Genomic DNA, 288,358 nt, shown 5'->3' with positions numbered 1-288,358 from the left:
TAGACCTAGATTCAAAGAGGAGTAGTAAGACTCCACCCATATGCAGACAAGTTTGGAAACATCAAGCTAGGACTAGCAGAACACAGCCTGTAACACGCAGGCTTAGCAGAGATTAGTGGTACCACAGGTAGACATTCGTTACTTGTCCTCTTTCCCTTTGGCTGACTTAACTCTTCATAACAGCTCATTTCACTGAGGACATTAGCATCAATATTCCATCAGCTTTAAAATGCTGTTGTATCTTTAAACATGATTGCTTGTCTGTTTTCTATTTGACTTCATAAGAGATCATTATCTGAATCCATTTTGGTTTATTGGGCATTCCTCCAGTGCTCCCAGTGTGTTACCAAACATTAAACTCTGACAGGATTTAATTCCATTTCTTACCATCCCTAAAATTCAGTGCTATCAATCCTTCTCTTCTGTCTGAATAACCCACTTTTCACACACAAGTAACACACACACACACACACACACACACACACACACACACACAACTCACTATTTGCTTCTTTCTAATGCTTGCCAGTCTTTCTTAGGGAAAGTATAATGCTAGCAAAGGTCCAAGAGGCCTGTTTTCTCTAAGAATTTGTGTAACTCAAGATTGTTATTTTACGTCTTTAATCCTGAGAGGACTGCATGTAACACAAGAGGATAAAAGTGAAATTACATAAAAGAATTTAATACATGCTCAACATTCATTAAATGTGTAGCCTTTAAAATGATTCTTGTCTTACTTTTTCCATTGAAAACTGCCACAATCTCATTCTGTGCTTCAGATCTCCCTAAAACATACCCAGCAAATGACTCATGACATACTATATATGTTTTTGCCATAGTTTTATCAATAATTTTAGCCAGGTCTACTGGAATCATCATCTTCACTCCTGCTTTCTCTTCTTTTGTAAACTTCCTAAGCCTGGCTAGACAAGAAAGTGCAGAGGTACACTCTGGAGAATACTCACTGCTCCTACGACAGACACTTGGGCATCAGAGCCAAGAGTGGCTGTTGCTAGGACTTCTCTGCAATCAGCAACATGACACCTTCCTCCAAGGAAGCTAATGTAAAGGAATGTTGCTTGTCTAGAATGATTGCAGGGCTTGCAGGTGTATAATTAGTCACAAGTCAGTGTGTAAATACTCTGTAAATTGCTTTATTTGTTAATGTGAAAAGCTCTGCAGAAATAGGAACCAGGGCTGAACATGGGAGATAAGGCATTGTGGGAAAAGAACAAGCGAGTGAGGCATCAGTGTGTGTCCTGTATCCCTCCGCTGGGACAACGCTTATAGGTTCTCCCTCCTCATTTTCTAAGAACATCAACTCCCCTGGGTGAATAATTTAAAGGACAAGTTACCACTCTTCTGAGTCCCAAAGCCAGCCATAATATGAAATGAAATTAAATCATAAAGCCCTACAAGAAACTGAGGGAAGAGTCAGAAATGTTAAACCAAGGGAACCCAGAGCTAAGTATGAAATATGACTGAGAGCAATGTCCTTGCCTCTCTGTGCTGATGAGGTGAAAATCTGAAAACTGCCCCATGAAGACTCAAAGTACCACTATCAAATATCCAATCCTGAGTACTTGGCAGTGGCCATTGAAGTGATTTTCATTCAGATGGGATATTGGAGGGAGGTAGGAGCAAGACCCTAGTTCTGCAGCTGATTAGCTAGGTGATCTTGAACCAGTCACTTACTGCACAGTCTGGCCCTCCATTTCCATCTCCAGACAAATGAGTTCAGAGTTTGTGATTCTGTTTTTTCCTCCTGTCCCAGCTCAATGATCACTATGAATGAATGAATAGAAATTATGTCAACATTTACCAATTAAGATGGGGAAAGTGGGGCTGGAGGAATGGGTTAGTGGTTAAGGCACTTGCCTATAAAGCCAAAGGACCCAGGTTCTATTCCCCAGGACCCACATAGCCTGATGTACAAGGTGTCACATGCATTTGGAATTCATTTGCAGCACCTGGAAGCTCTGGTACACCCATTCTCTCTCCCTTCTGTCTCTCTCTCTCCAATAAATAAAACAAAAAAGAAAAAAATTAAAATGGGGAAAGTGGGCTGGGGATATAGCTCAGTTGATAAGGTGCTTGCCTAGTGTGGACAAATCCCTGGGTTAGGTCCCCAGCACCTCAAAATGGGAAGTGCTGGCACCCATAATTCTAGCAGTGGGGATAGGGAGGCAGGAGGCTTAGAAGTTCAAGATCATAGCAAGTTCAAAGGGTTACATGAGACCCTGTCTCAAAAGTAATAATGAATGAATGAATAAATAAATAAATAGAATACAGAAATCTTATTATCTCTTTGCAAAGTGCCACCCAAGCTGCTGTTCAAAGTTTCCTTGTACAGGAGTAAAAGTAAGCCAGGAGCCTCAGGGACAATGCTGGAAACATACTGTGACACTATGCCCTCACACTGTTCCTTCCTGAATGAAGAGAGCACTTTTGTGGTGACTTAAGAGGCTGATAACTTAAGAGGCCGTCCAGGAGGTAAACAGCACCTTAACTGCCCAAAATTGGCCTCTTAGACAGGGATTCATCATGACTGTGCTAAAGTCACACTACAAACACCTACTCACGCTGCCTGGATGGAGCAGGCTTATGAAATAGTTTATTTAATCACTACAAAGCAGAACAGTGATAAACAGCTTGGCACCATTCTGCTGTCAGTATGGCGTGTGGCTCTGACACAAAGGAAGAGTCTAGAGAGCACATGCTGTTTTCTAGGGTGCTGAGACCTAGATCTTGGGGAGATCTAGGGCATGTCCTCGGTCTGGCATGGTAAGCTCAACTCTGTCAACATTAGCTAAGGCAGATCAATATTTGTTGCCACAAGTCAGTGGCACAGGGAAATGAAGCCCTAAAGTTCAATGGTGTCCTCAATCTCTTCATCTTCTTACATAATGGCTGCAGTGAAGGCCACATACCAGAAAGTTCACTAAACATGAAGGGCAAAGATCTTTGGATTTATTTGCCAGGAAAAAAAATTCATAGGGAAAGATAATGAAAGAGATAGTGATAGCTAGAAAGATAGCTAGACAGGCAATAGCTAGAAAGATAGGCAGATAGATGGATGGATTCAATAGATAGATAGATAGATAGATAGATAGATAGATAGATAGATAGATAGATAGATAGATAGATAGGCAGACAGACACATACATACATATATACATACTACATACATACATACATAGATGAGAGATAGATATATAGATGATACATAGATAATAAATAGATGATAAATTAGATAGATAGGTTGATTGATTGATAGATGATAGGTAGCTAATAGATGATAGATAGATGGATAGATAGATAGATGGATGGATGAATGACTGGCTGGGGAAATAGGTCAGTAGGTGTTTGCTATACAAGCATGAAGACCTAAATTCAGATCCCTGACCCCATGTAAACTACTGGGCATGGTGGCACATGCCTGTGTTTCCCACATTGGGGAAGCAGAGACAGGAAGACCCCTGGTACTTGCTGGCTAGCTTTTGTTCAAGGTTCAGTGAGAGTCTCTGTCACATAAAGATTAGTCTGAGAGTGATTAGGGAATCAGGTCAACGTGATGGTGACCTCCGGCCTGCACAGGCACATTCATACACATATGTGCACACTTGTCTGCACACATGCGCCATACACACAAAAAAATGCAAAAAATACATAAGTGATAGAGATAAATAATAACTGTTGACAGAAGGTCAACAAGAAGAGATAAATAGATGATAGATAGACAGATGATGGATGATTTTAGCTTATAGAACCATATGAAGAACAAATTTGATGTCATTAATTCACTAAATAAAAACACTTATTCTCGAGCCGGGCATGGTGGCTCATGCCTTTAATCCCAGCCCTCGGGAGGCAGAGGTAGGAGGATTGCCAAGAGTTCGAGGCCACCCTGAGACTTCAGAGTTAATTCCAGGTCAGCCTGGACCAGAGTGAGACCCTACCTCGAAAAACAAAAACCAAAACCAAAACAAAACAAAACAAAAAAAAACCCACTTATTCCCTATTACCCTTATCGTTTGTAAAAGGATCCTTTAACATGAAAACAAGGAAACATCTCAGAATACAGACCTCTTTTTTATTTTATTTATTTGTGTGTGTGTGAGAGAGAATGGGCGCACCAGGGCCTTCAGACACTGCAAACAAACTCCAGATGCATGCACAACCTTGTGCATCTGGCTTACTTGTATCCTGGGAATCGAACCTGGGTCCTTTGGCTTCGCAGGCAAATATCTTAACTGCTAAGCCATCTCTCCAGCCCCAGAAGTCTTTTAAAAATATTATTTGGGGGCTGGAGAGATGGCTTAGCGGTTAAGCACTTGCCTGTGAAGCCTAAGGATCCCGGTTCGAGGCTCGGTTCCCCAGGTCCCACGTTAGCCAGATGCACAAGGGGGCGCACGTGTCTGGAGTTCGTTTGCAGAGGCTGGAAGCCCTGGCGTGCCCATTCTCTCTCTCTCCTTCTATCTGTCTTTCTCTCTGTGTCTGTCGCTCTCAAATAAGTAAAATAAAAAATTTAAAAAATATATTATTTGTTTATCTGAGAGATAGAGAGAGAGAGAAAGAGGCAGATAGAGAGAGAATGGCCATGGTAGAGCCTCTAGCTATGGAAAATGAACTCCAGATGCATGTGCCACCTTGTACAACTGTTACATGGATACTGGGGAATCAAACTCAGGTCCTTAGGCTTTGCAGGTATGGGCCTTAACTGCTGAGCCATTTCTCCAGCTTCCAGAACTGTCTTTTACACTGCTTCCACTTAATTCCTGATGTACTCACAACATTGCTCTTGACTTTGCTTGGTAATGAGAGACCAGTGAATAACTCTGTGATCTGATTTGGAAGTCCTGTTTTGGAATTAGACAGAAAGCCTCTCTTCCTGACAAAATTACAACATTAAGCTTCCTTAAGACTCACTTGAAGTACCATCTTCACATTGAAACTTTTCCTGATTATCTGTAACCATGGCAATCTTTCTACCCCAAATTCCTTTAAGTACTTGCAGTTTTAATACATAATCTAGCACTTTAATTTTGTAGGAAAGGTTTCTGAAGTTCAGAATGTCTGAGAGATAAAAGTTTCCTTTTTGAGTTAAAATCTCATTTTTTTTTATTACAAAGAGCAATATCATATCAGACGTGTCTGAAGAAAGTCCTACTTCATGGGCTAGGGAGATAGCTTAGTTGGTAAAGTACTTGCCTTGCAAGCATGAAGACCTGAGTTCAACCTCCAGAAACCAGGTGAGAAAAGCCAGGCATTGTGACAAGTGCTTGTAATCCCAGCCCTGAGGACACAGTACGGGAGTACTCCTAGGGTTTGTGGGCCAGGTGAGCTCCTGGCCGGTGAGATATCCTGTCTTAATAAGGCAGACAGTGCTTAAGGAACAGCACTCAAGGCTATTGTCAATAATACCCACAAGCACATATTCGCATGTGCACCCACAGACACACAGACAACACACGCATATGTGTGTGCACACTCATGCACAAAACAGGAAGCCTTGATTTGGAAAAGAAAAGACATAGAACTCTAGAAGAAAGACGAATCAAATCAAAGTGTATCTGAGGTCGTCTGAAGTCTTTTGAGGTTAACAGCATAGAATGCAATGTGTTTTGATTAGTTGACCAATATGTTGAAAATACCTTGCAATTACTTCCATAAAGGGGCCATTATCCTGTGGACTTTGGTATTGTCCTTCCCTTTATCGAGCTAAGTAAACATTGGAGTAATCATTCCGTAACCTTCCTTCAGACGGCCCCTTATTCTCATTTAGGTGGAATGATGGGATCCTATGTAATATAAATTTGTCTTGGACACAGGAGTGACTTTCTGAACAGGACTTTGTAGCTCAGAAAATACTCAAAGCATTGTCAAGTGGAATTGCATACCACTAAAAAGCTTATTTACCACAAAGGAAACAGCAGAGTAAAGAGACAGCTGATAAGAGTAAGAGGGGGCTAGAGAGATGGCTTAGTGGTTAAGACCTTGCCTGTGAAGCCTATGGACCCCGGTTTGAGGCTCGATTCCCCAGACCCAAGTTAGCCAGATGCATAAGGGGGTGCATGCGTCTGGAGTTCATTTGCAGTGGCTGAAGGCCCTGGTGCGTCCATTCTCCCTCTCTCTCTCTCTCTCTCTCTCTCTCTCTCTCTCTCTCTCTCTCTCTGCCTCTTTCTTTCTCTGTCACTCTCAAATAAATAAGAATAAACAAAAAAAATTAAAAATAAAAGAGTAAGAGGAACTCTTTGCTAGTCATTCATCTCACAGGGTATTAATATCCATAATCAACAAAGAACTAAAAACTTAAAATACAATCAGCAAATGGAAAAATGAATAGGACAGACACTTCTCAAAAGGAGAATCAGGCCCTTGAGTAAAATGCCAGGTATGTTGGCATGCATCTATAAGCCTAGCACTGGGAGACAGAGACAGGAGGATCCCCAGAGCTTGCTAGTTAGCTGGTCTAGCCAAATTGGTAAGTTCTAGGTTTAGTGAGAGACAGTGTCTCAAAAAATAAGGTGGAGAGCAATGGAGGAAGACAGCAATGTTGACTTCTGGCTTCCATATGCATGTACACACATAAATATGAATACAAACCCTTGTAACAACTAAAGAACCAGCAGCCAATCAATACATAAAAATAATTCAACAGCTTTGGCATTGGGGCAATGCAAATCAGAACGACACTGATGTCCAGGCTCACTCCAGTCAGAACAATGACAGGCATTTGAGGGTTGGGACCACACCTTTTAATCTTCCGTATGTTGCCTTGTACAGCCTTGAGTCTGGCTCTGCCCACACAGATGCTCAGGAAATGCTTGCTAACTGAACATTTTTATGATCATGGGTAGAAAGACAGAATAAATGCAAAACACGATTTTTTCCCTTTGCCCCAAGTTACCCAGGAGCATCATTCTCATTCAGAGATGACCACGTTTCAGAGAATGGGTCTCATAAAACATACCATTTAATGAAGCCATCTGGGAAGATGATAGTCATATAAATGCAAGATATTGATATTATCTGGCTACTTGGGGAAATACCATGTAAATGAAGGCACATCCCAGCTCCATAATTCAAATGTAGTATTGATGTACAAGGTCTTTAGATAATAGGCTTTGCAGATTCATATTTCACACAGAGCTCTGCCTACCTTTTTCTCCTCCTTTGCAATTTTGCTATTTTTGTAGCATGATTTTATTTTACTTTTTGAAACATCTGTTTTTTTTTCAGCAGAAATTTATCAGTGTCAACTGGGAGTCTTGAAACAGAGATTTTTACATGCATCTTTATTGTTTTTATAGCTTCATTTCAAGCAAGAAATGATGCGAATAAGTCAAGCACTTCTTTCCTGCTTGAATAATTATGCAGGGTGTTGTTCAGTTATTCAGAATCCTAATTGATTCAGCTGCCTTCTTTTCTTTCATAATCTTCTACCAAGAAAGCATGTTCTACTCCTGAGGTTGTCCCGACGATTGTTCTGGAAGAACCAACCCGACAATGTGTATTCCTTGTTAACGGATGTCATCCCCTTTCTCTCAGACAGTTGCTAAAACAATACTAAGTTCAGTCATGCCAGTAATCCCCCTATGGTAATGTCAAGCAAAGTTTGGCACTCTCCATCATTTATATAGTCTAGGAAAGGAATAGAGCAAACCCTCTATACTTGGGAGCCAGTCTTCCAGCCTCTGCTGCCACCACTGTGTGAACTAAAGTTACTGTAGGTTTTTCATGTGTCTATACAAGGAATGGAATGCAGTATTTGAGCCCGTCTGTCTAAAGCATAGTCCACATGGCCCTATGCATCCCACGTACCCCTTCACCATACTCACAGGATAATACACAATTACATCTAGTCATGACACTCTTCCCAGGAACATTGTTTGGGTATATTAATTACTCTTCTTGTTACTGTGACCAAATACCTGGTGACAAAGGCAACTTAAGGAAGGGCTTACTTCTGCTTAGTTCCAGGAAATATAGTCCATCATGGCAGGGAAGAATTGGTTGTCTGATCACAATATACCCAGAGTCAGGAAACGAATAGCTACAGGAAGTGAAGCAGGGCTATGAAACCACAAGGTTCAACCCCATGACCCACTACCTCCAGTGAGATTCAGCCTCCTAAAAGTTCCACAACTGTCCCAAGCTGTGCCACTAGCCAGGTCCAAATGTTCAAACACATGAGCACGTGGGGACATTGCACATTCATCCTGGGTTTGAATGGGATGAGTTGTCTGGTTATGGAGGTCACACAGAGTTTATTCAGAGCATGTGTGTGACGGTGAGTGGAGAATATGCTCTGTCTGGCTGGTGATTAGAATGGACAAGAAACACAGGGCTGGCAATGTGTCCGTTGTGGTTTGAATATGAAATGTCTCCCATAGATTCATGTGTTTCAATGCTTTGTCCCCAACTGGTGGCGCTGTTTTGGACGGTTGTGTGGAACCTTTAGGAGGTAGAGCCTGGTTGGAGAAAGTGGGTCATTATGCGGCAGATCTTAAGGTTTCATAGCCCAGCTCCACTTCCTGGACACTCACACCCTCCCTTTTTTTTTTTTACACATTTTCTAAATTAAAGCCATTTTATACTTTGAATAAAAAAAAAAAAAAAACAAGTTTCTGGGCTGAAGAGATGGCTTAGCAGTTAAGCGCTGGCCTGTGAAGCTTAGGGACCCTGGCTCGAGGCTCAACTCCCCAGGACCCACGTTAGCCAGAGGCACAAGGGGGTGCACGTGTCTGGAATTCATTTGCAGTGGCTGGAGGCCCTGGAGCGCCCATTTTTTCTCTCTCTATCTGCCTCTTTCTCTCTCTGTCTGTCACTCTCAAATAAATAAATAAAAATAACAAAAAAAATTTTAAATACAAGTTTCTCATCACACTCTCAACAGTTATAATGATATTTTACCGTCGTGATAACATTCAGGTTGTAGTCGCTCTCCCTTTTGTGACTGTAGGTGAGATGTTACAAGCTGCCTCAACTGTCTGCCACCATGCCTTCCCTGCCACGAGGGACGGAATCCCTTTGTAAACTGCAAGCCAAGATAAATCCTTCTTACTTTCAGCTCCCTTTTGGCGGCTATAGTGCCTGGACCACTGTATCTGTGATACCTTTGGGGCCAGTTTATAGGCTCAGAAATAAGATAAGAAGAATCTGCCAGCAAACCATTGACCTTGTGCTCTGCCAGACGCTGTCACTGCTCATCCCTGATGGGACAGGAATATTCTACTTCAGCTGAATGAAGCTAGTGGATGGTCTAGAGTCTCAGAAGCCAAATAAGCAAGCTCATCTAGTATGTTAGTATGTGCCACGAGCCAGATGTGATGTCAATAGCGCCCTAGTGTGGTAACATTCCCAACATGGTAGAATAGGACACGCTAGTCTTCAGCCTCCAACGAAAATGTGCATATAAAACAGAATAGCTTTAGGAGGACTCAAGGGACCGTCTGAAAATCTACAAAAACACAATCTTTAAAAAAATAGCTGAAGAATGAAGCTGGGAGATAGCTCAGTGGATAACATGCTTGCCACAGCATAATGACAGGGGTTCAGATCTCCAGCAGCCTCGAAATGTCAGGTGCATATAGCAGCCACCTGTAATCTCAGTGCTTAGCTGGCACAGACTGGATCACCCAGCTAGACTAGACCAATAAGCAAGCTCTGTGTTTAACTGAGAAACACTTCCACAATAAATAGTGATCTAGGAAAGCATATGACATCATCCTCTGGCCTCCATGCACAGAGTTGTGCATGCTTACCCACACACACATGTACACATACACACATGCATTCATGTACACCATAAACATAGATACAGGCAAAAAAATAATTTCACATATACCTACATCTATTGATATTCTTAGAGTTGTTATGAATTTTAAAGATCTCCACTGAGAACGTTTTCTGAGGAGACATAAAGAAGCATTCATTCACTCTAGATCGGGCAATAACAGGCCAAAGAAACAATTCCACCCAAGCTAGCTTGGGGAACCAATGACTGTATTGGGGTTACTTATGGGAACATGAGTGATGGGTTAATCAAAACATTGTTATCACCAAAATGTCCACTCCAGCATGGGTTATAAGTCTCAAAAGCTGCATCACTGGAGGCCCACCCTCAGCCAACCTTCCATCTCCTACAATTCTAGGAACCACACCCAAAACACACATGGAGTTGGGAGACAGGAGAGAATGGCGGGTGGAATATCAGCTGAGGCTATGGTGACTCTCCCCGCCTTTTCCCGTGATAAGATGTTAACAGCTTCGTTACCATAGGCCTGACTCTCATTGTATTGTCTTGCAGGGGGATGGGCAACACATTCTGTATATCCTCACATCAATCTGTTCTCCATGACTGCAAAGGATCTTTTAGCCTCAGGAAAGGTCATGTTACCCTCGGAAAAAATAGCTATATAACAATACTTCACAAAGTTTATTTTTTTCATGTTGCCAAAAAATGAAGCTATCTTGTAAAGGTGATACCAAAAATGGTCTGAGTAACCCTAGGGAGTGGACCTCTGACTGCAGAGTTAGCAAGTAGAGAATTAATCCCATCGAAATAGCTGCCAGTAACATGTCAATAGCGGGTATGTTGGAAACACCATCATGTACATGCTTTTTTTTTGAGGCAAATTAATAAAAAAGAATGGGCAGAAATGTTAAGAAATTGTATGAAGCAAACATGCATTTTTTTTTTTTTATTTGAGAGCAACAGACACAGAGAGAAAGACAGATAGAGGGAGAGAGAGAGAATGGGCGCGCCAGAGCTTCCAGCCTCTGCAAACGAACTCCAGATGCGTGCGCCCACTTGTGCATCTGGCTAACGTGGGACCTGGGGAACCGAGCCTCGAACCGGGGTCCTTAGGCTTCACAGGCAAGCGCTTAACCGCTAAGCCATCTCTCCAGCCCCAAACATGCATTTTTAAAAAGCTATCTTTATTATCATTATTATTAGTTATGTATACAGCATGTCTACAGTCATGTTGGTACCATCATTAGCCTTCTCCCTGTCCTCCCCCCTCTGCAGGAACCCTCCTTGTTGGGGAATGTGGGTCGTGTACTGGGGGGCTAGCCATCAATTATAGTGAAAAGGCAATGTCTCTGTGCATAATGTCCCAACTTGTGGCTCTAACAATCTTTCTGCTTCCTCTTCCTGTGAGCCATGTTGAGTTCGTTTTAGGTCTAATTCACTGATGAGGTCTTGGGAATCTCTGTGTCTCTGGTTCTCTGGTTTGGTAGGAGTTGAGTGTCCCCTGTGTCTACCTCCTTCACCCTTGTGTTGATACCAGGTTCACCAAGAAAGCAGCACTCTTGCTTGTTTCCCTAATTACTTTTGGTTTCAGCTGGTGCCCTGGTGAGTTGCGATGGGCTGATTCTCTTCTCAGGTTCTGTATCCATCTGAAGAAGAGAAGCAGATTCTCCAACAGAGAGTAAAGTCAGCACCATGTCTTTATATAAACTCATTTGTCTTTCAGACAACTGCATGCTTTCCCAGCTGACTGGTGCATTCACAGCCAGTTACTGTAACAGGGAAGGATAGGAGAGTATGGAAGCCTCTTGCTTGGTTACAATACTGGTGGAAAGGTGAGATTCTTGCAAATGGAGGAGTTAAAAGAAGTTGAGCCAGGCATGATGCCATGTGCCTTTAGTTCCAGTACTTGAGAGGCTGAGGTAGAAGGATAGCTATGAGGTCTGGGTCAGCCTGGAGCTACAGAGTGAGTTCCAGGTCAGCCTGGGCTACAGTGAAGCTCTGCCTTAAAAAAAAAAAAAATGAATGAATGAATGAAAGAATATATTGACTCACACTGTGAAATACTTTTAAAATTACAAATTCAAGGCCTAACTGATCTGTAGAGTGAGTTTGCAGCCTGTTTAGACAATTGAGAGTTCTCAAAGTAAAAAGAAAGGAGCATGTCTGGGGATACACATCAGTGACAGTGCACTTTCCCAACATGAACAAAGCTCCATGCTCAATAGCAAGTACTGCCAAGAAAACACACATTAGGTCTCTGCCTAATACCTGAAGGTTCTGTAGAAAAAGATGTATGGCTATACTCAAGAGGCTAAAAATAGGATTTAGGGCTTAGAGGATGTCTCAGCAGGTAGTGTTTGCCATATAAGCATGACGACCTGAGTTTGAATCCCCAGCACCTATATGAAAGCTGGTTGAAGTCACGTGCACATGTGATCTCAGTCTTGGGAAGGAAGAGAGAGACAGAAGGATCTCTAGTACTTGCTGGCTAGGTTATCTAGTTGAATCAATGAGCTCTAGGTTCAGTGAGAAGTGCCATATCAAAAAAATAAGATGAGCCAGGTGTGGTGGCTCACGCCTTTAATCCAGCATTCTGGAGGTAGAGGTAGGATGATGGTTGTGAATATGAGGTCACCCTCAGTCTATTTAGTGACATAGTGAATTCCAGATCAGGCTAGGCTAGAGCAAGACCCTACCTCAAAAAGCTAAATAAATAATATACAAGGTAAAAAGCCAGTTGTGGTGGTGTGAGCTTTTATATACACATATTGGGGGGCAGAGAAAGAGAGAGAGAGAGAGAGAGAGAGAGAGAGAGAGAGAGAAAGAGAATAGGTTCATCAGGGCCTCTAACCATGCAAATAAACTCTAGATGCATGTGCCACCTTTGCAAGCTTTTAATCCCAGCACTCAGGAGGCTGAGGTAGGAGGATTACAGGGAGTTGGAGGGGTCAGCCTGGGGCTACAGAGTGAGTTCCAGGTTAGCCTTGGCTAGAGTGAGACCCTACCTCAAAACAAACAAACAACAAAGAAAAGGTAGAGAATACCAGCACCCTTTTTGAAGAAGGCCCCCTGCAGAATGGGGGCAGGGAGGGAAGAGATGGTACCAACATATGATGTATCCATACAAACTATGTTCTTAGTTTTTAAAAAGTTGAAAGAAAGAAAAGAAAGCAAGAAAGGAAGAATAGAAGGAAGGAAGGACAGAAGAAAGGAAGGACAGAAGAAAGGAAGGAAGAAATCATGCACAAAGACAGGAAAAAAATGGTGGAGAACAATTGAAGAAGACACATAAGATTGGTCTCTGGTCTTCATGTGTACACATGTGTACATACACCTGCATACACATATGTGCCCACACATGTACAAATATGCTTACACATACATGCAAACTTGCATGCTACACGAATTTAGAGGCTTTTGTAGCTAATTGGATGACAGAGTTACACAGTGAGGTTTCAAACTGGGAAGAGCTAATAAAATGCTTTTTCATTGTCTTTCTGTTCTCTTTCTTTTTCTTTGTTTCTTCTTTCTTTATTCCTTTTGTAGACAAGCTCTCCTGTAGGCCCAGTTAGTCTAAAACTCACTATGTAGTCAAGGATGACCTGGAAGTTCTGATCCACCTGCTTCCACCTTCTGAGTGCTGGGATTACAAACTTGTTTGCACCACCACACCACACCAGTTTATGTGGCACTGAGGACCAAATGCAAGATGTCATGCATTCTAGGCAAAAACACCAACCGAACTACATGCCCAGCACAATGTGCTTTCTCACGCAAACAAAAAGAAAACAATGACCAGGTGTGGTGGTGCACATTCTTGGGAGGCAGAGGTAGGAGGATTGCCATGAGTTTGAGGCCACCCTGAGACTACATATTAAATGCCAGGTCAGCCTGAACTAGAGTGAAACCCAAACTCAAAAAAAAAAAGCAGTGTTCTAACTCTTTAGATGATAGGCTGCAAACATCAAAAGTATCAAATTGGGGGCTGGAGAGATGGCCTAGCAGTTAAGCACTTGCCTGTGAAGCCTAAGGACCCTGGTTCAAGGCTCAGTTCCCCAGGACCCACGTAAGCCAGATATACAAGTTGGCGCTTGCATCTGGAGTTTGTTTGCAGTGGCTGGAGGGTCTGGTGTGCTCATTCTCTTTCCCTCCCTCCCTTCCTCCCTCTTTCTCTCTCTGTCACTCTCAAATAAATAAATAAAAATAAAAAAACTTTTAAGTATCAAATTGATGTAGCATTTCATACTGTCATTACAGTATTTAAAATATAAGAGTTAAAGGTAGATTTGTTTCTTTTAAGAAATTGCTTTTATTATTTTAGCTTCATTAAAAGGGGACTGGAGAAATGGTTTAGCAGTTAAGGTACTTGCCTGCAAAGTCTAAGAACCTATGATCACCTCTCCAGGTCCCATGTAAACCAGACGCACAAGGTGACACAAGCACGTAAGGACACACATGTGCACAAGGTGGTGCATGTGACTGGAGTTCGATTGTAATGATTGTAATGAAGCCAATTCTCTCTCTGTCTCTCTCATAAAACAAAAATAAAAAAATGAAAAAAATTAAAATGCTTTTTAACTGTATGGGAGACAATAGAGAGCAAAGGACAAGTCACTCCTAAGCCTCCCACATAGAGCTAATCAATATCACCATTTTGTATGCCCTTCCAAACTATTTTATGTCTGCATACACATATTACCATATAATTTTAACTTAATGTACATTTTGTTTGTGGATAATATTGAAATTAATATGGTGAGTTGAATAATGCCCCCCCCAAACTTCACATCCACTCAGTCTCAGAATGCAATCACTTTGTTAGGTAGCTAGTTAGATAATGGCAGATTTGAAAGTCATTGGAGTTGGTGGGCCCCTCCTTTATAGTCCATGGCTTGTAAACCAGGAACTGAAACTGAGGGACTTGGATTACTGATCAAAACATGGCATATGAGTCATAGCCCTGGTCCTGGGTGAAGACATAACATTATAAATGGTCCAAAAGAGAATAAGATTACCATCTACCTAGATGCTTTCAGGTAAAGAACAAAGGCATACCATTGTCCCCTCCCCTAAATAGTTAACTCAGGAGCTGAGATGTTGATTTGGTGTGAAGGAGGCCTTGCTTCTCAAGCATGAGGACCTGAGTTCAAATCCCCAGAATCCATGTAAAAAGCTGGGTATGACCATACATACCTGTTACCATAGAGCTGAGAGGAGCAGATATAGGAGGATCCCTGGGGATTACTGGTCAGATAATCTAGCTGAAAAACAGCAAGTTCCAGGCTTAGAGAGACACTCTATTTCAGAGAAATAAGGCAGAAGAGTGACGGAGGAAGACACCTGACTTAACTACTCTGGCGTCCACACAAATGTGCACTGTTGTGCATCTGTAAACACATGTATACACAAAGGTATACATACACCAAAGAATTAATCCAAAAGAGCCTGTCAATCAATTGAACAGGAAAATGCTCTTCCAGAAAACCACTTTTTCTAGCAACTTTAGAAAATAGCTTAAAACCTACCCAAACCTGTAGGTCAACACCATGGTCCCTCTGCTTACTATAAGAGTAATTTTCCCCACAATGGTCCTTTGACCATTGTTGGCTCTCATCCTTTGATTTGCCAAAACTTTACTCTGTAACAAATTGGATTTATCATCAGCATTATATTCTATGTCTCAATTGAATTCTTTTGACAGACATTACAAGGACCAGGAGCCATGGGGAGGTGTCAGCAAGAGCCTTGTAATAATATCATAGATGAATAGTGAATAATTATATATCCTATCATTAAAAAGTTGTATCATAGCATGTGATGGTGCACACCTTTAATCCCAGCTCTTTGAGGCAGAGGTACGCAGATTGCCATCCCCTGAGACTGCATAGTGAATTCCAGGTCAGCCTGGGCTAAAGCAAGACCCTACCTCAAAAACCAACAACAAAAAAGTGTTGTGTCACATGGTGTGGAGCGATAGATGAGCATGCAAGAGCACTTGTTATGCAAACATGAGGGACTGAGAGGAACTGAGACTGCCCAAATTCAATTCCCAAGAACCCACATAAAAAGCTGGGCCTGGGCTTGGTCATGTATGTCTGTAATCCCAGTCCTGTGGGAGCAAAACCAGAAAATTACTGAGGCACACTGCCTGAAAATGGCAGCACCAGGTTGAGAGAAAAATTCTATATCAAGGAAATACACAACCATGCCATACGAGAGTATACATTGATTCTCCTCTGGCCTCTATAGGTGCACAGGGCACACACATCTGCACACGCAGGCATTGATAGCATTTTACTTGCAAGCATGAGGTCCTGAATTCAATCCCCAATAGTCACATAAAAATACAGGGGACTGGGGAGATGGATTGGCAATTAAGGTACTTGCCTGCAAAGCCTGGTGACCCAAATTCAATTCACCAGTAAAGCAAGATGCACAAAGAAGCACATGCATTTGAAGTTGGTTTGCAGCAGCTAGAAGCCCCAGTGCTCTCTTTCCTCTCTATCTCTCTCTGCTTGCAAATAAATAAGTAAATAAATATTTTAAAAAATACTAGGTGTGAGTTGGGCATGGTGGCTCACACCTTTAATCCCAGGACTCAGGAGGCAGATATAGGAGGATCGCCATGAGTTCAAGGCCACCCTGAGACTACATAGTGAATTCCAGATCAGCATGAGCTAGAGCAAGACCCTACCTCTAAATATATATATATACCAGGCATGTGGGGCTGGAGAGCTAGCTCAGCGGTTAAGGTCTTTGCCTGCAAAGCTTAGGGAGCAAAGTTCTATTCCCCCAGTACCCATGAAAAGCCAGGTGCACAAAGTGGCACATGTGTATGAAGTTTGTTTACAGTGACTAAAAGCCCTGGCATGCCAGTTCTCTCTGTCTCTTTTTTTGTCTCTCTCTATAGCTCTTTCTCTCTCTTACTTTCTCACTCTCTCTTACTTGCTCACAAATAAATAAATAACTAAAATATATTTTTAAATACCAGGCATGGTGGAGTGCCCTTGTAATCTCAGCACTGGGGAGGTAGAGACAGGTAGACCTTGAATCCTTGGGGCTTGCTGGTCAGCCAGTCTAGTCTAATTGATGAACTCCAGGCCAATAGTGACCTGGTCTCAGAAAAAGATGGATGGCATTCCTAAGGAAGAACAAGCTTACACACACACACACACACACACACACACACACACACACACACACACACACATTTGAAACAATGAGTATGTCCTAGAAGCATACAGAAAAATAAAAGAGAAATGCTAAGAGAAATTAACAAGATCTTCTAGAACACATGCACCTTTTAATTAGATTGTAATGTCTGACTTGGCAGCAGATTTCTCAGGCTTCCCCAGTGAGTCCTATAGATAATTCAATGCTGCTTCGCTCCTTTGCACAACACTTCCTCTGCTCAGAGGAGGAAGGGACTTAGGCCTGGTTTGGGATATTTTAGTGCTCACTAATCATACATTTGTTTTCCCTCTAAGTTCAGTCTCGCCTGTCAAGAACATTTCAAGATGACAATCATCTTCATGCTTTCAGTCAAACAAAAGAGCTCTAGGAGGATATGAAAGAAGGGAATAGGGCCAGAGGTTTAACATCAACAATAACAAGGAAAAAGAAGAAAACAAGTTTAAATGCCCTGTTTTCTCCTCGCCTATCTACCTATCTTTGTGCTTTTGGTCCTCTACCATTTTTTGGCACATTATGGAAAGGTTGGAATCTACACATGTAAACTACAAAAAGTAGTGAGACTCAATTCTATCTCTTGCTTATATCTCTCAAGAGCCCTGTAAGTTCTGTTATTGAGCTTTTATTTTTCGGTTCTTTGGCAAATTCTATCCAGCCATTTACTTTTATAAATATAATTTTACTAGAACCCAGCCATGTTTCTCTCTTTGCATATCACAGATGGCTAGTTTCTTGCTACAATGGCAGAACCGAGGACTTGCAATAGAAAATGTATAACCAGCAAGCCAAAAATATTCATTGTCCTTGACAGAGAATGCTTTAAATTCTGACCTGTATTATTCCTTTAGTGCTTACCAGAGGCAGCGTTATTTCATGTTCATGCATTTTGAAGGCTGTGTGTATGGGTGTGTTTGGTGTATGTACATGTGTGTGCATGTGAGTGCATACGTGTGTGGAGGCCAGTGCAGACATGTTAGTTGTCCTCTTCACTCCTCTGCTCCATTTGAGTCTGGCGCCTTAGACCACTCGGCAGTCCTGACACCCCTCTGCTCCATTTGAGACAGAGTTGCCATTTTTATTCAACACATAGCCTCAGAGGAGCAAGCTCAGGTCATCATGCTTGCAAAGCAAGCACTTTGACTTGCAGAGCCATCTCCCCAGCCTTACACACACCTTTTGAACTTCATGCACGTCTTCTCGATGAGTCTTAAACTATACCCTTCTTCTACCAAGTCCAGCACAAACTAGGTCATCAACAACCTGGCTAACAGATTGCTCTCAATTTTGAAAGGGTACAAGTTACTCAAAATTTTCATAAGAATTTCCTGGTATCAAAAACAGAGCAAGATGTCACTTTCATATGATTCAGTCTAGTGGTTTGAGATGTGGAGCCTAGGCGTTTTACACTGGAAAGCTTCAGGTCACCTCCAAAAGTGACAGAACCCTCAAAGAGAAAGCCATGTATGTCTCCATGGTAGCTGGGAAAACATGACCCATTGTGTGCAAATTACATAGCCATAATATTTTCTGCTAGTACTAATTCCAACTACCTTATAGCAGTTGTGACCTCTCACACATAAAACACACACAAATTGTGGGGGTCAGTGAAGAACCCTGGATGCCTTGTTTGAAGCAGGCTCTCTCATTAACTGTTGTGTGTACCAAACTATGGGGCCCATGAATTTCTGGAGATCTATCCTATCTCTGCCTCCTGTCCTTCCATAGGCAAGGATTACAGATTCCTGCTACAACATCTGGTTTGGGGTGAGCTAAACTCAGATCCTTATGCTTGTACAGCAAGCTCTTTATTCACTGAGCCCTCTCCCCATGCCCACATTCATGCTCCTGAAGGGCTTTGTGGACCCCAGTGGAGGGAATATAAGCAGGAAAATTTCATCAGTAAGGCTCACTGACAGCCATTAGCCAAGTCCTTCACTTGGCAACTCAGAACCCTGGTACAGCTCCCTGTATTATAGTGGAATGAGTGGTCGGGCTGAGACAGCCCATCCCAGGCAGGTCTCCTCTGGAATGGTCTGTCCTAGCAGAAGTGCAACTTGTATAAACAAGCCTCTGAGGGATCAGACTGGAGAGAGACTGGAAGAAACAATATGCAGGGCTGTCCTGTCTACTCTCAAGGCCTCCCCGGTGAACACTGGCGACAAAAATGAAAATCCTAGGCCATGTACAGAGAAAACGAGCACTGGAGAAAGGGAGTACAGTGGAATCCACGTCCTCCAGGCACGGCCAGGCCACAGCACTCTTGAACTCTAAGCGGCTGTGAGTACCTGCACAAGATGGGGCTGATCAACCTTCCTTCAGAGAGTGGCTATGGATTAATGAGACCCTCCCTGCAGATGTCTAGGCAGCAACGGGGATGGGCAGAGATTTCTTTCTTTGGTATAGCCACTGACAAGCTGCTGCCCACTCTCCTAAAAATAGCCCTCGCCCATGCTCGTATAGAGTAACCCTAATCAAACTCATTGGTTCACCAAAAACAAACAAAACAACATAAAATTAGAAAGGGAAGTATTTGAGAAAAAGGGTATCAGCAGAAGTAGAAGAGAGACAAAAATAGGGTAATGGTGGATAAGTATGATCAAAATACATCATATACTTCTATGAAGATGTTACGAGGAAGCCCATTAGTATGTACTATATATGCTAATAAAAAAAGCAATTCCTAAACTAGGAAGTACAAACAGAATCATTCTCACAAAAGCTAACAAAGATCTCCTCATTTTTTTAGGGGGTGGATTTTATGCACTCAGGTGAGGTTAAATCAGACATTCCAAAACTTATTTAGTTTGTCTTGTGTCAAGGAACATGGCTGACATACGATATTTGCATTCTCATGGCTCCAAGGGTTTGTGTGTGCCGGGCTAAATTATTAGTTTATATAAATCCACCTGAAATTTGTTCTACTCACAAACAGAACTGCCTCAAACAAAGAAAGCCTTCATTCACAGTGCTCTACTACAGCTGACTTCCAGCTCCACCACTTCCATAAGGCCCCTGATCTTTGTCCCTGAACAAATGTGACATTTTGACTTGGGGTTAGACAGGATATGATCTTCCATTGGCCTGGCCCTGGTTGGTGGCCCAAGCAGAAAGAGTCTGATTTTTTTTTTCCCCCTGATGTGAAATTGAAGACGTAGCTGTTTTCAACTCTATAGAAGGTACCCTTTTATTATACTAACAATCTTCTGTAGTCACAATTTTCATGGTGTGTACTGGCTGAGAGATGATAAGGCTTACTCATAGAATTTACACTCTGGTGGTTTGATAAATACATAACATGTTGAAAAGGGGTTTTGTAGAAAAGTAAACGTTATTCATCAGGGCTTTAGTTTCTCTTCCATTTGTTTGCAGCTGAGGAATATTCTAAGCTGGTTTATATTTTTATTTATTTTTCAGTTATTGGACTTGCTTTCTTTATCCTTTACGTAATCAAATCCAAATAAGAGCAGCCTATAAGTAAATCTAAACATGGCATGGGGGTGTGTGTATATCCTTTTCTTTATATTATCTTTTGTTCATATATTGAAGGCTCCAGGAGGCAAAATGTGGCAAGTACTATTTTATAGCATGTTTCATGCTTATCGGTAATTTTTTCCCTCTGACCTTCTGCCTGAGACAATTAATTTTCTTGAACTGCTCACAGGCCAGAAGACCATGGAGGAGGGAATAATGTTAGCACTAGAGAATATAGCCTGGCAAGCAAAGCTGTGTAATTATTCAAAGACCTCATCTTATCTCTTGTTTCATTTTTATATCACAAGTCTGCATTTAAAAGTAGTAGATACACTGACTTCAAACCCCAGTAAATAAATGCTACTAAGTGCCACCAGGAGTGAAACAGCTTGTAATGAGAAGTGTGAGAAGATATGTGCTCCATTCATCATTCTGTTCAGTCCAATATTGAGGCTCTTGTTATCAGCAGGATTCGTGGCGATGTCATCAGGGCTGGCATAAATCTTCTGTCAGTGTGGGTCAGACTGACGCCCTATTAAAAGTGTGCTTTCACCTAATCACAAAATGACCTTTCAATGTCTTTAATTAACCTCTGACCTGAACCATGCCAATGTCTTGTAGGTAGGTAAATCTATGGCATGACATTTGCTTATGACACTACATTTGTCCTGGTTTAATCATTGTGCCTTTCATATTATGGCTTGTATGAAATACAAGAGGGACCCCTGTTAATAGTTGGATTAATTTTTAAAAGGTTAGAACATAATATTTTCCTCTGAGCTCCCAGTGAGATCTTTGCAGACATTTTCCTCCAGGGAGTCCTGGTGCCCCACTGAAGTAAGTTTAGATGGAGCCTTCAGTTTCACCAATAATATCAGCTTTTCTAACTAAAGTGATTCCTCTTGAGTGGTCTTGGGATTAGAAGCATTCTAGGTCCTCTGGATGCCCGGAGAACAAAAGCTTTAAAGAATAGCCTCTGCTCAAGTGTTCAATACAAAAAGGAACCAGCAGGAAAATGGAAAAAGACAGATTTTCATTTCACTTTGGCAACAAAGTTTTCTACTCTCAACTATGTGTGTGCCCTAAATCCTGAGAGCACTCTGAATAATAAAAGTAACAATCTTATCTCAATCCCCTAGTAGATATAATCCAGTTGGAAAGCTTCCTTCGGAATTAGTAAATATTGCAAATGAAAAAATAGTTGCAATTTGTTTACTCAATAATGGAGGTGCAAATTGGTCAAAATGGTTACTAATTTATTTAAATTTGATAGGTTGTTTAAAGTACAAGCTGTGATTGCTCTATAAATCCTAAAACTTCATGAGTAAAGTAAGAGTTTTGCTCTACCTATGATTTATCTAATTTTTATACTCAATAAGAATGCCCATGAAGACTTCAGGTAATCTCTCAGGTCTTTTTTCAGTGATTTTTCAGGTCTTTTTTCAAGTGTTTCTATATTATAAATTCTGAGTTTATTGGGTCTGACTTCAAAAAGTGTCCCTGTCTTTAAACACAATATAAAAGTTAGACTGAGGCTGGAGAGATGGTTTAATGGTTAAGGTACTTTCTGGCAAAACCAAAGGATTCAGATTCGATTCCCTAGCACCCACATAAAGCCAGATGCACAAGGTGGCACATGAATCTGAAGTTCATTCACAATGGTTAGAGGCCCTGGTGTTGTACCCATTTCCGTTCTCTCTCCCTCCCTTCCCCCCCCCCCTCTCTCTCACACACACACAAATATAAAATAAAGTAAAAGTTAGACTGAAAAGAATTCAGAAATTGTGTTTGCTCTCTTCTCTGCCTCCTCCAACCTGAGCCTCTGCTGATTCACTTCAAAAGGGGCCATAAGAAGGGCTGAAAAGATGGCTGAATGAGTAAAGTGCCTGCTGTGAAAGCATGAGGACCTGAGTTCAGTTCCCCAGCATCCATGTAAAAGGCAAGCACTGCTGCCTGTCCTGTAGCTCCAACACCAGGGAGGCAGAGACAGGAGAGCGCCTGTGGCTTGGTGTCCAACTAGTCTAGCCCAGTTGGTGTCTTTCAATTTCAGAGAAAGACCCTGTCTTAAAACTGAGGAAGACATTCAACATAAACCTTTGGCCTGTACATGCACATGTGTGCACACTGGTACATGCACAAGAAGACAACATATGTGGACACATATACCACACACACTCAAATATGTGCACATGCACACACACACACACACACAACACACACACACAGTCATAAGAACATCTCTCCTTGTAGAATCTCTGTGAAGTTTAGTGAGACTGTAAACACAGCCCTTCAAGAGAGTCCAGCATGCAGTAACAACCAACTCACTGTGAAAGCTAGTACATCTGTATGTGTAAACACAAACATGTATATACACATAAACATACAGCTGGGCGTGGTGGTGCATGCCTTTAATCCCAGCACCCGGGAGGCAGAGGTAGCAGGATTGCCATGAGTTTGAGGCCACCCTGAGACTACATAGTGAATTACAGGTCAACTTGGGCTAGAGTGAAACCCTACCTCAAAAAAAAAATTTTTTTTTAAATATATATATGCACATAAACATATATATCCACACATACAACATTCATACAAGCATGTATATACACATACGCCACACTCACACAAATATGTACATACAAAAACACATACACATAAACACCTATACACATATACAACACAAACATGGTTATACACATACACCCACACCCACACAAAAAATGATCATAAGGATTTCTTTTCATAGAATTCCTGTGAAGATTAGCAAGACTGTATGCACAGTCCCCAAAGATGAGTCAACATGTAGTAATGCCAGACTCATTGTGGATGTATGTGCATCTGCATGTGGTGTATGTGTATATACATGCACAAGCACACATACATGTGTATACACATAAACACATATGTATACATATACAACACACAGAAACATGTATATACACATCTACCGCCCACACACAAACATGAGTATGCACATATACCCTCACACATGCAAAGTAATCATAAAAATGTGCCATAAAATCTTATGAAGATTAGCAAGACTGTATGCACAGCTCCTCAAGACAAGTCCAGCATGCAGTAAATAATCCAGTGTATCACTTAGCATCTGCAGCATTTGCCAGTAGACATTACCTCTTAGGTCAATGAGTCCGTCTGACCTAATCTCTTGCCCCATGACATTATACATTGTTGCTGTTAATAATTTTTAGGTCCTTACTGGTTTCAAATAAGAGTTTTATTGCCAGCTTGCAGGATATATGCCCATGGGAAATTTAAGTTCCCGTGTCACATGTTTTCTCATCTATGAAATAGGTTAAGTTATTGTATATGGGGCCAGGGAGATGGCTCAGCAAGTAAAGCCCTTGCTGTGAGGGCCTACATTCAGATCTCCAGAACCAATGTAGATACTGGGAGTGGCAGTGCACATTTGCAATGCCAGTGCTCAGTAAGCAGAAACAGGGGGATCCCCAGGGGAAGCTGGTTAAGTTGACGAGCTGAATTGGTAAACAATAACAGACCTCGTCTCTCAATAAATTAGAGCAATTGAGGAAGACACCTTACAATAAACTCTGATCTACACGTATACACATGCATGTGCACCCACCCACACAAACATGCCTGCACAACACACACACACACACACTCACTCACACACACAGAATTATAGCTCATCAATTGATCTGGTAAAGGAAATAGTGGAACTAGTGTAGTGACACACAACTGTAATTCCCACACTTGGGAGACAGTGGCAGGAGGATTCAAGGCCAGAGTTGGGTACATAATGAATGTGAGGGCAGCTTGGGCTACATGATATCCTGTCTCAAAAAAAAAAAAAAAAAAAGAATGAAATAAAGCATGAAAGGCACCATCTCGGCTTTTCCTATAACTTATCCTTACTACCTAGCATGGTGTCTGACACTCAATACACAATAAGTATTTACTACGACAAGATTATTTCATATAATTCTTTTATTGCATAACTATATAAGAGCATCCCATATATTACAATCATCATCAATTAACTTGTTTCATATATATCTCATATATTGTGCTTGCTTTGGCAGCACATATACTATGCCGTCTCTCTTCAATATAGAAGTTGCACTTACATATTTTGACTAAGTTTTGATTAGGTCCTAGGCCTGCAGAAGGGCAGGCAATATTTATTAGTGATATGATCAATTCTGGTTTTGTATTCATTTACTTAAGTATCTACTGAAAAACTATCATATACCAGGCTCCAGAAAACTAAAAGACAGAAAATCTCTACTTGCATGTACCAAAGAGCCCATGAGAGAGACTAATCTCAATTAAACAAAGACTCTAACAAATGAATGATTGTACAACTTTGCCAAGGAGCATTTAGGAATATACCAGTCAGTAAGGGGACTTGGACAGAGAGCAATGAGCTGAGTCTGAAGGTGGGAAAGCAAAGGATGGAAAGACCTGACCACATGGTACTTTGTATGTCTTATTGTGATTTTTTAATTTAATATTTAATGAGAAATAGGTAATAGAGGCATGAGATTTGTGTTGCCAAGAGCTTACATTGATAACAATATGAAGAGTGGACTATAACAAGGCAGTGAGATACAGAGAAAAGCTATTGTCAGTTATTTTTACTATGTGAAATCACAAAAGGATAATCTTCATGGTCATTCTGACTTTAAATCCTAGAAAACAGATTTACACTTCTTCATAGGCACTGAAATTTTAAAAGAAGAGAGGGCACTCCTCTATACCACCAAATACATAAAGCATTCTTTTTACAATTAGTGTCAATACTGTGATGGTTAATGTTGATTGTCAACTTGACAGGATCTGGAATCACCTACCAGACAAATATGGGCATGTCTTTGAGGGAGTTTCTACACTGGGTTAGTTGAGGTGGGAAGATCCACCCTAAATGTGGGTATCCCATGGGCAAGTACCCCAGACTGAATACTGAATAAAAAAGAGAAAGTGAGCTAAGCACCAGCATTCCTCTCTCCCCACTTCCTGACTATAGATGTAATGTGACTAGCCACCTTACACTCCTTTACCACCCTACACACCTTTCACTCCTGCCACAATGACTTTCCTGCCAAAATGAACTATACTTTCAAACTATAGTCAAAATAATCCCTTCCTTAACTTGCATTTTGTCAGGCACTTTGTCAAAGCAATGAGAAAACTACTGGGGACCAAGAAGAAGCCTGGACACCACTAAATTTCTTCTTTTCCTCTTTCACCCTTGCTGTGACCACAGAAAGGAAGATGCCATATCCAGCCAATAGCCTGACCTCATAAGCTTCACTGGCATCTATCCTGATAAAGCTAGCTTATGGTACCAGTAGACTTGGAAAACTTACCAACAAGTACAGCAACAAACAAAAAGCAAGCCATCTCTAGCTACAGAGCACTTGTGACAAGTGAACTCTAATGAGTCAAGGTGAATAGTTTGTTTAGATTTCATCCTGCAAATATTCAACTATCAGCTACCTCCAAGACATGTGATCATGAACTAGGCCAGTTTTGAAGGTGACATCCACTGCATCATGTTATTGGAAAGGACAGATTAACATTTATGAACTTACTGTGTACATGGCACAGCATGTGTGCATGTGTGTGTGTGTGTGTGTGTGTGTGTGTTTACATGGTCTTGTGGGGTGCACATGGAAGGCCAGAAGACAACCTCAGGGTGCCATTCCAAAGGTGCTGTCCACCTTTTTGGAGACAGGGTCTCCTACTGACTTGGCAGTTGCAATGTTGGCTAGACTGACCAGTCAGCAAGCTCCAGGGATTCTGCCTATTTTCACTTCCTTAGTGTTTGGTGAAAACTGCATGCTGCTGTGACTGGCTTTTTTTTATGTGGATTCTTATGATTAAACTCAGATTTTCATGCTTGCAAGGCAAGCACTTTATTGACTGTAGGATCTCCCCAGCCCAAGGTTGTGCTCTGGCAGACACATGCACATGCACACATGTGCGAACGTACACATACAGATGACAGCCTGTCACCCTTAACTCCAATATTCACATTGTCGGAATTCCTTTCATAGTCACTTTAAGAAATGCTGGTGAGAATGTGGAGAAGCAGGAACACTCATCCATTGTTGGTGGGAATATAGGATGGTACAACTACTTTGGAAAGCAATATGGAGTCTCCTGAACAAGCTGACTATAGAGATACCAGCAGACCCAGTTATTCCCTTACTGGGCATCTACCCTAAAACCTTCAAACCACAGACCAGAGAGATTTGCTCAACCGTGTTTGTAGCGGCTCAATTCGTAATAGCTAAGAGCTGGAATCAACCCAGATGTCCGTCACTAGAAGAATGGATAACTAAGATGTGGTATATCTACACAATGGAATTCTATACAGCAGTAAGAAAAAATGACACAAAGAAACTTGAGGAAAAATGGCTGAACCTGGAACAGATCATTCTCAGTGAACTTACCCAATCACAGACACCTTTATATGTATCTGTCTTGCTAAGAACTCTTCCCTGTGACCATAGGGCATGGGAACAAAGATTCACTGTGCTTTGCATCCACAGAGGTTCCTCTGAGTTTTCAAGTGACACCCTGCTCAACTCCATTTATCCTTCCTCCCTCAACCAGCACTTGTCTTGGCAGGGTTGAGTGGGGGTGAAGAACAAGAAAGGGCTGGAATTCAAACTTTTGACATTTTCTTCAAGTGAAGCTATATAAACACTGGACTTATGGAATGTGTTAAAATGTGGACTTATTAAATATAAATATTTTAAATCTACCACGTATATTAGTACTCTTATTTGGGCATCTCTTTTAATTACCACTGTATTATCAAAAATGAAAGTTGCCTGGTTTCTTGCCTTCTCTGGCAGGCACTGCCCAATACAGCAATCACCTACAGCACTTCCCAAATTAAAAGAGCTACCTGGGGCTATAAAGTTAGAAGAGGTCTTGCCTTGAAAGTATGAGGACCTGAGTTTAATTGCCAGTACCTGCAAAGGTTTGTTGTGAGTTCAAGGCCAGCCTGGGACTACAACAGAGTGAGCTCCAGGTTAGCTTGGTCTAGAGTGAGACCGTACCTTGAAAAAAGCAAAATAATAAATAAATAAGCACTGAAGGCCAGGTGTAGTGGTGCATACATTTACTCCTAGCACTTGGAAGACTGAGGTAGGAGAATCACCATGAGTTTGAGGCCAGACTGGGGCTACAGAGGAAGTTCCAGGTCATCCTGGGCTAGATTGAAATCCTAGCTGGGTATGGTGATGCACATCTGTAATCACAGCACTGGAGTGGTAGAAACAAAAGGACCCTGGGGACTCTGGCCAGGGAGTTTAGCTGCTTGGTGAGTTTCAGGCCAGTGAGAGATCCTGTCTCAAAACAAGCTGGATGAGAGCCAGCATCAGCTGGGGCTAGAGCCTACTGAGGGAGATGGTTGGCAGCAACATGGCTGAATGGGGGGCAGGTATTTGGCAGAGATCATATTTTGCCAAAGCTGTGGCAGAGCCAGCTGACAGGCCAGGACCTGCTCCAGACAATGCAGCTCCCTAGGACTTTGCTTGACCAAAAGGGACAAACTGTCCAAATGGAGTGGAATTCCTCAGCTGCTCCTTAAACTGTATGCCACCAGCCACCTCCACGGTAACTGCCAAAACATCCTCAAGACAATTTCCCCTCTTCTTTCCATGAAGGATATGGTGTTTGTAACTGAAGACAGGAAGCAGACACAAGAAACTATGTATCCAAAGACTTACATATTTGGGGCTGGAGAGATGGCTTAGTGGTTAAGCCCTTGCCTATGAAGCCTAAGGACCCCGGTTCAAGGCTCTGTTTCCCAGGACCCACGTTAGCCAGATGCACAAGGGGGCGCATGCGTCTGGAGTGCGTTTGCAGTGGCTGGAAGCCCTGGCGTGCGTATTCTCTCTCTCTTTCTCTACCTGCCTCTTTCTCTCTCTGTCTGTTTCTCTTAAATAAATAAATGAAAAAAAAACCACTTACATATTTGACTTGCTTAGAGGGACTGATCTCTTTGCAGAAATTCTTATGAGGCCTATAATCTCTATTTGGGGACAGAAACTAAAAATAAGATAAAATGTCAAAAGACTGCTTGAACACCCTGTATAATACCTGTCTCTGCTTGCTGTAGATACAGAGATGCAAAGATAAATATTAGAATACCTCCTTTACACAGCTCACAGTTAACAGGATGACTGTCAAAGCAACAGATCTGGGGTAGGTAGGCTTCGAGCCTCCAGAGGAATCACAGAGCATGTGTGTAGAATAGGTAATGATAATATCATGGGGAGGAGTTAGGGATTATTTCATGTGGAGGGGTACTCTTGAAGAATTTGTAGGCTTTCTCATTCTTATGTTTGCTATTGACTTCTTTTTTAATTTTTTTGTTTATCTGTATTTATTTATTTATTTATTTAAGAGCAACAGGCAGAGAAAGAGGCAGAAAGAGAGAGAGAAAAAAAAATGGGTGCACCAGGGCTTCCAGCCACTGCAAATGAACTCCAGACACATGCACCCCCTTGTGCATCTGGCTTACGTGGGTCCTGGGGAATTGAGCCTCGAACCAGGGTCCTCAGGCTTCACAGGCAAGCACTTAACTGCTAAGCCATCTCTCCAGCCCATTGACTTCTTCTTTTTTTTTTTTTAAAGCATGTTCTGGATTTAAAATTAGTAAGTAAAGGTAAGATACAAAGTACAATCCATAAAAATAAGGTGGACGATGTTCCTAAGGATAACACCCAAAGTTGTCCTCTGGCCTCCACATGCACACACAAATGCACATGCATGAGCTAGCATGCTCACCCACACACGAGTTATTAATATGAGAGGCTAAAAGTAAGAATTGTAAGTGTGTCTGCAGTATGTGTACGTAGGCCCACAGGAAGATTCAACATGTAACTGAGCTCCAGTCTTTCATCTCCATAGCTCTGCCTCATTGGCAATCTTAGGACATAGGAGGAACCCAAAATATGTGTGTGGAGTATGTGAATGAATGAAAGAATGAACAATACTAGCCTGAAAAGATGATTATTTATGCAATATATGGCACTGTCAAATTCAACTGCCTGCAAGGGAATCATTTGTCTGTGGAGTAGGCAAATTTTCAATCTGAAGCTGCCTTCAAGCCATTGCTCAGACCAAGTGCTCCAGCTAAAGGAACATAAATGATTTTTAATACCCAACAGAGGAATGCTAAAGTGGGAGAGGGGATCTGCAGCTGGAAAGAGGAGAGCATATTCCAAAATCAAAAAAAGAAGTTCCTTTTGGATTATCAATTCTTCAGGATTACCTGGTCCTGGGTCACAGATCACTGGTGTGGATAATCAAGAATTGACTGCACATGTAGATATTCAGCCTGCTTGGACTCAGGCATTCCCTAGTGGCCTAGTCACAATGTCCCTTACTCCTGCCACAAAGATCCCAGGGAGGAATGGAGGTACAACCCCACAACAATCCTGGAACAGGGACAGAAAACTAAAACTCAGAACTAAGGGATGAGTTGTGGTTTACCATAAACTACAGTCAAAGCAAAAGGTAACAGGACAGAAAAATTGTGAATTTCTGGTGTCAGTGGTCTCTTCTTAGCAACTACAAGCCTAGAGTTGTCTGTCCTAATGTGTTTCATGTATTAAAAATAGGAATAAGGGCGGGAGAGATGGCTTAACAGAAAAAGCCGGGCATGGTGGCACGCGCCTTTAATCCCAGCACTCGGGAGGCAGAGGTAGGAGGATTGCCATGAGTTCGAGGCCACCCTGAGACTCCATAGTGAATTCCAGGTCAGCCTGGGCTAGAGTGAGACCCTACCTCAAAAAAAACAAAAAGAAGAAAAAAAAAAAAAGAAGAGATGGCTTAACAGTTAAGGCACTTGCCTGCAAAGCCAAAGGACCCAGGTTCAATTCCCCAGTTCCCACAGAAAGCCAGATGCACCAGGTAGGACATTTGCCTGGAGTTCATTTGCAGTGGCTAGGGGCACTGGCATGTGAATTCTCTCTGTATCTGCCTCTCTCTCTCTCAAATAAATAAATAAATAAATAAATAAAATATATTTTTTAATTAGGAAGGCTCAGCCAGTAAAGTGTTTGCCTCAAAGCATGAGTTTGATCCCCAGAAAGCACATAGAAATGTTGGGCATAATGGTACATTGTCTGTAATTCCAGCTTCAGGGAGGCAAAGACAGGAGAATCCATGGAGCTCACTGGTCAGTCATTCTAGCCTAATTGAGAGCACCAGGCCAATGAAAGACCCTTTTCTCAAAAAAGAAAAAAAAAAAAAGGTAGATGGCTTTCCTAAGTATGACATTCAAGTTTGTCCTCTGGACTGCACACGCATGCGCATGCACACACGCACGCATGCATGCATCCATGCATGTTTTTTAGAAGGATACCACTATGGGCATATGGGCTGTGACCCTCCCAGTGAGGGAGGGTACTGGATGTGCATGAACTGAGAGTCTGCCCCCATGGTAGCGCTTTCTCCAAGAGCCCTTACCCTCACAGAAAGAGTCAGATAATTTATAGGCTAACATTTTCTTTTAATGTGGATAGCATTTTCCTCATTTATAGTTAATTAGGTTAAGCTTGCATGGGGAGTAAGGGAGAAAGGCTTTTAGTGATGCTCTAAGTGATTAGTAATTTGAATAAAGTAAAGAACCTCTAAGAGACCGAGCTCGGGTACATGGTGGGTATGCTCCCCCGCTCAGAGCAAGAATCAAATCGTTCTAGTTTCAAAGACATGGAGGTCATTAAAGCACTAAGGAAAAAAAGAAAGTACTGGGTGTGCTGAATGTTTTAGTCAGATTGTGAGCCACATGTATGTGTGATATAACTGACATCAGAACAAATGGCTGAAGGCTTAACATACTGGATTTTTCGTGTCCTGGATCCATAGGGGCAAGCTTTGGTCTTCAAGACACAACAGCTTGTCAGGGTCCAGGGGTAAAGTGGTGGGTATGGGCAAAAAATGTTCCAAGTCTGGCTCCATCTTGCTCACTTATTAGATGAGAGTGACAGCACCTCACCTTGGCCTTGCCTATGATCAGAGAGAAAATTTGCATTTACACTCTGCAAATAGTGGACACTAGTAGTGGTGGCTATTGTTTAAACATCAAAACCATCCTCTCCTTTCACCAAATCCTGCCTTTTTAGTCATTTTCCTTTTAATGGATCCAGACTTCTTAGGTTCATGGTTGCTATCTGTTGCAAATGATGGGAAAATTCTCATGCATGCTAAGACTAACTGTGTTGGAAAGTTTATGCTGCTATTTCCTTTCCAAGAATTTCCAACAAATAAGAATTGAGCCACAGTTGGAAGAAAGCGTGGTCAGTTTCTCTCCAAAGCTTTAGGCTGGGCTATAAATAAACCTTCCCCCACTACACGCAACAAGCCAGTGTCACGAGAAGAGCCCAGGGACTTTTATCCAAGGCCTGGTTCTCCTCACTACCTGTGGAGCCAGTGGAGGGCTACCAGATTCTCTGGACCTCCATTTATTTGTCTCCATAAAATATGAATTGTCTTCATGAAGGATGTAAAATGAATGAGAGAATTATAGAGTATAATTGATGACTCAAGGAATTAGTTTTCAAGACACAAAGTTTTATTAGCTTAAAAGGGCATCTTATATTGTTGGCAGTATCCAAGATATGGACCAAACTGTATGCCCATCAACAAGTGAACTGATAGGTAAAGTGTGGTAAGCAAACACAATGACTAGGTAGCCAGCTTGCCCGAGAGATTCCCTCCACATGTCCTAGCACTGGGATTCCAGACACATGCTGCCACACCTAGCAGTTTTCATGAGTGCTGGGGATCCGAACTCAATTCCTCATGCTTGCTCAGCAAGCACTTTACCCATTGAGTCATCCCCGACCCCTAATCCTGTTTATAGACAGGATCTCATGTATTCCAGGCTAATCTAAAATTTTATATATAGCTGAGTGATATTCCTCCCTCTACCTCCCAAATTCTGGGATGACAGACATGCACCTCTATACCTGGTTTTATGTAGTGCTGGGGACTGAGCACAGGGCTTCACACATCCTAGGCAAGTGCTCTACCAACTGAGAAATAGTCCTATCCCCTTCAAAAATTTCTGAGAAATTCGTAAATGACTGGATTAGCCTGAAGTTTCTATCAATACATAGAAATAATGTGTGAAGAAGTGAAAATAGTACTACTTTATTCTACATTGTACACATGTATCGAATCATGTTACTTTACTCCATAAATGTGCATAAGTTCAGGTATGAATCTAAAAAGTACATTGAAGAATTCCTTGGTGTGATGTGTGTGTGTGTGCATGGGCACGTGTGTGAGCATGGGCACACATGTGAAAGTGAGAAGGCAACGTTGGGTGTCAGTCTTTACCTTCCACCTTGTTTGAGGTAGGATCTCTTGTTCACCACTGCATATACCAGGCCAGCTGGCCAGTGAGCTTGGGGACAGTTCTGTCACTGCCTCCCTTATGGCTCTAGGCACACTGGGATTACAGATGCTCATGCTCCAGTGTCTAGTTTTAGGTGGGTTCTGGGAACCTACAAATAGTTTATTCATGAGCCATCTCTCCAGCCCTATTAAAAACAATGTTTAAAATATTTGGGGCTACAAAGATGGCTCAGCAGCTAAGGTACTTGCTTGTAAAGCTTAATGACACAAATTCAACTCCCCAGTACACATGAAAAGCCAGACGCACAAAGTGACACATGCATTTGGAGTTCATTTGCAATAGCTACAGGCCCTGGTACATCCATTCTCTCTCTCTCTCCCCCCACCTCTCTCTTTCTCTCTCTCCATCTCTGCCTGGCATGGTGATGCATGCCTTTAATCCCACACTCAGGATGTGTAAAGTAGAAGGATCTCTGTGAGTTCAAGGCCAGCCTGAGTGAATTCCAGGTCAGCCTGAGCTAGAGTGAGAATAGCTCAAAAAAAAAAAAAAAAAAAAAAAAACCAAACTTCCTGTTACATGCATTTTTCTAGCTGACTTATTAGCAATATATTTTGAATGCTTCATCCTCCTGCATGAAGAAAATGAGGACATTTGGTGAAAGAAGCATGGGCTGTTGATTCTGGAGCTAGGGAGACCCAATGTGACTCTCCATACTTCCTTTTGCTGGTCATGTGAGACTGAGCACTTTGCTTAGCCTCCTGGGACCTCAACTTGTTCCTCTTGGCATTGACTGGATCCACACAGACTCCACTTCCAAAGTTGGTGTGAGAGTACAAGAACAATGAGCAGTGTCTGGTACTCAGTTTGATACAGTACAAATTTCGGTCCCTTCCCTTGCAACAAGCCAACCAGAAAAATGGAGGCTTTTCAAGCATCACCCCCTCAACCCCATGAACTCTCCAATAGGCTCTGGGGAATGTCAAGTAGAAATAGCTCTCATCTCTCTTCCACATGACACCCCTCCACATTTACTGGCCTTACCCTTCACCCATCTTCCCCCCACTTTCTCATGCAAAGGGAGGCTGTAGAAGATAACAAGACCATGTACCACGTGGCCAGACCTCAGTGGGAAGCAATGGTTGTTATGTGGATTCCTAATGAACTTCTCTCACCAGGCAGATGAATTTTTTGCTCCTCCATTGTTTGAAGTCAAGTATAATTGAATTTACAATGGAAGATAGCTGCAATGGGTTCTTTTTGTTCCTGGTTAAATTGACTTGGGAACTGTACCCCAATACCCAATACCACCTCTCTTTGTGATAACTTACTCTGGCCAGTAGAGTCAGGGTGTATTTATTGCATCCCTGACCGCCCCCCATTCTGCACAGCAGGCAGGAGGGGCCATGCTGCAGTTGCTGATGACGAGAGAATTACTCAAGTGTGAACTGTCTCACTGCCTGTCACTTTGCTCATTAGGCAAGTGAGAAAATGTATCTACGACCCTGTCTCACGGTCCTCATTAGCTTACAGGCACAATTTTACTTCCCTTATTTGTTTTAAAGATGAATGCATATGAAGCAGCATTCCGTCGGAGAGTCTCCATATCATTTTAAGAAGCAAAAGCCTGGATAATCTTATTATCTTCCCAATAATTGTGTTGTTCAGACGATAGGGAAAGGGTAATTGCCTCGACTCCATTTCCAGGCAGGGTAGAGGGTGGAACTGTGTTAGTCTAGCAAGGATTCAAGTCTTCAGCTTTGGGACAAGAACATGGTACTTGCAGGAAAGTAACAAACAGGTACCCCAAAAGGACAACCATATAAAGTTATGCGCCACTATGTTGAATGTGTTGTTTATTTCCATCCAATAACTAGCCCCCATAGTTAGAAAAAAAAATAATATTATAACTGTATTCGCATCTTTGTATTAAATGTAATTCCTTTTCATCCTAGAGATTTAGCAAAAAGATAAGGCTGTTTGTTTGGGGGTTTCTTGCAGGGGTGGGGAGAGGTTAGTAATACGGAGGCTTATGTGGAGGTGTATTAAGATTTGATCATTTGGAACATTATTTACAGGTATTTATGGTTATTTCTCTAGATTTTATTTATTGAGATGATAAAACAGGCCTGTGATGACCCAGTATCATTCAAGAGTTTGACATTCTGCTTCCTTTCTGATAAAAACATGTCAGCCAATTTCTTGTTTGTTGCACTTGACTTGGGCTATGTAGGTAGGAAGGATTTTTTTTTTCTTTTTTGTTCAGTTACAATAAATCTTCTTCCAAGTTCTTTAGCATCTGTGGGGAATCCCAGCCGTGGATACCTGGTGGCTGATGATTTCAGTGGAGAACATTTATTCCACAGGACTGAAAGAAGACCAGTACTATATGATCTTTAACTAAACATAAAGCTTCTAACGCACATATAGCCTCTTAGATTTAGTATCTGCCTCTCGCATCCTTCTTATAGGGGCCCGCATACCAGAACAAATGGGTGAACTTGACAAGAGAATATACAGAATACGTCACTGTGTCTTTGCATTCTCAGATGTGAGTCAGGAAACTGAAAAAATGTTAAGAAAGAGCCGTCTGATTTGTTTCTAAAAGCTTGATTCTCTTAGTAACTATGCCAGCTAAAAGGCCTGGGCTTTTATCTCCCTCAACCAGTTTCTTTATTCAGAGGCGAGAGAATACACATAACCTATTCAAGGGAGATATAATGCATTATTATAATATGACTTGGCCTAAGTAGCTAATCACTTTTTATTAACACTTTTTGGCCCAGGGAGTTGGGAATCTCTCCAAGCTGACTGTCAAGGCAGGGATTCTGGGAGTCGATATTAGTAATTAGCATTACAAGATCTTGACCCCTGGGGTGATTCAAATTAATACAAAATAAAAGTGCAAATTTCCAAATAGATTTGAAAGCCAGATCTATTATTATTAAATTTATGTTATTAAAGCCCTTTGCAGCTAGTATGACAGGAATCCATAGCAGGGGATTTCTTGACATATCTGCAGGACTCATCTTGGATTCTTTAACATTAAATAAAAGAGCTTACAATGAAAGATCAAAAGAATTTTCTGTACAATTGAGTTACGCCTTGGCAGTAGTTTTCCACTAACCCAAATCCCTACAAAGCAATATTACTTTCGTGGTCACAGTTGCTTTTGGACTTTCTTGATACATTTGGCAGTTATCTTCAGAGTACCAAAGAGCTGCTGGCAACACCAATCACTCATTTCATAAGCAGGAGCTAAGAGGCGACAGGAGGACGCTTGGCACAGTGCCATCTCTCTTACCGTGGAACTCCTCCCAGGCAAGAAAGAGAGAGAGACAGAGAGAGAGAGAGAGAGACACTGTGCTGCATAGAGACATTATGGAGTCCTCGTCTCCGAATAAGGTCCTGCTAATGTGTAAATAACCTGCTTTCTCTAACCATGTCTTTAGCAGACTAAGTGGCTAATTGTTATTGATCAGCTCTGCCCACTGTTCCAATATCAGTCATTATTGAAAATAATCTCAGTATCCTTCATTAAGCATGCATCTGTTTCCATGGGAATGCATTTTAAACACAGAGAGTGACTTGAGTGTTATTGGTTTTACTGTAGCGCCGGCAGTGAGGGTTGTGGTTGCCCAATGTGTCATAGTTAATCAGCCCTCATCTCTTAACACTGACTGCAGTTATCAATGAGGTAAGGATTAATATTCTGGGCGAAGCAGATGATAAATCATTTGTATATAATTAGTGTACAGCAAGGTTACAGCTGACATGAATTTTTATCTTAATTATGAGAGAAATTTGTTCCATTAATTTAATTTAGTTTGCATGAGTGGCTAGACACCTAACAAAGTTAATCTTACACCTGTCATTACAACATTAAGGAGTGAGCCTCGTGCTTAGGCTCTCTCCTTTCTCAGATCCTCCAGCACAAGAGGATAATGTCGTTCATCCTGATGTGGAAATAGATGATCGTAGACAGAAGGCGTAAAGTCGACTCTTCTTAAAGTCGCCCCAGGGGATTTATGGGAAGATATTAAAGCGACTCAACTCGGGCTGCCATGCTTTCTTTGGATGCCATAGTCCTGCTGCAAAATTACCTTGTTCTTGCCTTATAAATCAGGCGAAGGATGGCAGATCTAAGAAGAGATGTCTTCTTCGCCTTTTCTTTAATGCATATATGCTAACTGCAGAGTTTGGGGTCAAATGAAGCTTTGCCTCATGACAAGCTATTGCATTCACATCACATGCAATGAATTAAGAAATGTGCTTGTTTAGGTTGTCTGAATGTTTCTTCTTTGTATTGTAATTGAAGAGAATTCCTATGACTGGAGTACACAAATGGTGATTTTGTATATGTCCCAAAGGTGTCCGAGTGTCTCATCAGTCTAAACCCTGTATTAATTATTCAACTAATCATTATATCTGATTAGTCATATATGACTGAAAGATTAGGTGAGACTGTTTGTGAAACAGAATATGACATAGTTTATTTTCCTAGTGGTTAGTTATACATTAAGATTTAAAAGTGAAAATAAAAAAAAGTTTCTGGCTAAATCAAAATAAGTTCCCTTATAGGCTTACCTTTGAATAGTTATTTTGCCCCGATGTCTGAAATCATTAAAGAAATAATAACAAGGGGCAGGGAGGCAGGGAATCTCAAAAGTGAAATACAAAATCCATGTCAATAGGATCACTGAATAACAATTCCAGCATAAAGAGAACTAAAACCAGCCTCACAGAAGAGCCCATTTCTGAAACTGTGCATTTGTGACATATGTTCCAGCTTCCAAAGGCCTCTGCATTTAGGAAGCCCTCAAATAAAGTCTGCAATGGAAATACTAATTGCACAGTCACTCAGATTAATGTATTGGAATATTAGTCCACAATTATCACTTGGAGATAGGGTCAAGAAGTGTATAGTTGGTTATTCACGAGAAATGACTGATTTAAAAACAAAGAGCTCTAATGGAATTCAATAGTGCTTCTCAGTCATTCTGCCTGGCATCTCTATTACCTGAGATGATTCACAGTCCATTATGGGAGCTTCCATGCTAATAGAATGTCTATCTTCTGTAATACAGACACATCAGAGCACTAACTGGGAATCTGTCACAATGAATTTCATCTAGATTCCACTTCATCTCTTCATGGACTGTAAAATTTGCTCTTGTACAATGCCTAAATTTACTGTGGGTAATTGAGAGAGATCTATAGATGCACCAGCGCTTGGTAAAAAGCAGTTTTCCAAAGATCTATTGTAAATTGTGCAGCTCTGCCTCAGCTGGGGCAAGAGATGATAAGGAGCTGAATCTTGCCTTTACTAATGAGATGTTTTGGTGAGTTTAAAAGAGAGATGGGAGAAATGCTTTAGTGGATTCTGCCACGTGGGGGAAAAAACTGGAAAACAGGAAGGGATCTATCTTTCATTCTGAGGGAAGCTTTGCAATAGGGACAAAAATAAGTTTGGATACAGGCTTCATTACTCTCTAGGGAAAGTATATCAGGGCTATGATAGACATAATAATTTCCAAATCTGCCTGCATTTACTTGGCAGAAAGAAAATGTCTCATGCGTGGCTTTCATTGCCTCCTCTTATAGTTGCAGGTAGAACAGACTCTGTCCTTCATTTGCCAAACCTTCTGTTTCACAGATTGTTAATCCTAACTAAAATATTTGGTATTAAGCTATCTGCATGAATTGTTGATAAAGAATTAAGATAACGTGTGAGCTATCAAATATAATGTGTGCTCATATTTTTTCAATGGGATACTTGGGTTACTGCTCATAAAGTATACATGCTCACCACCACCCCCAGCCCCTTCAAACCGTTTCCCTTTCTTTATTTTACTTATTCCCATCAAAAGCTAAACAGAATCATTGGGTGCCCTTAACAATCACAGGGCTTAATATTTGTGAGCCAATTAGAATGGTGATCTATTCTATAGCTCTTTTCCTAAGCCAGGAGCAGAATAATAGCATCATGCTTCACTGGCGGTGAGGTGAGCTGAGGCTTTACATTAGGAGGAAATCAGAATGGTATGACTACAGTTCATTACTGAAATAGGGAACTGATGAACTGAAAAGACAAAGGGCATTGTTAAATGAAATGTCATTATTAGAGGTGCTCATGTTTAACAAATGTACTGTAAGTTAATTCGGCAGTGTTTTCTATAAAGTTCTCCACTAAATGTTCGCTGCTTATTTTTACTGTCTCCGCATACCTAACATCTCCTTTTAAAAGGTCTTTAAGGAAACTCTACCAGCTCCCCATCATTGAGAGGGGGGGGGGTCATTTTACCAAGGTCAGAACCCTCTTCTGGAGCTCAACATTTACGTCACTCTTACTGAATACTCTGTGGCCAGATGTGATTGTGTTTGTTTATGTTCTTAGACTTACACACAATATGCTAGGATGTGTCTAATGTTGAGGAGAGGAGGGGTGAAGAAATGCAATCATTTTGCAGAAGACTTGAGAAAAAAAAAAAACAATTTCAAGATGAAAACAGGGGAGGGGAGGGAGGGGAAGCAATGAAACCCCCTTTGGCATTTGTGCAAAACTGTTTGCTTGACTCTGGAGGTGATAAAAATAATTTATGAAGCTCTGTGTTTTTTAGCAAGAGGAAATGACCTCAGCTTCTGGCAATCCGATGCAGCTAGCGGAGCCTCTTTCTACCACTTGCATGGATTTCCTTGGGCTACATACTCTGTGACCCGGATTTCAGATTTATTGGCAGATACATAAGCCACATTAAGTAATAGAAAATGCAGTGCATGCATCAACCAACTCAGCAGGGACCAACTGACAGTGGGCAAGAGGCCTCCTCTTGGACAACGTAGCTTTAAATCTGATACCTGTTTATGCGTTTGTCTAACCAGGCTCTACATTTTTTGCTTTATAAAGACATCCCCTCAAAACAAAAGAGTCTCTCTCTGTACACATAATGTATTGCGTGAGGGGAAGTGAGAGAAGGACCAACTTTAAAATCTATTCAACTCTGAGGATACTGAATGCAAACATGTTTTCCTTCCAGTTTGGGGAGGGTGGGGGTGGAAGCTGAGCTTCTTTTTAGGAGAAAAGGAGCCTTCAGCATATTGTGTTTGGTTGGAAAGCAAGACAATGTAACAGCATTTTGATGAGGGGGCTGCGGCCTAACCGTATTTGGGTGAATCCTGACTGCTCTGATAATCGTAAGAGAAAAATGCAGTATTGGACAGTGTCCTACAGTAAGTACTAGGTGCAGAGATGGGAGGAGTTTTGGAAATCTTGTGCCCTCTTGATCCCCAGTGCTAGAAAAGGCAAAGACCTGCTATTGTGAAGTGGAACGCAGACCAGAGTGGTGTTGTGGGGCCCCAGTGTGTCCTGGGCCAGCTGTGTTACCTTGGGACATCCACACCCTCTCTCTGCAGCTCACAATGGTAATCCTGACATGTCTTCTAGGAGAGAAATCCCTCAGTATTTGAAACCAGGAGGTCTAAATGATTGATGTAAGATAAACGAGATCATAGGACACTTTAAGCAGAAGTGGGTAACTTGGTAAGAGTCTGGCCTCAGCCTAACCTCAAATAGAAAAATTATGAACATGTGGCTTCATAGAGAACTTCTAACACCTCTTGTTACATCCAGTTTACTATTAACAAGTTCCTCCTGAAGCTAGCCTTATGGAGGGCTGGAAAGATACCTCAACGAGTAAGTGCTTCCCTCACAAGCATGAGGACCTTAGTAGGATCCCCAGAATGCATGTGAAAATTCCAGGCATGGTGGCTACGTGTAATGCTTCTAATCTCAGCACCAAGGAGGCAGAGACGGGAAGGTCCCTGGGGCTAGCTGCCAGTGTAGTCTAATTGGTGATCTCCAGACCAATGAGAAACCCTGTCACAAAAATAAATAAATAGATAGATAGAAAGGTGGACAGCTCCTGAGGAAGAACACCCAAAGCCCAGGCACCTGCACATATATGAACACACACACATGCATAAGAAGTATAATGTTACAATACTCAGATAAAGACATGTTTCCCCCAAGAAGCCTTTGGTGTGAATTCCACCCAGAAAGACTGGCTTCTCCATCCTCTGAACACTGGCAGGTCCTGGTTGGCACCATTTCACATAGCCCAGAAGAGCAATTTAGCAGAGTGGGTTAGGCTCAGATTCTACTGTCAGATGGCCCCATTTTAATTCCAACACTAAGCTATGTGATCTTGGACAGGTCTCCTGACTTCTCTGAGTCTCACATTTCCTTTTATGTGAATCAATGGTAGTAGTTGCAATTAGATCAGTGGATTACAATGATGAAATGAGATCCAATTTCTAAAGCACATGACATAAATTATGCCACAGAGTAAATTCCTCCATCCAGATGTTTTAAGTAGTGTCATTGTCATTTTGTTTCATACATAACCATTTTGTTTCTGCTGCTACAGTGTGATTCATTCAAGACAGAGTCACAGGAGCACATGTCATCTGTGTTTCCTACAGTACTGGACTAACATGATGTTTTTGGAAAATACTAAGGGACAAAAGGATTAAGGAAGAGAAAGGAGAATGAAGTATAATAGCATTGAATAAAAATATCTGTGCCCCTATTGCATAAATAGCTCTGTCCATGACTACCAATAAATAGTACTTGCAAAATCCTTTCTGTTAGTTCTTTCCAATCACTAGAAACGTGCTAGATATGCATTATTATACCTACTCTAACCAAAATTGAAATTCAGGGGAGGAAAATATTTCTCATCATTGAGGGATTTAGGCCCACATCCATCAGCTGCCTATATCCATTTTTATTCTGTAGCCCTTTCACTCAAAGGACACTATCCAATCAGACAGGTACTCTTTCTCTGTACATGTGACACAGTTCATTCCTGTAGGGGAGATGGGGAAGTAAGAAGTTAAAGATGAGGTAGGCAGAGGTCCCTCAATGCTGAGTCATGTGAAGTAAGATGTATCTCAATAGTGTTGAAAGCTAAAGGTTGAAAGACAATCTTTAAAAAGGCACAGTATGCAAAACAAATGGGCTGTGGTGATGACTCAGTGGGTAATGTGTTTGCTGCACAAACATGAGGACCTAAGTTCAGATCCCCAGTTCCCACATAAAATGTCAGTTATGGTGGTAAGCAGCTGTAATCCCACTGCTAGGGAGGCAAGGCAGGAGGGTCACTGGGGCTTGCTGGCCAGCTGTAGGTTCAGTGAGAGACCCCGACCCAAAGAATAAGGTGGAGAGAAACTGAGGAAGATATCCAACTTGTACCTCTTGCCTCCACACACATGCTCACACATGTGGAGGTGCACCTGTGTGCACACATGCATCCACATACATCCACATACATATGAACACACACACACATGCATGCATGCACTCCACACATACACGTGGAAAATAAAAGGTAAAGATCATGTTTACTGGGACTCATGCCATAGCAGTTGTCAACCAGAATTAAAGACAAAACATGCTAAATAATGAAGATGTTGAATATGGATATTAAATAACAACAATTCCCTATTGCTTGGAAATGACAGTCATGACTTGGACTTGCAAAGCCTTTCTCTCTTATCACTAAGTGAGGGGTAATAAGATGAGGGACTCCACACTGGCAAGGGTGAGGTATGGTCTGAGAAGAAACGGAATTAGGGGAGGCAGCCAGGACCAGCCTTAAAGCCCAGTTGGACATGCCGGTAGAGACAGTGGCTTGGCCTGGGACCAGCAGAAAAACATGTGGTCTGTGCAGGACACACTGGGAGCCGTATTGTCAGGAAGGCCATGGTTTTATCAATGTCTTTGTCAGCTTGAATATATCTGGCCTCTCCAAACAACCATTTCTAGATCTACGTGTTGTCTACCTTCCAGAAATGTTTCACCCAGGACTTGAGTTATTCACATTGTTTCCCCAAATGCCAGATAGAAACGCTTGGGGTGATGAAACAGAAAGCGTGGTAATACATTTGCCTTGTGTAAAGGGGTCCGGATCTCTGCCAGCTAATTTAACAAGAGACCCGAGGCAAGAACCACTTCTAATAATGCAAAACTAAAATTAGACATTCACTTGAAAAATTCAGGTAACCGAAACAAAAATGAGAGGAACTTTGTTTATTTAAATTATGAGGATAATTGCCTCAATTCTCCAATTCCCCTCACTGGGGTAGACTTGGCTAGAGTCTCTCAGTATCCATGGTGACTCATCTAACAAGTAAACTGCATTAGCTCTGCTACTAGCCAAGAGGAAAGGAAAAGGTCTTGAAATATATCTGTTGTGGCTTCCTTCCAAGGCAAGGTATTTCATTATATCCTGAAGATATGAAGCAGTTCAAAGACACTTGAAATATGGAATGAGAAGTAGAAGGTGGTATTATATATGTGCTTTTTAGTTTTATTTTTATATAAGAGAATGAAATGCTAGAGGTATGGACGCTTAGGGAAAGCTTTATTCTTCTGGTCTAGGGTTTTGTTTTTGGTTTGTTCTATGGTTGACATCACTCCGGAAAGTTCTCCCACATGAGTAGGCTTTCACATTTTCCCTATGTACATAATTTCAAGTAGGTATGACACAGTATCCCTCACAACAGTGTGTAGACATGATTCCAGGGCTAGAACGGAACTATGCAACAAATGAATGTTAGTACTCATATTGGAAACAAAGACAGCGTCGTACCATCCTAGAAATCACCTCCAAAACAGGAGCCCCAGGCTTCCTGTAGCAATGCATTCATCTACTTTTGAAAATCATTTTATGATTACAAGCGTGTAAGTAAGCTATTCAAATTATTACTGCAAGCAATCATTTCCTTAACAATTACTTATTTATTAGCTGTCATAATGCTGTCATGAGTTAGATTGGAGACAAGGATTCAGTATATTCAGTTATTAATACCCAATTAAAATATTTATTGTTTTCCATATGTTGTTTATAGTTTGGCTTGCCTTGCACTTGACAATTTCTCTCAGGTCTCAACAATGTCTCCCATTTGCTTAGCTACATCGCCATCTGCTGTTCCAAAGCAGAAAATGTCTTCCCCTCCCCCCTCTACACGGTAATTCTTAACCTCTTAGTTTTTGTGGGAATCCACAGTGTTCTCCAGAAATATTTTCCTGACTTTTTTTCTCCCATACCACTGACTATATAAAGCATTTGCTAATTTTAATAGTTTCTTCAGGCAGTAAATTAAGTGATCCCAGCAATGAAATGATATCCCTCTGCCGTGGGAAATTGGTCCTGGTATACCCTCCCTGCCTTCCCTGAAGACACCAAAAGCTGCAGATGCTCAAATTCAGGATATAAAATGGCGAAGTAGTTTTATGTAACTTGTGCATATCCTCCTGTCAACTTTAAGTCATCTCTTGGGTTGGGACTATGGCTCAGTGGGTGCAGCGCTTGCTTAATGTGTACGAGGTCCTGTTTGAACCCCATCACTGTACAAACTGATCATAGTGTGCACACCTATAGTCCTAGAACTCAGGAGATGGACGCAGGAGAATCAAAAATTCAAGGTCATCTTCAACTACAAGAGGATGTTGAGCCAGTGTACATAAGACTCTCAAAAAATAGAAATTGGGGCTGGAGAGAGGGCTCAACTGTTAAGGTGCTTGCCTGAAAAACCTAAGGACTCAAGTTCAATCTCCCAGTATCCACATAAAGCCAGATACACAAAAAGTGATGCGTGCATCTAGAGTTTGTTTGCAGTGGCTGGGGACCCCAGCTTGTGCGCTCGCTCTCTCGCTCTCTCTCTCTCTCTCTTCTATATCTGTCCCTCTTGCACATAAATAAAGTTTTTAAATACTAAAAATCATCTCTAGATCACATGTGACTCTTAACACAGTATAGATATTATAAAATAATTATTTTGCCCTATTATTTAGGGAATAATGACCCCCCATGAGGTCTGTATATGGCCACAGCACTCTTCAAGTGTGTCAGAACTAATACTGGATGAACCCACAGTTGAGGAAGCCACAGTCTGGAAGGACTGAGAGGATCCAAGTCACCTGGACACTTACTCTGTGACAACTTACCTTCAGAAAAAACCTCTCATTTCCCGAGTGACAGCACAGTGACACACAACTCATTCTTGCAACAATCTAATGATGAGGGCACTATCATGGTGCCCATCTAAAAAGCAGGGAAGCCCAATGGCAGAGAGGTAAAGCAAATTGCTGATACAGGACAGGTTGTGCAAAGTGAAAAGGTCAGGCCTTTTGTTCCCAAAGCAGAAAGAGCTTGCCATTAAAGCTCCTAAAATATAAAGCTTCTAGCCTTTCCTCTGCAGAATCTCTCTCAACTTGCTATTTTCCTCACTTGATACTTAACTTATTATAGGTAAAGCAAAAATTAAGCTGTTATGAAGATGAATTTTGTCATTCATTCTATTATCGGATAATGCTAATTTTAAATTCTAAGATTAAATTAAAATTGAATAATTTGTTATTTTGTATACATATATATATATTATCCTCCCCAGAATAGTAGAAATGTCACACAAAGATAACTCAACTGTTTTTATTTCACTAGCTGTGTACACATTCTATCCATATTGTTCAGTTCTAGTTTGCTGAGTAAGGAAGGACTTCAATGAAAAAGAATCAACTTCTCTTTCTTTCTGTCACAATTTCTAGCATAAGTAGTTGGCCAAGACAGACATAATATAAGAAAATGATATAGTGGGGTTCTCTGCCATTTACTTCTTAGAATGTCACTGTCTTTTTTCACTTAAAGCAAGTTAGTCTGCATTTGTACCCACTTAACACAGTGGAAAATGTGCCCATTTAAAAAGTAGAAAATAGGGCTGGGCATGATGGTGCACACCTCTAATCCCAACATTTGGGAGGCAGAGATAGGGGAATTTTTTTGAATTTGAGGCCAGTCTGAGAATAACAGTAAATTCAAAGTCAGCCTGGGCTAGAGCGAGACTCTACCTTGAAGACAAACAAACAAACAAAAAATCGGGCTAGAGAGATGGCCTAGTGGTGAAGGCGCTTGCCTGAAAAGCATAGGGACCCATATTCAATCTCTCTCCAGATCCCATGTAAGCCAGATGCACAAAGGTGAGGCAAGCACAAGGCCACACATGCCACTAGGTGGCACAAGCATCTGGAGTTCAATTATGGTGGCTGAGGCCCTAGCACACCAATTCTCTCCCTCCCTGTCTCTCCCTCTCTGTCTCTCTCTCACACACACACGCACACACACACACACACACACTTTCTCTAAAAAATCAGTAGGCTGGAGAGTTGGCTTAGTTGTTAAGGCACTTGCCAGTAAAGACAAAGGACCCAGGTTTGATTCCCCAGTGCCCACGTAAAGCCATGCATCTGGAGTTAGTATGCAGTGGCTAGAGGCCGTGGCATGCCCATACTCTCTATCTGCCACATGCAGACATATATCCCACACATACTACATATGCACATACCAAAAACCAATGTAGAAAGTCAGTACTAGACATCACACAGGAACACTCTTCTAAGTGTCACCAACCAAACTCTCACTATTGCCAGGTCAGCATCATGTTGCATGGCTGAGGAATTACCAACCTTTCAAAAGATGAGGATAGGGAATTAGCTAGTTCTCAGGGTGCTGAGCTTTGCAGCCTGTTGGAGGGGAGAGTCCTCAGTGGTCTTAACAAGCAGTGGACTCTGCAAGCGTCACACCTGGCCAGCCAAGCTAAATGTACCAACTGGAACAATAGTGATATGTCTGTTTGGAGGGAAACCAAACAAATTCCAGTTCAATCAGAAAATTGCTTTCTGATTGAACTGGAGGCCCAGTCTGAGGGAGAGAATTAATGCCTAGTACTGAAAACCTAGTCAAAAGCCTATGGCTGAGGAAGTTATAAACCCTAAGGGGGAGACTACTACTGTTGTCTGGCTAAATAGTTATGTTGTGCCCACCAAAATGCCCTCTAAACACTTAGTTTTATGCCCATATATTGTTACTGTCAGTTTTGGTTAGAGGAGTTTTGCTTTTCACATGACAATGACCACTGGGATGACTCATAAATGGTTGATAAGAAGTGACAGTGAAGGGCTGGAGAGATGGCTTAACAGTTAAGGCACTTGTTTGTGAAGCCTACGGACCAAGGTTCAATTCCCCAGTACCCATGTAAGCCAGATGCACAAAATGGTGCATGCACCTGGAGTTTGTTTGCTAGAGGCCCTGGTGTGCCTGTTCCCTCCCTCCCTCCCTCCCTCCCTCCGTCTCTCTCTCTCTCTCTCTCTCTCTCTCTCTCTCTCTCTCTCTCTCAAATAAATAGATATTTTTTTAAAAAGAAGTGACAGTGGAGTGTTTACCATAAATACCACTATCATACCCTCCAAGGCTCAGGGACCCTTGTGGAAGAGGTAGCAGAAAGAATTGAACCTGATAATAAGCGCCATGTTATACGAGACAGACCATGAGGATACTCAACACCTACTAAGACAGAGATCCAAAGGCTCCTAAGAGCTCATCACTGAAGTAGACTTAAAACTCACCCACCACAGCTCAGGAAATTTTGTGGAAGAGGGGGCAGAAAGAGTGTAAGAGTGACAGGTTGAGACATCATGCCCAGAGGCATTCCCTCCCCCCCCCCCCAAAGAATGGACTGTTGCTCCCACAATGCATAAACCACAACCCCATAGGGAATACCTGCAGCCCCACTAAGGAGCATCCATAATGGAATGGGGGCAAGGACAAGGGAAAAGAGGGTACCAACACACGATGCATCCACAAGAAATATGTTAATAGTAATAAGAAGAAGAGTAAGAGAAAAAATAATGTAAGAGCCAAAGGAAGGAGGAGTACTTACAATGCTATCTTCCAGACACAAGGTGGTTTTGATATTCATGACCTCACAGTAGCTGATTCTACCACACAAAACCTGCACAATAGGAGGGAAAAACTGCTGCATCAAAATAGAAGCGTGACCAGTTGGAAAGAAGAAGGGACTCAGTGGAGAGGGGATTTGGGAGAAGGGAAAGGTAAGTATTGGGAGAGGATTGTGATCATAGTATACTGTCTATATGTATGGAAATTGTCAACAATTTTGTAAAAGATGAGGTTATGGGACTGGAGAGATTGCTTAGTGGTTAAGGCGCTTGCCTATGAAACCTAAGTACCCATGTTCAACTCTCCAGAGCCCATGTAAGACAGATGCACAAGGGTGAGGCAAGCACAAGGTTTCACATGCCCACTAGGTGGCGCAAGCACCTGGAGTGTTATTCCAATGGCTGAGGCCCTGGCGCACCAATTCTCTCTCTCTTTCTCTTTCTCTCTCTTTCTAAAATTAAAAATATAAATACAAATAAAAAAGATGAGGGTAGGGGCTGAGAAGAAGATGGCTCAGTGTTTAAAGGTATTTTCCTGCAAAGCCCACTGGTCTGGGTTAAATTTCCAAGTCACCCACTTAAGCTGGATTCAAAAAGTGACCAAAGAATCTGTCATCTGTTTGCAACAGCAAGAGGCCCTGACATGCCCATACATACACACCAATGAAAAGAAATAGACATTTTCTTAAATAAGGGTAGGGAGGAATAACATATACCTTCATCATGTTTATGTTCTCTATCCAGTGTTCCACAGAATTCACTTACAAAACACAAGTTCAAAGATAAAACTACCAGGAAATTCAACACAGTGACAGCCTAGACTCAAATCAAATTTGATGCTGACCTTGGGCCCTGTGAGACTACAGTAATCACACATACACAAAGCATACCCCATGGTGACAGACTCAGTAAAGGTCACATCTGAACCCAGGCCATCTGAATTTAGATTCATGCTCTACCCACCATGCTTAAGATGATGCCCATAGGCACCTTCAAAACATTCTTATACAGCTGAGACATGGCTCAGCCGTTAAGGTGCTAATCTGCAAAGCCTCACAACCCAGGTTTGATTCCTCAGGACCCACATAAGTCAGATGCACAAGGGAGTGCATGTGTCTGAAGTTCATTTGTAGTGGCTAGAGGCCCTGCCCATTCTCCCCCCCCCCCTCTCTGTTTCTCTGTCTCTTTTCCTCCCTTCCTCCCTCCCTCCTTCCCTCCTTCCCTCCCTCTTTCTCTCTTCCTCAAATAAATAAAATATTTTTTAAAATTCTCATATAATGACATAAACATTAGATGGATAGAGATTCAAACTTTTCATTTTAAAAGTAAGGGCAAGATGCTTTAAGGGGCAGAATAACAACTCTGGTGTCCTGAACCCTGAAATTATCAGAATTTGTGCATATCTCTGTACCCCTTCCTCCCATTTCCTCCAGTGACCCTCTTTGCTACCCCATAGTGATATCAGGCCTATAAATAAATAAATACTAGCTAATAAATCCCCTGGGGGGGGGCATGTGAAACTTGAGTCAGGTTTCTGTTACTTGCAACAAAGAACCCTGATTAACATTAATATAGATCTAGATTTGGAAATTGTCTTATAAACATGCTCACTGAAGTCATAATGAGTCTGCAGAGAGAGCTAAAGAGGCAGCTCTGGGGAATTTCATTTAAAAAAAAAATGAGAAGAAACATGAAAAGGATCCAGGGCAGGAGTCCAAAAGAGCTCGGTACAGAAGAGAGTATTCACTTAAAATGCGAGGAAACAGGGGCTGATATGCACCATGTTTAAACCAGAGATGCCTGACACAAGGGTGCACCCACCTAGAAATTAGGAGACTGGAGGAGCCTGGAGCCAGGACTTTGTCGAATGTAGGAAAGCAGTGAGGAGGCCTGATTACAAAGGAATAAAACTTTTTTCTGATGTTTAAAATGGTAGATTGAGTGCACATATTGACTATTCATTCTTCTGAATCCCAAATGACATGTGAGGAAAGTAACATTTTGTTTGTTTTCTCAGGGTAGGGTCTCACTCTATAGCTCCAGGCTGGCTCTGAACTCACAGAGATGAAACTAACTTTTGAAAAAGATTTAATATCCCAGGACTGGAGAGATGGCTTAGTGGTTAAGGTGTTTGCCTGCGTAGCCAAAGGATCCTAGTTTGACCTCCCAGGCCCCACATAAGCCAGATGCACAGGGGGCACATGCATCTGGAGTTTGTTTGCAGGGGCTAGAGGTCCTGGTGTTCCCATTCTCTTGCTCTCTCTCTCTCTCTCTCTCTCTCTCTCTCAAATAAATAAATAAAATATATTTTTAAAAATTTAATTTTCCAAGTATGGGGGCTTATACCTGTAATCTCAGCACTTGGAAGGCTGAGGTAGGAGACTCACTATGAGATTGAGACCAGCCTGCATTCAGTGTGAGAGATCCTGTCTCAAAAATAAGGTGAAAGCCTGGAGAGATTGCTCAGTGGTTAAGGCACTTACCTGCAAAGCCTAATTACCTGGGTTTCATTCCCCAGTACCCATGTAAAGGTAGATGCACAAGGGGGTACATGCATCTGGAGATTGTTTGCAGTGGCTGGAGATCCTGGAGTACCCATTCTCTCACTTGCTTTCTCTGTGTGTGTGTGTACATGTCTTTCTGCTTGAAAATAAATAAATAAAACATATATATATATATTATATTTTATATTATATATTATGTATATATGTATATATTTTAAAAAATAAGGTGGAAAGTGACTAAACACGTGATGTTGGCCTTTGGCCTTCACACACACACACACACACATACACACACACACCCCTTCACACATGTGTACTCTCACACATACAAACATATATAGACACACGAATGCATACCATACACACTAATTGATAATTTAATAGGTTTAACTTAGGGCTGGTGAAATAATTCAATCTGTGTCTGCCATGCAAGTATGAAGGCCCCAGTTCAATCCCCAGAATGCATTTTTTTAATAAGAAAAATAGGGGGCTGGGGCTGGAGAGATAGCTTAGCAGTTAAGTGCTTGCCTATGAAGCCTAAGGACCCTGGTTCAAGGCTTGATTCCCCAGGACCCATGTTAGCCAGATGCACAAGGGGATGCATGCATCTGGAGTTTGTTTGCAGTGGCTGGAGGCCCTGGTGCGCCCATTCTCTCTCTCTCTCTCTCTCTTTGTCTATCTGCCTGTCTTTCTCTGTCTGTCGCTCGCAAATAAATAAATAAAAATAAACAAAAAAATAAAAAATAGGGGGCTAGCTTAGTGGTTAAGTGCTTTCCTGTGAAGCCTAAGGACCCTGGATCTAGGCTCAATTCCTCAGGGCACACGTTAGCCAGATGCACAAGGGGGCGCACACATCTGGAGTTCAGTTACAGTGTCTGGATGCCCTAGCACACCCATTCTTTCTACCACCCCCGCTCTCTCTCTGCCTCTTTCTGTCTCTCTGTCTGTTGCTCTCAAATAACTAAATAAATAAACAACAAAAAATAGGAGTGGCAGTACATGTTTCCAATTCTAACATTGAAGAGGCAGGGATAGTAAGAGCCCTGGGGTTTGTTGGCCAGCCAACGTAGATGACTTAGTGTGTTCCAGGCCAGGAAGAACCCCTATTTGGAAAAAATGGTAGATGGCATCTGAGGAATTATACCTGAAATATCATCTGATCTCCACAGGCACATGCATAAACACACACACACACACACACACACACACACACACACACACACACACAAGATTTAAACTGAATGGACAATGAAAACTTGACATCAGTGGATAAAAATTGGTAATAGCAAATAGAACAGTTCCACATGTTTTTGGAAGTAGGCAGAGATGGAGGCTTGGTGTCAGACAATACAAAGGGGAAGAGACAGAAAGACCATGGGCTAGGTGGGGTGATGTCAAGGACTAATTAGCCTCATAGAATCCTCACAGCCTCAGCGCTAAAGCACAGGCACCTGCGAGCCACTGTAAGGCTCAAGGCAGGAAAGATCTCACCTGCTGGGAAGCATCTATTTCAGCCACTGGACCACCTGTAATGAATGATGTCCCCAAATTGGGTCACTGACCCCATGATGCTCACACGAAACCAGGAAATTGTCCCCTGGAGACACAGAAAGGACTAGAAACTTGATTGGAAAAGCTGACAGGGTCAGAGTCAGGCCATGAATTACTTCTGAGCCTAGAGCTGAAGGAGGAGTAAAAGAAGGTCCCATACAATTGGCCAGTATGTCAACTGCCTTCTACAGGGCATCAGACATCAGATGCACACCTCCAAAATATGACAGTGAGACAGTTTCTCTCTAGGAGCATGGCCCCTATGGCAATTTGTATGGTGATAGCTTAGCTAGAGGAGGTCTACAACAGATTCCCTTCCTGGGTATGAATCTGCTTTGGGTTAAGGGTGAAGGAGATCAACACAGAAAACAATCAACTCCTACCAAATCAGATATCCAGAAACCCAGAGGCCCCCAACACCTCATCACTGAAGCAGACCAAAAATGAACCCAACATGGCTCAGGGAAATTTTATGGAAGAGGGGGTGGGAAGAATGTCAGAGCCACACGTTGGTTGGGTCATGATACGCAGAGACATGTCTCCTCCCCATAACTGTGGGCTAACTCCACAATGCATGACCCATATCCCTCAACAAGGAGGGGCCAGGGGAAGGGGGGAGGACATGGATGAGCCTAACAATGGTACCAACTTGACTGTATTCACTGAGTACAAAACTAATATTATAATAAGAATAAATTAAAAAAAAAGAATTTGAGTACAATTTGGGAGGCAGGAAAGAGAAGAAAGTTCACTATGCACATTTTTTTTAAAATTTATTTATTTGAGAGCAACAGACACAGAGAGAAAGACAGATAGAGGGAGAGAGAGAGAATGGGCACGCCAGGGCCTCCAGCCTCTGCAAACGAACTCCAGATGCATGCGCCCCCTTGTGCATCTGGCTAACGTGGGACCTGGGGAACCGAGCCTCGAACCGGGGTCCTTAGGCTTCACAGGCAAGCGCTTAACCGCTAAGCCATATCTCCAGCCCCACTATGCACATTTAAGTATTTACGTTACTAGATGAAAGTGCAGCACCCGCTCACCAACAATGATGCCTGCTGCTCTCTGGTGTGTATGTAGATCCCCATATTCAGGAAGTGGACAGCACTGTATATCAGGTGTGTGTGAATCTCTCCACATTACACATGTGTGCATCTCTCCACGCCAGACGTGTGTGAATCTCTCCACATCAGGCATGTGTGCATCTCTCCACATCGGGCATGTGTGCATCTCTCCACATCAGATATGTGTACATCCCTCCACATCAGGTATATGAGCAGCCCTTCACATCACATATTTGTGTACCTCTATGCATTATCCATCAGTGTATATCTCTATCAGGAATGTGTGCATCTCTTCACAGCAGGTGTATGTGCATTTTGCCATAATAGGCACATGTACAACTCTCTGCAGAAGGTACATGTGCTTTACACCACATCAGGCATGTGTACAGAACTTCATATCAGTTATATGTGCATGTCTGCAGATCAGATATGTGTGCATTTCACCACATCACGTATGTGTACAGTTCTCCACATCAGGCATGTGTACATCTCTCCACACAAGGTACGTGCACAGCCCTCCACATGAGGCACATAGCTCTCCATGTCATGCACATTTACAGCTCTCCTCATGAGGCATTTGTACAGAGCATCAGCCACGTATACAGCTCTCCACATTAGGTATGTGCCCATCGGTCTTCTTCAGGGATGTTCACGCCTCTCTATAGCAGACATGTGTGCAGCTCTGTTGATTTAGCAGCTTCCTCAATCCACCCTTGTCACTGACATTAGGTGTCAAGGGTTTCTCAAAGGTGGTATTTTGAATTTCAGCATAGATAGCTTCTACCATCTCAGATTCACTTCATCACAATTCTGGGCAGCAGTGGTCTGAAATCCTGATTCCAGCAAGGCTTTCTTCCTTTGCTACCTGCAGATGGCTTCTTTCTTGCCTCTTCATGGCTTCTGGGATTTTTATGGTCATTCTGTATTTGGGAGTTACATTTTCTTGCTGGGACAAACACCTGTCCAAAAGCAGCTTATGGAAGGAAATGGTGTACTTCAGGCCTAGAAATTCTGCGAGAAGCATCCTCATGGTGGAGGAATCTAGCTCACTGCATCATAAGTCCATAGCATCATACATTCCACGACCAACACCAGCCAGCACCAACCACCAGAGCTCCAAGCAGCTCTCTACACACCTTAGGGCTGGACTCAAGATCTGCCCCCAATGACACACCTCTTCTAGCAGGGTTTGTACTTTAGTAGGAAGCTTAACCTTAATCAAAAATGCCTGAGGCCATGGGGTACACATATTCAAACCACCCCATCCTGAAAGGGGAATAATCTACATCCAGGGAAGATATGTTAGCCCCCAAAGAATAGACAGAGAACAGGTACTAATGATAGCAAAAGAAGAAATAACACCTGGATGAAAAAATAACTTCAGCTTTCTGTCATTTACTTTTATTCCCAAAATGAATGAAGATAAGGCATGTTCTTGATCATTGCAATGCCACAAATCATTATCAAATATACCTATCCTCTGTCCAGTCAGATTTCAGATCAGTGCCTCTCAAATGATGGGTTTTTCAGTAATACATTGATTTGCTTGCTAATATGTTTCATAACCCTCCAAAAAAGGGCTTCAGAACTCAAATCATCTTGGCAATATTGCACATTACTTCTCAATGTTGACAAATCACAATGCAGTTCACATAGTTAACTCTGAGAACTCTTGCAATAGCAAAACTGTGTAACTTTTTGAGGTGTATGTGTGAGAGAGAGTTGAGTGTTTGTGTGTGTGAGTGCTGATGCGCCCATGAAACAGTGCATGTATGGAGGTCAGAATATAACCGTGAGCTTCAGTCTGAGGAGGAATTAGTCAGGTGGCTTTATTTTCAGGTAGCCAGTCAGGAGGGAAGCCAAGGAGGGAACAGCACCTGCTTCAGCAGATGAGTTCATCATCTAATCCAGTCTCATCCAATCAGCTATCTCTAATCCCCAGAGTCCAGACCAATCAGCTCCCTCTCAGGTTTACCTTAGCCTAAGGTAAACCACACTAAGATTATAAATAAATCCTTGCCTGGTGGCATGGCCTTTTTTTTTTCTATTCACCTCTCCTGAACTTCCAGGTCCCTGCTTTGGTAACCCACCCTTGTTTCAGCCCAGCTGGTCTGAGATGGGAAAGGGCCCCTTCGCCTCCTGCCTTCCACGTAGCAAAAGCTCTCTCTGAACTTTCTTCTCTTTTCTTCTCTTAATCTAACAAAATCTTACCCTCTGGCCTATGGATTGGGATGGGGGGGGGGAATTTAAGGATAATGAGATACCCTATGTTTATTAGTGTGTTGGCGTCTTAGTTTATTGTCAAGGAACCCCAACACTCCATTTCAAGTCCTTGCCTTCTATCTTGTCTGGAGACAGTCTTTCATTATTCACTGTTGTGTGGGACTAGCTGGCATTATCAAGCTCCTGGGTAGTCTCCTCTACTCGCCTTCCATCTTACCATTGGTGCACAGGGCTTACTGATGTGTATGCCAGTCTAGCTTTACATGGGTTCTGGGGATCTGAACTCAGAGCCTCATGCTTACACATCAAGAGCTTTGATCCACTGAACCATCTCCCCTGCCTCTGTGCAACATTTTTTTTCAAGTCTGTTTGTGCAAAGTGTATATGGGTGTGTGGATGTATGTGGGGGGGTGCATAGGTGTGTGTGTGTACAAGGAAGTGAGAGGTCAGTGTCGGGTATCTTGCTCAATCACCTTCATCTTATTTATTGAGATAGTGTCTTTCATTTGACTCAGACCTTGTGGACTTAAGTAGTCTAGTTAGCAAGCTTGTCTCAAGGGTCCACTTGTTTCTGCCTCCTGTGCTCTGTGACTACAGGCACTCACCACCATGCATTACATGGGTGCTGGGGAGCCAAACTCAGGTCCTGTGCTTAGATGGCAAACACTTAACCTACTAAGCCATCTCCCTAGCTCCCTATGTAACAGTTTTTTGAGGCAAGTCCAACAGACTGGCCATTTTTTATGTGTTTGTGTGTGTGCGTGCGTGTGTTTGTGTGTGTGTGTGTGTTTTGTGTGAGAGAGAGAGAGAGAGAGAATTGGTGCACCAGGGCCTCCAGCCACTGTAATTGAACTCCAGACATGGGTGCCACCTTGTGCCTACGTGTGACCTTGTGTATCTGGCTTACATGGGACCCAGAGAGTCAAACATGCATGCCGAGGCTTCACAGGCAAGCGCCTCAACCACTAAGCCATCTCTGCAGCCTCCCTGCATAACTTTTCATTCTCATCTCTAATCTTCTTCAGTGGCTAAATAATTTCCACTGACCCTTCATGGCATGTAAAAGATTTTTTTAATTATCTTTTTAATCCCTTTCAGAAATTACCATCAAGCTAATTGTTCTCATATCTGTACACTAACTATCATCATCGACATATCAAATAGTGTTTCTCATACCTGAAGTCCAAAATCATATCTGTTATGGGCAATTTTAGAGGAACAGTCTGCAAAGAGCCCAAGAAATGTTAATTCTTCCATATCTGACATATGGAAAATCTTTGGTATTCAATCCAAGCTTTGTATTTTCTTCACAATTTTCAAAATGCACAGCCTCACACTCTCTTTCAAAAACCCTGGTATTATCCAGAAGCAATTACGAAGAAAAACGAAATTACCTTTCGTCATTCTATCTATTCACGGTCTTGGAAATGCAGGCTGACAATGAGCTTACAATTATTTGCAATCCACTTTCAGTTAATTTCACCATAAATTGAGCCCAAGGACTGCTGACAAATAAAATATATTATTCATCTGAAAACATTCTCTTTGAGGCTCCAGATCTCCAATCTATTTCATTAGTGATCACTGTCAAACTAAGTTGGAAATTGATTTATGCAATAGTTATCCCTCCCCAGTAATTAATTAAGAAAATAATACTTTCATGCAGCTTTGAAAAGGAGCTGTTTCTAAGGCTTTTTGATAAAATGGAAAACTTTAGAAATAATTATGAGGCTGAGTTCCTAAGGGAATGGATATGCATTGCATTGCCTAGCCTATTTTTACAAGACACCAGACTAGAACTGCAGTCAGGAATAGCTCCTTGAATCTCAATTCAGTTTATCCAGCAGTATTTGACCACGTACAGCAGGCCAGGTAGTGTGCTCTTCATCTGTGAGGGTTGAAAACATGGAACATCCTCAATCAATGTACATGAGCAGGTAGCTAGGGATAGTTTAACTTGTCCTAATAACATGCTTTAATAATCATAGAGGCCCCAGGGATTTATACTGCTCAAATCATTAAAGAATGCTTCATGATACTAAAATTAGTCCTATGGTGCTGATTTCAACATCAGTTGGTTGAGATAAAGGTGCAAGCACCCTGCCCCAGAAGAGCACACGAGGTGCAGCATGAGCACATACATGTGTATATCACATACACACCATACGCACGGGCATATCCATGTTCATAAATATACTGCATTGCACATACATGTTAAATAAATGAACAAAAATTTAGAGTGATTAATTAGAGTGATTTTGAAAGGACCCTGTGTAGAGTTTTGTGAAATACCTCCATAGTTTCATGTGTTTTTAAAAATATTTATTTATTTACTTACTTGTTTATTTGAGAGAGAAGAGAACAGGCATGCCAGGGCTACCTGCCACTGTAAGCAAACTCCAGACACATGTGCCACTTCGTGCATCTGGTATTCCATGGGTACTAGGGAACTGAACCCAGGCTGTCAGGCTTTGCAAGCAACTGCCTTTAACCACGGGCCATCTCTCCAGTGTGGCTCATGTGTTTTTGATTGAGCCTCATACTCAATCCACAGTTGGGGGAGCTTTCCGGAGCTGAAGTCTTGCTGGAGGTGTCACCTTGAGGTTTTATAGCCTAGCCCTCATTCACTGGTCATCTCACTCTTTCTGCTGCCTATGTGACAAGATGTGGTGCTCAGTCTCTGCTCTTCTATGCTGCCCTGGCATGATGAAAGTTTCCTTTGAGATGGTAAACTTTCCTCTCATAAACTCCTCTTGGTTGGGTTTTGTCCCAGAAAAAGAAGGAAACTGATATACCAGTACAGTACTGAGTTTCTGTTTAAGTATTGGGCAAATTCCTCTTACAAAACTGACTTAAGAAAGAAGTTACAACTGTGCTCTGTTATCTCGTAGCTGCCATCTGAGCTGCTCCCTTGAGAGGATCGTCATTGACTATTACTCCTGACGGCCCTCTGATGCACACACTGTGATAATATTGCCATACTTTGCTACTTTTCCATCCATCGTACACACGTCCCAGCCACCGCAAGTGTCTTACTCTGGGAAGACTCTTGCCATGCAAGGACCTCTTCCTTCCTTAAGGAGCTTACAGTCTAATTGGGAAGATACTCTTTTGGGGGAGGCTTGTAAATATTAAGAGTATCCTCCCAATTAGACTGTAAGATCCTTAAGTTGGTTCTTGTTGCTGTGACAAAATAGCTGACAAAAGCAACTTAAGGAAGGGCTAATTTTGACTCGTGGTTCAAGAGGACAAGGTACATCATGGTGGGGAGGAAATGGTGGCAAGAGTGTGATGGCAGCTGGTCATATTTCATCTGCAGACAAGAAGCCGAGAGATGAATGCTGGTGTTCAGCTCATCTTCTCCTTTTTATTCAGTTCAGCACTTTTTAAAAATAATTTATTTATTTACTTATTTTTGTTATTGACAAATTCCCTAATTATACACAGTACCCCATGGTAATTACCTCCCCACACTACTTTCCCCTTTGAAACTCAACTCTTCATCATACCCTTTTCCCCTCTCAATCAGTCTCTCTTTTATTTTGATGTCATCATCTTTTCCTCCTATTATGATAGTCTTGTGTAGGTAGTGTCAGGCACTGCAAGATCATGGATATCCAGGCCATTTTGTGTCTAGAAGAGTGCATCGTAAGGAGTCTGCCCTTCCTTTGGCTTTTACTTTCTTTCCACCTTCTCTACTGCAATGGACCCTGAGCCTTGGAAAGTGTGATAGAGATGTTTCAGTGATGAGCACTCCTCTGTCATTTCTTCTCAGCACCATGTTGATTTCGGAGTTATCCCAAGGTCGCCATCATCTGAAAAGAGAAGCTTCTTTAACCAAAGAGGGAAGTAGCATTAATATATGTGTATGAACATTAAGAGAAGGGCTTACTGGGTAGTTTGGTGAGCATAGTATATTCATTTAGCCAGACACCAGCAGATGTTATACCCCTAGGTTTCATGACGCCTTGTCAGGGGTTTTCAGTATTAGGCATGTACTCTCTCTCATAGAGCAGGCCTCCAGTCCAATTACAGAGTGATTAGTTTCCACCATAACAGACATGCCACTATTGCACCCATTGGTTCATTTTTCCTGGCTGGCCAAATTTAAGGCTTGAAGTGTCCACTGTTGTTTATCTCCACTAGTGAATTCTCTCTCTCCCATGGAACTACATGTAGCATAGCTTTTTCCAGCTTTCTGTCAGCTGGTCTACATGGAGGAGGTTTTCAGCTCAGCTCCAGCAGGATTTCTCAGTGACCTGGAAGCTCAAGTATGTGGAGTCTTCAGCAATAGGGTTTTACCATCTATTCCTGGTGGGAAACCAAGGGCCTCATCAATGACCTGTAATGTTTGGGGGGCATCAGGGACCTCCCTGGCCAACAACTCACTGGAAGGTATCCCATCCCTGGCAATTAAAATTTTCTAGTAACAATCTATGGCTTCTGGGTGTGCCATCATCCAAAAAAGTAGGTTTCTATATGACTTATTCATACCCTCTTAGATTTTGATTAGCCCTCCCTCCACCTTTTCTTTACTCAATCTCTCTTCCAGCCATCACTTAGGGCTTTCCACCCCAAGTAATATGTTCTACTTACCTATATGTAATACCATACTCTTAAGTCTCCCCTCCTCCCTCCCTTTTTTATTCCCTTTATATCCCTTTCTAGCTTACTGGCCTCTGTTACTGAGTTGTTGGGGGTTTGTTTGTTTGTTTGGTTGGTTGGTTGGTTGGTTGGTTGGTTTGGTTTTTTTTTTTTTTTTTTCAGTTTTTTGAAGTAGGGTCTCTGGCCCAGGATGACCTGGAATTCACTATGGAGTATCAGGGTGGCCTCGAACTCACAGCGATCCTCCTACCTCTGCCTCCCGAGTGCTGGGATTAAAGGCGTGCACCACCATGCCCAGCTTCATGTTACTGAGTTTTATTCCAACTTACATAGAAATCTAATCATTTATAGATAGGATCCATATATGAGAGAGAATATGAGATGTTTGGCTTTCTGGGCCTGGGTTACCTCACTAAGTATGATCCTTTCTAGATCCATCCCTGTCTAGCACTTTTTTTTTTTAATAAATAGATTTTATTTATTTTTTTTGTGATAATTTTTGTTTGTTTGTTTGTTTGTTTTTAATTTAATTTATTAGTTTTCTTTTCAGTAAATACAGGCAGTTTGGTACCATTATTTAGGCTCATCTGTGATCTACCCCCTCCCATTAGACCCTCCTTGTTATTGAAAATGGGTCGTGCATTGTGGAGTTAGCCCCCAGTTATTAGTATGATAAATGTCTCTGAAAATCATGACCCAACATGTAACTCTGACATTCTTTCCGCCCCCTCTTCCTCAAGATTTCCCTGAGCCATGTTGGGTTCATTTTTGGTCTGCTTCAGTGCTGAGGTGTTGGGTTAGGGTTAGGGTTAGATGTCCATCATTAGAAGAATGGATAACAAAGATGTGGTATATCTACACAATGGAATTCTATACAGCAGTAAGAAAAAATGACATAAAGAAATTTGAGGAAAAATGGTTGAACCTGGAACAGATCATTCTCAGCGAACTTACCCAATCACAGAAAAAAAATCGACACATAGTCTCACTCATCTGCAACACCTAACCTGAATTTGCCCAAGATGCCTTACATACCCAGCAAGTACCTCATGGACTAGACAATAAGATGGATGGGAGGGCGGGGAGGGAATCAAAGGGTGGAAAACAGTAATCCGGACCCAAATAGAAATGGTACCATAAAATTCTACTTCCTAAAAAACAGACCAAATGACTGAACCTTCACTAGTCCCTTACAGGAAACACCTGAACCACAAGACACTGGAGAGGGTAGGATCAAGACTGTCTAGCACTTTTTATTGAGAACCTACATACATGTACACATTGTATCATGATCATAGTTCCCTCCTATTACTTTGTCCCCCTGCCATATCTCCTCTCCAGTGGATTCCTCCTCTTCCCAACTTGTCTCTGTTCTATTCTGATGTCAGTTTTAAGCTACGCTGTGTTTTACTTTGTAAATTCATTTGTTCTATTTTTTGTTATTTATGATGTTTTTGTTTATGGATGCCAATTCTGTCTAGCGAATCTAACAGCATGTTGTCATTAATTCCTGAAATTTTATATATTAATTGTTGAGCTACTGTATTTAAAGTCTCTATCCTACCAAAATAGGCTGCAATTACTGCCCCTCATACTTCCAAACTCATAAAAATCTACTTCTCTACCTTTCTATAGCTACAATACTCTCCATCCTTCCTTGTACACCTCCAACCCATATGCTTATCACCTTATCCAAAGTTCACCCCCTCTCTCTTTCCCTTCCTCACTTTATTGGCACAAATATTGTTATGCTTTGCTATTTTAAAACATCCATAACCAGGCTGAGAGATGACTTAGCAGTTAAGGCACTTGCCTGCAAGGCCACAGGACCCCTTGTTTGATTCCCCAGGATCCACATAAGGCAGATGCACAAGGGAGAGCATGTGTCTGGAGTTCATTTGCAGGGGCTGAAGACATTCCCCCCCTGCATATTTCTCTCCCTCCCTCTCAACTAAATAATAAAAATAAAAAATATATTTTTAAAAGTCCATAACCACATGCTGCCCAACAAAACACCCAATGGCAGTCTTACTGTAAACCAATGGGAATGGACAGGGTAATTCAAATGTGATACTAAAGCTTAGTAAAATCATAACCACCAACAAGTGTGAGGGATTCAATACTGGGCTAACCCCTAAATGCCTGAAAGAAACATACTTTCTCATGAAACTAAAAGAATGCAAAAGAAATGTCTAAACAGAACAGGGGAAAAGGAAACTAATAAAAAACAGAAGGAAAAAGCATCCATTTCCACAAATGCTGAAGACACAACAAAGTCACAGAGTGAGGGACAGCAAACCAGCTCAGCTCACTCAGCCTCGCAACTTTCTTGTGGTGGGAACTGGAAATGAGATTGCAGAAGTGTTAGAGAAAGAAGTTAGAACTCCACTTCTAAAAACAATTAGCTACCACAGACACCTCAAACACGCAAACAAATTATCTAATATATATATTCAAGACCTCAAAAAGACAGTCTCCAAAGTAACTGAAAATTAGAGGAAAAAAAGTCATAAATTTGGAGGCAAAATTCAGTAAGGAAATTGAAATGCTTAAAGAGAATCAAATTATGGAAATGAAAGAATGTCATATCAGAATATCAGAAGAACAATCTACAGGGATGAAGGACAAAGTCAAAACAGTAACTCATAGTGACTAACATAAAGAAAAGAAATTAGAGAACATTACTGGAACTTCCAAGAACTCTGTGATCAATTCAAGAGATAAAAGACTTCACAATACAATTGGTATAAGAAGTAGCTGACATAAATGCAAAAGGAAGTGATTGACTGTTTAATGAAATTTTAAGAGAAAAATGTCCCAATTCTGGAGAAATAAAAAGGTACCCAAAGAGAAGAGACATACAGAACCCCAAATAGACATGACCAGAGAAAGACCTCTGCATGGCACATCATAGTAACAATGTCAAAAACACACAGGAAAGGGGCTGGAAAGATGGCTCCATGGTTAAAGCACATGCACTAAAAGCCTGACATCTTGGGTTACATTCCCCAGTATCCACATAAAGCCAGATGTACAAAGTGGTACATGCATCTAAAGTTCATTTGCAGCAGCAGGCAGCCCTGCCACACACACACACACACACACACACACACACACACACACACACACACACATGCTCTCTCTCATTCTCTCTCTATATATATATTAAATAAATAAAATATTTTTTAAAATCACCAACCTGCTGGGTATGGTGGTGCACACTTTTAATCCCAGCACTTGGGAGGCAGACTTAGGAGGACTGCTGTGAGTTTGAGGCCAGCCTAAGACTACATAGTAAATTCCAGATCAGCCTGGGCTAGAGTGAGACCCTACCTCAAAAATATTTACAAATATACAATACTAAAAGCTTTAGGGGACAAATGTTAACTCATGTACAAAGAATGGACTATCGGAATAGCCTTAGACTTTTTATCAGCAACCCTGAAAGCAGGGAAAGAATGGAGTGACATACTCCAGGCTCTGAAAGTAAATAACCACCTTCCAAGATTGCTATTAAATTAGGGTGTTTTATGAGTTAATATTATTTTCAATCATAACCAGCAAAGTTATCTTTCATAGTTTATGGAGAAAGAAATATAGTTCAAGATAAACACCAAGTAAGGCAATTCATATTAACCAAACCGGCTCTATAGAAAATCCTAAGTGAAATGCTGGCCTCTACTTGTATTCAGTCCAGGTCCCTGGCCCATGGGATGGTGTCACTCACATTAAGAGTAGGTATTTTCTCATCTAAACCTTTCTGGAATCAACCTCATAGATACACCTAGAGATGTGTTTCCTTGGTGATTCTAAATCCAGTCAAGTTAACCACAAAGATTAACCATCACCCTTCAGGAGTATACTTCTCTGAGAGTCTTTTTGGCCTACCACATCATCTACTAACAAAAAAAAAAAAGAAGTATCTGGGGCTGAGGAGATGGCTTAGTGGTTAAGGCATTCGCCTGGGAAGCCTAAGAACCCAAGTTTGATTCCCCAGGACCCATGTTAGCCAGATGCACAAGAGGGCGCACACATCTGGAGTTCGTTTGTAATGTCTGGTGTCCCTGAAGCACCCATTCTCTGTCTTTCTTTCTGCCTCTTCCTCTGTCTCTCTCTCAAGTAAACAAATAAATATAATAAATATATAAATAAGATATATTTTTAAGTGTCTGCTATAAGGTTTGGATTCTCTCTTGTGTATATACAATCTGACAACAGAGGGAGTAGCCTTCTTGGTCAATTCTGTCTTATAACGTGTCCATTTGATTGAACTCCATCACATCAAGACATTTTTTTTTCTCTTTACCAAAGCAATTAGGATTTCTTTAACTGTTAGTTTTCTATTAAGTGATGATATAATGATAAGACAGAATCCTGTTAGGATAATATTTAGGTAAGATGATGTATTTTGATGTTATTGTTTAATAAGATATTTCAGAAATATTGCAGTATGTTACTAGAAAAATTTCAGTGCCAGGGATATGATACGTTACAGGTAGCTGTTGGCCAGGGAGGTCCCTGATGCCCCCAAAACATTACAGGTCATTGCTGAGGCTCCTGGTTTCCCACAAAGAATAGATGGTAAGACCCTACTGCTGAAGACTCCACATGCTTCGGCTGCAAGGTCACTGAGAAATCAAGCTAGAGCTGAACTGAAAACATCCTCCCTGTAAACCAGCTGACAGAAAGCTGGAAAAAGCTATGCTTCATGCAGCACTATGGGAGAGAGAAGTCGTCGGTACAGATAAACAGCAGTAGACACTGAAAGCCTTATGTTTTGCCAGCCAGGCAAAATGAACCAATGGGTGCAATAGTAGCAGGTCTGTTATGGCGGGGGGGGGAGGGGGGCATGGAACATCTGACAGGCACAGGCTCTCCCACCCACCACAATTCAGCTTGATTTCTTCTTTCCTCGTCCTGTCCTCCTCCTCAGTGATCCTTGCAGGTTGGCCTGCTGTCGAAGATATGCTCCCTTGCTCACTCGCTCTCTCATCTAAGCCATATCCGTATGCCTTTCTCTCTCTGGGCTCTGCTCACTGCTTCTGTAACATGCTGGCTTCCTCTCTAGACCCTGCCACTGCTTCAGTGAAGGAAGCCTTCCTCTTTCTCCACCCCAGCCACTGTATTTGCAAACACATTCCCTCCCTCCCTTGGCCCCACCCACTGCTTCTGTGCTGGCTGATCTCTACTGCTCCAGGCGCCTTCCCTCTCCCTCCACTGCATCTGGGCTCAGTAGGAGAGCAGGAGCAAAAGCTGCAGCCCCCACTGCCACCAACAAGGCACCAACGAAGCCAGGCCAAAAGGGAGCCCAGACCTCCAACCCGACCTTTGGTTGTAAGCACCAGCCCAGAGCGGCTGCTGCACTTACACCCTTCACAACCAGAGCACAAAGCCACGGAGAGCCCACCCTAGTCAAACGTATAATGGAACAGTCACTGAAGCTACTGCAAGGGAAAACTCTTGTTCCCTCCTTAATAAGACCCCCACACTGTGATGGGTAGACCACAATGCAAAAGAAATACCGCAGAACATCGGATGGAGGGAGCTCCAACAAGGTTGCCTAGTCCCGTCCTGGAAGTCTCCAGTGAAAATATAAAGGAGACCACAGGAATAGACCCCCAAAATAAAGACACAAGATATGTGACCCTGGCCAAGCAAATGGCAGAACTCACAGTAAATCAACAACAACAAAAAAACCAACTATTACACAAATGAAATCCACACAATTGTCTTCACCAGATTTGTCCAGGTAGAAAAAACCCAGAGAGACCGCAAAAGAGAATTATGTGCACTGAAGGTGAGTCAAAAAACAGAGAAGCGGGCTGGAAAGATGGCTTAGCGGTTAAGCGCTTGCCTGTGAAGTCTAGAACCCCAGTTTGAGGCTCAATTCCCCAGGACCCACGTTAGCCAGATGCACAAGGGGGTGCACATGTCTGGAGTTCGTTTGCAGTGGCTGGAGGCTCTGGCGTGCCCATTCTCTCTATCTCCCTCTTTCTCTCTCTGTCTTTCGCTCTCAAATAAATAAATAAAAATAATTTAAAAAAAAACAGAGAAGCTTAATAACCAGCTGGTCAAGCTTAATGAAGACATTAGTAAATGCAAGAATGAACTACAAGAAGCATTAAGAACATCAAAACATCCCTGATACTGAAAACCTAAAACAGGGGTGCAGCGTCTACTGCTGCCTGGCTAAATGTATATACCACACTCACAAAACTGTCCAGTAAGCACTTCTCTTAATGTTCATACCCATATATTAATGCTACACTCACTTTTGGTTATAGAAGTGTCTCTTCTCAGATGGCAGTGACCTTGGGATGACTCAGAAGGCACCATGGTGCTGAGAAGATATGACAGAGGAGTGTTCAGCACTGAAATATCTCTATCATATCTATGATAGGGTACCTCAGAGACCACTGTGGAAGAGGTGACAGAAAGAATGTAAGAGACAAAGGAAGGGTAGGACTCCTTACAATGTGCTCCTCCAGACACAAAATGGCCTGGACATCCATGACCTCACACTGACACTACCTACACAAGACCATCAAAATAGGAGGAAAAGATCATGACATCAAAATAAAGGAGAGACAGATTGAGAGGAGGAGGGGATATGATGGAGAGGGGGGTTTCAAAGGGGAAAGTGGGGGGACAGAACAAATTACCATGAAATATTGTTTACAATAATGGAAGTTGTCAATAAAAAATTAAAAGAAAATCAAAACATGACCTGAAATTGGAACTTGACAAAAGGATGGATACTATACAGAAAAAGGCAACAGATAATATAAACCAAATTAAACTAGTAGAAACCTCTCTAGAAGCCCTCAAGAACAGAGCTAATCGTATAGAGAACAGAACTTTAGAAGACAAAACAGAAGAAATGGTTCAGGAGTCAAAAAACTTTAATAAGTTCAAAAATTCTTATGAACAGAACATGAGGGAACTATTGGATACCCTAAAATGACCTAACATTGGAATCATGGGTATACCAGAAGGGGAAGAAATCCAGACTGAAGGCATGGAGAACTTTAACAAAATTACTGAAGAAAACTTTTCTACCCTCTCAAGAGAGAGAGTCTCATTAAGATACAAAAAACTAATAGAACTCCAAACAGTCTGGACCAAAGAAGAAACTCTCCGAGGCACATCATCATTAAAACTCTAAACAATGAAAACAAAGAGAAAGTGCTAGAAGCAGCAAGAAAGAAACAAAACATTACATACAAAGTCAACTCCATCAGAATTACCTCACATTTCTCAATGGAAAACCTAAAAGCCAGAAGGGCCTGGAATGGAGCACTTCAAAGTCTAAAAATTTATGGTTTCCAACCCAAGCTACAGTATCCAGCAAAAGTATCCCTCATAATATATATGGTGAAAGGAAAACTTTATATAATAAAAGCCAATCTATGATTATATGAACACAAAGCCAAACCTACAGAGAGAGTATTGCAGGGACTGCTCCACGCAGTAGAGTCATAAAACCAACCTCACCTTCAAGATGATCACAATCACCAAAACCAGTGCAGACTCAGAAAAGTACAAAGCCCAAGAAAACACCAAGCCCCGTTAAGCCCACCAACATGACACGAATTAAATCAGTCTTCACAGTTATAACCTTAAATGCTAACTGTCTTAAGTCACCCATTAAAAGGCACAAGTTAACAAGGTGGATCAAAAAATAGACCACTGAACTACCTCCCATGCCCTAAATCTGCCAGGATCTTGATCTTGAACCTCCCAGTCTCTGGAACCTTGCACAATGAATTTCTACATTTATAAACCACTAGGATTTTAGCATTTTGTTCTAACAGTCTAGCAGACTAAGTCACTGTGAAAACTATCTCTCAGGTACTGAGTCACTCCCTTCATCCCACTGGGAACTATTCTCAGTGCCTGACAGACACTGAAAGGAGATTTGGAGAACAGTGAACTTTCGCCAACTGACTTCCAAACTGTTGGGAAAACTTACTAACTAGGAAGTGCTATTGGCATTACTTGGCTGTTTGTAAAACATTATTTCAGGCTGGAGAGATTGCTTAGTGGTTAAGGTGCCTGCCTTCAAAGCCAAAGGACCCAGGTTTGATTCCCCAGGACCCACATGAGCCAATTGCACAAGGTGGCACATGTGTCTGGAATTTGTTATAGTGGTTGAATGAAGGCCTTAGTGTGTCCATATTCACTTCCTGCCTTCCTGCCTTCCTCTCCCTCTCTCTGTCTTTATCTTTCTCTGCCTCAAACTCCCAAATAAATAAAATTTTAAAATAACATTTCTTCTTAGAGGCTGGGAAGATGGTTCAGTGGTTAAAGGTGTTTGCTTGCAAAGCTTGCTGGCCCGAGTTCAATTTCCTAGCACCAACGGAAAGCCAGACAGGATTTGTTTGCAGCAGCAACAGATCCTGATGTGCCCATGCGCAAGCACCCCCGCCACACACAAAAATGAATAAATGAACATTATTTCTTGCATGCAAAAAGGATTCATTTTAAACTTTGAAATGAGGCTGAGATATTTGTTTTTGTATTATTAGTGACAATTTCCTTTAGGAATTCTCTATTCAAGCTTAGTGCTCATTTTTCTATTTCATTTTCCTTCCTCATTTGTAAGACTTCTTGTCACTGGCAATGAACATTTTACCCTGGTTTCCCTTTTAAATGTTTAAAGATTTTTGACAGACAGACATTGTTAACATTTATGTAGCCTCTTTTCTCACCCTTTTCTTTCATGGCTTGCTGACGTGCATATTTCAACATCATGCTTTACCAAATGAATATAATATAATATATCTACCCAGTCCCTTATCATGGGTGGTTTACACAGCTCCCAGGTTTTTCTCTAGTAATTGCTTGTGATACAGAGCTCTGTATATAAGTCTTAAAAAACACAACTACCAGGGGCCAGGGAGATAGCTCAGCAGGTAGGAGTGCTTGCTGTATAAACCTGATTTTCAATTTTCAGACATGGGAGGCTGGAGAGATGGCTTAGCAGCTAAGGTGTTTGCCTGCAAAGCCAAAGGACCTCAGTTCAATTCTCCAGGACCCACATAAGCCAGATGCACAAGGCACCACATGCATCTGGAGTTCGTTTGTACTGGCTGGAGGTCCTACTGTGCCCATTCTCTCTCTCTCTCTCTCTCTCTCTCTCTCTCTCTCTCTCTCTCTCTCTCTTTCTTTCTGTCTGCCTCTTTCACTCACTCTCTCTCAATCAATGACCATGCACACCTGTAGCCCCAGTGTTGAAGTGGACAGAGATAGGAGGATCTCTGGGGCTTGGTGGCCAGCCAGTATAACCAAAATAAGAGCAAGCTCAAGGTTCAGCAAGAGACTCTTGTTTCAGAGATACAAGGCAATGAAGCCATACAGGAGGATGTCCTCTCTGGCCTCTACACATATATGCACAGGTGGTACACATCTCTACATATACATGTGTAACACACACACACACACACACACACGCACGCACACTGCATATTACACTCCCAGATGCAGTTATCATGTTCTTGTTTATTTGACAAATTATCATTAAAATCCTACCTCCAGGCTTCACAATACAGATAGATTCCAAGTTCCCAGTGCTCACTTTACAGACCCTCTGGCCCTAAGGCCCACACCCAGATGCTCACAGTCCAGGTCCTGCTGATGAGGCCCTTACTGGTCAGCCATGTATATCAGCCAGCAAAGAGAAAGTGCTGCAAGCGGGTCTGCAGGGACACTGGGACCAGAGCAGAACACCTTGGATACCTCTTCATTGATGATGCTTTTCTCCAGTCTCTTCATGCCTCTTCTTGGGCTTTAGGTTTTCCCTCAAATAGCATGAAAGAGCCCCAAACTGGTGCCTTCTATAAAAGAGACTCTTGCTTCAACTATTTCCTAGCCCATTATGCCAAGTTTTTCTCCTTGATAGCATTTATTTCTACTCAACATTATCTTATTAATTTCTATGCTTAATTTATTTCAGTAATTATCATGTCTAGCTTGTTGTCTATAGTAATTCTAGCACCAAGCAGAGTTTCTGGCACAAGCTCTTGTCAAAATGGCCATTCACTTTTTCAGTGGGTTGTTTATCTCCTCAAGTCCTGCTCCTGTTTGAAAAAAAAATGAAGAAAGGGCTTAAAAATCCACTTACCCTGCTCCCATAGGAACTGCTTAATTTTTTGTTAGTTATGGACTTACTTTGTATGTAAACAATACATGTTGGTACCATCCTTTCCCTCATCCCTGCCCCTTTTCTGAAAGGGCCCTCTTCACTGGGGATTCAGGTCATCCTATGGGGATTGTGGGTTATGCATTGTGGGAACAGCAATCAGTTATGGGGGAGAGACAGTGCCTGTGTGCATAATGTACCAACTTGTGGCTCTAGCAATCTTTCTGACCCCTCTTCCACAAAATTCCCTGAGCAATGTTGGATGCATTTCAAGTCTACTTCAGTGATGGGCACTTAGGAGCCTCTGGATCTCTGCTTTGGTAGGTGTTGAGTGTCCTCAGTGTCTATCTCCTTCACCCTTGTGTGATTATCAAGTTCACTGAGAAAGCAGCATTCTTGTTCATCTCCCCAATTCCTCTGTGGTTTCAGCTGGGGCTAGGGTGAAGTGCACTGGATCGTTTATCTCAAGTCCCACTTCCATCTGTAAAAGAGAAGCAGATCCTCCAACAGAGAGTTAAGTCAGCATAGTTTAAATGGGATAAGCACCATTAATTTAGAGAGAATTTAATGGGTGTAGACCCTCTCATAGCCCAAGATTAGTGGGAACTTGGTATTGGAGAGCAAAATCATTGTTTGGATATGATTCTGACTTGTTTTCCAGTTCCAAATATGGGTTTCTTTCCACTGAGTGGATCTGTTAGCCAATCCAAAAGCAGTTGGTTACCCACCATGGCTGTGTGTCACTATTACACTTGTGTGAGCATCAAACCACTTTACTAAGAAAATTTAAGCACTGTTTTCTCTAGAAGATAGACGATGTAACAGACATTCTTAAACATATGTATTTATTACTCTGCAGTTGATTCCTTGTTAAGTCTTGTGTGTGAGTGGTGGGAGGGGGTGCATGTATATGTGTGTGTATATGAGTTTGATTAGTGTTAGTTTGTGTTTCTACTTTAGTTTTTGAGAGATAACAGATTGAGATAGAAAAGCAAGCCAACAAACCTGAGAGATCCTGCTTTCTTTACCTTCCCAGCTTTCGGATTACATGTGTACCACCATGATGGGCTTTTACATGGGTGCTAGAAATCCAACATGTGTGTTCAGCAAGCACTTTGAACACTGAGCCATCTCCCCAGCCCTCGAATATATATATTAATTTTCCGAGGCACAGTTTTGCTCTAGCCCAGACTGACCCAGAATTCACTATGTAGTCTCAGGGTGGCCTCAAACTCACAATGATCCTCCTACCTCTGCCTACTGAGTGCTGGAACTAAAGACATGTGCCACCATTCCTGATATATTTTTATTTTTATTTATCTACTTGAGAGCAGAGTGAGAGTAAGAGAAGAGAGAGAAAAAGAGGCATGTCAGGGCCTCTTGCCACTACAAACAAATTATAGACACATGTGCCACTTTGTGCATCTGGCTTTAATGGGTACTGAGGAGTTACGTCCTGACTAGCAGGCTTTAAGCTTTGCAAGCCTTTAACCACTAAGCAATCTATTACTAATGCTAATATATTTTTGTTGTGAAACTTAGTAGTACCTGTAATTAAAACTATCCTTTGTTTGGAAAATGCGGTAGATGGATTCCCCCCTCCTCTCTCTCATCCTCTTTCCCCCCCACTCTGTGTGTGTGTGTGTGTGTGTGTGTGTGTGTGTGTGTGTGTGTGTTGTGTTGTTTTATCCTCAGTTCAGAGCAGAGAAGGTTTCACTCAGCTTGTTATACATATTACATTCATTTTTATGGTAGAAATGTCATATGCTACCAAGCCTGGTAGTGCACACCAGAAATCCCAACTATTCATGAGGCTGAGTTATGAGGATTGTAAGTTCAAGGCTAGATTGGGCTACAGAATGAGTTCAAGATTATCTTGGGCAACTTAGTGAAGTCCTATCTCAATATAAAAAATAAAAAGAAGGGACTGGGGATGGCTCAGTGGATAAAGCATTTGCTGCACAAACCTGAGTAGCTGAGTTTGGAGCTCCAGAATCCATGTGAAAAGCAGGACTCTGCAGTGAGTATCAGTAATCACAGCACACCTATATACTGCAGAACAGGAGACAGAGACATAACATCCCTAGAGCTCATTAGCCAGCTAGCCTAGCAAATACAGTGGTGGGGGGTGAGAATAGATACTTGAAGTTGTCCTGTGAAACATGTTCCTGCACTCACATATATGACTATGCACACACAGGAGCATACACATCAGTAAAAAGAGGGATGGAGAGATAGTTCAGTGGTAGAGTGCTTGTCTGGCATTTGCAAGGTCCTAGGTCCAAGTTCCAGCACCAAAAGTAAAAAGTTGCATGGTAAATATAATACGCTGCATTGTGAAATTGTACCACTTGAGAATACACTGGCACACAGTAAAGAATTTTGTAAGAGCTGATGAACTCATAGTCTATGGGTTTTGAGTTTTCTGCACCACAGTGATTGACAAAGAAGTAGGTTGTACTCACAATGAAGACTTGTATATAAATAAATAAATATATATATTCTAAGGGGGTTGTGGGAATTCATTGTTTATGTCTCTCCACAGACCCATAAAATCTGACTTGGAGTGAGGATAGAGCCAGGTAATTTCAGTGTGGAGCCAGGTTTGAGAACTGAGAGAACTGATCTGGAAAGAAGTCAGTAGTACTAATGGATGGATGTGTGACTAAGAGCACATTGTGAATCAGAAATCAAGCCTGTGTCCCTGCACTGTTACTCACATGCTGTATGGAGTATGTCAAACTGCTTCTGTTGTATGGCTAGGGGGAGTGCATGCATGTTCATATGTGTGTGTGTGTGTGTCTGTGTGTGCCTGTGTGCATACATGCACACAGGGCAGAGGTTGATATTGGGTGTCTTCCTCAATCACTCTCTGCCTTATTTTTTTTGAAACAAAGTCTCTTGCTGAACTTAGAGCTCACCAATTTGGCTAGATTAGCAGCCAATGAACAAGGATTTTCTGTCTCTGCCTGCCCAGTGCCAGGATTGTAGGTGAGCACCACCACAGCCGGAATTTCACACGGATGCTGGAGATCTTAACTCAGATCCTAATGCTCGTGCAGCAAACACTTTACCCAGTGAGTTACCTTACCAGCCCTGCAACCTAATTTTCTGTATGCCTATTCTTGTATTAGGTCCCTTCTAAGGTCCTTCCCTGCAAAAGTACTTCATGATTTCTGTTCTTGTTCACAGCTAGAGCCTGGGATTGGAAGAAGCCTGGAAACAGAATGATAGAGGTCTTATAGAAGCTCTCACTCAGGATCAGTGTGATCCTAACTGGAAGCTCTTTGCTCTGGTTCTTGTTACCTTTGAACTTCTGAACTGGAAAATATCGTGAGATTCCTTCACATCCCTCACTGGAAGAACATCACACCGCTCTGTACTGAATGTGCAAAGGAAGGGCAGAAGGATAGGTTCCTAATCCTCAACTTGGAAGTATGGGGCCCGCCATCAGAGGGTGCAGAGAATATTCCATTTATCTAAGAGATTCCTCACACATTTTCTCTGCCAAAGCTGTGCAGAGGGTCCTGCCCTAAGTTTCTTGATTGTCGGCTGTCCTGGCTGCTTGCCGGAGAGGAAGAGGGAGAGAGAGAGAGAGATGCTAACCCAACTCATCTGTGGTCACCCTACATGGATAGTGAAGAGTATAATTTCTTACTGGGCAAGTCATGTTTATTTACAATTCTGCAAAAACATTTACAACAGGAGACCTATGCTATCACCTCCCGGAATCCTACTATTCTTAAGGCCTTCCTACCACTTACATGCTCTGATTCCAGACAAACCACTGTTCTGTTTGGATCATTCCAAGAGTACAAAAAGTGCGAAGTTCTTCAAGGGCAAACATTTACTTAGTAGCTGTTTTCAAGACGTTTGGATTGCAAAGAAGGCAGGAAAGCAAACACAACAGCTTTTTGGTATCAAGAAGCAAGAGCTCATACTCTCCTCCCCTCTTCCCTCTCAATCCTCTTGTTATCTTCCTCCTCTTCTTTTCTTTCTCTATCTTGCTCTCTCTCCCCCTTGCTCCATAAGGATATCTTCTACAGCAACAGATTGCCTGCCACCCCTCTCTCGATCTCAAGAAAGTAAAAGCGAGGGAGTTTTTTACTGAGCAGGCGTAGGCCAGGTGATGAAAGAGATGGCCCTCTTATACAGCTGCTATGCTCTGGGACAGACATAGGGTAAATTATGTAAATGATGTGGCAGCTAAAATAAGATAGGTACAGAAGTCCTTATTCTATAACGGAGTTCCCCTCCCACACCGACACACAAAAGACCCAGAAAGCCAGAATGGGGTGGAATGTGGGTGGGGCATTATCTATCCCATGGGAGATTTCTCGGAAACAGATCTCTGACTCTGGGGAGACGGCAGGTGTGTGTGTGTGTGTGTGTGTGTGTGTGTGTGTGTGTGTGTGTGTGTGTGTGTGTGACAGAGAGAGAGAAAGAGAGAGAGAGGAAATAGATAACGGATGCACCAGAGCCTCTTGTCATTGCAGACGAACTTCAGATGCGTGAGCCACTTAGTGCATCCGGCTTTTCATGGCTACAAGGATATGGAACCCGGGCCTTCAGGCTTTGCAAGCAAGTGCCTTTAACCACTGATTCATCTCTCCAGCCCCGGGAAACCTGGTCCTGATCTGGAATCTCCAAGTGCATCTGTAATGATGGGATTGCCTCTGGAGTTAGGGGACACCAGAAAGGCAGGCTATGGAGAACGGACCTCACTTGAAGACATCACACGTCCAGGAGTGGTAAGAAAGGGAGCCCGACCCCCCTGAGCCCTCCAGCAGCCGGCGAGGAGGAAACCCCAGGGAGGAGGGACGGACCCGGCGCGCCGCCCCAGGCCCCCGCCCAGCCGGGCCGGCTGTCCCCGCGCAGGCGCAGTGGGGCCGCGCTTCCGCTCCTGCGCGCATGCGCCGCTCGGCCCGGGCTCCGGAGCCGGCTGCGGCGCTGTCGGCGGAGGAAGTTTCCGCTCTGCACTCCACCCCGGTAGCAGCTCGGCTGCGGGGACCGACAGCTTCCTCCCGTGGCTCCGCAGCATTCGCCGCCGCTCCAGCCGGATCATGGGGTTACCCAAGGGTCTCCCGGAGGTGAGGACTTGGCGTGACGGACACGCCGGGGTTCCCGAGGAGAGGGCCGGTGTCGGGTGCGGGCGGGCGGCGCAGGGCCTGAGGGGCGGCGGGGAGGGAGGGGGCACCCCCTTGCCTTCCTCAGGTGTGTCCCCCGCGCTGAGCACCGTGCAGGGACGTGCTGGCCGGTCAGCCTGCGCCGACAGGGTGTCGCGGCTGGCTGGGGGCAAACTTGAGCGCTTCCCGGGTCTCCCCGGGCGGCGAGGGCTGCTCCGCCAGCACCCCTGCCCCATGCCTCGCGGGATCCCCGGGGCTCCCCATCTTCTGCTTCCTGGGAGCCCCCGTCCACCCCCCGCGCTGCAAGACTAGCTTCGCAGGGGCTGAGGCTGCTGCTGCACGCCGAAGTCACGGGACACGAGCCACGACCGTCCCGGCTCGGGGTGTGCAAAGGGCGGTGACCTTGGGACGCCTACCCCACCTCTCCGAGCCCGTCGGCTTCCCATCATCAGCCTTCTGCTGTCAGGAGGGACTGTCAACCCTCCCTGCGTGGATACCACCCGGGCTGGGGCGGCGGGAGAAAGTTAGGAAGCTGTGGAGTCCAAGTTAGGAATATCCCCCCCCCCCATTTCTCTGGTGGTGCTGTGTGACCTGGCAGATATATCACTCCTTCCCCAAAGATAGCGGGTGCCTTCCCAGGCGGGACTGTGGTTAAGTCCTCGTTGATCCTATAGACAAGATCATCACTGATCCCTGGATTTCCACGTTAGCTACAAATAAAAGCAAAATGAATTCTTTTTTTTTTCTTTTTTAACTTGAAGCTGCAAGTATCAGTCTTTTGCAGATGTCTTTCCTCCCACTTGCTAAGCTTACTCAGAAGCTCAGTGTAGTGTACTGGATTCCACAGAGAAATAAGCACCCGCATGGCACCTGAACCCCCTTTCTAGAGTTGGCAAGGGGGCCTCATTCGTTGACATGCCTTCTAGCCCATTCATACCTGCATGTGATCAGTCTTGCCTGTCTGTAAACCTCACAAGTCCTTCCAAGAATATTGGGCTGGAGAGATGGCTTAGTGTTTAAGTGCTTCCCTGTGAAGCCTAAGGACCTTGGTTCGAGGCTTGGTTCCCCAGGACCCACGTTAGCCAGATGCACAAGAGGGCGCACGCATCTGGAGTTTGTTTGCAGTGGCTGGAGGCCCTGGTGCGCCCATTGTCTCTCTTTCTCTCTCTGTCTGTTGCTCTCAAATAAATAAATAAAAATAAACAAAAAAAATTAAAAAGAAAAGAATACATCTTCAGCCTTCATCCTACTAATTGCAGAATGGCTATGTTCTGTGTCCTGATGAGGATGGAGCAGAGGAAGGACTACACAGTCATCCATGTGCTCCCAGACTGTCCGTCCCTGTTAGGGTTGCTTTAATTACATTTAGCAAGTGTAGTGTTCAGGTGTGATGTCAAACTTCACATGCCTCTCTCTCTGACTTCATCAGGGTTTGTGAAGAGTGGGATCTGGGCTGTGATATTTGAAGTTTTCTTTGCCACTTTTTCATCCTAGTCTGTCCCTTCAGTTTTTCTTGGCCATAGCGGTTTGAATGAAATGTCCCCCGTAGGCTCCTGTGTTCTGAATACTTGGTCCTCAGCTGGTGGCATGTGGGGAAAGTTTAGGGAGCTTTGGGGCGGGGGGGTGGAGCCGTGCTGGAGGAGGTGTGTCGCTGGCAGCAGGCATTCCGGTTTACCAGGCTGACCTTACTGAGTGTGGAGGACCAGCTTGGTGCGACCACTTCCTTCCCTTGCTGTTTTGACAAGATAGACACTCAGTTGTTTGCCATGCTTTCCCCACCACCATGAGACCTCCTCTCAGAATTGTAAGCCAAGGAAGCTGCTGTGGGTGGAGTGTTTTCCACAGAAAGTGAATGCTGCATTGGCTTTTTAACATAGACTCCTATCTGCCCTTCCTGTTAGACCTTAAATCCTTCAAGATTTAAAAGAATGTCTTTCTGAGGTAATTGGTTTTATGGGTATGTTGTTGAACTGTCACTGAGCCCCAGGTGCCTGAGTTTGCTTTGTCATTGTTTTCCAAATCTTAAGACAGTTTTTGGCAGTTATGAAATCAGGGTGGATACAATCAAATTACTTTCAAAGCCTCTCACTAGTACAGTTAATTCATGTCGCCTGTGTGTGTGTGTGTGTGTGTGTGTGTGTGTGTGTGTGTATGTGTGTGTGTTCACATGTATGTGGGTGCAGATCCAATTGCATCAATATGGAGGCCAGAGGTCAAGGTCCACTGTCTCACTTCCTTGCCCTCCACCATATTTACTGAGGTAGGATCTCTTACTGAGTGCGGAGCCCATAGATTCTGCTACTGTAGCTGCTCATTTTGCCTCAGGAACCTGCCCGTCTTCACTTTTCCTGAGCACCCAGCATTTATGTGGGTGCTGGGGGTCTGAACTCAGGTCCTCATGCTTGTACAGGGAGCACTTTACTAAGCGAGCAATCTCTTACTCTCTCCCTCATATATTACATTTAATTTTTAAACACCTTTGTGTCTGTATGAAGGATAGCTTGATCTGACCCTTCTACCTCACATGAACTACAGTGCATGACATTTGGAAGTTTATTGGGCCTGGTTTAAGAGCCTGCAGTCATTCAGCATTGATAGTTTTGGTTTTAAGAGCTGGATATATTGACCAGCTAAGTAGCTTTTTAAGGCTTTAAGAAAGGGTATCTTTTCATTGTCTATGTACTAGCCTGTGGCCCTTTTCTGTTTGCATAGTGAATTTGGAATCAAACATCTCAACCCATTATTTTGTGCTCAAAAGCTGTTTTAGGGGCTGGAGAGCACAGCAGATAAAGGTGCTTTCTGGCGGAGACCACATAAGCCAGATACACAAAGTTATGCATGTGTTTGGAGTTTGTTTGCAGTTGCAGGATGCCCTGATGCACTCGTTCATATTCTTTCTCTCTCACTCACAAATAAAAAAAGTATTTGAAACAAAAGCAATTTCAAGCTGGGTGTGGTGGTGCACGCCTTTAATCCCAGCACTTGGGAGGCAGAGGTAGGAGGATCACTGTGACTTTGAGGCCACCCTGAGACTACATAGTGAATTCCAGGTCAGCCTGGGCTACAATGAGACCCTACCTCGAAAAACCACACCCACACAAAAATTAATTTCACAAATTATATTGGAAAAGTACAATTATACATTCTGGAGGAGAATGGACAAGAAGTATGGGCCATACATCTGCATATATCGCTTGTGAGTGTTCTTTGGACATACGCCGTGGTACAGGTGGTTCTCCAGTGATGTACTGCCCTTTTCTTGGAAGTATGTTCATACTAATGACTGAACACATGGGCAACTCAAGTTTTCTATCACAGTAGTCTTTTTATGTGCACTGGATGAATGCATGTATGTTCACATGTCTGTGTGGGATCATGTGTGTGGGTGCACATGGAGGCCAGAGGTTGGTGTTGGGAGGCTTCCTTTCTTGCTCCCCACCTTATTTACTGAGGCAGGGCCTCTCACTTGAACCCAGGGCTTTCTGATTCTGCTACTCTAACTTGACACCTAGCCCTGGAACCCCCTTCAGAGCACTGGGATTCCTGGCAGGCCACCACACCCACCTAGCACTTGTGGTATAGGGTGTAGAGATCAGGACTCCGCATGGCAAGTGCTTTATGCGCTGACTCATCTCCCTGGACCTGTATCTCTGAAGGGTTTTGTTGTCGTTTGTTTGTTTGTTTGTTTTCTTTTTCAAGGTAGGGTCTAACTCCAGCACAGGCTGACTTGGAATTCACTATGTAGTCTCAGGGTCGCCTTCAACTCATGGCGATCCTCCTACTTCTGCCTTCTGAGTGCTGGGACTAAAGGCATGAGCCACTATAGCCACCTCTGGAAGTTTTTAAAAAATACTTTTATTTTTCTATGAGCAGAAGGGGAGAGAGAAAGAAAATGAATGGGCACACCAAAGCTTTTTGCCATTGCAGATGAACTCCAGATGCATGCATCACTTTATGCATCTGGCTTTACCCATGTAAATACTGGGGAATCAAACTCAGGAAGGCATGTTTTGCGTGTATCCATCTTTAGCCACTGAGCCATTTCCCCAGCCCTCCACCTTATTTTTGGAGACAGGCTCTCTCACCAAACGTGGACCTTAGTGGTTCAGCTAGACTAGTTATTTAACAAGCCCCAGAGATCCTCCTGTCTCCACCTCCCCAGTGTAGGGGTTCCAGGTATATGTCCCTGTGCCCCACTTTTTTTTTAAGCTGGGGATCTTAACTTAGGTCCTCAGGCTTGTACAGCAAGCACTAATTGACTGAGTCATCTTTCCTGCCTTGAGGTTGCTGCTTAGTTTTATCAGTCACATGGGCTCTGCATAAAATAGTAATGTTGGATTGACTGTTTTATGCTGAGTTTTAGCCAGGGGAACATGTTGTATGGCAAATATATGTGCTTGGCAGCTTGCCATGGGAACTAGGATTTGAAGGTGATTTCTCACTGATCAGAGAATATCAAGGGAAAGGGGGTGTTGTAAACAGTTCAGATGGGAATATGCAGCATGTGTCAGGGTTTACCACAGCCTTGAGAGGAGGTAGAGGAGAAAAGTTACAGCCAAAGATCCAAATGCCAAGCCAAGAAACTTGGAGTCAATTTGACAGTTCATGTTGCTGTTGCAGTGAGGGCTGGGGGATGAATGGAAGAGGGTAATGTGAGAGCTTTGGCAAGGACTGAACAAGATGGATGTAAAACGCGTAGTAAAGAAAGGCTCCACAGGCACTGTTGCATGACAGAGTAGTCAGAGACAAGTGTGAGAGGGTGAACCAAGATACACTGGTGGGTTTTTATGTAGAAAGGTTTTTTTTTTCCCCCCAGAATAGGAGATGGAAGGAAAGGCAGTTCATGACAGTCAAAGTACTAGAATAGGACTGAAAGATGGTTTAGTGGTTAAGGCACATGCCTCTGAAGCCTAAGGATCCAGGTTTGATTCTCCAGGTCAGATGTAAGTCAGATGGCACATGGTGGCACATGCATCTGGAGTTCATTTCAGTGGCTAGAGCCCTGGCGTGCCCATTCTCTCTCACTCTCTCTCTCTGTCTCTCTCGGTAATAAGTAAATTAAAATGAAAATAAAATCTTTTTTTAAAGTTCCAGACTATGTAGATAGCTTTTAGCACTAGAAAAAAACATTAAAATAAGGGAGAATATGAATTTGCAGGGCATAGTAGCACATGCCTTTAATCCCAGCACTCCTGAGTCTAAGATAGGAGAATTGCCAAGAGTTCAGAGCCAATCTGGGCTAAAGATTGAGTTCCTGGTCAGCCTGGGCTTAAGTGAAACTCTGCCTTTAAAAAAAAAAAAAAAAAAAAAATCAATCAATCAGTCCTCACTCTTCTATTTTTAAGCCAATCCAATTAGGTGATGATAATTACCCTTTGATAAGTCTGAGTGGAGAGCCTTGCTTATATTTGCCTTGGAGACCAAAAAGGAAGTACACGAGACATACATATTGGGATTCTCCTTTATTCTTACTACTCTTGTCAGAAACTTCGTACACCTACATAAGTATAAAGTGTTTTGCTGTGTGTGTGGTGTGCTTGTTTGTGTATATGTGGGTACATGTGTGTGGAGACCAGAGATCAACCTTGGGTATCTTCTTCAGTTGCTCGCCACCCTATTTTTGAGACAGGATCTCTCACTGAACTTGAAACTTACCGATTTGGCTAGTCTAGCTCACCAGCTTGCCTCCCCCACTTGCCCATCCTCCTGCCTGCCTTCCGGGTGCTTGAATTAAAGGCACACACCATCACATTCTGTATTTAATGTGAGTGCTAGGGATCCAGACTCAAGTCCTCACACTTGCTTGGTGAGCACTTTACCCACCAAACCATCTTCCCAGCCCTAAAGTTTGTTTTCAAATACCTTTTCTGTAAGGAGCTTAGGGTTAAGTTGAAAAGCCTATTAAGAAGACCATGTGAGCCAAGCGTGGTGGTGTCACGTGCCTTGAATCACAACACTCTGGAGGCTGAGGAAGGAGGATTCACTGCTGTGAGTTCAAGGCCAGCCTAGGGCTACAAAATGAGTTCCAGGTTGGCCTGGGCTTCAGTGAGATTTGAAAAAGAAAAGAAAGGGAAAGGAAAAGCCATGTGTTAAAGGGTGGTAGCTTGTGCTTGTGATCTAAGCTAGGTGGGAAACTGAGGCAGGAGGATCCAAGTTTGATACAGCCCCAGAGCAATATAGCAAATCTGTCTCCCTTCCTCCCCCACCTTGCATGCATGATACACACATACACACACACACACACACACACACACACACACACGCATACACACACGGCATGGTGGGTCATATCTGTGACCGGCCTGAGCTACGTAACAAGTTTTAGGCTACTATCTCCCAAGACAAAAAGGGAAAAGGAAGGGGGAAAAAAATCATGTGTTAGAGAAGGATAACTGAACTGTGCTCTGATCTTTTCCCTGAATGCCTTGCTACCTATGTGAGGTCCATCCCTCCACATCATGAGTAACAGCTCACTGAAGACTGGGGAATTCATTCTTGGCAGTCAGAGCACAGTCCACATGCTTCTGTATGATGCTTGCTGAATTTCCATAGAGGGGGAAAATAAACAGCATAGCTATTCACCCAAAGTCACCTGCCTGTTGGCAATGCGTTTGTAGCATCAGAAGCACGTACTTGGTGTCCCTTTTCCCAAGATAGCTTTTACCAGTTACATTTGTACTTGTTCTAGGTAGAAACAAGAGAAGATGAAGAACAGAATGTCAAATTGACTGAAATTCTGGAACTCTTAGTTGCAGCTGGGTATTTCAGGGCAAGAATTAAAGGTCTGTCACCTTTTGACAAGGTAAGAGAAAGCCTTTTGACCACTATGTTCTTTCTTCTCAGACTGGCATAGCTAACCAAGGCAGAGAAAAGAGGAAGTGATTGCTTTTACTACTCCCGTCTTCATGTTTGTATTCTCCCTCATGCAGATCTGTCATGGACTTCAGATTTCCTAGTCGAAGAGTAATAAAGTCAATAAACTCAGTTGAACTTCTTTTCTTTTACTATTATTATTTTTTTGGTGTGTGTGAGCGTGGTGCACATGTGGGGGGGGGGGGTGCTCAACTAAGTGTGAAGGCCAGAAGTCAACTTTGGATAACCTCCTCCATCACCCTTGTCTTTGTATTACTGAGTCAGGGTTTCCCTCTTGAGCCCGGAGCTCGCTCATTCAGCTAGCCAGCTTGCCCCAAAGCTCCTTCCTGCTTGCTGTGACTACAGGCCATCATACATGGACACCAATGATTGGATATCTGGTCTTCACACTTACAAGCCAAGTGCTTTGTCCACTAAGGTGTCTCCCTAGCATTTTAAATTTCTTTTCTGTGTACAGAGTTTTAGGAAATGCAGACAGTTTCTCTTCAAAGGAACACACAGTTTCGATGGAAATTCGAAATTTTATGTAAAGAGTGGTTAATAGTTAACCCAAGTTGGCATGCTCATAAACAGTAGAGAGATAATGGCAATGCTTTGCGTTTAGAGGAGGGAGAATTCACTGTGGGACACAGTCTTTTCATTTGAGCAGAACCACAAATAATCAATGCACAGGACATAATAGATGTGGAGGACCCAGAGATAAAATAAGGGTGTTCCTTTCATAGAGGAGAGACATGTAAACCAACATGCATAGAATGAATTGTGTGTTGCTGTGGGTTAAGCATCCAGGAAAAACCACAAGATAGCTAGAAAATCTATGGGAAGCGAGCACTGTGTGTCCCAGGACATCACAATCCTAGCTGTGCGTAACAGAATCATCCTGGGCTTTTTGTAATGCACATGTCCAGGATTCCCCCATTGAATTTCTGGTTAGGTAAGTCTAGGCTGGAGGCCTTAAAACTTGTATCTTATTGGCCACTTAAGATACACAGCACAGGGCTGGAGAGATGGCTTAGCGGTTAAGCGCTTGCCTGTGAAGCCTAAGGACCCCGGTTCTAGGCTCGGTTCCCCAGGTCCCACGTTAGCCAGATGCACAAGGGGGCGCACGCATCTGGAGTTCGTTTGCAGAGGCTGGAAGCCCTGGCGCGCCCATTCTCTCTCTCTCCCTCTCTGTCTTTCTCTGTGTGTCTGTCGCTCTCAAATTAAAAAAAAAAAAAAAAAAAAAAAAAGATACACAGCACAGAGCCAGAAATCCTAAGCCTTGCTAACCGCATGTCTGGTCTGTGATTTCTGTGAATAAGGCACTTCTCGGAAACTATGTTAAGAAATCTCTCAGCTGACAGTGTCTCCTCCCTTCTCTAAGAATAGGATCAATGTATGATGCAATTATTTAATAATAATTAGAGTCATGGCTGGGGAAATAGCTCATTCTGTGAAGTTCATGCCTCGCAAGCATGAAGACCTAAGTTCCACCCCCAGTAACATTTAAATATACCAGGTATGTGGCATGTGTTTCTAATCCCAGTGCTGGAGAGGTAGAAGCAGGCAGATCCTGGAGCTTGCTGACCAGCCAGTCTAGCCTAACTAATGAAATTGAGGCCAATGAGAGACCCTGTTGCAAAGGAAGTGGGCAGCATTCCTGAGGATGACACTTGAGGTTGTCCTGTGGCTCCACACATACACCACAGAAGCCTATAAAAAAAAATAACAGCATATATGTAGTCGTATTAATAGCATTTCAAGCAGCCATGGGAGTCCAGTAGCTGTTGTATCAGACAGTGCCAGGTCAGGACATTGCCATCATTCCTGACAGTTGTATTTAACAGTGCTATTTTAGGTGAATTGCAGGTAGGGAGGACATATTCTCTCTCCAAAGCGAATATCATTTTGTGTGTTTCTTGGGTCTGTAAGAATCATTTATAATTTATCTACATTCTATTGCCCCTCCTTTCCCTGAACTTGAACAAGTATTTTCTTGTCTCCTCCAGGTTGTAGGCGGGATGACGTGGTGTATCACCACCTGCAACTTTGATGTCGATGTTGATTTGCTCTTTCAGGAAAACTCGACAATAGGCCAAAAAATGTAAGTTACTAAGGTTTGCCATAGAAAAACCAAAGGGACTTTTTCTTCTTCTTTTTTTGAGAGTAGGGGTCTTGCTCTAGCCCAGGCTGACCTGGAATTCACTAAGTAATCTCAGGGTGGCCTCAAACTCACGGGTGGGATTGAAGGTGTGCCCCACCATGCCTGGCTCAAAGGGCCTTTTTGATAGAGGCGGTTCTTTTTATTTTTCATCTTACCTATTTGTTTGTTTCTTTACTGAAGTAAGCTCTCATGTTTCTCAGGCTGGCCCAGACTTGCTGTGTAACTAAAGATGACTACCACCTCCTAGTGGTCACTTGCTCTCAGCACTGTGATGAGTTTTAAGTCCACAGTACTCACTGCCATCCGCAAAAGGAAACTTCTCTGACCAGAGCTAAGAGTAGCACTCATTTTTGGGCATAAACATGAACAGTTGGAGGGCAGTTTGATAGGTATCCATTATTAGAAATAGTTATTATTAGAAATGAACTATTGTAATTCTTTTCCTCAAGTTTCTAGGGTCTACTTCAGCACTTCTCCCAAAGGCATGAATGTGGATGGAAGCCAAGCAGGAAGACGAAAGGTCTTCTCTTACTAATGCCTGTGTGTAAGGCCGGGCTTCATTGCCCACCATCAAGAAAAGGCAGCATGGGCTCTTTGGTAGAGATTCCCCCTGAGGGTGCCCTGCCTAGTCTTTCATAGCTCACCAGGGTTTCACCTTTAGTCTCCTTTATACTTCCAGGCCTGCCATTGGACAGCTGTAACTTTTTAGAGGTCACTCTGTCTTAGGCCTCAGTCTCCATATATGTATGAAGTGTGTTATTTGTTACTTTTCTTATTGCTGGCACAAAAATGTCAAACAGAAGCAACTTAAGGAAGGAAGGGTTTGTTTTGGCTCAGAGATAGTGCTTATATTCTGTCATGTGCTTATATTTCTGTCAGAAAAGACATGGTGGCGGCGGCATGAAGCTGCTCATCACACTCAGACTGCAGTCAGGGAGCAGAGGGATAAATGCTGGTGCTCAGGTAGCTTTCTCCTTTCTGTTCAGTCCAGGGTCCCAACCCGTGGAGTGGTGCAACTGACAGGTGGGTCTTCCTACCTCAGTTAACCTAATCCAGAAAATCTCTTATAGACATGCCCACACATTTGTCTCTGTGACGATTCTAAATCTTATCAAATTCATAGTCATTGTAAACTACCACAAATTTATGATTTATGAGCTCAGATACATAGAGTTCTAACTCACTCTCTTCATTTTACTGAAGCATTACCCTTCCTCAAGAAGAAACACTTTGGATAGCATTAAAGATGATTTATACACTTGGGTGTGAAGCAGACATGGTACAGAAGTGAGGCAAGGAAAACTGTAGGGACAAAAAGCAAGCTGCCACATGGGGGAACTGGCCACAACATGCTTTGTTTTCCTAGATTGGACCACAAATTTGGCCCTGTGCTTTCTGTTAGCCAACAAAAGGGAAAAGGTGGCTAAGTTCCCCTCTTCACAGAAGATGAAGTTGGAAATGGCAAAAATTCTTGATGCTAAGGTAGAAGGGCATCTCTCAGGGCTCCTTATTAAGAACATTGTTCAGTGCAGTGATAGACACTCATTAATACCCGGCTGTAGATAGTGGGGCTCTGCATCCCTGCCCTCTGTCGCCTGAGACTGTGGCATCTTATTCAGTCACCTGCAGTGAGAGGCCCTTCCCAGGAGGCAGTGCATGGATCTGAAGCTGGCAGCCCTTCTCTCTTCCACTGAACCCAAACCAGATCTTAGTCTGTGATTTGGAGAAAAATCCAGATTTTCATTCTATGATTTTATTTCTGTGTCATATCATAACCTCTTTTGAAACTTTCAAATACTGTCAAAGGAAATGAACAAGGCTGATGTTTCTTCCCTACTCTACACTTTAGTTTTATTCCCTGGAAACAACAATTTTCAACATACAGACTCTTGATAGTGTTCTTTCGATATCACCAGCTACAGTATGTTTGCTCCATTAAGATATGATCAGAACAGGGCATTGCCTCATCCTCATTCCTCACCATGTTCCTCTTACCTTCCATCTTCAAGTTTGCATTAGCAGTTGGTTTTTCTATGGCTTCCTATATAATTTTAGTTGACTCACGAATCTAGTTCTCATTTTATTTTTTTTGCCTGTGGATTGTGTGGTGTGTATGTGTGTGTACATGCACATACATGCATGTGTGTGCATGTGTGGAGGTGTGCATCATGTGGTGGGGTGCAAATGCACCTGCGTATATGTGGAGACCAGTGATTAATGTCGAGTGTCTTCCTCAGGTGTTCTCCAGATACTTTTGGAGACAAGATCTTTTGTTGAACCTAGAACTCATGCACATGGCTAGACTAATTGGCCAGTGAGCCCTAAGGGTCCTCCTGTTTCTGCCTCCCCAGTGCTGGGATTACATACATGCATCATGTTTGAGACAAAGTCTCCCTTGTTTGCTGCTGGGAATAGGAAGGCCAGTCTCTCCTGGCCTGTGAGCTACGGGTTTCTCCTGACTCCCACTGCCCTAGAAGCTGCATCAAGCTTTTACCACTGAGCCCTTTCCCAGCCCAACATGTGCATGTTACTATTCAACCTTCACAGCAGTCTGGCAGTAGTTGGGACAGGGATTATTGCTCATTTTGGGTGAGACTATCAAACCAAAGATAGGTAATATGCCAGACATCTCAGTGGATGGTAAGGATGGAACTCTGATCCAGGTTGAGTCAGTCCTTTTCCAAGTGTTGACTGTAGAGGAAGAAACAGAACATTTGAGGAGCTGGAGCTGGGAGATGATTCTGTGGATAAAACATTTGCCATCTGAGCATGAGGACCAATGTTCAGATCTCTAGAGCTCATGTAAAATGATATAGTAGCATGTGTCTGTAACCCCAGCATCCCTACACTGAGATGGGAGGCAGACTCAAACACCCTCAGAAGTTTGTGGGCCCCTAACCTGGGAAACGTAGTAGTGAAAAAGAGACCCCGTTTCAAACAAGATGGAAGGAGAGGACCCACACCCCAGGTTGTCCTGTGTTCTCATGTGTACCATGGCATGCACATACCTGCGTGTCCCTGCACACAGACACGCTTGTGTGTGTATAAACATACACACGCACAATAACCAAGGAGTTGTCTGGGCATAGTGGCATGCATCTGTAATCCCAATACTCAAGAGGCAGGAGGATCACAGTTTTTAGGCTAACCTATGTATATAACAAGATTCTATCTCAGAAAAAGAAAAGGGGGGTGGGGAATAAAAGACCAGAGACCAAATCATCTGTCATGACGACTAGACATGTTAAAATCATGGGAGATTTTCTGGTGACCCCTGTAGTTGTTCCTTTTTCTGACATTAGGAAGCCCAAGGACCCACTTTGAGTGTGTCAGCAAGAAGCAGAGTGGGACTGGTAAATTTCCCTAAGAAGCCTTACTGACTTCCTTCCCTGCCCTGGCCAGCTGTTTCCTTCCGTGACTCCTTCTGACAAGATTAGCGCCTTGTGCTGCTCCCACGTATTGCTAAGTCCCTCTGGGCCTCCATGAAGAGACATGAGTAATCTGGCTCTGCAGAGAAGCCAGAGAGAACCAGCCTTCTATGAAGGCAGAGCATTGGGCTGCTTGTTGGAGTGGTTGCAGCCTCTGGATTTTCAGCTGTTGAACTTTTTAGTGAATTTGTAACCTATGAAGACCAATAATCTGATTCCACTAGATGGAGCTGTCCTCCTGCTGAATGGTACCAAAGAAAGGCCATGATGATCATGTGCCCTGTATGGTCTCAGAACCAGCAAGTTTGGAGTCAGGACAAGAGGACCATTTTAAATCCCATCTTTTCCTCTCACAGGCTTCAGAAAGATTAAGATGCCAGCAAGGGAGTGTGATGAAGATAAAGATCAAAATAAAAACTCAAGTTTATCAAAGTGAAGACTTAGTTCCCATGCCCCACCATGTCTGATAATACTTTGCTATTAAATTGTCCCATCCAAGCCCCAAGCAGAGCCATTCATCCATAGAGCTACCCACTGGGCATCTCTTGACAGAAAGCTCAAGAGCTATAGAGGGAGGTGGCTTTGTAAACAGGCCACAGGAGTAGCTGAGGGCCACGTGACACACTCCCCCCTCTTCCTGGTCTTTTGTGTGTGGGGGAGTGTGTGTGTGTGTGTGTGTGTGTGTGTATAGGTAAGTAAGTAGGTAGATAGATAGGTAGGTAGGTAGATGTGTATGTTGTGTGCATGTACAGAGGCCAAAGGAAGATGTTGGATGTCTTCCCATCATTCTTCTGACTCATTTCCCTGAGACAGAGTCTGTCCTCATCCCATTTTTTTCAGTCAAACTGACTGACCAGGGAACTCCAGTGATCCTCCTGTCTCTCCCCCTTGGTCAGAGCACTTTGGTCACAAGTTTGTGTGACCATGCCTGACTTTCTATAGGCTGCTAGGAATCAAACTCGGCCCTCGTGCTTGCGTAACAAGTGCTGTGCCTAATGAGCCATCTCCCCAGCCCCTCCCTTGCCTTTTTGTTGTTTTTGTTGTTTTCGAGGTAGGGTCTCACTCCATCCCAGGATACCTGGAATTCACTCTGTAGTCTCTGGATGGCCTTGAACTCACGGTGATCCTCCTACCTCTGCCTTCCAAATGCTGGGACTAAAGACGTGCGCCACCACACCCGGCTTCTCCCTTGCCTTTTAAATCAATCCTTTACCCTTCCTCTCATGGAAGAGAGGTGAAGAGGAGGAAGCAAAAGCGTTTTCTCCCTTACAGCTTCCTCCTGGGAGGTGGATGCCCTGGCCTTTGTGAACGTGTTTTGATGAGTGGGCAGTGATTTTGCCTTCTTTACACCCTGGGAAGCTACATTACAGATTACTTTCTTGGTGTGTGCTCCAAGACCATTTCCTGCTAGCTTTGCCCCTAGTCCATTTGTTCCTTAATCCTACGAAGATGAAGAGTTTTTTCCTAACATTCTGGGTACCTGGCACAGTGTCTGGTGATAGTTGCCTGAATAACATTTAGAAAAAAAAAAATTAAGAGCCAGGAGTGGTGGCTCACACCTTTAATCCCAGCACTCGTGAGGCAAAGGTAGGAGGAGTGCCATGAGCTCAAGGCACCCTGAGACTACATAGTGAATTCCAGGTCAGCTTGAGCTAAAATGAGCTTAAAAAGTAGGTCAATAAAACAAAATGGGAAAGGACATGAAACCGTGATAACTTTTGCCATGTGAAAATAGTACAAAGAATAATTGCCACCTCTAAACTGACATCACCATCATTTTGAAAAGAAACAAGTATTTTAGCATTAAAAAAGGTGGGGAGAGGGACTGGCATGGTGGTGCACACCTTTAATCCCAGCACTTGGGAGGCAGAGGTATGAGGATCCCTGTGAGTTCAGGGCCAGCCTGGGTCTACAGAGTAAGATCCAGGTCATCCTGAGCTAGAGTGAGATCCTTCCTTGGGGTGCGGGGAAGGTGGGGAGAATAAAAGATGGAAATGTTGGAGGCTCAAGGGCACAAAGCTCAGTTGTACTACTGTCACAGTTGGTTGGGAGAAACTTAGTCATGATCTGGCACTGGCTTGGTGGTGAGTGACCCAGACTGTAGAGATGTCATCAAGGTCACTCAGTGTGTCCTCACCCTGTGCTTGTTGCTTTTTTTCTGGACAGCGCTCTGTCAGAAAAGATTGTCTCTGTCCTGCCACGGATGAAGTGTCCACACCAGCTGGAGCCCCACCAGATCCAGGGAATGGATTTTATTCACATCTTTCCAGTTGTGCAGGTAAGGGCTTCTGTCCCAAGTGAAGAATTCCTGGTGCAGGTCTGGCTCTGGGCAGCTGGCCTGGAGCTTGGATCTGGTGGGTATGGGGTAGGTTTGATGCAGCAGAGCTGATTCTGAGTCGCTCTCAAAAAGCAGCTGGTACTTCCCTATGGATCTGCTGTGATCTGAGAATGGTCCCACCACTGCCTTGGCATGCTTTCACGGGAAAGAGACAAGAACTCTGTAAGCCGATTTGTTCTGGCCTCTTCCAAAGTACTGTTCAACTTCCTTCTTTCTTTCTTTTCTTTCACAATTCCCTATACTTGTTATGCTGCTTCTTAGCTATAGGACCTTTGTATACACTAGTTTCTTTGGCTGTTTTCTCTCCTTTTGTGTTCATGTTAATCCTTCAGATCTCAGTTTTATCAAATCTCTGTTTTGGGGCCATATGTGTGTGTATGCATGTGCATATCAGAGTTAATGTCAGGTATCTACTTAAAATATATATATATTTCTTACTGATTTGGGAGAGAGAGAGAGAGAGAGAGAGTGAGTGGGTGTGCCGGAGCTTCTTGTCACCACAGACAAACTTTAGATGCATACACCACTTTGTGCATCTGGCTTTATGTGGGTACTAATGAATCAAACCTGGGTGTGCAGGCATTGCAGGCAGACACCTTTGACTGCTAATCCATCTCTTTTGTCCAGTCAGGTGTCTTCTTCAGTTATTCTTTATCTTTTTTTTTTTAACTAAGTAAAAACTTCGTATGGACACATCATATGTTGGTACCATCATTTCCGTTCTCCCTTGCCCCCACGCCACTAAGGGCCCTTCTTGGTGGGATTGCTGGTATTCATCATGGAGTTATAAGTTACTACTTATAAGAGCAGCAGTCTGTCATTGTGAGGAGGGCTGTGTCTCTGGATAGTCCCCCCCACCCTGTGGCTCTTACATTCTTTCCACCCACTCTTCCACAAACTTTTCTGAGCCTTGAGGATACTAAAAAAACCAAAGCAGAAATCCAGAAGCTGCTGAGATGTCAACTCTGAAGTAGGATTATCTTATTTTTTGAGATAGGATCTCTCACTGAACCCAGAACTCACCGATTCGTGTAGACTACCTAGCTAGAAAGCCTCAGGAATCCTCATGTCTCTGCCTCCTTGGTACTGGGATCACAGACACATGCCACCACAACCAGTTTTTCTGTGAGTACTGGGTGTCTGATCCTGGATCCTCATGTGCAGCAAGTAGACCTTACTCACTAAGCCATCTCCCCAGTTCACAGTTCTACCAACCCTCTTCCAGAAAGTTTTCCTTGACTCCACAGTCCACAAAAGGATCCTTTGCTGCTTGCAGCTACATTCCTTTATAGGAATCTGCCTTCCTGCATTTTGCAACCACGTACATTGTGTGTGATATCCTGTCTTCTGTCAGATTGGAAGTTCCATATGGACACGTACCATGGGTGTTGTACATATCAGAATCCAGTTGATAGGGTTTTAGCCCTTATTTGATTGCTAAATGGGTCAGTAGTGACCTTTCTCCTCTCAGCTCTTGTCTGAGGCTCCACAGTTAATCACCCGTGCTGCACAGCTTCCTCTGTTCTGTGTAGTTCAGCGTGCACAAACCATGGCACACACCTTCCATCTTGTTTAAGACAGGGTCTCTTTGGTGTTTGCTGCTGCAGATACCGGGTGGGCCCAGAAGATTATGGGGAGTCTCCTGTCTCTACCTCCTGTCTCACCACAGGCACGCTGAGTACAGATGTTGCTGCTGCATCTGGCTTTTCTGTGGGTGCTCGGGATCCAAACTCAGGTCCTCATGCAGCAGATACTTCCCCCACTGAGGCATCTCCCACTCTCTGTAGTTCTTGTTGGAACCTAGGGGAGGGAAGGAGCCAACATTTCTGTTTGTTGCCTGTTGTGCAGGGTGTACCCGGTGTTGCTCCTCGCCGTGCTGTGAGAGCAGTCTTGTAAATCTCAGTGCATCAGTCACGCTGGCATTGCCGAGAACAAATACCTGACGGGAAGCAATTCAAGGAAGGAAGAGACTTTTTTCAGGTTTACAATTGAGGAGATACGTTCCACTGTAGCAGGGAAGTCTCAGTAGGGGAACAGGAAGCCAACATCACATTTTAGTTAAGAAACAGAAAGCAAACAGGAAGTGGGATCAGGCTATGAAACACCAAGCTCCACCCCCAGTGACCCACTTCCTTCAGCATGGCTCTACCTCCTAAAGGTTCCATAGCCTCCCCAGATAGCACCCCAACTAGGTACCAAGTATTCAAGTACACCAGCCTACATCACCACAGTACTCAAACCACAATATTCAGCCAATACCACCTACCTTATAATGCCACAAGAATTAAGAGAATGTTGAAACAGGCTGTCCCAGTGTTTTGGACTCGTTATTCAGTACCTGCCCTTCTTCATTCTGAGTACTAGGAATGTGGTAGTTTGGATTTATGTCCCCCAATAGACTCAGGAGTTTTATTAAAACTTGGAGGTCCAGCCACCTGGTGTGAAGACATGTCACTGTGATTGGGTCCTGGGGTTCAGCCCTCAGGGGATACTGAGATTGGATCTGAATTACAGCCCAAGGTGTGCAGAGTGAGCTCTGGGGATCCTGCTACTGCAGGTTTGTGCTCTTGCTTGTTTGTGGTGCTGGCAGTGGTCTTTCTCTCTATGGGGATCTGTGAAAGGGGGCTGGCTGGCATCTTGCGCCATTATGGAACTTCCCCTGGATTTATAAGCTGAAATAGATCTGTTCCTCTTAAAAACTGTCTGCTTCGGAAGTTCATCCCAGCAGTGTGGAGCTGACTATGACGGGGGGGTTTGTCTTCATCTGTTCATAGGGGTTGTGCTAGTGACTTTCTGGTGCTCTCTTCTTGGTGCAAATAACCAGAGAAGTTTCCATTTCGATTGGCTGCTGGGACCAATGGTTGAGGAAATAACAGTAATTTCCTTGAGCTGCAGGTGAGGTCACTTGTTCCTACAGTGGCCCCGACATAAAAAATATCAGGGGCTGGGGCTGGAGAGATGGTTCAGCAATTAAGGTGTTTGCTTGCAGAGCAACTCAAAACAACCTAATTCAGTTCCCCAGTACCTACATAAAGCTAGATGTACAAAGTGGTGCATGCATCTGGAGTTCAGTTGCAGCGGCTAGAGGCCCTGGTGTACCCATTCTGTCAGTGACTTGTTCTCTCTGTCTTTCTCTGCTTGCAAATAAATGAAAATATTCTAAAAGGAAAAGGAAGAATGGGGCTGGGATATGCTTCAATGTGTAAAGTACTTGTCACACAAGTGAGAGGACCTGAGTTCATATCCCCAGAACCCACAGAAACAGCTGGACACATTAGGGGGTGTCTGTAATCCCAGCATGCCTAGGGCAAAGAGGGCGGTGGAGACGAGAGAATCCCTCAGAAGCCTGATGAGCACAGCAGTGAACAGTGAGAGACCCTTCCTCAAACTACAGTGGAAGGTGAGGCTAACATCTGACATTGTTCTCTGCCATACACACGCTGGCACATGTGTGCCCTTACTGACATGAATACACACACACACCGCACAGGATATTGAAGAAGTAACTTCCTGTGCTGGAGAGGCAGAGAGGACAGATGCTGTCAGTGAAGTAAGGCTCAAAAGCTCAGCTCCATAGCACTGTCCCACCCCCCACCCCCAGATCCCAGCATCCCTGCTTGTCCAGTTGCTTATCTTTCCCACAGGGTAACGTATGCTAATGAGTTCTCATCACCTGCTCAGTTCAGCCATGCTGGTTTGAGCTTACAAGATGTGCTGTTTCTGGCCTGGAGAGATGGCTTAGCAGTTAAGGCACTTGCCTACAAAGCCAAGGGACCCAGGTTTGATTCCCCAGTATCCACATAAAGCCAGATGCACAAGGTAGCACATGTGTCTGGAGTTAACTTGCAGTGGTTAGGGGCTGTGGCAAACCCATTCTCTGTCTGCCTCTTTCTTTCCCTCCCTCTTCCTCTCTCTCCCCTCCCCATAAATAAATAATTTTTTAAGAAAACTAATCACTTCAAAAAAAAAGATGTGTTTCTGAGGGGCCCTTCACTGCAATCAGATTTTGGCTTGTCACCTCACATATCTTAACTTCCTTTTTCAGTGGCTGGTGAAACGAGCTATAGAAACAAAGGAAGAGATGGGCGATTATATCCGCTCCTATTCTATATCCCAATTCCAGAAAACCTACAGTCTCCCAGAGGCAAGTACTGTGTTCTTCTCTGAGAACTGAGAACGTGAGTGCATACGTAGAGTCTCCTAGGCAGCATGGAGGAAGCACAGGCTTCCCTATGCCCCACTCCCACTTAGCGTCTCACACGGAAACAGAAGCTTCTTGTTTATCAAAACTGCTCTTTCAATGGCTACTGAGTGGGAAACCTTTTAATTTTTTTTTAAATTATTTATTTATTTATTTGAGAGCGACAGACACAGAGAGAAAGATAGATAGAGGGAGAGAGAGAGAATGGGCGCGCCAGGGCTTCCAGCCTCTGCAAACGAACTCCAGACGCGTGCGCCCCCTTGTGCATCTGGCTAACGTGGGACCTGGGGAACCGAGCCTCGAACCGGGGTCCTTAGGCTTCACAGGCAAGCGCTTAACCGCTAAGCCATTTCTCCAGCCCACCTTTTAATTTTTTATCATTTTATTCTGAACTTGGGTCCTTGACATAGAACAGAATTTTAAATTAATCAAATTACAGAATATTTTTGGCATGTGTGTGCAGGTACATGTGTGTTGATGTGTTTGGGAAGGCCCGAAGTTGGCATCAAGTGTCTCCTTCTGTTGTTGTACTCCGCACTTAGTGAGACACGGTCTTTCCCTCAACCCAGCCAATTTAGCTGTTCCTGCCTCCCAAGGGCTGTAATTACTGGCATGTACCAATTTACCCAACATTTACGTGGGCACTGCATGGGTACTGGGCATCTGAACTCAGGTGCTCACGGTTGTGTAGCAAGCACTTTACTGACTGAGCTATCCACCCCCACCCCAGCCCCACAAGATCTTATTTTGTATAAAAAGTTTTCAAAAGACTGCTTGCATAGGAATTCCTATAGTCACTGTCAATGATAATTACAAGAGTAGTGAAGCAAGCACTGTCACAAATTACATTCCAGTCCCCACTCGTCAGCTCGTTCTGTTCTTTAATCCTCATGACTTCGCCCTTAAAGAGGTGGGGCATCACTGTTCTGAGGATGGAGGAGCTGAGGTTTAGAGGTTAGATAACTTACCTGAAATTTCAGTGGAATGGACCACAGTCCCAGTCCTTCCCAGTCCACTCTGTAGCCTCCTTTTCTCTTACTGGCTGTAGGCTTGTCATTCTGCAGAAATCTTAGTCTTTCCCAGTGGAGAATATAGTCCAGTCTGTTATAAAACTGATTTTTTCATGTCAAGTTGTAATGAGAAGTTGTTTTGTATTTTTATCATTTATTTTATTTGTTAACAATTTTTATACATGTATATAAGATACTTTGGTCATATTCACCTGAGAAGTCATTTTACATGTCAGGTTTATGAGTCCAGCTAAGCTCTTCTTGTGTTGGTCTTGTAGGATGATGAATTCATGAAGAGAAAAGACAAGGCCATCAAGACAATTGTTGACCTCACAGTAAGTTCCCTTGTCTGTGTCCTCTTTCCCAGCACTGGTCAGTATGTCTACATCACACACCATCTGCTGGGGTTGCCCTGGAGCTGGCTCTCTGTTTCTCCCTCTCTCTCTCTCTCTCTCTCTCTCTCTCTCTCTCTGTGTGTGTGTGTGTGTGTGTGTGTGGCTGGCCCATCCTCCCTCACACTCAGCACCTAGGATCCACCATCTATGGAGTGTTAGTGGTATAGTGGCAAGCATAGCTGCCTTCCAGGATCTGCCACAATTCATACCCAGTGTTCTCAGCTCCAGTGTTACGTGGGTAAGATCAGAATATAATCTCCTACCCTGTCACCTCAGTGGTAGAAGGAACTTTGAACAGCTCAAAAAGCAGGTATTGAACTTACTGCTCAACTATGTCCCTTTGCTGGCTTTAGAAAAGCAGAGTAGCTGTTGAGCTTTGTGTGGGAAATGACTTTGTGCATCTTGTTAACTACAGTGTTCACGAGTCCCTTCTCCAGCTTGGAGTGGGAGTAGAGAACCTTGTTCTTTTTCAAAACTGTCTGAACCAGAACCAGAGCCAGAGGACCCTGCAAGCCTTCAGACATGAGCCAGTGAAAAGAGCAACTCAGTGCCTGCTATGTGATCTCTGCCTTCCAGAAGTAATATAAAGTCACCTGCCACAAACATCAGATGTGTTTTTAATGAAGATAACATAGTCACATTGTGTGATTACAGATTGAGGTTGTTTGGCCTGTGTGGCTATGGAATCTTTTCAGAAAAGTAGCTGAAGTGGTTGTTTTTGTTTGTTTGTTTGTTTGCTTTTGTTTTTCGAGGTAGGGTCTTGCAGTAGCTCAGGCTGACCTGAAATTCACTATGTAGTCTCAGGGTGGCCTCGAACTCATGGCAGTCCTCCTACCTGGGCCTCCCGAGTGCTGAGCATGTGCCACAATGCCTGGTTGAACTGGCTTATTTTAAGACTAAATCTGTGGTCTCCAAAAGCAGTTACTCTAAAAAGAACAATAATCATTTGATGATGAAATAATTGCATGAAACAAAGTCTGTCTGTGTGACTTGATCATTGTAACTTATAGCATTTGATCAATTCCATTTTGAAATGGGAAGTGGTAGAAAGTCTTTAGGATAACAGTACTCAATGCTAGATACTATCTTCAGATTTGGTGGCAGCATTAAAGAAGAAGAAAGGGCCAGGTATGGTGGTGCACGCCTTTAATCCCAGCACTAGGGAGGCAGAGGTAGGAGGATCACCGTGAGTTTGAGGTCACCCTGAGACTCCATAGTGAATTCAGGTCAGCCTGACCTAGAGTAAGACCCTACCTTGAAAAACAAAACAAAAAAAAAAAAAAAAATGAAGAAGAAGAAAGGATGTGATATCAAAGTAGTTTTCTTTCCTGGTTATGCAATTGTTGTTCAGTTTAGAGCATACTAAAAGGTGTGGAGGAGGGGGCTATGTGTGGTGTGTGCAAATATGTACACCCATGCTTACACATAGACCAGAGGGAAACATCAGGTGTCCTCCATCGCTGTTCTGCCATTTTTTCCCGAGATGGAGTCCTTTTGCTAAACCATGGATTTACTATTTTTTTGGTGGGCTGGCCAGGGAACGAGCCCCAGAGATCCTTCCATCTCCATGCCGTCCGCGCTGGGGCTACAGCCACGTGGAGCTGTAGCCAGCTTTTTACGTATGTGCTGGGATCACACTCAGACCTTCGTGCCTATCTATCTCTTACCTGCTGAGCTATCTCCTCAGCCTCCTAAAAGTTTCCTTAAAGGTTGAAAGATGTGAGGGAAAAAAGTCGACCCTGAGCTCATAACACAGCAAAATAGCCACTTTTGAAATGCCTACACATACACACACATACTCTCTCTCCCTGTCTCGCTCCAGTTTTCCATTCCTATGAGGAAATATCTGAGAACGACGTGAGAGGTTTGTGTTGGCTCACACTGGCAGAGGTCTTAGTCTGTGCTCTGCTGCCCCCATGGCTTTATGCCTCTGGCAAGTCAGCCTTGTGACGGCGGAGCGTGTGGTGCGTTTATGCTGCTCGCCTCCCAGTAGAGGGAAAGCAAAGAAAGGAAGGAGCAGGGGATAAAAGGTACCCTCCATATGACAGCCCCAGTGTCCAAGTCCTCCTGTGAGGCTTCACCTCCTAAATTCCCATCACTTCCCATAACCCGTTTAATTATGAATCAACAATGGATTCATTGAAACCCTTGTGATCCAGTCACCTCCCAGGGGAACCACACCATCAACACATGAGCTTTGGGGGTCATTTTAGATATAGAACATAGTATTCTTCCATGGTTTTCATTTGCATTTTTAAACTAAATTAGAGTCATAATTTAAATATAATTTGATGTTATTTTCTTGCCGATGCCTAACAACAAAGATTCCCCTTCAAAACTTACCACAAATTACAAGTTAGTTGTATACACAGTTACTTTCCCCTTTTATAAGTGATACTGCATTTTTGGAAAGACATGAAAACTAGTCGATAGCATTACTTCTTAGGTAGAGAACTGGGAGGTTGGTGACCAAAGATAAAAGAATTTTTCTTTTCTGTATAAAAACTCTAGTATTGGCATTTTTTTACAAGTCTGTATTTAACTTGTTAAAATACTAAGTCCAAGCTTTAAAAAAAAAAAAAAACTTGAAACTTGAGTGCTTAATTGAATATCTCCAACTATAAATCTCAACTTGAGTCCTGGGTAAAGTAAGAAATTATTATTAGCTAGATAATCTAGAATTTTATTTCATTTTGGAGACAGTCACATGTAGCCCACAATGGCCTTGAACTTGCTATGTAGTTGAGGATGATTTCTCTTTTTTTTTTTTTAGTATTTTTATTATTTAATTTAATTTACTTATTTGCAAGCAGGGAGGGTTAGAAAGAAGAGAGACAGATAGAGAGAGAATGAGCAAACCAGGGCCTCCAGCCACTGCAGATGAACTCCAGACTCATGTGCCCGTTGTACATCTGGCTTATGTGGGTCTTGGGGAATTGAACCTGGGTCCTTTGGCTTTGCAGGCAAACATCTTAACCGCTAAGCCATCTCTCCAGCCTAAGGATGATTTCTTAAGTCTCTAGATACAAACACAGCTGTGCCTGAATATCAGAATACAGGGAAACAGAAAACTGTGTGCTTTCCACAGCCCTCTACCCTATCCTTCTGTGTTTGCATTCTGTCCTGCTCCCTGTTCTGCAATGTTCCCAGTCTAGGAGGGAATGACGTAGGTGTCCGGCTTAGGGCTGAGCACTCAACAGTCATTCTCAGCACTTGGACCTCGTGTAAGTCTCTGCATTTCCTGTCATCCATGGTTCATGCAGCTTCTCTGACCCAGGCTGACAGCAGCACTAATCCATGGGCAGAAGCATAAATATTTAGAGGGCACCTTGACTGGGGCATCGTGTCAAGTTAGCGAAACATTTATTTCCTTTTTAATTTGTTTGTGTGATGATGTTTGCATGGGGCGGGGCATGCCAGTGCAAGGGTAAAGGTCAAAGGACAACCTTGGGGTGTTTGAGACAGGGTCTCATGTTGTTTTGTGTTGCTGGGAAAGCCAAGCTGGCTGCCCCCTGCAATTTTGGGATTCTCCTAAATTCCTGCTGGGATTACAGACACATGTGCCACTTTTGAGCCTAACTTTATATAGGTGCTAGGTATCCAGACTCTTCTCTGGAGGCGTGGAGAGTAAGTACCTTTAACCACTGAGCCATCTCCCCAGCCCTGTTTACGTGTTGTCCTCAGTAGGCTGGCAGCTCATTCTCAGCAGGACAGGAACAAATGCGCATGGACTGGCTAGAGGCTTCCTTGGGTTCAGCTTGTCTCCTGCACGCTTTCTCGGGTCAGAGCAGCCGCTTAGGTTCCTTCCCCTCCTTTGCCGTCAGCTTCTATCCCTCTCTCCTGCCGTACATACAGGTAAACTTCCTAAGCTAGCTGCAGTGATGGCCTAAGTTTACAGGAGACGCACGGCTGAGGCACACTTTCAGGCTTATTCTTTTAAGCCAATGTGAACAACATGTTGCTCACTGTGTGTTTGTTGTTGTTCTTAAGGAAGCTTCCCTCCCTGCCTAGAGAGAGGGCACCAGGCACGCCAGGTGTGGCTCTTTTCAAGGTGTTTTATTTCCTGCCTGGTTCCCACTTTCTCCTTTTCTAAGGGCTCCTCCTTATTCCTTGCCTGCTCTGCAATGATGAATCTAGAATCCTAAATTTAAATTGTGAATAGAAATGAAGGAATGAAATACAGTCTGCCACACAGGAGCCTTGCTTCCAAGCCCAGCCTTTCAGAAAGCATGTTTGTTGAGCTGAACGTTTACCTGCTGGGATTTGTGGCTTCCATGCAAAAAGAATTTAAGGATTGGCCAGAAGCAGAGTTGGTGTTTAATAAGAAATATTTTAATGTAGATTTGAGCAAGAGGGTTAAGCAAAAAATAGAGGTGCCCAGAAAGAAAGATACCCAGTAGCATGGGTGTGGGTTGCTATGAGTCATACTAATAGTCACATACAGGATTTTGGCAGGGTGGAAATTACTATCTTCAAAGGATTGCCAAGCAATCTAAATGAGATCACCTGGTGGCTCCTGAGGGGCACAAGACAGGATTACAATTGACAAGATCTCAAGGGGAAAGGTAGGAGATAGTTACTATAAATAAAGTTAACAGTCTTGTTTGAGACTACAAGAAAATGGGGAAAGAAATGAGGCCCTACCCTGCCTGATTTGTTGCTATTTTAACAGAATGTATTCACATACGGAAGAATATTATTATGCTAGCAACCTTTCCAGCAAATGTTAATTGCACTGGAGTTCTTCCTACTCAGCTGGTGCTTGCTCCGGACTCCCTGTGAGGGGCTCCTTTCCCTTCTCATGTCCTCATCATTTTCTCTATCTTTCCTTCCTGCTTCATTTTTGCTTTATATATCAAGAACTGAAGCTCAGGAAGGCTACTGAATTCCGTGAGCAGCTGCAGAGCTAGGAAGAGGTGGACAGGTCTTTGTTACACACTGACCCCCACCCAGGGCCGTGCTTCGCCCTCTCCCCCGCTCTCCGCTTTCTCATACCTCCCTGCCACACCATGCTAACTTCCCTTGGACTGTGTGAGGTGTTACTCAGCTGGGTTCCAGCACTGGCCGAACTCTTTCTCATGCCCTTCATTCTCTCAGGGGGCATTCTTCCATTCAGACCGGAAAGTGGAAGCCACGTGGCGCCTGTTACCTTCTTATTTATGTCTTTGCAGCAGGGTCTCATGTGGATTAGACTGGTGTGGAATTAGATTTGATTAGATTGAACCCAGCGCTTCCTGCGTGCTTGGCAAGCACTCTACCAACTCTGTCACATCCCCACTCATTTGCTGTCTTCTTTTGTCATCTGTCAATAGGAAAACTATGTGCCTCCACTGGCAAGCTTTTACTTACTCTGGCTTAGACTAACCTCCATTTCAAAAGTCAGTGCCCAACATTCATGTTCTTGCCTTTAACTGTCCTTAGAAAACTGTTCCAGCCTTTTCTGTTAGCCCTTGGTTAGGTAGCCCATATAATTTTTGATGCATTTTTTTTATTTTATAAAGGTTTCTTTAAAAATAATGATAAAAGCTGGGTATGATGACATAAGCCTTTAATCCCAGCACTGGGAGGCAGAGGTGAGGATCAATGTGAGTTCAGTGCCATCCTGAGGCTACATAGTGAATTCCAGGTCAGCCTGAGCTAAAGTGAAACCCTACCTCGAAAAAATAAAATAATCAACCCATTCTGCCTCTCGTTCAAGTTCCAAAAAGAAGTCGTGTATTAAAATCACATCTAAAATAGCGCAGTGCATGAAGCATACTTTCTCAGAAGTTGATGCTTGTTTGATCAGATGCTACCTCTGCTGATAGAGGAGCATGCCTTTATTGTGTTTCAGAACAATAGGTCTGTGTTTATTTGTGGTACTAAAAGTAAACACGTTTTAAGCCATAATGTCGCCCATACAGATGCTCTGTTTATTATTTATAGCCATTGACTTCATTTAAAACCATATCAACAGAACCTTTGTTTTCTCTTTTTTTTTTTTTTTTTTTTTTGGTTTTTTGAGGTAGGGTCTCACTCTAGCCCAAGCTGACCTGGAATTCACTATGGAATCTCAGGGTGGCCTTGAACTCATGGCGATCCTCCTACCTCCGCCTCCCGAGTGCTGGGATTAAAGGCGTGCGCCACCACACCCGGCTTTTTGTTTTCTCATTTCAGTTTTTGTTCTCATTTCTGAGTAGATCCTGCCATTGGCTAGAGCAGGACTATCTAGGCTTGCCTGGATGCTGGGCATGTGGGCAAGGCTGGTACAGTGGCTGACTTGTATTCCTTTGGGAGTAGTTGACCTGGCCGTTGGCTCTGTCTTAACAATTCTTAACAGAAGTTTAATTACAAAGCCACCAACTGGAAATTTCCTTTCAATCCCCTGTGCTGAAGGAGCCTTAGAATCCGTGTCTTTGTTACCCACTTTATGCCAGTTTTGCACCACCACACTTGAAGCAAAGGAGTGTGGAGAACTGCTGGAGAGAGGTGTTTTCCTTTCCCTTTTCTCACCCAGAATTTGGAGCCAAAAATTGTCCATCTTTACTGACTCAGTTGCCTGATGCGATGGGGAGAAAAAGTCTGTTTTCAGTGTTTATTTGAAATAAAAACTGAATTACAAATATCATATTTAAGTGATTAATGAATTGAAAAGCTGCATTGGTTAATGAAAGGCTAGCAGCAGTTGTGTAAATTTGAGCGAGTATATACCTTGAGACATTTAACACAAAACAACTGCAGATAACTTTCTTATGAATAACTAAAGCATGCTTATTTCTGCAAAATTAAAATTACTTTCCTGTTTATTTGAAAAAAACGTAGTGCTTAAAATGCTTTCAGAGTTATTTCTGAAATAACGAAAAGTGGTCACCTGAGACCATTTTGTTTTAAACCCTTCTGGTTTAAAAGTTAAACATTTCTCTTAATAGCCCTCTTCAGTGACAATACAATCTAAGTATATTCAGGGAAATCAACAATTGTACTTTGGCTCTTTGGGAAGGGGTATTGATTTCTTTTTCTTGTTTTTTTTTTTTTTTTTTTTTTTTTAGTTAATTTTTTTGCCCCTCAGTATTTCTCACTACAATTCAAGAATTAAAGCATTTTAAGGTGGTTAGTAGACAGACTGTTGCAGTCAGGTTTGCATTGCTGATAGAAATCACCCAACCAAGTGCAGCTTCTGGGAAAAAGAGGTTTATTTTGGCTTATAGGCTCAAGGGGGAAGCTCCACAATGGCAGGGGAAAACAATGGCATGAGCAGATGATGGACATCACCTCCTGGCCAACATAAGGTGGACAATAGCAACAGGAGAGTGTGCCAAACACTGGCATGGGGAAACTGGCTATAACACCCACAAAAATTTGAGCTCTACTTGCATGGCAAGTGCCTTATCCCCTGAGCCATCTCTCCAGCTCCACTGAGCCATCTCTCCAGCTCCTCATCTCGCTTTTATCCTTCAAAGTAGAGTGCACACAAGATTTTACCCAAACATCCTCCAACAATACACTCCCTCCAGGAGGCATTAAGTCCCAAATTTCCATCAGCTAGGGACCTAGCATTCAGAACACCTAAGTTTATGGGGGACACCTCAATCAAATCACCACACAGACCAAACATTTTTTAAAGTATTTTTCTCTTAACTGATCTGAAGATGAAAGCAAGATATCTATGTAGAAATATTTTGATAATACTTTCACAAGCTTTCTCATATTTTCCATGTCCTAATTTTCCTTGCTGCATTTACTGTAGGTTGCACAAGAACTCTTGCTCTCTTGTAACTGTGCCTTGGGCTTGTTGGAAGTCTGCTTTTTGAGCTGCCACATGAACTTCTAGATGCTACATGTTAAACTGGTTTACTCTTGTGCTCTGTGTGTTGGAAACTGGCTGTCCTAAGCAAACTCAAGGTTGTAAATTTAGCTATTAGGAGTTTACAGTTTAGAATTGAGATATTTGATTTGATTTGGTTTAATTGAGCCACACTACATTTTGTAAGGAAATGATAACTGTAGACCAATGTAAAAATAAAATCTGTGGGCTAGAGAGATGGCTTAGCGGTTAAGCGCTTACCTGTGAAGCCTAAGGACCCCGGTTCTAGGCTCGGTTCCCCAGGTCCCACGTTAGCCAGATGCACAAGGGGGCGCATGCGTCTGGAGTTCGTTTGCAGAGGCTGGAAGCCCTGGCGTGCCCATTCTCTCTCTCTCCCTCTATCTGTCTTTCTCTCTGTGTCTGTCGCTCTCAAATAAATAAATAAAAAATTTTTAAAAATTTTTAAAAAATTCATTTAAAAAAATAAATAAATAAATAAAAAATAAAATCTGTGAGTCAAGTATCAAGTGATGTTTATTAGAAATAGATGACATTTTAAGCTCAAAAATAAAATAATAATAAAATATAAAAAATAAAATAAAATGATGTAGTAATGATAATGAGATCTCAGGAAATGATACCACCAGCCAGGCATAACTACGGATCTCCCAATTTGGAAATACCGAGCTCTGTCCAGCACTGTAGGGAGTTGGAGATGGGGAAGGCCTGATGACGGGTCCCCTCTCTGCCTTGCTGCCTGTACATTTTATTCAATAGTCCATGAGGAGATGTCCCCGGGCCCAACAAGTAACCTCCACAGCATTTGGGTGGCTGCAGGTGATTCACTGTGTGAAGCATGGCTTTAATGAGCCCCTTCACCCCCAGCCATTACTAGGACATCCTCATGGTTAATTTTCTTTCTTTTATCTCTGATCATTCACTAGGATAGACCTCATAAAATAGGGCCAAAGGTCATGTCTAGGGCTTTTACTCTTTGACACATCTTGCCTTATGAACCTGATTCTCTGAGCTCTGTAGCTTTCTTTTTCCTGAAGGTTTTTTTAGTGCTCTGTCTTAAGAAATGAATGGGTTTGGTCTCTCCTTTGCACCACCTACTTTCACACACACCCATCATACACGGCATACTTCTTTTCTGAGTAGCCCGCCCTCCATGTGCAAGTATCTGTCCAGAGCTGTAGTGTGTGCACTTGTGTAGTGTGTGTGTCATGTGAGTACAGGTGCAGGTATGGCGGTCAGGGGTAACTTTCCACTTCACATGGGCAGGGTCTTTCATCCAACACTCCATATGCCAGGCTTGCTGGTTCATGACCTTCCAGGAAGAAGTCCAGTCCCCACCTCCTTTCTCACAGTAGTATGTGAGCTTGGAGTTACAGAGCCATGCACCCAGATCTGTCCAGTTTGTTTGTGGCTTCTGAGCATCTGAGCTCTACTTGCATGGCAAGTGCCTTATCCACTGAGCCATCTCTCCAGCTCCTCATCTCACTTTTAACCTTCAAGGTAGAGCGCACACAAGATTTTACCCAAAGCAAATAGACACTCACACACATGGGCTAGGGAGACATCTCAGCCAGTAAAGGTGATCACTTGCAAATTCTGTTAGCGTAGGATCAGTTCCTCAGCCATCCATGTAAAGCTGAACAGACTATATCATTTACAGCAGCAAGAAATCCTGGCACATGGCAAGCCCATGCATACACATTCAACTAGTTTTTAAAACATATGCACACACATATGCAGATAGATGCATGTATGTGTGTTAGGTTTTTTTTTGTGTGTGTGTATATGTGTGTATATACATATACATACATACATATGTTAGCAATGCTTAGAAGTTGGTATGAGAATAAATAGAAAAAAGGCTTTTTAGAGCTGCTATCATCTCAGAAGGAACTGTTTTATTGTGTTAATTGGACCACTTAAGAGACCATTTAAAATGTCATTTGAAACTCCTATTTCTCCTCAGTCTCCCATGGAAAATGCTCTGAGAAAGGCCTCTTCACCCACATGTAAAATGTAGATGTGGCCACTAACATGAAGCAATGTAGTACATGCTGTTAATAATAATATATGTCGTATGTATGTTAAGCAGGTAAGTAGATGGTAGGTGGTGATACATAGATCTTTCTCTCTGTCCGGCACTGTTAAGTGTACTGATTAATTGGTCCTTGCAGCTTTTCTTATGCCAGTTTGCACATGCAAAACTCCCAAAGGTTAAAATAACTGCCCCCCCCCATCACAGGTAGTTGTTAACAAGGCTCATTCAGTAATACTGAGCCCTTTACTGCTATCTACCTGTACTCTAGCTCAGCAAGAGCAGTCTGATCACAAGGTGGCGACAGCTTGTACCAGCTTTATTTGGACACTGCTTCAGGATGGTTCAGGCTGTGGGAGGTCTCTCCTTGAGACTCCCAGGGTCTTTAGGCTTAGGAACTGCTGTCCAGTAGGGGAGGGGCCAAGGAAATGGTCTGGGGATCAGGGAGGAGGTTCAGAGATCTCTAAAGGGTAGCCCTGGCAGAGGTGTTGAGAGTCCCAGGCCTGTCCTGAGCAAATGCTAACTTTGAAAAGTGTGGTTGTTGAGGGAAAAGCCAAGTGGACACTCTCTAAATGACAAACACACACACACACACACACACACACACACACACACACACGCACGCGTGCGCGTTAATTTGGGCTATGTTAGGGCAATTAGATGTGGGAAAGTTTGAGTTTGGTGTCCTAGCCAGCTGTTGGGCTGAGAGGGCATGGTTATTATGGGGAAACAGAATAGGGTCCAAGGCACAGCAGCTTTCCGTGGCACACGCCTTCTCACTGGGTTTTGTTGTCATTGTTTGTTTAGTGTTAGTCTGGTTTGTTGGGTTTCGTTTTTGTCTCGAGACGCAGTCTTGCTGTGTAGCCCCGGCCTGTCTTCCAAGTGCTGGGATTGCAGGCTTGCACCACCACATCCAGCTTAGTTATGCCATCTGCTCCAGACTGAGGGATCCTGAGGTGAGCCTGGACTGGATCTGAGAGTGGAAGGTTGAGTCACAGAGCAGAGCTTTCTCTCATAAAGGAAAACAGACGTGGGATGAGGTTGGGGTTGCCTCTGTTGTTTCCAGCATATTTGCTAGCTTACCAAAGGACTTCAGTGGTTTGGCCATGTGGAAAATAGAAGAGAAGTATTTATTCACTTGGAGCTTCCCTTGTGTGATCTTTCAGGACATGGCCCTTGACCTTGGATACTCACATGGAGCCCTCGTAGCAGGAGTTGGGTTTATTCAAGGCCCCTGGCCTGAGGTGTGTCTTAACTGCTAGAGTTGGGTTGAGCTGGGAAAAGGAGAGCAGTTAAGGTCAATGAGGGCAGCTTCCTGTCCAGCTGGGTGAGGTGTGGCCTCCTAGAGCCTTTATGCATAGGATGCTAGATCAGTAGTGGGTGCTTTGTGTCTGCTGTGTGTTTCAATAAAGTCATTATCTACCATGATGATGGGGCCAGCTTTCAGAGACTTGCTGTGGACACCGCCTTGGTGCTGTGCTCACCTACTTCAGGGTGGGCTCAGAGGCATCACCCTGACCAGTGAGTGCGTTTGTAAGTAGCCTGTGAGTAGATTGGTGCTAAGCTCACAGTGGAGGAATGCTGGGCTGTACCCAGGGCCTCCTCAACTTCCTAATGCTGTTGCTGTGTCCTTTATCATCTGCCAGTACAAAACACCTGGATGAGGAAGGATCCGAGTGAGATGGAAAACGTTTAACAGATTGCCTCCTGGGGCCTAGGTCTGGTGTCATTTTATCGGTATCATTTATTGCCTTGTTAACCATGGGCAAGTTATTTAAACTCTGCAAGTTTTATCTATAGACATAAAAGGACTAGACCAAAAGTATTTCTAGACTAAGTAAACAGCCTGAATATTAATGACAAAATAAAAGGATGTTCCTTGTTTTGAGGTTTTGTTTGTTTCTTGCCTACTTGCCTGTTTTTACAATTCCTGATATCAGCAGTAAAATAAAAAATCTGAGACCTGAAGGAAAGGATTAACAAAATGACATAAAAATTGAAAATTGATAAATGTTTGCCTGAAAATGTTTGCTGCACCATTAAAGACAAAGGATTAGATCCTGTTGTGGTGTGGTTCATGCCTGTGGTCTCAGCACTCAGGAGACTGAGGCAGGAGGATTGCCTTGAATCAAGGCCAACATGAGCTACAGGGTGAGACTCTGTCTCCAAAATTCAAAGAATAACAGAAAGACAAAAGCCTAACCCTCAATTATGCAGTATGCATACAGATCAGAAGGAAAATGACAAATCAGCTGACAGCCAGAGAACTGTTTGAGTGGGATAAATAGCAAATAGGGGTTCAGGGCAAGGTGGTTTCCCTACCTCAGTAATAGCTTGGAGAAAGCAAATCAAGACAGTGAAATACTTGCTGCCCATGGGTTGGAAGGACAGTAAAAGCCCTCAAATAATTATGTGCTTAAGCTTTCTTCAGTGAACACAAGTCTGAACAATTTAAAAATTAAGAGCAAGGTTGGAAACACAGCACAGTCAGTCAGGTACTGGCGTAATGTTCATGAATCCCTGGGTTTGTGTCCCAGCACTGTGGAAATGGCTGTGGTGCAGGCCCCTGGAGTCCTAGCATTGAGGAGGTGGAGGCAGTAGGTTGGAGGGCAGCCTGGGCTATGTGACATTCCGTCTCAAAAGAACATCCTTTCTCTTGGTTTTTTGTATTAGTGAGCTTTTGTCTGCGACAATGAACCTTTTCTTTTTCTTAGCAGATGAGGTGCATCGTTAGCAAGCTACCCCTCCTAACTAGAGTCAGCCTCAGCTTTCTTCATAAGCCTTGTCTCTGTTTTTAGTTGTCCCTGGTGACAGCTGCTTCAGTGCCCCAGTCCCACTGCCGGGCTTGGTTGTGGGCTGTGGTAGTGACATGTCACCCTGAGCAGTGCAGGAGCACCCCTTACGCCCCCAACTTGCCTTTCTCCACGCAGGATGTTTACAAGCCCCGCCGGAAGTACAAACGGCAGCAGGGAGCAGAGGAGCTGCTGGACGAGGAGTCTCGCGTCCATGCTACGCTTTTGGAATACGGCAGGTACTGACGCTCCCAAGCCACGTCTGTCTTACTAAACCTCCTGAAAGGAGAGCTAATTTAAATCGCCTCATTCATAGTGACAGTGCTGGCTTCTACCTGAGTGAGGTTACTACTCTCAGCACTGAGATTTCTGGGGTCAGCGACTTCTCTGGGTAGCCTTTGCAGATCCCCTGAAGAGGTGAGAGGACAGGGGCCGTGGAGTGCTGTGGAACTCCGTTGTCTGTTGCACTCATGAACGCACAGCAGCAGTATAAGCTGCACATGGACAGGCTGTGCCTGTACAAGACCTGCTCGAGAGTGAGCCCAGCAGCGTTCTGCCAGAGACAGAGGCGGGCTCGGGGGGCCCCGCTCCTGAGGAGCTCATGGCAGGTCATGGTCGCTGGGGCAAGGGAGTCATTCTGTTTCATGGTTCAGCCGCTGGTAAGTGGTGAGAAGTTGCAGGGGTTTGGCAGGAGAGGGAGGGAAATTAGAGAGGGAATTTGGGTTGATATATATGCTCAGTACCCTATAGACATGTATGAAATTATAAAAACTAAATAAATAAAAAGAGGAAAGAAACAAATGTGGGTGTCACAAGAGAGGGAATTTGGGGAAGGTGTGTATGCTCATTACACTATGTATGTGTATAAAACCGTAAAAGCTAAATAAAAAGGAAAAAAAAAAAACAGGAAAGAAATGTGGTGTCACAGTACACTGGCGCTTCCCTCCTGGCAGAGTTGGCAGGTTGGGAGCATGTGCGGAGCCGGGGCCAGGCTCCCCTTCTGGCCTCTCTCCTGTTGAAATCTTTGGGCAAATAGAAGAAATGGCAGCACTTTCAGCAATCTGATACAGCGTCCTAACAATAACAGTTTTGGTTTTCTGTGAAGATTATCCTGGACAGGAAAATGAAAACTTTAGAAATAAGTTTTGTTACTCCTTAAAATTAGTTTGACCTTAAGAAACAGTTTTCATTTTATATCCTCTTCAGTTTGTACTGCAATACAAACACATGGTTCTCTTTACTGACTGCTCTGGTCAACACTGGGTATTAACCTTCCTTTATATCCTGCATTCCCTAGGGGAACAGATGCCTTGATGTGAGTATGTCTTCTGCGTGTGTGGGGAATGCTTGCTTGGGCCACTCTGCCGCCTTTGCCAGCCCTTGTTGGGTAGCTGAAACTAACTGACTGCACCATATCTGAGTGAATGTCTCCTCACAGCTCCTTTCTTTAGTGTCCTGGAGTGGACCAGACCAATAGAGGGAACCAGGCTTAATCATTCTAGCTTTCCAAGGAAAGGTTTTGTTTGTTGTTATTATTTTTCTGAAGTAGTGGTATGAGATCAAGTCTCTTCTTTCCAAGTCTAAACTATTCTGATTCAAAAGAAGCTCAGTTGTTTCAGTGTTAGGCTGACTGTGGTGGCTGACCTTACAACTCATGAGACCGGTATGATTTGGGTATTTCGTGAGTCAGGACCATGCAGAGCTGGGAATGGGAAGCTCTGGCGACCCTGTGTTGTCAGGCTCCCCAGGTTGAGAACAGAGTTCTCTGACCTGACGGGAGTTGTAATGACAGGAGGGCTTCATCAGTCACGGGGAGCGCTGAGAACTAGGCTCAGCCAGGGGTGGTTCCCAAGCCACAGCAGAGCGGGCCCGAGGCTGCTGCCACTCTCTCCTCCATGGTGCAGGTGGCTGGCAGCCCTGGCGGTTAGGAAGCTGGTGCTACAGCAGCAGGCAAGAGCCTCACATCCCTTCTGCCCAGATGTGGACACTATTGTGACAGCTGCTGGGTCCTTTGTGGCTTCCCTCCCTCAGTTCACGGTTCCACACCCGTCGCTCCTGGAAATGCATCTGACCCTTCTGCCCTTACCAGGACTCAGAATACTGGACCCCAGGGAGGGTGTAAGCTCATGCAATCACTAGTATTCATGCGAAACTCAGCCCTCACAAGTGACCATAGCCCCGAAACACAGAGTCAGGTTGCCTCAAATACCATGTTGCAAGGTGGAAATGACTTCCCAGAGTTTTTACAGTGACAAAACTAAAGAAAGGCAGTAATCAAGGAACTTTGCAAATGCACAAGTGAAAACATCAGGTAGGCAGGTGATAGCAAATGTGGGAGGGTGTCTCTGCTGTGGGCTTCAGATGCTGTCGATATGTTTAGCCTTTGGGGTGGTGGAAGCTAGTTGTCAGCTATGTTAGTGCATTCCACAAGGTTTTACCTGGGCACAGAGATGTGCACTGAGCAGCTATTAAGGGGACTAGAGAGACCCATGATAATTTGGCTCTGGATCTGCAACTTTCCAACTCTCCAGAGTCAGGAAGTTTAGATCAGTCATTCAGCCTTGGAGAATCTTTAACATATCTGAGCCTTTCTTTTCCTGAGAACTTCATAATGTTGAGTAAGCCAGATCATGAAGTCAGCCAGAAGGTCTTTATAGAACTTGCATGGAGACCCTAAGTTTACTTTGGGTTAAATGTGCTGTACTTTGGTCTTGTAGATAGTGCCTGAAGGAGGGACCCACTGCCCAGCACTATTTTTGGTCTCCCGTTCTTTGGTGACCAGTTGCAAGGCTAGGCATCTTAACTTCTGCATGCTCTCATGTAGGTAGTATGCTAGTCATACAACAAGTTTATAAATACTAACTAAACAGCATGTTGACATCGAAGGATGCGGAGAGGCAACCAGGTGGGAGAAGGGCCTGTATAGATGCAGAGAGTGGACAGGTCAGGGCAGTGTGTGTGTGTGTGTGTGTGTGTGTGTGTTGGAAACTTTGGAGACAAAGCAGCTGTAGAGCAGAACAGGCAGATGAGAGAACTGCTCACTGTGTACAAAGCTTTGTTCAGACCACAGACAGAACAACAGCACATAAGGTGAGCTGCTGTGGTGAGACGGAGCAGTGGTTAGGCAGGGCCGGGCAGGCTGCAGAGGAGTCCTGTTTACTCCTGGTTAGCCCCTGCCACTTGGGTAGGAATGGGCAGGAAGAGTGGGAAGGGAATGAGGCTGCAGACTCCAGACCTGTGAAGACAGTCACTGACCCCCCACTCATGAGGCCTCATCTGGGCAGGGCCAGAACCGAGTCCTTAAGTTGTTTCATCTTAAATGGTTGCGTGTAGTCTTAACTTCTTACAAACTGAAGTATGTGAGCTTGATCTTTCGTGTTGTTTGTGTGTTTATTTGCAAGCAGAGTGAGAAGGAGGGGAACAGGCACAGCAGGACCTTTTGCCACGACAGAAAACTCCAAACACATGTGCAGCTTTGTGCATCTGGCTTCGATATTCTGTGTTATGCCTTTGTTTTCAGCTGGATAGTTTTGTATTTGGTAGCTTTTTTAAAATCAAAGACTAATTACAGCAAGAAAATAAACTAATTTAAGCTGAAATGTGCTTGTGTGTCTTCTAAATTTGTAGTTATATGAAGTGAATACACACTATTAACATTCTGTTTGGGTTGTGTTTAAAAATACAAAGTGAGCAGGACTTGAAGCTAAAGGCTTATGAGAAGTCATGTTCAGCTTGAACTAATACACTCACATTTGTTTTCACAGATGTTCTGAAGGCTTTGGGCTTACATTATATGCCTCAGAAACACAGGTTTAATTCAGAGCGACAAGTACACTTAAGGAAATACTCAGCACATGGAAGCATTCTCTTTCTCAGTATTAGTATAGCAGATACCATGTGTATCAATTACTTCCTTGTTGCTGGAACAAAGGACCTGACCAGAAGCAAGTTAAGGAAGGGAAGGCTTACTATAGTGTGAGGTTATTGCCCTTCGTGGCAGCAGGAGCATGAAGCAGAGGTCGTCACATTGCAACCACAGCCAGGAAGCGGAGAGCAGTGGAAGCTGGTGCCCAGCGCTCTCACTCTTGTACTCAGTCAGGACCCCCGGCACATGGAATAGTGCTGTCCACAGTTAAAGTGGGTCTTCCTACTTCTGTTAATCTAACCAAGATAATCCCTCCCAGGCATTCCAAGGTGTGTTTCCATGGTGATTCAAAATCCTGTCATATGGACAACTAGAGATTAGCTGTCACAACATGAATGGTCCTATTCACAATGTGGCAGAATATGTTTCTGCATAAGGCACTTAAGACGTTTTCTCCAGGCACAAAGACTTTGGAGTATTTCAGATAAGAATCCAGCTCGGGACTGGGGAGATACAACAGTGGTAAAATGTTCGCCTTTCAAGCATGAGGACCTGAGTTCTAAATGTCAGGCATGTGGCACTGGGCTTGTCATTCAGCACAGAGGAAACAGACAGGAGGATCCTTGGGCTCCCTGGCAAGCGAGTCTAGCCTAATTGGTGAGCTTTAGACCAATAAGAGGTATTTATGGAAGGAGATGGACAGTGTTGCTAAGCATAATATCTGGCCCCACATGTACCTGTGAACACGTGTGCAACTGCACATGTGCAGATGTGTACATACACTTGCATGTATTAGTAAACAAACAGCCAAAATGTGTTTGATGGAATTTGTTGTAATTTTTTAATCCTAATGGAACTTTTTCACTGCCTACAGGAGATATGGATTTGGTCGCCAGAGCAAATCAGAGAAGGTAAGCATAGCATAGACTATGGGAAGGAATACTTGTGAGGTAGAAGTGCACCCCCCTGCCCCTTTCTCTGCCTGATGCTGATAAGTGGCCAGCAGCTCTCAGAGACACAGGAGTGCTGAGAAGGCAGGGCTGCCGCTGACCAGGAACCAGGTCCTGAGCAGGCCGGGGCACCAGGCGTATGCCAGCTGCCTTTGGCCCCTGCATCTCCATCTGGCCATTTTCAACCTGCTGCCTTCGCAGGCCAGGAGCGCAAAATATCCCAGAGTTTGGAGGGAAAGGGTGATAGAAATTACAGCCCGGGGTCAGTCAAGTTGGATGTAAGAGTGTATGAAGCAAGTCCCTCCCAGGTGTTCTAGAGCACACCAGAGAACAGGGGGCTTACCAGAGGTCCACACCCACCGTGCATCACGGCCTTGCCTACAGGAGAGCAGGTGAATCAGGATGGGGTTTTCCGCCTCACGGAGGTACCTCGGGGGTTTAATGATAATGCATGTATTTAATGATCCCTAACTGTCAGCCCCAAGACAGACACATTTTATAGCACCAACCCTTGCCGGGTTCCAGGCCCTTTCTTAAGATGTTGCAGGGGCCTGGAGAGATGTCTCAGTGGGTAAGACACTTGCTACTCAAGGAGCAAGCACTCACAACCCCAGAACCCGTGCAAAGCTGAGTGTATACTACCAGGATTTGTAATCCTAGCATGCCTATGGCAAGATAGGAGGCCGAGACAGAATGCTGAAGCGCATGGGCCAGCTAGACTGATGAACACAGTGGTGAACCAGAGAGGTACTGCCTCAAAACAAGGTGGAAGGAGAGAACTGGCATTCAGGTCGTCCTCTGACCTCCACATGCGCACCCTGCATGTGCGAGCTTGCATGCATGCACACCCAAGCCTCTGCAGGTGTGCTTTCACACCTGAAACAATCCAATGAGCAGGATACTTCCTCTTTCCATCAGAAAGCTGATGCTCACACAGCCCTAAAATATTGTACTAAGAATCTGAACTGAAGTCTGTCTCTGATGTCAGAACCTGTGCTGGAAACCAGTACGCCTTGTAGATAATGAACTGCCCTTGGAAAGCGGTGGTCAGCCTCTTGTGAATAAGCTTGAAGGCTGTTAGTAACCTCCTGTCTCACTCTGCACCAAACCTCAAATTTGCCTGGCTACACATATTCCCCTGATGCTCTTCTGCCTGCCCTCCCCTCTGCTCCCTAGCATTCCTCTGTATCCTGGGCGGATTGTTTTCTGACAGGTTCCAGTAAAGTTTGGTCTCAAGATGACTGGCTGGTCTCAAATCCTAGCTCCTCCCCTCCATTGTGAGTTTGGGTGATGCACTCATTGTACCTTAGTTCCAGCATCTGTAAGGCGAGCCTGCCTCTGGACACTGGACATTACCCTGCAAAGGATCCAGAGCAATTTAACATGCAGGAAACATTGAGTGGCGTCAGCTACTATTAGTAACAGTCATCGGGTCAGTTCACTGATGGTTAGTCAGGTCATGTATCTTTTGTTTTAGTTTTTGAGTAATTTTCCTTTTACATATTAGTATTTTCATTCAGCCAAATAATAAATTCTGGACTTGAGTCATATCATATGTCATCTGATCGTATAATGAGAGTTTGCTCTTAGCTTGGTAGGCAACTTGAGTCTAGAAAGAACCCTGTGGGTATGACTGTGTTATGAAATAGAGGCAGTTGGTTAGAACTGGAGAAATCATGAGATGCTCATGAAATCATACTCTCATTGGGCTTGTCTTTTGTTATTCTGTCACATGGCACATAACATTATGTATGGGGGTCTTATCTCCTGTACATGTCCAAACAGAATCACAGGGTGTTGCATCCACAGTGGTAGACTTACTGAAGTAAAGCATCTTAGACTTGGTATGGCCAAGAACGTCTGAGGTAAACTCTCACTTTCAGCCCTGGAATGCCCCCTTCCCCCACCCACACACATACATGTCAGAGATGGGGCAAGCCTAAGGGACCCAGCTGACAAGTGCTGTGTAGAGATAGAAAGGGAAGGAAGACCAGGAGCTCAAGTCTTGTGACCATGTAAGAGAGAGCAGTCAATTCAGGTTGTTTTGGTGGGGCATGACACTGAGAGCTGAGGCTGAGGCATGAGAGCTGAGGCCGAGCCATGATGCACTGAGAGCTGAGGCTGAGGTTAGGGCATGACACTGCAAGCTGAGTTAAGGTATGCAGCTTGATCAGAATAGGAGACCATTTACATATTTGTCCTTTAGACCAGTAGCTTTCAGGTTTTGATCACCTTTAGCAATAAAAATATCTGTTTAAATATTTCATCTTTATTTATTTATTTGTTTGTTTATTTATTTAGTTAGTTATTTTTGGTTTTTCGAGGTAGGGTCTCGCTCTAGCCCAGGCTGACCTGGAATTCACTATGGTTTCTCAGGGTCGCCTCGAACTCACAGCGATCCTACTGCCTCTGCCTCCCAAGTGCTGGGATTAAAGGCGTGCGCCACCATGCCCAGCTTCATTTTTATTTATTTGAGTGAGAGAGAATGGGTGCCACTGCAAACAAACTCCAGACACATGTGCCACCTTGTGCATCTGGCTTACATGGGTCTTGGGGAATTGAACCTAGGTCCTTTGGCTTTGTAGGCAAGCACCTTAAATGCTAAGCCATCTCTCCAGCTCCCCCCCCCCCACAAATGGTATTTTTTGTGATTCACAATAAACAAAACTTTCAGAAAGTCATGCTGCTCCTAGGCATATATCCTAAGGACTCATCTCATTTCCTTAGAAGTACGTGCTCAACCATGTTTATTGCTGCTCAATTTATAATAGCTGGGAAATGGAACCAGCCTAGATGTCCCTCAACTGATGAGTGGATAATGAAGATGTGGCACATTTATACAATGGAGTTCTACTCAGCAGTAAAGAAAAATGAAGTTATGAAATTTGCAGAAAAATGGATGAATCCGGAAAGGATTATAGTAAGTGAGGTAACCCAGGCCCAGAAAGCCAAGCGCCACATGTTCTCCCTCATATGTGGATCCTAGCTACAGATGATTGGGCTTCTGCGTGAGAAGGAAAATACTTAGTAGCAGAGGCCAGTAAGTTAAAAAGGAGATATAAAGGGAAGAGAAAGGAAGGGAGGAGGGTACTTAATAGGTTGGTATTGTATATATGTAAGTAGAATGATTGAGATGGGGCGGTAATATGATGGAGAATGGAATGTCAAAGGGGAAAGTGCGGGGGGGGGGGAGAGGGTATTACCATGGGATATTTTTTATAATCATAGAAAATGTTAACAAAAATTGGGAAAGATAAAAAATTAAATTAACTTTAAAAAAAAAAGAAAGTAGTGGTGAAGGTACAGAGTGCTGTAATGTACTCTGTTGTTATTCATGCAGACAGTAACCTCTTCTGCTAAATTATTTCCCTGTCACATTACTGGTGTCGGCTAGCAGTTTAAAGAACACCACCTAAGGCTGGGGAGCTAGGTCAGTGGGTGAAGTGCTTGCCATGTGAGCACAGAGGCCTCAGTTTGGATCCCCAGTGCCCATATGAGATTCCAGGTGTGGTGCACACACCTGTAATGCTCTGCTGTAATGTCTGCTAGAGAGGCAGAGACAGGGGACCCTGTCGATCACTGGCTTGCTAGTCAAAATTATTGCTAAGTTCTGGGTTCAGTAAGAGACCTTGTTTCCAAGAATAAGGTGTAGAATTACTAAGGAAGGTGCCTTGCTTCAAACCCTGGCTTGCACACATGCATGCACACATAGAGAGTATGTACATACAACCCCACCCACCCAAACATACATGTACACACCACATACACATGTATTGAAAGGAAGACAGGTTGCTCTAGCCATGTTATACTCTTGAGAGTTGTTAACAGAGTGAAGGCACGTTCATCAGTAAGGGTAAAGTATGCATGGCCCAGCTTCACGTCATCAGTATGCTGTGGACACTTGGAGACAGGCCTTGCCAGCTCCATGTGGAACCTGCCTGCTCTGAGCTCAGATGTGAGCACCAGCCTCTGCATTGCCCATTCTCTGTAGGGCTGGGTCAGCTCCAGACCTGCATGCCTTGCTGTATAGGCTCATGCCTCCTTGCAGTCTTGTCCCCTGTCTGCAGAGTCTCTAGTTCCACTGCTCAACTGTCTTGTCATCTTCCCTTGTAGGCTGAGGACAAGAAAACAACGCTTCCTCAGGGGCTGTCAGCTGCAGAGAAAACAGACGCCCACGAGGAAGATGAACTGCAAGCAGCTGAGGAGGTGTGTGGCCCAAGGCAGCCCTGCAAGGTTTTAGTGCAGGTCACGTGAGGAGAGATGGAGAACCCCTCTCCCCAGCTTTCCCAGGTGGTCAGCTACTGGGAGCTGCCTCCCATGCCACAGAGTTCCTTTTTGTCATGGGTCACAAGGCTTGCCACTGAACCAGATCTAAGGAACATCCCTGGCATTTCACCAGAGACAGGTGGTTTCAGTCTTCTGGTCAGACCTCTCACTGATGTTCTTGGGTTCCTCTTTCCACAGCGCATTCAGTCACTGATGACCAAGATGACCGCCATGGCAAATGAGGTGAGGGACTGGATGTGAGGATGGGGAATTTGTTAAGGTGGAGTCTTGGCACCACCCTGCTCTGCTCTAGGGAGCCCTTGGGTGGGGGGGCACCTTCTCCAGCACCCATTGTCCTCAGCAGTCCTGAGCCCTGCTTCTCAGGGTCACCTTTTAGGAAGGTTTTTATAATGCATAGCACTTGTCCTAAGGGGACATTAAGGAGGGAACTTTAAGGACTTTGTGAGATCAAGATGCCCCTCTTGAGAAGAGCTTAGTCAGCCCTGCCTCTCCATAACCACGGTGTCCACTGGCCAAAGGTGCCCCTGTCTTCTGTCTTGGTGGCACCAGCTCAGTAGGAGATGGAATCCTGAATTTATAGTTGATCTTCTCACAGCTTACTGTCCACAAGGTTGAGCCACATCCTGGAATAGGATCATTTTAAAGCCAGGAAAAGCCTGTGACAGCAAGGAGATATTTTAGGGACCTGAGATTCCCTCTGTTGTCTGTCTCTTGAGTCCTGGGCTCCACTAAGTGCCCTGTAGGTTACGTGATCTTGGGAGTCCTCGACATGGAGCTTAGGGTCAGGGTGCGCAGGGCCCAAAGCAAAGCCAGCCTTGCCTGCAGAGGGACTTGGGATCTGGAGCAGCGGACTTGCCCATTACCCTGAGGCACTCTCCCTTTCTTGTCAGTAAGTAGGCAAAGCCAAATCACCTTCCCCTGAGAAAGCATAGTGTTCAGGATTTCCGGTTCTGCAAGAGACAAGCGTGCCCTGAGAGCACCCCTCATGTGATTGCAGAGCCGCCTCACCGCCAGCTCCGTGGGCCAGATTGTGGGCCTCTGCTCCGCCGAGATCAAGCAGGTCGTGTCTGAGTATGCAGAGAAGGTAGGTGGCTGGCTACTGGCATGGGGCCTCAGGTAGTGCCCGTGGCTTTGCTCTTCTGCTTCCCTTGCTGTCCATCTGCCACTGTGGAGTCTGGTTGGAATTCATCAGCACCATCGGTCAGAAACACAGACCCTAGGTTTTACCTTGCACAGTCATCTGCTTATGCCCATTAGATATATTAATTTTACTCATTTTTCTATAAATAAGAAAAGAAAATGTCTCTCTCAGAGCAGTAATCACCTAGGACCCATCACTGTCTGAGGCGCAAAACGGGCAGTTTTCCTCCCCTCGCAGGCTGCTTCTAGCTCAGGCTCAGTTTGGCGAGTGGGCTGAGGAATGATGCTTTTTGCCAGTTAGGAGACAAACTCCATAACTCAGCCAAGCCCAGGGCAATTTTTTTTTTGTTCTATTTTATTAAAAGAGTGCAAGATGAACAGAGGTCTCAAAGCCATATTTGAGCATTAAATTTTTCTTCTATCCTGAGAAGAGAAAGGAGGACCTTGAATATCTCAGGGAGGAGTGATTGATCGCACGCGACTGACTGCAGTGTGGCTGATGTGTGGATGAGCCCCGATTTACAGGGCACTGTCTCATCCTCCTCCTCGCATAGCCACACTCCATCGAGGTCTGCTTTGTTTTCCTTGTCTTGAAGCCTTGACAACAGATGAGTTCCACCTCCATGCTGTGCACTGGTGACCTTGTAAAATGATTGCACAGGTGGTACATTCAGCGGAAGGATGTTGCCTGTTATCTAAGGTGTGACCTGCCATAAACAGCAAATGGGAATCTCCCACCAAGTGGGGGCTTCTGAGGAAGAGCGTGAGCGTGACAGAGTGTCGGGGCGGGGGGAGCAGAGGGAGGTGTTCCTTGTTTCCCCACTCCCAGGTCAGTGCTTCTGAACATAGGCATTCAAGTCCAACTTTACAGACTCCAGAGGGTCTCCTCTTTCCAGCTGTGGCTTAGAAAGGGTAACACGGATCAAAATGTTCTCACAGATTTGACCAGGGAGCTAGAGAGGTGACTTAGCGGGTGTAAGTATGAGGACCTGAATTTGATCCCCAGCACCCATGTAAACAGCCAGGCTTGGTTCCTACATGACTGTTACCCCAGCACTGAAAGGAGACGGGAACAGGAGGATCACTGGGGCTCACTGGTCAACTGAAATGTGGAGAGCGCCAGGTTCAGTAGAAGACTGTCTTGGGGAAATGAGGTGAAAAGCAATGGGAAATACTCTTTAAGTCTTGCTGTGGCTTCCGCACACGTACACAAGGCTCATTCATTTGTACACACACGCGCGCCCTACACATAACAAAAAAATTTGACCAAGAAAAGGTTTTGCTTGTACTAAAAGTAAAACTCTGGTGCCTTAAAGAGATGGTTGTGGCAAGAGTTGTTAACTCGGTGCCTCCAAAAGTGTCTCCGTCTCCTGTCAGCGTGCACACAAATGGTGAGGGTGTGAGTCTATGCCGTGAGATGTTCCTGCATCCCCTTTTGTAGGAAATAAGACTAGATGGGGCGTACCCACCGCTGTTTCTATATATGCTCATTTCTGCCTTCAAACTTGTGCATGTGAACAGACAGCAGCTCCGGTTAGCATAGGAGGGAACAGGCAAGCAGGGGGACCCTCCTGTGGCTGGGAGCAGCCCTCTCTAGGTGGGGACCCAGGCGTCTACAAGTGTTACCATGTCAGTCACCTCTGCCTCTGCCAGGTCTCTGCCTGGGCCTCTGTCAGGTGTCCTCTGAGTCTCCCTTCTCACCCTCATGCAGGGATCTGGAGCCAGGGCTGAGGGCTGTGCCCAGGTATTGATTCTGGACTCTCCTCCACCTCCATCCGTTCTTTTAGAATTAAGTGGAATTCAGAAGCAGCTTTGGATAGGAATTAGGACCAGGCCTCCTTCCAAAGACAAATGTCGTTAACCTCCACCTAGAGGTCATGAGCTCATTGCTTGTCTGATTTCATTGAGGAGGTCATTTGACATTCAAATTGGAGAGAGCGTGTGTGCATGTGTGTGTGTTTTCATATGTGTGTGGGAACATGTTTACAGGCACATGTGTACATGTGTGCATATGCATGTGGAGGCCAGAGATGTTACCTCAAGTGTTTCCCATAGGGACACCATCTACCTTTAATCCCAGCACTCGGAAGGTAGAGGTAGGAGGATCACTGTGAGTTCAAGGCCAGCCTAGTACTGCAGAATGAGGTCCAGATCAGACTAGACTAGAGGGAGAAAAATAGCAAGTTTGGAGATGTTGAGTCATTTTTGTGATTTGGACAGTGTTTGATTTGTCCCATGTTCAGATGTGATTACAGCAGCCATGTTTCTCCCATAGTTCTTACTCCTACTCATGAGGCAGCCTGGTCTAGTGTTTATGCCCTTTGCAGGAGCTTATGTTTAATGAGTGGATATCAGCCCCCAGTAATAAGCCTTGCTAATGGTGCCAGGCCAGTCCTCAGACATCTTGGGTGCTGTATCTGTTCGGGTACAGCAGTGTGACCACATGTGCAGTCATTTAGGACACCTCACATTCATGACTTTACAGTTTCTGTGGGTTGGCCCCTTTGTTTCATACTCTGTCGAAGCAGTAGTTAGGGTCTGGCCAGGCTGCCTCGATGAGGCTCTGGGAAAGAAGGATCTACCTCTTGGCTCACAGTTGTTGGCAGCATTCCGTGCCTTGAGACCTGTCTGTGGAAGTCATCAGTTCCTGCTAGCTGTTAGCTCAGGGCTACCCTCGGTTCCTTACCGTATGAACCTTCCCAGTATTGCCACTTACTTCATCAAAGCCAGCAAGAAGGGCTGGGGATATAGCTCAGTTGATAGAATACTTGCCCAGCATATGCAAAGCCCTGGGTTCTATCCCTAGCCCAGTATAAACCAGGCATGGTTGTGCACATCTTTAATCCCAACACTGGGGAGATAGAGGCAAGAGGCTCAGAATTTCAAGTTTGTCATTGGCTGTGTAAGGAGTTCAAGGCCAGCATAGGATACAAGAGAGCCTGTCTTAAAACAAAGCAGAAGAAAGCATGTTCTTGTAGGGTGGACATCATAGTCTAATCACACAGGTCCAGTTACCTTTGCTCTACCCTATGGTTCAGAAGCAAATCATGGGTTCCACCCACAACCAAGGAGCAGGGATTATGCAGCAGCGAGTGCCAGCCGGGCACACACTGTCATAGCCTGTGCTGAAATGTGGTGCTGGCATTTGCATCTGGTTGGTGCTGCATCCAGTTATTTCAGTACCAAACTGGGGCTGGAGTTAAGTAGTGCTTGAGAGGAAACCTACCATTGCTACTAGAGAAAACCCCAAGCTGGATTGTAACCAGCGAGCATGTTTGCTCAGCAAAGAAAAGGGATAGGATAAGTTTTAAGGATGAAGCGTGAAAAAGTTGTTGTGACTGAGGCATAAATGGAACACTGTGCCTGAGCAAGTGTCTGCAAAGTCGGCAGGCACTAGGATACCAAACGGACAGGAACGTCATGTGCAGACCTGTGCTTTGTTTGTGAAGATCACAAGTTCCCCTAACAGAAGAACCTGGTAAATGGTCTATGTGATCTGAACCCATCTCTGAAACATGCAACTCAATTTGACATGGTTCCTGTGAAGCAGCAGGAAGAGGAGTGTGAGGAAGCTGTCTCAGTTTATAACTCATGAGTGTCTTAAAAGTAGCTGTAGGCCTGACTGTTTCATCTCCCTGTCCAAAGCGTAGCACCCTGCCCAGGATGTGCCCGATAAGGCCACGCTGCACAAGTGGTTCAGGGACCATATCCACCATTATCGCCTCATCATCGCCTGCATTTTAGAGGCACTTGTTGCTTTGATTTATGGAAAACTTAGCAGCTTGACTGTCCAAAAGCTACTTCAGCTGTCTAATTCCCAAAGCCCCTTTAGAAGCCAGAAGAAAGAAGCTGGAAGACATGTGCAAGATCCCTAGAAGTGCAGGAAGGCACTGCCCCTAGTGATGCACACTAATGGGCCATCTGCCATTGTCTGTCAGCTAAATCAGCCTCGGCTGACGTGTGTGTAAGATGGGCTCCTAGAATATTTTATTCTTCTAAGTTGTCTCCTTGCTTGTAATCCTCTACCTCTTTCCATGTTTACACTTACTAACATGCAATTGCTGCTGCCTGGTGCTCTGGATGCGGGCCATACTTTATTCTTGGTACCTCGTAGCCTCCTGCCCAATGCTGTGGATGTGGACCACGCTTTACTCTTGGTACCCCAGCACCTCACAGCATTCTGCCCCAACAGTGTTACTGCTAAGTAAATAATGTGAATATTCTATCTGTTTTGAAGATGAAGAAAGTACAGGCTACTTAGGGTCAATAATTTGTGTAGTAGTAAAGTCATATATTCCAGGTTTGAAAGCAGAACAGCTGCTTCTGGGAGCCTGTCTGCTTAGCAAGCAGCCTCTCTCGGGAGAGGCCAGGACGGCCACCGCCATCCTTAGTTTTGCCTCCTCAGCTTGCAGTGTCACCGTCTCCTCAGGTGCTCCCACCATCCTGCCTCTCTCCTTGAGCACTGGAGGGAAGAGCTGCTGTACTGGGAACAGAGCACAGAAATGAGTGAAAATAGCACAGCCTCAGGCTCTCACACGGCGTTGCACGTAGCCCGGAAGCTGTAGCGGTTCTGTCTGCTGTACCTGCCGACTTCATCACCGCAGAACAATCTAGTTTGTTCTCATCTAGCTTGTTAAAGGGCAGCATCCTGGCCAGGCCAATGTCACCTTCATCTTATTACATAGTGAAACATGCAGTAGCTCCTCAAGAGATTTATTTATAGAATGAATTGTTTTCTTAGTAGGTTTTGGGAAATTTCCTGTCCACAATTAAGAAATGCTGGCACCACGCTTCTGACCTTTAGATTCTTGTGATTGGAGCCCAGGGACCAACCCAGGATGCATGTGTCAAAACACAAAGGAGAGAAAGCCAACAATTGATCAGTGCAGATTTGTCCCTCCACGTGATGATTTTTATTCCAAATTATGAGAAAGCTTTCTTCAGTTCTGTCACTTGCCCTCCTGGCCAGTGTGCCTGGTGACCCTCCAGAGTGTGAGTAATGGGGAGTCTGTTGTTGGAATAAGTAAAAGAGCCTGCTAGTTACCAGCTCCCAGAGATGGATGTCTGTGTAAGCAGCTCTTAAAGAGGTAGGACTGTGCAAGTGCAGAGAGAACTGTGATGAATGTGTCTGTTTCCAAGCTGCTCTGGAGTTCTTCATGACTTGTGTAGCATGTGGCAGCAGATGGCACCAGCAGTGACCATGAGAGTAATATCAGCTAGTGAGTTGTCATCTGGGTGGAATTGTCTCAAAGCACATGAAGTAGTTACACTTCAGAATCTGCATCCACTCACACAGAGACAGAGCCGTTAGCCTGTTGGTTTTGTATCATTGTTTCAGAAGTTGATCATGAACTGTTTCATCCGACAAGTCACTTCTTCCAGTTTGTGATTTGTTGGGGCTGCCTTTGGAGCCTACAGTAATTGATAGGAACAAGAGTGAAAGGTTGCTTTGGATTACGTCTCTGCCTATGACGTGCTTCTGTGCTGCTTGCCTCACCATGGGACCAGCGAGGTTTTAGAAACACAAGTCAGAAATTCATGGAGTTTCATCAGTGGGAGACAAGATTGTTGAGATGAGGGGCTGGGGAGATGGCTTAGTGGATGAAGTGCTTGCCTCTCAAGCATGAGGACCTGAGTTCAGATAAGCCAAACACTGTAGTACTACCATCTGAATCCCAGCATGCCTGTGACGAGAAGGTAGAGACAGGAAAATTGCCCACAAGTTAGGCCAGCTGCCCCAACGATCGCAGCAGTGAGCAACAAAGCAAAAGACCCTGTTTTAAATATAGTAGGAGGCAGACAGGCCTCCAGAATGACTGAAATGAGGATTAATGGAGCAGGAGTGGATGACGGAGAGTGAGTGGTTGCATCTTCACTTTGCAGTGACCGTCTTCCTTCAGAAACACTTCTGAGGAAATGTCCAGGAGACGGTAAGGAAGGGCTGGCGTCTGGGGTAGGAAGGACAAACAGAGTACCACGGGTGTCTGGGCATGTTCAGCTGTCGCAGCATGTCCTCATGGACGTGTGTGCAGATGGGCTCTCTTGATAGTTTGAAGGCTTCTGTTGTCTAGGTACGTTCAGCCGCCATATATTCTCACATACATGTGTTTTCAGATCAGTTTCTCTTGTCGGTTTTAAGGCTTCTGTTATGATACTTTGACTTCTTGAGATGCTTTTGACTTTTGACTCTGAACCACTGATATTCCTTGGAAAGTTGTCTATAGAGATTGTCTGTTCTGCCAGGAAGGCTCTGTTACTGTTATGCTGAGTGCCCAGGAATCCCACAGTCCAAGCTAATTTTACAAAAGGTCCTAATGTGCAAGATTTATGTTTTTGGGGTTTTTTTAAAATATGGGGTCTCATTTAGCCCACGCTGGACCTAAACTTACTATGTAGCAGAGAATAACCTTGAACTCCTGATCTTCCCGTCTCTACCTCCTGAATGCTTAGATTACAGGCATAAACCAACATGTATGGCTCCTGACTTGCATTTTTTGACTGTCTAGGTGAGGTGGTGTATGGCTCCAGATTACAGAACTACATGAGCCCAATCTGCTGTTAGGAAATCTTATTGCATATTTTTCTTTCTTCTTGCACCAGCATCAAGTTTCATGTAAGGCAGTTGCTACTGAATTTTTAAAAAAAATCAAAGTTTGAGACTACCAAGTTGTTGCAAACACCCTAAACAGGAGCAGGGGACAAGCCCATTTCGGTGGGTACATGTGATACTGGAATTTTGGGGTATCATTGAGAACAGCAGAACTTTTCTCAGTATTGGATAGGCAATAACTCAGAAATAAGGGAGCCAGAAAACTCAGTTGTTACACAAAACTTTCACTGAGTCAGATGCCTCCAGGCTCTTATCTAATGAATTCTAAAAATGAAATCTGCAGACCTGAGGATGACATTAAGAAAGACCTTATTAGACTTTATGGGGAGAACTGAAAGAGAAGGGGAGCTTAAGAGAAGGAAAGGGGAAGGAAGACATAGCTCTCTCCCCAGGAGTCAAGAGAGAGTTTGGGAAGCCCCCTTCTAGACATTTGAGAGCATCTTTTTTGAGTTCCTGGATGGGTGGCTGATACAGGTATTTTGAGATGTTATCCTTGAGAGCAATGGAACCCTTTTCAACTCTTGGGCAGTACGCAGGAGTTAAGAGAGCTGAAAAACTCAGGAGTCACAAAAAACTTCCACTGAGTCAGAGGCCTCTGGGCTCTTGTCTCATGAGTTCAAAAAATAAAACCCACAGACCAGAGGATGAGGTTCAAAAAGATTTTTATTAGATTGTAGATAGAATAAAAAGGATGACAGGTTGGGCATGGTGGTGTACATCTTTAATCCTGGCACTTAGGAGGCAGAGGTAGAAGAATCACTGTGAGTTCAAGGGCAGTCTGAGACCACATAGTGAAGTGCAGGTCAGCCTGGGCTACAGTGAGGCCCTACCTTGAATAAGCAAAAACAAAACACACAAAAAGAAAAAGAAAAAGAAGAAGGAGAGAGAGAGAGAAGTTCTTGTCCCAGGGAGGTAAGTGGGGATTTGAGATGCCCTCCTCCAGACTCAAGTTGGGGTTTTGATGAGCCCCCTGATGAGCAGCTCGTCTAGTTGGTCTAGTTCTGGCATCAGGTCACCGTCCTGTGCAGTCTGTTTACTTGTTTCCAAATCAGGATGCTGGAAACTGAATTCCCTTTGGTAAGTGTAGAGATAGAGAGCCAGCACCCGTGGAAGGCAAACATCCTTTCTCATCAGTTAAATGGCTGCATGTTGGACGGGGAAGAGAGGAAACTAGGAGAGAGATTTCTGTTGGGCAGAAAGCCGAGGCTGGGGATGCAGCCTGCCCCCCCCCCCCCCCCGGTGGTAAAGTGTTTGCCTGAGTGTGCACAAGACCCCAGGTTTGATCCTTAAGGGGGGGAGGGATAGTAAACATGTATAAGTAACCTTTTGGGTCTCCTCCAATTATGAAAGTATATAGTTTTAGGTAAAGTAATCACTTCTTGTTTCTCTTGGGTATTTACCATTTTGAACTAGGCCAATACTGTTGAGTGACATTTAAATCTGTTTCCCCTAAGGACAGAAGTTGTGAGTATCTGTCGTATCAGAAAACATTGACTCTGCACCCAAGTTGGTTTTAATCCACACTCTGGCTTTGAACGCACGTTCTTAATCTGCAGTTGTCGAATAAAATCAGATTCACACATCAGCTCCTGCTGCAGTGTAAACACAAATGGCCATTATTTGTGGATGGGTGGCATTTTTTGACAGATGTTGCATTTTCCAAGCAGGCAGTTAAAATGTCCTAGGATTTAAATTTTTTCCATCAGAGGTTTGGTGTAAAGCCCCTTCCTCCCTTCCATCTGCCAGCTTCATGTTGTCATCCAGGATGGAGCTAGAGCCCCTCAAGCTTGTCCCCCACTGTCTCCGCCAGTGAGCTGGAAGGGCCTCCTTCTGTCTTCAGTCTGCGTTCTCCTGACTTTAAGGAGGGTGTTTGAAAGAAACAAGGTTAGATTGTTTACGAAATTGTTTAGGAAACAAAGTAATTAGATATACACTGGCTGCTTTTAAGACTTTCTTCCTTATTGGTCTGGATGTCCTTTCTGTTTTCTGTCCAGAAGTTTCCCAACTAGACAAATTGACTTTACACACATGCACATACAAATTGTAGTTGATCAACAGAAAAGCCTGTTGCTGGAGAGATCATCCCACCCCTGCCAGTGCCGTAGAGCAGAACTGAAGGAATGTATACTCGGGCCTACAGATGGGAGGAGGTTAGGGGTGCTGGGGGTGAGGAGTAATTTACGGGGTGTTTTTGTAGTAGAGTGGTCTTTGTGCTTGCCTAACAAAATAGAAGGCTTTTCTCATTCTGCTAGCAACATACAATGTTCTCTAGATATGCCAGTGAGATTTTGAGTCATTGTCAAGGAATCTAAGTTGTATATTAAAACCCAATACTGGGCTGGAGAGATGGCTTAGCGGTTAAGCACTTGCCTGTGAAGCCTAAAGACCCCGGTTCAAGGCTCGGTTCCCCAGGTCCCACGTTAGCCAGATGCACAAGGGGGCGCATGCGTCTGGACTTTGTTAGCAGAGGCTGGAAGCCCTGGCGTGCCCATTCTCTCTCTCTCCCTCTATCTCTCTCTCTCTGTCTGTCGCTCTCAAATAAATAAATTAAAAAATTTAAAAAAAAAAACAATATTGCCAGGCATGGCAGCACATGCCTTTAATCCTAGGACTTGGGAGGCAGAGGCAAGAGGATTGCTGTGAGTTCAAGGCCAGCCTGGAACTACAGAGTGATTTCCAGGTCAGCCTGGACTAGAATGAGACCCTGCCTGAAAAAAAAAAAAAAAAAACGAAACCAAAAAGCAATGGTGTGGCTGGGCAGATGGCTTAGTGAGGAAAGCACTTGCCACAGAAGCCTGCAGACCTGAATTCATATCTCTAGTGCCACATAAAATGCCAGGCACAGTGGTGTATGCCTGGAATACCAGCACTGGGGTGGTGGAGACAGAATCCTGGAGCTCATTGGCTAGTTGGTATAGCTGAATAGGTGAGCACTACGTTAAGCAAAAACCCTGTCTCAAAGAATAAGGTGGGGATTGACTGAGGAAGACCTCTGGCCTCCACCTGTGCATGCAGCTGCTTACCATGTGCACGCACACGCACAAACGGTGCTGAAACTAAACTTTCGGAAACTAACAGGGCTAGGAAGCTACCTCAGCAGGTAAAATCCCTTGGCACACAAGCAGAGACCTGAGGTCTGGCAGAGCCAGGCCCCTCCTCTCTAGCATTGGGATAAAGTGTGACTTTGTAAAAAGAGTAAGAGCTAAAGGATTTCTCTGAGCAAAGTTTTTGGGAGGTGGGGGTTGAGATCTAGGAATGAGAGGGGGTTGCTGAGGATCGGAGGTGAACATGTGGCCTCTAGTGGTGATGCTTGCAGTTTGAAGTCCTCTGTCTTTTCTCAGCAGCAAAAGCTGACCAGTTCTCAGAAACAGAGCCGGTGTCCTCTCCCTTGCCATTACAGCCTTTTCTCTCTTCCTATCCTGCCTCCTATCCAGCTGGTTGCTTCCTACTTCCAGAGCTATTAAGCAGCAAAATAAGCAAACAAAAACAACCTCATCACCATTAACAATGCTGCTGAATTATTCATGGCAGTCCTTAACCAAAAGAAATCCCAATATGACTGCGCCTTTTCTTTTCTTTCTCATCGCCATCCGCCATCCGTTTCCCCAAGGCTGTGCCTTCCAGACTTCCAAGCCCATGGTTAATGTTACAATATGCAGAGAAAGTTGCCCAAATAGGTTTATTGTATGTATGTTCAAAATCAGTAATTAGATTGGAATTGGGATTATTTTAATGGGGGGAATAGAACTGCTATTACAAGAAAGTAGTTTTTTGTTTTTGTTTTTGGACATAAGGACTTGCTCTAGTCCAGGCTAACCTGGAATTCATTAGTTAGTCTCAGGCTGGCCTTGACCTCAACACTGAGCTTCCTACCTCAGCCTCCCAAGTGCTGGGATTAAAGGTGTGTCCTACTGGGAGATGGTGGTGGGAGAATGGGCACACCAAGGCCTCTAGGAGCTGTGAATGAACTCCAGATACATGCCCCACTTTGTACATCTATCTGGCTTTACAAGGTCCTGAGGAATTGAACTCAGGTTATTAGACTTTACACCAAGTAGCTTGAGCACTAAGTCATCTCTCTGACCCCAAACATAGATCTTTCTGTGTTTGTTCATGTTTTTTCTTCTTCCCCTAAAGCTTCCTCCAGGATTCTGAATACAAGGTGTTGTAGTATCTTCTTGTTACAGGGACAAAACACCTGACCAAAAGCAGCTGATGGAAGGAAATGTTTTTGTTTTGGCTTATAGTATCAAGGGAAAGTTTCATAATGGCAGAAAAAGCTGGTAGAGCAGAGGCTAAACATCACCCGCTTGCCAGCAACAGGAGAGTGACCCAAACTCTGGCAGAGGGGAGCTGGCCATAACACCCCTAAGCTTCCCCCAATACATTCTTCCTCCAGCAAGGTTTCACCTCCCGAATTGCCGTCCGCTGGGGACCCAGTACTCAGAACACACGCATATGGGGGACACTTGAGTCAAACCACCACACGAGGGTTTGTATTACCGTCTCCACCACGCTGGTTCTTTCTGTGGTTTCTCTGTAACGGCCATTCTCCTGGAATATGTGGCCACATTCCCCTGGTGACCCCACCTAGAAACCTCTCCTTCACCCACTTGTAGTCCTGACAGTCTCCAACTGCTCAAGTCCTTTTTCTTCATCCCCACTTCACTTGAGCATTTTCAGAAGTTTACTACGTGGCCCAGGCTGACCTGGAATTCACTCTGACATCTCAGGGTGTCTAGAACTCACTGCAATCCTCCTACCTCTGCCTCCTGAGTGCTGGGACTAAAGGTGTGTGCCACCGTGCCCAGCACTTCTCAGCAGCTTTTATCCCTCTTAGATATACCCCATGTTAACAGCAAAATAAGCAAGAAGTTCAGAGAATGGACCCATAGAGGGGGAGAAATGAGCTGGCTGACTTGCTCCTCCTTATAAGTGCTTCTAAATGTTAAGACGTTATAACCATGCTGTTAAAACATTGATGAGGGCTGGAGAGATGGCTTAGCAGTTAAGCGCTTGCCTGTGAAGCCTAAGGACCCCGGTTCGAGGCTCGGTTCCCCAGGTCCCACATTAGCCAGATGCACAAGGTGGTGCACGCATCTGGAGTTCGTTTGCAGAGGCTGGAAGCCCTGGCGTGCCCATTCTCTCTCTCTCCCTCTATCTGTCTTTCTCTCTGTGTCTGTCACTCTCAAATAAATAAATAAATAATTTTTAAAAAATAAAAAACATTGATGAAAGTGAATTAGTTCCTAGGCCTTTGACTCCAGAATGGACTTAGGATGACACCAGATTTGTAATTCCCCTTAGGACTCAGAAGGGTCTGTTGCCGGGTGGTCTCAGCATTAGCATGCTGCGTAGCCTGTGTGCTCACACACGCTTCTCCCTGGCAGGGGTGCGGGTCGTGTCACCAGCAGAATCTGCTTTCTGGAGTTCTGCAGAGGCCCTGGAGCTGCCCCAGCCTGCTGTGACTAGTGCCCGCTGCTGCTTTGCTGGAGCTGAGCAGGGACAGGGCACAGGAATAGAGGGGAGCTCATTAAATGATTTGTGCTTTTCCTTCATTTTCCCCACAGCAGTGCGAGCTGTCAGCCGAAGAAAGTCCAGAAAAATTAGGAAGTTCCCAGTTACATCGTCGGAAAGTCATTTCCTTGAACAAGCAGATTGCACAGAAGACCAAGCATCTGGAAGAGGTCAGTGACTGCCTTTGTATGAAAGTAAGAGAAGCTGCTCTCAAAGTAGGGAGAGGTGAGGATGAAGGGGGAGCTGCTGATGGGTTCTTCACAGGAGCCTTTGGAGCAGGGCTTGGCGTACCACAGCCTTTGGGCCAGCCAAGCTGTGGCTGTTTCTGTAAGTAAGTTTTGTTTTTGTTTTTTGTGGTTTTCTATTTGTTATTACTATTTTTGTTGTTGTTTGTTTCTCAAGATAGGGTCTTGCTCTACCCAGGCTGGCCTAGAATTCACTATGTAGTCTTAGGGTGGCCTTAAACCCATGACTATCCTCCTGTCTCTGCCTCCTGAACACTAGGATTAAGGTCTGTAAATAGGGCTGGAGAGATGGATTAGTGGTTAAGAGCTTGCCTGTGAAGCCTAAGGACCCTGGTTCAAGGCTCAATTGCCTAGGACCCACATAAGCCAGGTGCACAAGGGGGCGCATGTGTCTGGAGTTCATTTGCAGTGGCTGGAGGCCCTGGTGCACCCATTCATTCATTCATTCATTCATTCATTCATTTTCTCTCTCTCTCTCTGCCTCTTTCTCTCTGTCGCTGTCAAATAAATAAAAATAAATAAATTTTTAAGACTGTAAATAAAGTTTTATTGGAACATGTGAACACTCATTTGCTTACCTATTTCCTGTGGCTGTTTTAGAGCTACCACAGCAGAGATGAGTAGTTACAGCAGACGCCAAATGACCTACAAAGCTTAAAAGATTTACTGTTACGTGACCCTTCATAGAAAAAGTTACCAACCACTGTAGATAACCGGAAAAAGTGCTAGCCCTTCATGTAGTGAATTCTGAACTAAGCTGTGGGGATAAATGAAGAACACATTCTTTACGGTCCCTGTTGTAAGGATCCTAAAGTCTGTTGAGAGGTCTCAGCAAAACATCTGCCATTCTCACCATCATTTAGTTACAGTTCTGATGCGTGTTTGATGAGAAGCCTGGAGAGTCAAGAAACACGTAGGAAACCAGACCAAGTGTCCGAGCATCAGCCTTGAACCTGGAAAGAGAGCTGGGTGGTAGCTGGAAAGAAGTCTGCATGGAGGGAGTTAGGCAGGGACTCATGAAGCAACATAACAAATGCCAAGAAGACCAATTTCTGTGTTGTAGTTAGGGAGTCCTAAGGGTGGTGCTTGGTTGGGCATCGTGACGAAACAGGACTATCCAGGTCCATGTTAGAGGACACGGAAGCCACCAGAGGGTAAAGTAGCCAGGTGGTGTGATCAGATCTGCATATTGCAAAGACCTCATTCTTCATTCTGTCTGCTGTGCGAGCACGAATTCACTGGACTTGGGTAGAAGGGATTCGGTAGCAGCCACTGCTGGGAACTGATGCAGTAGTCTGGGTGATGTGGTCAGCTCCACCTTGCTGGGATTAACCTCCAAACAGACACGGTTCATGGGAGGAAGAGATTGATTTGAAGTTTACAGATCTAAGACACCACCAGACTGCCAACACCACAAGCAAGCACACACGGGCAGCAAACAGCAGAGCTCAGACTGCACCGCTTAACTCTGGACTGGAAATCAGACCAGTCCCCAGTGACACCTCCTCCTGCCAGGTGGCTGGAAACCCAAGTTAACAACCTGAGTCTATTGGGGGCAGACACTCAAACTTCCATGCTGGGGGAGCTGCTGGTAGAGGAATGGGATGGGGGAACAAACCATTTTTTAAATCACTCTTGGAGGTATATATAATTCTGTAAAAGGTGGTGACAGAAGAGACTGTTTTGGGAGATTCCAAAGTAGTGCAAGAGGAAGCTGGGAAGTTGGACTTAGAAAGTCATTAGACAATAAAAAGTTGGTATATGCTTCCATTGCCTTGACAAATAAGTTCCTATGACAATAGATCTTCAAGAATAGTGGGTACTGGGCGTGGTGGTGCACGCCTTTAATCCCAGCACTCGGGAGGCAGAGGTAAGAGGATCAACATGACGTTGAGGCCACCCTGAGACTACATAGTGAATTCCAGGTCAGCCTGAGCTAGAGTGAGACCCTACCTTGAAAAAACAAAATAGAAAACAAAACATAGTGGGTACCAATTGGCATCTTGAACTTGTGCATTTATATTCTTGCAAGTTCCATATATTGAAAAGATAGTAACAGGACTGGGAAGATGGCTCAGCCTGGGAGGTAGTTGTTGTGTAAGCATTAGGGCCTGAGTTGGGACCCCTGGCACCTATGTAAAAAATGTTGGGTAGGCATTGAAGGGCAGGGCAGGACCTGCCTGTAATCTCTATGTTTAGGAGCTGAAAGGCAGGATACCCAGGTCAAGTTGGCTAGTCAAATTGGTGAGTTGTGAGTTCAGTGAGACTTTGCCTTGATGAAAGAGGTGAATAATAATTGAAGATACCTGATGTCAACCTCTGGCCTCTACACACACACACACACACATACACGTGTGCATGTGTACCCCACACAGTATAAACACCCTTATACACACATATGCATACAACAACAGAGAGAAAGAGATTAGCATACCAGATGATGCCATCAATCATGTTTTCATTTGAATTTGTTGTTAGAATTTTTCCTAACATCTTCATTGTAAATTGGCTAGCACATGCCAGGTGGCCATGTGGCTTGGCCACTTGAAGGAGGAAACAGTAAAGAGAGGTCTGGTGCGAGTGAGGTTAGCTCTGTGCTGTTGAACAGCAGCGGTACTCACGTCACTTCTCTGAGTGTTGAAGTCCTGAATCCTTTCTTCCCTCCAGCGTTGTTTACCCCTGCCTGAACTCTGCTAGAACTCTGAGGGAGGAAGTACATTCTGTAGGCTGTGAGAAGGCGTGTTGGTTACATGAGTTAATTATAACCAGAGACAAATTTCAACTGCATTCATCAGTTGCCAGCTATAAGACATTAGGCAAGTAGCTTAACCAGGGTCTTTTTAATTTTTTTTTTAGTTTTATTTGTTTGAAAGTGACAGATAGAGAAAGAGGCAGATAGAGAAAGAGAATGGGCGCGCCAGGGCCTCCAGCCACTGCAAACGAACTCCAGACGCATGTGCCCCCTTGTGCATCTGGCTAACGTGGGTAGTGGGGAATGAGCCTTGAACCGGGATCTTTAGGCCTCACAGGCAAGTGCTTAACAGCTAAGCCATCTCTCCAGCCCTTAACCAGGGTCTTTATTTCCTCACTTGTAAAACAAAAATGCATTGTCTTCTGTTGAGCATGAGGGTTAAGTATAGGCTTTATGCAGAGGACTGGTACACAGACACAAATAGTTCTTTATTGTTCTTTCTTCATTTCTTCTAAAATTTCCACACTGGGCTATAGATACACCTTACTGGTAGACTACATGGACTACATGCTTATCATATATGAAGCCCTGGATCCAAAGAAAAGGTTAAAAATTAAAAATAAGAGCTGGAGAAATTGCTTAGCAGTTAAGTCACTTGCCTATAAAGCCAGACTCATGTTCAGTTCCCCAGTATCTACATCAGCCAAATACACAAGGTGGCACATGTGTCTAGAGTTCATTTGTAGCAGCCACAGGCCCTGGCGTGACCATTTTCTCCCTCCCTCCCTCCCTCTCTCTCTCTCTTCTTCCCTCATTCTCTCCCTCCTCTCTCTCAAATAAATAAAAACGATATATAAAAACATTAAAATTAAAATTCCTTAAGTTTAAATCACTTTCAACGTTTCTGAGCTTCCATTTTCTCGTTGGTGGAAGGGGGGGAGATCATCTGCGTGTATACTGGTAAAAGATGCCATGAAAACAAGTGTGTTTTATCTTTCATTTATAGCTGCAAGCAAATCATACCAGTCTGCAAGCCAGGTATAATGAGGCAAAGACGACGCTAACAGAGGTGAGCAGATGTCCCCATGTGGTGAGCCCATGACTCTGACCAGATGTGAATGGCATGTTAGTTTCTCCAGTCTGGATGGAGGACCCAGGGTTCTGTGCTGGTCCTCAGAGTCCAGTCCATTTGAGGACAGGAGGGAGAGGTAGCCATGGGCTGTGCAGGTCGGGAGAGGCTCCTTGAGGAAAGCCAGCCTGACAGGAAAGGCAGGCACATAGAACTGTGACATCTCACAATGAAGGAAATGACTCCTGTACCTCAGGCAGCAAGCTTTATCAGAGTTCACAATACTCGGTTCTTTCAGAGCAAGAAAGTTTGTGGTGAGAGTGCAGAAACTCTCAGAGTGACATAATTTGTCATTCACAATCACCAGGATTGCTAGGCAGAGTGGAGCAGGTTTGAACCGTGCAGTGCAGTTTCTAGCCCTTTGGTCAGTGTGCCCTCTCATATTGGAATTACAGAAAAACCAGCCTCCCGTTGCTGATGGCCCCAGAATCCAGGCAGGAAGTAGGTACCTCTGATGCCACCTGGGTCATTAGAAACATTCAGGTATTTCTGCCCCATGCTATCCTCCCAGCATGGCAGGGCTGTTGCCTCCTCGAACTATCAGCATCTGTCATTCCCCACACAAGACCTGTGTACCATTGGGTCTATTAAGGTTCTGTTGTGGAGGGAGAAGAAACTCATAGGCCCACCTCTTCTTGAGGCTATAATCATTGGTTAATGATTACTGGGAGAGACATTTATTCAGTGGTATAGCCAGCCATAATTTGTCAATGTTCTTGTCAGTGACCACAATTAAACTCATTAGCCTCATTAGCTCTTCCAGTACACATTGGTGAGTCTTTCCTGTGTGTGTGTGTGTGTGTGTGTGTCTATTTGTCTGTCTATTATTGGCGTCCCATCTGGGATGAGTAGACATGTGTTCGCAACTTCTCAGAAAACGTTCTCACAGCACGTGCATTTCCAGAGAGCTGTCCCCAATGTAGTTTAGTGCTTGGCTGTGGTTGTGTTCTGGGCAGGCCCCACTGCCAGGTCCCAGCCAAGGCCTTTCTGCACCATTTGGCAGCTGGGATCTTGTAGAATGTCTTTGAAACCAAGCTAGTCTGTCCCTGAAATTCCTACTGCTGTGATCAGATACGGCAACTTTTTGCCACTTTTCTATAAACTCAACGAAACTGGTCTCTTCAATTATTACAGAATGTCTGTATGGGACAGCAGAGAAAGGCTACTGGAATTAGAAGTTTTTTATTCTCTGTAAGAGAATATGTGTGTTTAAAGACTAAGCTGTTCTGTGAAGACACTCCATGTGGATTAAAGTGTGACTCCTGCTCTGTCCTTAAAAGCTGCCTAGTCCCTGGCAGAAAGTTTCTCCATCCACGGACCAGCTTGTTTTATGGCAACCTGAAAGAGATGAGAGAGCCAGAACATCCTGGTATCCGTATCTTGTAAGGTAGTCATATGCCTGAGGACACCCTTAGCAGTGGATATACAGTGCTAATCACTCACCACAGCCATACCGTGGGGGACCAGGATTGGTTTGCAGGTTGCTTGGGTACCCAAGCCCTATCAATGTCAGCCATCTTCCTCCACTGCTGTCCCATTTCCTCATCAAGGCAGAGTCTCCCATTTGAACCTCAAGTTCACAGAGTGGCTAGTCTAGCCAGTTTCCCTGGGGATCTCCTGTCTCCACCTCCTGAGTGCCAGGGTGACAGGAGGGGCACCACACCTACTGAGCATTTAACATGGATACTGGGGATCGGAACATGGTAAGAGTTTTGCCACAGAGTCCTCTCCCCTCCCTAGCCCAGCCCTCTCTTGTCCCACGAGGTTACCCACATCAGTGGACCAACAGAATAATAGTCTGGATTATTTAGGCACAGAAGGCAAGAAGGAGTGGCTGCAACAAATGGCTGTACTGCTATTTTTACCTACAAGCTATTAGACCTTTTCTTAACCTAGTTTTGTTTGAGTAAGTAACACATTCACATTGTTCAAAACTTCAGGTGGTGCAAAAGGGGAACTCTTATACCCCAGCTCTCTCTTAACCCCCTCCAAAGGAAGTAAGTGTAGCCAGTTTGTTTTGAATCTTTAATATATATATATATATATTTTTTTTTTTTTTACAAAAAGCAAGGTATGGTGGTACACGCCTTTAATCCCAGTATTCAAGTGGTAGAGGTAGGAAAATCACTGTGAGTTCAAGGACACCCTGAGACTACATAGTGAATTCCAGGTCAGCCTGAGCTAGCATGAGACCCTACCTCAGAAAACCAATATATGTGTGTGTGTGTGTGTGTGTGTGTGTGTGTGTGTGTGTGTGTGTGTGTGTGTATGTATGTATTTGTGAGCAGAGAGAGTAGGTGTACCAAGGCCTCCTGTAGCAGCAGATAAACTCCAGATGCACGAGCCACTTTGTGCACAGGTTTTGTGTGGATTCTGGAAAATCCAATCCAGGCCATTAGGCTTTGCAAGCAAGTGCTTTTAACCGCCAAGTCATCACCTCGACCCTCTTTTGAACTTTTTTTTTTCAAATTATTTATTTGTAAGCAGGGAGAGAGAAAGAGAGGACACACCAAGGCTTCTAGCTACTGCAAGTGAACTCCAGATACACATGCCTCTGTGCATCTGGCTTTACCTGGTTACTGGGGAATTGAACCCATGTTGTTAGGCTTTGCAGGCAAGCACCTTAACCACTGAGTCATCTCTCCTGCCCCTCTTTTGAACCTTTTATCGATCATATGACTGTATAAGCCATTATATTCTTTATTTAGTAGCTTACTGTGCTATTGATTTTGCATCTTGTTTTTAAGCTAACAGATCCTTGTAAAACAGCTACTGTATTTAACAAAAAATAGTAACATAGTGTTCTGTTGTATGGTGGTGTTTGATATATACATGTATATAAGTATTATATATTATGCAGAAAATATGCATTTCATTAGCTCTTTCATTTTCGACAATTTCATATATGTATATAATGAATTTTGATCCCATTCACCCACATTACCCTCTCTTATTCCCTTCCCACTAAACCACCTGCCTCCGAGAATGAAGGGGAAATCATTCAAGAGGCTGCTATGACAATAATGGAGATGTTTAAACTCAGCTCGCTCGCTCTCTCTCACGACCCCTATCTTGTGTCACATACCAGACACCTGCTTAGTGTTAGTGTGGTCTTTCCATCTACTCACTGCTGTGATCTGAAGCCAGGTTTCCTTGTATAGTACAATGTTTAGAAGAGTCCGATTTGACCTTTCCATGCTGCCTCTCCACTGCTGCCCCGTTGCAGTCGGGTTTGCACTGCTGGCAGAGGTCACCCGACAAGAGCAGCCTGTGGGGAGGGAAAACAAGGTTTGTTTTGGCTTACAGACTCTAGAGGAAGCACCGTGATGGCGGGGGACATGATGGCATGAGCAGCCAGGGGACACTGGCTAGCACCCATAAGCCCACCCCCAACAATACACTGCCTCCAGGAGACGTTAGTTCCCAAATCTCACTCAGCTGGGAACCTAGCATTCCAAACACCTGTGTTGATGGGAGACACCTGAATCAAACCACCACACATCCCGTCTCTCTGCCGTGTCTCTCTTCTCAGTGTAAAGCCAAACCTGGTGGGCTCAGCCATCTGTTCTTAGTGGGGTTCATGCATGACCAGGGAGGACATGGAACATGCCCTGTTCCCTGCTCCTGTCCATCTCTACAGCGAATCTCTTTCCATTCTCTTTGCAGCTGAAGAACCATAGTGAGAACCTGGACAGAGAGCAGGCAGCCCTGGAGAAAATCGAATCCACAGCTGACCCGAGGTGACACATTCCCTTTGAGAAAAGTAATTGGAGTATCTGGTGGATTAATTTGTGTGACCAAGGGACAGAGCAGCCAGGGGTCATGGGTTATAGCTCTGTTGCAGGTCGGTTAATGTCATATGCCTATCCAATAACGGGCAACTGTTGCCTGAATGCTTGGGCTGCACTGAATCACGCCCTCTCCCCCACCACGCACGCAGACACGCACGCACACATGCACACACACGCTCGGCTTCCCTTGTAACCAGAGCAGCGTGTTTCGTTTTTCTCTGTTTAAAAACAGTGGAGCGCGGTGGAGGAAGGCATGAGGCTGCTACCCCTCCATGCCGGGTTGCTGCCACTAATGGTTGCTAGGGGAAGGGACAATACTTTCTTCAGTGGAGCAGCAACTGGTGAGTGTCTGCGCTCCAGTAAAAACCCCCAGCCATGCTCATGCAGGTAACCCTAAGTCAACTCAGTGGGTCACACCCACACACAGAATAAAATCATCGGTAGAAAAAGGACTAGTTGAGAGGAAGAAGGGGTTCAGTGGAAAGTAAGGAGGAGTAACGAGACGTAATGGGAGGAAATTGTAGTTAAATAAATTCATGTATTAAAATTGTCAATAAATTTTTAAAAAGCAGTGGGACAATATCCCCAGGGAACAGTTTGTCTTTAAGTTTTTATTTATTTATATATTTGTACTTGAGAGCAAGGCCTCTTGCTACTTCAGGTGAACCATGGATGGCTTAGGAAGTGCGCTGGGGCCAGAAGGCTTTGCAAGCAAGCACCGTTGACTGTGAGCTGTCTTCCCGGCCCCTCTTACCAGTTGGGAATTGCACCGGGGCTGGCAGACTTTGCAAGCAAGCTCTGTGAGCCATCTTCCGGCCCCTCTCACCAGTTTTTTAGCAACCTGATTTCAACCATCTCTCCTTTTTTATTTTTTTTTGTCAGCATGTGTATGGGCACACATGTCCAGGGTCATGTATGTATACATGTGGAGGCCAAGGGTTAACGTCAGGTGTCTTCAGCCTCTACCTTATTCTTTCAGATGGTTTCCCACTGAACCTAGAACCCATCAATTTGGCTCCACTAGCTAATCAGCAAGCCTCAAGGATTCCTGTCCCCCCCCCCCCTCGCTGTGATTATAGGCATGCGCCACTACTTCCAGCTTTCGTGCGGGTGCCAGGAATCCAAACTCAGGTCCTCACGCTTGCACAAGCACTTTACTGACTGAGTCATCTCCCCACCCCCCTTTTGGTTTCCCCAAAGCAAAATTTGTAGTTTCAATGGACACTCACTTAACATGAGGGTGACCTTCTAAGCACTGAACTGTCTGGTTGGGGACTCTCCTAGATGCTGCGCATTGCAGTACAGCTGTGACATAAAAAGCTTCCAGCACAGAATGAGCAGTCCTGGCATGATGGACTTTTATTTAGCAGAAAGAACCCTCAGATCTGGAATTAGAAACTTTTTTTATGATATGAAGCAAAGTGTTGACAGATTAGACATTTTATTTATTTATTTATTTAGTTAGTTAGTTAGTTAGTTTGGTTTTATGAGGTAGGGTCTCACTCTAGCTCAGGCTGACCTGGAATTCACTATGGAGTCTCAGGGTGGCCTCAAACTCATGGCAATCCTCCTACCTCTGCCTCCCGAGTGCTGGGATTAAAGGCGTGCGCCACCACACTCAGCTCGACATTTTTATTCTTAAATTAGCACTTTTTATGGCCTTAGGCAACTTGTTACCCTGTCAGAAAGGACATTAAAAACGGTTTTCAATAGTATGTGTTCCCTCAATACGGCTAAAATAATTGCTCTTATTCAATATATCCAGTACTATTGAAACTCGCCAATGTTTCCACAATTAACATTTTAATTTTAGAATCTGTCATGTTTGTTTGGGTCATCTGATGGTCTTGAGGATATAAATGAATAATAATGTCAGTTAAATGGAAGTCATTACCATTTGTGGAGAACCCATTAGACACTCTCGGGGAAAACAAAGGTAATTAGAAAGGAGCCCTTTTAAGCTAGGCTGTAGTTTTCACCGTGCTTCATAAAAGCATAATGACTTGCTGTGTGTCATTTTCTTGTTAGCCTTCTGCAGAACCTGAGAGCGCTGGTGGCCATGAATGAGAATCTGAAAAGTCAGGAGCAGGAGTTCAAAGCACACTGCCGAGTAAGTCTCCCTCCCCTGCGCCGCTGACACACACTGTCCAAAGCGGTATAGAAAGCCACCTCAGCCAGCAGTGTGCCGGGGAGGGAGAGCGGTACCTGTCAGCCCCAAAGCGGAGAGTGTTCTCGGCACACTGTTGTCTGATTTACGTACGTCTTAAGAAAAAGTCTTAAAAGATGGGGGAAGTATATCACTTTTTGTTGTCCAGTGGTGTTTGTAAAGATAATGATCATTCTGAAAGTCTGAGATGTATGACTGTCATGTGTGTGACTGTCACTCTAATGATGGGGCTGACAGGCTCAGAGGAGGCAGGAAGTAAGGCCCAGTAAGTTCTGTGTGATCGCCCCCCATTGACCTGCTGGATCTTAGGGTGGGGTGGGAGTTGGTGGCAAGTGGAGGAGGTAGATATTGGTGTGACCCAGCCCCAGATATGATGGACGGACAGGTGGGTAAGGCCAAGGCCTGTTGGGGAGAGGAATGAGCCGAGCTTGGTTGGAGCTGGTTTCATCCCTGGTGGTGACTGAGGATAGCTGCCCGTCCCTTTCTGGAAACAGTTGTCGGGCTCTCTGGGGAGCAGCAGAGCATTTGGCCCCTGATTGGCTTCTTCCCTGGCTCAAAAAGTGGAAGGGGGACTTACTCTTCAAGTAGTGGTTGGATAGTTAAGTCGGTGAACATTACTGTTGTTTTTCAAGGAGGAGATGGGGCGGCTGCAGCAGGAGATTGAGAACTTGAAAGCTGAGAGAGACAAAAAGGTAAAGTCTTATCAGTCCTCAGAACCTTCTCCAGGGATTTGTGCAGTTCATTTGGCGTGGTGGGGAGATCTAAGCTAGCAAGTTCACTACAGCCAGAGGCACAGACAGACCAAAGAAAGAATGCCGTCCAGCCCAGCTTGGTGAACCAGAGTTTGCTGGGGTTTCTTATAGGAGGGTGGGTGATTTACAGACAGCTGTGCCACAGGAAGTCCCTGGGTGACACAGGCAGTTACATCACTGAATAGCCCTGTTCCAGTCATTGTCTCCTACATAATTTCTAAGAAGAGCCCTCCACCATGGGGTGGTAATAGGCCTCCTCATCCTGGAGGTCTCCTGCTGGTCACCACAGCTGCTCCTACAAGATGGCAATGTGTCAGTTCTGTAGGAATCAGCATTGCCTAAAGGAACAACCAGCAGTTTGCCAAAAGGGACTGCAGCTCTCCTAGACCCAGGCCTCTACTCTCCATATCCCCCATGGTTGCCTCAGCCTCCGTCTGTGTGCCTTCTCTTCTGGCTGGGGAAAGGCAGCACAGGGTTTGGAAGGGACAGCCCAGGCCCAGCGCTCTCACCTCTCCCTCCACTGAAGAAGTGCCCGAGCTCAGTCTCCTACACAGCCTGTGCCTTGAGTTTTTAACCACGTGACCCACTTTCTCGTTCACTCCTGCCTGCTAATATGCCCTCCCAGAAGGTAGCAAGGAATAACACAAAAGAGAAAGAAGTGGTGGGCTTCAGTCACGGTGAGGACTGAACACGAGAGAGGAGAGCAGTGCTGGCCCTCAGTCAGCCTAAGGACTGCAGGAGTTCTTCAGGAGAGCTGTTGGGAATTTCCACTGGGTGTTAAAAAAATAAAAAGTCTGCTTCTCTCACCAAGTAAGACTGTAAGGATCCCTTGAATGATTTTATTTCAGTGCCCTGGGCAATGCATGTGCTAGGCAAGTGTAACACCACTGAGCTATGTCCCCAAACCCACCTACCTTTCTTTTTATGTATTTTTTTTTCTTTTTAGCTTTTTTGGTTTGTTTTGTATTTTGAGGTGGGGTCTCTCTCGATCCCAGACTGTCCTGGAATTCACAATATAGTCTCAGGCTGGCCTCAAACTCATAGCAATCCTCCTACCTCCACCTCCCTAGTGCTAGGATTAAAGGCGTGCGCCACCACACCTGGCTCCTTTTAAGCTTTTTTGAGGCAGAGCCTCTCACTCCAGGCCAGGACCTGCTTATATCTGGCACTTTGTTTTCCATTAGTATACTTCGTTCAAAGCTTACTGGCTCAGGGCATTTGTATTCTGGTGTGGTCAATGCTAGTTGTAGCTCCATAACTCACTGATTGACTTCACCTTGGCCTTGTAAACATGGGAGTGGATGTCCCACTGCTGGCCCTTGTACTTTCCTCTTACCCCTCCGGTCTGCATAGGACACTGCTGGCCCCAGGCAGAAAGCCAGGTCTTAGAGAGGCTGCCTCGCTCACTTCAGACAGGTCACATGACTCCCCTCTTGTGTGCTAGACTCTGCTAAGCAGCAGAGCTAGGACTTCAGCACGGGCTACCTTCCAGGTGTGAGGCATGAGCTCCAACTCGTCCTGCCTCAGAGTGCACAAGTGTATTTCCCTCTCACATCCTCCTAAAGGATTCTCACACTCATAGTTGAGCTCATCCAGGGAGAACTTGGCAGGCTTTGGAGAAGAATCTGCAGCCTGTGCTTCATGAGCAAGGTGTTTTGTTCACTCTGCAGACACGCTGAGCAAGCACTGAGCACACTTCAGCTGTGTGGTCACTCCTCAACGTCCCGACTTCCCAAGACCCTCAGCCTCTACTCTGTCCAACCCTTTTCTGACTATGTTTCCATCCTTTCAGACTCTCTCCAGTGAAGAGCCACAGGGTTCCCTGACCTCTGCCATGACTCACAGTGTAAGTACCCATTCATCCCTGGGACTCACCCATGGGCTTGTGACCTTAAAGCACACATAGCCCAGCTTTCTGTCTTCACCTCACAGCTTCTTGTGCCTGCTGTAAAGTCCACAAAGCTTTGCCAGCCACTCACAAGCCATACTGACTAGAGATTCATGAACATGACTATTCTGACCTTACTTACAAAACTAGGAAGGCTGGGCATGGTGGCGCACACCTTTAATCCCAGCACTCGGGAGGCAGAAGTAGGAGAATTGCTGTGAGCTTGAGGCCACCGAGACTACATAGTGAATTCCAGGTCAGCCTGGGCTAGAGTAAGACCCTACCTTGAAAAACAAAACTAAATAAATAACTAGGAAGAAGGCTAGGGAGATGGCTTGGTGGTTAAAGGCACTTGCCTATTAACCTGCCAGCCCAAGTCACACACACAATTACAAAATATAAAAACCAGGCAGAGAGAGCGAGAGAGACTTGGCTCACCAGCTGTAGGATTTACTTGACAGGCTCTAGTTTGTGGCGTTAAACCAGTGCTCAAACCAGTGCTCGTAACATGTTAGCAAGCCAGGAGCAGGGCAAAGGAAGAGAAGAGGCTGCGGGGAGAAGCAGGGAAACTCTTTAAGTGCTGTGTTGGGAAGTTGGACCTGCCTGGAGCCTAAACTTGGGGGAGTCAGGATGGCCCCACATGCTAAGACATATGAAACTTCTAAAGACTTCATCAAAAAGTGAAAGTTGGGGTTGGAGAGATGGCTCAGTTGGCAAAGGTACTTGCTTGCAAGTCTGACGGTCCTGGTTAGACTCCCTAGTGCCCAAGTAAAACCAAATGCACAAAGTGGCACATGCACATAGTTTATTTGCAGTGGCAAGGGGTACTACCATGTGCATTTTCCCTTTCTAGCTGCAAATAAAAATATTTTTTAAAAAGTGAAAGTTTCTGGGTGTGGTGGTGCACACCTTTAGTCACGGGACTCGGGAGGCAGCGGTGGGAGGATCTCTGTGAGAGCAAGGCCATCCTGAGACTATGGAGTAAATTCCAGGTCAGCCTGGGGTAGAGTGAGCCCCTACCTCAAAAAAAAGCGGGTGGGGTAAAAGTTTTCCATTTCCAGTAATTGTAGTCTTTTTTTTTTTTTTTTCGTTTTAGGAAGACTTAGACAGACGGTACAATCTGGAGAAAGAGAAACTTTACAAGATCCGTTTACTACAGGTGAGTGAAAACAAAAACAAGGCCCATCTTGCTGTGATGGAGCCGGAGCCCCAGCAGGGAGCTGCTCCAAAGTGCCTGCTGCCCAGCCCAGGCCAACCCAAGCTGCTGCTCAGAGTCCTGTGTGGCTTTGTCAGTGTAGCAACCTTCACCCCAGGGGCGGGATTAGTGTTATTACTGTCCTGTCATTCTCTTTATGAAAGAAAGTAGCTGAGAACAAGCCAAGTACTTACTCAAAGGCAAGCTGCGGGTGAGTTTTAGAAGCAAAAGTCAGATTCTAGTTCTTGTCCTTTGACACACCCTTCCTAGCTTTCTTAATAATTAGAAACTTGGGGAGTGGCATGGGAGGTTGTAAAGCCAGCCCTAAAACTAAGGACAAAGTTGGAATTGCAGTTGTAAATTTATTACATTGCCAGTACCTGGCTCATAGAGACTCAAATCACATGATTTTTGCACTTCAAATTTTTTGTTTGTTTTTGAAACTGCATCTTTTATAGTCCAGCTTAGCCTCACACTCTCTACATAGTTGATGCTGGTGGCTTCATATCCACAATAATTCTGCCTCCATCTCCCAAGCGCTGGCAATACAGGTATGCACCCTCATACCTGGTTTTGCAGTCAGGGTCACACTGCTGGTAGAAATCACCTGACCATGAACAGCTTGTGGGCGGGGGGGAAAGGTTTATTTTGGCTTACAGACTCCAGGGGAAGCTCCATAATGGCAGGGGGAAATGATGGCATGAGCAGAGGGTGGACATCACCCCCTGGCCCACATAAGGTGGACAATAGCAACAGGAGAGTGTGCCAAACACTGGCAAGGGGAAGGAAGCTAGCTATAATATCCATAAGCCCGCCCCCAACAACACACTGCCGCCAGGAGGCGTTAATTTCCAAATCTCTCATAGCTGGGAACCCAGCAGTCAGAACACCTAAGTTTATGGGGGGAACACATGAATCAAATCGCCACACGTGGCCACAGTTTAATGCTGAAATCCAGGCCAAGAAGAAGGGATGAGCCCCTGAGACGACTCTGAGCCCATAACAGGAGGGGAAGCAAGGACTGCTGATGGACGCTAAGTGAGAGGAGAGGAAGTGTTAGGAGTGGGAAAAGCTAGAAGCTGAGACCTGTCCACTGACTGTGTCCCTGAGCAGGTCTGCAGGAATGTTGGTGTACACCACTCAGTGGGCCACTGGGGAGAAGCCCGGGAGCCGTGGGTTGAAAGATGGAAGGAGTTCAGGTGTACTGGCTCTCAGTGAGGTGCTGAGAAAGGATAAAGGTAGAGGCTGATGGCTGAAAGGTGATGAGGGTCAAAGGACTTTTTAATGCTCTTGGGTTGGTGGGTGTACGTGCATACATGTGGAGGCCAGAGAGCAACCTCAGGTGTCATCCTTAGGAATGCTATCCACCTTTCTCTTGAGCCAGGGTCTCTCATGAGCTGGAGCTCACCAGTCAGGCTAGACTGGCTGGCCTGTCACTTCCTTCCCAGCACTGGAATGTGAGTGTGTGCCCCCACACTTTTTTTTTTCTTTTTTAATACAGGTTCCGGAAATCAATCTCAGAGCCTCATGCTTGCGAAGTAAGCACTTTGCTGAGTGAGCATTTTAGCCATTGCAGATGAACTCCAGGTTCCTGTGCCACTTTGTGCATCTGGCTTTATGTGGGTTCTGGGGAATTGAACCTGGGTGTCAGGCTTTGCAAGCAAGTATTTTTAACTGCTGAGGCATTTCCCCAGCCCTCCCGCCATTTTGAAAGAAAGGACAAGTGTAATTAAATGCTGATGAGAAGAAGCCAATGGTAGGGAAGGGTTAAAGGTACAATAAAAACATGGAGTCAGGGCTGGGGAGATGGCTCAGCACTTAAAGGTATTTCTTCCAGCAGCCTACTGACTCAAATTGGATCATTAGCATCCTTGTTAAGCCAGCCACAAAACAAATGCAGTGCATTGCATATGACTGTAATCCTGACATGCCCACAACAAATGGAGTCAAGAGAATCCTGAAGCCTGCTGGACAGCTATGTTGGCCTCCTAGTGGCAAGACTACAAGAAAGACCCTATCTCAAAGAAGGTAGAAAGAGAGGACCAACACCCCAAGGTTGTCCTCTGACCTCCATGTGTGTGGTGGCACAGGCGCACCTATGCATACACACAAATTTAAAGATAAAATAAGAAGGGGCTAGAGGGATGGTTTAGCAGTGAGGGTACTTTTCTGTGAAGCCTAAGAACCCAGGTTCAATTCCCCAGTACCCACATAAGCCAGATGCACAAGTGGCATATGTGTCTGGAGTTTGTTTGCAGTGGCTGGAGGCCCTGGTGTGTCCAGTCTCTCTGTCTCATAAATAAATAAAATACTTAAGGAAAGATGAAATGGTTATAAGATTCCCACAGGGAAAATGGTAGTAAGTGCCCTAGCACTCAAAAGGAATATGATGGCTTTGGCAGACAACTTCAGGTTCGCTGATATGAATGTCCAAACCAGGCACAGCTATGGAAGAAGGGATTTATTGAAGCTTACAAATCCAGGGGAAGTTCCATAATGGCAGAATAAGCTGGCCTGCCTTCACAGGACCAAGCAGAGAGAGTAGCCAAAAGCCACAGCACACTTTTAGAATTCCAGCTAGGCACACTTTTCATGTCTTTAGATTGAAATCTGAAACCCACAATCACACCTTAAGATCCACCCAGTGACATTGCCTCCAGCCAGGTGGCTGCAGATCCAAAACTACAAACTAGTAAAACACTGAATATATTGGGGGCATCTATTCAAACTACCACAATGGCCTAAAAGAGAAGTGCATGTATCCTGCTAGCCAGACTGCAGTCATCTGATTGGGGTTTGATTGCAAGAGCTAGTGAGCGATATTCCACCTAGAGGCTTTGTTTCCGTGTGAATAGGAGTTGTACCCCTGCAGTTATGATGAACGTAGGCCAGAGGAGTAGAGGCAACCAGAAAACAGGAGGGAAAAGCAATGTTCAAAGCCCACCAAGTTTTGAGAACTGGACATGGGCATTGAGGGACTTGCCCCTGTGGTGGCAGTTTCTTGGGCCACACCACACTCTGTCCATGCCCAGGCAGTAAGTGTGTCTCCCTGAGCAGCTAGTAGAATTGTTCCCCAGCCCATGGGAGGACACTTGACAATTAAGTTGTAGGCTTTCATACAGGCTAAGAAATTTGGAATGTGCAAGATAGCATGAGGTCTGTCATCTGAGAAGCGCTTAAGTTCCTGCCTCCAGTTCCTTTTCCCTGATCTCTTCAATCGTTCAAGTCAGTTACCTGTCTGTGTGTTGATAGAAAAGCCATTTGAAATCTCACATGAGGACCTCAAGACAGCAGTGTAATAATGTGTGCATTCTAGGCCATGTGGCTGGGCTTCACACGGAAGAGGAACACTATTTTTGTCTCCCAGAGAGTAAGTGAGGGCTTTTACCCATTTTGTTCTTCTCCCCTTCCCTCCCTTTGCATTTAGGCTCGAAGAAATCGAGAAATAGCCATTTTGCATCGCAAGATTGATGAAGTGCCCAGCCGAGCTGAGCTAATACAGTACCAGAAGCGATTTATTGAACTATACCGTCAGAGTAGGTGCATTGACCACACACAATGGAGCTGGGTTGGGACGGGAGGTGAGGGGTTCTGTCCACCAGGGCATGACTCAGCATCTATCAGAGCATGCTTCACCTTGTTGGGAAATGGCCTCACTTCATCATCAGGACTGGGTGACAGCCCTGAGAGCCACCCCATGTCTGTCCTTTCTGCACACTCGCTAGTCCTTTTAAGCTTTTGACCAGCTCTTATTCTAATCATTCATGGAGCCATCTCTTGAGCTCATGCAGACTTGTTGAGGGAGCATCATGACCCCAACATCTCCAGCCACATATTCCCTACAGACTCTCATGTGCCCTTCGCCTGTCTTCCACAGAAATTTCCCAAATCTTCCAGCCGCCAGATTTTCAAATATGCTCAGTTCCCACACCTAAGAATGTTGCAGAGAAGACAAAGAGCTGGGAGATGGAATAGATCATGCCTCCTGCCTGGAGGAAGACAGAGGAATATGTACCCTCTGACATTCCCAGCCAGTGCACCAGTGTGAAACTGGAATTTTGGGTTCCCTGCCAATCCCCAGATTCATGTCTTATGAATTCAAGGAATTGAAATCCATAGACCAAGGGTAAAGTTTAGACTTTATTAGTTTATAAGAAGGAAAGGAGATAGGATGAAGAGCTGCTGCCCATGAGAAGGCAGAAGAGGGTATGGCCCCCTCCCCCCATTATCCATCTAGACATCAAGACTGCTGCTCTCATTGCTCGGTGACCATCTCCTCAGACAAAAATGATCAACTTCTCAGGTATCTTCAAACTCCCTGAGGTACTCTGTTCAGAGTCTTGCCCCATCTGTATGTGCCCACCATCCAGCCCATCTTCCCTATCACCCAGTGCCCAGCCCTCTGCACCTGTGTCTTGGCCAGTCTTCAAGTCCAGAGAATCAGTGCCTTGCAGTTCCCACTTGGCACTTCCCCAGCTCCTTGGTTCTTGGTTTAAGTTCGAGCTGTGCCCTTGCCCAGGTCAAACTTCCTAGATCCTGTGCCACCTGCCCAAACTTTGAGAGTTCTCAGCAATCTAAGGCAAGAATTAATGCTAACAATTTTCAGCAGAAAATAGTTTTCACCATGAGTTAAATCTTTCCCAGTACTTTTCTCTGTCTGCTTGAAGATGTTCAATGGTGATACCTTGCATCTGTGTATTTCCTGAGTGAGTTTCACATGTTAGTCTTTTTTATATGCTTACACCAAAGCCATTTTAAAGTGGTTGTGTTAAAAACAAAAGCATCATCAGTATTTTTTTTTTTTATCACACAATTCTTAAACCAGGGAGAGAAGAATGACTCAGTCATTTATGGCAGCAGTTTACACCAGCTATGTAGTATGAGCACCTGGGGCCCCCTGCAAACATTTAATTGGCCTCAGTTGTAAAAGCTTCCAAGATGTTTTCATTTGCACACAGTCCTGGCATGTGCCTCATGGGGGAGCAGAGTAATGTTCAGAGCTATATGATCTCTGTTTATTACTCGCCTGATGATGTCTTTTCACTTACAGTCTCAGCAGTGCACAAAGAAACCAAGCAGTTCTTCACTTTGTACAACACCCTGGATGATAAAAAGGTGTATCTGGAAAAAGAGGTGAGAACCTTTATGGAAAGAAACTAACTTAGCTAGCGATTATTTGTGTTTTTTGGCTCCAAGGCATTCAAGTGGCCTTGGTCCCTAGGATGAAGGCATTTGTTTTAGGTAGAGAGAGCATGCCTGTCTTATGCCAGTGCTGGACTCAGGGTTAGAAGAGCACAAGGCTCCCTGGGAGCTCCTGTCTGCTGTGAAGAGAGGCTGGCGGGTGCCTGTTCTGTGGCACCATGTGAGAAAGGCCATCATGACAAGAAACAGCAGATGCTGGAGCTAGAGAAGACAGCTGGAAATTTAAAGGAGAACCTGATGAAGGAGGCAGACCTAGAGGATGCCTTGTGTATCAGGCAGCTTCAGGTTCGCTGAGATGAACTTCCAGACCAGGCACAGTTATGGAGGAAGGGATTTATTGAAGCTTATAGATCCAGGGGAAGTTCCATAATGGCAGAAGAAGCTGGCCTGCCTTCACAGGACCAAACAGACAGAGAGAGCAGCACAAGCCAAAAAGCCAAGCACACTTCAGGAACTCTAGCTAGGCACACTTTGCATACCTTTAGATTGAAATCTGAAATCTACCACCACACCTGTGATCCACCCAGTGACGTTGCCTCCAGCCAGGTGGCTGCAGATGCAAAGTACAAACAAATAAAAAACTGAATATATTTGGGGCCATCTATTCAAACCACCACAGTTTGCTCATGGCTTTCATGAAACAGCATTTCATCATAGGACAGACAAGAGCAGAGCAGGGACAAGTTGTGGGCATGGGCACAGGTATACCTCCATCTTGTCCCAAGTTTGTTTGCAGTGGCAGGAGGATCTGGCATGCCCTTACTTTGTCTCTTCATCTCAAACAAATATTTTTTTTAAAACCTCTGTTGAAAACTGGGCTTGATGGTACACATTCATAGTTGGGATCTTTGAGGCAAGAGAATTGCAAATTTGAGACCAACCTGCATAGTGAGCCTGAAGCTAATCTGGTTACACAGTAAGGCAATGTCCTAAAAAAGAAGAAGAAAAGTGAGGTGCTGGCTCAGTCAGTGAAGCACTTGCCCTGTGAGCATGAGGCCCTGATTTGGATCCCCAGCACCCACATAACTGTGGTGTGATGGCTTGCGCCTACAGTCCCAACACTGAGAAGGCAGAGACAGGTGAGTCTCCAGGAGAAGCTGGATGTGGTGCTACACTAAGCAAACCATTAGAGATCTAGGTTTAGGGAGAGACCCTGGTTCTCTAAATAAAGGGAAGGCTGACTGAGTGCAGTGTCGGCCTCTGGCCTCCACAGCACCCTTACCCCACACACAAGCACACATATATATATATATACACACACACACCATATATGCCTGAAAAAACACCCCTTTTCTGAAGTTTCCAAGGTATCAGTACCATTTCCACATTGTAAGAACTTGAAGTCCAGGCTTGGCAACCACTTTCATCCTAAGCTAATAGGTTAATGAGGTGCATAACCAAGGAGACCTGAGCTCCTGGACTCCAAACAACTGATCCTTTCCTATTACTGTGTCAAGTGAGCATATCAGAGAGTCCTGCTATAGGAGCTGAGGGTCTTCATGGGAAGGGGAACCCAAAGGATGTGTTTCCTCAGAAGCTCCCAGAGCCACCTGGCAGCTGGCCACGTTGGTGAGCAGATCCAGGGATGGAAGGATGGTCATGATGTTCTCTGTCTCCCTCAGCTGATAGCCCAGAAAGTAAAGGGTGGTGCTTGGGAAGGTCTACATGTGCTGTGATGGTCGTTTGTCCCAAGATCCCCTCCTACTAGTGGCCTGCCCATTGGCAGTAGGGCTCTTTTCTCCATTGCTTGGTAATGCATTGTAGAACAAGCAGCCTCCTTGAGGAAATGGGGTGCATTTCCTGAGGAAAACTAAGGGGCTAATAACATGTTGTTTTTGTTTCATATGTTACTTTATACAAATAACAGATGTATTCCTTTCTAAGGCAAACTTTCAATAACTGGTAGTATGGGGATCTTTCAGCCTTTTACTTACAGAATTTTGTTTGTGTGTGTGTGTGTCTTTTTTCACTTCCCCAGATTAGCCTGCTTAACTCAATTCATGAGAATTTCTCACAGTAAGTAGCCATCCCTCTGTGGAGTTGGAGGTGAGGGGTGGGGGTGAGGCACATCAGGAAATTACTCAGTCACCTCATCCTACTGCTAGCCACAGCCCAGACTACTCCAGTCAGGGTTAGAATTCTTAACCTATGTCCGCAAGTTCTAAACAATTTCTCCCAAACCTCATATACTTGAAAACCAAATTGAATTCGAGTACATGCCCTAATTCAAGGTAAATAATATTTGTGTTATTTCTAGTCACATTTTATTTTATGCTAAGAAAATATAGTTTAAGAATGTTGTGGAGAGAATGAGAAACAACAGAATGATATATTTGTTAATTAGATCAGGCAGGCCAGTTGTTCTTGCTCTCCACAGAAGTTTAGAACCCTTAAGTGCTTGAGCCTCCAGATGGCCCCATGAGTCCACTGGATGCTGTTGAGATACAGCCTGGGTATAGACTGTGCCTTCAGCTGCTGCCTTTGCTAACACTCTGCTGGGTTCTCTTCAGAGCCATGGCCTCCCCTGCTTCCCGGGACCAGTTTTTGCGACAGATGGAACAGATCGTCGAGGGAATTAAGCAAAGCAGGATGAAGGTGAACTGGACCTCCTCTGTAGTGTCACAGTATGGCGGTGGTGAGGAGGCCTCGGAAGTGTCTATTGCCTGTCCACGTGCAACAGGCAGGGCTCCTGCCTGTAAGCTCAGCATGGGGGAGACAGATGCAAGACAGCTAGCTACATGAGCTGAGTTGGCAAGCTCTGGGTTCAAGGGAGACCCTGTCTCAGTACAGTTGAGAGCAATTGAGGAAGACACTTGACTCTGGCCTCCACGCACACCTACATGCACAGGCACCTCCCCCCATACACACACATAAGCATTCACATGTATAAAAACACCATGCACATACATATTAAAAAACTACTTTTCAGACCCAAGTGGTCCTCAAAGTCCAGAGTAAAGTCTTATAAGGATTTTAGGTATTTTCTCTGAGAATCTCGGGACAGAGTGCTCTATTGATGTGAGCCCATGACAGAACTGACCGTAAGTCCAGGCATCATACAAAACCACTGAGGAAAGACAACCAGGTATTCATGCTGTCTTACCTCGCCACACAGGCATGAGCTGAAGGTTAAAATCTCCTGTCCTTGGATCCAACATTACTCCCAATTTATTCCTCCAATGAGATGACACAGAGGTGAAAATACTTACTGGAACTCTTACCAGTGAGAAGCACGATTTCTCCCACTGTCCAACCGCAGAACCCCACTCAGTACAGAGTAGAACCGCTGGCACCCCACTGGAAGATCTAGGGGGTAGGTAGAGGAACCTGGCTGCCCAAAGTGTGCAGCCACCCACATGTCAACAAGGCAGGACATGTCTGCTATGCCACTGCTGGTCAGACAGCTACCCTTGCTCAGAGCAAAGAACACTTCCAGCTCCACCTTGGGCACCTCGCTGCTGGCCCAGAAGGAAGGTGCATGGGTGGGGTCTCTGCATCCCACGAGGCGGAGCCTGCAGCTCTTGGGAATCCTGAAGGAATGACTCCTCACTTCTGTGTCCTCTATGGCTAACAGTGTCTGGTGCATGGTGAATCAGGGAATTCAGTCAGTGGATTCTAAACCCAGTGCTCAAAGAGGTTTCCAGAAAGATTGTTGACTAGTACTGAGTGGAATCAGTCTTTGTCATTTTTTCCACGGCACTTAACTTGAATAGCACCATTGCAGGAATGGTGGGTTGGGAAGGGTGATGCCTTTTTATTGGGGGGGGGGGGTTCTTTTTAATAAACAGACACAACGATGTTGGGTAGATCTCTAGGATACCAGGTTGCATTTCACCTTTGAGGTCAAGAAGGCCCTTCCTGTGGGAAGAGTAGAGAGAATGACTGAGCCGGTGTGGCCATTTTGCCCCTGATCTGTGCTTACTCATTTAAATTCCATTTCAAAATCATGAAGCCAAGCACAGCAGCCTTTGCAACTTCTCCTGCTCTGTACAGGCACCCTCTCTTCACTTCCTGGCCAGCTGCTCTTTTGCCTTTATCTTCCAAGCACACGGCATGAACCACTGCCAGCTCTGCCCAGGTGCCACTCCTGAGAGCCCCTGACCTTCCAGGCTGAAAAACTCAGCACCCTCCCCCCCCCACCCCACCCCCATACACACGCGCACACACACACACGTGCTCTTGAGAACTGGAATGTCAGGTATTTGTTATAAGCTTGGTTGGTCCCAGTCCCTAAAACACCCACTGTAACCGCAGGGACGTGGGATGTGTTGCTGTCTGTAGGCGCTCATTCAGTGGTTATCATTGTATAAGCTTCTGGCTGCCTTAGGAAGGACGGTCTCTTAAACTTAACATGCAGTCCCTGTGTGAGGTCTGAATCCTAAACAACCTTTGTTGTCTTCCCGTAGAAGGATGGGCAAATAAACAGTGATTGTAAGGGAATGGTGCATAGCTTATAGTATGGAAATAGTCATAATGAATAAGAAGGCAATATGCAGTTTGTGTGTATGTGTGTGGTATGCATGTTCGTAAGCATGTGGGTGTGCATGTGTGCATGTGAATGCAAGGGATTGAAATCAGGTGTCTTCCAGTTGCTGTGTATTTTTACTGAGGCAGAATCTCTTAATTGAACCCAGAGCATAAACCAGTTCAGCTAGTCTAGCTATCCAGTTTACTCCAGGGACCCCTCCCCCACCCCCAGTTTCACCTCTCAACCACTGGGATTACAGGCAGGCCACTGTGCCCACCCAGGATCTGACCTGTCCATCCTTGCTTGATGTGTCTTCGACACCATGCTGGTACAGCAAGCTCTGTCCACTGAGCCATTTCCTCAGCCCTGCAACATGCAGGTTTACTGTATGGCACACAGTTACTAACATCAAGGTTCCTCACAACACAGTTGGTGTTCTGGGACAGGTAATCTTTGCTGTGGGCCATTCTTGTGCCTTACAGGGTATTTAGCAGTATCACCAGCAAATCTCCCTCACAGTGTGACACAGCCACTTGCAGTCATTACCAAATATCCTCTGGGGGAAAGCATCATCTAGCCATTGAGAAGTTGTCTGTGATGACAAGGAAATGCACTCAATCTAATGCTCAACAACAGTTGAATCGCTGGATAAATTATGGCACTCCTGCGTAATATTACACACAAAAAAATCAGTCAATCTCAGAAATCATTTATAGAAGGGAAGTACTGGGAGGAAATACATGGGAAATGCTATGAACGGCTGCCTGTTGGACATCACCAGTGGTTTCTGTCAGAGTGCTTTCTTACCACCCAATACTTGCTAAAATGTTTCCAACAGATGGAAAAGAAGAAACAAGAGAACAAAATGAGAAGAGACCAGTTGAATGACCAGTACCTGGAACTGCTAGAAAAGCAGAGGCTGTACTTTAAGACTGTGAAAGAGTTCAAAGAGGTAAGAGGAGGTGGGGCAGGATGCGTGTGGTTAGTGTGGAATGCACGCTCACCTCCAGGTGGTCTCCAGTGAGGATGGCAGGTAGGCCATGTAATCGCCTAGTGTTGCCATGGAGCTAGGTAGGTGAAGACTGTATTGTTCTGTGTCAGCAATTGTGAACTTTACCTGGATGCTCGAAGAAACATCAAATCATTCTTTTCATTTTCCTAACAGTTATAAAGTACATTGAATGCATAAATAGGGGCCTAGGAATGTAGTTCAGTTGGTGGTGTTTGCCTGTTATCTGTCACTGAGGGGGTAGAGGATTTAGGATCAGAAGTTCAAAGTCATGCTCAGCTACACTGCAGGGCTGGCCTGGGCTACAAGAAATATCTTGAGAAAAGGATAGTTGGTAACCGGTGTGTCCGCATCCCAAAGCCTGCAACTTTTCTGCCACAGCTCCAACGTCACTGCAGGTATTGAAGGTGGTGATGGGGGCTTACTGGTCTCTTAATGTCACCACCTCATACCTTCAGCCCAAAACAGCCTGCTGTTTCTCTGAGTCCTACACTGTGATCCAAGAGAATACTCAGCCTTCACAGTTAGAGAAAGAACTTCTCAAAGTGTTTGGCAGCTACATACACTTGGGCTGCCTTTCTCTTAAGGGTGCTATCCCCAAGGCCCCTTCTCACTTCTCACCCCAGAAGGTCCACTGGCAGCTAAGGGTCTGCGTTCTGCTTTTCTCCCCTTGGAGGTTTCAGAAAGTCCTTTCATGCAGTCTTCAGTTTGGCAGCTGAGACACCAAGTATTTTGACAATAACATTCAATCACCATGGAGTTCCACTATGCTGTGGCCCCATGCTGGGCGACTAGGTTAGAGTGGCTGGAGACTGGGAGGAAGGACAATGTGATGTGGTGGGGAGTGCTGTGGTACTGATGGCCAACGTTGTCACCACCTCTCTCTATACTCTTTTCCAGGAGGGCCGCAAGAATGAGCTGCTGCTGTCCAAGGTGAAAGCCAAGGCCTCCTGAAGGTTTCCACCATCTCTGTATGTCATTGATTTCTTTAACCATGTGTCAACTACGAGATCATGAAGCAGTTTTTAAAGGGGCAGCAGAGAGATGCAAATGTATTAATTTCAACTCACTGAATGTTTTCTTTCTTCCATATGCTTACATTTCGTCTCTGCTAGTTTTGGCTGATGGAGCTCAGAAAGTGTCAACACTGAGGCTTGGATAATACCCAAAATCCTGCGAAGAAACGAGGGCAGTACTGACTTTGTTCATTAGATTTTTATTTCTCCAGTAATGTAGCATTTATGAAGGTACCTATATTTGTATGGGCCCTGTGAATAAAGGATTGTTCTGTTCAGCAAGTATTAATTGAGCAGTGGCTGAGAAATAAGCAGTGAGAGAAAGCCAGTGAGTTATAGAACAGTCCCTGTCCCTCAGGTAACTAACAAGGGACCAGAGAGCAGATGTAGCCACCTGAGATCTCCTTCAGTAAGCAGAAGACGCCTGTGTATTTTGGTCACTTGGGCACTGCACCTGCCATTGTGCCTTTTGTTCTGGCTTCTCAGGGGCCAATCTGCAGGCTTGGCTGAATCTAGAGCAATTTGAATAACAGCTCAGTGTTACCTCTTCAACCCTGCAAGCTGCTTAAGTTCTCTTTGCCATAACATTGTAGATGGGCCTCCTGTTGAGGACACTTCTATGAGAATCTTACCTTTTTGTATCTTGGTTATCTCTCAAGGCAAATGAAGAGATGGCCTCTTGTACCCCTCATTGGAAATGCATCATCCCATGTTCCTGTACCATGGTGTAGGTCTAAGTGTGAGCCAGGAGAGGCACACACTGTTTGTGGCTGTCAGGGCATGCCCAGGGAAAGACATGAGCAGTTGCTGAGGACAGATAATATTCAGAGGGTAGGAGAGCTTCATGGATGAGGCAGCTCTGGGATCAGGCCAGAGAGGTGACTGAAGCCAGACTCTGAAGGGCCTTGACTGAGGGGTCAGCTTTGTTCTCTGGAGCTGAGCAGTCGAAAGTGAACAGAGCTCCTGCTCTGACTCCAGGACCCTGGCAACTCGGCCGTAAGGTTTCTACTCCTTTCTGTGTGATGCTTGTGCACCGGGGTCCAGCCAGCAGGTTAAGACATAAAACATAAAACCTTGAACATGTCAAGCAAGTGGGATATTGGGTTCAGCCCGAGAAACATGATTCATTTCTAGTTTCCTCATGAGCTTAGAGGCAGATGTGATAGCACATGCTTTTAGTTCCAGCACTTGAGAGGCTGAGGTTGGAGGATCGCCATGAGTTCAAGGCCAGCCAGGTGATACAGTGAGACCCTGCCTTGTAAAAGCCCCCCCCCCTACAAAAAAAAAAGAACTTAGATCTACAACATTAAAAGGGGCCCAAGTGTGTGCTCAGAGTGCTCGTCCAGCATGCACAAGGCTCTTTTCCACCCCTAGCACCACATAAACCAGGTGTGGTAGTGGCGTACAGCTGCAGTCCAGCACTCAGGAGGTAGAAGCAGAAGGACTGAAAGTTCAAGGTCATCTTGACTATTAGATAGGGAGTCAGAGGTCAACCTGGGCTCACAAAAAAAAAAACAAAAAAACCCTCCACCCAAGTGGAATGGTGCGGGTGCGGGTGCGGTGCTGGTGCCGTCAGTCTCTGGGCCTGGGCCTGTGGAGCCTGTATGACTGGACAGCGGCCATAGCATCTGAAATGCCCCTCACTCCCCTGGGCCAGCCCACTTCCTAACTGGCCCTGGGTGCCTGTCCACTTGCTTTCGGCCCTGCCAGGGTCATGTGGACATTGTGAAAGAGCTCAGTAAAGTTAAACACGAGCTACAAAACACAATCATGCTGAATTCAGCTGGCCCATTAGGTACTTTGGTGGGTTCTGATGTTATCTGGTGCCAACACGTGCACCACTGGCTGACTGAACTCTGAGCACTTAGAAGATTCCTTGAGTGTGTGGCCACAGGAAGAGTGAAGCAGGAGCAGATAGGGTTGGAGGGCACAGGAGTCCACCTATCTGTTTGGGAAGGTAAGGCACAACTGATCCAAAGCAAACATAATTGATTTTGGAAATGGGAACCTTCATTTTGGATGTTCCTCAGAAGTTTGCTTTATTTTGGTATCTAGACAGATAGATGAATACCTTATTTTTTTAATCTCTAAGGCCTAGTACAGACCATGACCATAGTCATTGTGGTTTGAACACACTTGGAATGAGGCTGTCAGGGGTCAGTCTTGAGAATTCCACGTTTACCTCAGACCATCTACAGCTGCAGCTATAGACAACGTGTTTGTCATTCTAATGTTAGGGGCTATGCAGTCAGGCCATAGGTTAAGAGGGGTGCTCTGTAGCCTCTAAGCCCCTTGGGGGATTAAACTGGAGGGTGACTTCCTAAGGCCAAGCCAACTGTGCCCAGATATAATACAGCATTATGCGCTGAGCCTACAGACTTTTCCAGGAAAAAGCAAGGGAAAAATATCCTTAGATGACCTTGTTTTTGAATGTATGCTTTCTGGGAAAACAGAATCCTTACCCCCTACCCATGCCCCCCACTCCGTCCCCAGGGAAGAGACTGTTCAGAGCAGTGAACCTGCTGACAAGGCTGGCTTCTGGTGCTCATTGGTCTCTGCATCCACTGCCTTGTCTCCTACATGCTTCCAATAGCGCATCTGGCTGCTCTGACCTAAACCAAACAGAGCAAGTACTGTGCACGGCAGGAGATTAGATGGAGGTGAGGGGCCTGGGGAGATGCTGGAACATTCTGTTGTCATCTTCAGGCCCATGTTTAGGGCTCGTGGTCAACTGGGGTTGAGCAACACCTCTAGGGGGAGGCGCAGAGGGTTAGGAAAGGCACCAGCCATGTCAGAAGGTGTGTTCTTAACCAAATCCAGGTTTGCCATGTGTGCAGTCATTAGAGTCTGACCTTCTGGCCGGATATGGTTCGGGTTTGTAGCTCTTATGAGGACCACAGAGCCCTCCCACCAGGTCTGCTGAGTGTGGCAGTGGACAGAAGGCAGATGCACTGGTGCAGGTCGGAGGTCTTTTTCTTTGCTAGGCTGTTCTCTGACATTTCCTGAGACCTTGAGCACTGCATCCCTCCTACTACCTCACAAAGTGCCCTTCCCAGTGCATTATCACCCTGAGGGGCTCTTGATCAGTCTCCTGCAGAGCAGACCTGCCTGTAGCAGCAGTTGGATGCTGAGCCCCAGGCCCATGCCTCCTGGATTTCTGCTGCCTCCCCATTATCATCTTTGATTGTGCACTTTGTTTAAGAGGGAATTGGGTGTCTTTGGTCACAAAGAAAAGAAAGAAAAGTACAATGAAGGGCTTGGTCACATGAATGTCATCATCTGTCTCCAGGGCTGGGTATGGCCACAGGAAGTGTCATGACTGCAGCGTCTTAGAACTCTCCATGTTGTCACTCTGGCTTTAACATTCTGAATGTACCTTCTTCCTGCACATGGAGGTGGGCTGAGATGATAAATAAAAATGAATGCTATATTCCCGCTGGCCACAGTAAATACACTGCATGCGAGCTGGAGGGGAATTTAGCACCTTGTATGCATTGTATTTGATACCATGAGAATCTGTATCACATCAGCCTACAACCGTTTCCATGAGTCAAACTCCATGGATTTTTCTTCCTCCCGTGTCCCCTCCAACATCATGGGCAGAGAGTTTCTGTGACTACCTAATCCATATACAAGCCCCTTTTGTAATGGCCTCCATGTCCTATTAGAAGTTAGTCTCCCCATCCCTGCTACCTGTCTAGTGGCACATGTCCCTACTTGAATGTCTCAGTCCTTTTCAAGGAATCCACCTGCCCTCTGGAATGTGTAAGGGCAGCAGCAGCAGGGGACCTTGCCCACCTCACCATGGTGTCCCCAGCTTCTGGCTCAAAGCAGATCAGGAATTTCTGCTTGATTGAAAATTAGCTGTCCAGTCCACACCCTTGCATCCTGGTGGCAGCAAAGGTTGGATTGACCATACTGTATGCTTAGTTTGAAAACAGGCTAACAGTTCCACTCAGTAGCGTAAGAGGACGTCTTGGAAAATGAAGGTTGGGATGAACAGTGGTCAGTTTTCAAACCTGTCAGCAGGAAAACCTTTTGGAGATGACCATTATGGTAGCAGGGGAGCAGTTATCTCACGTAAGATCAAAAGTATGTTTGGGCTTCAGATGTTTCACCTTAGGGTGACTGGAAGGCAGAAGTACATCTCAGCCACTTGAGATCAATGTGTGGGATGATGTCATAAGGCTGTGGGCACCAACACTTGATGCAGCATTGGCAGAACTGTGAATTACATAGCCTCTTTGTTGGAAAGTTGGATAATATATACCACAAGTGCAAGCATACAGCCTTTTGTACCAGCAATACCATGTCTAAGAATTTTACTATGTACAAAGATTATTATTGAAGCATTATTTGTAATAGCAAAAAAAATTGGCAACTACCATCAGAGCAGAATGGTGAAAAGGTTATGGCCAGTCCCCACAGGGGAGGATTTTGAAGATTTTTAAAGGAACAGAACTGTTGTATGTATATTGCCATAGAATGGTCACATGATCTTCAGGTCACATGGTTTGGTGGGATAAGAAAAATGTGCATGATATACTAGTGTTTGGAATAGAGAAAAATAAATATGTGTATGTATATGTGTGTGTACATATGCTCACACATGTCTATAACACGTCTACTTGCACATGCCTGGAGTGTCTCTGGGAATTTACACGGCAACCTAACAGCCTTGGTTGCCTATGGGAAGACGTGTGGGGTTGACTTTTCACCGTATACCTTTTTTACTCTCGAATTTTGTACCATGTACATGTATTATCTATTCAAAAATAAATAGTTTTGAAATTTAATTTGGTTTCCAAAAAACCTGGGGTAAGATTGTGCCTCTGTCAGTCTGTTTTCTTAAGGAAGGCAAAGCCATCTCGGGCAGCTAGACTCTGCTTGGGTCTGGGCAGCGCTGAGGCAGGGAAGGGGCTGCCCTCCTGGGTGGCAGAGCTTTGAGGAAAGGGAGAGATGGTTGCTGTCACTGTGCGTGTGCCTGACTGACAGACAAGGAGCGGTCTGAACCCGATGAGTGCTGAGAACATGCTGAAGCCACTACAGGCTGTTTGTGTCTCGAGAATCACAGTGTAACCAGTTTGCTGACTGAGGGCGCAAGTGACAGAGACAGTGCCTCTGCTGTTACCGTCCTCCAGCAGCTGTGCCCGTTCCGCCTGGTGCCTTCTGTGGTGGTCTTCGTCACCCCCTTTTCCTTACCAGAAGAATTCTGCTTTGTCCAGCACTGGAACAGGAATCCCCAACACTTCCCAACCTGGAAGTTTCAGAACCCCTAAGCGTTGACACACAAACAGGTGTGGAGCCCAGTCGTGGCCAGTAGGGGGAAACAGGAAAGTTTCTCTCTCGCTACATCTGCAAGAGATGCGTCAGGAGACCTGCAAGTCCTTCCTGTTGTGTGTTCTTACGTCATGCAAGAAAAGCCAGTGTTTGAGCACTGCCGGCTGCTCTAAGACCATGAGAAGAGACATCGTCGTGAACAGATGAAAGGTCCTGGTGCTCTTATCACGATGAGCTTCGGAACCAACTCAACCATTGCTGCTCTGTTCATGTTCAATGAGAAAAAAAAAATACATTGTCAACTATTAGGTTAACCAAGAAACACGTGCGCTTTGGGTGTGGGAAGATTGTTCAGTGGACAAGACCCTTGCCGTGAAAGCACAAGGACTGGAGTTCAGATCTCCAGCACCCACATCAATACTGGGCAGGTGCAGCAACAGCGCCTCGTCACCCCCCGCACTCAGGAGGCAGAGATGGAACCATTGGGGCAAGCTGGCTAGCTAGACTAGCAGGATCCGTTACTGAGCTCCAGAGAGGGCTCCGGCCTCAGTAACATAAAGAGTGCTGAAGGAAGACACCAACATCAGCCTCTGGCTTCTGCAAGCACATGCACTCATGTGTGCATCTATATGTACACACACACACCAAAAAAAAAAACAAAAAAAAAACTTGAGGTTTCTACTCTGTTAAAACACTGAGAATACCCAGTGAGCAAGGCACACAAGAAGCTGCCCTCTTAGAGGCCCTGGAGAGAGAGGAAGGCATCCAGGATGACCATGTAAGTATCTATGGCCTCAGCACCATGCTGGATAAAGCAGGGACAAAGGATCTGGTGCTTTGCTGGTGGTTGCAGCATTACACTGAGAAGCTAGGGAAAAGGCCTCAGTCTGTTGGGAGGGAGTCAACAGGGTGGGAAAGGTTCTAAACAAAACAAATAGCAACTGAAGACATTACAGGTTAAGTTTGAGGCACACCAAGGGGAACTGTGGGGCAGTATTGTAAGGTGTTGAGAGGACAGTGTCTTTAACGGGATTCCCTCTGGAGACTTGACTGCAGGACAGAAGCAGGAACCCAGTAATCTGTAGTAACCCAGATGGAAATGTGATACTTCGCAAGACATCCTATGTAATGGGGTGGGGGAGGTGTTCTTATGTATGTAGCCCCAGTTGGCCTTGAACTCTGTGGCCAAGATTGAATTCTCTGGCCAAGAATGAATGAACTTCTTTTTTTTTTTTTAATTTTTTTCATTTATTTATTTGAGAGCAACAGACACAGAGAGAAAGACAGATAGAGGGAGAGAGAGAGAATGGGTGTGCCAGGGCTTCCAGCCACTGCAAACGAGCTCCAGACACATGTGCCCCCTTGTGCATCTGGCTAACGTGGGACCTGGGGAACTGGGCCTCGAACCGGGGTCCTTAGGCTTCACAGGCAAGCGCTTAACCACTAAGCCATCTCTCCAGCCCAAGAATGAATGAACTTCTGATCTTCCTGTTTTATGTGGTGTTAGGACCTCGTGCCTGCTTGGCAAGCACTGTGCCACCACAGCTAGATCCCCCTGCTTTAAAAAAAAAAAAAAGATTGAGCTGGAGATATAGCTTTGCAGTTAAGCACTTGCCTATGAAGCCTGAGGACCCCAATTCAAGGCTTGATTCCCCAGGACCCAATTTAGCCAGATGCACAAAAGGGGCACATGTATCTGGAGTTCGTTTGCAGAGGCTGGAGGCCTTGGTGCACCCATACACACACTGTCTCTGTCTCTGTCTCTCTCTCTGTCTTTCTCTCTCTCTCTCTCTCTCTCTCTCTGCCTCTTTCTCTGTCTGTTGCTGTTAAATAATTTTTTTTAAGTGAGTTGAGCTCTACGGAGGTCATATGTCTAAAAAACATTATTAGAGAGAAAGAGAGAATGGGTGCACCAGGACCTCTAGCCACTGCAAACTCTAGAGACGTGTGCCACCTTGGGCATCTGGCTTTATGTGGGTACTAGGGAATCGAACATGGCTCATTTGGCTTTGCAGGCAAGCACCTTAACTACTAAGCCATATCATTCCAGATTCCCCCTTTTGTATGACACTTTGACATAAAAGTACTCAGCAGTACATTCCCATTTTCTTCATGGCAGACATCCTTGTAATGGCGATGGGATATACTCTGCTACCTTAACTTGGACCTTTTGCTTGACTTCATGGTAGTGCCAAACTTGGCATGAGTTTTTGAAAATGTATGGTTTGCCTAGTCTCTTCCCCCTTTTTCTTGAGAAAAATATCAACTGCAGGCTCCAAGGAAATGAGGGACCAGACAAGGCAAATCATAGGCATCCAAACAAGAACAAAAGCTTGTTCTAAGTGCCACCAAGCTTTTTAGAGATGCGCACAGTTGAGAACAGAGGGAAGATTACCCTTAGTGTATCTCAGTCAGAAGTTTTATACAGTGTAGAGGTGTCAGTTGTATGGAAGTCCTACAGCAAGAGTCATTTCCTCATTTCATTATATCTCCATAAATATATTTGCAGCCTAGAAAAGAACACTTCAAATGGATTTTTTAACTTTATTGGTAACCTCCATACATACCGACAATATACCATGATCATAATCTCCCACCACCTTCTCTTTTCCCTCTCCTGAATTCCCCCTCCACTGAATCCCTACTTTCCAACTCTCTTCTATTTTGATGTCATCATTTTCCTGCCTATGATGCAGGTCTTGTGTAGGTAGCATCAGGACAGCCCACTGCCAGGTCATGAGTGCCACAGCAGCTTTGCATGTGGAAGACAGTATTGCAAAGAACAACTCCCCTTCTGCCCCTTCCACTGGTCCCGTAACCTTGGAGAGAGCGATACAGGTATCTCATTTAGTGCCGAACACTTCATTGTCACTTCTCTGTGCAGTGGTGAGCTTTGAGTCACTGCAGTGGTCACCATCTGAAAAGAGCAGCTTTACTATATATATTTAAAAGAGTAGCATTAATATATGAGCATAAATGTAAGCATTTATAGGGAAGTTTGGTGGGCACAATATATCTATTTATCCACACAACAGAAGTAGTATCTCTTCGAGGGTTTATGACCTCTCTAGCCATAGGCTTTTGATTAGGTTTTCAGTACCAAACATGAGTTCCCTGACTTGGATCAGGCCTCAGATCCGATCAGAGCAGTTGGTTTCCCTTGTAACACACATGCTGCCATTGCACTAATTGGTATATTTGCCCCGGCTGGCCAGCCATAGAGCTTGCAGGTCCACTGCTGGTTAAGACCATTGATGACTCCCTCCCCACCCCCACCCAACAGGCTGCATAGCTCTTTCCAGAGTTACAGCAGCTAGTCAACGGGGGGAGGGTGGGGAAGTCTTAACTTCACTTCTTAGTGACCTGCAGCCCAAGCATGTGCTGTCTTCAGCAATAGGATCGTCCTATCTAGTTCTGGTGGGCAGCCAAGAGCATTGGCAATAGCCTTGTAGTGTTTTGGGGGGGGATCAGGGACCTCCCTAGCCAGCAACTTTTGGGGATGTATGCCACCCATGGCAATAAAATTTTCTGGGGCTGGAGAGATGGCTTAGCAGTTAAGCACTTGCCTATGAAGCCTAAGGACCCTGGTTCAAGGCTCCATTCCCCAGGACCCATGTTACCCAGATGCAGAAGTGTGTGCACACATCTGGAGTTCATTTGCAGTGGCTGGAGACCCTGGTGCACCCATTCTCTCTCTGCCTTTTTCTCTCTCATTTTTTATTTAATTCTTTGATTAAAATTAGAAATGAGTCTCAAGTTTAGAGTCCAAGAACTTTCCTGGATCCCAAGGACCATGTTATAGTAATCCCAATGCTACAGAGGCAGAAACCACAGGATTCTTGGGACTTGCTGGCCAGCTAGTCCAGGAACTGTGAGCTCTGGATTCAGTGTGACACTCATATCACAAAAAAAGTAAGATGGGGCTGGAGAGATGGCTTAGAGGTTCAGGCACTTGTCTACAAAAGCCAAAGGACCCAGGGTCAATTCCCTAGGACCCACGGAAGCCAGATACACAAGGGGGTTCATGCATCTGGAGTTTGTTGCAGTAGCAGGAGGCCCTGGCATGCCTATTCTCCCTCACTCCTGCCTCCATCCTTCTCTCTCTCCACCTGCCTATTTCTCTCAAATAAATAAATAAAAATAATATTTTTTAAAAAGTAAGATGGAGAGCAGCAGGAAGATGTTTACATTGACCTCTGGCCTTCACACACATGAACACACACACCCACACAAATTGGGAGGACACAATACTAGATCAGTAGAACTTTTTTACATGTGTAGGGACACCTGAATGTAGCATGGCTGTCAGAAGTCAACATCAGGTATGTTCCTCAGTTTTGTTTTGTTTTTTTGGGACAAGATTTCTTGCTGATCCTGCAGCTCACCAATTCAGCTAGACTGGCTGGCCTGCAAGCCCTAGGTATCTTCCTGTCTCCACCTCTCCAGTTTTGAGATTAAAGGCACACTCCAGCTTATTTTTCTTTTCAATTATTTTTATTAACAACTTCCATAATTGTAAACAATATCCCAGGGTAATGCCCTCCCACCCCCACCTTCCCATTTGAAACTCCATTCTCCATCATTTCCCGTCCTCTCAATCAGTCTTTTATTTTGATGTCATGATCTTCCTCCTATGATGATGGTCTTGTGTAGGTAGTGTCAGGCACTGTGTGGTCATGGATATCCAGGCCGTTTTGTCTCTGGAGGGATCACATTGTAAGGACTCCCACCCTTCCCTTGGCTTTTACATTCTGAAGTTATGTCTTTTCTCAGCAGCCAAAGCAGACATGATGTCAGGATCAGAACCTGTGCCCCTCTTCCCATGTCATCACGGTCTTGCCTGTCTTTTTGTCTTGACTCAGTATGACTTTCAAGTCATCATCCATGCTCCTGTGGAAGAGGGGAAATGCAGATCCCCTGATTCTTCACAGCTCTGACTGGGTGTCTTTTAACCCCTTTTACCTTTACTTAGTAAAGAGGCTCTTGAAGGCATTGTTGTAGTTCTTATTGAAAGCTGTGTAAATCAAGGAGTTGAAGAAAGAATTGGAATAGCCAAGCCACAGGAATATGCTTTTCCAGGTGTGTGTGGGGGGGGGGGTAGGCTGCAGGCACAGAGAGGACTGACGAGCTCAGCGAGGAAGAAGGGGATCCAGCAGAGCGCCAGCCAGGGTCCCCCCATCATGGCCGCTCACTTCTCTTCCCGCCATGAGTCTCCGCTGCTCTGAAAGCTCACATTTGCTTGGCAACGTGGTGTGAACACCATCTCAGCCTCATGAGATCCCTCCTTTGACTTGGAACAAAGGAAATTTAAAAAAAAGGTAAAAAAGCTGAACAAGCTGAAAAACCAGTAATTCTTAGTTCATCACAGAAGTGAGGTCAGGTGAATACTCAACAGTTTGCTGGAACAGAAATACAAAAGAAGGGTCAGAAAATTTCAAATGTTGTCAGCAAATGGATGGAAACTTACATATCTGAGTGCTAAAAGCTCGGTGTGGTGGTGGGGGTGTGGGGAGATGGCTCAGTGGATAACGTGCTGACCATGCAAGCATGAGAACTTGCATCGGATCCCCAGCACCCATATAAATGCCAGGTGGGCATGGCAGGGGATCCCTGGGGCAACCTGGCTAGCAAGACTAGACAAATTAGTGGTAGAGAGAGATCAAGGAAGACACCCAACATCAGCCTGTGCCCTGTACCCACACACTCACAGAAGCTCTAAGAAAGCCCATGTGTGGAGAACTTATTACCTCTCTGAGTTCTGCCTCCATCCTTGAAGCCAAGATTGTTGAAAAATAATTTCATACTTTCTGAAAATAGTAGAAATGGGGGAAGAGGATCTATTTTAAAACACATTAGGGGGCTGGAGAGAGAGCTTAGCAGATAAGGTGCTTGCCTGTGAAGCTTAAGGACCCAGGTTCAACTCCCCACAACCCATGTAACCCAGATGCCTATGGTTGTGCATGCATCTGGAGTTTGCAGTGTCTAGAGGCCTTGGTGCACCCATTCTTTCTCTCTCCCCCCCCCCCTCTCTCTCACACACACACACACACAGTCATTCAAATTTACCAGAGCCCAATGTACCTGGGAGAAGGTAAATACCCAACTCTGCCACCTTCCAGGCTTCCTGCCCTGCTTGTGAGTGAGGTGAATGGAACTCTAGAAAAGATACTAGCCCAGACTCTAGAAGGGGTGCTTTCTCTCTGCCAATTCCTGACCACCATGTTACCACCATTCTGTTCAGTTACTTTTACCAGATGTAGCATCCCCCACCTTTCAACAAAGCATCGCAGGCATACTTGAAGGCAGAAAACAGTTTGAAGAGACGGAACAGGCATCAGAATAAGTCATATAGCCATAACAACAACAAAAAATGTCAACAATGTACAAGAGCAAATGGATCATCCAAGCTGATAAATCCTGAGCAGTAGCCCTCAAGAAATGCTAACGGTCAAAGGCACTACAACACAAGAGGAATAATAATGCCTTTGATGGGCTCATTCGTGGACTGCCCTGAGCTGAAGAAAGAAGTTAAACTTGAAGCTGTTGTAACATATACTTCCAAAACTGACAAGAAGAAAGACAGGGAAAACATGTTTAGGGCTGGAGAGATGGCTCAATGGTTAAGGCACATGCATGTGAAGCCAAAGGACTCAGCTTTGATTCCCCATCCATGGAAAGCTGGTGGTGCACATATCTGGAGTTCATTTGCAGTGGTTGGAGGTCCTGGCATGCTCATTCTCTCTGTCTCTTCTCTCTCTTTCTCTTTCTCTTTCTGTCTCTCTCTCTCTCTCCCTCTCTCTCTCTGAAATATTTATTTGCTACACTTTTAACTATTTTTTTAATTTATTTGCAAGCAGAGAGAGAGAGAAAAAAAATGGGCACCATAGGGCCTCTAGCTACACCCCTTTATGCATCTGGTTTTATGTGGATAATTGGGAGCTGATTTCAGGTCATTAGGTGTTACAGGCAAGCACCTTAACCAGCCCCTCTCTCTTAAATATTTTTTAGAAATATAGCTGGGTGTGGTGGTGCACACACTTAATCTCAGCACTAAGGAGACTGAGGTAGGATCACCATGAGTTCAAGCCTAGCCTGGGCTACAGAGTGAGTTCCAGGTCAGCTTGAGCTAGAGTGACACTCTGCATGAAAAAAACAAACAAAAAACAGCACATATAAGTGAAATGAATGTAGAGGTGTGAGGAATGAGGGGGATCAAAATTTTGTTTTGATGTACTGGCACTACCCATCATTAAGTGGTATCATGTTACTTGACAGTAGACTTGAATGAATTATATATGTGTATTACAAACTCAAGACCAACCACTAAAATGAGTACACAAAGATCTGATATGCTAATAAAGAGAAAATCATAAAGTTCTAAAAGCTAGGAAAGATGGAAAAGTGTACCTCCTCCCCAAAAAAGAACAAAGAACAAGGGCAAAAAAGAAAACAGTGATAAGTGTGTGAGACAATTCAACTATCTGTAGTTATGTGACAAGTATGCGGGACAGGAGAACTGCAGGGAGTCGTGGGCTTTCTTTCAGTCTCCATGCACCACTTAAAAGACAGATATGCAGGCTGGAGGGGTTGCACAGTAGTTAAGACACTTGCCTACAAAGCTGAACAATCCAGTACCCACAAAAAGCCAGCTGCACAAAGTGGCACATTCATCTGGAGTTTGTCTGCAGTGGCTAGAGGGCGTAGCATGCCCATTCTCTCTCCATGTCTCTCTCTCTGTGTCTCTCTCTCTCACTCTCGCTCTCACACTTTCTCTCTTTCCTCCTTGTCTGTCTCTGCTTGCAAATAAATAAATACAAAAATAAAAATGCAGATTTTCAAAGTGGACCAAACTATATCTTCAAGAAGAAACCTGCTTTACATAAATTAAAAGGAAGGTGATAGAGAAAGATATACCATATGGGCAGTAACCAAATGAAAGTTAGAGAAGATATGTTGGTCTCAGACTTCAAAGCCAGGAAAGCCTATTATGGATTCAAAGGAGTGTCATATGATAACAGAAAGGGCAATCCAAGACATCAGTTCTTAATGTGGATGCATTTAACACACCATCAAAGCACAGAAGGCAAAAATAGAGAACTGTGCAAGAACTGGATGCAGAATTGTACTTGAAGACCCCAACATCTCTGTTTAAAAATGGACAGACCCTGTTGGAGGAAAATCAGGAACAGTATAGTTGAAGTGAACTGCACCATCAATCAAGTAAATATGACAAACTTAAAGCAATAAAATACAATATAATCTTGTCTTATACCTCAATAGAATTAAGTTAGAAATCAATAATAAAGATAGAAAAAATCCATAAGTACTTGGAGAAATACTCTAAGGATGAAGCAAAGAAAATTATTTTCACCTGAATGAAAATAATACCAAAATTTGTGTCACGCAGCAAAAATGGTGTGGAGGAGGAAAATTTATAGTGATGAGTGTAACTATTAGTGTGGTGGTTTAAATGAGATGTTTCCCATAGCCTCCTGTGTTTTAAATACCGGGTCCCCAGCTAGTGGCAGTTTAAAAATGGAAGCCTTGCTGGAGGAGGTATGTTGCTGGGGGCAGGCTTTCGAGTATTACAGCCTAGCTCCTCATTGCCAGAGCTCAGCTCCCTCCCATGCCACTTTCTGCCAGCTGCTGTGGCAAGATATGATGTTGAAAGGCCCAGGATTCAGAAGCCCAGAAATACTATCACGCTCCAAAGGGAGCTTAAGCAGGCCCCTGCATACCTCAAACTCCAGGCTTTACTCTCTGTTGGAAGCAAGTAAAGAATCCCTCTTCTCATTATATCAGAGCCCGCTGCTAATATAAAACTAGGTAAAAAGGGCCTGAGATAGCCCTCAAGGATGGGAAATGAGTAATGAAGTGAACCACTTATTTGGTTTCTGTAAGTAGCCTGCACCATAAGCCTTAATAGCCCACACTGTAAGCCTTAGTAGCCCGCACCATAAGCCGTAGCAGCCTGCCTCAGACCACCAAGGTCATAGGAGACTGATACCACACTCTGCTACCCCCACCCAAGGACCTGCACAAATGCTGACCTCCAAGGTCATAGGAGACTGATACTACACTCTGCTGCTCCCACCCAAGGACCTGCGCAAATGCTGACCACCAAGGTCATAGGAGACTGATTGGTCCATGAGGGGCTTGAACAAATTAAACTAATTGGCTTAGAAACTATGGAGTGGCACAAACTGACTGGCTCACACCCCGCGGGCTCCTGATGTTAAAAAAAATATTGGTCTAATGCACAGGCTTTGTTAGAAACCCTATAAAAACTGTCCCGTTCCTGCATTCGGGGCTCTGCAGTCCTCTACCCCTGTGCGGTGTACGACTGTGGGCCCCAGCGCGCTTGGAATAAAATCCTCTTGCAGTTTGCATCAAGACCGCTTCTCGTGAGTGATTTGGGGTGTCGCCTTATCCAGGCAGAGCGTGGGGTCCCCATCTTGAGGTTCCTTCAACGTGATGCCCAGCCTCTGTCTCCTTTACCTGCCACAATGAAGCTTCCCCTCAAGACTGAAAGTTGAAATAAATCCTTTCTTCTCATAAGCTACTTTTGTTTGGGTGTTTTGTCTAAGCTTTGAGACGATAATTGCCACAAAAAGAAAAAGAAAGGGGAAAAGGAACTAACCATGTCCCAGTTAATGGTGCCAGAGACTGCTCACTTGTGGGGTCTCTTCTCCATAACATATACAGATCGAGAAGGCAGAAATAAAATTCAGAGAGCATGAAAGAAAATCAGAGTCAGCAACAAAAAAGTCCCTCTTGAAAATATCAATTTATTAGAGCAGGGATTATAGATACAAAGTTCATGCAAACTAGGCAGTTCTACTTTCTAACAAACAGCAAGTAGAATTTGAAAATGAAAACAAACACAGTGTCAAAAAAAAAAACCCACAATGTTACTATTTTGTAACAACTTCCTCTGAATTAAATATTCCATCCTAGAGGGAGGCTTTTTTAGACTCCGGAAGTAAACAAAATTCACAAGGGAGTGGGAGGTGGCTCAGCATCATCTGCTTGCAAATGCTATGGGGCTAGGGAGGTTGTTTAGCAGTTAAAGGCACTTGCTTGCAAAGTATGTTGTTGGTCTGCATTTGATTCCCCAGTACTCACATAAAGTCAGATGCACAAAAGGGTGCATGCGTCTAAGGTTCGTTTGCAGTAACAAGAGGCCTTGATGCTTCCATATACTTCCTGTCCTTCCCTCTCTCTTTCTCTCTCTCTTAAAAATAAATATTTTTAAGAAATAAAACTGCAAGACTAATGAAAGAAATGCAAAGAACTAAATAAATGTCCATGGACAAGAAGACTCAGAAAAATCAAGGTATCAGCTATTTCTTTCCAACTTTGTAATTTCAATACAATACCCATGAAAATCTCAGCAATATATTTTGTTTTGTTTTGTTTTGCTTTTCGAGGTAGGGTCTCACTCTTGCCCAGGATGACCTGGAACTCTATAATATCAGGGTGGCCTCAATATTCAGTGATCTTCCCACCTCTGCTTCCCAAGTACAGGGATTAAAGGCATGTGCCACCACCCCTGGGGTTAAGCAAGATATTTTGTAGCCGACTAACTAATTTGGCTTACAGACTTCAGAGGAGATCCATGATGGCAAGGGAGAGTGCTGGCACGATAAGAGGGTGGACATCACCCTCTGGCCAACATCAGGTGGACAATAGCAACAGGAGAGTGTGCCAAACACTGGCATGGGGAAACTGGCTATAACACCCATAAGCACATTCCCAACAACACACTGCCTTCAAGAGATGTTAATTCCCAAATCTCCATCAGCTGGGAACCTAGCAGTCAGAACATCTAAGTTTATGAGGGACACCTGAATCAAACCACCACAGTGAGCCTCCCCCTGAAGCTTTGATAAATAACAGTGCTCAGCATAACTTAAGTCCATTGAATCATGTGCTCAAGGGAAGCTGGTAAGATGGCTCATTTGATGAGTCTTTGCAGGGCAAGCATGAGGAGCTGAGTTCAGATCCTCAGTGCCCACATAAAAGCTGGAGTGTGTGTGAGTAGGAAGAAAACTCAGGAGCAAAGGCCAGTAAGCTAGAAAAGAGATATAAAGGGCAGAGAAAGGAAGGGAGAGGGGTGCTTAATAGGATGGTATTGTGTATACGTAAGTAGAATAGATTAATGGGGGTGAAAAGGCCCAAGTGAGGTCAGGAGAAGAGAGTGATTAAAGGAAAGGTGGAGAGAGGGCTAATCAAAATATAAGAGGATATAAATAGGTCATATGGAAATGAAAATAAATAAAAGAAAGAAGCTGGGTATCGTGGCACATACCTTTAATTCCAGCACTAGGTAGGCAAAGATAAGAGAATCACTGTGAGTTCAAGGCCACCATAGACTACATACTGAATTCCAGGTCAGCCTGGGCTAGAGTGAAGCCTTACCTTGAAAAACAAAAAACAAAACAAACAACAACAAAAAAAAGGAAAATGTCGTATCATTCAATCATAAAAAAAAGAAGCAGCAGCAGCAGCAGCAGCAGCAGCAGCCTGGATATCCGTGTCTTGCTGTGCCCAGCCAGACTGTCATAAGCCCCTCATAACAGGAGGAAAAGATGATGACCTCAAAATTAAAGAAAGACTAATTGAGAGAGGGAGGGGATATGATCGAGGTGTCCTTGTGGGGGAGAAAGAACTATCATGGTTTATTGTCTATAATTATGGAAGCTATTAATAAAAGAGTTTTAAAAATAAATAAATTAATTAAAAAAAAAGAGAATGGCCTCAGGCCAGAACTACTTAGCTTAGTGGTCCATAATGCCTGACCCAAAGAAACTGAGCTAACACATTAATTGTTTTAAGCCACTAAGTGTTGGAATAACTTGTTCTAAAAGCCATACATAACTAATTCATCTATGATGATATTAGCAGTAAGAGACATGAAATAATTTTAGCACTTATGATTTATGAGAGAGTTAGGAAGGCAATAATGAAAGCAATACAACAGCTATCATTTACGGCTTATTATTAAGGTGCTTCATGCCTACTATTATCTCATTTACCCATTGCAAAAATAGCATGAGACAAATGGCAATATTTTCATTTTATTCATGGTTAAATGCAGGCTTAAGCCATTTGCATAATGTGCTAATAAGTGACATAAATTGAATGAAAATCCAGGGCCTCTTGTTTTAATTTCATGTCTGTAACTACTCTGACACCCTCTTCTAACACATACTAGCCAAGCTGGTGAGCTCCAGGCTCAGTGAAAGACCATGCTTCAGAGAAAAAAGTAACATGGAGAATGTTAGAGCAAAACTCCTAATATTAATCTCTGGCTTCCACACATGCACACTCACCCACATGTATGCCTACCTAAATAACACATGCACAACACATACATACAAAATGGAAAAAAAAAAAGCCAGGTGTGGTATGCACACTGTAACCCCTGCCCCACTCTGGGGAGATGGAAACAGACAAATCCCTGGGACTCCCTGGGTGTGACCTCCTCGATGCTCTCTAGGCCAGTTAAAGACCCTGTCTCAATAAAAGTAGATGCACCAAGGAGCAGCATTATTCTATATGCATGGGAGTGCCATGGCTATACACATGAACAACCCCCTCCCCTCCCCAACACACACACAGATAATCAGTAAATTCAAGCATGGTAAGCCCTTCCACTGGCCATTTTCACTATGATTTCTTTTAGTGCATACTAGGTTGATGTAGCTATTAGAAGTCAGCCCTACCCCTGCAATCAGACAGAAAGGCTATAATCACCCCAGGCATTTCCAAGAGACCTTTCAAACAGCATCATTAATTCTGAATAAAGCTCTCCCTTCCAACACTTTCCAATTACAGTCTTGACATTCCTATCTTATGTTGAAATTTTCTCTGCCAGTTAATTAAAATGAAAAAGAACATGCTTTTGAAAGCACACATACTTGTCTGGTAGCCGAGGTATCTTTGAAAGTTAAAACTAAACTTGTCCCCTCCCTCATGTACCCTTTCCTGACCCATATGTTGTATTCTGATAGAAGCAATGGCAGGGGCTTGGCAGATGGCTCTGTGATCAAACTCTTGTTCTGAAAGCATGGGTACCTAGATTCAGATTCCCAGAACCTATATGAAACCAGACACAGTAGTGTGTCTATAAGCCCAGCAAGACAAGAGGTGAGGAGAACCTCCCAAAAGTACAAGGACCAGTTAGTCTGGCAAACACAGTAAACACAGTCTTGCCTCAAATAAGGTGGAAGGCAAGTGCAGACGTCCCAGGCTGTCTTCTGAACTCCATATGCATGCCATGGCACATAAAAATACACACACATACACACACACACACACACACACACACACACACACACAAAGAAAAAAATAAGGAGCAAGGGAATGGTGGCAAGATGGCTCAGTTGATAAAGTGCTTGCTGCTGAAGCATGCGGATATGAGTTTGGATGCCTAGCACCCATTTAAATGCTGGCCATGGAGGCATGCAACTATAATCCTAATGCTTAGGTGGTGGGTACAGGGGAATCTCCAGAGCAAGCTGGCTAGCTAGTCCAGCTGAATCAATAATCTCTTAGTTCAATGAGAGACCCTGTCTGAACAAATAAACTGGACAGTGTTGTAATCAGGTTTGCATTGCTGGCAGAAATCACCCGAGCAAGAGCAGCTTGTGGGGAAAGAAAAGGTTTATTTTGGCTTACAGGCTTGAGGGGAAGCTCCACAATGGCAGAGGAAAACGATGTCATGAGCAGAGGGCAGACATCACCCCCTGGCTAACATCAAATAGACAATAGTGACAGGAGAGTGTGCCAAGCACCGGCAAGTGAAAGCTAGCTATCATGCCCATAAGCCCACCCCCAACAATACACTCTCTCCAGGAGGCTTTAATTCCTAAATCTCCATCAGCTGGGAACCCAGCATTCAGAACACCTGTTCATGGGGGAGACCTGATCAAACTACCACATTCTGCCCTTGGCACCCATAAGCTGATAGCCATCCATAATATAAAATGCAATGCATTCAGTCCATCTTTAAAAGTTACCATAGTTTTTATCAATTCTAATGTTCAAATATCCCATAGTCCGAGATCTTTTAACTGAGTCATAATACCAAAAATACCCCAAGCCCCATAATGGCACAGAATAAACATTTACACTGCAAAAGATTACATTGGGTATGGCAAAGAAATATTCAGCCAATACAAGATCTAAAACAACCAAAGCAAACATCAAACTCTGTAGCACCAAGTTCAACAACTCTAATCAATGACAAGTCTGCAAGTCTGATAATTCTAACCACTGACAAGTCTCTGGAGTTCCAATTCCGCCTCTCCGTCTAGGCAGTCCTGGAAAATTTCATCTGGGACCAGCAGCTCTCCTTAGCAGCCAGCATCTCCACTGGACTCCACTGCAAGCCATGGTTCATCCTCATGGTTCCATGCAGGCACACCTGCATCACACTGCCCATGGCCATTTCCAAAACACAAGAACATGTTGCAAATTCAATGACTCTCTCTTTCCTGCATTTCTTATATTCCATAACACCAGGTGAGATGCCTATTTGTTAATCTAGGGCGAAATAAAGTAGACTTTGAAAACCAGGACACTCCTTCAGCATTCAGTCTCCTTGAAAGGGCTACTTTCTGTTGTCCCAATGCAGTTCAGCTGGCCCAATCTCAATGGTTGTAATCTCTCATACAATTCCAGCTGAATGGGCAGAAGTTTTGGCCCAAAGATTTCACTTATGTGCCATATCCCTCTGCTCACACAAGTCCATCTCTATGCATTGCAACCCTGAACAAGTTCTCAGGACATGGGCATAACAGCAAGCCTCTTACACAAACTGCTTCTAGCCCAGCCCTAGCAAAGCTCTTCCTCACCCTCATAAGCCAAACCTCACAGTCCATAGTTCTTACTGCATTCAGGTCTTTCAACTCTGACCAAAATCATCGATGAAGCTGCACTTACAGCACTGCAATGCGACTCTTAGGGCAAGGTTTCAAATCCTTCCACATTCCTCTCAAAAATCAGCTCCAAAAGGCCAAAGTCACATAGGTGTCTATCAACAATCCCACTCCTCTGGTACCAACTTTACTGTTGCAGTCAGGTTCACATTGCTGGTTTACAGACTCGAGGGGAAGCTCCATGATGGCAGGGGAGAAATGATGGCATGAGCAGAGGGTGGACATCACCCTCTGGCCAACATCAGATGGACAACAGTGACAGAAGATTGTGCCAAACACTGGCAAGGATAAGCTGGCTATAATACCCATAAGCCCGCTCCCAACAATACACTGCCTCCAGGAGGCATTAATCCCCAAATTTCCATCAGCTAGGAGTAGCATTCAGAACACTGAAGTTTATGGGGGGACAGCTGAATCAAACCACTACAGATAGCAATTCAGGAAGACACCCAAATGTCAATCTGTGGCCTCCATATGCTTGCAAATACATGCACATGCATCTGTTCACATGGGTGCACCCACACATATATGAACATACACATGCCCTCCCCCCCAAAAAGGAGTCATGAATCCTGTTGATCTCTAGGACTGGAACTTGATGCCTGACATACCTGAGACTCCCCAAACAAGAAAGTTTGCATTTCCAGGGGAAGGATGGAGCTGAACCTCTGTAAAGCTCTGGCCAGAGGGCAGAGAGCTCCCTACAGAATAACAAATGCATCCAAAGCACCTCCACCCTACGCAGTTTTTCAGCTCACCTTCTTTTCCGTGAGCTCTTCCCTTCCTTATAACTTACCAGGCAACACCTGTTGCCCTCCTTTCCCCAACCAGTTCTGCCACCCACCATGGGCCAGGTACCGTACCAGGTGCTTGGCATTCTTCAGCTGATTCAATTCTCACCAAGGTCTGAGGAAGCTGCTCAGTGGGCAGAGTACTTGCCTGGCAAGCAGGAAGCCCTGGGTTCAATCCCCAGCACCACACAAGCCTATAGTAATGATGCAGCTCTGTAAGCCCAGCCATGTCCTGCTACATAGCAAGGTCAAGGCCAACTTGGGGTATGTGAGACATTGTCTCACAATAAGTAAGTCAAGTGGGAAGTAACTTGTTCAGAGATGAGGGTATGAGGCACATGGCTGGCTGGGACTGGGATTGTTACCCATGGTTCTGTTTCTCCAAATCCCCATGCAACTGTAAAGCTCCGGAGTTGGGGTAAACAAAGGAGAGTGACACTAGAGTTTACTCCTTTGTACTTGTTTTTTTTTTTATTTTCATTTTTTGCACATGCATGTGTGTGCTTGCATGCATGTGGTTAGCACGTGTATGAGGAGCATTCACATGCATCTGTGGAGGCTACAGGTTTTCCTCAAATCTTATTCTTCTGTTTTTAATATTTGTACCTGCTTATCATAATACATTTATCCAACTATTGTTCATTTATTTGAGACAGGCAGCAACTATGGACATGCCACGACCTCTTGCCACTGTAAACAAACTCGAGAAGAATGCACACTTTGTGCATGTGGTTGCATGTGGGTACTGGGTACTCATACCTGGTCCCCTGGTCCAGTAGATTTTGCAGGCAAGTGCCTTCAGCTACTGAGCCACGTCCCCAGCTCTCTTAGTCTATTGATTGCTCTGAACCTAGAGATCACTGATCAGTTAGACTGCTAGAGAAGGAGCTCCAAGGATTCCTATCTCTGCCTCTCTAGCTCTGGGGTTACAGACAAGTGGAACCATACCCATCATTTCATGTGGGTGCTGGGATTCACACTCAGGTCCTCATGCTTGCAAAGGAAGCAGTTTGTCGCCTGAGTCCCACCTCTCTGCCTTCAGGGAGGAGGTGACTGCATGGATTGGGAAGTATGGTCACTGGACTGCTGAGGGTGGTCTTGGCGCTGGTGGAGACCAACAAGGGTGACCAGCCACAGACGTTTATTCATTTGTAGCAAGATGAGCTTCAGCCCACCTCACCCACATCTGATCTAGCAGGGATCAGCAGGTTGGCAGCTCCAGGCAGGAAGTGGAGAGAGCCACTCTGGGATTGAAGAGCAGAGAACACAACTGATTATCATCACTATTGAGAAAGGCTTGGAGGGTGGGGTTACTGGTGGTCTGGCTCTGTTCATACAGCACTTGTCTAGAGTGCACAAGGCCTTGGGTTCATTCCCAGGGTGTGGCTGTGCACACTTCCAATCTCAGAACTCAGGAGGTGGAGACAGGAGGATCAGAGTGCAAGGTTGGATGGGAAGATGGCTCAGGAGTTAAGGGCGCCTGCTTGTAAAGCCTTCCTGCCTGGGTTCAGTTTAATTCCCCAGCCACCCACTTATGGAAGTGCAAGGTCATCATCTACATGAGACCTTCTGTCACACACACACACACACACACACACACACACACACACACACACGAGAGAGAGAGAGAGAGAGAGAGAGAGAGAGAGAGAGACAGAGACAGAGAGACAGAGGCAGAGGCAGAGGCGAGCTAGCTCCATCCTCCGTCGAGCAAATGAAGAAAGCTTCTCTCTCTCTTTCTCTCTCAGGAACCCCGCAGGTAGAGCTCCTGGAGCCGGGACAGATCAGCCCTTCCTGGTTATGGCAACCCTCCGCCCTCCCCCCCCCCCCAGCACGCGCGCTCCAGACGCTCATCCCGAAGCTGCCCTCTCCTCTCCCGTGCCAGGGCCAGGCCTCTCACCTGCACGGCGGCGGGCAAAGGCCAAAAAGAAACTTGGAGGCCTTCCAGTAAACAAAAGCACCACGCCCAGGGGCAGGTAGATGGCGCCGCAGGTGGTGAAGGCGTAGGAGGGCTCCTGGCTCACCTTGCAGCGCTGGCGCCGGACATCGTAGGCCTCGCCCCAGGCGAAGAGCAGTGGGGCGAGGGCGATGAGTGCCGCGGGTGCCCAGGTGAGCGCCATCAGGAGTGCCTGACGCCCGGGGCGGGTGCGTGGCGTGTAGCGCGGGTGGCGCGTGACACTCTGTAGCGGCCCAGCGCGGTGGCCGCCACGTCCCAGATGCTCGCTGTGCAGCACAGCACGTCGAAGGAGATCCACACGTGGCACAGACTCCTTCCTGCCCAGTTGCCAACGTCGCCCGGCCGATAGGTCGCTCACCAGACTCAGCGGCATCACCAAGGCGGCCACCAGCTGGTCCGAGACCGCCGTCGGGGCCACCAAGTTATGCGGCACGCGGTGGAAGGCGCGGACGCGCAAGATGGTGACCAGCGCCAGCAGGTTCCAAGGGGAAGGGGCAAGGATCAGTAACACCAGCAGGGTCACCATCAGCACGGTGAAGACCGAGAAGGGCAGATCCCACCCAGGCAGGGCGGTTCCTTCTGGGGTCGACCCGACAAGCCCACCGGGTCTTGGGTTACCGCAGCAGGTCTCGGGTCCTAGAGAAAAAGCGACGCGGGAGGTGGCCGCGGAAAGGTTAGCGGCTTCCAAGGCGCGCGGACCCCTGGTGGCCCAGCCCGGGCTGGACGCGGCGCGTCCCGCGGCAGCTCGGTGTGGGCTGTGGGTAGGTGGTGAAGCAAGGACACAAAGGGGCTCAAGTCACCCTACCCTGGTCCTTCTAGGCTGCAATCTCCTTTGGGAGCTTCTGTTGCGGGGTCTTCGGAAACTCTTTTTCCAGTAGAGGTAAGAGAGAGAGAAAGGGAGAGAGGAGACAGAGAGAGAGAGAGAGAGAGAGAGAAACGGGGGAGGGGGGACTGACTTCAGTCCAGTTCCCCTGAGAGCATCAATCTCTCCCACGTCCCCTCGCTGTCTCTGGGATAGCTTGCTGTTAGAGAGGGCTGGGAACCCGAAAGCGCAGCATCCACGGGCGCACCCGCTGCTTGGGAAATCCTGCTTTGGCAGCAGCTGGAGCCCAGGGGACAAGAGGTGGGCTGGAGAAGGCGTGGGGGGGGGGGCGGTTTGGAGGCGCCACCCATAGGAGCTGGGCCAGCCACAAGGTCCTCAGCGGGCGGGCGGAGAGAATCCTAGCTGCCTAAGATTTCTGTCCAGAAGATTTATAAAACCCTATCCGGATTCTGCAGCCGCCACCTCCGCAGACACTTCAAGCTGGTTTGGTGGCACTCTTAGATACTGAGGACTTGGGTGTCTTGGCCAAAGGGGTTCCGCTTTCCCTCTGGTCCAGGCTACCTGAACCCCAAATGGAACCAAGTAAGAAAGAGTAGGTGAAATAGAAAGCTGCTAAGCTCAGCTCCATCCTTGCCTCTTCGTTCTCAGCACTTCTCAGTGGGCTTCCTGGGGTGAGAGAAGCTCGCTCCCAGGCTCTGGGTTAAAATGCACAGGGCTTAGAGAGACCTAGTCTTAGTGGAGGGATGACTTCCTTCCAGCTAGTTCACCATCACTACCTTACCCAAACATCCAGTCTCCCCATCCTGCAGGATGAGTGCTCCGGACTATTCTCCTTGTGGGTTCAAGGGAGAGCTTTTGTTTTGCGTTGTTGTGTTTCTTGCAGGACGTTGGCTCAGGACCGTGTGCATGGGCAAATTTTCTACCACTGAGGTACAGGCTCAACTCCATCCGTTATTTTTACCCATGTTAGGGGAAGAAAGAAAATACTGAGAAAGGTGAAATTCCCCTCACCCTCCACCAACACCCTTCCCATTTTCAATCTCATACGTTAAAAATGTATATATTTAAGAAAGATAAAGAGGGGCAGAGAGAAAGAGAGAATGAGAATGGACACAACAGGGCCTCTAGCCACTGTAAATGAACTCCAGATGCATGTGCCACCTTGTGCATCTGGCTTACGTGAGTACTGTGGAATCGAACCTAGGTCACTGGGCTTCCCAGGCAAGTACCTTAACCACTAAGCCATCTCTTCAGCCCCAATTTTGACTTTATGAGGCAGTCTTCTCATCTTAAAAATGGGGGTAAAGCCGGGCATGGTGGCACATGCCTTTACTGTCAGCACTTGGGAGACAGAGGTAGTTGGATTATCGTGAGTTTGAGGCCAGCCTGAGACTACATAGTGAATTCCAGGTCAGCCTGGGCTAGAGTGAGATGAAAAATAATAATAATAATAATGGAGTAATTGTATTTGACATGGGCTATTATAAAAAGAAAGCTAGATAAAGATAGTATCACATATCAGGGAAATGCAGATTAAAACTACATTGAGATTCCATCTCACTCCTGTCAGATTGGCTACCATCATGAAAACAAATGATCATAAATGTTGGCGGGGATGTGGAAAAAGAGGAACCCTTCTACACTGCTGGTGGGAATGCAATCTGGTCCAGCCATTGTGGAAATCAGTGTGGAGGTTCCTAAAACAGCTAAAGATTGATCTACCATATGACCCAGCTATAGCACTCCTAGGCATATATCCTAAGGACTCATCTCATTTCCTTAGAAGTACGTGCTCAACCATGTTTATTCCTGCTCAATTTATAATAGCTGGGGAATGGAACCAGCCTAGATGTTCCTCAACTGATAAGTGGATAATGAAGATGTGGCACATTTGTACAATGGAGTTCTACTCAGCAGTAAAGAAAAATGAAGTTATGAAATTTGCAGAAAAATGGATGGATCTGGAAAGGATTATACTAAGTGAGGTAACCCAGGCCCAGAAAGCCAAGCGCCACATGTTCTCCCTCATATGTGGATCCTAGCTACAGATGATTGGGCTTCTGCGTGAGAAGGAAAATACTTAGTAGCAGAGGCCAGTAAGTTAAAAAGGAGATATAAAGGGAAGAGAAAGGAAGGGAGGAGGGTACTTAATAGGTTGGTATTGTATATATGTAAGTAGAATGATTGAGATGGGGAGGTAATATGATGGAGAATGGAATGTCAAAGGGGAAAGTGCCGGGGGGGGGGGGTATTACTATGGGATATTTTTTATAATCATGGAAAATGTTAATAAAAATTGTGAAAAGAAAAAATATGCTAAATTTTTAAAAAGATAGTATCACAGGGTTGAGTGTTTCAGAAATGATGGCCTGCTCTTTTTAGTTCAGTGCCTGGGCATCACATTTATTTTCTCTCTAATCTTCTGTGTCAATCATGGTTTTTACATAGTTTTAATAGTTTGGATATTTTGTTACAACAAAACACTTTATCTCACAAACTTTGTTTTGGTTAAATTTACCAGCAACCTTTTGTGTATGTGTGTGTGTATATGTGTGTGTGTGAGAGAGAGAGAGAAAGAGAGAGAGAGCATGCATGTGTGTTTTAGAGGCCAGAGATTTATATAGGTGTCTTCGTCATTCATTCTCCACCATACTTATTGAGCAGGATCTTGTGCTAAACCCAGAATTCCCTGACTCAGCTACTCTCCCTGGCCATCTTGCCCCAGGGATCTGCCTTCTGTTTGCCTCCGTGGTGCTGGGATTACAGGCATGAGTCACCATGCTGGGCTTTTACACAGGTAAATGTGGTGTTACATAGGAGCTCAACTGGTGCCCTCATGCTTTTGAGGGAAGCCATTTACCATCGAGCCATCATTCCAGCCATGCCATCAACTTTTTGAGTCCATGTATGAACCAGAGCCTGTGATAGCCTTTCTTATACTCTGGAATACAGAAAGACAACAGGAGATCCTGACAAAGTTGTTCAAGATGACTGGAGAACTTACTAAAGAGTTATTTGAAAAGCCTCCTGGGTAAACATCATGTTACCAGCCATTTTCAGCAACTGCTGTGCCTGGACCCCCACCATGAAGCATGCATGTAATAGAACAACTGAGGAAGTCTTGTGGAAACAAAAATGGGAATAACTTTCCAGACATGAGAGAAGATGAAAGAGGAGAATGGACCATTTTCAAGGCCAAAAGAGCTCAGAAGACCGTTTAATTAATATCTTCATGAAACTCTCTTCATTTTCTTGCTGCTAAGCAGGATACTGCAATCTCCAAAACTAGCTTGGAGATCAAGGCAAACAAGAGCAGTTGGGAATTTCCATTCAGCTTCTCTGTGAAAACCTGGGGGAAGACATGGGACAGAAATAGTCAGCTCTTCTGGGGTCTGCCTGGCCTGCACAGTGAGTCAGTAGTGGATACTCTCCTGGTTTCTAGCAGCAGTTGCCCCCACTACAGAACCACCTTGTCTCACTCAGTGGAGTCTATAAGACTCCTGCAATCCAAATGCAGGATATAGGACTTCTACCGCTTCCTCAGTTTCACCGCTTTCCCTGTGAGAGGCTAGGTTAGCCACAAGCAGGCCCTTGAGGGAGCATCTTAGTCACACTTGCCATGCCAACCATCTCTGTTCACCCTGTCTATCTCATCTCACCCAGCCTTGTGGAGACCTTCTCATAAACTCCCTGTTGACTAAATTCTGTCTTCCGTAGATCTTTACAGCTGTTTCCCAGTCCTCCGAGGGCTGTGAGTCAGCACGTTTGCAATCGCAGGGAAATGTACCTGTCTTTTGGCAGTGGTGCTCCATCACCCCTAACTGTCCTGGGTCACAAGATAATCCATCCTGTAATAAGAACAATGTAACGAAATCAAGAATAATTTTTTTTTCCTGGCAAAAACAGAGAGTGAGCAAGTAAGCCAGGGCCTGTTGCCACTGCAAATGAACTCCAGATGCATGTGCTACTTTTATAGACCTAATTGACATGAGTACTCAGTAATCAAACTACATCCCATGCAGGCTTTGCAAGCAAGCCTTTAACCATAAAACCTTCTCCCTATCCCCTAAGACTTTTCTTTTTTCTTTATTTTTAAATGTTTTGGTTTTTCAGGGTAGGGTCTCACTGTAGCCCCAGGCTGATCTGGAATTCACTATGTAGTCTCACAGTGGTCTCAAACTCATGGCAGTCCTCCTACCTCTGCCTTCCAAGTGCTGGGATTAAAGGCATGTACCACCACACCCAGCTTAAAATTGTTTGATGATAAAATTTTAAAAGATTTGTCATAAGTAGCTCAATGCAGGTAGCAACTGATTTCTCATATTGGGAATTCCAGGCTAGAGCCAAATGTTTTAAGGTTAGGCTTCATAAGTAAACATTGGGTTTGCATACCTATTTCATATTCTTTTCTACCTGGTAAAAAGTTCTCAGGAAAAAGAGCTTCACAGGTGGGAAGCATTTAAGAAATCATACTTTGACGGATGAGGAAGTTGTGCTCGCTGAGTAAAGGGCAGACTGGCTCCCATTCTACTGAGCTGGTGAGTCCCCGATGTGGGGCTCCTCCCCTGTGTCCTGCTGCCTATGCAGATCCTCTCCATCACCTCTGCAGGACTTGGGAACCAGAACAAACAAATTTAAAGTCTGGCAATAGCTTTGGCCCAAGTAATAAAGTCCTTTTTCTCTGACCCCTGAGTCTCGTCCTCAGCCAGCACCTGGGAGACAGGATGATGTGACACCTGTGAGCACCCAGTGGTCATGTCTTAGACCCTCCCAATACTTGGCAGGCATTAAGCTTATTGATTTTTAAAATTACAACTATCATTTTTCCCTTTGGAGATTATTTCCTCACTACCTTATCTGCCAAATTTAATAAGTGAGTTAAAACATAGCAGCGGCATGATTATTATTTTTTTTAATTTTATTTATTTATTTATTTGAGAAAGAAATACAGCAATAGGTAGGTAGAGAGAGTATGGACACACTCTCACCACTGCAAACAAACTCCAGATGCATAAGCCCCCTTGTGCATCTGACTTACATGGGTCCTGGGGAATCAAACCTGGGTCCTTTGGCTTTGCAGGCAAGCGTCTTAACTGCTAAGCAATCTCTCCATCCCTTGGTTACTCTTTTTGTGTATTTGTGAATGGTACCCTCGAGACTGTTAATGGCTTTGCTGTTCTCTTAGCTACCTCTGGCTTTTGGGGATAGGAGGAGAGAGAACTTTGCTGTAGTCAATTTTGTTGTTGTTGTTGTTTATTCTTAATTATTTGAGAGCGACAGAGAGAGAAAGAGGCATAGAGAGAGAAAGAGAGAGAGAGAGAGAGAGAGAGAGAATGAACGTGCCAGGGCTTCCAGTCACTGCAAACGAACTCCAGACACGTATGCCCCTTTTGCATCTGGTTAACGTGGGTCCTGGGGAATCGAGCCTCAAACCGGGGTCCTTAGGCTTCACAGGCAAGCGCTTAATCTCCAAGCCATCTCTCCAGCCCTATAGTCAATTTTTTAAACCATGTCCTATGTGTAGTGGATGAGTGTGTGGTGTGTACACATGTGTGCAAGTTGTGCTTGTCCTGTGTGTACACATGTGGGGGCCAGGGAAGGACACTAGGGATCTCCTCTATTGCTCTTCTGATTTATTTCCCTGAGACAGTCTCTCACTAAGCTGGGAGCTGGTATATTTTTGGTTCGACTGGTTGACCAACAGGGCCCAGAGATCTTCCTGTCTCTGATCACTGCAACACTTGGGTCGGAGGTATGTATAGCTTTTTATGTGGGTGCTGGGGATTGAACTCAGGTCCTCGTGATTATATAGCAAGTACTCTTGCTGGTTGAGCCATCTCCAGCCCCTAAAATCAATTTTTATCATTAGAAAAAATGTTGAGTTGGCATATAATGTATCTTGCCTTAATTTTAGTTTCTTTAAAGACTGAAAGAGCTGAGCTGGAGAGATGGCTTAGCAGTTAAGGCACTTGCCTGCAAAGCCAAAGGACCCAGGTTCAGTTCCTCAGGACCCACATAAGCCAGCTGTGCAAGGTGGCACATGTGTCTGGAGTTCTTTTGCAGTGGCTGGAGGCCCTGGTGTGTCCATTCTTTCTCTCTAAAATAAATAAATAAGTAAATAAAAATATTTTTTTAAAAAGAGCTGTGTTTTCTCACATTATGATTCCTTACATATTCTTTTGTCTAAATTATTACTTTTATTATATTATTTATGAGAGAGAGAAAGAGGAAGATAGAAAGAATGGGCATGCCAGGGCCTCTATCCATTGCAAATGAACTCCAGATGTATGTGTCACCTTGTGCATATGGCTTATGTGGATATTGGAGAATTGAACCTGGGTCCTTTGGCTTTGAAAGCAAGCACCTTAAGTGCTAAGCCATCTCTCCAGCTCCAAAATGAGTACTATGTTTAAGAGGAATTTAAGTATTGGTTTTATGGCTATATAGCAATATTAATGTACTTACCATAAATTCATCATTTATTGTGACAATTTTTCTGTTTTTTTTCTTTCTTTGTATTTATTCTATTACATTTTGAGGAATAGTTTTTGTCTTATGTAATGTAATGCATAAGTCTTGTCTCCATTACTCTTTCCAATTTATAACATAATCACAAATTACTTTTGAATCAATTAATTAATTTGCAAGCACAGAGTGTAAAAGAGAGAGAATGAGAGTGTGAATGGGCACATCAGAGCCTACTTCTGCTGCAAAGTACTCCAGATGCATGCACCACTTTGTGTATCTGGCTTTATATGGGAAATGGGGAATCGAACCTGTGTGGCCAGGCTTTGTAAGTAAGTACCTTTAACCACTGAACCACCTCTCCAACTCCCTGTTTCTATTATTAAAGCTTATGAATAGTTAATAAATGTGATGTTTTAGTCCTCCTGGAGCCACTGCTGTATGCAATAAGAGATGGAGATCCAGTTGTCTCAGTTGCATGCCTGTCAAATCCTGTCTATCAAATTCAGCTCACAGGCTGAGGATATAGTCATTTGGTAGTGTTTGTCTATATGCATGTATCCCTGGGTTCCTTCCTTAGTACTGTATAAACTGTGTGTGGTGGCACACACCAGTGATCCCAGTACTTGGCTACAAAGTACTGGGATTACATCCTAGGCTACATGAAACTTATAACAGTCACTCTCTCATTGCTATGAACACTCAGACAGAAAGAAACTTAAGGAAAAGAGGGGTTTATTTATTTATTTATTTATTTTTTATTTTTCTGGCTCAGCTGACCTGGAATTCACTATGTAGTCTCAGGGTGGCCTTGAACTCTCAGCAATCTTCTTACCTCTGCCTCCCGAGTGCTGGGATTAAAGGCGTGCGCCACCACTCCCGGCTGAGGAGTTTATTTGTGAGTTGCAGTCTCGAGGGGAAATTTCATGGCAGGGAAGGCATGACAGGAGCAGAGGTTACAACAGCAGGAAGGAAGAAGAGTGTGAACAGGAAGTAGGGCTGAGCTGTGACACCTCAAGTGACTCACTTCCTCTGAGGCTCCGCTTCCTGAAGGTGCCACAACCTTCCTAAACAGCACCACTTTGCTGGCGACCAAGTGTTCAAACACATGACCCCGTGGGGGACACTTTGCATGTTAAACCACATCAAGACTCTAAACAAACAAATAAAAACAGTTGTCACTACTGAATGCAAGACAGGCTGGTGGTCCAAAAGTTGGCAAGATGCTGGAGGCCCTTCCACCCCCAAGACACCCATTCTATTTCTTTCATACCCAGAGTGTGTCAACAGCAGATGACAAGTATTGACAAGGTTTCTTGTTGTGCTGGGGAAGAGAAATCACTTCAAATGATGAACGAGCAGGCTTCTTGGAGAAGACAGCTTCTGACCAGGACGTAAAGTCATCCCGGGCAGTGCATGACAGTCTGCCTGGCATTTTCTGGGGCTCAAAGTCCATAAAAGGACTTCACTAACAAGTGCCCAGTGGAGAAGTGGAAGAAGACAAGCATGACAGGAGGAAGAGAGTGAATAAAGCCTTCCAAACAAGAGAAGAAAAGCAGAACAAAGCAAAACCATCAGTGGAGAATGACTAGGAAGTACCCATCAGTGACTAAAGTGTAGTCTATTCACTCCTGGCCATGGTAGTTCATTTCCTTCTGCCTTCACAATTTTCATTTTAAAAGAAAATTTAAGTATAACACTCCATCATCTTTATTCATCTGGTCCTTTCATTTATCTATAGTGTCCCCATATATCTCCCATGATTATCTTTGGGCTGTTATTAAAAAAGCATTCACTGTTGATATTATCACTCTTGTGTGTTCTTCATATGATTGTTAATATTATTCTATCAAGTCTGCTTCCTGTTTCATCAACTTGCAGACTTGTACCTCCTAAGAGAAGTTGGGCCAGATACATTCCTACCTCTGCCAGACCTCACTGGTGCCCAAATCCTGCCTAGACCCTGAAGCCAACCCTGGGCTCGGGCCTCTTTATGCCTCCACTCTAGATGGTAAGTTCCCTGGCCCAGGTTCAATAAACCAGAAAGAAGAAAATAGAGAGGTATGGAGGGAGGGAAGGAAGAAGGAAAGACTCAAAACCAGTGGGGGTGAAAAAGCCACCGTGAGGTCAGGGGAAGAGACTGAGTAAAGGAAAGTAGAGGGAGGATCAAAATCTAAGCAGATATAAATAGGTCATATGGAGACCTACTTTTTTTTGACAATAGAACACTTAGGAACCATAGATTGTTACTAGAAAAACTTCAGTACCAGGGATGGGATACCTTCCAGTGAATTGTTGGCCAGGGAGGTCCATGATGCCCCCAAATCATTACAGGCCATTGCCATGGCCCTTGGTTTCCTACCAGGAGTAGATGGTAAGACCCTATTGCTGAAGACTCCACATACTTGGGCTGCAAGGTCACTGAGAAATCCTGCTGGAGCTCAGCTGAAAACCTCCTCCATTTACACCAGCTGACAGAAAGCTTGAAAAAGCCACGTTGCATGCAGTTCAATGAGAGAGAGAGAGAGAAATCACCAGTGAAGATACCCAACAGTGGACACTGCAAACCTTATATTTGGCCAGCCAGGCCAAATGAATCAATGGGTGCAATAATGGCACATTTGTTATGGGGAAAAACAACCACTCTCTAATTTGACTTGATGCCCACTCCATGGGAGGGAATACATCCCTGATACTGAAAACTTATAACAGGGGTAGTCATGAGTCCTAGGGGTGTAAAGTCTGCTGTCTGGCTAAATTTATATACTATGCTCACCAAACTGCCCAGCAAGCACTTCTCTTAATGTTTATACCCATGTATTAATGTTACTTTCACTTTTGGTTAGAGAACCTTCTCTTTTCAGATGGCAGTTGGGATGACTCAGAAGGCACCATAGTGCTGAGAAGTGACAGAGGAGTGCTCAGCACCAAAATATCTCAATCACACTTTCCATGGCTCAGGGTCCATCGTGAAAGAGGTGGCTGAAAGAATGTAAAAGGCAAAGGAAGGGTAGGACTCCTTACAACGTGCTCCTCCAGACACAAAATGGCTTGGATATCCATGACCTCACAGTGCCTGACACTACCTACACAAGACCATCATAATAGGAGGAAAAGATCATGACATCAAAACAAAATAGAGACTGATTGAGATGGGGAGGGTATATAATGGAGAGTGGAGTTTCAAAGGGGAAAGTGGGGGTAGGAGGGAATTACCATAGAATATTGTTTACAATTATGGAAGGTGTCAAGAAAAAAAGAAAATAAAAAAGAAACAGCTCTCTGAAGAGATGAGTTCGGGATGTTTCAGAATATTCAGAAAGACATCTGGTCATGGAGAGTGAAGAGAAAGTGTCTGCTGAGCATGAAGCCAAGGAAAAACAAAGAAGTCATTTAAAAAAAAAATTGTGTGTACTGTGTGTGTGTGTGTGTGTGTACTGTGTGTGTGTACTGTGTGTGTGTGTGTACTGTGTGTGTACTGTGTGTGTGTGTACTGTGTGTGTGTGTACTGTGTGTGTGTACTGTGTGTGTGTGTACTGTGTGTGTAGTGTGTGTGTGTGTACTGTGTGTGTGTAGTGTGTGTGTGTGTACTGTGTGTGTACTGTGTGTGTACTGTGTGTGTGTGTACTGTGTGTGTGTATGTACTGTGTGTGTGTAGTGTGTGTGTCTGTACTGTGTGTGTGTGTGTGTACTGTGTGTGTGTACTGTGTGTGTGTACTGTGTGTGTGTAGTGTGTGTGTACTGTGTGTGTGTGTGTGTAGTGTGTGTGTGTGTGTGTGTACTGTGTGTGTGTAGTGTGTGTGTGTGTGTGTACTGTGTGTGTGTGTGTGTGTGTGTGTGTGTGTGTGTGTGGAATGTGTGCGGATGGATGCTTGTGTGCCGCGGCGTATGAGCGGAGCTCAGAGGGCAACTCTAGATGTTGCTTCCTTGCCTCCCCCGTATAGGAGGCAGGATCTCTCCTTGTGCTGCTGGAATGTCGGACCAGCTGCCTGCAAGCTTTCAGGATCCCCAGGCTCTACTTCCCATTGGCATAGACACAAGTGGTCAAATAATTGTTTCTAGCTTTTTTTGTTGGTTCTGAGGATCAAAACTCCAGCCATCAGGCTTATATAGCAAGCTATTTTAGCCACGAAACCATCTCCCCAGTCCCCAAATACCTATATTTTATTAAAAATGTTAAAAATGTTTTTATTTATTTGGCAGAGAAAGAGAGAGGAGGGGGAGAGAGAGAGAGAGAGGAGAGAGAGAGAGACGCCAGGGCCTCCAGCCACTGCAAATGAACTCCAGATGCTTGTGCATCTGGCTAATGTGGGTCTTGGGGAATCAAACCTGGGTCCTTTGGCTTTGCAGGCAAGTGCCTTAACCACTAAGCCATCCCTCAAGCCCTATCTTATGAAATTTAATTACCTCCATTGTATATATGAAGAAGCAAGACCTGTTGATCATGTTATCAAGATCATGTAGCCAGGTAACTATAAAATGAACTTGAAATGCTAAAACAATGTGAGATCATGCCTGGGAGATCTTGTACAAATGTCTCACACGTATTTGCCTCAGTGTTATAAAATGATTACAGTAGCTCATGTTTCATAAGTGTATGGGGAAGATTAAATGGAGTCACTCACCAGGGCTATTTTAATTACAATCTGAAATGTACATGATTCTTAGTGGTCAATTATATCACCAGAATATATATTGCATGATGCAAGAAATGTGTACTATTGGTTGCTGATATCCCCCCCCCCAAAAAAATAGAGCAAAGCCAAAAACACATGAGGCCCTCAAAACTTTCTTGTGTAGTTCTTTGCCAGGTAATCTGCTATCTACCTACCTACCTACCTATCTATCTATCCATCTGTCTGTCTGTCTATCATCTATCTACCTGTGTATGACCTACCTATCTATGATCAAGCTATTCATCTAGCTAGTATCTATTATCTATCTGCTATCTTTCTATTGTCTATCCTTTATCTATCTATATCTGTATAGCTATAACTATCTAATTGTGTGTGTGTGCATGTCCATGTGTTTATGAGTGTACATACACACATATGTGTAAGTGCATATGGAGGCCAGAAGACGACCTTGAGTGTCATCCCTCAGGTATTATCCACCTTTATTTATGTCAGTTGCTCACTGGCCTAGAACTCACCAAGTGAACCAGGCTAGATTAACTGGCCAGTAAACCCCATGGAATGAAATATATTTGGCTTTACATGGGGAATAGGGTATAGATCCCAGGCTGTTGTAGTCAGGTTCACATTGCTGGCAGAAATCATCTGACCAAGAGCAGCTTTGGGGGAAAAAAGGTTGATTTTGACTTACAGACTTGAGGGGAATCTCCATGATGGCAGGGCAAAATGATGGCATGAACAGAGGGTAGACATCACCTCCTAGCCAGCATCAGGTGGATAACAGGAACAGGAGAGTGTGTCAAATATTGTCAAGGGACACTGGCTATAATACCGGTAAGCCCCAACAAGACACTGCCTCCAGGAGACGTTCATTCCCAATTACCATCAGCTGGGGAGACTAGCATTCAGAATACATAAGTTTATGGGAGACACCTGAATCAAACCACCATGTTCTGTCTGTGGTCCCCATAAACTGATAACCATTTATGATGTAAAATGCAATGCATTCATCCAACTTTAAACGTCCCTGTAGTTTTTATCAATCCTAATGATGTTCAAAAACATTCCCATAGTCCAAGATCTTTTTACGGAGCCATAATACCAAAACAATTCCCAAAAAACCCTTAATGGCACAGAAGGAACACTCATACTGCAGAAGATGACACTGGGCACAACAAAGAAATTTTCATCCAATATAAGATTTAAAACAAACGTCAAACTCTGTAGCTCCAAGTCCAACAACCCTAGTCAGTGACAAATCTCCAAGTCTGATAATTCTAAACAACAAGTCTCTGGATTTCCAATTCTAACCCTCCAGCTAGGCTACTCACAGTCCTGGAAAACTTCATCTGGGGCCAGCAGCTCCCATCAGCAGCCATCTTCTGGTCTTGCCTTCTCCACTGGGTGTCCACTGCAACCCACAGTCCATCCTCATGGCTCTGTCAGGTCTCCATGCAGGCATCCAGCAAAGCTGCTACACACTGTCCATGGCCATTTCCAAAACACAAGACCGTGTTGCAAACTCAATGACCCTCTCTTTCCTGCATGTCTTTTATTCCACAATGCCAGGTAGGGTGCCAGTTTGTTCAGGAGGGAATAAAGCAGACTTTGAAGAATAGAACACTCCCTTGAGCAGTGAGGCCCCTTCAAAGGGGTCTACATTCTTCCTGTTGCCCCAGTGCAGGTCAGCTGGCCCAATCTCAAAGGTTGTAATCTCTCAATTGCAGCTGAACAGGCAGCAGTTTCACCTAAAGATTTCATTTTTTTCTGTGCAGTATCCCCCTGCTCACACCAGTCTGTTTCTATGCAATGCAACCTTCACAAGTTCTTAGGACTGAGGCATGACAGCGAGCCTGTCACACAAACTGCCTCTAGCCCAGTCCAAGCAAAGCTTTTTCTCACCCTCACAAGCCAGATCTCATAGTCCATAGTTCTTACTGCAGTTAAGTCTTTCACCTCTGACCAGAATAGTCCATCAAGCTGTACTTACAGTACATCAGGGCATCTCTTAAGCCAGGCTTTCAGATCCTTCTAGATTCCTCTTGAAAATCAGCTCCAAAAGGCCAAAGCCACACAGTCAGGTGTCTAGCAGCAATCCCACTCCTTGGTACCACTTTACTATTGCAGTCAGGTTCACATTGCTGGCAGAAATCACCTGATCAAGAGCAGATTTGGGGAATAAAAGGTTGATTTTTGGCTTATACACTCGAGGGGAAGCTCCATGATGGCAGGGAAAAACGATGGCATGAACAAAGGGTGGACATCACCCCCTGGCCAACATCAGGTGGACGACAGGAGATTGTGCCAAACACCGGCAAGAGGACACTGGCTATAACACCCATAAGCCTGCCCCCAATAATACACTCCATCCAGGAGGCATTAATTCCCAATTGTCATCAGCTGGGGAGACTAGCATTCAGAATACCTAAGTTATGGGGGACACCTGAATCAAATCATCACACAGGCTGTCAGATTTTGCAAACAAGTGCTTTTAGCCACTGAGACATCTCTCCAATCCCAAAATGTTTTTTTTTTTAAATTTTTTATTTATTTATTTGAGAGCGACAGACAGAGAGAGAAAGACAGATAGAGGGAGAGAGAGAGAATGGGCGCGCCAGGGCTTCCAGCCTCTGCAAACGAACTCCAGACGCGTGCACCCCCTTGTGCATCTGGCTAACGTGGGACCTGGGGAACCGAGCCTCGAACCGGGGTCCTTAGGCTTCACAGGCAAGCGCTTAACCGCTAAGCCATCTCTCCAGCCCCCAAAATGTTTTTATTTATTGATGAGTGAGAAAAGAGAGAGAACACATGAGTGCACCAGAGCTTCTTGCCAACAAGTTGCAAATGAACTCCAGACCTATGCACCACTTTGTGCATCTGGCTTTACAGGGGTCCTGGGGAATTGAACCCAGGCTGTCAGGATTAGCACACAAGTGCCTTTTACTGCAGAGCCATCTTTCCAGTTGCTCTCCTTCCAGGGATCTTCCTATCTCCTCCTCCTTAGCACTGAGATAGCAAGTGCATGCCACTGGGCCCAGCTTTTTTATATGGATTCAGGCGATCAAACTCAGGTCCTCAGGCTTGGATGGCAGGTATTTTAAAGACTAAGCCATCCCCTGTTTGAACCTGGATCTTTTTAGATCAATATCATTAATACATTGGAGGGTCAGTGTCTGTCATACTTGCACATGAACATCTAAATGCATTCACTACCTCCACCTGGGTCAGGATTTCCCAACTTACAGGCTAGTGACATTTCGGGCTGGATGATTATTGGGTGTCGGAAGTATCCTGCGCACAATAGGATATTTAGCTATGTCTTTGGGCTCTACAATAAAAGATGACAGCAACCCACAGAATGTGACGACCAAACTGTCACCAGACATGTTATATTAAGTCCTTTTCAAGTTCCCGTGACAAAATACCTGACAGAACTTAAAGGAGGAATTCTTTTAGCTCAGTGTTATGGTTACCTTCTTATTTCTGGAACAATACACCTGACCAAATGGCTGATCCACTACTTTTAAATTTAAACTGACAGTATATAGACAAATTCTTTGTCAGAATGTGACATGAGTGGCCTCGAGTCCAGTTCCCAACAATCTCCATTTGCCGTAATGCCTTTTTAATAAAATCTTTACTCTTCAGATTTTTATCTGCATTCTGGTCTTCTGAGCCTTCTCCAGAACCAATTTGTGGTTGGTTTGAATATGACTGTATGTCCCTCATAGCCTGAGGTATTTTTATTTTTATTTCTTTATGAAAGGGAGAGAGAGATGGAAGGAGGGAGAGAATGGGCATACCAGGGCCTCTAGCCACTGCAAACTCCAGATGCATGTGCCACCTTGTGTATCTTATGTGGGCTCTGGGTGGGGGGTCTTCTGAGTGCTTCTTAGGCAAGCACCTTAACAGCTAAGCCATCTTTCCAATCCTGAGGTATTTTTGGTTAAGCTTGAAACTTGAGTCTTTTTGTTTATTTGTTTTGGTTTGGTTTTGGTTTTGGTTTTTCGAGGTAGGGTCTCACTCTGGTCCAGGCTGACTTGGAATTGACTGTGTAGTCTCAGGGTGGCCTCAAACTCATGGAGATCCTCCTACCTCTGCCTCCCAAGTGCTAGGATTAAAGGCATGTACCAACACACCCAACTATTTAAAATAAAAATAAAAATAAAAACAGTGTTAGCTTTTACTCTAGTCATTGTTTACTAGCTAGACATGAACTGGGCTCAAGCTGTCCCCAGCCTCTCGTCATCCCGGGGATCTCACCTGCATACACCTCACCTAGCCGTTTAGGCCTCTTACCTGAAATCACATGTCAAGCCTCCAACCCAACCAAGCTACACTTCCTTGACAGAACTAGGAGGGCAAGTGTGGCGGTGTCCAGGAGAATGTTTCTGTCCTCTCAAGTGCAAATTCTTTTTATAAAATATTTTATTTTTATTTATTTATTAGAGAAAGAGAGAGGGAAAGAGGCCGGTAGAGAGAAAGAGGGCCTCCAGCCACTGCAGATGAACTCCAGACACGTGGGCCTCCTTGTGCATCTGGCTTACAAGGGTCCCAGGGAATAGAACCTGGGTCCTTTGGCTTTATAGGCTTTTTAAAGCCATCTCTCCAGCCTGAAATTTGAGTCTTTAACAGGTAGAGCCCTGCTGAGGAAGAGAGGTGTCACTAGGGGAAATCTCGTAGTCCAGTCCTAAGGTGTATTCAGGCCAGTTTGAACTCTGCCTGTTCGTGTTTGCTGGCTGGTTGGGAGTGTCTCTCTGCTGTCAATTGATGGAAGTGAGCCAGCTTCTTCAACTATGGATGGTGTTTCCCATGGATTCTCTAAGTATGAAATAAACCTTTTCTTCCCATAAGCTGCGTCTCACTGGGTGTTTGTCCTGGCAATGAGAAAGGAACTGCAGCACACCTGTGAAGGCCCACTGACAGCATTCTAGACCTTCTCCAGCCTGCTTCTGCAAACTCTTCCACATCGTTCCAGCAATCTAGCACCGAAGGTTCTAGAACTGCATGCTCCGATGTAGTCACAGCAGTGACCCCTCTCCTGGATCCAGTTTTCTGGGTTAGCTACTGTGACAAAATATCTGAGCAACAACTTATAGGAGAAAATAGTTATTTTGGTTTCTGGTCTCAGAGGGTTTAGTCTACAGTCACTTGGCTCTTTTGTCATTTCTGGGCCTGTGGAAAAACAGAAGAATAGCATGGAATAGGAATCTTTTCACCTCGTAGTGGACAAGAAACAGAGCAAAGGGGGAAGCACTTGGGAATCAGCCATAACTTTCAGATAACACAGCCTGGTCACCTCTTTCCTCCCGCTAGGCTCCTAAAGCTTCCAGAACATCATGGCGGCAGCTGCTGGGGGCCAAGCACCCAACATGAACATGTGAGTGACACCTCATCTTCAAACCATGACACAGGCCGAGTGTGCCCTGCAGCGCAGAACTGCAGCTGCTGAGAACGAGCTGGCACGCGGGCTTCCTCTTAGCTGGTAGACCACAGGAACTCTTAGTCCTACCAGCTTCCCTTCCTGCAGTGTTTCAGAGAAAGACCTGCAATATGTGGCTCCTTGCCTTGACTCCTCATGGCAAGAGAAGTCGCACAGGCAAAATGACTAGAGGCTGATACGGCTGCTCTGTGCCAGCGTGTTAAGAGGACGAGCCATCTCTACGCACACAAGGGCCCTTGAAGAGTTCCTTCCTTACAGGAGTGTAAGCCTCAACCCCTCACACCCAGTCATTTCCAGGGAGGATACTGCTCTTGTCCACTCCCATCCAAACAATTCTGGGGCTGGAGAGATGGCTTAGCCATTAAGGTGTTTGCCTGCAAAGCCAAAGGACCTTGGTTTGATTCCTCAGTACCCACACATAAGCCAGATTCACAAGGTGGCACATGCATCTGGAGTTCATTTGCAGTGTCTAAAGGCCCTCATGCACCCATTCTCTCTCTCTCTCTCTCAAATAAATAAATAAAGTTTAAAAAAATTAAAGCAGTTCTGGACCGGGCATGGTGGCACATGCCTTAAATCCCAGCACTAAGGAAGCAGAGGTGGGAGGATTGCTGTTTGAGGCCAGCCTGAAACTACAGAGTTCCAGGTCAGCTTGGGCTAGAGAGAGACCCTACCTCAAAAAACCAACCAACCAACCAAACAAACAAACAAAAAATCCCGAGGCCTTGCCTTAGTCCCTCCCTCACCCAACAAACACCCAGGCCCTCAGAGAAGTGCATATTTGAGGTCAGAGTGACTCAGTAACATGACACCTAGCGTGAGGCTTTAACTGGGGAGGTGGCTCAGTGGGTAAGGTGTTTGCTGCACGAGCATAGGAGCGGTGTTCTCAAGCACAGCCCTCACGTACAAACGCTGGGAATGGCAGTGCACACCTGTGCTCCTACAGCTGGGTAGCTGGAGCCAGGCAGATCCCAAGGGCTTGCTGGCTAACTAGTCTTTATTGACTCAGTAGTTCCAGTGCAAGACCCTTCTCAAAAAATGAGGTGGAGATGGTGGGGCTAGCAAGATAACTCAATAGTTAAAGGCTCTCTCTCTCTCTCTCTCTCTCTTTTTTCCTACAAATAAAAATAATAATAATAATAAGGCTCAAGGGAACTGCTTGCCATCGATGGTCAATCTGTACCTCCAGAGAAACAAACACACAAAAATGATCTTGAGTTTAAATGACTGTTTACCTTCCTCACTCACTGTTTGTGGGTGTCCAAAACACACGTGGAAACAAAAGAAAAACATACACCCACACAAAACAGGGCACGTGGTTGATTCTAGCAACTTTAGTCATGGTTACCTAAGAGCCAAAACCTGAAGTTTACCAAGAGAAAACATCAAGGTCTAATCTTATCTCAACCTGGTGCCCCATTGTTTCTATTGTTGGAAATAAATGCAGATCCTTATATTCTATTTACTTAGTATCTGCCATAGTGTCAGCTATCTTTATCCGGCTGTTCTTTTTGAGAGAGAGAGAGAATGTGTGTGTGGGGGGGGGGGGGTGGATGTAAAATGTCCCCCATAGCCTCAATGTGTTTGTGATTAAGCCTCATACTTGATCCCCAGCTGCTGGAGCCTTTGTGAAGTACAGTCTTGCTGGAGGTGGTGTGTCACTGGGGCTGCCCTTGGGGTTTTATACTCCAGCATCCCTTGTCAGTGCTAGCTAGCTCACTTTTTGTTTATTTGTTAAAAATAATAAACCTTTGGTCTTGGGAGATGGCTCAGTCATTAATAGCACTGTTTGCAAAGCCTGCCAGCTTGTTTTCAACTCCCCAGTGCCCAGGTAAAGCCAGATGCACAAAGTGGTGCATGCATTTGGAGTTTGTTTACAGTGTCAAAAGGCTCTGGCATGTCCATTCTCTCTCTCCTCTTCTCCCCCCCCCCTCTCTCTCCTTGCAAATAAAAAATAAATAAAAATATTTTTTTTAAAAAGTGAAGGGGGGCTGGAGAGATGGCTTAGCGGTTTAGCGCTGGCCTGTGAAGCCTAAGGACCTCGGTTCAAGGCTCGATTCCCCAGGACCCACGTTAGCCAGATGCACAAGGGGGCGCATGTGTCTGGAGTTCGTTTGCAGTGGCTGGAAGCCCTGGCGTGCCCATTATCTCTTTCTCTCTCTCCCTCTTTCTGTCTGTTGCTCTCAAATAAATAAATAAAAATTAAAAAAAAAAAAAGTGAAGGGGCTGGAGAGATGGATTAGTGGTTAAGGCACTTGCCTGCAAAGCCAAAGGATCCAGGTGCAACTCCCCAGGACCCACCTTAGCCAGATGCACCAGGGGGCACATGCATCTGGAGTTTGTTTGCAGTAGCTAGAGGCCCTGGCATGCCCATTTTCTCTCTCTTTCTCTCTACCTGCCTATTTCTGTATCTCTCACAAATAAATAAATAAAAGTAGAAATAAATATTTTTTTTAAAAAGTTAAAAGCCCAGTGTGGCATGCCTTTAATCCCAGCACTCAGGAGGCAAAAGTAGGAGGATTGCTGTGAGTTTAAGGCCAACCTGAGACTACATAGTGAATTCCAGCCCAAGCTACAGTGAGAACCTACCTCAAAAAACCAAAAATAAATTTAAATTTAAATTTAAAACCTTTTAAATGACAATTTCCATGCATGCAGACAGTGTATCCCTTCCCACCATCTCCTTTGTCCTCCCTCCCCTAACTGCCCTCCACTGAACTCCTTCTTCTTTGCAGCTAGTCCCTACTCTATTTTGATGCCATTTTCCCCCTCATATTATGCAGGGCTGATGCTGTTAATAACAGCTGCTGTGAGGTCATGAATGCAACTGTCACTTTATGTTTGGAAGACTGCATTCCTAAGCACTTCTCCTTATCCTTTGGCTCTTACATTCTTCCTTCCACCTCTTTCACAGTGGCCCCTGTGCCTTGTGGGAGGGTATACTAGACATGGCTCTGGTGCTGAACATTGCACTGTTTGTTCTCAGCATTTTGATGAGTTCTAAGCCTCCCCAGTGGTCACCACCATCTGAAAAAAAAAGCAGCTTTTTCTAACAAAAATAGAGAGCAGCATCAATATATGGGCATGAACATAAATATTTAGAGGGCAATTTGAAGGGCATTATCTATCCATTTTAACTAGCTCAATCTTCCTGTTTCTTCCCGGCTGGTCTGACAAGATGTGACGCCCTGCTGTCTGTTCTTGTTATACTTTCCTTGCTGTTGCAACTCCCCCTTGAGACTGTGAGCTAGAAATCAACACTTTCCTTCTACAAGCTATTTCTGACCGAGTGCGTTGTCCCAGCAACAAGAAGGTAATTGCTGCAGTGGTTACGCAAGTGTGTACGTGTGCTCATCTGTGTGGACACACTTGTGAAGGCCAGAGTTTGACATCTGGTGTCTTCACCTTATCTAGTGAGGCAGGCTGTCTCACTTGAACACAGAGCCTGCAGGCATTACAAGCAACTACCACAGTTAACTGGGTGCTGGGATCTGAACTCAGCTCCTCCCACTTGCAGGGCCAGTGCTGTCCCCACTGAGCCATCTTTCCCCAACCTCTGTATGAGGTTAGTTTAAACACATTGGTTCAATTGTTTTCCACTGAAACCTAACCACTGAAAGTAGAGTCTTCCATGTGGACAAATGACTCTTGCTGGTACTCAACCCTCCAGAAGCTTCTGCTCCGTCTGAGGAAACTGTTCTCTGGGTGGTGCTGATCTTCGTCTGGTCATTGCTGTGGCTTGCTTTAGACAAGTAGGAAATAATTTCTCCGATAAGCAGTGGGTCCATCTCCCACCCACTGCTGGCGGTGCTATGCTACTGATGGGGTGGAGATGGAAGGAGGAGACATGTGCAAGGAAACATCTAGTCATAATTGGAGTTTGTTTTTCCTGCTGTGTGGGTGTTGAAGCTAATTTGTTTGCCAGAGTGTGGGGAGAGATAGTGCCTGGGAGTAATTGTTCTTAGTTCCCTTTCTCCCAGGTTTAATTAGCAGATGAGCTCCTTCCCCTCTGCCTCCCCAGCTGCCTTGTTTTATATGTCCAAAGGTCATTTTAAATTTTTTCTGCGTTCAAACTTCAGCTCTTTAAATAGGTCTGCTTCTCATTAAGACACTGCTATCAGTGACCTCCTCGGCCAAGAACTGAACCATTTTCAGAATGGATGATGACAATAGAGACCACCCGCTTCCTGCCAGGGCCCTGCGCAAGCTGGTCACATCTCAGTGTAAATCCGCCATGTCCGAGAGCTCTGTTCGGTTTGAAGTTCCATGTTTCTTGTTCTCTCTGGTTCATCTGTTGGCATCTCCATCAGTAGAGAGACAGGAACAAGATGGGGAGGAGGAGGGAGAGGATGAAGAGAGTGTGTCTTAGCTGGCTTTTTCTGCACTGTAAGCAGCTCACGGCAGGCAAAATTGTGAAAGAGGACTGGAATAAAGTCTGGAATTGATCCATATCTCCTCTGCAGCTAACTTCTTTCGTCCTACATGGCTTAGAAGCAAGGACAAGGGACTCTGACCCCAGATCTACTAGCGGACCTGCTAGCCCTAGACGGTCCGATAGACGACATTTCTCATCCCAGAGAAATCAAAGAGAAAAGTACTCAAACAACAACATGAATCAGGGGTTGGAAAAATGGCTCAATCAGTACAATGTTTGCCTTGTAAGCATGAGGACCTGAGCTCAATCTACAGAACCCACGTGCAATAAAGCTGGCATAGGGACATAAGCTTGTAATCCCAGCACTGGGGATGCAAAGACAGGAAGGGTTCTGGGACTTACTGGCCAGCCAGTCTACCCTACTTGGCAAGTGTCAGATCAATAAGAAGCTCTGTCTCAAAAACTGTGGTCAGTGCCTAAAAGATGACACACACACACACACACACATACATCAAAGATCACAAAGGATCATAATTTGAAGGTGACAATCGCTGAGTCATAACTGCTAATAGTATAGATTATAAAAGTAGAGCAAGGCAGGTGTGGTGGTGCACACCTTTAATCGCAGCACTCAGGAGGCAGAGGTAGGAGGATTGCTGTGATTTTGAGGCCAGCCTGAGACTACATAGTGATTTCAGGTCAGCCTGGGCTAGAGCAAGACACTACTTCAGAAAACCAAAATAAAATAAAATAAAATAATAAAATATAAAAATATAAAATAAAAATAGAGCAAAACAAAATGACATTTGTAAGTTTCATGTATAGGTTTACAGGATGTATAAAGAGGCATTAAGAAATTCCTTTTGAAGCCAGGCATGGTGGTACATGCCTTTAATCCCAGCACTTGGGAAGCAGAAATAGGAGGGTCACTGTGAGTTCAAGGAGAGCCTAGGACTGCGAAGTGAATTCCAGGTCAGCGTGGGCTACAGTGAGACACTACCTTGAAAGACCATAAAAAGAAATATCTTTTGTGCTTATAAGATGGCTAAGTGGTTAAAGGTGTTTGCTAGAAAAGTGTGCAGCCTGGGTTCATCTCCCCAGTATTGGACCAGGACCAGGACTGGGACCAAGTAGGGCAACGTGGAAGTGGAGGAAGAGAGAACAGGACCCCAGCAGAGCAGACTGTTCTTTATTGACAGTAAAGAGAAGGTAAGGATAGCAGTTTCTTTCTGTGGGATTTGAAACATCTGTACTCAGACATAGCTGAGCTGAGTTTTTAAAGAAACTGAAGCAGGAAGGGGCAAAGAATGGGAAAGGTCAAAAAATAAAATGGATTTATCTCCCAGATGGCTATGACTCTTCGGTCAAGCTTGACTACTAGTCCCTTTCTTTTCCTTTTTTTTTTTTTGGTTTGTTTTTTTCCAGGTACAGTCTTACTCTAGCTCAGGCTGACCTGATTCACTATGTAGTCTCAGGGTGGCCTCGAACTCATGGTCATTCTCCTACCTCAGCCTCCCAAGTGCTGGGATTAAAGGCGTGTGCCATGACTAGTTTTTATAGACCTGTTTGTATGGTCTGGGACAATGTTTACTGTGCAGCAGATGAGCTTATGAGACTGTGGTTTGGGAAGTTATTTACAACTCAGAGGGATTTCCCCTGGTTTAAAGCCTGTTCCACGGTCAGCACGTCCTAGGAACTTTTGCAACTCATTGACCCTTTCACTCAGCAAAGTGGAATGGATGCAAAGTGCATCTGGTGTTTGTCTACAGTGGCAAGAGACCGTGACACACATGTGCAAATAAATAAATAAGTGTTTACAAGTTTACCGAAGCCGTGCACTGGGGCTTCGGGTAAGGTGGCGGCAGACTAGCCACACCAAAGCAGCATAGGGAGGGATATAAGCAGAAACACAGCAAGATGCACTCCTCTACTGAAAAGCAAAGGTGTATAAATTATTATCAACCATAGCAGAGAAGCAGGAGAGATTAGCATCTTCCAGAAAGGAGGAAACTGGCCAGAATACCACCAAGGTGCCTGCGGCCCTTGTCTGCTCGCCCTCCCCGCCAGCTGGCAGAGTAGCAGGAGCAGAAACAAGGGGAAGGGATTTCCCACTCACATCAGCCTCCTCACAAGGTTAGAAAACTGAGGGAGACAGCAGGGACCAGCTGAGCAGCTCTGGTGTGTCTCCAGGCACCCTGCATAGCCTCCCATTCCCCAACCATCAGGGCCACTGAAACCCTGGAGAACTCATTCAGCCTTGACCACTCAGCACCGAGAGAGAGATCAAGGTGGGCACCCAGCAGTGGTGAGACTGAAAGCCAGACTGTAAATTAACAGAAGCTACTTATACAAAGTCAGATACACAAGCCTGCACTGGAAGTGCTAATCTCTCTTTCCATGTCAGGAAAGGTTATGTATTACATTTCAATGATATATTCTTGGTTGGCTTAACCCTTCTCAGATAAGCTGTATTTTGGTGTTAACTATTATTGCCTTTGATATTTCCTGATTTTTAGGGCCTTTGTCTATTTCTTAAGCCACTGTTGGGGGTAGGGGATAACTGGCCCCATGCTGATCTGGACCCCATTTCAGACTAGAAATCTCAACCTCCTAGTTGACAGGATTAAGGGTGTGGTGTGACACACACACTTAGGGACTTTGGCTTTACTAGATTATCTGTTTAGTTTAATCCCCATGCTTGTATAAATACTCTGTGTTGGTTTTGATTGAATGTCCATACTGCTCAGTTAAAGTTTGGAATTTGCCAATAATTTGCTTCACCCAGTCTACTACAACACTTGAAAAGCAGGCAAACTCAACACCTAGGGTCACTTCTACTTTTTCTGTTTCTTTTTTTTTTATATGAATATTTAATCTGGTTTCATAAACTCTTAATAATAGCTTTATGGGGAAAGAAGAATGAGGAATGTGTAGGAAAGGCAGTAGGTCTACATTATAGATAAAAAGTCTGGGTTTTTTAAAAATAAATATTCTTTCTAATGTATGAACTATATGGAAGATTACTAGGACCAGTGAGGGAACTATTTTCTTCCCTCTCCTCTTTATCCTTGCATTAATCTTTTTCCTCCTTAATCTTAGTTTTGACAGTTTTTGCACCACCCACCTTAATAAGATAATACACGTCTAGATAATTCAAACAGCTGAAGAGGTTGTGAGTTAACACATGAATGGGTTTGAAATACCTCTCTACATCTGCTTTTACAAAACTGTCCTGGAATGATAAATACTATTAAGGGGAGTAGCAGAGAAGAGGAATGCAATTCCAACATAGAATTTAAGAAAAGAGACAGGAAACAATTCTCACTGATAATCAGCAGTTTACATAGCAGTAGCTCTGATGTTTACATACAGATTCCCCAAAGTAAGAAACACATCAAATGAAAAGCACAAGCAATTCCAGAGCTTTTCCCACAATGCCATTCATTTTCATTCCCTAAACAACATGAAAGAACTGGTCTTCTCCTGCACAACAAAGACTAAGGTCCAGGTGAGGCAAGAAGAATGCTTCCCTTGCTTTTAAATTAGATATGATGAACTCAGATCATAAAACATGCCTGAACCTACAGAATGGGAAAAAATCTTCGCCAGCTATATATCTCATAGAGGATTAATATCTAGGATATACAAAGAACTCAAAAAGTTAAATAATAAGAAATCAAACAAGACAATCAAAAAATGGGCTATGGAGCTAAATAGAGCATTCTCAAAGGAAGAAATATGAATGGCATATAAGCATCTAAAAAAATGTTCTACATCACTAGTCATCAGGGAAATGCAGATTAAAACTACATTGAGATTCCATCTCACTCCTGTCAGATTGGCCACCATCATGAAAACAAATGATCATAAATGTTGGCGGGGATGTGGAAAAGAGGAACCCTTCTACACTGCTGGTGGGAATGCAATCTGGTCCAGCCATTGTGGAAATCAGTGTGGAGGTTCCTAAAACAACTAAAGATTGATCTACCATATGACCCAGCTATAGCACTCCTAGGCATATATCCTAAGTACTCATCTCATTTCCTTAGAAGTACGTGCTCAACCATGTTTATTGCTGCTCAATTTATAATAGCTGGGAAATGGAACCAGCCTAGATGTCCCTCAACTGATGAGTGGATAATGAAGATGTGGCACATTTATACAATGGAGTTCTACTCAGTAGTAAAGAAAAATGAAGTTATGAAATTTGCAGAAAAATGGATGGACCTGGAAAGGATTATACTAAGTGAGGTAACCCAGGCTCAGAAAGCCAAGCGCCACATGTTCTCCCTCATATGTGGATCCTAGCTACAGATGACTGGGCTTCTGCGTGACAATGAAAATACTTAGTAGCAGAGGCCAGTAAGTTAAAAAGGAGACATAAAGGGAAGAGAAAGGAAGGGAGGAGGGTACTTAATAGGTTGATATTGTATATATGTAAATACAAGGATTGTGAAGGGGAGGTAATATGATGGAGAATGGAATTTCAAAGGATAAAGTGGGGGGGGGGAGGGAATTAACACGAGATTTTTTTATAATCATGGAAAATGCTAATAAAAATTTTAAAAAAGCAAAATCTTAAAATTAAAAAAAAAATAAAACATGCCTGGCCTTCAAAAGAGCCATCAATGTTTTTCAGAGGATGTGGCAGCTACTTATTTGAATGGGCAACAATACTGAAGAAACTGGTAAGTTTTCCATGAATTCTAGCATATCAAATGGGGTCAAGAAATACACCCACCATGACCATGGCAGCTCCCTGCAAGGCCTAAGTAAAACAATGATTCTGACAAGGATAACAAAGTGCCCAGATACAGAAACATGAACAGACTGACCAAGAGAAGAAAGTTTCTGTCTTATATCCTAAAACATCACCTTAATGACCATCTATAAAATATAATTTCCTAAAAGAGCTAGGCATGGTGGTCCTCACCTATAATCCCAACACTTGGGCTACTTTTCTTTTGGAGTATAAGAAGGTCAATAAAAAACATGAATAAGGAAATAGAAATAATGAAAACTACCAATCAGAAATACTAGAAATGAAAAAGAGAGTAAGTCAAATAGAAAATTTTTTCTCAATTTTTATTAACATTTTCCAGGATTATAAAAAGTATCCCATGGTAATACCCTCACTCCCCCCCCCACTTTCCCCTTTGAAATTCCATTCTCCATCATATCCCCTCCCCATCTCAATCAGTCTCTCTTTTATTTTGATGTCATGATCTTTTCCTCCTCTTATGATGTTCTTGTATAGGTAATGTCAGGAACTATGAGGTCATGGATATCCAGGCCATTTTGTGTCTGGAGGGAGCACGTTGTAAGGAGTCCTACCCTTTCTTTGGCTCTTACATTCTTTCTGCCACCTCTTCCGCATTAGACCCTGAGCCTTGGAAGGTGTGATCGAGATGTTACTCAGTACTCCAGTCACTTCTTTCCAGTACTATGTTACCTTCTGAGTCATCCCAAGGTCACTGCCATCTGAAAAGAGAAGATTCTCTACCCAAAGTGAGAGTAGCATTTATATAAGGGTATAAATATTAAGAGAAGTGCTTACTGGGCAGTTTGATAAGCATAGTATACACACTTATCCAGACAACAGCTGATGTTACACCCTTAGGGCTCATGACTATCCCTGTTTTAAGATTTCAGTATCAGGGATGTATTTCCCCCACCCCATGGAGTGGGCCTCCAGTCCAATTGGAGGGCAGTTAGTTTCCACCATGACAGACATGCCACTATTGTACCCATTGGCTCATTTGTCCTGGCTGGCCAATTATAAGGCTTACAGTGTTCACTGTTGAATATCTTCACTGGTGGTATTTCTTTCTCCCATTGAACTACATGTAGAATGGCTTCTTCCAGCTTTCTGTCAGCTGGTCTACATGGAGGAGGTTACCAGCTCAGTTCCAGCAGGATTTCTTAGTGGTGTTGCAGCCCAAGTATGTGGAGTCTTCAGCAATAGGGTCTTACCATTGATTCCTGGTGGGAAACCAAGGGCCTCAGCAATGGCCTATAATATTTTGGAGGCATCAGGGACCTCCCTGGCCAACAACTCACTGGAGGTAACCCATCCATGGCACTGAAAATTTTCTAACAACGATCTATGGCTCTTGAGTGTTCCATTGTCCAAAACCAGAGGATTCCATATGATTTACTTGCATCCTCTTAGATTTTGATTAGAAATAGAAAACTCTTTAGAAAGGCTTACCAGTAGAATGGATCAAGGAGAGGGCAGTATATCTAAACTAGAAGACAAGGGGGCAGATATAACACAGTCCAACAAAGAGAAGGCATGAATGTAAACTTCAAGACATTTGGGACACTATGAAGAGATCAAACATAAGAATTCAGTACAGCCAGGCGTGGTGGTGCACGCCTTTAATCCCAGCACTCGTAGGCAGAGGTAGGAGGATTGCCATGAGTTCAAGGCCACCCTGAGATGGCAGAGTTAATTCCAGGTCAGCCTGGACCAGAGTGAGACCCTACCTAGAAAAACCAAAAAAAAAAAAAAAAAATTAAAAAAAAAAAAAGAATTCAGTACATAGTAGAAGGAGAAGAAATTCACTTCAAAGACATAACAGGTATTTTCAACAAAATCATAGAAGAAAACTTCTCCCAAGTAAGGAAAGTGATGCCAGTACAGATACAGGAAGCCTGTAGAATGCCAAACAGACAAAATCAGAAAAGAACCCTTCACCATCATATTATAATTAGGCTACAAAACACACAAACCAAAGAAAATTTGTTCAAAGCAGTTAGAGAGAAAAATTAAGTCACATACAAAGGCAAGTCCATCAGGATAACAGCAGATTACTCAACACAAACTTTAAAAGCCAGAAGGGCTTTGAATGATATATTACAAATTCTGAATGACAACAACTGTCACCCCAGATTATTTTATCCTGCAAAACTATCCATTCAAGTAGACAGAGAAATAAAGATATCCCACAACAAAAGCAGGCTAAAGAAATATATGAAGACCAAACCATAAAATACTTGGAAGGATCCTCCATGCTAAAGAGAAAAAAAAAACACGCACATAAGGAACCTGGAAAAAACAAACCATACTCAAATACAAGTTAATACAAGAAACAAAGGTAAAGTTGGAAGAACTATAAAACAAGGAAAAATGGCAAAAATAAATACATAGATTTCAATAATAACTCTTAATATCAAAGCCTCAATGTCCCAACCAAAAGACACAGGTTTGCAGACTGGGTTCAAATGCAAGATCCTTCAATTTGTTGCCTCCAAGAAACTCACCTTTCCATAAAAGATGAACATTATCTTAGGGTGAAAGATTGGGAAATAGTGTTTCAAGCAAATGGGCCTAGAAAAACAGCAGGTGTTGCTATCCTAATATCTGACAAGGCAGACTTCAGTCCAACGTTAGGTAAGAAAGATAAAGAAGGTCACCTTATATTGATTAAAGGAACACTCCAACAGGAGGACATTACAATCCTATACATATCTGCACCTAACATGGGGGCTCCCAATTTCATCAAACAAACACTATTAGAACTAAGTTCACAGTTAACACCAAACACAGTTGTAGTGGGTGACTTCAACACTGAACTCTCATCAATTGACAGGTCATCCTGGCACAAAATAAACAGAGATGCATCTGGATTAAATGAGGTCATAGAACAAATGGACCTAAAAAATATCTACAGAACATTCCATCCAATGTTGCAGAATACACATTCTTTTCAGCAGCCCATGGAACATTCTCTAAGACATAGATCAAATCTTAACAAATAGAGGAAAATTGAAACAAGTTTTTGAACTCTATCTGATCACAATGGGATTAAGCTGAAAATCAATATTAAGAATAGCTATAGGGAATACACAAAATCATAGAAACTAAGCAATACACTAGTAAATGATGAATGGGTCAATGAAGAAATCAAGAGGAAAATTAAAAAATTCATAGAATCAAATGATAGTAAGAACACATACCAAAACTTTTGGGACACAATGAAGGCAGTCATGAAAGGGAAATTTAGGGCTGGAGAGATGGCTTAGTTGTGTAAGGTACTTCCCTGCAAAGCCAAAGGACCCAGGTTCAGTTCTTCAGAACCCACATTAGCCAGATGTACAAGGTGGTACATGCATCTGGAGTTCATTTGCAGGGCTAGAGACCCTGGCATGCCCCTTCTCTCTCTCTCTCAATTAAAATAAAATAATTTTTTTAAAAAGGGAAATTTATAGCTCTAAGTGCCTATATTAAGAAATTAGGAGAGCCGGGCGTGGTGGTGCATGCCTTTAATCCCAGCACTCGGGAGGCAGAGGTAGGAGGATTGCCATGAGTTCGAGGCCATCCTGAGACTCCACAGTGAATTCCAGGTCAGCCTGGGCTAGAGTGAGACCCTACCAAGAATAAAAAGAAAAAAAGAAAAGAAATTAGAAAGGTTACAAGGGGCTGGAGGGATGGCTTAGTGGTTAATCTATACTACAGAGCCATAGTAACAAAAACAGCATGGTGCTGGCACAAAAACACACATGTAGATCAATGGAACAGAAAAGAGGACCCAGATATAAGTCTGGGTAGCTACAGCCACCTGATCTTTGACAAAAGTACTCACTGGGAAAAAAAAAATACTCACTGGAGAAAAGACAGTCACTTTAACAAATAGTGCTGGGGATACTGGATAAGCATCTGTAGAAGGATGGGATCCTTGTCTCTCTCCATGCACAAGAATTAAGTCCAAGTGAATCAAAGACCTTAATATCAGACCTGAAACTCTGAAACTGCTAGCAGAAAAAGTAGGTGAAACCCTTCAACATATTAGTATTGGCAAGAACTTTCTGAATATAACCCCAGTTTCTCAGGAAATAAAAACACTGATCAACCAACCCCTGGGACCTCATGAAATTACAAAGCTTTTGTATAGCAAAGGACACTGTGAATAGTGCAAAGAGGCAGCCTACAGAATAGGAGAGAAAATCTTTGCCAACTATACGTCTGACAGAGGATTAATATCCAGAATATGCAAAGAACTCAAAAAACTAAATAATAAGAAATCAAACAACACAATTTTTAAAAAATGGATTATGGAACTACATAGTTCTCAAAAGAAGAAATACAGATGGCATATAAACATCTAAAAAGTGTTCTATATCCCCAGCCATCAGGGAAATGCAAATTAAAACTAATTTTGAGATTCCATCTCACTCCTGTCAGAATGGCTACCATCATGAAAACAAATGACAATAAATGCTGGTAAAGATGTAGAAAAAGAGGAACCCTTCTGCACTGTTGGTAGGAATGCAATCTGGTCCAGCCATTGTGGAAATTAGTGTGGAAGGTTCCTGAGACAGCTAAAAATAGATCTACCATATGACCCAGCTATAGCACTCATAGGCATATATCCTAAGGTCTTGTCTCACTACCTTAGAGATACTTGATCAACCATAGTTATTGCTGATCTATTCACAATAGCTAGGAAATGGAACCAGCCTAGATGTCTTTCAACTGATGAGTGCATAGTAAAGATGTGGCACATTTCATTCATACAATGGATTTCTACACAGCAGTTTAAAAAAACCAAATTATGAAATTTGCAATAAAATTGATGGATCTGGAAAGGATTATACTAAGTGAGGCAACCCAGGCCCAGAAAGTCAAACATCACACGTTCTCTCTCATATATGGATCCTAGCTGATAATGATTAGACTTCTATGTGACTTGGAATAAAACTCAGTAGCAGAGGCCAATAAGTTAGAAAGGGGATATGAAGGGAATAGAAAGGGAGGTAGGGAGGGGGGACTTAATAGGATGGTGTTGTATATATGTAAGTAGAAGAACAGATTAATGGGAGTGGAAAGGCCTAAGTGAGGTCAGGGGAAGAGATTGAGTACAGGAAAAGTGGGGGGAGAGCTAATCAAAATTAAAGAGGGTATGAATAAGTCATATGCAAACCTACTTTTTTTGGTTTTTGGTGGGTTTTTTGTTGTTGTTTTTTTTGGGGGGGGTTTTCGAGGTAGGGTCTCACTCTAGCCCAGGCTAACCTATGTCATCTTAGGGTGGCCTCGAACTCATAGTAATCCTCCTGCCTCCGAATCATGAGTGCTGGGATTAAAGGCAAGCACCACCATGCCCAGAAAAAAAAAAAAAAACCTACTTTTTTTGGACAATGGAACAACCAGAAGCCATAGATTGTTACTAGCAAATTTTTAGTGCCAGGAATGGAATACCTTCCAGGTGAGTTGTTGGACAGGGAGATGCTTGATGCCCCCAAAACATTACAGGGCATTGCTGAGGTTCTTGGTTTCCCACCAGGAATAGATGGAAAGATCCTATTGCTGGAGACTCCACACACTTGGGCTACAAGGTCACTGAAAAATTCTTCTGGAGCTCAGCTGAAAACCTCCCCCATGTAGACCAGCTGACAGAAAGCTGGAAAAAGCCACACTGCATGCAGTTCAGTGGGAGAGAGAGAAATCACCAGTGGAGATACTCAACAGTGGAAACTAAAATCCTTAAATTTGGCCACCCAGGCCAAATGAGCCCTCAGCTGCAATAGTGGCATGTCTGTTAGGGGGGAAACTTACTGTTTGCCAACTGGACTAGAGGCCCGCTCCATGGGAGGGAATACATGACTGATACTGAAAACCTACAATAAAAGTAGTCATGAGCCCTAGGGGTGTAACATCTGCTGCTATCTGGTTAAATGTATATACTATGCTTACCAAACTGCTCAGTAAGCACTTCTTTTAATGTTTATACCCATATATCAATGCTACTCTCATTTTTGGTTTAAAAAAGAAAGCTGCTCTTTTCATATGGCAGTGACCTTGGGATGACTCAGAAGGCACCATGGTGCTGAGAAGAAGTGACAGAGGAGTGCTCTGCACTGCAATATCTCTTACCACACCTTCCAAGGCTTAGGGCCCATTGCAGAAGAGGTGGTAGAAAGAATGTAAGAGCCGAAGGAAGAGTAGGACTCCTTACCATGTGCTGCTCCAGATATAAAATGGCCTGGGTGGAATTAATGGTGCTGATGGCATTAAAAAATGATAATCTTCATGGCATTAGATCTTCCAGTCCATGAGTTTTAGACTATATATCATATGTATGTATATGTATAGTTTATTTATTTGAGAGAGAGAGAAGGAGAGAGAGAATGGGAATACCAGGGCCTTCAGCCTCTGCAAACAAACTCCAGATGCATGCACTACCTTGTGCATCTGGTTTATGGGGGTTCTGGGGAATTGAATCTGGGCCCTTTGGCTTTGTAGGCAAGCACCTTAACTGCTAAGCCATCTCTCCAGCCCTATAATTTGTATTTATTTATGAGAGAGAGAGAGAGAGAGAGAGAGAGAGAGAGAGAGAGAGAGAGAGAATGGGCACATCAGAGCCTATAGCCACTTAAAACGAACTTCAGACACATGCTCCACCATGTGCACGTAGCTTATGTAGGTACTGGGGAATCAAACCTGTGTCTGTAGGCTTTGCAGGCAAGTGCCTTAATTGCTAATGTATCTCCCAGCCAGTGATGTCTTTTTGTTTCCTTGGGTATTCATTTATTTTCTTTCAAGGATGATTTGTAATGTTCCATGTAAAAGCCTTGCCCTTCTATACTGAGTTTATATTCATTCCCTCTCTGAGTCTCAAAGGCCCCCTGTGAAGGTGGTGTGATGGTCATGATTAACCATGGGTTATATATTGGAAAACAGAGCTGGGAGAGGTTAAGAATCCTGAACCAGGGACTGGGGAGGTGGCTTAGTTGGTAAAGTGCTTGCGGCACAAGCATATGGACTTGGGACTGGGTCTCTGTTGGGCTCCGAAAGGCCCAGGCGTGAGGCGTAGTGGAACTTCCTGAGCCTAGCTAAAGTTTGACAACCTGTCTCTGGCCAGCTAGGACTCAGCAAGACGCCTAATGGCTTCTTGCCTACCACCTCCACGTGGAAGTTGAAAATTATCATTTCAATAGTTACAGCTTACTATTGGCCCTTACCTCTCCCCCCATCCTAGAATCCCCACCTTTGTCCCCAACATTATATAGGTAGCTGCTCAGAGCAATAAAGCAAGTTCCTGCATCGACAAGACTCCTGACGCAGTGTGGTTTTTCTCCGGTGGTCAGGAGAGGTCTGGGTCGCCCGACCCTCATCATCCTCCTCAGCCCCTAGGGAGGAACCAGCAGGCCTGGCTCTTCCCTCAGCACTACCTACCTGCCCGGGAAGGTGCCCGGCAGGTCTCCCGCACTAGCATAAAAGCTGGGTACGGCAGCCCCTGCCTGGAATCCCAGCCCTGGCGAGGTGGATCCCCGAGGCTTGTGGCTAGTCTAACTGAATTGGTGAGCTCCAGGTTTAGCGAGAGACCCTGTCTCAAAGAATAAGGTGGAGAGCAGCTGAGGGACATATTCGACATTGGCATCTGGTTTCTGTGCCCAAGCACCCACATACACTCTTACCTATACACATATGAACGCTCATATACCCATGCATAGGGAGCCTTTATCCCCAGTCCCAGCAGAGCTGCGGCCGGCACCTGTTCTGGCCCAGCTGCCATCAAGGAAGCTGCTGACCAGATTCCAGCTCCTCTTCCCCGACTGACGAGGAGCTGGGACTGGCCTAGAGTGAGCTGCTCAGAACCAAGGACAGGGTCCTCCGGGTAGGGAGTCTCAGCCTGGAGCTGCAAGGAAGATCACCTGAGCACTCACTGATGTCCAAAGGCAATGTAACTCACCCTTGGCGATCAAGGACAGGGAGTCCCTTATACTGCAGCTGCCCAGGGGCGGGCAGTGGGGGTGGGGGGGGTGGCGCAGGCACGCTGGGGTTCCTGGTGAGCGCCTCAAGCTGGTTCATTCTGCCCTTATACCCAGTCCACCCTGCTGTAGCCTGCATCAAGCCAGCTGCGGGTCTGCAGGGAGAGCCTGCTTCCTACCCAGGCTCCAGACTATAGTCCGGGGGAATCTTGCTCTGTCTCATGCTCCCCACAGCCCTGGATGCTCACTCCTCTGAGCCGCGGTTCTCATCTGTCAGGTGGAGACAATCATACCTGTCCTAGGTTGCAAAGGTCGAGGTCGCCTCTCACTGAGCTAGGGCTGCTGTGACCTATAGAGACAGCAGATGTGACTGTGCCAGCTCTAGGTAGATTTGATGCAGATTAGAGGCTTCTGCCTTAGTCCCTTGAAGCCAAATTCAACAACCTGGTGTGAAGAGGCCCCAAGAGTCCCAGAGAAGGCTGGGCCAGCATAAGGTGCTGACTGTTCAGTGAGCTCAGCAGAGGTGGGAAGGGTGGGGCTGGGAGCTGCAGACCGGGTTGTGACCAATGTGATCATGGAGATCTAGTTGGGAGGGGGTTGTGACCAATGTGATCATGGAGATCTAGTTGGGAGGCAGACCAGAAGCTGTTCTGAAAAGTACAACACAGAGCATGGATGCAAAGGGGCAAGGGTGGTAGAGGTGGGCTTCCTTAAGAGCCACAGGCTGCTTGTGGGGGGGGGGGGCATGTTCTCTGTGCTGGTGTGGCTCTTCCCTCTGGGACACTGCAGACTGAGTGAGGATCCTTCGGAGTAAGCCCCTTCCATGGGTCGTATCACAGCCAGAAGGAAGCTGTCTGGCTGACTTGGTAGGTGAGGAGAGGGGGGCTGAGAGCTAGGAGGTTTGTGAGACGAGAGAAGGGACAGGCTCAGCCTCTCACCACTTTCCAGCCTGAGAAGGAGGAACAGTGCTGGGAGGAGTCAAGAGTGTGGGGACTGGGCTGGAGAGATGGCTTAGCGGTTAAGCGCTTGCCTGTGAAGCCTAAGGACCCCGGTTCGAGGCTCGGTTCCCCAAGTCCCACATTAGCCAGATGCACAAGGGGGCGCATGCATCTGGAGTTCGTTTGCAGAGGCTAGAAGCCCTGGCGCGCCCATTCTCTCTCTCTCCCTCTATCTGTCTTTCTCTCTGTGTCTGTCGCTCTCAAATAAATAAATAAAAAATTTAAAAAAAAAAGAGTGTGGGGACTTTTGAAAAAGCCTTTGAAATGAACTTTAAAATTGTATTTTAGAGAGTGAGAGAGAACGGGCATGCCAGGGTCTTTTCAGCCACTGTGAATGAACTCCAGACACGTGTGCCCCTTGTGTGTATGTGCAACATCGCATGTTTGCATCGCTTTGCATCTGGCTATGTGGGACCTGGGGATTCAAACATGCATTCTTAGGCTTCACAGGCAAGTGCCTCAACTGCTAAGCCATCTCTCCAGCCCACTTTTTGAAACTTTTATTTATTTATTTGTTTGAGAAAGAGAGAAAGAGGGAGACATACACACACATGCACACGGGGGTGGGGGGCTTCAAGAGGGACACACACACACACACACACACACAGGGAGAGACAGAGAGAGAGACACCAGAGCCTCCAGCTGCTGCAAATGAACTCCAGATACAGGTGCCACAATGTGCATCTGCCTTACATGGGTCCTGAAGAATTGAATCTGGGTCAATTGGTTTGGCAGGCAAACACCTTCACTGCTAACCCATCTCTCCAGCCCCCAAGACTCTGGTGACTTTTAAAGTTGTACTGAATTTTGCATCATGAAATGATCTCTGGGGGACAGGGGTAAAATGTGATGGCTTGAGTGTGAAATTTCCCCTATAGTTTCATGTGTTTTGAATACTTGGTCCTCGGCTGGAAGCAATTTGGGAAGCTTGTGGAGCCTTTGGGAGATGGAGCCTTGCTGAGGAGGTGTGTCACTGAGGACAGACGCTGAAGTTGATTAGCCCACGGTGTGTTCGGAGCTAAGTCACTCTGGGGCTACTTCCTCCCTGCTGCTGACGTGTGAAGATGTGGGCCAGCTGTCTGCTCGGCCATGCTTTCCCTGCCACGATGAAACTTCCAAGGCCTGAGAGATGGCTTAGCAGTTAAGGCTCTTGCCTATGAAGCCTAAGGACCCATGTTCAACTCTCCAGATCCCACGTAAGCCAGATGCACAAAGGTGATGCAAGTGTGCAAGGTTGCACATGCAAACGAGATGGTGCATACATCTGGAGTTCAATTGCAGCAGCTGGAGGCCATGGTGCACCATTTTTTTTTTCTCCTTTTCTCTCAAAAAAAAAAAAAAAAAGAAGAAGAAGAAGAAAAGAAGTATGGGCACACCAGGGCCTCCTGCTACTGCAAGCGAACTCCAGATGTATGTGCCACTTTGTGTATCTGGCTCTTATGTGGGCACTGGAGAATTGAACCTAAGCCATCAGACTTTGTAAGCAAGTACTTTAAAACACTGAGCCATCTCTCTAGCCCACTAAGATATTATTGGTTGTTTCAATGTGTCTAAGTTTTATGCATCAAAATAAAGGTTTAGGGCTGGAGAGATGGTTTAGTGGTTAAGCGCTTGCCTGTGAAGCCTAAGGACCCCAGTTCAAGGCTCGATTCCTCAGGGTCCACATTAGCCAGATGCACAAGGGGGTGCACACGTCTCAAGTTCATTTGCAGTGGCTGGAAGTCCTGGCGCGCCCATTCTCTCTGTCTATCTGCCTCTTTCTCTCTCTGTCACTCTCAAATAAATAAATAAAAATGAACAAAAAAAAAAACAAAGGTTTATTCTTTGAAATAAAAAAGGATTAATTTTGTCTGTATACTTATAGTGTTCTATGAAGGGTAAATACCCTGGGGGCTTTCCCATGATTTTATTCTAACCTTTCCCATTGCAGCTGGGGAAACAGAGGAAGTGAATTCCCAGAGGAGCAAAGCAAAGTGAGAGCAGTGCAGCCATGAGAACCCAAGTTCCTTAACACCCAGTCCAAGAAGGATGGCTTTGAGCTGTCAATGCATCAGGAGAAAACTAAGGTATCTCACCTTTGACCTGTGACTCTGAGAAACATGGTCGGCTTTGTGGTGATCTCTAAAATGAACAAGGGGAGTCAGTCGCTTCTACCAGTTTGCAGCTTGTCCTGATGTTACCATGGAAACAACTATCAACCAGGAACATTTCGTCCTGTAGGCTTAAAGTAGCCTTTACTGCCAAAAATATGTGTGCTTGTGTGGAAGGCAGTGTTTGGGCAGAAGTCACCCAACCAAGAGCAGCTTTTGGGGGGGAAAAATTAAAGGTTTATTTTGGCTTACAGACTCCAGGGGTACAGACTCCAGGGGAAGCTCCATGATGGCAGGGAAAAACGAAGGCATGATCAGAGGGTGGGCATCACCCTCTGGCCAGCATAAGGTGGACAACAGCAACAGGAGAGTGTGCCAAACACTGGCAAGGGGAAACTGACTATAACACCCTTAAGCCCCACCCCCAACAATACACTCCCTCCAGGAAGCATTAATTCCCAAATCTCCATCAGCTGGAAACCTAGTGTCCAGAACACCTAAGTTTATGGGGGACACCTGGAGCGATCCACCACAGCTGTCAAACCAAACACCCACCCACTGTGTGTTGAAGACTCGGGGCAGTTTTACACCTGCTTCATGTGACTCCTGCGCGATCCATGCTCAGGCTTCAGCCTTCTCACACGTGGCAGGTACGTAGCGGCGCTTCTGCCTTGACATTGGCCTTGATTTGGGGAGCACCTCCTGGGAACGGGGATCTTGACACATGATCTGGAACGAGCCACTGCGGGGGGCTGAGACCTACAGTGAGCCCAGCGGGCTCTGCTGCAGAGTGGACCTGACCAGCCATGCTTCCTGGCACTGCCTGCCTATCCTACAGAATGTTCCTCTGGTGGCACGGACTCAACTATGCTATGTGGCCTAGGCAAGCACTCATGGCCTCTCTGAGCATCAGAAAGGTTTCTACAGGCCTTTGTCACCAGGGGCCTCTATGGCCCACCATCACTCTCTGCCAGGCATTTTCCACACTGGACACCCTTTGATTGTGTCAACAGCTCCATGAGAGGACACTGTAAGACTGGGCACTTGGCCCACTTGAACAGCGTCCTGCAGCGCCTTCCCTGCATGATGCACACATCCGGGCCTCCTTGCTCTAAGAGTCCCAGAGCTCTCTCCCTCCCTTTCCCTGGCCACGCCCAGACTAGGTCTGGGATTTTGGAACCACTGCGTACTAAAGTATACCTCTGGGCTAAGAAGAGGAAATCCAGCCAGGCGTGGTCGTACACACCTTTAAGCCCAGCACTCAGGAGGCAGGGGTAGGAACTCACAATTACAGGTGTGTCCCACCACTCCTTGCTCATCTTGTTTAAGTATAAAGTAAAAGAGGAAAATCCAAAGATATTTTATGTGGCTTAACAAATGGGGAGGAGGAGCTGGGGAGATGGCTCAGCAGTTGGGGCACTTGCCTACAAAGCCTAAAGACCCAGGTTCAATTCCTCAGTACACACATAGAGCCAGATGCACAATGGCTCATGCATCTGGAGTTTCAATTGCACTGGCTGGAGGCCCTGGCCTCCTTTTTTTTTGGCCTGCAAATAAATAAATAATAAATAAGGGGTAGTGGGCTGGGGAGATAGATGGCTCATTGGGGAAAGAACTTGCTGCACAAGCAGGAGGGCCAGAGTTCAGACCCCGACACCTATATAAAAGCTGAGTGTGAAAAAAAAAAAAAAGCTGAGTGTGGCAGCTGTCAGGTTTGGGGTCTGCCATAAAGGACTGAGACAGACAGCTTCTCGGGCGCACGGAGATATTGGCAGGATCTAAAAGGGGAAGGAAGCTTCACAATGCCAGGGAAGATTCCCCAGTATCCACATAAAACCAGATGCACATGGTGGCAAGTTTATCTGGAGTTTTCTTGCAGTGGCTATAGACCCTGCATGCCCATACACTCTCTATCATCTATCTATCTATCATCTATCTATCTATCTATCTATCTATCTATCTATCTATCATCTATCTATCTACCTATCATCTATCTATCTATCATCTACCTACCTATCATCTATCTATCTATCATCTATCATCTATCTATCATCTATCTATCTATCTATCTATCTATCTATCTATCTATCATCTATCATCTATCTATCTATCTATCTATCTATCATCTATCTATCATCTATCATCTATCATCTATCTATCATCTATCATCTATCTATCTATCTATCATCTATCTATCATCTATCATCTATCTATCTATCTATCTATCTATCATCTATCATCTATCTATCATCATCTATCTATCTATCTATCTATCTATCTATCTATCTATCTATCATCTATCATCTATCTATCTATCTATCATCCATCCATCCATCTATCTATCATCCGTCTATCTATCTATCTATCTGGTTGCAAATAAGTAAAATGTTTTAAAACATATTTTTTTTAATAGAAACAGTATTACTTTTATTTAAAAAATAGAAACTACTATTAAAAAATACAAACAGTGCTACTTTGAATAAAATAGAAACAGTACTACAATTTTTAAAATAGAAACTGCACTACTTTAAAAATATATATATAAGTACTACTTTTTAAAAATAGAAACAAAATCCTCCTCTTTTGAGATTTACTAATTTCACTTGGTTATTTCCCCTCTCTCTCTCTAGAAAATATATTCTGTGGTTGTTTTTTTTTTTTCACAGTATGTAGTATTTTCTTTTCTTTTCAATTAACAACTTCTATGATTGTAAACAATATCCCATGTTAATGCCTTCCCTCCCCCCCCCCACTTTCCCCTTTGAAACTCCGTTCTCCATCATATCTTCCTGCACAGTTTTCCAACCACACCCAAAAGCAATTGCTCCTGCTGTCAGTTTCTTGGGTAGCTTTCTGGGACTCATTTCTTTTTGTTTTTTTTTAGGTACGATCTCCCTGTATCCCTGACAGACAGGGAATTCACTATATAGTCTCAAGGTGGCCTGGAACTATTGGCAATCCTTCCACCTCTGCCTTCCAAATGCTGGGATTAAAGGCATGTGCCACCATGCTGGGCTCCCACTTCTTTTACTAACTTCATAATTCCTCACTGTAGAGATTTACTTACTTCATTTCTTTATTTCATTTACTTTTAAAAACTATTTTGTTTTTATTTTACTCATTTACTTTGCTATTTTTGTTATTTATTTTATTTATTTATTTTTGGGTTTTCGAGGTAGGGTCTCACTCTAGCTCAGGCTGACCTGAATTCACTAGGTAGTCTCAGGGTGGCTTTGAACTCAGAGCAATCCTCCTACTTCTGCCTCCCAAAAACAAAACAAAGGGGGGGGGGGGGAAAGTGGGAGGGAAGAAGAACAGAGAGCCTTTCCCCATGAGAAGGCAAGAATAGGGTAAAGCCCTCCCTGAGACCCGAATTGGGGTCATTTATAGGTTCTGAATGGGGGCTGAGCTAACCAGCCATAATACCAGGATCAGATTTAATCCTTCCAGGAATCTTAATTCTAGGAAGAATCCTTCCTGGGGAGGGATTCAGGTCAGGCAGCAAGAGATAAGTAGACGCTGTATCCTTCTCAAGGACGTTTCCTGCTTTTACATTTTTTTGGGACACCGGAGTTGTAAAACATATTTTTAAAATTTAAAAAAAAAAAGTTTCTAGCCACACATGGTAGTGCACACCTTTAATCCCAGCAACCAGGAGGCAGAGCGAGGAGGACTGCTGTGATTTTAAGACCATACTGGAACTACAGAGTAAGTTAGCCAGATGCACAAGGGCCACACGCGTCTGGAGTTCGTTTGCAGTGGCTGGAAGCCTTGGCGTGTCTTTTCTCTCTCTCTCTGTCACTCTCTAGGATGACACTAGCTTGGCTGGCTCCCCAAGCCACACAGACTTAGCACAAAAAGTATTTGTTTATTAGAACAGAATTCAATGAGGAGTTGGGTGTGGTGGTGCACGTAAACGGCAGAGGTAGAAGGATTGCCATGAGTTCGAGGCCAATCTGAGGCTACACAGTGAATTCGAGGTCAGCCTGAACTAGCCCCTACCTGGGAAAACAAAAACAAAACAAAACAAAACTCAATGGGATCTGAGAGGCGTGGTAGTTCAGAAGACAACCACGTGGGGGCAGTGGTGGACAAGTTGCTGCTGGTCTCTCAGCTGTGGGTCCACAAGCTTCCTAGGACAGAAAAGGAGGGATGAAGGGAGAGGAGAGGAGGAAGAGCTCAGTGGAAGAGCAGTTGTCTAGCATGTTCTAGGCTAAATCTCCAGCTCTGGGGAAAAAAAAAAAAAACACACACACACAAAACCCAACCTGGCACCTCACGGAAAGGAGATGTGTAATCCCAGTCCTCAGGAAACCAAGGGTTGAAGGAAACTTCTCTCAATCAAACAAACTTCACAGAAATTCATCTTTAAGTCCTAGTTACAATTACAAGCGCCCCGTTACTTCTGTGTCTGCCAAAGTAGATTCCACCCACCCCCACTTTCAAGGGGATAATCAATACTTGAGACAATTTTCAAATTTATGGAATTGGGCCACGTCTGGAGAGGTAGAGGCAGGAGTTCAAGGTTATCCTTGGCTACAAAGCCAGTTGGAAGCCAGACTGAGCTATACGAGACTAAATGCTTGCATTTTCATCTTCATTTATTAGCTGGCTTCCAAGTTACAGAAAACCTGCATCCCTTTTCCTTTTTTATAAACTTTTTAATATTTTTATTTTTTAAGGTAGAGTCTCTTCCTAGCCCAGGCTGACCTGGAATTCACTATGGAGTCTCAGGGTGGCTTCAAACTCACAGTGATCTTCCTACTTCTGCCTGCTGGGTGCTGGGATTAAAGGTGTGCACCACCACATCTGGCTAATATTTTATTTATTTATATGAGAGAAAGAGAGAGAGGGAGGGTGCACCAGGGCCTTTAGCCACTACAAAGGAACTCTAGATACATGTGGCACCTTGTACATCTGGCTTATGTGGGTACTGGGGAATTGAACCTGGGTCCTTAGGCTTCACCGGCAAGCCCCTTAATGGCTAAGTCATCTCGCCAACACATAAAAAATACTGTCAGGGTTAAGTTTATTTATTTATTTATTTGAAATAGGATCTCACTGTAGCCTAGGCAGACATAGTACTCACTCTGTAGCTAGCTAGCTGCCAGGATATTAAAAACCTTCACACCTCCTCAGCCATTTTGTCTGACAGACAATTTATGGATTTTCTGGGTGTCTAAATAGTTTACCCATCATTTTGTTTTACATTTATTTCACTTTATATCATTGTATTGTATTCTGTTGTATTTTAGCTGAGTTTAGGTTTCTGTGGTGCTGGAGATAGAACCCAGGGCCTTGTGCCTATTGGACAATAGCAAGAGATCTCCTACTGAGCATCACTTGTACCCTATTCATGTCATTTAATTCTTTTTCCCTTTTCCTTGAGACTGGATCCTGCTATGTACATAGCTCAGCCTAAGCTTGTCCCAAACCCACAGTGATCCTTTCATCTCAGCCTCCTGAATGCTGGTTTTGTTTATTCGTTTTGAGACAGGGTCTCACTCTATGGTCCAGATTGTCTGCCTGAACTCAGCTAGCTAGCTACAGAGTGAGTACTATGTCTGCCTAGGCTACAGTGAGATCCTATTTCAAATAAATAAATAAATAAACTTAACCCTGACAGTATTTTTTATGTGTTGGAGAGATGACTTAGCCATTAAGGGGCTTGCCTGTGAAGCCTAAGGACCCAGGTTCAATTCCCCAGTACCCACATAAGCCAGATGTACAAGGTGCCACATGTATAGACTGGCATTGTACTCATGGTGATGTCAGACTTTGGGATCCTAGGGGGTCTCTAGTCTTGTGAACCCCATTTCTAGGATCTTCATGCTATTTTTAACAAAGAATTGATAAAAACAGACTCAGGGCTGAGAGATGGCTCAGCAGTTAAAGGTGCTTTCTTGCAAAACCTGCTGGTTCAGGTTTGATTCTCCGATACCCGAATAAAGCCAGATGCACAAAGTGGCCCGTGTGTCTGGAGTTCGTTTACAGTGGCAGAAGGCCCTGGCATGCCTATTCTCTCTCTCTCTCTCAAATAAATAAATAAAAGTATTAAAAAAACAGACCAAATATTTGAGTTGGTGGTCTCTTCTTTGTGTCATGGGTTTAGATTAATGTGGGTGAAGTTGCTCATGTACTTTAATGTTGATTTGTTGAGTTTTTTCTTATCCATGTTTCCTTAATGTTTTATAGTAAATAGTACATTTGTTAGGCTAGAAGTAGTACATTAGTATTTTAAGTATTAAGTATTAGTATTTTAAGATAAAGGAAGGCTGAGGCTGTAACTCAGGTGGTAGTGTGTGTCTGACTGTCTGTCTGTCGTGAACTAAGTCCTGGGTTCCATCTTCAGCACCATGTATACCTGGTCTGGTGGTGTACATCTGGAGTCTCAGCACTTGGGTGGAGACAGGAGGATCAAAAGTTCAGGCCATTCTTGGCTACACAGCAAGTTCTGGGTCAGCCCAAGATACATGAGGTCTTGTTTCTAAATAAATAAATAAATAAATAAATAAATAAATAAATAAATAAATAAATAAATAAAAATGAATGAAAAACCGCTTTGCTAAAAAGTAAGCCAGCAAGAACATGAAAGAAAAAAAAAATTGAGTAGGTGGGGCTTGGAAGATTGCTCAGTGATTAAAGACACTTGTTTGCAAAGCCTGCCAATCTGGGTTCAATTCCTAAGCCACCCACATAGGCTAGATGCAAAAAGCAGCATAAATGTCTGGTGTTCAGCAGCCGCGGCAAGAGGCCTGTGTAAATAAACAGAAACTTAAATAAATAAAATGAGCCTTGGGGGGGAAAAAAAATTGAGGAAGGATGGAGGGAAACAGAAAACTTTTAGAAACGTTTTGCTGTTGTTTGACTCGTACAGTGAGCCCTGGCACATGCTCTATAGAGCTGGTTTCAAACCTTTTAAAATGCTGTGTGTGCGTGTGTTGGGCGGGGGTGTACCATCAAGAAGGGACAGACAGAGGAAAGCAATCTACACAAGGAGGGCCTCCTCTGACAGGATTTAATCAATAGTAAAAACACTTTATTCCTGGTTCAAGTTTAAATTATAGCCACAGCACTACCGAAAGCTCAATCAAAGGATGGTTCAGGTCAACTTCAAAGTGGGCCTGAGGTGCAGCTGTGGGGGAGAGCTGCCGCACCTCCATGCTGGCCGGACGGGACCCACCCGGCTTGGCTGCAAACAAGCTCAGCTCGCTTTGTTCTCCATAGGATTTGACTGATGGGATCAAGATGGAGAGACTTCAAACACACTGCATCCTTCTGTTGTCACTGACCTTTCTCCCTCCCTGGCTTTTTCCTTGTATCTGTTTACTCTTTACAGGTACCTGCTCCCCCCCCACCAAACCCAAAGCCTAGAATGGAAAGCTGATGATAAGACCAGGAAAGGCATGCTGTGAATACACAGGGTGCGATTCTGACTCGCATTTCTAGGTGACTAGCAAGTAGATGCCAACCCCCCCCTTGGTAGTGATCCCAAGCTGGCATCTCATCTAGAGCTAACTTCCCACTGGAGTCATCATTAAATGATTTAGGTTCATTAAGAAACCTTTAAATTTCATTGTTTTAGGTTACATCAAGGATCCCAAAGGTCCTTGATATTTTTCTTTAGAAAACAAAATACATTTATTTTAATGCCTGGAGTACAGATAAGCCAAAAGGTCACCCTAAACAGGCAAGATTTCAGAAAGAGTATTTCCTTCTTTTACCGTGAAACATGCCATCACTTGAACATGTTCGATAAACCATCACCTGCCCCTGCCATGGCAGAAGTTACAGCCTGGGTCTAACCTTCAGAAATGCCATCACTTGGAACAACCATTGGGGATAACATCACCTGGACCTACCATTAGAGATGCTGTCATCTAGATTACAGGAGACACAGTGTCAAAATAAAAGGATGAAGGAGAATACTAAATGACAATGCCTGGCCCTCATCATTAGAGATCCCACAATTACAGATGTCACAGCCTGGGAATAACCACTGGCAGAGCCTTCACTAGGACCCACCAGTGAAGATGCCATCAACTGTACCCATCATCATTAAAAATGTTATAACCAGACTACATGAAATCTTGTATATAAAAAAAAAACAAGAGAAAATATACATAGCTGACAAAGATTGGTGTTCACCAATAGATATACCGTACCTAAACCCAACACTGAAGATGTCATCAACTGTACCCAGAATTTAAGAGTCAATTCCCTGGATGTGTGACCCTGTTTCAAAAAAAAATTTTTTTTAAAGGAGCTGGGTGTGGTGGTACAGGCCTTTAATCCCAGCACTCAGGAGGCAGAGGTAGGGTAGATCACTGTGAGTTTGACTCCACCTGAGACTATATAATGAACCCCAGGTCAACCTGGACTAGAGAGGTACACCCTACCTTGAAAAACAAAAACAAAAAAAGGAAGAAAATATCACTTACAATGACTGATGCTCACACCATTAGAGATGCCATCATCTGGCCCCCAGTATTAAGGATGCCATAGCTTAGTCATGGAGATGGAATAATCTGCCCATTGCCATTAGAGAGGGCATCACCTACACCCACTATTACAGATGTCATTACCTGTCCCCCATCATAGAATGGGCCTAACTATGCAAGATGCCATCACCTGCGTACAACAGAAGATGCTATTTGGTGATGTGTGGGATGACTGAAAAGGCACCATAGTGCTGAGTAGAAGTGACAGAGGTGTGCTCCACACACTGAAACATCTCTCTCACACCTTCCAAGACACAGGCTTCATTGCAGAAGAGGTGGCAGAAAGAATGTAAGAGCCAAAGGGTGCACTATTCCAGACAAAAAGCAGCCTGCATATCTATGGCTTCACAGTGCATGGCCCTACTGACACAAAAGCATCATAATAGGAAAAGGTGATGACTGAAAAATGAGAGATCCTTCGAGGTGATGTCATAGACTGGGTCTTTCCTTCTCCCTTCCCTTCCCATCCATTCACTCCTTCCTTTCCCTTCCCTTCCCACTTTCCTTCCCTTCTCCTTTCTCCCTCTCTATTCCCTTTCCTTCTACCTTTCCTTTCCCTTTCCCCCTTCCCTTCCCTTCCCTTCCCTTCCCTTCCCTTCCCTTCCCTTCCCTTCCCTTCCCTTCCCTTCCCTTCCCTTCCCTTCCCTTCCCTTCCCTTCCCTTCCCTTCCCTTCCCTTCCCTTCCCTTCTCTTCTGCCTTCCTTTCCTTTCTCCCTTTCCCTCCCTTCCCCCTTCTCCTCCCTTACCTTCTTCCTTCTCTTTCCTTTTCCCTTCTCCCCTCCCTTTTCCCTTTCACTTTCCATCGCCCTTCCCAGCACTTGGGAGGCTAAAGTAGAAGTATCACCGTGAATTTCAGGCCAGCCTGAGAGTATGTAGTGAATTCCAGGTCAGCCTGAGCTAGAGCAAGAACCTACCTCAAAAAAACAAAAAACAAACACCCCCCCCAAAAGAATAAAAGTAAGACTGTGTGAGGTGATTCATAGACTGGGTCTAACCATTAGAAATGTGGCCACTTGGACCCATAATTGGGGGTACCATCACCTGGACCTGCCATTAGAGATGCTATTATTTAGATTACAGGAGACATTGCTTCAAAATAAACAGTAGAAGAAAAATACTAAGTGACAATGCCTGGCCCTCGTTATTAGAGAGGACATTGTCTGGCTCCCACACGTAGACGTCAAAGCCTGTATCTAAACATTAGCAAAGCCTTCACTAGGACCCAACAATGGAGATGCAATTACCTGTACCCATTATTAGAGATGTTATCACTTGGACTACATGGAATCTTGTATATATTTAAAAAAGGAAAAAAAAATATAACTGATAATGATTGGTGTTCACTAGTAGAGATGCCTTAACCTAGACCCAGCATTGGAGATATCATCAACTGCACCCACCATTTAGAAGTGCATTCCTTGGACATGAGGCCCTGGTTAAAAACAACAACAAACCAAAAAAAAAAAAAAAATATATATATATATATATATATATATCTCACAATGATGCTAACCTAAGCCCATCATGGCCTGGCCATTGCCATTAGGTCATCACCTACCCCAACCATTAGATATGTCATTACCTGTCCCCACCATTATAGATATGATAGATGGGGCCTAACCATGCAAGATGTCTTTACACAATAAAAGATGCCATTCGGGTGATGTGTGGGATGGCTGAACAGGCACCGTAGTGCTGAGCAGAAGTGACAGAAGCGTGCTCAGCAATAAGACAAATTTCTCATACCTTCCAAGGCTCAGGGTCCATTGAGGAAGAGGTGGTGGAAAGAATGTAAGAGCCAAAGGAAGGGTTGGACTCCTTAGAATGCACTCTTCTAGACACAAAATGGCCTGGATATCCATGACTGGGCCCATCACCTGCACACACCAAAGTATGCCATTTGGTAACCTCTGGGGTGATTCGCCAGGCACCATAGTGCTGAGAAGTGACAGAGGAGTGCTCAGCACTGAAATATTTCTATCACAACCTTCCAAGGCTCAAGGTCCATTGCAGAAGAGGTGGCAGAAAGAATGCAAGAGCCAAAGGAAAGGTTGAATTCCTTACAACATGCTCCTCTAGTCACCAAATGGCCTGGTACCCATGATCTCACAGTTCCTGACACTACCTATACAAGACTACCATGAGGAAAACATGACATCAAAATGAAAGACCGATTGAGAAAGGGCAGGGGTATGATTGAGAGTGGAGTTGCAAAGGGAGGGGGATTACCATGGGTTATTGTCCACATTTATGGAAGTTGTCAATATAAAATAAAATTTTTAAAAGTTTATGGAAGCAGCTTATTTTATAAAAGGAAATATTTTTACAAAGTGTTGCCTGTTGCTGTAACATCATTAAGAAAAGATAACATATATTGAAAAATGGGGTTTAATGTAGTTTTTCAGGAAAATCTCCTGGGTTTCCCACTGTACTTTACACTGTGAGAGATGAAGACCCCAGGATCCAGGGAGCAGAAAATATTACATTCTGGCACCCTTAGACTTTCATTTCTCCCCTTGAGGGTTTCTGGAGTAAATTCAAACTCTAGAGCTACAAAGAAGGCCCTTGGAGATGTCCCCAAGTAAGGCTGGCAAGTCTAAGATGAATAGAGAGAATGCTTTCAAGCTGCAGGTACCAGCACCCCAGAGGCTCAGCTTTGTCTCTGCCCTCTCCTACCCTCCTAACCCTTCTCTTCCCTGAATTTGAACTAACTCTGGTAGGTGAGAGAAAACCCTTACCAGGCTTCCATCCTCCTGGGAGCTTCTTTGATGTCTAGAATTCCAGATTCCTACACATCCCAGGTACAAGGGTTTTTGAACCTTTTGCTGAGCTTGAGAAAGTTGGTCTCTGACTATTGCCCCTTAGGCAAACTTTTGCCTGTAAAAATATAGCTTATGTGCTGTTATTCTCCCACTATGATTTTTTTCTTTTGGTCTCCTTGTAGGAGTATTAAAAGAAAGATTTGTTTTTATTTTTATTTATTTGTTTATTTTGTTTTTTTTTCGAGGTAGGGTCTCAATCTAGCCCAAGCTGACCTGGAATTCACTCTGTATTCTCAGGGTGGCCTCGAACTCATGGCGATCCTTCCACCTCTGCCTCCCGAGTGCTGGGATGAAAGGCATGCGCCACCATCCCTGGCAAAAAAGATTTTTTACATTTTAAACTTTCATACATGTGCATAACATATTTTGATCTTAATTCCCTCCCATTACATGCAGTGCTGAGCACTCAGCAGTCAATTCTCTGCACTCTGATGGGTTTTGAGTCTCCCTAGTACTCACTGCCATTAGAACAAAGCTCTGACTGAAGGTGAGAGCGATGCTGAGCTATAAATATTTAGAGGGCAATTTGATGGGCACAGCATATCCATTTAGCCAAACAAGAGTAGTTAGTAGCTTCTGCTTCCTGGCCAAAGGCTTTTGACTAGGCTTTTGGTGTTAGGCATGAATTCCCTTCCATAGAGCAGACCTCAAATCCAATCAGAGCACAACTGATTTCCCCTATGACAGTCATGCCAGTATTATACCGGTGGGCACATCCTGCTGGACTGGCTGGTTATGTAGCTGTCAGGGCCCACTGCCGGCTGAGACTATTGATGACGTTTCCCTCCAGAGCCTACATAGTACTTTCCAGCACTATGACAGCTAGCCAAGAGAGCGGAGGTTTCTGGCTTAGTTCCAGCCTGATTTCTGTGTCTTGCAACCAAAGCATGTGGTGTCTTCAGCAATGGGGTCTTACCATGTAGTTCTAGTTGGAAACCAAGAGCATTGACAATAATAGGCTTTATTCTCTCCCTCCTTCCTTCCTTTCTTCTTTCCTTCCTTCCTTCCTTCCTTCCTTCCTTCCTTCCTTCCTTCCTTCCTTTCTTTTTCTTTCTTTCTTTCTCTCTTTCTCTCTTTCTTTTTTCCAAGATAGAGTCTTGCTCTAGCCCAGGCTGACCTGGACCAATTCACTATGTAGTCTCATGGTGGCCTTGAACTCATGATGATATTCCTACCTCTGCCTCCTGAGTGCTGGGATTAGAGGCGTGTCACGTCGGGCTAAGATTCTTTTCCGTGTTCTCTCTCTCTCTCTCTCTCTCTCTCTCTCTCTCTCTCTTTTGAGATAGGGTTTTACTCTAGCCCAGGCTGATCTGGAATTCACTATGTAGTCTCAGGGTGGCCTCATACAGCAGTTCTCCTACCTTGCCTTCCCAAGTGCTGGCATTAAAGATGTGCGCCACCATGCCTGTCCTAATAAAAGATTCTAAAACGCAGGTTTGCTAGAGATAAGTTGAAATGGTTTATTAGTGGAGAGGTGTATTAGGAGGGAGTTAACACACCGTGGGAACACGGCAGGGCTCCAGAGCCAGAGGCTTTAGGTTCGAAGAACAAAGTGAGATGCCTCTTAGAGGCTTGGGGGGTGGGGAAGGGGCACGCTCTATCCACTTCACATGTCAGGAGTCAGGAGGGGCTGGATAGGGGTGGAACTGTCAGGAAGGCAAGATAGGACCCAGTTGTATTGGGATCCCTGGCAACAGGGGGCAAGTCTTGCTTCCCCCTCAGCCAATATTGTGTGGGGTGGGGGTGGGTTGGGGTAGAGGGAGGGCGAACCTGTTTCTCTTCGGGCAACAGCAGCAGCAGGGGTCAGCCTGTTTGACTGCTGCCGCAGGTGGGTGTGGCTAGCAGGAGCTGTGAGCTGGTGTCTCTGAAGGGGTACAGAGAGAAGACTTCTAAAGCTTTTCTTTGTTTGGCTCCCACGTTTCCTTTGGCATTGCCCTGAACCAACCCAGATGCCTGTACTGACCTGAGGCTTGAGTGGCTAACTCTGAATGCAGAAAGGAGAGCTGTGGCACCCCGTAGGTTCAGCTAGTGGTCAGCACCCAGTGGCGCTGCCCTGAGGTCCAGATGTTCCTCTGCTGTGCACATGGCTTCCCTCTGCATCCTCTGTGCTGTCCTCTGCTTAGAAGAGAGCGGGCACATTGCCTCACTTTGCTCGGAAGGAAACTCAACAAGCGAAGGGGCGGATTCTTTTCCTTCTTTTCTTTTCTCTCTCATTCATTCTCTTTTCTATCCTGCTCTCTTTTTAGGCTATTGTAATAGTGTTTTATGGAGAGGGGTCAGGAAAATTCCTTAAACTCCAAGAATATGTAATGGAGTTTTGAGGTTCAAGAATGGTTCTTAAACTCCACCCCTGAGTTTGTGTCTGTTTTTAACAAAGAATTGGAATAAAACAAGACTAAGAAGGATAGTTCATAAACCACTACATTTTTATTCAGGAAAATCAGTGATACAAGGGAGAGGGAGAGTCTGCAGACTCAGAGAAAACGGACACACGTCTGAGAGCCCATGTGGGAGTTGAGCATGGGCCTAGGAAAAAATGTGAAATGCAATTTTTCTAAAAAGGCTTGCACCTAAAAAAAAAAAATCAGAAGGTCATAAAAATAATAAAACAAAACATCCTTTCCTAACTGGCAATCAGAGTGGGAAGGACATGGCCTTACTATTGTTGGGACCACGGAGACTCAGACATGGAAGTCTGAACAGCCAAAGAGGTGGGAATTGGGAAAGAATTCGTGTCTGCCTGGTCAGGTAGCTGTCCACTGGGGTCAGAAGGTTGTCTCTAGAAAACATTGTCTCACCTGTGGAAAGTGTGGGGGAGGGCCAATTGGCCTGGGCTCGGAGAAGCGGCCCACCCACACACCTGAGCTCAGTGCATGCGAGAGAGTGCGGAATGGGTGAGGCTGGGGCGGAGGCTGAGTTCTCGTTCAGCTGCAGCACGGAGACTCTGCAACATGAGCTGAAGGAACGAGGAGCTGCTTGTGTTCCAAGCAACAGCAGCAGAGATCAATTTAAAATTTCCCTTCCGAAAGCCGTTTCCCTGAGCTGCCTAACAAAGCTGTCTGACTCCCTCTCACTATCGGAGTTCATACCAGGGTCCCATTGAACGACTGAGCAGCCTTAGCCCCTGGCCCCTTCTGGAACTACATCATCCAAGTTCACAGTGCCTTCTAGGAGCAGCCCTAGCTGTCATCAACACGGGGTATGCAGACCTGGTCCCTTCACTCCAACTTGAAATTGAATGTGGAGAGTCATTCCTGCTTCCGAATTCCCTCGGAGGGAGAGCTCTGACTTTTGTTGAAACTATGTCAGGGCTTGGCTCCTCCCTTGACCCAAGCCTGCCTTAACACCCTGTACTCATTTCCACCCAAGAAATGCCATGGGGAAGTATTCTATTTCTTCTGGTCTAAACCTAGCAGCAGTCTCAGGTGATTTTCTCAGAAGCCTATTTGACTTAAAATTCAGTCAGTTATAAGTAGATGCATAATGGGTTTAACTAACCCAAAAGTCAAAAAGTCACTGTGAGGGGTAAAGAATAACATCACTGCAGCTGGACAGATGGGTCGGTGGTTCACGATGCTTGCTTGCAGAGCCTAGTGGCTGGGTTCAACTCGCCAGTATCCACATAAAGTCAAATGCACAAAGTGGCACATGTATTTGGAGTTTGTAGTGGCAAGAGGCACAGAGTGCCCATTCGCATCTCTCTTCCCCTTCCTTCCCCTCTCCCTCTCCACTTGCAAATAAATAAATAACATATTAAATAAAAAATAACTTGATAGCAGAGGCAAGTAAGCTACAAAGGGGCCATAGGGGAGGGGGAAGAGGACTTAAGGGAAAGGCATTGTATATGCAAGTAGAAGAACAGATTACTGTGGGTGGAAAGGACTAAGTGAGATTAGGGGAAGAGATTGAGTAAAGGAAGGGTTGGGGGAGGGTTAATCAAAATCTAAGAGAATATGAATAAGTCATATGGAAACCTACTTTTTCAGACAATGGGCCATCCAGAAGCCATAGATTGTTACTAGAAAATTTTCAGTGCCAGGGATGGGATACCTTCCAGTGAGTTGTTGGCCAGGGAGGTCCCTGATGCTCCCAAAATATTACAGGCCATTGCTGAGGCTCTTTGTTTCCCACCAGAAATAAATAGTAAGATCCTACTGCTGAAGACTCCAAATGTTTGGGCTTCAAGTTCACCAAGAAATCTTGCTTGACCTGAGCTAAAAACCTCCTCTGTATAGATCAGCTGACAGAAAGCTCACAAAAGCTACACTGCATGCAGCTCCATGGGACAGAGAGAAGTCATCAGTGGAGATAAACAGTGGACAGTGCAAGCCTTAAGTTGGACCGGCCAGGCCAAATGAGCCAACATGTGCAACAGTGACAGGTCTCTTATGGGGGAAATCAACCACTCTAATTGGACTGGAGGTCTGTTCCATGGGAAAGAATACATGCTTGATACTGCAAACTTATATCAGGGGAAGTCATGAGCCCTAGGGGTGTAATGCCTGCTGGTGTCTGACTAAACACATACATTATGCTCACCAAATTGCCTGGCAATCACTTTTCTTCATGTTCATAGCCATGTATTAATGCTACTCTCACTTTTGGTTAGAGAAGCTTTTCTTTTCAGATGGTGACCTCTGGGATGACTCATAAGGCACCACGGTGCTGAGAAGAAGTGATAGAGGAGTGCTCAGCACTGAAACCTCTCTATCATACCTTCCAAGGCTCAGGGTCCATTGTGGAAGTGGTAATGGGAAGAATGTAAGAGCCAAAGGAAGGATAGGACTCCTTACAGTGCACTCCTCCAGATACAAAATAGCCTGGATACCCATGGCCTTACAATGCCGGGCACTACCTACACAAAACCAGTACAATAAGAGGACAAGATGATGGCATCAAAATAAAAGAGACTGATTGAGAGAGGGAGGGTATACAATGGAGAGTGGAGCTGTGAAGGGGAAAATGGGGTGGGGAGTATCATGTTTCATTATCTATAATTATGGAAGTTGTCAATAAAAAAAGGAATAATAATATAAAAAAAACAGCACTGTGTACCGCCTCCCCTGGTGAGGAAGTCCCTGAAGCCAGTTGGAGCTGATCCAGCCAGAGATGGTCATCACTCATTATTGCTAAGGCTTTGGTATTTGTTTGATTGTGTGCATGTGTGCACAGTATAGTGTGGTGTACAGTCCCCTATGCGTGCCTGCATTGGAGGAGTGCTCATATATGATTGTTGGAATGGAACATCAGATTCCCTGCTCCATTGTGTCGGGACCCATAGAGTAAAAGCCTCTCCATTTTGCCTGGGCCTGCTCATAAGCTGACTCATTACTCAGAAAGCTGGTCCATCCAGCTTTCTGTTAGGTACTTCTGGAACGTCAGTCAGCAGACTGCTTACAGAATCTTATCTTCTGCAAAAGGCCAGTTTATGGTCAGGATGTTAAGCCATTGAGGCAAGATTAGATGAACACCTAATTACATCCCTTCTAGGTTTCCTGACAATTCCAAAGCCCTAAATCACATCAGCCAGCTTATCCCCCCACCTTTTTTTCTTCCCCTATATAACTACTGTGTAAAAAATAAAGACTCTGAGGCCTTGACAAACATCTAGCATGGTCTCCTTCTTGTGTCTGTTTGCCTTTTCTTATTCAGGTTAATTTCCCCTGGTGTCCTTGTTCAACTCCCCACTGGCCAGGGCACATTGTCCTACCTGTGAGTCTTTGTTTTGAATTGGAGTCTCCACTTATTCCAGAGCTTGAGGGGCTGGGGCTACAGGTGAGCATGACCACGCCCAGATGTTTACATGGGATCTGGAGATTTTAACTCTGGCAGTCTCAAGCCGTCTCAAGACCCTCATGCTTGCACTGGAAGCACATTTAGCTACTGAACTCTCTCCAGCACCCTGGTATTGTTCTTTGCACCCTGCTTGAGGGGCACTGATTATCACCATTACCTTTAAGTGCTGTTTTATCAACCACCATCAATTAGCTTTGCAGTAGAGACAAAAATAAAAAGCAAATTCCCCAGTCTCTTGCAGACAGATTCTAACAGCTTGAAACTGATGCAATGAACTGTGATGCCCTATTCAAACAATTATAGCCTGACTAATGGCCTTAGGAGCTGCCCTCTTGAATGCTATTCAAACACAACCCCATTCAGATAGCTCAGGAGGCAAGGCCAGATAACCTCTATGCTGTAACTGCTGTGAAAGGACCTTGACCCCATCCCTTTTCAAGTACACATATTTCTTTCTTCCCCTCTCTCCCTCCTTTTCTCTCTTTCTTACTCTCATTCCCTCCCTCCCTTCCTCATTCTCCCTGATATTTTACCTTCTGTGTTTCTGTCTATAGTATACTAAAATTCTTAAATCAATCCCCGTCCAAACAAATCTTCTACCCCTTCACATTGGGTCCTTCTGGCAATAACATTTATATCCTATTTTAGGGGCTCTGAGATTGCATAGCTGCAGTGATCAATACTATCTATTCCTTATGTCCTGTTGGGAACCTGTTGGTTAGTCCTTCACTGAGCTCACTTACTGCTTAACAGAACTATCCCTAAGGAAACTTCTGGAACACTAATCCCTATCTCAGCATCTGGGTTCTCAGGAGCTTGACTTGCAATAGCCAAGATGAGATGGATACAAAAGACACAGTTTGATGGACAAAAGAAAAATGTACATGAACAGGTGGACAGTAATAAAAGGTGATGGCTAATGAATGCAGTATCATAATTCTCCTTAAACATCATGTTCACAGAAAAGCATCAATGGAGTAAGAGTTGTTAGAACACAGGTGTGGGCTGGAGAGATGGCTTAGCGGTTAAGTGCTTGCCTGTGAAGCCTAAGGACACCGGTTCAAGGCTTGATTCCCCAGGACCCATGTTAGCCAGATGCACAAGGGGCCACATGCATCTGGAGTTTTTTGCAGCGGTTAGAAGCCCTGGCGCGCCCACTCTCCTCTCTCTCTCTCTGTGCCTCTTTCTCTCTCTGTCACTCTCAAATAAATAAATAAAAATAAACAAAAAATTTTAAAAAAAAGAACACAGGTGTGGTCTCTTTAAGAGGTCCAATGCTGCCTGGGCTGAGGCAACTTTGATTTAGAAAATTTCTGTCTTACCTAGTGCCCACCTGACTCCCCCAGACTTCCATCCCTGTTGCAAGCCAAGGGTGGGGAACAATCCTTTCCCTGTAGAGACCTTGAAACACCAAAGGACTTCCTTTGTCCTCCACTGCCTCTGTGATTTCTTTTACAGTCTGTTCCCAGACATACCCCTCCCCTTAGGAAAGTTCTATATAGGGACCCTGTGTTTTGTTCCTGTGACCCAAAGCCTTCACCTCCGGATTTGGAACCATACTGTGCTCTTCTATGGCATATTAATCACTTAATAAGCCTTTCCCTGCATAAAAATGCATTTCTGCACCTCTACAAGACCTGCTGTCAACAATATTTCTTTTAGAGATGAAACACCTCTATCACAGCTGCCAGAGCCCAGGGAACACTGAAGAGGAAGTAGTAACTGAAGCAGGAGAGCTGCTCTTACTTACTGCTAGCCTGACAGGCGTCCCCAGGGAGATGGCAGTAAACATTGAGGAGACTCAAAACCCATCCAAGCAGAAAATCAGCTCAACACTTAAGGAGACTTATAGCACACCTGCTAAGGCTCAGAACACACTGTGAAAGAGAAGGCAGAAGGAGTGTAAAAGTCACGGGGTGGGAAGTTGTGTCATGAGGCATTGTCCCTCCCAACCACAGACTGACTGGTGCATTCATGACTCCTCAGTGAATAATCCCACTGAGGAGAAGCCTCAGTGGGATGGGGGAAGGAGTGAAGGGGATGTGAGTGTTTCCCAATGGAAATATAACCAATATACAGTATGTTCACACTGTAAAGTTCATAATAAAAACAGATTATTTCTTTTAGTAGTCTTACAGTAGTCAGAGTGATGCAGGGTTGGAGTCCTGGAAGGATCAGATCTCCATAAAGATGCAGGAGACCCCCAGGCCTGTGAACCCCAACTTCAGGTCCTTGTCCAAGCTATCAAACAATTGAAAATGTGGATTCAGAGCACGGTAAATTATGAATTATGATATTTATTTTAGGGAGAGTTAGGATCAAGAGGGAAGGCAGGCAGGAAAATCCAAGTTAAGAGAGATTCTCCCCCTTTGCAGCTGGGAAGGGGGCAGGGGAGACCCAGAAGGGCCCCCTCACATAGAGCTCTGAGAGACAGGTAAAGGGGTTAAGGGGATGAGAGAGACCAAGAGAACTCAAGAGAGCTTACAAAAGGAGGGCTTACACATGTGTTTTAGGCCCATTTATATGAACCAGATATTCAGTTAGAATGCACCTTATTATCAGACTCAGGTGGGTAAGGGAGGGTGCAGTAGAAAAAAGAAGGTAAAAGTTGAACTGATTCACAGAGTTTACTGTAAGAGTTAATTGCACAGGAATTAAAACTTATCTTTGTCAGCAGATGGAAAAATCCCAAAGAGAGAACTGTCCAGAGAGGTCCCAGAGGGATGATAAGAAGGAAAGACAGTTTAGGCTAAAACAAATTAAATTGGAATTCATTGTTAGGGTGGCCTGACTACAGAAATGATTGCTTTGCCACATCTTGTTTGTTCACTTACCCCTCCCCTTGGCTATGAAAACTATAAAATGGAAATAAAATCTCAGCTCGGGGTCAGAGCTTCTTTGGAGGGCTACCTCAAGCTCTTTGGCCACCGTATAAATAAACTCCTCTATTGATCCTGGCATTGGAGTGATCGCCAACAAGGGGAAGGGACCTGGTTGGTTGGTGGGCTCTAGAGGCTGACTCAGGAAGGGCCAGCCCACAGGTGTGCTAAGCCAGGGAAAGGCTGAGGACGAAGTGTAAGCTGTTGCTATGGAGTTGAAGCAGACTCAAGTTGTAAACCTGCTAAGGCAGGCAAAGAGGCATCTCTTTCTGTGAACCCTAGCTCACCATCTACCAGTAAAAAGGTGACCTTGCTTCAATCCATATCAAGAGGAGGCTTCCTGGAGGAGATACAGAAGACCTGGGATTGTCCAGTTTGGAAAGGAGAGGAACGGCACAGTGAAAGAAAGGCATGGCTTAAACGATTTGAAAATGAATGTTCCTAGCTCGTGAAACACTGGATTTAAGGTATACCAAGCGATCTAGGCATATGTAGTAGATAGTCTAGATTGTAGATTGATTTGGAAGGTGGCATGGGACAATTAACCATCTTGAGTAGGAGAGGGACATGACACTATAATAATTGCTGGGGTTTGTAGACAAATGTCTTAAAACTTGGTACCAGCAATTGGAAAACCACTCCTAACCAGACTTAACAAAAAGTGCTCTTATTTTTGGTTGTAGAGTAGAATGTTGGTGACTGATTTACTGCATGGGTCAGTCAGTCTTTGGTGAATGTTGTTGTTTTTTTCGAGGTAAGTAGGGTCTCACTCTATCCTGGGCTGACTTGGAATTCATTCTGTACTCCCAGGATGGTCGAGAATTCACAGTGACCTTCCTTCCCCTACCTCCTGAGTGTTGCTGGAATTAAAGATGTGCACTACCGCCCCCTGCTTTTGTGATCATTTGATGGATATATTTAAGTTACATCTCCCCTTCCTGGGATGCTGCGCTTGATCCTCAGCTGATGGCAATGTGAGAATTGGAACCTTGTTTACGCAATGTTGCAGGTGGCTTATGGGCCAGCCTCCCCCTGCTGGTGTGTGGCACACTTTCCTGCTGCTGTTGTCCACTTGATGTTAGCCAGGAGGTGATATCCAGTCTTTGCTCATGCCCTTCCATTTTTCTGCTATCATAGGGCTTCCCCTAGCTAAGTATGGGCACGCCAGGACTTCTTGCCCCTGCAAACAAACTCCGGATGCATGTATCACTTTGCCTATCTGACTTTATATGAGTACTGGAGAATTGAACTCTGGCTGTCAGACTTTGCAAGCAAGTGCCTTTAACCACTGAGCCATCTCCCCAGCTCATCACTTTAACTTTCTACTGCTCTATAAGTTCTGTGTATGCTCCTCATTCCAGGTGAGTGGGATTGTACAATATTGACCCTTTTGTGTCTGGCTCTTTTCACTTACCACAATGTTCTCGAGGTTTTGTTCATGCTGTAGCACACACCGAGATCTCATTCCTTTCTATAGTTGCACAACTGCCAACCAAAATGTGTGTCACATTTTGTCCATTCACCTGTATGTGAGCATTTCAGCTGTTTACAGCTTCTGGTCACAGTGATTATGGATGTGTCGGGGTCTGCTTGACTCTACTTTCCTTTTTGTTGCAAAAGAACTGCTGGGTGATATGTTTTTTGTTTAATTTAGAGTGACTGCCAAAGTGCTTTCCACAATCACTGGACTATGCTGTATCCCTCAGCAGTGATGAAGGCTCACTGCATACCCTGATCAACACATATTGTATGCTTCTGAAAACTTCAAGCCATCCTATTAGGTCCTACTATTTAAACTATTTGCAAACACAGAAAGACAGAGGAAAAGAGAGACAGAGAGACAATGGGCAGGCCAGGACTTCTTGCTACTGCAAATGAATTGCAGATGCATGCACCACCTTATGCATCTGGCTTACGTGGGTACTGGGAAATGAAACCTGGGTCCTTAGGCTTTGCAGGCAAGTGCCTTAACCACTAATCATCTCTCTAGCTGTCATATTTAATTCTTGCATATTAATTTCTTGCAGAAATCATTGTTACATATATCTTTTCCCTAGCTTTGCTATAATCTTGTATCTCTATTACTGATTTTCTCCTTTTATTTTAATCCCAAATTCTCTTAAAAGTAGATAAATTGAAATCATGAAAGAAAGAAGAAAAACTCCAGAAGACTTCACTGGGCTTAAGTGGCTCACACTTAGTTTTATGAAGCTTTTTAAACCTTCCAGATGATCTTGTCATGGGGGATTTGCTGACTTTGTCTTCCTGTTTTGAATTTCTTGTGTTATGCCTCTATGGTCCAGCAGAGATTTCTATTTCTTGAGGTACTTGACAGTGGAACTCATCCAGTCTGAAGAGTTACTAGTCCTTGTCTTCTTGAAAAACACATTTATATTCTACAGGAAGGATGTAAGAATCCTAGTGTTCTTATCAAGGGTGAAATGACACAGGTGATAGAACTGTCCACAACTCACCCCTTACTATGCCATGACTTATTCCCAAACAGAGTCTGAAAATTCTTTTTAAAATCTTCCTCATGAAGGGAGGAGGGTACTTAATAGGTTGTTATTGTATATATGTAAGTACAATGATTGTGATGGGGAGGTAATATGATGGGGAATGGAATTTCAAAGGGGAAAGTGTGGGGGGTGGGGAGGGAGGGAATTACCATGGGATTTTTTTTATATAATCATGGAAAATGCAAATAAAAATTAAAAAAACCATAAAAACAAATCTTCCTCAGAGGTCAGGATATGGCTAGTGGGTGAAGCACTTGCCATGTATGATAAGGACCTGATTTTAGACGGCTACCACTCATGTTAACATTGGGGCAGGCAATGCAGTCTGCCAGTAATCCCGACATGCAGGGGGTGGGGCAGAGTATCCTTGAGGCCAGCTCTTGTCTCAGGTGACAGTCCCTGTCTCAATGAATACAGTGGACAGCAAGTGAGGAAGATGCTTGACATCAACTTCTGGCTCCACATATATGTAGATCCATGCATGCATGCCTATGTACATGTGTGTGCACACACACAACCACACACAGACTTCCTGGCCAAACAGTAGTAATTCTTTCCATTACTGACACGAAGGAGGCTTAATGAAAAATCCACCACTGTGGAAAATAAAATGTGGCTCTTTCCTATGTTACTTGAACATGACATAGAGGAAGGAGCAATTTCATCTCTAGGTGTTGTTTCTAAATCTAAAACATTCTTTTTGTGGGACTGGGGAGATGGCTCACTGGCTAAGGATGCTTGCTTGCAAAGTTTGCTTTCAATTCCAGCATCCACGTGCAAGGTTTGTCTGTGATCCCAAGGCACTTCTGGTATTGGGAGGCGGAGCCAGTTATCAGAAGCTCCTGTGACATCTAGTGTGACATTCGTTTGCAGCCTGGCAGCTTGTCTGCAGCAAGAAGTCCACCCAGTCTCAAAGAAGGTGGAGTACAGACACCTCAAAGTTGCTCTCTGACTTTCATAGGATTACCATGTAATACATACCCATACACATGATTTCTTTTTTCTAAATTCTGTTTGCATTACCAATCAGCTGGGCCAGGAACTCTTGCTCTACCGAGTCAGAAGCCATGGGTAGGCAAGGAGACTTGCAAATCTTGGTCTTTGCACCACTTGGTATTTGGCAGAGACAGCAGCCAGGCAGGATTGGCAGGTGGCACCTTCCTAGCGTTAGGGCTCTCCTGGAGGCTACAGCTCTTGCGTCGTTCAAGGATCTTCCCTATGCACATTTGTAAAGCAAGAACAGTCTCACCGTTCTCACTGGACTGCTGTGAACTGTAAGCACATCACAAATGTCAGCTACAAGCCGGGGCTGCAGGTCAGTGTTTGCCTGACTTGCATAATATCCTGGGCTCATTCCTGAGCATATAATAAACAGGGCATGGTAGCACAAACCTGTAACCTGAAGGAAGGGTTTGCTTTGGCTTGGCTTCAGGGGATACCTTCCATCGTGGTGCGCAAGGTATGGCAGCGGCTGGTCACACTGCACCTCTGGTCAGGAAGCAGACAAGAATGGTAGTGCTCAGTCAGCTGCTTCCTTTTTTAGTCTGGGACTTCAGCCCATGCTGCCCACATTCAGGGTAGGTCTTTCTCCTTGCTAGACTTTTCTAGATACTCAGATACACCCAGGAGGGTGCTTCCGAGGTGATTCTAAATCCTGTCAAGATGGCAAAGTTAACCATCACAGGAGATGGTCTTTGCAAACTCCCAGGACTTGAACAGTTGTTTCCAAGGAGGAAGGCTGCATGTTACAAACCAACCTCAAACCAAAAGCCAACACCCGAACCTATAAAATTACAGGTGTGGATGCTGAGTTCCAGAGGGGAGAAGAGAGTGGCTTCCTCCCAAAGCACATATGGCCAAAGCAAAGCAGGAAGATTAGAAATTCTAAGTCTTTTAAGTGTGAAGCCAGCCTGAGCTACATGAGACCCCGTCTCAATAAAAAAGAAAAAAAAACAACAAAAAAAAAGAAAAAAAGAAAAAAAGCATGACACGCACAGCACAATGTACACTTGAGGAGGGCAGCAAGACAGCAGTTAGGAACCTTGGTGTCTGACGCTAACAAATCAGCGAGCATCTGTAACAGTGGGCAAATGCAAAGACATGGCACAGTGGCTCGGAGCGCAGGGAAGGTACCACGGGCCTCAGAATAGGGGTTTTGGGAGCGGGCGCAGGCCAGGAAATGGGCCTGGGAGGGATTATCTTGACTGGGTTAAGTGAGGCGGGAAGACCTGCCACACCTGTGAGTGGCACCACGCTATGGGTTTCAGCTTTAGGCTGAAGGTGTAAAAAGCAAAGCGCTAGCTGAGCACCATCCTTCATCTCCCGCTGCATCCTGACTGCACTGAACGTGATCAGCCTTCCCTGCCATGATGGACTGTAACCTGAAACTCTGTTCTGAATAAGCTCTAATTTCCTTCAGGTGGTCTTTGTCAGGTATTTTTGTCTCAGCCATGAGAAGGTAACCAAGCAAAGTGCACGCTGAAATACAGAATCTGCAGATGAGGTCAAGGGCCCGGCTCTTGCGGTGGCTTGATCACCACCAGCCGTTCAGCACGTCGCCGTGGCCTCTCCTGACTTGCTTTTTCCTTGTAATCCTGGCATACCGGGCTCACTGGGAAGCTTGGAGGCGTTAAAGCAGAGTGCACAGCCCGGAGCCTGGCAGCCTAGATCACTCATCTCTCGTGTGCTCCCAAGGGCATGGTGAGCCAAGTTGGTCCAACAAGTTATAGCCCCATTCTTCCGCTGTCCTTCCTTTCCTCTGTGGCAGGGAAAGCAACCTCTCTACCACCCCATCCCCCCAGACAGACAAGAAAACCACACTGTTCTAGGTGAAAGGGGCCTACAGGCCCCATCAACGCAGCTGTTCTCCTCGGGTTTTGGCACAGCTCAGGCCCTCTGCTGGGGAAATGTAGAACCACAGGAAGGCGAGGCTTCTCTGGAAAGCAGTGTGTGGGCCTAAAGGCTTCCAAAGGTCCCCTGACTGAGGGGAGAAAGTGAGTACTGTTTTCTGCCCTCCTTTCCTTTCCTGCTGTTCTTAGTACCAGGATCAAAAACTCTTTGTTTCTAGGAGCTGATGGCCTGACAGTGCAGGTGATCCTTCCTTTCTATGATTAGACAGGCCAGGGAAGGTAAGTCACTCACTCAAAGCCTGGGTCCGGCACTGCTGCTTGGTAAACTAATCCTGTCCCTGCATAACAGGTTCTGGCTTTGCTTGGAGGCAACTCTTCCTGAGTGGCGAGTCGGGAAGCTGTGGTGTGAGGGCAGGAACACAGCAAGAAGCCCAGATACCTCACAGGAACAGCAGCCAGAAAACATATCTTTGGGCCCATGTTACAAGGAAAAAGAGTGGTTTAAATTTAAAAGGAATTACTTTGTTGTACTAGACAAGTGTCTCAGGTAGTCCAGGCTGGCCCATAAACTCAATTATGTAGCAGAGGATCACCTTGAATTTCCTGATCCTCCAGTTTCTACCTCTGGGATTATGGGCTGTGCAACCATGCCTGGGTAAATGGCTGCAGAGCAGCAGCTTGGAAAATTCCAAAGAAGGTGGTGGCACTGTCTGATGCCACATTATCCCAGCCTAGCTGCTGCTGGATGGCTACAGTGGAGCCACGTCTGTGTCTGTAGCCACGCTGTGGTGGGAACCAGCATGAGGCACAGCCCTTGCCTCTGCTACTTTTCCAACGGTCAGAGCAGACACATCTTCCTGGTTCAGCCCTGTCACAGCCAATCTGCTCTTCGGACAGATTTTCTTTCTTTTTTCCTTCCTCCCCCCACCCCTTCCTTTCTTCCTTCTATTTCACACTGCTGTGACAAAACCCTGAAGGAAGGGTTTGCTTTGGTTGGCTTCAGGGGATATCTTCCATCGTGGTGCGCAAGGTATGGCAGCGGCTGGTCACACTGCACCTCTGGTCAGGAAGCAGACAAGAATGGTAGTGCTCAGTCAGCTGCTTCCTTTTTTAGTCTGGGACTTCAGCCCATGCTGCCCACATTCAGGGTAGGTCTTTCTCCTTGCTAGACTTTTCTAGATACTCAGATACACCCAGGAGGGTGCTTCCGAGGTGATTCTAAATCCTGTCAAGATGGCAAAGTTAACCATCACAGGAGATGGTCTTAGCAAACTCCCAGGACTTGAACAGTAGTTTCCGAGGAAGGCTGCATGTTACAAACCAACCTCAAACCAAAAGCCAACACCTTAACCTATAAAATTACAGGTGTGGATGCCGAGTTCCAGAGGGGAGAAGAGAGTGGCTTCCTCCCAAAGCACATATGGCCAAAGCAAATCAGTTCCCCACCCCAGTGAGCAGAGTGGAGCACTGGGTAGCCCAGACTTCGGAGCAGGATGTCACAGTACTAGGCTGCCAGTGGCACACTCCTTCCCACGCGAGCACAGCTGCCTCCCTCTGGAAAGCCCAAACTTGCGTCTCCTGAGGGCCATGCTTCCTGATCGTGCGTGGGTGACCGCACACACTAACACTGTTTCCTGTGTTGGTCCTTTCCACTTGTTAAGACAAGAGGAGAGTGCCAGGCATGGTGGCACATACCTTTCATGCCCACTCAGGAGAGCAGAGGGCACACTGCTGCCAAGTTTGGGGCCAACCAGAGCTATGCAGCAAGACTTCTGTCTCAAAAAAACAAAACAGAGCCATGTGTAGTGGCACACTCCTTTAATCCCAGCACTTGGGAGGCAGAGGTAGGAGGGTCAGCTGAGTTTGAGACCACCCTGAGACTACATAGTTAATTACAGGTCAGCCTGAGCTAGAGTGAGACCCCACCTTGGAAATAAATAAATAAATAAAAGCAAACAAAAAGTACTGAAGAGACAGACTTACGAAATGCTGACCCCAAGGAATCCAAAAAGCCAAGTCAGGTACCCAACAGTCCTGGTCTGAATCCCAGGGGCCCAGCCAGGGCGGGTGGTCATGCCACAGGGAAACATGGCTCTGTACTTCTCCTACTGGAATGACATTTACTTGTTTCCCTTGTATTTGATGTTCTGAGCAATCACATTTCAAAAACATTAAGTAGCTCATGTAGCAAAATGCAACTAGCAACTCTGGTCTTGAATTGCTACAAAATTTAACTATTTTGTAGTCAATTATCACACAGAACACTAGAAATCAAGTGCCCCCACCCATTTGACTAAATCACTGGTTGGTGTTTTAGCTGACCTTTGTTCAATGACATCCTGGACCTGACAGGTCATTTTTTTCTCCCGGAGAAGACAGTGCCCACCAAACACCTCCCAGGACTGGCTCTGAACACGATTGGCCCAAGCAGCCCACATTCCGCAGAGCCAGAGCCACAGAGCCTGGTCTTGCACAGATGCTAGTGAGTAGTGTTACTGTTCTTCTTTTTGGTTTTTCAAGGTAGGGCCAGCCCAGGCTGACCTGAAACCCACTATGTAGGATCAGGGTGGCTTTGAACCCTGGCCATAATTCTTTTAAAATTGGCTTTTGCTAAGTTGGTCCAACAGGGAACAGAATTCTGCCTGCACTGCTATGCAGCACGACAGCCTCGTTCCTGCCCCACCTTTCAAGGAGCACTTCATTTAAACAGTGACAACCACGATTTCTAGGAACAAAGAACGGACAAAGGCTCATTGGATTTTAAAATTAGAAATGTAAAAAGTGATCTCCTTTCAGCGTGTTGCGTGCTGCCTAGGACTCTGCCCTTCAGACCTGCAGCATTCTCACAGGGCCCAGGTTACTGTTCAAGTCCAAGACACAAACTGCAACATGAACCCAAGACTTCTCCACCTCTCCAATACGTGCCACTTTTATAGCAACCCAGCCAAGGATTGCTGTTTTATCTGACCTATTTCAGAAAGGAATGGCAGAAAAAGAATCAACAAGATTGCCATGACTTGTTTTGTGGAAAGTATTTAAAATTAAAATAATGTATTATCAAAGCAAAGATTGAAAAATGATTCTAAAGGCCATGGAAATTACTTTGTAAGGACAGTCTAAAAAATATTACAGCAGTTAGTCAAGGTGCAAGGACGTGGAGTCTTCAGTGTGTGAACTGCCTCCTCTCTGATGACTTCTTGCTTATATGTTTGAAGATTTTGGACTTCTCCACTTTCTTAGCTTTTTGGTAGCCGAATCCACCGCCGCCGCCTCTCTTCCTCTGCTTGCCTTCGTTGGTACTCACATCTACAGGCGAATGTTAAGGAAATCAAGCAACAAAGATGACAAACTTCAACAGGGGAAACTCCACATGCCCGTCTACTGCCCCTCCCTGGGGCTTGAAGGGGACACAGGGCTGTGCAACACAGCTGCAGAAGAGCGGGAGTGGACCCACGCTTGTACACTAAAATGAACAGGGATGGCTTCCAAGTCAAATGCAGCAGCCATTTTAATTATTACCTCAGCACAGGGAATTCAAGGCAAGTACAAATAAGAACCGGGACGTCGGCAGGAGAATGTAACATGGTATCTTATGTCACCACAAATGACTGTCACATCTGCAGAAAACTGGGCTGTTCTTTCCGTCACATAATGGAACATCTACTCATTGTGGGAGGCTGATATTTCATGTCTAGGATGGAAATGCTGACCTACAGCCTGGTTCCCTAGTCCCCAGGAGCACTGGTACAGCATTAAGAGCAGTCCTCATCTTGGCTGATTCTGTTTCTTCTGAAAACATGGGAGACACACGTACACACACACTTAATTACAAAGAACCAAGTGAAGATGCCCTCTTTGCCTTTTACCTTGCACACTACCTCAGGGAGCCCTTGCTGACTCGCGAGCCCCATGTCTGGCGCTTCTGCAGGCAGACACTGACCAGGACAAACAACGGAGCCTTTGCCTGACAGCTGAGCTCACACCGACCTATGCTGAGCCCACAACACCCATTCAAGCCGTGATTGTTCCAGCATGACTTATAACAAGTGAAAGGATACTCAGATCAACGAAAGGTGGCACCTTGAACCCAAAGGACAGAGCAACCTGAGGCAAATTCAAGTTGTTTACATCAAAGATCTGCTTCAGAGAATGGGAATCGTATGCGCGTATGTAGGACTTGTATGCTTCCTGGGCTGACTTGTGAAGAAAGTAGTTCTTTTCAATTAGTTTTTCAAGCTGAAATAAAAACGTTAGTGTTAACTTTGGAATATATACATAGAGAGAATGGGTGTGCTAGGGCCTTCAGCTGCTGTAAATGAACTCAGATGCATGCGCCACTTTGCATCTGGCTTATGTTGTTCCTGGGAAACTGCACCTGGGTCCTTTGGCTTTGCAGGCAAGCGCCTTAATGACTAAGCCATCTTTCCAGCCTGAAACATTAGTTTTTATGAAACTAAAAAACAGACATAGAGTCATCCTGCAAAAGACACTGTTCTAGGGCTGGAGAAAGAGTTTAGTGGTTAAGGCACATGCCTGCGAAATCTAAGGACCATGCTTGACTTTCCAGATACCATGTAAGTCAGACACAGAGAGGAAGCAAGCTCAAGGTCGCATATGCTCACTACATGGCAGAAGTGTCTGGAGTTAGATTTCAGTGGCTGAGGCCCTGATGCGCCATTTCTCTCTCTAAAAAACAAAACAAAACAAAACACGGTTCTAATACACTTGCTCTAAGCTTTGGGTTACTGACAGAAACAAGTTCAGCACCACTGTTCTAGTAGGACATGGATCGAGAGTGGGAAGACAGCATAGCAACCTGAAAACCTCACAGCTGGAAACCCTGGCACCCCACATTCTGAGCTCACCCAGCAAATCTCCCTCAGGCAGTGCTGGGGCAGGTGTCCTCTCACACAAACATAAGGAAACAAAGCTTACCTGAGACTGAATGTTAGAAATTTTGGACCAGGAAAAGTCAAATTCATTCAATGGGACCTATGAAACAATAAAAGTATAAAGGTTGGTAAAGTAGGAAGCCCAACACTGAGTTTTACATGAATGGAAAGTGGCAAGTACTGCATTAGGAGAATGGGCAGTGCTGGTGCCAGGGCCTAAGGAAATTGCTCACTTCCAGGAGCTCATCATGTTCTGAGGGCAGAAAGACATTGGAGCCTGTGGAATCCCTCAGACAGCACAATCTGCAGTCTCCTAACATCAATGGAAAGCTCCACCTTGGCTCTGCTGAGTTTGCATGAATCAGCAAGAAAGCCCATGTTTCTTTCCTCCTTTAAGGCTGATGGGAGGAACTGAATAGGTCCAACAAGCTAGTGGAACTCCTTGCACTGAGATTACTAGAATTCAGATTATTCAAAATATTGAAGACAATTCATAGGGTAGGGTCCTAGTATGTAGCCCTGACTGGCCTGGAACTTGCTATGTAGGACTGGCTGGTCTTGAATTTGAGGTAATCTTCCAGCCTCTGCCTCCCGAGTGCTGGGAATATAGGTATGTGCCACTATAACCAGGAGAGTGAGATAGTCACCTCTTTTCCTCTATGTCAGGAAGGGGGACCCAAAACCACCTTGCCAAAGTCTTCACACATCAGAGGCCATGACAACCACAGCTCCCACAAAAATCAGTGCTCACCTATTAACTGGAAAAGCCTAAGACCTGTTTTTCCAGGTTAGATACTGGACAAACAGGTGTGCAAAGTTCAGTACCTGCCCTCTCTTCAGAGCTTGTTTATAGCATGGTGAAGCAGAGAGAATGAAGGAGCCAGACCTCAAGATCTGGCTCCTCCCCTCAGCCACCACACCTGCAGTCCTGCGGAGCATGCAGGGAATGATGGAACCAGACCTCACGGCACACCTGTGCAGTGGGAGTATGGAGGGCAGAAGATGAGAAGTGGCTTAGCCAAGAGACAGCAGCTAGCTGAAACTTTAGCATGGGAAACAGCCAGGAAAACAGCTTCTTGAGAAAGTATACAAAGGCTACAGGGCAACTCCAGGGAGGAGGAAGTCCACCTGGCAAGCCCTGACTGCAAGCGTGATGAGGAGGCCAGTCACAGATGAGAGAAGGCCTTCTTTGCATCTGTAAGGCCTGTCAGAAAGGGTGATGTTCTGATGCAGAATGAAGCCATACCAGGAAGGCTGGTCGGGGAATGAGTGAGAGGTGACTAAGTAAAGTGGAAGCCACTTTTCCAAAAAGGCAAACTGGGGAACAGCAGCTCCAACAGCCAAACCTGAAGGCAGAGGCAGGAGACTGAGGACTGAAGTTGTACCTCACACTGAGACTGGAGATGGTAGTGCTGCCAAGACAGAGAAGCAAGGCCAGGCAGTGATGAACAAGGGACAGGAGGAGGAAAGAGGACGCAGACCCCTCTACTTCACAAGGCTTGAAGCAGGAAGAGAGACCAGCATCAAGTGCACAGCTGACTGGAGGAAGGGATGGAGTTAAGCAAGGCTGAAGAGAATCTGCAGAGCCTGGGACACAGGAAGCACCAGGGAAACAGAGCTGCAGTGCATTTCCTTCTGTCCATACTTTTTGGATCAGACATACATAAATCTGACCGACCCAGGGAGACTGCACAGCACTGCTGAGTCTAGACCTCTCTGCCATCTATAGACATGGCCTTGCAACCCATCTCTACACCAAGGAGTCTCATTTTGCCAGCAAGGGTCTTCACCTTGGACTGCTTCAAGTACCGAAGGAATCCCAACTCTTCAGGACGCAAAATAAGCAAGGCATGCCCTCTTCCGTTCAGGCCCCGGGCTGTCCTGCCCACTCGGTGAATGTATTCCTTGAAGGAGAAAGAAAACCTGGGTTAAGGCAATGACTTCCAGCTGGACCTGTAGGCATTCTAAACACTGGCTGAGAGATGAGGAAACATGCGTCGGCAGGAACAGTGCACCAACCACAGGGCATGGATGCCCTTACTGTCACCACACTCCCACAACAGGACATCCTTCCCCTGCAGACACCACACTGGATGGGTAACAGGACAAGGAGCAGGACAGGCAGAGGCATGCATGCTATTACGTTAACACCATGATCCAGCGAGTATGAGGCCAATGACAGGTTAATGAACTATACAGGCTATTACATTAACACTGTGATCTAGTGACTATTAGGTCAATGACAAGTCAATGAGGATGACAAGCAGAGCTATACATGTCATTCACATAAACACTGTGAGCCAGTGAGTATGAGGGCTATCACAGCTTCAAAATGGCGTTTTAGGAAAGCATGTTTAAACATTAGTCAATAAAGTATTATAACTCAATTAAAAGCTCTCCTTTTCTGTTCTTTGTGGTATATGTGGAACATGACCCTATGGAAACAGATGTACCTGCCCTTTGTACGAATGCTGGCTGACCAGTGAGCCCACAGTGATCCTCCTGCTGCTATCTTCTCAGCACTGGGGATACACACATGCATGGCTCATTCCGCTACAGATACTTGCTGTTTCAGATGTGTATCATTCCAGGGATTCAGCATTCCTAGCTTAAAAGCCACAGACACCCCTCAAATCTCTTTGTATATCTCCTCTGAAAACTTCGTAACACCAGAGCTGCCCAACAGCTGAGTGACTGTTCAGCATGAGTAAGCCTTATGGATTGGAAACTAGGTGTTTCTCAGGGAGGCTGGGCAGTGTGTGCAAGCCTCCATGGAGAGCATTCTGAAGACACCTCAAGGATACCAGTTACCTTGGGGTCATCCGGAGGGTCATATTGAACAATCCAGTCCACTTCGGGAATGTCCAGCCCTCTTGCCGCCACGTCTGTGCATAACAGTGTCCCAGAGTCTGCATTGCAGAACTGGAAGAACGTGGTCGTGCGCTTGTTTTGCTTCTGCTTTCCCTAGATTGCAAAATAGCAAAGACACGGTCCATGAGACTGGAATCTTGAGTTGTTTCTGAAAAGTCAAACTGCAGATTTCTCTCCTGTCAAGCTTACTCACTGGTTATATCTTGTTTCCCTAGGTCACAACTACAGAACTCTTCACCACTGCAGGTCACTCAGAACTTTGTCCAAGAAGAGCAAAGCCCCCAGTCCCACAATGTACAAGCATTCACAGGCTTTCTTTCTCGAGTATGGAGGCTAGAGGTGGTCACTGGATGTGCTTCTCATCTCACCTTTATTTACTGAGACAGGGTCTCTTCCTCACGGACCTGACGCGTTCTGGGCATCCGTCTCTGCCCCAAGTGCTAAGATTACAGGCATGCCACCACATCTACCTGGCTGAACACTGGCGATCGGATCTCAGATCCCTATGGTCACACAGTAAGCACTTCACCACCTGAGCCGTCTCCACTGCCTCGCACTGCTTTCACTTACGTGAATGGCCAGAACGGGCAAATCGATGTAGTTCAGCAACTCGTAGTGGTATTTCACAGACATACAGGAGGAAAAGAAGACCATCAGTTTCTTCTTTCGGTTCTTCTTAAGGAATGTAAAGAGCAGAAGAAATCTCTTTTCAGACGGACAGACAACATACCCCTAGGAATGGTCCAAGACAACAGACAGATCATTCAAGTTGGCCTTTTCAATGCCAGGAAGCAATGTCATCTGACTGAAAGCACTGATAAAACACCTCTTGGGCATAAACCCAAATGACCTCACATCACACCCCATTATAGAGACCATCAATGCTTATTGCTGTGCTCAGGAAATGGAGTAGTCTAGGAGTCCATCAACTGAGGAACAGACAATGAAAATTTGGTACATATGTTCAATGGAAAACTACAGCATAAGGAAAAATAAAATAATAAATTTTGCTGAAAATGGATGGAACTGGAAATTAAGTGACACAACCCAGGTTAAGACAGACAAGTCCCACATATCCTTTTTTTTTTTTAATTTAATTTATTAGTTTTCATTTCAGTGAATACAGGCAGTTTGGTACCATTATTTAGGCTCATCTGTGATCTACCCCCTCCCATTAGACCCTCCTTGTTAATGAAAATGGGTCGTGCATTGTGGAGATAGCCCCCAGTTATTAGTATGATAAATGTCTCTGCAAATCATGACCCAACATGTAACTTTGACATTCTTTCCGCCCCCTCTTTCGCAAGATTTCCCTGAGCCATGTTGGGTTCATTTTTGGTCTGCCTCAGTGCTGAGGTGTTGGGGACCTCTGAGGCTTTGGCTCTCTGATTTGGTAGGAGTTGATTTTTCTCTGTGTTGGTCTCCTTCCCCTTTGTGCTGGTATCTGGTTCACAGGAAAACATCACCCTTGCTTATTTCACCAGTTGTCCTTAGTTTCAGTTCCACATATCCTTTTTAAAATTTTTTTATTTTTGTTTGTTTATTTATTTGAGAATGACAGACACACAGAGAGAAAGAGACAGATAGAGAGAGAGAGAATGGACGCGCCAGGGCCTCCAGCCACTGCAAACGAACTCCAGATGCGTGCGCCCCCTTGTGCATCTGGCTAACGTGGGACCTGGGTAATCAAGCCTCGAACCGGGGTCCTTAGGCTTCACAGGCAAGCGCTTAACCGCTAAGCCATCTCTCCAGCCCTTCTTTATCATATATACAGCCTGGCTTAGAATCTTTTTTTTTTTTTTTTTTGAGGTAGGGTCTCACTTTGGTCCAGGCTGACCTGGAATTCACTATGTAGTCCCAGGGTGGCCTCGAACTCATGGTGATCCTCTACCTCTGCCTCCCAAGTGCTGGGATTAAAGGCGTGTGCTACCATGCCCAGCAAAGCTTAGAATCTTTATAAAACATATATATGTTATCTTGACTGTGGGGGAGTAAGGTAGATGCCTGGAAACAAAGAACCCACAGAGAAGAGAAAGAAAAAACAAAAGGAGGTTTCAAGAAAGAAGGTTAGGAAAGGTAGCAGATCCGAAGTGACATAAAATCCAAAGAGGAATACTGGTCACAGGAGGCAGTGGGGCAGGGAAAAAAGAAGTAACTTCATAAAGCATTAAAACAAACTACCACAAGGTCCTTCACGCAGCATTCAAAAACTAAACCAGCACTCAGTTGCAAAGAATGGTTTTATCATCCAAAGATTTCAACATTCAACTTCTTACTGCCACCCAGTGTGCATCTGTCATTTCTTTTCTACCTTCACAGCAATGTGTCCCAATCCAGTCTCTTCCCCATAACCTGACTCACCTGGCACCTAGTGCTAACTATTAAAACCATTTTTTAAACTGCATTTGAAACTGGTAGTATTAATAATTCTCCTCAGGTAATAAGCAGAGTTTAACAGAGCACAACTAGCTGAATTATCAGTTATACCATGGAGTGAGAGACCCAACCCCAAGTTTGCTGTACTTGAATTGAAGGTACACTACCCCTTCTCTGTATATTTCTAATCACAAAGGAATACCAAGAGAGGTCTTACAGTTACTTATAAGCAGAGTACCTGCTCAAGACCATCCACGGTGGCATTAGCTTTATCATCATCAACACCCACATACAATGGCTCCTTTTTCAGAGAAATCCTTGCCAAGTCTTCAACTTTTCGAGTTTGTGTGGCAGAAAAGAGCATGGTCTGCCTACGAGCTGAAATAGACAACAAACAACCTGACTCTCCCAAAGAATTATACAGTTCACAGTTCATTCTAAGTAGAACTACCAGAAACAATGTGCCATCAGCACAGATCCTACAAATGTCACAAAGTAAGAGGCAGATATTGTGAGCTTTATTTTTTTACTTATTTGTAGAAAAAGAGAATGAGAGAGAATGTGCACAGTAGGGCCTCTTGCCACCACAAACAAACTCCAGATATGCCACTTAGTGTATCTTGCCTTATGTGGGTACTGGGGGAATTGAACCCGGGCCAGCAGGCTTTGCAAGCAAGTGCCTTTAACTCTCAGCCACCTCCCCAGCCCTATTGTGAGCTTTAGTTTCACAAAGTTGGTAACTTAGGTGAAATGGACAAATTCCCTGTAAGCCCAATTATTAAAGTTCATTAAAGAAGAAAACCTGGGGCTGGACAGATGGCTTAGCAGTTAAGGTGCTTGCTTGTCTGCAAAGATAAAGGACCCTGGTTTGATTCTTCAGTACCCATGTAAGCCAGCTGAATAGGGTGGCACAAACTTCTGGAGTTCAGTTGCAGTGGCTAGAAACCCTGGCACGACCATCCTCCCTCACTCTCAAATAAATTAAAATTGTTTTTCTTTAAATAAAACTGTTAGCTTTCATATTGTACTTTACTGCAAATTGATTTTTGTGTCTTGCTTTTATATTATACTGTTGAAATAGTAAGTACTAAAGACCCACAATTTAAATTGTGTAGACAACAGTAACAGAAGGGATTTAAAATGACCATTTCCTATTAGACTTGAAATGTGTTATTTAGACAATGAGAAACGTTGGAGGATGGACTTTTTTGGTAAAATATAATTTGTATATTGTCTTTAAAAATACAAACAAACAAGAGCTGGAGAGATGGCTTAGCGGTTAAGCGCTTGCCTGTGAAGCCTAAGGACCCCGGTTCGAGGCTCGGTTCCCCAGGTCCCACGTTAGCCAGATGCACAAGGGGGCGCACGTGTCTGGAGTTCGTTTGCAGAGGCTGGAAGCCCAGGCGCGCCCATTCTCTCTCTCTCCCTCTATCTGCCTTTCTCTCTGTGTCTGTCGCTCTCAAATAAATAAATAAAAAAAAATACATGGGGGTGGGGAGGGAGGGAATTACCATGGGATATATTTTATAATCATGGAAAATGTTAATAAAAATTAAAAAAAAATACAAACAAACAAAACCCAAGTGGCCGACAGTTCCCACTTCATTAGCCACTCCCCGTCCCCATACAGTCATTCACAAGGAGATAAATGCTCCTAGAACAACTCAGATCTATGTTCAAAGCAACCCGTTTTTAATGACCCCAAACTGTAAACAGTAGACACTCATCACACCACATGGAGAAAGTGGACTGGCGCCGAGGAATAAGGAGACCAGTAGGTGCACCAGCAGGGACAACTCTCAGAAGTGCCTGGGAGGAGAGAGCACTGCATGCTTGCACTGACATGCAGGCACAGGTCAGCTGCTGGGAACAGAGGTTACATGCATGAGGTAAGAACGAAAGACTACAAAAGGGCATGAACTATTTTGCTACTACAGATGAACTCCAGACACACATGCCACTCTGTGCACCTGGCTTCACATGGGTCCTGGGGACCTGAATCTGGGCCTGCAGGTTTTGTGAGCAAGTGCCTTTAATCACTGAGCCAAATCCCAGGCCCCAAAGGGCATAAACTTTTGAGGTGAAGGACATGCTTATCATCTTGCTTGAGGTACCAGTTTTCAAGGGGTGTACAATAACAGAAGTTACAGACTTCACAACTGTACAGTTCATCATGTCAATTGTATTTTGAAAGGGCATCATCTAATGAATAGGATTATGATCTTATCATAGACAAGAATCTATCACGCTGTAAGGCTATAAACAAGATGTGCACAAGTCAATACATAACACGGGAGACGGCACATTACGAACAGGTAAGCTGGCAGACGAGGGAGTAAGCCATAAAGTAGCCCAAACAGCGCAAGGACTCTTCATGGTAAAACCATTTAAATTACCGTTTAGTTTAACCATGAAACAAGTTACACGAAGTGAGCACAAGTTTGGTGCATGTTATTTCAAGTTACTTGGGAGGCTGACTGACACAGCTACTTCACATGGCCAGGGTAAGCTTCTGGTAGTAACAGGATATCTTGCTGGATGTGGTGCACATGCCTTTAATCCCAGTACTTGGGAGGCTGAGGTAGGTAGCTAATGTGAGTTCCAGGCTAGCCTTAGCTAGATTAAATCCTACCTCAAAAAACAAAAACAAACAAACAAACAAAAAAAACCCCACAAGATTTTCCTATGAGAACACCAATTATCTACCTCTTACCATTGTAAGCCATACTCACATGCCCCCTACTTACTAGGCAGAAGTTTAATTATCTGCTTTAACTCCTCTTCAAAACCAACATCCAAGATTCGGTCAGCCTCATCAATAACCAAGCACTGTAGGTTTTTATACATAAACCCTGGGGTGTTCTGGTTGAACAAAGGAAAAGAAACATTGTTAGTTGTTATCATTTCATGCCAGACAATGAGAGAGGCACTGTGTTATGGCATCCTACCTGCATGTGGTCCAGGAGCCGGCCTGGCGTGGCCACGATGATGTTGATGCCGTTAGCAAGCTTCTGAGCTTCAGCAGACCTGTTACTGCCACCCATGATCAGCCCGTAAGTGTGAACGTGGTGCGCCATCAGCTCTTTAAGCACACCAAAGGTCTGCATGGCCAGTTCTCTGGTGGGTGAGAGAATAAGCACTCCTGTTCCTAAAAGGTATAAGGTGAAAGTCAAATCACAGCTGTCACCAGGAGCCTTTCAAAACCTCAACAGTCTTCCTGTGAAGTAAAACAAAAACTGAGCAAACCTTACCATTCCTGGGCATGAACTTTAACTTAACGATGAGCTCAATCACAGGGATGAGAAAAGCAAGCGTTTTGCCACTGCCTGTTTTTGCTGCTGCCAGAAGATCCCTAAATATCAAAAAGGGAAGGAAGAGTAGAACAATATTACTCATACACGAAGACTTACAAATGGTGTACGAAGCACACATTGTAGGAACTATGATAGAACCCACAGAGAAGACTCAATTGTGTAAACAATTTTCTTCAAGTATCAGTAGGTAATTTACACAGGACCCAATATAAGGATTTTAAAAAAATGAGCAAAACATACTCATTTTCTTTACAACCCCATAGTCCCAAAAATTGATAGAAATGTCCAAGCATCAATGTCACTCATACCTGCCTTCCAGAAGTGGTCTAATACTTTTATGTTGAATTTCAGTCATGTTTGTGAAGCCCATTTCTTTTATAGCCTTCAGAGTGTTTTCATTGACAAGATTAGACAGGGAAACAAATGATGTGTCTTCAAAGGCCCCTAAGCAGAGGATAGTAATGTTAGCAAATGTTTTTAGAGTTAATGCTGTCATAGCTGATAATACTGAAAATGATCCAAAGTCTTTGAAGACTTTCTACTGCTGTATGATTTAACGTACAAAGTATATACTGTTATGGGAGAGGAGGTCTAGCCAAAGTGTTTATATGACATGAAAATGCCAAAGCAGGGAAAATTTAAAAGTCCATAGGCTACAGATATGGCTCAGTGGCTAAGTGTGCTTCCTGCACACACATGGGTGTCTGAGACTGCCTGAATTTGAATTTCCAGAACACATGTCTGTAGCCCTAGTCTGGTGGAGAATTACTGGGACTCAAAAACAGCAAGCTCTGGGATGAATTAAGAGGCACCATGCAAGGAAAAACAGGTGGTCAGAGATGGCTCAGCGTTAAGAGCACTTCCTATGTAGGCATGAGGGCCCAAGAACGCATGAAAGACTGCTAGATTTGAATCCCTGTACCCACAAGTGCCTGTAACCCTAGTCCCATAGGGAAGCAGACTTGAGAATCATCATAGCGCTCAACTAAAAAAAAAAAAAAAAAAAAGACTGGCGTAAAATAAGAACAGTGTGGGCCTGGCATGGTGGCACACACCTTTAATCCCAGCACTCAGGAGGCAGAGGTAAAAGGATCGTGTGAATTCAAGGCCAGCCCTAGACTACATAGTGAATTCCAGGTCAGCCTAGGCTAGAGTGAGACCCTACGTCAAAAAACAAGCAAAACAATCAAGAACGGGGTAGAAGAGGAATGGAGCCAGACACCCAACATTCAGCTCCAGGACAGCATAGCCCCTCACCCAGCACAGGAGAGTGCACGAGTGTCCCATAGGCACACACTCCACACTGACAAGCAAACAAAACAAAACAAACAAAAACCCAGGCGGGTAAGTGGTAAGGAGGGACACCTGATGCTCTCTTTGGGGCTGCTGGAGGTGACAGCCAGGGGGATGCACACACCACACACACTATGCAGATGCCAGAAAGATGAGTCCACAGAGAAATGAAACATTTTAAATCTGATGTAAAAAAATGAAAGCACGATGCATTACCCCTCCTCCCCCCAAAACAGTAGCAACCTGACGCCAACCAGACAACTCAGAAGAGCAGGCACAGACATGGCCTGCTAGCTGAAGCCCACGTGTTAAGTGAAACGGCGGTTCTGGAACGGGGCAAGGCACCACAGCATCCTGGTGAGCGCTCCATCCTGACACGCCCGGGCTATCAACTGCACGTTCTCAACCCTGGCACAAGGGATTGTCTCCCATTTGTGCTGGCCAGTCTCTCAATTTCAGTATGGAATTTGACAAATTAATGAGATATTCAATACTTCATACAACAGGCTCCGTGTAACATCATTTTGCCCAACTGTAAGTTCAAGTAAGAGTCCTGAATATGTGTAAAGTAGGCTATGATGCTAACATGTACTAAATGATTTTTTTTTCTTTTTTTTTTTGGTATCACTCTTGCCCAGGCTAACCTGGAACTGACTATGTTGTCTCAGGCTGGCCTCAAACCAACAGTGGTCCTCCTACCTCTGCCTCTGAGTACAGGGATTAAAGGTGTGCACCACCATGCCCAGCTAAATGTACTTTTTGACTTTTATTTTCTCCTTCAGTAAATCCACTGGGATACAGTACTAATAAACGAGGAATGCCAGAACCAACGTTTAAGGTTAGATATTCTTTTCTTGGTGTGTGGTGCTGGGGCTCCAATTCAGGACCTCATATATGCTAGGCAAGTGCTCTAAGACTGATCTATTCTCAAGCTAGATAGTCCTTTAGTGTGTATTACTGTGCATTAAGCATGTCTGGGGTTAGACCTTAATATTAAGCTACTTAACAGCCCAGGTAACTCCTGGAAATTTCTAGTTAGGTGCAGCAACTTCTCTTCTACACTCTAGACTCACAGAACAGAGAAGGAAGTGATCCTGCATAAGCCTCTCTCTCAGTAATGCTAACTCCATCCTTCCCTCCTTTCTGGTAACTAAGCCTGAGTGAAACCTCTAATGGCCAAATGTCCAGACTAATGATTCCCCTGCTACCAGATGGAATCAGCCTTAAAAAAGGTTAAACCCAAGAAAGAGAAGAGCCAGGAAGCTGTATTTAACTATTAGGGATGGAGAAAAATACAGGATGGAACAAGAGTTCTGAGGAACCACAAAGTAGAAGACTAAGAGAATGAGAATGAGAGCACCAAAACAGCACAAAAAGCATTTCTTCCTTTTTTTTTTTGTTTTTTTTTGTTTGGCTTTTCGAGGTAGGGTCTCACTCTAGCCCAGGCTGACTTGGAATTCACTATGGAGTCTCAGGGTGGCCTCGAACTCATGGCAATCCTCCTACCTCTGCCTTCCGAGTGCTGGGATTAAAGGTGTGCGCCACCACGCCCGGCCAAAAAGCATTTCTTTAGGACCATTACTTCCCTCAGGTTATGGAAAGTCGCAACCGAGCACTTAATCCTGTAGAGAAATGTGACATTTCTAAGAAGAGACACCTGGAAAATCTCTGGACGTCACCTGTGAGTCCTAGGGGCAGGCTGGGCACCTCACTGTCATCTTCCTCATTGTCTGGCTTCTCCACACTCTCTTCTGCTTCTTTAGGAACCCTGGTGGCATCTTCAATTTTTGTCTTTTTAGCATCTTGTTTTAAAAGGAAAAAAAAATTATTAAAAATATCAAATGAGTTCAACAAAAAAAACATATTTTCCAAAGCCTAACATTATACAATATTAATTCATTAGGAATTGTTTACATGAAAAAATACTTGGATTATATTAAAAATTTCAGAATACATATAAATTGGCAAACAAGGTTCTTGTTTTTCTTGAGGTGAAATCTCACTTTAGCCCAGGCTGGCCTTGAATCCACCTACCTCTGCCTCCAAGGCTGGGATTGAAGGTATGCACCACCATACCCAGACTCAACCAAGCTTCTCAAGTTATTATACCAACTTATTATACCAACTAATTAATATAAAGATAATACTCATGAACTTCCATATACTTCATGATTTGATTAATGTAACTTATAAGTTATAAGAACTAAAGTTGTCCCTCTTGCTGTTAATGTTCTTCAAGTCACTTTTGCTTTGAGGTTGAATAGGCAAGCTAGAGGCTCTTCATGTTCCCAGAGGTAGACTGTAAAGCAACGAGGATCACGACCTAGCTGGGTGACAACCAGGTTGCTGCTAGGCTGTAAGTGGTGAGGGAGGAGATGCAGGGCCTCCGAGCTTCACACACATGCATGTGACTTTCTCAGGATGGTCCTTTCTCGTCCTACCATCGTTCCTCTCTGAGCCAAATGGGTTCACGGTCAGTTGGGCTTTTATAAAAATTAGTGGCACAAGTGAACTAGACCAGAACTGAGGACTTTTTGTAGGCCAGGACTGACCTCTTCCCTGTATCTCACTGTCGACCGCCTAGTAAATGGTCATGTCTAAAAGGAAACCATGGATAGGGCTCGGAAGGGTGACAGTGCACACCTGTAATCCCAGCACTCAAACGGTACAGGTAGGACTGTGAATCTGAGGTCTGCCTGGATGACACAGCAAGACATTGTCTAAAAAAGAAACAAAGCAAACTATGGACAGCATGAGCTGGTCTCTATCACTTCTGCTTTCCTAAGCGTAGCTAAGATCCCCAGCACTGTAATACAGCAGAGAAAGCAGGAATCAGGTCAATTCCTTGCGTTGAAATAGAACAAGGACACTGAAGCTATTAATACTTATGGACTAGGATTATAGTCACTTTACATCTTAATTCTATGATTTCCCCTTTCACTGCATTTCATTTAAGCAATTTCTCACAACCTACAAGTGTACCAGTTTGCAGGCAACATGAAGACAGCCACACATGTTTAGAAAAGCTCAAGATTTCTCTCGACATGAATGCTTTATTCCAGATAAGCTACACTGATAGGACATTTTAACTTGGTTGGCAAACTTTATTTATAAAGGTTTACCAATGAATATGTCAGGTTTTGCAGGCCATAAGGTCTTTGGTACAATAATAAACCAGTGGATACTGCTGTGTTCCAATAACGCTTTACTTACAAAAAAAAAATAGGCAGAAGGCTAACTAGTTTGCTTACCTGCCCTAACTGATCTTCAAATTTTTACTTGTCCACACCTCAATTAATGCCCAATTATTGAGCTGCGTTTATTAGTTCATTTTCCTTCCTTCTCCTCCTTAGCACTGTCCTGTACTCTCTTCTTACTTAGAAATTATTGGTTTTTCTTTTTAATTCAGAACTTTACTGAATGCTATTTCATGTATTTTGCAAATAAGTCTCCTTTGGCGGGGAGGGAAGAGAAGATGAACAAAGTAGAAAAGAATCATTAATGTGAAGTCCTTTAACACAAAAAAGGCTCAAGAAGACAGAACCTACTATTAACCTGGTTTAGTTGGTATCAACAAAAATTCTGTAACTGGAAACACGTACAACTACAATACTAGGCCACCACAGTGTATCTTTTTTTTTTTTGCTTCATTTTTTGAGGTAGGGTCTCACTCCAGCCCAGGCTGACCTGAAATTCACTATGGAGTCTCAGGGTGGCCTTGAACTCACGGCGATCCTCCTATCTCTGCCTCCCGAGTGCTGGGATTAAAAGCCTGTACCACCAAGCACAGCTAGTAAATCTTATTTATTATAAAAAGTCCAAACCACTGTTCCTCTCACCCCATTCAAATAAATGTAAGGAGATCTATACCTAATGTGAGCTTCTCTTCAAGGCTAGTGAATTTTGTAAAAGCATTTCATAATGCTGAATATTTTGAGAAAAATTAAAAAACACCCCCTGTAATAAGGTGCCTCTTTCAACTGCCAGGGTAGTCTCTGGCATGTGGACGAGCACAGGAGAGTCATCTGCACACAATAATGGACCACAGTGGAATGGTAACTGAGAGTGGAATGGCTGATGATCACAGAAAGTGAGTACCCACCAGGCCCAGCGTCATTCACCGTTTTTCTCTTCTTCTTCTTCTTTTTCTTTTTCAGTTCTGAATTAGGAGACTGTGTTGTGGCTGCTTCTCCATTGGTTAATACTGCACACTTCTGGGGGGATTTTTTCATGTTTACATCTTCCACTATGTCTTTCAACACATCTCCGTTTTGTGCTTCTGATGGGTCTGCCTTCACAGGGTGATTTAGGGACTTTTTAACTTTTCTAACTTGTATTGTATCTTTAGGCACATCTCCATTTTGAGTTTGTGACAGGTTCACATTCAATGCTTCTGTTCAGAAACAAACAAAAAGAAATGTACACTATGCCAAAGAAGGGACAGCTTTTTATGAGCACAGGAACCTCACATGAGAAATGTCATGGCTTCTAGGACTCAAATTAGTTTCCACTTTCATTGCTAAAACCATCTGCAATTTCATCATGTGCTACTAAAGAACAGTTGAGCTTTTCTTTAAGGAAAAATGCCACTAAAGGAAAAGCTTAACTTTCTTCAACGTCTAAAAAAAAAAAATACAAGCATGGCACTGGAGGGATGGCTTAGTGGTGAAAGCATTTGGCTGCAAAGCCAAAGGACCCAGGTTCAATTCCCCAGTACCCATGAAAGCCAGATGTACAAGGGAGCACAAGCGTCTGGAGTTCATTTGCAGTGGCTGGAAGCCCTGGCAGGCCATTCTCTCTCCCTCTCTGTCAAATAAATAAATAATGTTTTGTTTTTAAATAAATAAATATAAGTATGGCATAAAAACTTTATTGAGGTTAAATATTTGAATAGATGGAGTCAAGCAATGGCAGAAACATTTATCTAAACATTAAATATTTGAAAAACACAATGAACACTACTTATATCATTTCACAATATTCTGCCCTAACTCTCCTATACTATGGAGAGTTGAAAATGCATTTAATAAAGGAGCCGGAGAGATGGTTCAGTGGTAAAAGGCACTCACTTATAAAGCCTGGGACAGCTTGGGTTCAATTCCCTAGTACCCAAATAAGCCAGCTGCACAAAGTGGCACATCCATCTCGAGTTCTTTTGCAGTAGGTGGAGTAGTGGGAGGCCTTGGCATGTGCACTTCTCTTTTCCATGAAGTAGAGTCTCACTATAGCTCAGGCTGACCTGGAATTCACATTCACTATGTAGTCTCAGGGTGGCCTCAAACTAACAGTGATCCTCTTACCTCTACCTCCCAGAGTGCTGGGATTAAAGGAGTGCTTCATTATCTCTGTCTTAAGGAAAGAGAATGAAAATCACTTATTTGTCCTAATACTTGCCATATGCAAATTACCCAAACAAGTCTTTACATAAGTTTCCTTGTTTATATGCAAGCCAAAAAACGTAAGCAACACCACCTTTGGTTTAAACTGTTACTTATACAGAGGAGCAGTTACTAATGCCAACTATTCTACAGGAACTAGAATTGTAGTGGGACTTCAAAACCCACTGCTTCCTCTAGGCTTTCTTTCAATTCCTATCTGTTGAAAAATCAACTGGGGCGACGCAATATGCCTCTACCACTTCGCACAGAGGATATCTTCTACAAAACCCTAAACAGGTAACGTAACTGTCAGAAGATCTGGACTGCAAGTGAGACAGGAAAGTGACATTTAGGTCGAGTACCACATACAAACAATATCTTAAGGAATTTACAAGCCAAAGTCGGGGACGCCAAGGACATGGATGGATCTGCATTCCCATTCCACGTGTACTGAGGACACTTTCTGAGCTGGAAATGAGGATGCGATGCAGGAAAGGAGAGAACGGGCGTGGAGATGCGCAGAGGAAGGGGGATGGCACAGGGAAAGCTCTGCGCGCAAAGAATACAGAAACCACGCGAAAGATGGGACTGAGGGGTGAGCAGAAGTACAGTTCCGCGTGACTGATTGGGAAGGGGCAAGGCGGGGCCCGAAAGTGCAGGAGATGAAGCGCAACACAGGTTCTGCAGGATGCGCGGGCCTGGAAAACAAGCCCGAGGACTCCTGCTGCAGCCCGGCTCGGAGAAGCACGGCTGGGCCCGCACGGGGACGGCCGGAGGCGGCCCGGACGAGTGCGCCAGCCTAGGCGCCGCTTCCGGTCCGGCGCCCCGCGGGCTCCCTACCAGCTGTCCCCGGCCCCGCCGAACCCCAGCCACCGCCGCGGGGCTCACCCTGTAGCTTTAGGTTCCGCTGCCGCAACTTGAGGTTCCGCTTCTCGATCTTCTTGCGCAGCAGCTTCATCTGCAGGTGCGACATCTTGCCCGACCCCTACCGCAGCCCAGCCCCGGTCTTTACTTCCTATCAGGGCGCACGTGTGTGGCCAGGCCAACAGGAAATGCGTCACGGGGACTGCGGCCCGACGGGGCGGAAGTGCTTCCCGGAGGCAATGGTTCCAGGCGTGCAGTCCGCGGTTCGCTTGAAGCGCGGAGTCTGCGCAGCGCCCCCTGGGGACGTGGAGGACCCGCCTGGAGGCTGCACGTGCTTATCTTGCTCCAGAGCTGCCTGCGCGCAGGGGGAGATGGTAGTTTGAAGTTTCCCTTGACCAAGGCCGAACAAACAAGGTAGAGCTGAGAATGCAGTTAGGTACGTCAGAAAATCTTGTCCCTCGCTTCCAGAGCCGGCTCCGGTATCTCTTCACTGTGGGCTTAAGCGTTTAAAGGTTTTTGCTTGGGCTTCGTGTTGCGCAGATCTATTTTCTCAGAATATGGGTGTTCTCCAGTTATTCCTTCATTCAGGGGTATCTTCTGAACATATTTGTGCGTAGCGTCTGGTAGATGTGTGATAAATAATTGTAGAGCTATGAACACCTATAGAAAAATACAGATACAGAGCCTCCAGACAGCTTCCAGGAAGAAAAAAAAAAAAATTACAGAATACTCTGATGGTCACAGAGACAAGGGAAGTGCATGTATGACCAGAGCAATATCCTAATTTTAGAATGGGCCTGGCGACAGAGTTTGTCATTCATTGTGTGTAAACACTGAGCCACAGGCAAGATATAAAGAGAGAGGGTACTTTTTACCCTTACCTAAAAAATACTTAACTTTACATAGACCACGCCTGTTCAGTTTTCTGCTAAGGTCTTTTACCCTCAGACAAGTGGTTTGTAAAATAAAAAGCGGATTCGTGTGGTTTCTTTTTATCAAATACAAAGGATTTCAATCTACTGGGAAAAATTATCACGGGATCTGGTTTAGGAAAGGCAGAGGAATTAGGATTCATGAAGTGCCAGAGCTGGAGGAAATTTTCTTTTTCTTGGGTGCTAAGCACTAAACCCAGGGCCTTGTGCATGCTAGACACCTATGTTGCAAACTGAGCTCCATCTCTAGCCTAGAAGGAATATTGGAGCATCAATAATAACCTCTCAAAGTAAAGGCTGTGACTTTAAGGTAGACTATAAAGACTGTCTTCTGGAAATTAGGCATGGACAAGACATAATGTATTAGTTACTTTTCTTGTTGCTGTAATTAAGCACCTGACAAGAAGCAACTTAAGGGCTGGGGAAATGGCTCATTTGTCAAAGGTGCTTGCTTGAAAAGCCTGAAGGCCAGGTTTGATTCCCCAGTAGCCATGTAAAGCTGAATCTGGAGTTCCTTTGCACTAGCAAGAGACTCTAGTGCACCCATATTTTCTCAGTCTTCTTCCTCCCTCCTCTCTCTCTACTAGCAAATAAATAAATGAAAACTTTTATTTTAAACAAGCATCTTAAGGGAGGAAGGGCTTATTTTGGCTCAAAGTTTGAGTGTACAGTCCACTATGGTGGGGATGGCATGGTGGCAGGAACATAAAGCAACTGGTCACATTATATTCACATTTAGGAAGCAGAAAGTGATGAATGGCCTTTGATGCTCAACTTACATTTATCTCCTTACATTTATCCAGGACCACAGTCCATGAAACAGCACGCCTGCCCACATTTAGCATGGATCTTTTCACCTTAACCTAATTTAGAATATTCCTCACAGACATACCTAGAGATTTGTATCCCAGGAATTCTAGATCCTGTCAAGTTGATAATATTAACTATCACAGGTAGGTACCCTGTGTCATGAATATTAAGTTTGCTGGTTACAAAATCATTTCAATGTACATTTTTTATATGTCTACTAAGATTTGAAAGGAGGCATTGCAACAGTCATCACATACCTGGCTTTAGCCAAGGGTGGTAATACACCAAAACAAGGAAACCCAGTGCCCTCGATATTCTAAAGGATGACTACGATCCAATATGGGTGGCATCTCCATGCCTTGTTCTGTCAAGAACCTGATGCTACCCACACATTCAATGTAAGCTGTCAACTTTGGGGGTGGGGAGATGGCTCAATGAATACAGCACTTTTACAAATAAAAGGACCAGAGTTCAGTTCCCTAGGACCCATGTAAGTGCTGGGTGGGCATGACAGCTGCTGTAACCCCAGCTCTTGTTAGGTAGAGATGGGCTCCCTGGGGAAGGCTGGCTAGGCAGACTGAAGCAGTGAGCTCTGGGTTCAGGTGAGAGACCTTGCCTCAGTAAATAACAAGGAGAGTGGCTGAGGAAGACACCCAAGGTTAACCTTTGGTTTTCACATGCACTCACATACATGTGCACCCACCATTGTAAAAAATGCATAGACAAGTATGCAAAAATATTTGAAAAGTGTACATAGTTATCCTTTTCAAAAAATAAATGTTTTTTTGCATTTAAAACATTTAATTGCCAGGCGTGGTGGTGCATGCCTTTAATCCCAGCACTTGGGAGGCAGAGGTAGGAGGATTGCCGTGACTTCGAGGCCACCCTGAGACACCATAGTGAATTCCAGGTCAGCCTGGGCTAGAGTGAGACCCTACCTCGAAAAAAAAATGTGATGAAAATTCTAAATGCTGATTAAAAAATTTATGACTTTTTTTTTGCATTAATTGCATTTTTTAACCCAGCAGATTGATAACAGTTTTATTTTATTTTATTTTTTGGTTTTTTTGAGGTAGAGTCTCACTCTAGCCCAGGCTGACCTGGAATTCACTATGTAGCCTCAGGGTGGCCTCGGGAGATCCTCCTACCTCTGCCTCCCAAGTGCTGGGATTAAAGGCGTGCGCCACCACGCCCGGCTGGTAACAGTTTTAAAACAGTGATCAAAGGTAAAACAAAACAGGAAATCTCAAACACAGCTGATGGGAATAAGTAAAAGAAAACAATATAAATGAGGCTGAAGAGGTGGCTTAGAGGGTGAAAGTGCTTGCTTGTAAATTCCACTAGCCTGAGTTTGATTCCCCAGCACTCATTTAAGTAAAAATATGTGAGTAGGACCATTCTGGAGGGCAGTATGGCAATGTTGATCCAAGAAAATTAACATTCGTACCTAAAGCTCTAATAATTGTTTCTGAAATAATCGGAAATGTGAACAAACATGCATACATCCCTGTTCTTTTTTTATTAATTAGTTTTGTACTCAGTGAATACAGTCAAGTTGGTACCATTGTTAGCCTCATCCATGTCCTACCCCCTCCCCCTGGCCCCTCCTTGTTGAGGAATATGGGTCATGCGTTGTGGAGTTAGCCCACAGTTATGGGTAGGAGGAAATGTTTCTGTGTATCATGACTCAACGTGTGACTCTGACATTCTTTCCTTCCCCTCTTCCGCAAAATTTCCCTGAGCTATGTTGGGCTCATTTTGGGTCTGCTTCAGTGATGAGGTGTTGGGAGCCTCTGTGTCTCTGGATATCTGATTTGATAGGAGTTTATTGTTCTCTGTGTTGATTTTCTTCACCCTTGTGTTGGTATCTGGTTCACCAAGAAAACAGCTCCCTTGCTTGTTTCACCAATTATTCTTAGTTTCAGCTGGGGCCCTTTTGAGGTATGATGGGGTGGTTCTGTCCTCAAGATCTGCGTCTATATGAAAAAGAGAAGCAGATTCTCCAATAGAGAGTAAAGTTAGCACTAGGAAAATGGGATAACCCTTATTTTTTTTTTAATAGATAATTTATTAGGTGTAGGCCCTTTTGTAGCCCACGATTGGTGGTAGCTTGATAATGGAGAGCTGGCTCATGTTTGGATATGGTTCTGACTTGTTTCCCGGCTCCAACTATGGGTCTCATTCCACTGAGCAGATCAGTTAGCCAAATCAAGAGCAGTTGGTTTCCCACCATGGCTGTGTACCACTATTGCACTTGTGTGAGCAACACAACAAGTTATTTGCTGCTAAGTAGGTTAGACCATGAGTTGCTTGGACAGATATTGGTCATTTTCCCCCAGTCACCCATGTAGCACCTTCTGTCACTAGACGCATTGACTGTCTGGGAACTGACACTCTTCCAGCCACCAGCCATGTCATTCCATGTTATGTGTCAGAGGCCTAATCTCTAGTATCTACAAAGGACTCAAAAACCTAAACAATAAAAAGTCAAACAACCCACTCACAAAATGGGGCAAAGAGCTGGACAGGCAGTTCACAGAGGAAGAAATACAAATGGCAAATACACACTTAAGAAAATGTTCATCATCCCTAATCACCAGGGAAATGCAAATTAAAACAACTATGAGATGCCACCTTACCCCAGTAAGGATAGCAAACATCAAAAAATCAAATGAAAATAAATGCTGGCGAGGATGTGGAGAAATAGGAACCCTCATCCACTGTCGGTGGGGATGTAGGATGGTACAACCACTTTGGAAAGCAATATAGAGACTCCTATAAAAGCTTTCTATAGAGATACCAACAGACCCAGTTATTCCCTTACTGGGTGTATACCCTAAAACCTTTAAGCCTCAGTCCAGAGAGACTTGCTCAACCATGTTTATAGCAGCCCAATTCCTAATAGCTAAGAGCTGGAATCAACCCAGATGTCCATCACTAGAAGAATGGATAATTAAAAATATTTTTATTTATTTATTTGCAAGCAGAGAGAGATATGAGGAGAGAATGAGAATGGGCACAACAGAGCTTCCAGCCACCACAAATGGACTCCAGATGCATGCACCACTGCATCTGGCTTTATGTGGATACTGGGGTATGGAACCTGTGTCTTTAGACTTTGCAGGAAAGTGCCTTAACTGCTAAGTCATTTCTCCAGCCCTCCTCTTTTTTAAAATTAAGTCTGCCCTGTTTAATATGTTAACAAATCTTAATGCTTCTTCTTTCATTACCACGTATTATTTATTTGCAATTAGAGAGACAGAAGAGGGGTAGTGAGGGAAAGACAGGGTGAGGGAGACGGAGAGGGGGAGGGGAGGGGAGAGGGAGGGAGGGAGGGGGGAGAGAGGGGGGAGGGAGGGCATGCCAAGGCCTCTAGCTGCTGCAGATGAACTCCAGATGCATATAGCACCTTGTGCATCTGGCCTGACATGGGTACTGGGGGCTCAAACCTGGTCATTAAGCTTTGCAGGCAAGCACTTTAGCTTCTGAGCTTTCTCTCTAGCCCCTCATGTACTTATTTTTTAAAAATATCTGTAACTGCACACATTTATGATTTCTTGGACTTAGACTCCAGGTGCAGAGAAGGAAAGGCCTGTTATGATCATGGTGGTGTTAGCTCAGTGCATCTCTCAGCCATATGGGTGTTACTTCTCCTCTTTATCTGGGGAAGTTATTTGTGTGATCGTGATGGATGCTCCTCTCTTTTCTCTCACCTCTCCCTTGTGTCTATGACAAGGGAATAATCAACTGGCATCCTTACTATCTATCGAGCTGCAACCAGGCTCTAGAAGGGGATGCAATTGCTTGAATTTTGTGCTTCCTTTCCTTGTGTATAATGATGACAATGTTAGTTAGTACTGTGCAAGACATTAGTGTGAAATAAGTAAATACATGTCCAGTGCTTTTTTTCAAACACGAAAAGCTCAATAATTGTTGGCTGCCATGAAGGCATTCCTCTGGCTTTGCTACTTTTTGAAGAAAACTTTTCAAAGGCTTGAAGTAGCCGAGACTTCAACAAAGATTTTTGTTTTTTGGCTCTGAGCTCTTGGTGTTTAAAGAATAATTCTTAACCACATTTGTCTTTCTAGCACACAGTGTGGTGCCTGACATGTAACACTCAGGAGAAAAGCGATAAATGAATGAGCATATTCTTACTGCTGCTTCAATCCTTGGCTGCAGACGTGCCTTATTTGTTACAGACATGTGAGCCACACAGTACAGTTCTGGCTGGCTTAGAACTCTCCAAAGGGCAGCAGGGGATGAAGGAAGCACAGACTTGTAGGCACAGACTTGGTTGAAATCACAAAGCACATGAGACAAAGGGTAAATATTGTTGGGCATCAGAATTTAAAATCCCTCTTGGTGTAAGGAATACAAGAGTAAGTGTTCTCTACCTACCCCGTGGAGTTCAGATGATTTAGAAGGAAATAATTGTAAAGCCATATAAATCTACCTAGTTTGCAGAACATGCTAGTGTCAACAGATGTAAGGAGCACACGTGATTGAAACGGTAAGACAGACATTTCTAGAAGGAATTGCTCTGAGAAATAAGCATCATCTCATGGTTATATGTTTATGATACTAGGACCTCCTTCCTTTTAAATTGCAAATAGTGGCCAGGCATGGTGGTGCACGCCTTTAATCCCAGCACTTGGGTGCAGAAGTAGAAGGATCTCCAAGAGTTCGAGGCCACCCAGAGACTACATAATGAATTCCAGTTCAGTCTGAGCTGGTATGAGACCCTACCTCAGGAAACAAACAAAAATTACAAGTAGTGGATGATCAGTTATTTAAATGAAAAAGGGCAATGATAATGCTCCACTTCTTCTCCATTGACTTTACCATTTACCAAGAAAGCTTCCCAGAATCCTTTAGTTAAGAATACATTCCATGTTTTTATAGCTGAAGTAACATTAGTGCTGTATATACTCTGACTTGCTGTCAGGGATAGAAAGCAGGGTCAACAAAATAATGAGCAGATTAATCAAAACTTCAGACATTGCCTTTGGCTCATAACTTACGGGCTGACAGGTTCATAATCCTTAAAATCATAATTTTCCCTACAGTAGGTTTGTTTATAATGAGAAAAGACACAAAGATTCTCTAAAAGGGGGTTGTAGTTTCTTCCTCTAATTGAGTGTTCCTCAATTATTTGTATTTGTTCTGCTGTAAGAAAGTTTTAAAAGGTCATAAGAGCTTGACTTATACCACAGTCAGAATATGACTAAACTTGCAGATTTAAGCCGCCTTTTTCAGTTAATAAATTAACTTATAGACAAGAAGTTGCCTAGAAATGTTCAGTTTGCTATGAAGTCATCATGTCTCTGGGTTAAAAGTTTCCAGTCGACACTCTGTTCCTAACCTTTTGTGTTGCAGTGAACTTTTCATTAGTGGGACAAAACACCTGACCAGAAACAACTTGAGGAAGGGTTTCTTTCAGCTTACAGTCTTGAGAAGGCGTTTCCTCATGGCAGGACAATATGGCAGAGAAGAGACTGGGCATCACATCTTGCCATAGAAACTGGCAGGAAGTTGCAGGAGACTGAGCTGGCAAGCACTGACTGGCAAGTTGGGCATAAACCTCAGGGTCTGTCTCCAATGACATATGTCCTCCAGCAAGCCTCCAGCCTCCACCCCAAAGACTCTAGTAGCTGCAGATTGACTGTGAAGCTTAATCACTTGCACGTGAGGCTCTGGGTGACATTTCACACTCAAACTACCCCATCCTGTCTGGCAAATCCATCCATAATTATTCAAGTTCAGCACTCTATTTGCAGTCTTCAGGATCTGGACTTTTTTTTTTTTTTCTGGTCAAAATAATGTATCATTACCTTTTTAAAATAGGATTCAAAGAGATTAAATAGATCCTTTGAAAGTTCACATGGCTCATGGTCTTTTATTATACATCTCAGAAACTTAAGCGCTAAGAATGTATTAAGATAATAGTTACCTAAGTGAGAAGAAAAGCACATTTTGACATTTAAAATGAAAATAAAGCTCCTGCTGCTGTCTTCATGCAGCAATCACACACTGTATCTTCCTAAAGCTCTTTTCCCCAGCAAATATCATAGTTATGAGCAACTCAAATTACTATGTTATAATTCAAAGCACTTAATTAAACTTTTTTTCCCATCAATATTGACAGGTAACTCCCTGTCTTAAATAGGTTCTCATCTGATTTCTTGATAGTTGTAGTACTATTTATAATGATTAATTCAAATATTTTGCTCATGCAAATATTATCCATCATGCGAATCTTTTGGGCAGAAATTTTATTTTTATCAGGCATTATCATTGCCCATTTTCATTTAAATAACTGATTATCCACTATTTGTAATTTTTGTTTGTTTGTTTGTTTCCTGAGGTAGGGTCTCATACTAGCTAAGGCTGAACCAAACTTCATTATGTAGTCTCTGGGTGGCCTCAGACTCTCAGAGATCTTCCTACCTTTGCCACCCAAGTGCTGGGATTAAAGGCATGTGCCACCATGCCCGGCCACTATTTGTAATTTAAAAGGAAGGAGGTCCTAATGTCATAAACATACAACCATGGGATGATGTTTATTTCTCAGAGCCATACCTTCTGGAAATGTCTGTCTTACTGTTTCAATCTTGTCTGCTCTTTATATCTGTCGACACTAGCATGTTCTGCAAACTAGATTATATATATAGATTTATATATATTTATTTATTATATATATAGATTTATATGGCTTTACAATTATTCTAAATCAAGTGAATTCCATGGGGTAGGTAGAGAACACTTAGTCTTATATTCCTTAAACCAAGAAGGATTTAAGTTTTTTTAAATTTAATTTTTATTAACATTTTCCATGATTATAAAAAAATTCCATGGTAATACCCTCTCTCAGGATTTAAATTTTGATGCCTAACAATATTGACCCTTTGTCTCTTGTATGACTTGCTGCTCCAGACTAACCCCAAATCCACAGATGCTTAAATCCTTACAGAGTGGCATAATCACTGCTTATAACCTGTGCATATCCTCCCAGAGGTTAAATAACCTCAAGGTGACTTACAATGTCTAGTATGATGCAAATGTCATGTAAATAGTTGTTTTTCTGTATTGTTTAGGAAATAATGACAGGAAAGAAGTCTGTACATGCTCAGTGGATACACTTGTTTTTTCCACTATGTTCAGTATGTGGAACCTTTGGAGTCCTTCCTAGTGAATGTATCATTACAAAGCATAACCACTTTATGCATCTGACTTTATGTGGGTACTGGGGAATGGAACGCAAGTTGTCAGGCTTGGCAAGCAAACACCTTAACTGCAGAGCCACCTCTCAAGCCCCATCCATAGGCTTTTGACAAAGTTTTCAGTGCCAGGCATGTTTTCCCTCTCATGGAGTGGGCTTCCAGTCCAATTAGAGAGCAGTTTGTTTTTCTTGTAACAGATATGCCACTATTGCACCAGTTGGCACATTTGGCCTGATTAGCCAGTCTTAAGGCTTGCAGGGTCCACTGCTGTTTACCACTGATTATGACTTTTCTCTCCCATAGGGTTGTATGCAGCATAAGTTTCTGACAGTCAGCGGGGAGGAGGATTCCAGTTCAGTTCCAGCTTGATTTCTAAGTAACCTGCATACAGCCCAAATATGGGGAGTCTTCAGCAATAGGGTCTTACCAACTAGCTCTGGTGGGCAAGCACAAGCCTTGGAAATGTCATATCATGTTTTGTGGGCATCAGTGACCTCCCTGCCAACAATTCACTAGAAGGTATCTCATCCCTGGCACTGAAATTTTTCTGATAATAATCTGTGGCTTCTTGGTGCACCATTATCCATGTCCATAGGATACTCTGCCCAATCTCAGTCTCTCTTCCCCCCCCCCCATCTCTCATTGGTTTTTTCAAGGTAGGGTCTCACTCTAGCTCAGGCTGACATGGAATTCACTATGTAGTCTCAGGGTGGCCTTGAACTCACATTCATCAGTTGAAGGGCATCTAGGCTGGTTCTGTTTCTTAGGTATTATGAATAAAGCAGCAATAAACATGGATGAGCAAGTATCTCTAAGGTAGTAAGTAGAGTTTTTAGGGTATATGCCAAGGAGTGGTATAGCTGGGTCATATGGTAAATCTATTTTTAGCTGTCTTAGGAACCTCCACACCAATTTCCACAATGCTGTACCGGCTTACATTCCCACCATCAAAGCAGAAGGACTCCTGTTTCCCCACACCCTCATGAGCATTTATTGTCATTTGTTTCCTTGATAATAGCTATTCTGACAGGAGTGAGATAGAATCTCAAAGTAGTTTTAATTTGTACTTTCCTGATGGCTAAGGATGTAGAGCATGAGTTTAGATATTTATTGGCCATCTGCATTTCTTCTTTTGATGACTGTAATCAATTCCATAACCCATTTTTGATTTTTTTATTACTTAGTATTTTAAGTTTTTGTGTATCCTGTATATTAATCCTCTTGTCAGATGTATAGCTGGCAAAGATTTTCTCCCATTCTGTAGGCCGCCTCTTTGCTCTAGTCCCGGTGCCCTTTGCTGTACAAAAGCTTTCTAATTTCTTGAGTTCTCAGTGGTTGACTAGTGTTTTTACTTCTTGAGCACCTGGGGTTCAGAAAGTTGTTGCCTGTGTCAATATGTTGAAGTGTTTCCCCTCCTTTCTTCCTCTAGCAGTTTCAGATCAGATATTAAGGTCTGTGACTCATTTGAGGTTGATTCATGTGCATTCTTCTACATATAGATACCCAGTTTCCCCAGAACCATTTGTTAAAGATGGTGTCTTTTATCCAGTGAATATTTTGGGCATTTTTCTAAAAAAACAAAATAATATGGCTATAGCTGCTTGGGTTCATATCTGGGTCCTCTATTCTATTCCATTGATCTACAAGTCTGCTTTTGTGCCAGTACCATGCTGGTTTTTTTTTTTGCTATGGATATGTAATATATCTTAAAATCAGGTATGGTAATATTGCATTTTGTTGAGAATTTTTGTATCTATGTTCATGAGGGAGATTAATTCTGTAATTTATTTCCTTCGTTCCTTCATTCCTTCGTTCGTTCGTTCCTTCCTCCCTCCCTCCCTTCCTTCCTTCTTCCTTCCCTCCCTCCTTCTCCCTCCCTCCCTCCCTCCCTCATTCCCTCCTTCCTTCCCTTCCTCCCTTCCTTCCTTCCTTCTTTCCCTCCTTTTCTTCCTCCTTCCCACCTTCCTTCCTTCCTTCCTTCCTTCCTTCCTTCCTTCCTTCCTTCCTTCCTTCCTTCCTTCCTTCCCACCTTCCTTTCTTCCTTCTTTCCTTCCTTCCTTCCTTCCTTCCTTCCTTCCTTCCTTCCTTCCTTCCTTCCTTCCTTCCTTCCTTCCTTCCCACCTTCCTTTCTTCCTTCTTTCCTTCCTTCCTTCCTTCCTTCCTTCCTTCCTTCCTTCCTTCCTTCCTTCCTTCCTTCTTTCCTTCTTTATTTTGCTGTGTTCTTGGTTTTGGTATCAGGGTAATTCTTGCTTTGTAAAAGGAGTTTGGAAGTATTCTTTTCTAATTTATGGAAAGTTTGAGAAGCACTGGTGATAGTTATTCTGTAACAGTGTAGTAGAATTCACCAGTGGGCCTGGGTGATTTTTTTTTTTTTTTTGAGGTAGGGTTTCACTCTAGCCCAGGCTGACCTGTAATTCACTATGTATTCTCAGGGTGACCTTGAACACACAGCGATCCTCCTACCTCTGCCTCCTGAGTGCTGGGATTAAAGGCATATGCCACCAAGCCTGGTTCTGGGTGATTTTTTTTAGTAACTGATTTGAACTCAGTGCTTGTTATTGGTATGTCTAAATGGTTTATCTCTTCTTGCTTTAATTTTGGTATGACATACATATCTAGAAAATCATCTATTTCAGATTTTCAAACTTAGTGGAGTATATGTTCTTATAATTTTCTGAAGTTCATTGGTATCTCTTATAATGGTTCCTTTTTTATCTCTAATTTTATTTTTAATTTTTTTAAACTTACTGTGTTGTTCATTTCTAGTATTTCTGATTGGTATTTTTTCACTATTTCTATTTCCTTACTCATATCTTGTATCAACCTCTTTATCTCACTAAATTGGTTTCCTATGTTCTCCTTCAGGAGTTTATTTCTTGTTTCTTTCCTTTGATTTCTTTAAATATACTTATAATCATTCTTTTGAATTCTTTGTCTAGCATTTCAGCTAAATTATCTAATTCATCTAAACTATAACTCTATATCTATAACTTTTCCAAGAACACCAGTCTCTCCACTTTAAACCCCACTTGGCTCAAATTCTCAGGACATGGAAGAATGAAGCCAGCCTTTCTGCCTGTGGCCCAGTTACAACACAGTTCTTTTCTTCCCTTAAAATTTTGCATCCAAAATCCAGCCTTATGTACTGAGCAGATACTTGGGTCTCCGACTTTCTAGTCTGTTAAAAGTTATTAAAGTTATTGTACTGCTTAGCCTATATCTTGTAAGCTAATATAACAAATCTTCTCCCCCTTTTTAAAATTTTATTTTATTTTTATTTATTTGAGGAGGGGGAGAGATTGAGAGAGGGAGTATGGGTGTGCCAGGGCCACTAGTCACTGCAAGCAAACTCCAGATGCGTGCACTACCTTGTGCACATGTGAAACCTTGCACACTTGTATAACTTTGCACATCTGGCTTATGTGGGACCTGGAGAGTTGAACATGGGTCCTTAGGCTGCACAGACAAGCACCTTATCTGCTAAGTCAAACCTTCAGCCTAGGTCCTCCTTTTAATATATATTCCTCTGTCAATTCTGTTCTTCCAGAGAATCCTGACTGATACAGTGATTCTTCCCTGCTCAGATAAACCTCTCTGGAAATGCCCTTATGGATGAACCATGCAGTGTGCCTCTTAGGTGAGTCTAAATCCTGTCACATTAACAATCAAGATTAACCATCACATCACCTGAGGGATAAATGATGATCTGTGGGGAAGTGTGCAATTACAGAGTGTAAGTAGTGAGGTGAAAAGAGTATACTCTCCCAGACAATGTGGAGGATGGAGCCAAGAGAGATAGCTCCCATGGCAGATGCTCAGAAAGCTAGGCAGACAGAAGCATGTGACGTGTTGGTAAGGTAAGAAGAGATCATTTCCTCACAGGACTTATAAACTAAATTTAAATTGACTTTTATTTTAATTTTGAGTTAATGGAAAACTAATGGAGGGTAGAGAGTGATACAATCAGATTTTCGTTCTGATAATTGCCTGTATTATGGAGAAAAATTGGTGGAGGGTGAGAAGTTCAGGGCAAATATGGGACAATTACAGTCCAGGTGACAGAAGAATATAGCTTGGATCAGGGTGGAGGTAATATTTATGTGAAAAGCAGACCTATCTGATAAAATTTTAGGAAATTACATTGACTTCAGAGTGGAATGATTTGCTTGTTGATCATGGCAGGAGGAATTAATGGGGTCAGCAGTGAATTATATATTTGGGCTGTGCAGTTGGGTGAGAAGCAAATGGTTATGTTATGAAGTCCTGGGAAATGAAGAGTTTAAGAGAGATGGTCAGGATCTTGGGATGTTGAGATGGTAATGCTGTTTAGATCATGCAGTAGAGTAAAGGTGTTGAGTACACAATCAGAGCTTAGAATAAGCTTGTGAGAACTAAAACAGGAATAGAAACATGGGGGCATGTTAGTTCAGGGGCCAACCTTGCCTGTAATTGATAAGGAAGTGTGGAGTAATATGAGAAAAGAGCCCAGCACACAGGACAGCGGCTCCTAAAGTGTGGCCCACAGACCCGTGGTTGCAATATCACGTGGGATCTTGTTAGAAATGACATTTTTTGGGGGGGGGAGGGACACTCCTGATGACTAAATAAGAGACTGGGGAAGAGACAGTTGTCTTATGTCTTAGCAAGTCCTCCAAGTGATTCTGACGCGTCACTAGCACAGAACTGAACGGAAAGGAGTAGGCAGAGAGACCAAAGAAAATATGGTATCACAGAAGTCAAGGATAAAAATGTTTCAAGAAGGTATTAGGATATAGCAAAACTTGCTGAGGAGTCTTCTGCTCCTGATAAATTTTGGGCAAGATCAAAAATAAATTCTATAACTTAGCAGCTTGATTTAATTTATTTTAAAAGTATATTTTTCATATATATATATATATGTATATATATATGTATACACATACATATACATATATATATATGTATTATTGACAACTTCTATATTTACAGACCAAAAACCGTGGTATTTCCCTCCCCTCCCCCACTTTCCCTTTCATAACGTTGCTCTCCCTCATATCCCCTCCCTCTCTCCATTAGTCTCTCTTTTCATTTGATACCATTATCTTTTTCTCCTGTTATGAGGGTCTCGTATAGGTATTGCTAGGCACTGTGAGGTCTTGGATATCGAGGCCAAATTCTGTCCCGACAGTTGTATGTAAGGAGTGGTACCCTTCCTTTGTCTCTTACATTCTTCCCTCTACCTCTTCTGCAATGGACCCTGAGCCTTGGAGGGTGTGAGATGTTTCAGTGCTGGACACTCCTCCATCCCTTCTTGTCAGCACTGTGTTGCCTTTTGTGTCATCCCAGTGGTCGTCACCATCTGAAAAGAGAAGGTTCTCTAACCAGAAGTGAGAGAAGCATTAATATATGAGTATGAATGTATTTTTCTGAGAGAAAGAGAGATATTGAGAAAATATGGGTTCATCAGGACCTCTTTCCACTTCAAATGAACTCCAGACACATACTCCACATTGTTCATCTGGCTTTACATGGGTACTATGTAATTGAACCTAGGCTGGCAGGCTTTGCAAGCAGATGCCTTTATCTACTGAGCCATCTCCTCAGCTCTAATTTTACAACTTTAGTATTTTAGTTTGCTGTGTAGTTCAGCTTCTTTCTATGAGCAGTGATGTTTCAGAATTTGTTAATAGGCTATAACTGCTGACACATTATAAAATATAACTTCTTGGGCTGGAGAGATGGCTTAGCGTTTAAGTGCTTGCCTGCGAAGCCTAAGGACCCTGGTTCGAGGCTTGATTCCCCAGGACCCATGTTAGCCAGATGCACAAGGGGACACATGCGTCTGGAGTTCGTTTGCAGTGGCTGGAAGCCCTGACGTGCCCATTCTCTCTCTCTCTCTCTCTCTCTCTCCCTCTCTGTCTCTTTTCTGTCTGTAGCTCTCAAATAATCAAATAAAATAAACAAAAAAATTAAAAAAAATATGACTTCTTAAGGTATGGCAGAGTTTATTACTGGTTAAGTTACAATTTTGCATGTAGTCACAAAGAGGGAGGAATAGCAAGAGTGAGGTTAGTGGAGAAAGTGGCAGTTAGTAGTGTTGTCTCAGGCATAAGTGCTTGGGAAGCAGCTGGGACCACCTTGCTGGGAGCCCCTGAGGGTAGGGCCATCCTCTGTGCAGTGTGCCCAGTCTTGGCTGTCCTCAGGAACGTCCTGGGGGCTTTACAATGTACTGATGTTCTGGCCTCACTGCTGGCCAACTACATGTGTATCTCTGGAGGTATGCATGCTTCCAGAGTTTAAAACACTCCTCAGCTGCTGATTATGACATCCAGCCAAGAATTGGGCACTTTGGAGCCGGGAATGGTGGCGCATGCCTTTAATCCCAGCACTCGGGAGGCAGATGTAGGAGGATCGCCGAGAGTTCGAGGCCACCCTGAGACTACATAGTGAATTCCAGGTCAGCCTGAGCCAGAGTGAGACCCTACCTCGAAAAACCAAAAAAAAAAAAAAAAAAAAAAAAAAAAAAGAATTGGGCACTTTGGGGCAGTTTTTTGTGAATAATGTTTCTACTAACAGGGACATTCACCTTTCATGTGGGTTTAGAGGAATTATATTTTTATTTATTGGAGACAGTGGGGGGGGGGAGAGAGAGAGAGAGAGAGGGAGGGAAGGAGGGAGGGAGAGGGAGAGAAAGAGAGAATGGGTGCACCAGAGCAACCAAACGCAGGCGCCACCATGTGCATCTGGCTTACATGGGACCTGGAGAACTGAATCTGGATTCTTAGGCTTCACAGGCATGTACCTTAACTGCTAAGCCATCTCTCCAGCCCTAGAGGAATTATTTATTAAGTTAGATCCATCTCGCCTGAATGAGTAGAGAATTCAAACTTTAATAAACCAGTGAGTTCTCTTTCTTTTTGTTTGCAGTTCTTGGTTAAAGTCTCTTTCTTTCTCTTTTCCCCTTCTGCTTCCTCTTTTTTGAAGTTCCTTATTAAAAATCAATTTCTCTTTCTCTCCTTCCCTCTTCTTCTCTCTCCTTCCCTTCTTCTCTCTCTCCCTTCTTTTGGTTTGCAGTTTCTGGTTAAAATCTTCCTCCCTCCCTCCCTCCCTCCCTCCCTCCCTCCCTCCCTCCCTCCCTTCCTCCTTCCTCCCTTCCTCCCTCCCTCCCTCCCTCCCTCTTTCCCTCCCTCCCTCCCTCCCTCCTTCCCTCCCTCTCCTTCCTTCCCTTCCTCCCCTCCCCCCTCCCTCTCCATCCATCCCTCCCTCCCTCTCTCTCTCTCTCTCTCTCTCTCTCTTTCTTTCTTCATTTCTTTCTTTCTTCCTTTCTCACTCTTTCCTCTCTGTCTCTTTCTCTTTCTTTTTCTCACACATACTTGCTTTACTAAACGCACCACTTTGAGTAATATGTTGGCATCTAGAAGATTTACATCAGTAGTAATACACTATGACCAAATTGGTTTTATGCCAGGGATGCAAGGTTGTTTCAACATATACAAATCAATAAATTTAATGTTGTACATAAATAAACTCAAGGACAGAAATTATGTAATTATCTCAATCAATGCAGAAAAAGCCTTTGACAAAGTTCAATATCCCTTAATGATAACAGCTTTGAAGAGCCAGGTGTGGTGGTGCATGCCTTTAATCCCAGCATTTGGGAGGTAGAGGTCGGAGAATTGCAGTGAGTTCAAGGCCATCCTGAGGCTACATAGTGAATTCCAGGCCAGCCTTGTCTAGAGCGCAACCCTCCTTCAAAAAACAAAAACAAAAAGCTTTGAAGAAATTAGTTATATTTGAACACAGTAAAGGCTATGCATAGCAAACATGTAGGCAACATTCTGAATGGGGAAGAACTGAAAGTATTTCCTCTAAAATTGGAAGCAAGACAACACTCGCCACCCTCTCTGCTCTTACTCAACATAGTGCATCATATCTTCACTTGAACAATAACATAAGGTAAAGAAAGGAAAGGGATACCAATAGCAAAGGAGAAGTCAAACTATCCCTATTTACAGATGACTTGATATTGCATTTAAAAGACCCTAAGGATTCCACCAGAAAAATGCTTAAATTTGATAAATCTTTTAGTCAAATAGCAGGGCACAAAACTAGCAAAAAATCAGTAGCTTTTCTATATACAAATAACAAACTTAGCAAGAAATAAATCAGGAAACACTGCTATTCACATTGACTTAGAAAATATTAGGGTTCATACCTAACCAAGGAGAAAGATCTCCACAATGCAAGCTTCAAATCACTGAAGAAGCTGAAGAAAGTACTCCACGATGGAAAGACCTTCTGTGCTTATGGATTGGCAGAATTAATCATGTAAAATGGCTATGTTACCAAAGTGATAGATAGATAGATGCAATGAAATACCTATAAAACCCCAAAGAAAGTTATCAGAGAACTAGAAAAAAAAGAGACAAAATTCATATAAAAGAACCAAAGGCTCCAGGTAACTTAAGCATTTCAAGTAGAAAGAGAAATGCTGGCATTATCCCACCTGATGTCAAATTTCACTACAGGGCTGTCACAACAAAAACTGCACAATATAGGCACAGAAATAGATAGGTAAACCCATCAAATAGAATAAAGCACTCAGAAATAAACCCACACAGGTAGAGCCATCTAATCTTTGACACAAGTATCAAAAAACATACATTGGAGAAACAATAGCTTCTTTAACAAATGGTGCCAGGAAAACTGGTTTTCCTAGCATATGTAGAAGGATGAAATTCATTCTCTCACCCTGTACAAAAAGGATCAAAGGTCTTAATGCTAGACCCAAGAGTTTGAAGCTACTAGAGGAAAACAGAGGGATGGAACTTTAAGATATAGGGATACCCACAGACTTTCTTAAGATGACCCCCAACCACATAGAAAATAATCCCAAAGATTGAGATCATAAGAAATGACAAAGCAAAGGAAACCATTAGCAGAGTGAAGAGACAGACTTCACATTAGGAGAAAATCTTTTCTCACTACACATTGGACAGGACCATCTATAAGGAACGCCAGGACTTCCGGTTAAGATGGTGGCGTAGGTACCACACCAAAGCAGCCTAGGAGGGAAAAAGACCAAAAAAACTCAGCAAAATAAACGCTTTTACTAAAAAGTGAGGTATATAGGAAATTGAAATGGCAGTGAAGAAGTAGAAGAGATATGTCATGATTTTATTTTCTTTTAGAGAAGAATAAAGTTAGACTGTGTGTATGTACCACATTTTCTGGTTTGCATTAAATGATCTGTTTTACCCCTGTGGTGCTGGGGATCTAATCCTGGGCCTTGGGCATGCTCAGCAAGTATTCCACCATTGAGTTCCATTCTTATCCCTTATGTAGAGAGTACCAGGATGATTTGTACTAAATGGTCTTTAATTTTTTTTAAATTAATTATTTGAGAAAGGGAGGGAGGGAGGGGGAAGAGAGAGAGAGAGAGAGAGAGAGAGACAGGGAGGGAGGGAGGGAGAGAGGGAGAGGGAGAGGAAGAGAAAGAGAAAGAGAAAGAGAAAGAGAAAGAGAAAGAGAAAGAGAAAGAGAAAGAGAATAGGCACATAAAGAGAATAGGGCTGCTATTCACTGCAAGCAAACTTCAGATGCCACCTTGTGCATATGGCTTATGGGATCTTGAAGAATCAAAACTGGTCCTTTGGCTTTCTAGGCAAGCACTTTAATTGCTAAGCCATCTCTCCAGCCCCCCTAACTGCTCCTTTTGGTGTATGTGTGTCTATTTGTGTGTGCATTGTGCATACATGTGTATATGCATGCTCATATGTGTGCCAACATGTGTGGGTATGGGTATGTGGTGGTTTGATTCAGGTGTCCCCCATAAATTTATGTGTTCTGAATGCTAGGTCCTCAGCTAGTAGCAATTTGGGAATTGGTGACTCCTGGAGGCATTGTATTGTTGGGAAGGGGGGATGAGTTTATAGGTGATATTCCCAGCTCCCCAATTCCACTCTCCCATTGCTGTTGTCCATCTAATGTTTCAGAAGGTGATGTCCACTCACTCTCTGCTCATGCCATCATTTCCTTTTGTCATCATGGAGCTTCTCTCGAGTCTGTAAGCTATAATAAACTCTGTCCACAAGCTGCTCTTGGTTGGGGGTTTTCTGCCATCAATGTGAAGCTTACTGCAACAGGTGTATGTGTATTGGCCAGAGAGGACCACTCCAAGTGTCATCCTCAGGTATGCCATCCACCTCTTTGTGGACCTCACCAGTTAGGTTAGACTAGCTGGCCAGTGACATCCAGGGATCCTCCTATCTCTGGTTCCCCAGTGTTGGGATTACAGATTTGTGCCTCCAGCTACACTCAGCTTTTTATGTGGTTTGGGGGGTGAACTCAGCATGGAAAGCACTTTATCCTCTGAGGTATCTCCTCAGCCTCTCAAGTTGCAGCCTTTTAAGGAGTAAGAGAAAACATTGTTCTTTGGAAGGAGGTTGCATAAAGAGAGCAAAACAACTATGATTAAGAGACAAACTGTATGCATTGAAATGTTAAGAGTCGTGTACGAATCTAGAAGTTTGTAGAACTTGTTCTTAGACTCTAGCTACGTTGGCTTATCTGACTCACAGTCATTTTGTTCTTACTTCCAAAGTCCATACATCACTGCTGGAAGGTCCCAAAAGCATTTCTGTCTGGTTTCAAGGACAGCTTCTCTGTGAGTGCAGCTAATAAAACATTCTAGCAAATAGGGCAGGAACTCTGTTTAAAGTCTGTCTTTATATCATTGGTATTTTCACCCAGAACATAGCAGCAGTTGCTAAAGTGGCTTTGGCATTTTCTTTTGTAATATTTGTGTATTTGCACACATGTATATGCTGTGTGTTCATGTGTGTGCCATGGTGCGTGTGTGTGATCAGAGGACAACTTCAAACATTGACCTTTGCTTTCTATCGTTTTTTTTTTTTTTTTTTTTTTTTTTTTTTTTTTTTTTAAATTGAGGTGAGTCTCTTGTTTGCCACTGAATATGCCACGGTACCTGGCCTGCAACCTTCAGGGATTCTCCAGTCACTGCCACTGCCTATCTGACCATAGGAGAGTCGAGCTTACAGAAACTTGCAGTAGTATATAGCCTTATGGGTTCTGTAGTCAGATCTCAGGTCTTTATACTTGTACAGCCCCAGCATACTCTGAATTTTGTATCAATTCTGTGCTATTTTATATCACCTTTTATGTCTTACCATCTTATTTTTGTTGTGTGTGTGTGTGTGTGTGTGTGTGTGTGTGTGTATGACTATATGGATGTGGGCTGTGGGGCCAGATGCATGCTCTCCAGGCATGCAGTCACACTTACTTTTTACATTGGTGGTGAGGATTGAACTCAAGTCCTCATGCTTCCTTGCAAGCATTCTTGCCCACTGAGTCATCTCCCAACCCCTCAACTTTTTTTTTCTTTTAATAGTTAGCATGTTCCAAAATTCCAGAGACTTCTTTTTTGTTTTTTTTTTAATTTATTTTTTTTTAATTTTTATTAACATTTTCCATGATTATAAAATATATCCCATGGTAATTCCCTCCCTCCCCACCCCCACACTTTCCCATTTGAAATTCCATTCTCCATCATATTACCTCCCCATTACAATCATTGTAATTACATATATACAATATCAACCTATTAAGTATCCTCCTCCCTTCCTTTCTCCACCCTTTATGTCTCCTTTTCAACTTACTGGCCTCTGCTACTAAGTATTTTCATTCTCACACAGAAGCCCAGTCATCTGTAGCTAGGATCCACATATGAGAGAGAACATGTGGCGCTTGGCTTTCTGGGCCTGGGTTACCTGACTTAGTATAATACTTTCCAGGTCCATCCATTTTTCTGCAAATTTCATAACTTCATTTTTCTTTACTGCTGAGTAGAACTCCATTGTATAAATGTGCCACATCTTCATTATCCACTCATCTGTTGAGGGACATCTAGGCTGGTTCCATTTCCCAGCTATGATAAATTGAGCAGCAATAAACATGGTTGAGCATGTACTTCTAAGGAAATGAGATGAATCCTTTGGATATATGCCTAGGAGTGCTATAGCTGGGTCATATGGTAGATCAATCTCTAGCTGTTTTAGGAACCTCCACACTGTTTTCCACAATGGCTGGACCATATTGCATTCCCACCAGCAGTGCAGAAGGGTTCCTTTTTTTCCACATCCCCGCCAACATTTATGATCATTTGTTTTCATGATGGTGGCCAATCTGACAGGAGTGAGATGGAATCTCAATGTAGTTTTAATCTGCATTTCCCTGATGACTAGTGACGTAGACCATTTTTTTAGATGCTTATATGCCATTCGTATTTCTTCCTTTGAGAACTCTCTATTTAGCTCCATAGCCCATTTTTTGATTGGCTTGTTTGATTCCTTATTATTTAACTTTTTGAGTTCTTTGTATATCCTAGATATTAATCCTCTATCAGATATGTAGCTGGCGAAGATTTTTTCCCATTCTGTAGGTTGCCTCTTTGCTTTTTTCACTGTGTCCTTTGCGGTGCAAAATCTTTGTAATTTCATTAGGTCCCAGTGGTTAATCTGTGGTTTTATTGCCTGAGCAATTGGGGTTGTATTCAGAAAGTCTTTGCCAAGACAAATATGTTGAAGGGTTTCCTCTACTTTTTCTTCTAGCAGTTTCAAAGTTTCCGGTCTGATGTTAAGGTCTTTAATCCATTTGGACTTAATTCTTGTGCATGGCGAGAGAGAAGAATCTATTTTCATCCTTCTGCAGATATTTATCCAGTTTTTAAAACACCATTTGCTGAAGAGGCTGTCTCTTCTCCAATGAGTATTTTTGGCATTTTTATCGAATATCAGGTGACTATAGCTACTTGGGCTTACATCTGGGTCCTCTATTCTGTTCCACTGATCTACATGTCTGTTTTTGTGCCAGTACCATGCTGTTTTTGTTACTATGGCTCTGTAGTATAGGTTAAAATCAGGTATGGTGATACCACCAGCCTCTTTTTTGTTGCTCAGTATTATTTTAGATATTCGAGGTTTTTTGTGATTCCAAATGAATTTTTGGATTGTTTTTTCTATTTCCATGAAGAAAGCCTTTGGAATTTTGATAGGGATTGCATTAAATGTGTAGATTGCTTTAGGTAAGATTGCCATTTTCATGATATTGATTCTTCCAATCCAGGAACAAGGGATGTTTCTCCACTTTCTAGTGTCTTCTGCAATTTCTCACTTGAGTGTTTTAAAGTTCTCATTGTATAGATTCTTTACTTCCTTGGTTAGGTTAATTGTGAATGGGAGTGATTCTCTGATTTCATCCTCTGTGTGTTTGTTGTTAGCATATATGAAGGCTACTGATTTCTGTGTATTTATTTTGTATCCTGCTACATTGCTGTAGGTTTTGATCAGCTCTAACAGCTTGCTAGTAGAGTCTTTAGGGTACTTTATGTATAGAATCATGTCATCTGCAAATAATGATAACTTGATTTCTTCCTTTCCAATTTGTATCCCTTTTATGTGTGTCTCTTGCCTTATTGCTATGGCTAAGACTTCCAAAACTATATTAAATAGAAGTGGGGACAGTGGACACCCTTGTCTTGTTCCTGATTTTAGTGGAAAAGCTTCCAGCTTTTCCCCATTTAGTAATATGTTGGCTGTAGGCTTGTCATAAATAGCCTTTATTATATTGAGATATGTTCCTTCTATTCCCAGTCTCTGTAGGACTTTTATCATGAAGGGATGTTGGATTTTGTCAAATGCTTTCTCTGCATCTAATGAGATGATCATGTGATTTTTGTCCTTCAACCCGTTTATGTAATGTATTACATTTATAGATTTGCGTATGTTGAACCATCCCTGCATCTCTGGGATAAAGCCTACTTGGTCAGGGTGAATGATCTTTTTGATATACTCTTGTATTCTGTTTGCCAATATTTTGTTGAGAATTTTTGCATCTATGTTCATGAGGGAGATTGGTCTGTAATTTTCTTTTTTTGTTCTATCTTTGCCTGGTTTTGGTATCAGGGTGATGCTGGCCTCATAGAAGGAGTTTGGTAGAATTCCTTCTTTTTCTATTTCCTGGAAAAGCTTAAGAAGCAATGGTGTTAGCTCTTCCTCAAAAGTCTGGTAAAATTCAGCAGTGAATCCATCCGGGCCTGGGCTTTTTTTAGTTGGGAGATTATTGATAACTGCTCGGATCTCCATGTTTGTTATATGTCTATTTAAGTGATTAATCTCATTTTGATTTAATTTAGGTAGGTCATATAGATCAAGGAAATCATCCATTTCTTTCAGATTTTCATACTTTGTGGAGTATATGCTTTTATAGTATGTCCCTATGATTTTTTGAATTTCTCTGGAATCTGTTGTGATGTTACCTTGTTCATCTCTGATTTTATTAATTTGTGTCTCTTCTCTTTCTTTTGGTCAGATTTGCTAAGGGTTTATCAATCTTGTTTATCCTTTCAAAGAACCAACTCTTTGTTTCATTAATTCTTTGGATTGTTCTTTTTGTTTCTATTTCATTAATTTCTGCCCTAATCTTTATTATTTCTTCCCGTCTACTGATTTTTGGTTTGTCTTGTTCTTCTTTTTCCAAGGCTTTAAGGCGAAGCATTAGGTCGTTTACTTGCGACCTTTCTAATTTCTTAATATAGGCACTTAAGGCTATAAATTTACCTCTTAGAACTGCCTTCATTGTGTCCCAGAGATTTTGGTATGTTGTGTTCTCATTATCATTTGACTCTATAAATTTTTTGATTTCCTTTTTGATTTCTTCATTGACCCACTCATCATTTAGTAGTGTATTGTTTAGTTTCCATGATTTTGTGTATGCTCTATAGCCTTTCTTGCTACTGATTTGTAGTTTAATTCCATTGTGGTCAGATAGAGTGCAAGGAATTATTTCAATTTTCCTGAATTTGTTAAGATTTGCTTTGTGTCCTAATATATGGTCTATTTTAGAAAATGTTCCATGTGCTGCTGAAAAGAATGTATATTCTTCAGCCTTTGGATGAAAGGTCCTGTATATATCTGTTAGGTCCATTCCTTCTATGACCTCATTTAGTCCAGATGCCTCTCTGTTTATTCTTTCCCTGGATGACCTGTCAATTGATGAGAGTGGGGTGTTAAAGTCACCCACCACCACTGTGTTTGGTGTTATCTGTGACCTTAGTTCTAATAGTGTTTGTTTGACGAATTTGGGAGCCCCCATGTTAGGTGCATATATGTTTAGGATTGTAATGTCCTCCTGTTGGAGTGTGCCCTTAATCAATATAAAGTGACCTTCCTTATCTTTCTTGACTAACGTCGGACTAAAGTCTACCCTGTCTGATATTAGGATAGCAACCCCTGCTTGTTTTCTAGGCCCATTTGCTTGAAACACCGTCTTCCAACCTTTCACCCTAAGATAATGTCTATCCTTTGTAGAAAGGTGAGTTTCTTGGAGACAACAAATTGTAGGATCCTGCTTTTTAACCCAGTCTGCAAATCTATGTCTTTTCGTTGGGGCATTGAGACCGTTGATATTAAGAGATATTATTGAAAGGTGTGTATTTATGTTTGCCATTTTTGTGTGTGTGTGTTTCTGGTTGTACCTGTGCTCTCTTCTGTTAACTGGTATTTGAGTATAGCTTGTTTTTTCTAGGTTCCTTATATGTGTGCTTTTCCTTTTGTTCAGCATGGAGGATTCTATCAAGTATTTTCTGTAGAGCTGGTTTTGTCTTCAAATACTCCTTTAACCTGCTTTTGTCATGGAATGTCTTTATTTCTCCATCTATTTGAATGGATATCTTTGCAGGATAAAGTAACCTTGGTTGACAGTTGTTATCTTTCAGAACTTGGAATATATCACTCCAAGCCCTTCTGGCTTTAAAAGTTTGTGTTGAATAATCTTCTGTAATCCTGATGGGCTTGCTTTTGTAGGTAACTTGATTTTTCTCTCTAACTGCTTTCAATATTTTTTCTTTGGTGTGTATGTTTGGAAGTTTGATTATAATGTGGCGAGGAGAGTTTCTTTCTGGGTTTTGTCTGGCTGGGGTTCTAAAGGCTTCCTGTATCTGTATTGGCACCTCTTTCCCAATTTGGGGGAAATTTTCCTCTATGATTTTGTTGAAGATGCCTACTATGCCTCTGGAGTGGAGTTCTTCTCCTTCTACTATGCCCTGAATTCTTATATTGGATCTTTTCATAGTGTCCCGAATATCTTGAAATTCCCACTCATACTTTTCTATAAGTTTGTCTTTCTCTTTGTTGGACTGCATTAGGTCTGCCACCTGGTCTTCTAGCTTAGATATTCTGTCCTCTCCCTCATCCATCCTACTGGTGAGATTTTCTACAGAGTTTTTTATTTCATTAACTGTGTTCTTCATTGCTAGTAATTCTGACTGGTTTTTCTTTATTATTTCTATTTCCCTATTTATGTCTTGTATTGCCTTCTTTATTTCATTAAATTGGTGTCCTGCCTCTTCTTTGATTCCTTTGATTTCCTCTTTGATTTCCTCTTTGATTTCTTCTTTGATTGTTTTCATGTGTTCTTTGACCTCTTTGAACATATTTATAATTATTCTTTTGAACTCTTTCTCAGGCATTTCCTCTAACTCTTTCTCACTGGAGGACATTTCCGATGCATTAATACTTTTAGGTGGATTTATATCGGCTTGCTTTTTAGTGTTTCTTGTGTTATAATGTATATATTTTTGCATCTTGGATTAAGTTAATGCTTGTATTTTCTAGGTAGCTGTGTATTCTTAGCTGTATCAATTGATTTGATGTAATATATTTTCAGGGTAGGACCTTAAGGTGTTAGGTGTGGCTCTTAAGACTCTCAGAGTATCTACAAAGATGTTCTTAGGGG

The 288,358-nt window shown here is 44.1% G+C and overlaps 2 protein-coding genes and 1 pseudogene across 4 annotated transcripts; 1 reads left to right on the top strand and 2 right to left on the bottom strand.

The window, feature by feature from the left end:
- The first annotated feature begins 74,614 nt into the window (after window positions 1–74,614).
- Window positions 74,615–160,532, top strand: Ccdc93 (coiled-coil domain containing 93). 3 transcript variants are annotated; one of them, XM_045149327.1, is made up of 25 exons: window positions 74,615–74,761; window positions 81,486–81,599; window positions 83,659–83,753; window positions 89,408–89,519; window positions 93,625–93,723; window positions 95,069–95,125; window positions 107,952–108,052; window positions 112,553–112,589; window positions 116,742–116,834; window positions 117,093–117,137; window positions 117,913–117,999; window positions 130,236–130,352; window positions 134,126–134,188; window positions 137,915–137,988; window positions 140,068–140,149; window positions 140,839–140,898; window positions 142,751–142,804; window positions 143,943–144,005; window positions 147,469–147,577; window positions 149,092–149,174; window positions 151,222–151,259; window positions 151,754–151,838; window positions 154,550–154,663; window positions 155,621–155,691; window positions 155,836–160,532. In XM_045149327.1, the coding sequence occupies exons 1-24, from the start codon at window positions 74,735–74,737 to the stop codon at window positions 155,672–155,674; spliced, it is 1,863 nt and encodes a 620-aa protein (XP_045005262.1). In that variant the 5' UTR covers window positions 74,615–74,734; the 3' UTR covers window positions 155,675–155,691; window positions 155,836–160,532. The 3 variants fall into 3 exon arrangements, with proteins under 3 accessions (XP_045005262.1, XP_045005264.1, XP_004659788.1); XM_045149329.1 differs by having other exon boundaries at window positions 130,239–130,352; window positions 155,621–160,532; XM_004659731.2 differs by having other exon boundaries at window positions 155,621–160,532.
- A 5,448-nt stretch (window positions 160,533–165,980) lies between these two features.
- LOC101618209 lies at window positions 165,981–213,263 on the bottom strand (annotated as a pseudogene).
- A 31,371-nt stretch (window positions 213,264–244,634) lies between these two features.
- Ddx18 (DEAD-box helicase 18) lies at window positions 244,635–262,783 on the bottom strand. Its single transcript, XM_045150855.1, has 14 exons — window positions 262,630–262,783; window positions 260,466–260,756; window positions 258,043–258,165; window positions 255,379–255,514; window positions 255,008–255,108; window positions 254,705–254,904; window positions 254,504–254,618; window positions 251,995–252,134; window positions 249,951–250,112; window positions 249,321–249,473; window positions 248,300–248,413; window positions 246,553–246,609; window positions 245,676–245,853; window positions 244,635–244,923 (listed from the first exon to the last, which is right to left on the bottom strand). Exons 1-14 carry the CDS (start codon window positions 262,712–262,714, stop codon window positions 244,781–244,783), a joined length of 1,998 nt encoding a protein of 665 aa, XP_045006790.1. The 5' UTR covers window positions 262,715–262,783; the 3' UTR covers window positions 244,635–244,780.
- Between the last annotated feature and the right edge of the window lie 25,575 nt (window positions 262,784–288,358).

This window comes from Jaculus jaculus, chromosome 5 (genome assembly GCF_020740685.1).
Source record: "Jaculus jaculus isolate mJacJac1 chromosome 5, mJacJac1.mat.Y.cur, whole genome shotgun sequence".
NCBI classification, from domain to species: Eukaryota; Metazoa; Chordata; class Mammalia; order Rodentia; family Dipodidae; genus Jaculus; species Jaculus jaculus.
This window is presented reverse-complemented; position numbering and strand designations above follow the sequence as displayed.

Coding starts and splice junctions, on each gene's coding strand:
- Ccdc93 (XM_045149327.1), top strand. CDS start 74,735: ATGGGGTTACCCAAGGGTCTCCCGGAG. Junction 81,600..83,658: donor GTCTGTCACCTTTTGACAAG/GTAAGAGAAAGC, acceptor TGTCTCCTCCAG/GTTGTAGGCGGGATGACGTG. Junction 118,000..130,235: donor TGTCTGAGTATGCAGAGAAG/GTAGGTGGCTGG, acceptor TTTTCCCCACAG/CAGTGCGAGCTGTCAGCCGA.
- Ddx18 (XM_045150855.1), bottom strand. CDS start 262,714: ATGTCGCACCTGCAGATGAAGCTGCTGCGCAAGAAGATCGAGAAGCGG. Junction 258,166..260,465: donor GGTGAATGACGCTGGGCCTG/GTGGGTACTCAC, acceptor TTTTAAAACAAG/ATGCTAAAAAGACAAAAATT. Junction 246,610..248,299: donor GGTACTTGAAGCAGTCCAAG/GTGAAGACCCTT, acceptor ATTGTTTCATAG/GTCCCATTGAATGAATTTGA.